At 51.9% G+C, this 284,565-nt stretch overlaps 2 protein-coding genes and 2 long non-coding RNA genes across 6 annotated transcripts; 3 read left to right on the plus strand and 1 right to left on the minus strand.

The window, feature by feature from the left end:
* Positions 1 to 2,356: 2,356 nt before the first annotated feature.
* On the plus strand, positions 2,357 to 62,891 carry LOC131488203 (nuclear pore membrane glycoprotein 210-like; the record flags this gene model as incomplete). The annotated part of the gene is given in 32 exon segments (XM_058689786.1): positions 2,357 to 2,527; positions 4,295 to 4,399; positions 4,482 to 4,583; positions 12,709 to 12,769; positions 12,772 to 12,836; positions 13,918 to 14,045; positions 14,135 to 14,270; positions 15,871 to 15,933; positions 16,101 to 16,280; positions 19,343 to 19,423; positions 20,498 to 20,629; positions 21,740 to 21,898; positions 24,967 to 25,058; positions 26,674 to 26,848; positions 28,268 to 28,443; positions 30,426 to 30,646; positions 31,872 to 32,008; positions 34,786 to 34,903; positions 35,926 to 36,072; positions 37,629 to 37,879; positions 38,867 to 39,083; positions 40,857 to 41,056; positions 49,681 to 49,706; positions 52,832 to 53,063; positions 53,095 to 53,291; positions 54,396 to 54,517; positions 54,728 to 54,813; positions 54,916 to 54,988; positions 58,810 to 58,875; positions 61,045 to 61,229; positions 62,396 to 62,444; positions 62,809 to 62,891. Coding segments are annotated over 32 exon segments (4,236 nt in total), but the record flags the coding sequence as incomplete, so codon positions are not given.
* Positions 62,892 to 128,529: 65,638 nt separating this feature from the next.
* LOC131518832 (uncharacterized) lies at positions 128,530 to 129,703 on the minus strand. The gene is made up of 2 exons (XR_009265302.1): positions 129,123 to 129,703; positions 128,530 to 128,752 (listed from the first exon to the last, which is right to left on the minus strand). It is a non-coding gene; the product is annotated as an uncharacterized LOC131518832 (long non-coding RNA).
* A 7,426-nt stretch (positions 129,704 to 137,129) lies between these two features.
* LOC131518773 (serine/threonine-protein kinase MARK2-like) lies at positions 137,130 to 187,872 on the plus strand. Of its 2 annotated transcripts, none has more exons than XM_058741174.1 (2): positions 137,130 to 137,515; positions 186,748 to 187,872. In XM_058741174.1, exon 2 carries the CDS (start codon positions 186,850 to 186,852, stop codon positions 187,852 to 187,854), a length of 1,005 nt encoding a protein of 334 aa, XP_058597157.1. In that variant the 5' UTR covers positions 137,130 to 137,515; positions 186,748 to 186,849; the 3' UTR covers positions 187,855 to 187,872. The 2 variants fall into 2 exon arrangements, with proteins under 2 accessions (XP_058597157.1, XP_058597148.1); XM_058741165.1 differs by lacking the exon at positions 137,130 to 137,515 and adding an exon at positions 186,581 to 186,711.
* On the plus strand, positions 168,225 to 236,059 carry LOC131518820 (uncharacterized). 2 transcript variants are annotated; one of them, XR_009265298.1, is made up of 3 exons: positions 168,225 to 169,321; positions 228,872 to 228,997; positions 229,816 to 231,266. It is a non-coding gene; the product is annotated as an uncharacterized LOC131518820 (long non-coding RNA). The 2 variants fall into 2 exon arrangements; XR_009265297.1 differs by lacking the exon at positions 229,816 to 231,266 and adding an exon at positions 236,007 to 236,059 and having other exon boundaries at positions 168,226 to 169,321.
* Positions 236,060 to 284,565: the final 48,506 nt, after the last annotated feature.

Here is a 284,565-nt window from a genome sequence, read left to right on the forward strand (position 1 = left end):
CCCACAACAGGATAACTGAGATAGGTATTCATCCACATTGCAATATCTTTCATAGTGCTTGGCTTCTTGGATAATGCGAATACGATTGTTGCAGGCATATTGAGATGTCTATTGGAATTTGGGGGGAATATCAACTATGGCAGCTGCTGCTTTGGGAAATCTTGTGTCAGATTTATCTGGACTAGAATTTGCAGGCCCAGTTGAAGCTTTTGCTTTCAGATTAGGCTTGTCAGTTCCTGATTTTACAACAAAACAAGTGGACACGTGGCAAATACGTGTTCGTGGAAACATGGCAAAGCTGTTGGTGTGAGTATTCTAGGAATGTTTCCTTTGTTTTTCTTTGGAAGAGGTGAAGAAGATTAAAAACTGGAAAAGAAAAATTAACCCTCTTAGATTATCTATAAAAAGATGTAAACTAATGTACCCTAGTTGCTAAGCATGCTGTCACAACAGTTAGGATTTAACACAATAAAAGTGTATGGATATGGGATCAAATAATTCAGCATGTTTAATGGAAAACAGTAACTTATTGTGGCTTGGTTTTCACAGGACATCTTTTAAAAAAATGCGCACGACCGCCCGTGTCCCTGCCTGCACGTTTGTTACAGTGAGCCGACCTCTTGCAAATGGTCTCATACGACCCTTGGTTAAAACAGAGTCCTGGGAGGTGGGCCCTGTTGTGACTCCCACTGGCTTGCCTGGGGTGGTGACAGGCCGAGCTTCCAGGCCAGGCAGGGGGACGCGGATGCCTATGTACCTAGGGTCCCTGCTTCACTACCTGCCCCACCTGCCCCCTTGCCAGGAGGCGGGGAGGGTGGGGGATGAAGCAGCGTCTGGGAGGAAGGAGGGCGACTTGGCTTGGGTTGCCCAGGGCGGGTTTGCCTGGGGAGCAAGAGGTAATGGTAGAGTGGTTAATAATTCAGGGTTTGGAGCCGAACCCTGAAGGGTGTGCCACTCATTCTCGGAGTTGCCTTTTATTTGTTCCTTTTCTTCCCTGGGACTCTGCTTCCTCACCCTTTATGTATGGACGACAGCTCCCATCTCATTGGGATATTTAAGGATCAGGTGAGAACTTGGCTCTGCAAGGAGCCTTGCAAGCCAAATGGCTCTGGAACATTTTGGAGGCTGTAACTGGCGTTCCTATGAAACCCAGGTGGGGGCAGCCTTCCTCTTGGAGGGTTGGAGGGGCTCGGTGGGGCAAGGAGGAGGTAGCAAGGATTTGGAAAGGTGAGGCCAAGAGAGGAAGGAGAGAGCAGCCTGGCTGGGGGAGGGCTCTAGGGCGGGGTGTCTTGACCTTGGCACTCCTGACCTTTGGGGCCAGATCCTTACTTCTTGAGGGCTGTCCTGTGCGTTAGAGGGTGTTAGGCAGCATCCCTGACCTCTACCCACTAGATGCTGTTGCACCCCCACCCAGCTATAAAAATCAAAAAGGCTTTCAGATATCGCCAAGGCCTCCTTGAAAGGGCAAACCGGTCCCCCCTAAAGGACCACGGGGTGGACTAAGACACCAGGTTGGACGAGCCTATGAAGCATCTTGACCGCTGCACAGCAGTAGTTAGTGACTTGCCCCCCTCCATCGCCAGGATGCCGGGAGCCCTTCCGAAGGCAGTCAGCCAGGTTCAGGGTGCACCGCATGGTCAAGAGTGGCTGTGTCCAGGCCTGGGCTTGGCCACGACATCTGACTTTTGCTTCTCGCAGGTTCCAGTCTCCAGCCACCGCAACCCCCTGCTGGACCTGGCCGCCTACGACCAGCAGGGCCGCAGATTCGACAACTTCAGCTCTCTGAACATCCAGTGGGAGTCGACCAGGCCGTCGCTGGCCAGCATCAACCTTGACCTGCCCATGCAGCTGGTGGCCCGGGACGATGGGAGCAGCCAGAAGAAGTTGCACGGTGAGCTGGGTGGTGAGCCCGACGACCCAGGTCAGAAGGACAGGGTGTCGTGAAACCCCAGACAGACGAGAGGGGTGCTGAGGAGGGCTGGCGGCTACTGGGGGCTTTCGTCGGGGACTCCCCTTTATCCAGAACGGAAGGGAAGCAAGTTCACTCCTCTGCTTTGATCCTGCACAGACGTTCTGTGAGGCAGGAACTGGAATCTCTATTTCAGGGATGGGGACACGGGCTCAGGGTGCACAGCAGGTGTGTCTCCCATCCCCGGTTGTACGGATCAGCCAGCCTCTGGGACCCGTGCTGCTCTGAGTCATGCTGCCTTCACAGACCCCTCGGCAGCCACACATGGAGTCCTGTGCAGCTCCCCGAAGCTGCACCGTGGGCCTTTTGCTCAGGGCCCGCTAACTCTTATGGTGCATGCAGTTTAAACAGACTCAGTGATGTATGTTTAGGACTATGGAGATTTAAGACTGCAAATCACAGGGAGGCAGGGGGCAAAACCCGACACCCGTTTTCCTCTCCCGGGACTCAGGTTTGCAGACCATCTCGGTGCACGAGGCGTCGGGAACCACAGCCATCTCCGCCACCGCGACTGGCTACCAGCAGTCCCACCTCAGCACGGCCAGAGTGGTGCAGCCGGTGCGTTCCCAGGCCCGCCAGTGGCGGGGAGGCCCCCGCGTCTGCCTGCATCCTGTCTGGCCTCCCAGTGTCCTGAGTCCCTTTGCTGGGTCGCACCCTCTGTTCACTAACCCATCCCTGAATCGAGCGCCTTCCCTCTGGCTTCTGGCCGCCAGTACCCCTGCCCCACACGCCTGGCATTCAGGCAGTCTGGCCCTGTCACCTCGAGGCCCCGGCGCACAGCTTTGGGAGCCCTCAGCCTCGTCTGTCCAGCCTGTTTCCCCCCGCCCCCCACCCGTGGCCCTGACCTCAGACCCCGTCCGAGGTTGTGCCCAGGTGGCTCGGGCTTCTGTGCCTTTGCAGCTCCAGTCCCCGCTGCCTGGAATGCTGTCCCCTCACTCCCTTACTTCCTGTTTGTTAGGCTCAGCCACAGTGTCAGCCTCTGGGAAGCAGTCCCTGAACCCTGGGCACACAGTAGCTGCCCAAGGCCTCAGATCCCCCTGTGCGCCCCCTGGTATGGTACAGACATCCCTGCACATACAGACTGTTGCCATCGTCTGCATACGCTTGGGTCAAGGCCCGCTGACCCGAGCCTCCCCACCCCAGCATCTCATGGGCCCCCCGCAGAGGCACTGCTCCTGGGTGGCAAATGGGTGCATGGAAGGGCTCCCCAAGAGCAGTCCTGCTGAATGATACCCACACCAACGTGGGTTTTGAGTAGGGTGAAGGCAGCAGATAATGGCTGGAAGGAGAGGGTGGGATGGGGTTCCAAGGGACCCTAAGTTCCAGCAGACGGGGCTTGAAATTGTCTCCCGGGTAGGGGGGGAGCAAGGGGGTGGAGACCCCAGTGGGAGCGGCACTGAGGCTGGCCCTGAAGGAGCACACCTGTACACCCCTGGTGGCTTCAGCCCGAGGTCGTCTGTCCCCACCTGCACAGGGAGTCCCTTGGCTGTGGGTGGCCTCGCGGGCCTCCCCCTCCAGGGCATCTGCACTTAGCCTCGTTGGCCTGTGGGCTTTTCTCTAGCAGTACTGCTCACGCCTTCACTTCTGGGTGTCTGCTCATTTGAGAGTCCCCCCCCTACCCCCCTCGCGCCTACCTGGCCCTTCGTCGCCTTCACAACCTGTCCTACGCGCTGACACAGGCCATTGGTTTCCTGTCCCTTATAATGTAATCCTGTCATTGGATTAAATCGGCATCATTGCCTGAGGACCGCTGTCGAACCCCCAGGGCTAGCACAGGGCTGGGCGGGGACGGGTGCTGAAGCAGGTGAGTACAGGGCCGGGTTGGGTCCAGCAGTCTCCCTGGAAGGACAGGCAGCAGCTTCGCATACGGATACGGGCAGCACCCAGGGGAGTAAGGGCTGTGCTGCATCCCCCATGAGCCCCCCGTGAGGACGCCTCCACGCCCCCTCCTCTCAGCACCTATATGCTGTTTGCCCGTGTCCCCGTCCCTCACACAGGGCACTGCAGCAGGTCATCTGCTGTGCACCCCCACTTTCCTGGAGTGCGTGGGAATCACCACTCTCAGGGGGCCGGGCCACCTGGGGTGGGGCACCGGCCTTGGCAGAATTCTGGTTGCCTCAAAGGAATGTGTCCTCTAAGCTGGGCTTGAAACATGATGGTTTTACTGGGGCTTATATCCCCAACATAATGAGTGCCCTGGGGTGACGCCAGGACCTGGGGTCTCTATGCTCCTTCAGGGCAGGGGTCGGTGGGGGGGGCGACCCGCAGACTGGCCAGGGTTGGGCCGTTGCCTATGGATCTAATAGCACTGCCTCACCCCTTCAGCACGACCCTCTCACGCCTGTGTCGGCCTCCATAGAACTCATCCTGGTGGAGGACGTGAGGGTGAGCCCGGAAGAGGGGACCATCTACAACCACCCCCATGTGCAGGTACGGTCCCTTCCACCTGCCACCTGGGCGTGACCCACGGGGGGGCCTCGCCTTCGACACCCAGGCCCACCCTTCCTTGCAGGCTGAGCTGCACATCAGAGAAGGCTCTGGCTACTTCTTCCTCAACACCAGCACCACAGACATCATCAAGGTGACCTACCAGGAGGCCAGGGGCGTGGCCACGGTGAGTACGGGCCCACCTCCACCGTCCTTGTCATCCCTCGTCCGGTGGCCTTGTGGTTATCAGATTGGTTGTGTCAGAAGCAGGTGCTCAATCGCAGCAGATGCGACTTGTAACGTCTTTAGAGTCTCTGACTCATTGTTCGCGAAACTTCCATCATTTGTGACTTTTGTTCCTTCTCTGCAAACTACCCACACTCTTAGTTAGCTAAGGGTTTCCTGTCAATCAGTCTGTGAATTAAAACATTATCATATAAACACAAGTCTGACCACCGTAAGGAAGATTGCTTTTTTTAAAACAAAGTTTACTGATTTATTTTGAAAGAGGGAGAGAGAAGAGAGAGTGGGAAACAGGCTCTGTACTGTTAGCACAGAGGCCAACACGGGGCTCGATCCCACGAACTGTGAGATCGTGACCTGAGCCGAAATTAAGAGTTGGACGCTGAACCGACTGAGCCGCCCCAGGCCCCCCAGGAAGATTGCTTTTGAAAGATGTATCTGCTTTTTGTGTTTTTCCATATTCCTTTCTTGACCTTCTTCCTATTCTTGCAAATATTGACTTAGCTGTGCCTGTGATATGGAAGAATTTAGTATTCTGCTTTGGTCAGCGGTTACACCCTTAGTTTCCACCCCCCCCCCTCCGTGTTGCTCTGTAGGCTGGCTGATTATTTCTATGCTGTCATTTGTACTTAGCCATTCTCTCTTTGTAGAGCATTTCGGTTGTTTAAATCTCTCTCTCTCTCTTTTTTTAAATAGCCGTATAGTTGTAACAAAGGGTAAAAACAAACGCCAGTATCCTAAATGTCTGCATATCTGCACAATGAGTTATTTTTGCAGTTACGAAAACCGAACTTCCTTTAAAATAAACTCACTACGGAATGTGTCAGAGAACGTATCAGACCACTACCAGAAGTCATAAATGTAGGCGGCCAAGAACAAAGACATGACACCTAAGTCGTGTCATTAAATTGCCACTGTGCTGTTGCCTTTGGGCGGCTCCAGAGGTCCTTTTCTCGGTTTGCATTCACTGACCATCTTGACACGGGTGTCACGAAATTATTTGCCTCTGGAGTGGGATAGGTGGAAAGTAAATGAGGGACATGAGCAGGGTTTCCCATGAGGAACGTACCTGGAAGTGTGGGAGAGGCTTAGTTTCAGTGTCAGAGAGTAGTAGGGGGTGGTGGGGACTGTGGCAGAGTGGAAAGCAGAGACTGTGTCTAAGGGACAGCTGCGGTGTGCCTCTAGTGGCCTTTTGTTATTTTTAAAAAGGTTTTTATTTTTGTTTTTGAGAGAGAGAGAAAGCACACAAGGGGGGGTGAGGGGCAGAGGAGGAGAGAGAGAGAGAATGAATGAATGAATGAATGAATGAATCCCAAGCAGGCTCCATGATCAGTGCAGAGCCCAGGGCAGGGCTCCATCCCACAACCCCGGGATTATGAGCTGAGCTGAAATCAAGAGTCCAACGCTCAACCACCTGAGCCACCCAGGCATCCCTTTCTGTTGGTTTTTAACAACAGCTTAATATTGTGGTATAATTCCTATGCCATACCGTCCACCTATTTAAAGTGTGCGATTCAGTGGTGTCTAATACATTCCTAGGCAGGTGCAGCCATGACCACAGTCAGTTCTGGGGCGTTTTCATCACCTCAAACAGAAACCCCGGACGGTTGAGCCATCTCCTCCCTGCTTTTACACACACACACACACACACACACACACACACACAAGAGTGTTGGACTTTGTCAAATGCTCTGTGTCTCTTGAAATATTGATGTGGGTTTTTGTTTTTTATTCTGTTGATATGATGAATGGTGTTAGTTGCCTTTCAGATGTTAAACCAACCTTGCATTCTTGGGACAAGCGCTACTTGATCGTGACATATAGTTCTTTTTATATGGAACTGGGCTAATATTTTGGCGTGCTAATATTTGGCGGGTTTGTGTCGTTAAGAGTCGTAAGAGATGCTGGTCCGTGCTTTTCTCTTCTGTGATTTCTTTGTCCAGTTTGGGTATCAGGGTAACATTGGCCTCACCGAATGGCTTAGAAGTGTTCCTTCTTATTTTTGGAACAGTTTATGTAGACTTGGTAATAATTACTCTTTTAAAAAAAAATAAATGTTTATCCATTTTAGAAAGAGAGAGCAGGGGAGGCGCAGAGCAAGAGAGGGACAGGGGATCTGAAGCGGGCTCTGAGCTGACAGCAAGTGAGCCCCATGTGGGACTCAAACTCATAAACTGTGAAGTCATGACCTGAGCCAAAGTCGGACGCTCAGCTGACTGAACCACCCAGGCGCCCAGCTAATAATTACTCTTAAATGTCTGGTAGGATTAACCGGTGAAGCCACTGGGCCATCATCTTTCCTTCGTGGGTAGTTTTTTGATTATAAATTCAGTCTCTTCGTTTGTTATCGGCCTATTCACATTGTTTCTTTCTGAGTCAGTTTTGGTGGCTTGGGTCTTTTGAGGACAGTTGAGGTTTTTCTTTGTTTTTGTTATTTGTTTTTACATTTTTTTACATTCTTCCAGTGGTCGGCCTTGGTCTTTACCTGTCTGTGGAAAGGACGCTTTTCCCTGGTATGGCCCTTCAGTGAAGGGTGAGGAAACACGTCATAATGTTCCTGTTCCTCTCAGAGGCACAGTCTCACATGGCAGGACCTGTGAGGTGTGTGGCCGTAAATCAGAACAAGAAAACACGATCTCTCAGCACGTGGGAATAAATGTGTGCTGCTAGAAGCCCGAGATCATAGGAAGCTGTCCCCTGAGCATTTTTGTTCCCTTTATGAAAGAAAGAATAATTCCCTGGCCATCCCTCCTGCCATGTAAATGAGTGTTTGTTGTCACATCCTTCATATTAAAAGGAAAAGCTCAAATCGTAAATAATTCTGACTGCTTGAGATATGCCTTGCTTTGCTTTACTTCTGGAAATTAAAAATAACTCCCCTGTTATCAGGAAGAGGGAAGTTTCAGGGCCCCTGGGTGGCTCAGTCAGTTGAGTGTCCAACTTTGGCTCAAGTGTCGTAGTTCACTAGTTCGAGCCCCACGTCGGGCTTTGTGCTGGCAGTTCAGAGCCTGGAGCTTGCTTCAGATTCTGTGTCTCCCTGTCTATCTCTGCCCCTCCCCCACTCGTGCTCGCTCGCTCTCTCTCTTTCTCAAAAATAAACATTTAAAAAAATGAAGAAGAGGGAAGTTGCAGTTCAGAAAAATGTGCACAGTGCCAACAATACTTGGGGACCCCTTTACTCATATTTACCTCGCACCATACGTTTTGAGTAAGTCCTGAGGATAAACCTACAGCCAGAGAGAGAACTTTCCTCCAAGAACAACTGCTTTGAAGAGCCCGTGTTGGACTGGGCTGCCTCTGTAGGTAGTGAGTGCCCCGTCTCTGGAGGCAACCAAATGGGAGCTGGGACCCTTGTCTGGAAGACTAGAGATGGGATTTCAGCATCAGAGGCAAGTTTCCCCAGGCGACCTGTGAGCCCCTGTTCAGTCCTACAATTCTGCAGTTCCCTGTGCAGTCCCCCTCAGCAACAGATGCTAGGCTTCTCGAATCAAGACAAATATTAATGTCCCCATTTTACAGATGGTTCTAGTAGAGCTATAGCCCTTCTCTCTTGCCTGTGGACTGGCCCTTTGCTCGCATGTCTCATTGCTTCGTGGCCCTTATGGAATGGGACACGGTGCCCAGTGCAGACATCCCACAGGACAAGCCTAGCACACTATGGACGTACCAGCAGCAGCCCGTGTGACAGGCCCTACAAGAGTCGCTTTTGCCCCAGAAGGTGTCCTGAAGGCACCTTGAGCCCTGGTGTCTCTGCTTCCCATCACCTGTGCAGAGACCTCTGCACCTTGAGGTAGAGATTGGGATCCGGTTCCCCCTTGCCTCTTCTGTAACCTTCCAGGGAAGTTTTTCATGGAGCGTTGACAATCTGTGACAGATCCTAGCAGCTTCTCTCAGACGGTTGTTTCTGAAGGACGTTTACACATTTCTTTGGCATTTTCCAGCTGCTAATTAGCAACATTCTCATTTCCCTTAATCACAGAGACAAGAAAGCCCACAGGAGTTTTTCAATTAGCTCATAGAAAATGTTTCTTTCTTGGGGCGCCTGAGTGGCTCGGTCGGTTAAGTGTCCGACTTCGGCTCAGGTCATGATCTCATGGTCCGTGAGTTCAAGCCCTGCGTCGGGCTCTGTGCTGACAGCTCAGAGCCTGGAGCCTGTTTCAGATTCTGTGTCTCCCTCTCTCTCTGCCCCTCCCCTGTTCATGCTCTGTCTCTCTGTCTCAAAAATAAATAAACGTTAAAAAAAAAATTAAAAAAAAAAAAAAGAAAATGTTTCTTTCTTTCCTATTGATACACATTCGGGATGCAAGAATGGCTTCTGGGTGTTTCGGCTTCTGAGCGTCTGTCTCTGGAAGGCAGCCGCGGAGCTCACGCACCGGGCCCATTGTGGAGGCTATTATGTCCCCACAATGCATGGAGGGCTGTGCGGAATTCTGCTCACACCCCCTAAAACTCTGCAAGGGGCCTTCATTTCAGTTTTGGCTGGGTTGCCCCTAGGAGTGTTTACCCGAGTTAAACTTAGGGTTTCTTTCTTCTCACCGATTCTTTATGTTTCAAACCAAGTCGTTCCAACAGAAGGATCTTATAATCATGCGATTATAAGAGCAGCGGGGAAGGCCCTACTGTGCGCCAAGCACTTTGTACCTGTGACTAACGCATTCATCTCTCAAAGATTGGTGGCTGTCATGTGCCTGGTCCCGGTCCAGGCACTGGGAGTCCGTGGGGAACACCTCATGAGCCACAGTGTTTCTGCCCATTTCCTTGGTCCCGTGATGCATAGCCGATCATGGTGACATTGTACGTCTGTGGAAGCGCGTCAGGAAGGAAGATGAGGCGGGTAGCAGGTGCGAGCCTTAGGGTTTGAACTTGGGTGTGTCCTGCTTTCCCCCTGAGTGTGACCCGTGGACAGAGGTACCCGTCCCAGTCCTGGCCCTGCAGGAAGGCATAGGGCTGGCTGGGGTCCCTGGCTGGATTTCCACCCAGCATCCAAGCCAGGGTTCTTCTCGGTGTCTGTGATCTTCATGGGCTCGTGGTCACCCCCTCGGGGTCTCGATGGCATCCAGTCGGGGGCACAGACCCCAGTGCTTGCGTGGCACGGCCTGACCCACCGCACAACATTGACAAGCACGCTATATAATAGGAAGCGGGAGCTGATGGCTCCTGTGACGTGTGGAAATATTTATACGGTCCTTACTCTTCTGTGAATGCTACCTATCAAGGGACAAGTCTGAAGTGTGTGGGGGCCCAGGGAAGCGAGGAACCGGGATGATGCGGGCAGACCCTCGGGGCCTGACGGGGGCCAGTAGACGTCACGGCTCCAGCCCACTCACGAGCTGCCTCCGGTGCCACTGACAGTGTCTTACTGAGCAGTAATGCATTCATTGCCTCTGAAGAGATGACAGGACTTTCCTCTGGGCTCAGTGTTCGCTGAAGTTCTCAGGTGGCACCTTCAACACTTGGAAATTAGAATTCGCTCTGGGCTTGGATTTTTCTCCTCCTCCTCTCCTTCATACTCGTGCCTCAATGTCGGTCAAGAAGCAAGTGGACCCGGAATGCCTGCAGAAACAGACGTGCACAGTCTAGAGTTTGCAGTGAGGCAGGCCCCCACTCTGCCTCCAGCTGCCTGGCATGTCCCCCCGCTTCCCCCAGAGCAGCTTCTTCGTCTCCCAAGGGGCCTGGTGAACTCTCTCCCTTAGAGCTTTGTTCGGGAGGGGGGGGGGTGGTGAGGCGAGCTGATGGGTGCCAGCAGGCAGGCCGGCCGGCCAGGCCACGCAGTATCTCCGTGTCTGTCACCCGGAAGGTGGCCGGACCTCCAGCCTCTGGGAAATCAAGCGGAAGACGAATAACTCAGGCACACCTCATCCGGGTTGATGTGCCCTTGAGCTCAATGACACCGGCAGGGTTTCCAGCTTGGCCGAGCTTGCTAATGGGGCTGGGGCCTGCCTCAGCTCTGGCCTTTTCCGGCCGGCCCCGCCCTCCTCCCCTGCCCCCAGTTCCATTTTGGTTGCTCTGGCAGAGTGTGGCAGAAGGAGCCCTGAGCTGGGAGCTTGGGCACCTGGGTTCTCTCCCCAGTGCTGCCCCTCCAAGGCTGGGTGCCCATCCTGAGTGGGCCTCAGTTTCCCCATATGTGCATTGAAGGAGTTGGATCACAGCACTTCCCAAAGAGATGAGGGTACATGGGGTTTGCAGACTTTTTTTTTTTTTTCCCTAGAATTTCTAGGTTTTAGCAAAGCTAAAAGTAAAGCTAAGGAAGCAAGCTGGAAAGTCAGGTTTCTTTGGTGTAACTGCAGTGACCTAGAGCTGTGATCCTGGATCTTGACCTGATTGGTACATGTTTATTGGTACTGTGCTGGGTGCCAGGCTCAGCCCTGAGGCTACAGCTGGCGAGAAGACAGCCTGAGGGAGGATGGACACTAGACCACGGTCTCCATCATGGCCAAATTATATGCAGTAAAGCTGCACTAGGAGAAGTGAACAGAGGTAGCTCTTAGCTGTCTGGTCAGGGAAGACTTTTCTGAGGAAGGATGCTTGAACAGGGGCCTGAAGGATGAGCAGGAGCCAGCAGGTGAAGACAGGGTGCAGGGGAAGAACCCCAGATCATTAAGATGGACTGTGTGGTCTGCAGGCAGGCAGGCAGGCAGGTGCTAGCTGGCTTTGGAGAACAGAGCAGAACTGTGGCTGGAGCCTGACAGTGGTGAGGGATCATGGTTTACAGTGACATTAGAGCCATGGGCAAGGGCCAGCTCATGCCAGGTTCTTCCAGGATGGGCTAAGGATTTGGACTCACTCTCTGGGCAGTCTTTGAAGGATTTAGAAAAAAAAAATTTTGAGTGCTTATTTATTTTTTGAGAGAGACAGAGTGTGAGCAAGGAAGGGGCAGAGAGAGAGGAAGACACAGAATCCGAAACAGGCTCCAGGCTCTGATCTGTCAGCACAGAGCCTGACGGGGGGCTCAACCCCACAAACCGTGAGATCATGACCTGAGCGAGAAGTCAGACACGTAACCAGCTGAGCCGCCCAGGTGCCCCGTTTTTTGAAGGATTTTAACCTGGATATGATGTGATCATTTTTGGCTATCTCATTAGGGTCAGAAATCTGCTTTTTATTTCCCCCACTGGTTCTTGATATTGAAATCCTAGCTTTGCAAGCACTGAACCATTCACTGTCAACATCCCCTGCCCCCCATGAATGTAACACCACAAGCTGCAGGCAGCAAAGCCAGGGTTAGAGACAGGAAGCGCCGCTCTGGATTCACCCACCAGCTCTGTGGCGTACCCCACTTGCCCAGCCCCCAGACCACGTAGTTGAGATACATGCCTTAACAATACAACATGTCACTACAAGTGCATCTACAGCGTGGGAGAGTGATTACGGTGCAGTTTATTTGGGGAGAGATGCTTCTGAACGTGTGGTCCCAGGAAGCAGATAGGGAAAGAAGGAGGTTTAAAATTGGGGGTGGGGGGTCTTTGCAGTGAAGACCGGAACACAGTAACCCGGGTGTGTCCATCTCCTCGGAATGTTCACCAGGTCTGTACGTCAAGCACGGCTGAGGCAGAGATGAATGAGACTCACAGAGCTAAACCTTGAGACTGTGGTGGCCTCTATGGTCTCTTTGCAGGTTCTGAGATTCTGCAAGGTCAGGTTAGGACTTCCGAGTGAGAGGTTTGTTTGGAAAGGAGCTATGTCATGCATGACACTCTTCCGTCACCAGAGCTGCAGAGGCAGTGGCCTGCACAGAAGCTGGGAAATCCCGGGTTGGAATCCTCATTCTGCCTCCGAATTGCTCTGTGCCCCGTGGCCATCGACTGCCCTGCTTTAAGCAGCTTCCGTTTTCTCCTTCTCATAAATTGGAGTAAATGCTCTCGGAGATCCATCCCAGTTTTACCATTTTACATTTCAAGCACTTCCCCTGGTCGGCAGTGGGGGCTCATGGCGAGGGGTGGGCAGGGCAATGCTTGGGTTAGGATCTTCCTCTGAGCCCTGGCCCAGCCGTCTCCTGGAGATGGTGTCCCATGGGCAATGGGCCGATGCCATGAGCGGCTGCAGGACTGAGCCCCACTCCAACCTTCCAGGTGTTCCCTTTGCTCCCGGGCGTGTCGACCGTCATGATCCATGACCTGTGCCTGGCCTTCCCAGCCCGGCGAAGGCCGATGTCTACGTCTCGGACATTCAGGAGCTGTACGTCCGTGTGGTTGACAAGGTCAGTAGCCACTCCCTAAAAGGCCCCTCGCTGCTGATTCACAGAGGCTGGGAGAGCGGTGTTTCTGTGGGAGTTATCTTCCTCGTGCCCTGTTTCTGAGTCCCTGTACCCAGCTCCGCCTGCCCCCTACCCCCACCCCGCCAAGTTGCTTTGAGCTTATGATGTTGTCTCACCTCTGTCACTCCGCGTGTGTGATGTCAAGCAACCTCTGAGGTTATACTTCTTCCTGCCAGTTGACATCGGGAAAGCTCAATTGCGAATCCCGCCCGACGTCGTCTCCTCGTGAGCCCCGACTTGGGGATTCTCGGTCTCTAGCTGGTGTAGTTACTAACTGGCCAGGCATACCCCTTGCTGATGGTGAATTTTCTCCCTAGTGTGAGGGTTTTGGAATCTCATCAGCAAATGAGTAAAATGAGCTATGCCAAGTGCTTTTGCAAAAGGAATGCGTAATAGGTCTAGGCTTTTCTTTAACGTAAACAGGGAATTTTTATTACTGCAAATACCTGAAGGAGCTGCAGCCAGGCTTATAGAGGGCTGCTGTCAGGTTCCTATCTTCCTGACTGGAGAGAATGGTTAGTAATTAAAAGGGGAATGTTCGAGCAGCTTAGAGTGCTTGAAAAGCCACTATTCTCTCACACCGCCTCATATGTTCCTTCTGTGGTTTTACTTCCACTGGTAATTTGCTGATGAGAGTTCTACTTCTTCACTAAGCATTTCTGACTCTTGGTATCTTAAAGTTCTTACTGTACATATTATATGGTGCCAGATGTGAGCTGTTCAGTCAGTAAGCACTTATGGAACTCCTACTGTATGCCATTCTGGCTGTGTCTTTTCACTCTAACTAGATTCTTAATTCTTTAAGAGCGGAGAGCGTCATTTTTGCATTTAAGGATCCCCAAAGCTCTTTGTGTGCAGTAGGCACTTAATTAATTTTCATCTGTTGATTGGCTGATTGTCTGGAGTTCAAGCTAGGTCTGTGGGTTTAAGGTTGACGATGCTTTCACAGAAAGCCTTAGGGTACAGTAGGTGATGAAACTGGTCATTCAAAGGCTACCCTGAGTTTCTGTCCCCTATGATGCAGGTGGAGATTGGAAAGACGGTCAAGGCATATGTCCGGGTGCTGGACTTTCACACGAAGGCTTTCCTGGCCAAATACTTTGCCTTCATGGACCTGAAGCTCTGAGCAGCCTCCCAGATCATTACATTGGTGTGAGTCCTCCTAGGGGTCAGAGGAAGGCATCACAGGGACAGGACTGGCAGGTCCAGGGGAGAGGTCCCAGCCCTTCCCTCTGTTCCAGGGCCCTCGATGAAGCCCTTGATAACTATACCACCACGTTCCGCGTCCACGGTGTGGCCATTGGCCAGACCAGCCTCACCGCAACCGTGAGTGATAAAGCTGGACAGCGAATCAACTCAGCCCCGCAGCAGATTGAGGTAAAGCTGTTTCCCTTCCCACCTTCCTGTGTGGGATCAGTCCTGCCCTTACTGCATGCGTGCACGGGGTGGGAAGTGTGTCATTTCTGTGGCGGGCCAGGGAGTTATGGGGGTAGCCCAGGAAGCTGCCGTGGAGAAACCAGGTTAAAATCTATACCCTGCAATGTCCCCTGATTAAAAGGGAGCCATCACCAGTCCCAGGGATCTGGGGAGGCAGCTCCAGAGGGAGGGATCTGAGTGGCTTTTACCTCCTTCTGGGACAGAGTGGGCAGGATGTGGCTCAGAGAAAGGGAGCCGCTCGTCACACAGCCGGGGAGTGGAAGAACACTCTTGAAACCCTTTGGTGCCAGAAGGGAGCGGCTGGGTAGAAGCCGTGGGCAGATTTAGGCTCCTGTGTGGAAGCCCATCTTGACAGTCGGTCTGAACCCGCCCTTAGAAGCAGTGGGCTTTTGTCGTGAGCTCCTGGAGCAAGCAGGTCCTGAGTGAGGGAGCTCTGGGGCACCCCGCAGTCATCTCAGTGTGTGACTTGGGACTCGTCTTGTGGCATTAGGTGTTCACACAAGCCTCCCAGTCCCCGCTGGCCAAAATTTCCCGGCCAAGTTTTTCCATCAGCTGCTTGTCTCCTGCCAGCGTCCTCCACGGGTCTCGTCCACCCAGGGGCGGATAGACTTTATATTAAACTGTGCCGGAGCTGGTGGTTCTGGTTCGTGCCTCTAGAAGGAAGGGCTCCTTTCTTCTGGTGAAGAAGAATTCATTTCTGCCATAAATAGCTCAGCCCTGCGGAGACTAATCCTGATGCACAAAGCAGCCCCTCGGCCGACCGACCGCCACACCCCTTCACTGCACAGGCTCTTCCTGTGCTCCTGCCGGGCGGGCACTGTGGGGGGGTGCAGGACGATGGTGTTGGGCTTCTTTGTGCTGCAGAGACCAGGGCATCCTTGTCCTTGACCCCCCACACCCCTCTTTCTTCATCTGAGAAGTTTTGAGGGCATCGAAGTAGAGCACTATTCTCAGGCAATTTATCAGTAGAAATTGGAGAAGTTCAGCGAAATGGAACATCTTGAAGGCACTGGAATGTAAACCTTGACGTGCATCAGAATCCCCTGGAAGACTTGTTAACATATAGATTTCAGGACTCCCCCCGCCCCCCACCGCCCTGCCTCATTCTGGTTTCATAGACCGGGGTGGGCTGGAGAATGTGTATTTCTAACGATTGCCCGGTGACCCTGGTGCTGCTGGTCAGGGGACCGTGCCATGAGAACCACTGCTCTACGCAGGGGTCTCACGTGAATAAAATTGTCTTTGTTTTCATGGGGTTTCACATCTGGTGAAATGAAGCATCGTTGTAAACAACAGAACATGCCCCTGAGAACCACAGATCCTCAGGCCCATGGGCGGGCTGAAATCCTGGGGGGGGGGGGGGCGCTCAGCCCCCCCTCCCCCCGAGCTGGTCAGGACCCCAGGCCCTCGCCAGTCCCTTCTAACAGAGGAGGGATGTCCAGGCACCGTGCCTCCCTGAAAATATTCAGGGGTGAATTCTGCCCAGCTGTGCGAGCTTGGAACACGATGGCCCCCTTCTCTCTTGTGTCTCCACACGCAGGTCTTTCCCCCGTTTAGGTTGATACCCAGGAAGGTGACGCTGATCATTGGGACAATGATGCAGGTAGGAACCAAAGGCCGCGTGCTCGCCCACCCCCACCCGTGGCCCCTGCCTAGCTCCAGGCTTGCCTGCCCTCCTGGGCGCCAGAGGGCTAAGATGGGGCGCTCCGGGCCCTGAGCTCTGAGGATGAGGCGGAGGCTGATGGGCACTGCTATTTCCCCCTACGCCAGATCACCTCGGAGGGTGGCCCCCAGCCCCAGTCCAACATCCTCTTCTCCATCAGCAATGAGACCGTTGCCGTGGTAAACAGTGCCGGGCTGGTGCGGGGGCTGGCCGTCGGCAATGGCACCGTGTCTGGGGTCGTGCAGGCCGTGGACGCTGAGACTGGCAAGCTTGTCATCGTGTCTCAGGTAACGAGCGTGGGCTCCACTGGACGTGGGTGCTTCCGAAGCCTCCCTGGGCATGAGCCCTCTAAGTGCTGGGGTGCACTGTGCCCCTCAAGAGCTGGGGTGCTGGTCAGCTGGGATGGGGAGGAAGTCTGTTAACTGGGTTCTGGCTCTGCTCATGAGGACCACCCCTCTCTGAGGGTCCTGCTTCTGCCCTCTGAGTCCACAGCCCCTGTCTGCCACCTGACCACCCACCAGGGCCAGCCTAGCCAACTTGGGACCCCAAGATCGCTCAGAATTCTCCAGACTGAGTCTCCCCAAGTGCTCTTTTTTTTTTTTTAATGTTTGTTTTTGAGAGAGAGAGAGCACATAAGTGGTGGAGGGGGGGAGAGAGAGAGAGAGAGAGAGAGAGAGAGAGAGAGGATCCAAAGCAGGCTCTGTGCTGACAGCATAGAGCCCAACATGGGATTTGAACTCACAAACCGTGAGACCATAACCTGGGCTGAAGTCGGACGCTTAACTGACTGAGCCACCCAGGCGCCCCTCCACAGCTGCTCCTTAAGGGACAGAGCCTGGTCTTCAACCCCGTCCCTGCCCTGGGGACATTCTAGTGCATGATGGTCACGCAGCCTGCAGCCCTCTAGTTCTCTCAGCACCCCTGCCCCAGGGTGTCTACGGCTACCCTGTTTCCAGACGACGGTCCTTAGGCACAGCTAGTGGGCCAGGGCTTGGGGACATTCTGATGGAAAAGGGGTTACTGTTAGTTCCGACACGCTTCGTGGATCGCAGTGTGTGTTTTCAGGGGCGTGGGTAGCCAGGCTGCTCTAAGCATGTGGACGATCGGACATCAGTAGTGTTTCAGACCCAGAGTTCTATTTCCAGGAGAAAAGGAGACCCTGAATCACGCAGCAATGAACTTAAGTTATCCCCCAAGCCTCTCGGCTGGACTCGGGGACTTTTGCTAAGCGCTTTTCTGGATCAGCGGAGACAATGGAAGGCCGAGCTAGGGGAGTCCTCCCCCCAGGAGGGTCTTCCTGCCCCTCATTAGTGGCACTGACACTAGGCGGGTGAAAGTCGGTTTCTAAGTCCGATAGTTTCCCTTGTTTCCCAGGGGGTGGAGACCTCACCGGGGTCCGGAAGGGAGACGGGAGATGGTTTCCACCTCCTGAGCAGGGCTCAGAGTGCTTGGATTCTCCCTGACGGTGCCCTGTGGAAGCGTCTCAGGGGAGACTGCAGCGTGGACATGACCGTGCCAGAAATCTGGGCTCTAAGAAGAGCATTGTTTTGTGTAACGTGACTGTGGACGGCCTTTGCAGAACCCTGTCACCCTGCTCCTTGTCCAGCATTCAGGGCCCCCTGGAAGGAGTCCATGAGCTCCCATGAGCTCATAGCATCTGAACACAGGTCACCCAAGGGAGCTGGCTCTGTGCACTGCCCTGGAGATGTGCCCTTCTTCCCTGCAGCTGACTTTGATCTGACATTGAGTTCATTGATTTACTCCTGTTTGCCCGAGTTTCAGTGTCTCTGCAAGTAACCGGTTAAGCCACAAAGTCCTTTTGCATCGTGGAGGTAGATGCCCTGATTGTACCTATTGATTTTTATAAAGACAAAGTGTCGGGAACGTGAAATCTGCCCTGTGGCATACAGCAGGATTCAGATAGACGTCTTGGAGGAGAAGATGAAGGACCAACGAGGCCTCGCCTTTTTTTTTTTTCTTTTCTTCTGAAGAAAGGATTAGGGCTTCGGGAACCAGCCTATTTTTCTCCCCCCTGGGGGCCCAGGTGGCTGAGATGGCAGCTGGCTGGAACTATGGCCAGAGGAGCTGACGGCCATGCATTTCCCTCCCAGCCACTTCTCTCTCTCTTTTCTTTAAATAATTTTTTTTTTGAGAGATAAAGTGTGCAATGAGGGGAGGAGCAGAGGGAGAGAGAGAGAGAGAGAGAGAGAGAGAGAGAGAGAGAGAGAGAGTCCAAGCAGGCTCCCCACTGTCTGTATGGAGCCCAATGTGGGGCCTGAACCCATCAACTGTGAGATCATGACCCGAGCCGAAACCAAGAGTCGGACGCTCAATTGACTGAGCCACCCAGGCATCCCACTTCTCTTTGTGGTCTGACCTCGCTGGGCCACCTCTCTCCGTGTGTCTCTCATCGGGTGGGGTGGGAGAGGAACTGGGGGAGGGTCTGGCACCCCTGGGCAGGTGGAGTGACTTTGCCAGCAGTTCCATCTGAAATCCATCTCCTAGAGCCCCGGCAGGCAGTGGTTCAGCCTGAGGCCCACGTGTCCACAAAGTGTAGGGGGTTCTGCTCAGTAGCTCCAGATCATAGAATAGGCACCCGTGGCCAAAGCATGGGCCAGGACTGGCAAAGGGAGACTGGGCAGTGAAAGGGACAAAGGCAAGGAAGAGAAGGAAGAGGATGGATGTTTATTGAGTACCTACTATATGCCAGGCATTAGCCTGGATCACAAGACACAGGGTGGGCTCAGTATATAAAAAAGGCTTAAGGGTTTTAGTAGCCTGGGCTCAACAGAGTCAATAGCACTATAAAGAAGCCAGATAAGGTTAATCTTTGACCAGATTAACAAGAGTATAGACTTCAGAATGAAGGAAAATATACAGTCGGCTCTAACCAGACTCTATCTGTATCCCGCATTTGTCCCAACACCCTGATCATTGACGGAGAGTAACACATTAGATTTAGGGTCGGGAGCATCTGGACTCCTGTCTTGTGAGGGCCACCCAACCTAGAGAAGAACAGTGTCCGGTCACTGCCCCCTAGTCTCTCTGGTGCTGACCCAGAACAACTCCATCTAATAGGTCTGCAGGCTCAGAGGACAAGGCTGGGAGCCCCAAGGGAACGGGAGGAACAGTGGCCAGATCTGTGTGGGGTGAGCCACCCACAAAACCAGGCTGCCTTGGGAAGAGGAGGGTGATGCTGGACATCCGTGAGCACCTTCCAGCCATGCAGCTCCCAAGCTGGCCTTGGCAAGAGCCTCCCTGTTTGGAGGGGTCCCTTGGTGAAACACCTGTTGTTGGCTGATAGTACCCCTCTGCCCCAGCCAGCCTGAGCCCAAAGCCCTTTCCCTAGGACCTCATGGAGGTGGAGGTGCTGCTTCTCCAGGCGGTGAGGATCCGTGCCCCCATCACTCGGATGAGGACGGGAACCCAGGTGAGACGGGGACCCCTCCAGCACCTGCTGCCGGTGTCGCTGTCTGAGCAGCCCCCTGGCGGGTCTCAGGCTCCGAGTTCTGGTTCAGGCTGAGCTTGTGGGGAGTGGAAGTTGCTGCTAGGTCGCTGTTTCCTCTCCTGCTCAACCCCCGCTTATCTCTGGGGTCAGACTGAGCTTTAGGACGGAGCCCTACCGTTTCCTGCTCTAGGCCTCGCAGGCATTCTGTGTGTTCTCGCTCCCGGTGCAAAGCCCTCGTGGGCATAGCATTTACCCCTCTCCAGTTCTGGGTCCCCCTCCCTCAGCACAGTTATTGAGTGATGCCTGTGTCTCCCTCCCCCGAGTCTGTCACCCTTCCACACCTGGAATAGCACCTGGCAGGGAACAGGAGCCAACGCTTGGATAGCAGGACCTCAGGGCTTTCTGTGCGGTGACTCATTGGACACTCATCAACAAGCTGTGAGGTGGCTCCTGGTGTCAGTCTCTATGTTACGGGTGGGGAAATGAAAGCCTAGAAAGCTTATGGCCTCTGCCCAAGGTCGCATGGCTAGTAAGTGCCAGAACTGGAAGTTGACCTAGGCGGCCTGGCATGGAGTCCATTCTTCCCGTTAGCGGTATTGCCTCCCCTGGTGGGCACTCAGGAAGCACGGGTTGAGGGAGCCCGTGAACCCCACCTGTGCCCATTCCACGTGAGCAGGGAGCCCCTGCTAGATTGAGAGAGGAGCAGAGGCACGGATGGCAGGGTGGCCTGGGCTGGGCTGGCCGGGGGGCTGCAGGCCCCCTGGAGCTGTAGGGGGCCACGTCACCAAGGGGGTCTGTCAGCCAAGGTGAGACGCCGTGCACAGCTCAAGAAGGACCGTGTGCGGAGGGGCTGGCTCTGTCTCTTGTTTGCTCATTTGCTATTTCACCAGAGCTTCTCGCCCCTGTGCCAGGCCCTTCTCTGGTTAGGGAAGAAGGGCCCCCATTGCACAAAGGAGACAGGAAAGCGCCTGGGCTTGGAGGTGCCCAGGGCTTGGGGGGGGGGGCACTCTTGGCGGTGGGACTCTGCTGGTCACAGGCCTGGCTTCTCTCCTGCAGATGCCTGTTTACATCACTGGGATCACCAACAGCCAGAACCCTTTTTCCTTTGGCAATGCCGTGCCGGGCCTGACCTTCCACTGGTCTGTCACCAAGCGGGACATCCTGGACATCCGGGGGCGGCACCAGGAGGTAACCCCCCCCCCCAGGGTCCCCTGCCCCCTGCATGCACCGGCGTCCGGAGCCGGGAGGGTTCTCCCCACGTTTCTGCACGTGAGCTCTGCCCGCTCCCTCCCAGGCTGGTCCTGGCCCTGTCCTGCTCTCTCTCAGGGCTCGTTGGGACACCTTCTCCCAGATCCTGCCACCGCACTGTCCACCCCCCACCCCCAGTGACCTGCCTCCGTTCCCAGTCCTCTCATGACCAGGAATATGGGCTCCTAGCTCTCCCTCCTTCCCGGTCCCGGACTGCCTGCAACCCTTTCCACTTTAAGCACATTCTTGCTAAGTGCCAGAGAGGGGCGTCGCGGGTAACCCGCTTCAGAAGGCAGCCTTGTGGGGAAGTCACAAAAGTTCCAGGCCGTCACAGGGTCTTGGTCAGGGCCCCTACTCTGTACTTCTGACCTTCTTTCTGAGGCCATGCCTCACAGCCCTGGGGCTTTTTCCAGATTTACCCCAGAGGGCAACCACCCCCACCCCCCTCCCCTTAGCCCTTCTTAGAGGGACCCTGGCCTCTCCTCAGACCTCAGAGCTGGACGAGTAGTTATAACCCCCTCGTTGTGTTGACGAGCCCATACGGAAGGGACATGCCTGTCTGGCCCAGGGAGCCAGTGGGGAAATGGGACAATGGGACCAGGTTCCAGCCCTGGTGACTCTAGTCTGCCCTCCCTGGGTCATACAGGACTCGAGTGTGGGGTGGTTTTGAGAGGTTTCTTCTTGCCTTGTCTGTGCATGGTGGGGAGGGTCCTGTCTCCAGTGCCAGGGGCTTCCTCAGACTGTTCCCATAACACGGACATCCCAGAATAGAGGGTCCCTTCGCGGAAAACTGCCAGGTCTAGCAAATACCTCTCGGTTCATCACCCACCCCACATGCTAAGGGCTCTGAGAAGCTCTGCCCGCCTAGGTTGGGCCAACATCCCCAACATGCACCCATGAACCTCGTGAAACTCCGCCTCCCGCACCCGTGACGGGTTAGCGGGCCCTGGCTGGAGCGGTGAGGCAACGGCCTTTGAGAACAGGCAGGTGGATGTCGGGGGGACTGGAGCCCCTGGCCCTCCCTGAGAACCTATTTGGTGTCCATCCCAGGCTTCGCTCTGGCTCCCGTCACAGTACAACTTTGCCATGAACGTGCACGGCCGGGTGAAAGGCCGGACCGGGCTGAGGGTGGTGGTCAAGGCTCTGGACCCCGCTGCTGGACAGCTGCACGGCCTCGCCAAAGAGCTCACTGACGAGATCCAAATCCAGGTGAAGGACAGGTGGGCAGAAGCCGCCGTCAGAGGGAGAGGAGGTGCCAACCCAGCAGCCTCTCCCCCCGGGGACCATTCGGGGGCACATCAGCCCTTCTGCCACCCCACACCTGAGGAGTTCTCGGGCTGCAGGGGAGCCCGCAGATGGGGCTGCCTGAGGGCATAGGGTGGGGGCGGGTGGCTGGCAGTCCAGGAGGTCCGAAATAGCTTGATGTATTCCCTAAAGAGCGGGTAATCCTGAGCTGGGAGTCTGAGGCACCTTCATGGTAGAAAGAAGCCAGAGAACTGTCTGAGTGGGGCATTAATTGAATTGTCTGTGTTTATTTCGCAAACACTCACAGACCACTTACCAGAGGCGGACTTGCCATTCCCCAGTCCCCAGTGTTGCCTCACCCGTGAAGTGCCTCCCGAAGCCTGTGGGGCAGGCGCTGTGGGCGTTGCTGCTTGATGATGAGCCCGAGGCCTTAGGGGGGAGGGGTCAGAGTGTGCCCCCAGGTTGCAGTGAGTGGGTGGTGGGTCCTGAAAGGCCTGGAGGGCTGTGCTGTGTGTACGGCCTGGGAGACGGTGTGACCCATCGATTCACAGATGGAAACCGAGCCTCAGAGAGGGAGGGGGCCTGCTCCAAGCCTCCAGAGGAGCCCTACTGAGTCAGGACCAGGAGCTCAGCAGTTTTTCTCCCACCCAGGCCTCAGTGCCTGCATCTCTCTCTCCAGTCTGCCCTCCTCCCTCCCCTGACTATCGGAGCCCCTCAGTGAAACTAAGGATCTGGGACCCAATAACTTCTGGGATACCTTAAATGGCAAAGAAAAATTGGGGGTACTTGGGTGGCTCAGTCAGTTAAGCGTCCGACTTGAGCTCAGGTCATGATCTCACGGTTTGTGGGTTCAAGCCCTGCGTCAGGCTCTGAGCTAACAGCCCAGAGCCTGGAGCCTTCTTCGTATTCTGTGTCTCCCGCTCTGTCTGCCCCTCTCCCACTCATGCTCTGTCTCTCTCTCTCTCAAAAATAAACGTTAAAAAAATTGCAAGAAAAAATTGAAAGCAGCTCCTGAACGTGAGAAAAGAAACAGATCAGGTCCCCTCTTCAAGAAGAAATAAAGCATTTTCTAACCTAGGTGCCTACCTAGTCAGGGGTAAAGATTTTCAAAGAAAGAAACTGTCATTTACCAACCCCCCTCACCTCGGGCCGCACATGTGTGCATGCACACACACACAGACACAAACACACACAGACACGTAACATACATACGCATGCAGAGACACAGACACGTATGTATACACAGATAAATACAAACACAGACACGTGCAAATAGATGTTCTTCCCAGTTAAAAATGAAAGCATGTCTGGCACCTCCTCATTGGATAAAGACGGGGCTTTGCAGCCTTCGAATTCTGTGACCTTGCATGAGTCACTGAGCATCTTTGTGCCTCAGTTTCCCTAGCTGATAGCAGTTGGAGGTTTGGGTATGTCAGAGACTTAGCGATGCTGGATCCAGCCCACAGATGTATTTGATTTGGCTCATTCTGTGCTCTGAAACCATTTTTATTTGTTGCGAACATTGAAAAATAGGAAGATGTATAAAAATCCAATAGGCAGCTTGTCCTGAAGATACATGGCATTTTTCCACATGTGCCCAAATCAGCAGGAGATGGGAAGCAGCCCCTCCTGGCCCCATTGCCCCCCGCTTCTCCCCGATGGTGAGACCACCTGTCAGTTGCCATTGACCGTGGTGCTTGCATTATTCCTTTTCTTAAACTTGAGTTAACAGGAAAGTAATATCTCTCTTGCACCTTAATTTACCTCTAAAGAGGGACAATAGGGGCGCCTGGGTGGCTCAGTCACTTAAGCATCTGACTTCGGCTCAGGTCGCGATCTTGCAGTTCGTGAGTTCAAGCCCTGCGTCGGGCTCTGTGCCGACAGCTCGGAGCCTGGAGCCTGCTTCGGATTCCGTCTCCCTCTCTCTCTGCCCCTCCCCTGCTCATGCTTTGTCCCTCTCTGTCTTTCCCTGAGAAATAAACATTAAAAAAAATAAAATAAAGAGGGACAATAAAGAATATGCATTTAAGACAAATAGGAAGTAGGAGGAGACATTTTTGCATGTACTTCCTGTGCAGTGCATGCATCCGAGTCAAAATCAGGCTGCTCCACTCTGGGTGCCACCTGCCTAGTGGAAGGACTCCCCTGATGCCAGAAGCCCATCTAGCTCCCAAGGTCATTTATCATTCACCATTTCGGAAGTGCTGCCACGCACATTGCTACTGGAATCCTGCGGCTCTTTGAGACAGACATGGCAAGGATTATTAGTTTTAGACCCATTTTACAGATGAAGAAATCTAGACTTACATATACGATCAGAACATAGCAGTGCTGGGAGGGAGGGAGTTTTCTTGGAAAACCGAGCCCTTGGGATCCAGCCAGTCTGATCAGATCGGAAGCCAGTGGGGAGCTCAGAGCTGTGCTCAGCATCCAGACCCGGGTGCCAAGGAAGGTCCTTCCAAGGGTTCCTAGAGAAAGGGACTTGGAAGGGTGGTGGGCAGTTAGGGTGCATGTAGGGAGGGGTCTGGAGTTACCATAAGTGCAGCAACCATGGGCTGGGGAGCCGTCGAGGGCCCCGGGGCTCCTGGGGAGCGATGATCAGATTCACTCGGACATTACCAGGTTTATCATCTGCCCTGGTTCGCCAACATGCCCCGTACCCACACTGTGCGGATCCCGCAGGACCGTGGCAGGAGGGAGTGAGATGGGGGTTATTCTGAGATGGGCACACTGAGGAGCAGCTGAGCAAGACCCTGGGTCCTGTAACTCTCTACGCTGCCTTCTGTGCCCAGAGAGATGTCCCCACCACCGGGAGTCTAGGGAGGGGCCCGTGCTTCCTGGCTCCGTGAAGCAGATGCCGTCGGGGCCTCTCTTAAAAGTCAGCCCTCCCCGTCCCATCCCCAGCCACCTGACAGGTGCTGGCAACAGTGATCCTCCTGTCTCCACCCCGTTGGTCTCCCTCCCTGGAGGGGAGCTGGTGCCTGGCCGTGACTCCAGTCGCATGACAGGAAACAAAACTCCCTCCATTCTAGGTATTCGAAAAGCTGCTGCTGCTGAGCCCTGAAATAGAAGCAGAGCAAATATTAATGTCGCCCAACTCGTTTATAAAGCTTCCGACAAACAGGTACGTGACTCAGCGCTTGTTTGCAGCTGGGCTGAGACGCTGCGCTCGGCACCCGACGGCTCATTTGTCAAAGTTGTCAGGAGCCGCGGGTGCTTCAAGCGAACGGCATCTTCCTGGGCTTGAAGTGGGTGCGGCTTCTGCATTTCCCCCTCTCTCCGCCATGGATGGCGTCTTCTGCTGTTCCGAATCACGTGTTCCCAAGGGTCCTTCTTATCTTCCCCGTAGCCTCGAAAGGTTTTAATGCCCACTGCTCAAACCCGCTACCTTAAAGGGAAAGAAGTGCTACCTTGGAAGAGTTAAATTTTCAAATGCCCCTTTGTCTTCAAGGCTTGCTGTTCAGTGTGAATAATTCCTGACCCAGCAGCATGGGCATCACCTGGGAGCCGGTTAAAATGCAGACCCCGGGCCCCACCCCAGACCTGCACGTAACAAGACCCCCACTCGATGGGGATGCACATCGTTGTCTACAAGGCACAGGTGTAAAACACGTCTGCCAATGTCATTCCCACCTTGCATTCAAATGGGGCGCCTTTGGTGGCAATGACTTGCACGTGACCTACAGTTGCACGGTGGGGGAGGGGCTGTAAGGACCACAGGAGTGCTCGCGTGTTCCGTGGAGCGCACACATGTGGTGGTCATTCGTGCACGTGTCTAGATGCCAGGCTGTGTGCTAGGCTCTTGGAACAGGTGCATGACGTGCTGGTGGGGAAGCGAGAAGTACGGCACGAGAAGGGGACAACGAAACAAGGTATAACGGTTAAGCCAAGGCCCAAAGAAGGGCCTTCTGTGCAAGGATTTAGGGGAGGCCTGTCTGAGATAGTGAGGCTTGAGCTATTAAAGGATGAAGAGGAATTCTGCAGGTTCCCAGCAAGGGGTTACCGATGGGGGAGAAAGTTGAAGCAGAAGCAGTAACATTTACTTTAAGGTCATCTGAGGAGGGTCTGTCGGCCTGCACGCAAAGAGCACGGGGAGGGGGACAGGCCCTGGGGGCTGAACACCTTTGCTCCCTGCTGTTTCTTTGTTCTGTAGTAAGCCTGAAAGAGAGTATGAAACACTGAGATGTGTCTCCCACCCAGCCCAAACCACTTTCTGAGCCAGCAGCCCATTTTCATCCCGTTCCCTGCCCTTGGAAACAGGACAGGGCAACACCATTGCTTCCCTTTCACAGCTGGGGAGACCGAGGCCAAGAGAGGAGGCAAGCAGCTGTTTGCGGGGCATTGGGACTGCACTCAGCTTCTGCCTGGCGATGGTCTTTCACTGTGCCAGGCTGCCTTATGGCAGCAAATGGGGAAGTTTGCCCCAGAAACGATCTTTGACAGCATATGTCCCATGCAGCTGATGAGAGGAGCTCAGGCCTCAGCCTCTTCTCCCAGAAGCAGCGCCCTCTTTGGAACCATCGGTTTTGCAAATTAAGTTTCCCGTGGGTGACTGATGAGGCTGAAGTTGAGCTGAGCACCCAGGTCCTAATGCACAGTGGGGCTAAGATCAGGCCTTTTCCTTCTCCCAGGAGCCATCGGGAAGCCCAGATGGCTGGATCTCAGGGCAGGGATTTCGGGCCCCTTGCTGTGACCGGCTCCCACACTCTGAAAAACCGAGTCTGTTTTTTTTTCCAAAGGGACGGAGCAGCATCTCTGAGCTGCCGCGTCCTGGACGGGCCGGAGAAGGTTCCTGTCGTGCATGTTGACGAGAAAGGCTGCCTGACGTCAGGGTCCGTGATTGGGATGTCCACAATCCAAGTGACTTCCCAAGAGCCTTTTGGGGCCAACCAGACCATCCTCTTTGCTGTAAAGGTAGGTTCATGCTTTCCTGCTTTTTGGAGTAATAAAAGCAATCGTGTCGAGGTAAAAAAAAAAAAAATCTCCCCTCGCAGGTATAAAATAGATCTATCACCTTCCAGCTGAGAAATTGTAGGTAAGAATTTATTGAAGAATAACTTGGGAGCAGAGGTCCTAGCTGAAAAGTTCTAGCATCTTCTAGATGTCAGAGCGGAAGATCCTTGGAGATGGATTGCAGTGGCCTCATTTCATAGATGGGGAAACTGAGGCCCAGCGAGGCCCGTGATTTGCTGGGACCAGCACCCATGTCCTGACTGGGCAGCCGGCACCTGGAACGTGATAGGTGCCTATGCACATTGACTTCATGTGCTGGGCACCCGACACAGAAATGGTTGCATTATACATGTGGCAGCATGTGCAGTTCAGTGACCCATTTTACAGGCAAGGACACTGGGACTCACCATGGAAATGACTCGCTCAGTGAGTCACTTCAGTGGTGGAGAGTCAGGGTCTGGTCAGCCGGAGTCAGGTCGTGTCATCCGGCCGCATCACGGCGCTTCCCATGTCCCTCTGCCCTCCGTGCTCCGTGGTGACGGGGACTTTCTCCTCCTCGAGCATCCTCGGGTCGGGTCCCCGGAATTTCCTTCCACTATCTCGTCATAGCCACTTTCTGAATCCTGGGTGACAGACAAGATACATGACTTCACGTTTGAGATTTTGCCATGGTCACAGATCTGTTTCCTTAATTAATGTCTTTTTGTTTCCGTAATTAATGCCTGGCAGGGAACCTTCAGCCTGGTTTTTGAGTCGGTGAAAGCAGCTTCCTGCTCATCCTACCTCAGCAAGTATGTACTGAGCACCAGCTGAGTAGAGGTCGCTGCACCCGCCGATCTTTATCCAAGAAATTGGGTCTTCTGAGCGGAGCTAACTTTCTGGCCAGGATAGATTTTACCCGGAGTTGGAGGGCCAGGGCTGCTCTCCCTGGAGCTTGGGTTTCTGGGCTCTGGGATTCTTTCCCTGGAGCACCTGTCAGCACGTCGTGGCTCCTGGTTAATACTTCCTCTGCCGTCCAAGTGGGCATTACTTCCACTTTAAACACCCGGAGAGCCAGGTTTTCGAAGGAAACCGAACATCGAAAGCCCAGGGGAAATTTTTGCCAATGTGAATAACGATCTAATTTTTCAAAGTCATGGGTTTTGACTCTTGTAGATTGGGGGGTTTTCTTCTAGTGAGGCCCGCCCACTGTGTGGGAAGGTGGGATTCTTGTCGCTAGGTTGGGACGCTTAGCGGACCAAGGCCTTTTCTCTTTCCATGACCCCTGAGTCGATCAGCCTCCCGATCCCTCCCGAGGCGGGCCCCACTGGGGGCAAGTGACTCCTCCCTGGGAGGCTGGTCCCCAGGGCAGTCATCACCACACCTGCTCACTGTCCCCAGGTATCTCCTGTGTCTTACCTGAGGCTCTCCATGAGCCCCACCCTGCACACCCAGAACAAGGAGGCTCTGGCAGCCCTGCCTTTGGGAATGACCGTGACCTTCACCGTCCACTTCCACGACAACTCCAGAGATACCTTCCATGCTCACAATTGGGTCCTCAGCTTTGCGACTAACAGGTAGGATGTGGGTGATGCTCATCTCCCCCGTGAAGATGTGTGTCAGTTGTACTTGGATTTGATGTATGGGGGTGGCTGAGTCCACTAGACCCTCCGTGCCACTGGAAGGAGAGCTTTGTTCCCTGCAGTCTTGAGGAGGGAGCGTGTCGTGCTTGCAGGACCACAGGGGGAGCACTGGGCTTGGGCAGGAGGCAGCGGTGAGGGGAAGGCAGGGCACAGAGCCTGTACTACCTCGTGGCGGGAAGCTGTTGGCGATATCCCGTGGCGGGCCGGAGGTGAGACACAGGTGTTGGGGTTTGTGATAAACTTTGGTGTACCCGTGAAAGCCGACTGCAGGGGAGACGTAGCCACCCTGGCCATTGCACTGGCCCTGTGATCAGCGGACGCAAATCAGTGATCACAGACTTTATAAAAGTTGGTCAGAGCAAGGCACACACATTCCAATGCTCTGGTGCCGGGGAGGAAGGGGTCTGACCTTCACTGCATCCCCTTGTGGGTGTACAGGCCTTTCCACGTGACATCTCGCTGACTCCTCACTGCCGCCTGTTTGTAGAGGCCCAGAGAGGTCAAACCACTTGCTCAGGGTCACGCGGGGTTTGAACACCAGGCTCCACATGAGGTTCATTTTGGCTGGCCCTGTAAATACCCCAACAACCTGGGGTTTCTCTTTAATGTTTATTTTTGAGAGACAGAGCGTGAGTGCGGAGGGGCAGAGAGAGGGGGACACAGAATCCGAAGCAGGCTCCAGGCTCCGAGCTGTCAGCACAGAGCCCGAAGCGGGGCTTGAACTCACAAACCGGGAGATCATGACCTGAGCTGAAGTGGGACGCTTAACCCACTGAGCCACCCAGGGGCCCCACCATCAGTCTGTTTTAATTAGACCTCCAGGCGATTCTAAAGGTTGAGAACTACTGCCCCGGGGGCATGCAGACTAGCTCAGAGGAGGAGAGAGAAGCATCAGGCATAGGAAGAAGAACGGCTTGGGCAGGGGTTCTAGGGCCTATGGGGGGGCAGAAGATTGTATTCAGGTGTGGGTGACCATTGCAACTTGGCCTCCTCACAGGCCTGCTTAGCGCGCCCAGGGCCAGGCGTAGGGGGGCTTAGCATGGTGGGGGAACTGGGGCTTGGAGTTGGAGCCCGTTCAAGCCCTAGCTCTGGCCTTTGTGGCACCTTCCCAAACAAGGCGGCTCACCACTCCAGGCCTCTGTTTCCACACCTGTCATGCGGGGAACATGCCTAATCCTCGGGGCCGGCAGCTGAAGCCATAGTCGTGAAGGCGTCTGGCAAATTGTGGAGCTCTTTGCACATTGTACGGGCCATCCATGAGTCTGGGATCTAGGCCACCCTGGAGGAAATGGAGCCAGCTCCTCCCAGCCCCTCAGCTACCCCACAGAAGTCCCGCCAGCCCTTGAGCCTCTCTCCTAGAGACCAGCGGGAGCTCCGAAGAGAGACGGCGTGGCGGAGGAGACGAAGCCAGAGACCCTACCCCTCAGACCTGCCGGTCTGGGCCTTTCCACCAGAGCGACATTGGCTGGTGTTGACCAAGCACTCACTGTGCCAGGCACTGGTCTCGGTGCTTTATAGCTACTGACCTGGTTTAGCGCTTACATCCAGCCCTGGACGTGGGTACATATTATCCCCGTTTTACCCATGAGGAAGTGGGCAGAGGCCATGCCTCCTGAGAATGTCCTTGTTCCCTGTTGGGAAGGGACCAGCAAGCATCTGGAAGCTCGCCTTGCCCTCTGACCTCAGCTTTCCCTCCTGGGACGTGGGGCATGTGCTGTGGGCCACGGGCTCCTCCCCGGGGGAGATGAGATGAGACCAGGTTTGGGCAGCTGCTTGGTAAACTTAAGCTGGAGGGACGCCCTGGAGCCACCGTTAGCAAGAAGCTTCGCCCAGCAGAGGACTCAACTACGTTTCTCCCTCCGGAGTTGGGGGCTCTTTCCTGAGACTGAGAGCCCGCATCCCCCTCCTGTGCCTAGAGACGAGTTCGTGCAGATTGGGAAGGGCGTCGCCAACAACACCTGCATCGTCCGGACCATCAGCGTGGGCCTGACGCTGCTCAGCGTGCGGGACACGGAGCACGTCGGCCTGTCCGACTTCGTCCCGTTGCCCGTCCTACAGGCCATCTCCCCGGAGCTGTCCGGAGTGGTGGTGGTGGGGGACGTCCTCTGTCTGGCCACAGTTCTGGTTGGCCTGGAAAGTGAGAGAGAGAGAGAGAGATACTGGCCGGGGTGGGTGTGAGGGGCTTCCTTTTGAGTCCGGGGCAGCCCCAAAGGTGGGAGCGGGCTCCTGTCGTGGGGGTGAGACAAGCAGGGCTGGCATGACGTTCAAGAGCAGGAGTCAGAAAACCACAGGCCAAATCCAGCATGCTGTCTCTTTTTGCAAACACAAGTGCCTGGGAACTCTGGCACACCCTCATTTACATGTTGTCAGGGGCCGTTTTTACCCTCCAACTGCCGGGTTTGAGCGCTGGCATCAGAGACCTCTGGGCCCGCACGGCCCAACAGATGTGCCATCTGGCCCTTTGTGGAGGAGGCTGGCCAACCCGTGCACTCGTATGGCTCTGTCCGCTAGAAGTTTCTAGCACTGTGGAAACATCCCGTATCTACACTGTCTGCCACGGGGCACTCACGATCCAGTACTCTAAATGTGGCTAATGCAACCGAGGAGCTATGTGTTTCATTTTAATTCATCTGGTGGCTAGTGGTTACCATGTATCGCCAACAGCCTACATCTGGAAGGAAATGTAAGGAGAGAACAGCTATCGGGCCTGTTCCCATGCCACCTGTAGATTCACCACCTATGTTACTCAACTTCTTTTTTCAATTTGACTCCCTGGTTTTTTTTTTTTTTTTTTTACCTAATTAAATTCATTTCAAAAAGACATTCAACACTGCCCTTAAAAGAAAGCAAATACAATTTGCCAGAAATAGAACGTGGCTGTTGAGTTATTTTGTTGTATCTGTTATATAATGCAATTGGCTTTTAACTGAGAAACGCTCTTGAACCTGACACTTGCTTTGTTTGCACAAAGGGGTTGATAAACAGTCAGGGGTGGGCAGGGGTGGTGCGTGGGGAGGTTCGGCACCCGGGTCATCCCGGGACAAGGAAGTGATCAAGAGATTCCAAGCAGGGAAGCACTGGAGTGAACATAGGGCCAGAGGTTCGGTCTGGGCAGGGTCACAGCCGGGCAGAGAGCAGGTGTGCTCCGGGGGGCCGCAGCCAGGAGCCAGGGGAGGTGAGGGGCGGGGGCGAGAGCCAGGGTGCAGAGGCCAGTGGCGTGGATTCTACCCTGAGGGTGATGAGTGAGCTCCCCCGGGAGCAGGGTGGAGCATGGTGGTGGGGCAGTGTCACCCAGATGACAGGGCTGGGCGGGAATGGCAGACGTGGGAAAGATGAGTGACAGCCAGGGCTTTCTCTCCCAGGCCTCTCCGGAACCTGGAGCTCTTCAGCTCACAGCATCCTCCGCATCGACCCCAGGACGGGCGTGGCTGTGGCCCAAGAGGCGGGATCTGTGACGGTTTACTATGAGATTGCTGGGCACCTGAGAACCTACAAGGAGGTAGGGCTTCGGGGCATACGTGGCTCACCCTCTTGGGGTAGAAGCCTCGGCTTTCTATCCTGAATGGCACCCTTCCCTTAAAAAAAAAAGAAGCACCAGCACCCTGCTAGGCAGTCAGGATCCGGAGTCGTGAGTCTGGGGTCTGCTCCCCACTTCCTCCGGGATTGGAACAGGTGCCCTTTCCTTCCCAGGCCCCTGCCTCCCACGCTCAAAATGGTGTCATGACAAGGGCTGACCTCCTGGGGCCGCCCCCCAGCTCCCACGCACGCTGGCGTAAGGGCACGAGTGTCCCCTGTGGGCGCTTCCCCAGGAGTCTCGGGGCGGGCGGGCCGGCGTGGCCATTTGGCATCACCGGCAAAGTCACTTTTTGAGTCTTTCTGGAGGTGAACAAAACCGTTCTCTCTTCTATTTATCTCCAGCTGAGAATGAATCAATGAGCAGCGTCTGGCTGCGTTCCAAACGTGTCTCATTTTAGAGCCAGCGTGCACGTGATCGAATCCAGCAGTTTAACCTAATAGCTTGCATATTTAGTGCCAGGGCTCTGCAGTGGGTGAGCGGATTGCAGATAGAGGCACCTTGTGACTAATAAAGCTGTGCTCTCCCAGGAGGAGCCGCGGAGAGTGGGCAGGGGCGGGTGGGAGGGGGGCTGGAGGAGAGGGCACAGCGTAGGCAAAAGTGTGCAGGGCTCAAGAGTCGAGCCCTGATGGCTGGAACATAGGCAGTGGGGGGAGTGTGGAGGCTGGCGTTGCAGTCAGATCGTGTGATGCACATTGTGTTCTGGGTAGTTCCTGGTTAAGCACGTGAGCTCTGGGGCCAGGCTGCCTGGGTTCAAATCCCAGCCAGGCCACTGAGAGGCTGTGTGGCATTGGATAAGTTATTTCACCTCTCTGTGTCTGTAAAATGGAGGTAAGAGGGCCAAGAGGATTAAGAGTTAACCTATGTGAAGCACTTAGAATGGTACTCAGCACCTAGCAAATGTTCAGTAGGTATTAGCTGCACCTGTTACTATTCCGGAGCAAAGAGGAGAAGCTTATGCCAGACCCAGTAGGGATTTATCAGGGCTTTGGGTTTTTTTTTATTTTATTTTATTTTATTTTATTTTTAATTTTGTAAAAAAAATTTTATGTTTATTTATTTGGAGGGAGGGACAGAGAGAGGGGGTGACACAGAATCTGAAACAGGCTCTAGGCTCTGAGCTGTTAGCACGGGGCCCGATGCAGGGCTTGAACCCAAGAACCGTGAGATCATGACCTGAGCCAAAGTCAGACGCTTAACTGACTGAGCCACCCAGGCATCCCTATCAGAATTTTTTTTTTTTTAAGTAAAGAGTGATCCCAATCAGAGGTAATGTTTGGAATGAGTATCCAGTGCCTGGTGGAGTCTAAGAGCCCAAGAGATGGGGAGTAGCTGCAGGGGTAGTGAGCCAGGAGACAGGATGGGCACTCTGCTGGCCCTGTTGGGTGGGCAGAAACTAAGGGAAGGTCATCAGAGCTTGGTGACCATTTGGAAGTAGGGGTTGAGGGAGAACCCTTTGGGGGATGACCTCCCCGGCATCCGGACTGAGTGACAAGGTGGATGTCGGTCCTTTGCCCTGATGGCAGTAGGGGGTTGCAGAAGGAGGGGCCGGCACTGGGGAAAGATGATGAGTGGATGGAGGCGTGGCCAGTTGGAGGCCTTTGCAGCTCCTCTAGGTGAGGCCTGTGATGAGGCGGCAGGTGTTTCTGGAGCTCCAAGACAGCAAGCTGGAGATGGGGTGGGAGTCCACAGCACAGACGTGGTTCTGGAAGACCTGAGAGTGGACGGGTGCACATACATGCAGCACATACCACAGCAAGGCCTTGGGCCCCCTCTGCCAGGTGTGGGGGGAGGAGGCAGAGGAAGCAGGGACAAGATGGCAGGCAGCCAGGAGTACAGGAGAAGGTGGGAAGAACCAGGGCCCGGATGTGAGTGCCCACCAGCGAGCGTGGAGGTGATGGGGCCAGCCTGATGGCCTGCCTGTGCTCTTGTGTCAGCCACAGGAGCTGCCTGGGCTTTGGGGAGGAGTGAGACCCCATCCCTGCTCTTTACAAGATCACGTCCCGCTAGAAATCCTGTGGGAGGCAGGAAGTGCTCAGCGCCTGCCCAGAGGTGGGAGGACAGGCTGCCGGCTGGAGGGGACCATGCTGGAGCTGGGCCTGCGAGGGCCAATGGGGTCAGGCTCTGTGGGGGGAGGGGGGAGGGTGATCCCAGCTTAAGAGGGGCGCACGACTGGCATGTTTGGGTGCAGCCAGTGCAGGCTGGGCCAAAGGGAGTGAGCAGGGGAAAGTCTGGGAAGACTGGAGTCTGGAGGGGCGTTCAATACCCAAGCTATGTGAGTTGCCTTTTGGTCAAGTTGATTTATTTTGAATAAATGACGGTAAAGTAAAATGGCTCCTTCTCTCATTGCTGAAAGACTAATTAAGCAAACTGATGAACAGAGAAGTGATCTGCCGCTGTCCCAGGAGCCAAACCCCACAGCCCACCCCGGACTGAATGCATTCACACCTGCTGTTCAGCACCGCACTCTGCTGTTAGGAAAAGCAGCTCGTTCAGAGGGAGGCAGAGTCTGACCGGCCTGGGGTCTAAGCCCAGATCTGCCACATCTGGCCAAGTCTCAAAAAGACGTGGAGCCTCAGTTTTGTCCCCTGTGCAATGGGCAGTGCCTGCATCCCGGGCAACGGGGTGAGGTCACAAAAATGCCCGTCACTGAGCCCACACGTGGTCGGTGCTCAGTGCAGCTGCCTCGGCTCCCTCCCCAGATAGCGATCGGTGTCCCTCAAAGGATCGTGGCCCATTCCGTCCGCCCAGGCCAGACCAGCTTCCAGGAGGCCTCCAAAGTGACCGTCACCTTGGGAGACAGAGGCTCTAACCTGAGAGGTAAAGAGTGAGGGGCTTGCTTGGTCTGGGGAGGGGCCCCGCCAGTCCAGTCGCAGGAGCAGGGAGGAGGCTCCCCGTGGCCCTGCTTAACCTCACGCCAAAGGCAGAGAGAGCATTTAACCCCTGCTGGCCCATTCCTTCCAGCTTTTTCGAAATCCGAGTGTTCTTTCTAAAAGAGCCCAGCACCCAGAAGCTGCCTGTGTCTGAGCTGGAAGTGCCACTTCAGCCCCAGGGCAGCCGAGTAAAGAAAGCCCCAGTTGACTGCTGGTAATCCCAAGAAAGTAATGATTTAGCAGGCCTCGCCGCCGATTTTGATTTTTGTGATTACCTTTTCCAAGTCATGCATAGAACATCCGACCCTGGCCCTGCCCGTGACAGCCCTGGACAGCAACTGCCAGAAGTAAATACATCGATGTGGGCTGGTTTGGTGTTTTTTGTTTTTGTTTTTGTTTTAAACCACGTACCCAGTGGAATTAAATACCACTGTTCTTGTTCTGATTGATGACGTAGCTTTTCTGCATCATATAACCTCTCTTTTCCTACCTCAGGGCACGGGGCCAATACTGCACAATTGCCGAGATGATACTCAGTGTATTAGTGGGAAACTGTTGCCCTCCTGAAGTCGAGAAATAAATTGCCCATTTTCCCCCTGCCGACAGGAACAGACGATGTGCATTAGTGGGCCCGACCCATCTGCTATGCTGCGGGACGCAGGCTCTGTAGCCCAAATGCTGAAATTCTGATCTGAAATTGCCCACGATGCGGAATGACCCTCCTCCCCCATAGAATTCTCCCCAGCTCTTATAAACCGTGGTGCTGTCACGAAGCTTTGGGCAGCCCTCGGGGGGCCCTGTGTGGAAGGAATGTGGGGCGTTTCACGGCCCGGCTAGCCTGCACCTGGCCTGCTCTTGCTCCCTCGTTTCGGGGCTCTAACAGACGGATGCAGAAGCCTGTGCAGGGGGGCCGGGGTGGGGCGCCTAGTAGGTCTGGCCCATGCCCTTCTCACCCCTTCCCCTCTCCAGGTGAGTGCTCTCCCTCCCAGATGGAAACCATTGAGACTCTGCACCCAGAATCCCTCATTAGCTGCCACCTCCAGTTCAAGCAAGATGCCTTCGATTTCCCAGCGCGTGACGTTTTCACGGCAGAACCAGGATTTGACGCCACCCTGGGTACGTTTGCAGGGGTTTGCATGGGACGACTGGCTTGCATGGAAGGTTCCTGTTGGCGTGCCGGGCTCACGGCAGCCATCTGTCCGGAAGGGCCATGTCTGTCAGGAGCCCAGCCTGGCGGTCGATGCCACCACTCTGGCCTGTCATTCATTTTGGCCGCCGGGCGGGGTTGGCGGTCCAATGCTGGGCGCTGGCTGTCCTCGGCACCCACCTACATGCAGCAGGCAGGACACATTTCAGAGTTGGAAAGGCCGGGGTTAGGTCCCTTTCTGCTCTTCCTGCCTCAGGGCCAGTGGGTGTTAAGGCTGCCTCCCTCTGTGAAATGGGAAGGATGATGCCTTAGAGCTGAGCGGTGCAAGCGAGAGCTGGGCAGAAGGGCCCTCGTTAACTAGCCAAGGGCCCCACAGTGTGTCCAAACAGAACTTCCACTGCCCCTGATGCCCGCGCCACGGGCTGGAGTGACTGCCTGGCCCCGGGCATGCCGGCCACGTGGTGCGGAGTGTCTGAGAAGGGGGGTGCCCACGTGGGGTGCTTCGAGGGTTCAGTAGGATAGTTCCTGCCATATGCTGAGCACAGTGCCCAGCATATACTATCGAGTCCTCGACAGTAGCTGCCCAGTGTCATTATGATAATGAGTGTCGATGAGCATTCGGACCATTCTTCAGTTCCTTCCAAGAACATGCAGCCCGGTCTTAATTAGGAGGCGTTAGCGAGGGCACAACACCAGACCATAATAAGCCCAGCCTGCAGCTTGCCATGGCCCGGGGTCAGCACCCAGGCCGCTGCCTAAGATGCAGGAGGTATGTCCTCAGGGCACCTGTGTGGGGCCCAAGTGCAGGGACAGAACAGGTATTTGATGGTCCCGTGCCCTGTTTATTGGCTAATGCAGCCCCGTGAGGGGGTGTGAAGTTATTCCCACTTGATCCGAGAAAACCAGGCCAGCAAGGAGGCTGACTCACCCAGGGGCACTTGGCTGGCAAGGGCACGGAGGGGACTCCAGCCCAGGCATCCGGGTTCCAGGTACTTTCCAGGGCATTGCTCAACAGTGTGCATTGAACGCATTTATCTACCCAGGGCCAGGCGTGGAGGGTCCAACAAACACCAAGGTAGCCCCAATCCACACCTTCACAGGACTTCCTGCTGTTATCTGGGGCCACGGGCCATCCTGGGAGTCCGCTCCAGCTCAGCCTGTAGCTCAGCATCGGGTCACGGTATCCGTTCATTATTTACTCACCCCCATCCTGAGAGCCAGGATGGCTAGGCCCTGAAGTGCAGAGCTGGCCCAGACGTTCCTTCCCCAGGCAACGTCAATGCAGTGGGGATCTGGCAAGCAGAGGATTCTGAGGAGTGAGCGAGAGTGCTGGTCACAGAAAGGGTGTCCAAGCTGGATCAGGGGTGCTGAAGAGGGATGTCCCTGGAGGTCCCTGGAGGAGGTGACGCCTCACCTGGGCTCTGAAGGATGCGTAGGAGTTTTGCAGTTAGAAGAGCAAGGAGAGAGTGCAGCGTCCGGGCGTGGGTGGGAGAGGGGACAACTCAGAGCTTGCTTGTCTCCACAGGCCGGTACCTCTGCTCAGTCACGATGCACAGGCTGACGGACAAGCAGCTGAAACACCTCAGCATGAAGAAGACAGCGCTGCTGGTCACCGCCTCCATCCCCGGCAGCCACATCTCTGGCGAGCACGTTGGTGCCGAGGTGCCCTTCAGCCCAGGGCTTTACACTGACCAGGCTGAAATCCTTTTGAGCAACCACTTCACCAGCTCTGAGGTCAAGGTCTTTGGTACCGTGGAGATTCTCGAGAACCTGGAGGTGAGTGGCGTCCATGCATGAGCCGGGGGCCTTGGAAAGGACCGGAAGGCAGGGAAGACGAGGTGAAACGTGGAAGTCGTGGACCACCTCTCTTTAAAAGTGAAAAAAAGATTTTTTAAACGTAGATACCCTTAACCTTTTCTTTTCCCCCATACCATTATCTGTGAGCTTGTATCATTGAATTAGTTACTGGGAATGCTGCCGGACTTCCCCAACCAGGAGCTCGGTATGCGAGGGCAGTACTTAGCACAGAGCGTACCTAGCACATAGTATGTGCTCAGTGAACACTTAGTATGTTCAGTGAATGAAGTCAGTGCAGGAACGTACACTGACATGGGGGAGGAAGAAACGCTATAATCCCTAACTTATCACCGATTCCTGCGCAACTGGGGACGAGTCCCTAGCCCTGGGCCTCAGTGTCCCCATCTGCTGAATGCCGGGTGAACGATGTCCTAGGTCCCGCAGCCCAGCAGGCCGGTAAGAGATCTGGGGTGATGTGACAAAGGGGTTTTTGGCTCCTCCGTTTGCCGTATCCCTGGTCTCACTGCAGCAAACGTGGACGTGGATGAACGTTCTTGGAGCGAGACGGCGATGAATTCATTGCTGCTGATGGAGGGTCTGCCAGTCCAGGGGTTGAGCTGCTGGCGATCGGCCATTAACAGAGCTCCAGGCTGCTGCCTTGGAAAGTTGGCGTTTGGTGGTAGTTCATGTTGGTTTAGCGTTTTTTTAAAGAGCACTTGATTAGAATTCAATGATATTGATTTGTCCTTTCCTTAAAAACACTCCCAAGTGTAGACAGTATGCTCCTTCCCTGACTTTGCAGATTTCACGCTGTCACTTAGAAGTACCCAGGCGTCATCGCCTACCTAGGAAGGTGGACCAGGGAAGGGTCCCCACCCCTACCGTCTGGGCCCCAGAGGGAAGCACAGCATGTCAGGTGGAAGCGGGGGTGGGGGTGCCGCTCTCCAGCCGCATTGTCTCTCCCAGGTGAAATCAGGGTCCCCGGCTGTGCTGGCCTTTGAGAAGGAAAAGTCTTTGGGGCTCCCCAGCTTCATCACATACACAGTCGGCATCTCGGATCCCACAGCTGGCAGTCAGGGGCCTCTGTCCACCGCCCTGACCTTCTCCAGCCCCATGACTAACCAAGCCCTCACCATTCCGGTCACCGTGGCCTTTGTGATGGATCGCCGAGGGCCTGGTCCTCGTGAGTCATGGGATGGGACACCGCTGGGATGGACCTGGGCGAGGAGGGCCGGTCCGGGTGGTCTTGGCTGTGGGTGGAAATCTGGGCAGGAGAGCAGGAGGGGGGCGGGTCAAGACCTGGAGGACTCAGAAATGCAGATTGTCCCACAAAGTGGATTTGGCCCATTCGGGTAGCTAGAGGGATCCTGTTGAAATGTGACTGGATTGTACCCCCTCCTCTGCTCAACACTGCTTTGGCGCCCACCTCCCCTGGGGGATAAAGCCCAAGCCTCTCCAGTGTCTTGAAAGGCCGGCCCCACATAATCTGCCTCCCCAAAGCATTGATGACTTGTCTCCCCGCTTGGGCACCTTGCTACAGCCACGCTGGCCTTCTTCCTACTTTGGGAACACGTGCAACTCCCAGCTAAGCCCTTGGCATACACTGTTCCCTCTGCCTGGGACGCCTCTCTCCCCGATAGCCCCTTGGCCACATCCCCACCTCAGTCAAACCCGCCTTTCCTCACACATTCCCTGCTCAGATATTAGGAAATTCTGAACCTTACTCCCACGTAAATCCTTCTCCTTCTTCCATAGCCCTGTTCCCCACTGTCAGCCTAGGGAATAATTACTACAACTAATTATAATTTCCGCTGGTCTTCCCCAACTAATTATAATTTCCGCTGGTCTTCCCCAACTGGGAGCTGAGTACTGCATGTGGGGACAGCACTTAGAACAGGGCCTACCTAGCATATACAGTAGGTGCTCAGTAACGGATGCTTCATTTATCCCACAGTCGTGTACGAGCACCTGTTGCACAGCAGCGTGTGTGCTGGGCAGATGCCTGAGAAGCCCTCACCTCAAACAGGGCATGGACTATTACAGACGCAGCGAGAAAGGAATGATCCTAAACATGGGGCTCAAGAAGTGGGGGGCACACGGAGCGGGTGATTTTACACTTGCTGGCCTGAGGGTGTGGTTCAAAGGGACTGCTTCCTTCAGGTCTGGAAGGATGAGTAGCCAGGGGGAGGGCCGAGCAGTCAGAAGGGCCCTGGGGTGAGGTGCAGGGTGAGGGGGCGGGCCACGAGGAGCCTTGAACCCCCGGCCAGGGGCTTGGGCTTTTTCTTGAGAGCAGGGAAGTGGCCTGGTCAGGTCTGGAGAGGAACAGCCTGAGGGGTTAAGGCCAATGTCAGGGGCACTTGAAGAGGCCACCTCTTTCCCCCCATCAAGCAGGGATGTGTCCTGACTCAGGACAGCCCATTTAGGGGAGGAGGAGGGGCCCAGGATGAGGCAGAGGGAGATGCAAGAGGAAGCCACAGTCTGGGCCACCCCGAGGCAGGGCCCCAAAGGAGGAGTGGCTTTGGGACAGCTGATGCCGGGCTCCCGTGGTGCATGGGGCTCAGTTCTGAGGGCGGCAACATCCCTGTCCAGAGCCTCTGCCCAACCCTGACCTCCGTTTTCATGACGGCAGCTCCTGGCTTGACATCTTCCACACTGCCTTGCCTTTCCGGGCACGTGGCTGACTCCCGGGCCACCCTTACCCTCCGAACTCCCCCAGACAGCTCTGCTCTTCCCTGGAATGGGTATGGAAACTGAACCCTCCTCCCAGCAGGGCCTCGGGTGGACGCAGGTTGGTTCAAGTGGCCCAAGATGGAATAGGACGGATCGCTGGAGTGACAGCCCCATAGGACCGGCTGCTGCCCCAGGCCTCAGGCAGGCCGCCTCACCCTCCAGCCACGCACAGACGCAAGGGGACTCCATGCGGCCGTTTGGTAACTTGTCTTTCCATTGACTACAGATGGAGCCAGCCTTTTCCAGCACTTCCTGGATTCCTACCAGGTCATGTTCTTCACACTTTTTGCCCTGCTGGCTGGGACTGCTGTCATGATCATAAGTGAGGCGGGCTGCATTGTGTCCCCTGGGCTGCCCCCCACCCCTGACCCCAACTCTAACCAGCCATGTTGTCTTGCAGCCTACCACACAGTCTCTCTCCCACAGGCAATGGGGAGCCATGGATGGTGCTTGAGCAGGAGCCTGATATGTTTGGGCTAATAAGGGTATCCTAGGGGTGAATGTGAGGGTTGAATCGCTTTGGTGGTAGCTGGCGGGATGACTGGTGAATCAAGGGAGTGGATGGGCTGTATCTGGGGAAAACACTGTCTCGCCTGTGCCCCTTTCTCTTCCCCAGGCTTCTACTTCTGGTCCTTTCTGTCTAGTCCCCTCCTCTGTCCAGGGCTCAGTGTCCCCCTCAGTTCTGATCAGGTGCTCCCAGTTCTGCAGTGCTGAGGGTCCAGTGAAGGAGTAGCCCCAGTGCCCAGGCCCCAGGCTGCCTTCTGAGCCAGGTCCTCAGGCAGCACATTTGCTGTCCTCAAGGGGCTGCCCTGTCCTCCGCAGCAGAGAGGTTAGACGGCAGAAGGATAACTGAGCTGGGCTGGACAGGCCAGCAGGCCAGCTCCCCGCCAAACCCTGGCCCCATTTACCCAATAATGACCACTGTGAGGGGCTGAAGCCCCTGGCTCTCCTTGCCTGATTCTGGACATCTGAGAGAGAGACAGAGAGAGAGAGAGAGAGAGAGAGAGAGACTAGCCCTTAGATTGAGAGCATGGGCGTCACCTGGAGCCCCGCCCCAGACCTGCTGGATCAGAACCTGTGCTTCAAAGAGACCCCCCGGGGACTCGTATGCACTTTTCTAATTACCGAGTAATCTGAGCTAGTTGAAGCAGAAACTATAGATAAGCAAGAAGAAAAGAAACATCCCCTCACAGCCCCTCTGCTGATTGCATTTCGATTTCCTGTTCTTCCTTCCAAGATTTTTTTCTTTTATATAAATGCCTACAGAAAAATTGTGTTTCTTGCAAAAGCATCAGCAAGCAGTAGAGATTTTGTAACCTATGTTCTTCATGCATGTAAATATATCACAGGCATCTTGCCACGTCGGCAAGTGTGGGTCTGTATCCATTAGTGATTCATTAATGTAAACATCCTTTCAACAAATATTGAGCACCCACTGTGTGCCAGGCGCTGCGCTAGATGGGGAAGTGAAACAGATCAGTTCCTACCTTTGTGGAGCTTACGGTCCAATCGGGGAAAAAGATAAACCAAGAATCACACCAATCAATCCAGGGACCACGGCGCGTATGACGGGTTCCTGGGAGGCCCACGTTATTGCGGGATGTGATCTGGGCAGGGAGGGCCCCCACAAGGAAGTGAGGACTGGGTTGGGATTTGAGGAGTGAGTGGTAGTGACCCAGGCAAGGAAGGGAGGGAAGAGTGATCCGGGCAGGGGGAACAGCGTGAGCAAAGGCTCTAGCTGGAGGGGATGTGGCTATTGTGGCTGACGGAGAACAGGACAAAAACGGCACAAGAGAAACAGCTGATGCAGGCAGATAGATGCAGCACAAGTCAGAAAACCAGTCCCTGGGGAGTGGGCAGCAGCTGGTCTCCGATGTTTTATTTATCATTCTAAAAAAAAATTTCTTAATGTTCATTTTTGAGGGAGTGAGTGGGGGAGGGGCAGAGAGTGAGGGAGACACAGAATCCGAAGCAGGCTCCAGGCTCCGAGCTGTCAGCACAGAGCCCGGTGTGGGCTCGAACCCACGGACCGCGAGATCACGACCTGAGCAGAAGTCGGACACTTAACTGACTGAGCCACCCGGCTGCCCCTATACCATTTTCTTGTTATAAATGTTTCCACTGTTTTGCTGGTCCCCGAAATGTGCATCCTCATTCGTCTCTGTGCACTTGTCTGATTATTTCCCTAGGATAACTTTCTTTTAAAAAAACTGTTTTAATGTTTGTCTTTCAGAGCGAGGGCATGCAAGCAGGAGAGGGGCAGAGAGAGGGAGGCAGAGGATCTAAAGCGGGCTCCACACTGACAGCAGAGAACCCGACGTGGGGCTCGGACTCAACAAACAGTGAGATCATGACCTGAGCCGAAGGCAGATGCTTAACCAACTGAGCCACCCAGGTGCCCCTCCCTAGGATACCTTTCTAACTATGGGCATGGGCTTTCCTCTGGGTGGGTATTGAGAGTTGTTGAGCCAAAATCCCAACCTGGATGTAATTTCTGGAAGCCCCTCCATGAACCAGCTGCCCCAACTCAGTGGCTGTCCCTGTTCCAGTTCGACCGGGGGAGTCAGCTCCAGGTGGCCGGGGACAGCCCGAGATGGGAACCAAAGTCCTGCTGAGGACAGAAGGGACAGAAGCAACTGAGGTTCCCTGCTGATGGGAGGGGTAGTGCTCACAGTCCTGAACTTCTATTACCCTCTCAGCCCGGTCTGCACTGGGTGCTGGGGCCCTGGGAGGCCTCCGGCCCACTTCTGCCCTTCCAGAGCTCATGGTCTAGCACGGAGAGAGCCCAGGCTTGGACCAGGGCCAGAGTGGGAGAAGTCCTGAGGAAGCCCCGGAGGAGGCCCCAGCCTAGTGCTGGGACGGAGGGGATGGTCAGGGAGGGCTGCCTGGAAGAGGGGACGCTTGTCAGACATCTCGATGAAATAGTAAAATATTTTCTGGTAAACAAGAGAAAGAAGGGTCCCCAAGAAGAGGGGCGGCAGTTGCTAAGTTGACGGGGACAAGACAGGGGATTGCGTGGGCGCTGGGTGGGCGATGGTGGGGGAAGAGAAGTGTCTGGCTGAGGTCAGGAGGGTGTTGAGGTTCTGCGGCGGGGGGCGGGGCTTCTGGGAGTCTGCTGTAAACACGTAAGAGAATGAAGCCAGGCGCTGGGCCGGGCCGCTGTTTTCCACGTGCAGGCTCTGGAATCAGGAGGCCCGGCTTTAGATTCTGACTCCACTTCTCCTGAGCTCTGTGACTATGAGCAAGCGGCTGAATCTCTCTGTGTCTCCGTTGCCTCCCCTGGGAAATAGAAGCAGTAGTGGTGCCTCCGTCACCTGGGCTGATTTGAGGTTAAATGAGTCAACCGATGGAAAGTACTGGGCGGAATTGCTGGCCTACAAAGGGCCAGCTGGAGGCCAAGGACATATCGGTCACCCCCCTGCTCAGGTTTCCGGTGCTACAGTGTAGACGAAACGAAAGCTCCTTGCAAGGGGGGGTAACTTGTACATACTGAACAACATCCAAGATGCAGGCGTGTGCCCGGCCCCCTGCTGGGCAGACTCACTTCTCCCGTGGAGCTGACGCCGTGGGGGGAGAGACAGAAAAACACAGACACGTAAGATCACCTCAGAGATCATGCTGAACGCTCCAAGAGGCGTAAGACCGGATCGCGGAAGAGAGGACGATGGCAGTGACGGTGGGATAGTGCTCCAGTCTGGTGGTCAGGGAGGATTTCCGCAGCAGTGACGTTTGAGTTGAGGAATCTGCAAAGATGGGGCAGGAAGAGTGTTCCGGACTGCAGGAACAGCACGTGCAAAGGCCCTGAAGTGGGAATGCTAGCGGGTGTGATCGTGGAATAGCATGGGGACAGTGTGGCTGGAATAGGGCTGCCAGATTTAGCAAATACAAACATAGAGCCCCCAGTTACATTTCTGAAATGAGAATTTCAGATAAACGGCAAAAGAGCTTTTAGTATAAGCATGTCCCCAAATGTGGCACAGGGCATCCTCATACTAAAAAATCATTTGGTCTTCTTGGGAGATCCCAATGTAGCTGGGCGCCCTGTATTTCCTCTGGCAATCCTAGGCTGGGGGGGAGGGGCAGGAGGGAGAGTTGGAAGAGAGAAGTCAGCAGCAGAGGCTTGGCGGGCCTGGGGAGGCGGCTGGGTTTTATTCTTAGGGTCATGGTTAACAGGGACCGTGGCCTCCAGCCCCCAGCCTGGCCCAGGTGCTAACTGGGTGGGCGTTCTTCACTTAATGGAGGACGCATCCGTCGGGGACCCCAGAACAAGGGATTCAAGTCGCCCACGTTACCAAGAGCCCTCCAGAAGATGATTCATCCCAAGTACCAGACAAGAGAGCTAGGGCCGCACGTGGTCTCTGGAGGCGAAAACATCCCTTGTAGAAGCGACAGGGAGGGTCAGAGGTAGTACGGGACTGATGTTAAAATTAGAACAACCGTGTTCTCTTAATTAGAAATGCAGGCGGTGCCACATGAATCCGTAATGGGCTTCCTGGCAGACTTCTGGAAGGAGGGGAGGCTGGATGGGGTCAGCCGCGTACATATTCATGAGGATCCAGGAGAGGGTCCCTGGGGGACGTAGGCCTGCCTGCTTGCAGGAGAGGCACAGCGGGGAGGCGTGGGTGCTAATCCCTGCTCTGCCACCGACGGGGTGAACCTCCGTGACCTCATGCCTGCCTTGCTCTCTCCGAGCCTCCGTTTCCCCATGTGTACAGGAGGGACCCTGCACTGGGGGGAGATGGAGGGAGGAATCGAGTTCAGGATGAGATACTAAGAGATGAGCACTGGAGGGAGGCAGTGACTCTGAGCGACCACCCAGCAGAATCAGGGACTGTCATGTGGGCTCTGCTGAGTTCGCAGACTCTCGGCTTGCTGGGCGAATGAATGAATGGGTGAATGAATGAATGCAAGTGGACTCCTTGACAAACCTCTTCCTTTGTGTGGGCAGGCCTATCTTAAGGCTTCTGCCAGGTCCTGTTTGGCCCATCCACACCACATCACGTCAAACGTATTAAAAGGCACCCACATGCCTCATTAAATAGAATTTATATATAACTGTATCAGAGCTGAGTTGAAATGCCATTGACTAGTTGACTAATGTTACGTTCTCTGGACATTTAATTAAACATTCATTCATTTTGACGTGTTTGTCAGTGTGTTTCTTTCCTCCCTTCCCCACTCCCCTTCTCAAACATATTCATGGGCCCCTGAGAGGCTCCTGGCTGAAGACGCCTAGGGGAGAAGGCCTTGTCTCAGGGCCTCAGGCTTCCTGTCTGTAAAAGGGCAGAGATACGCATGCCTCCCATGGTGGGTGTTGTTAAAGCTGTTCCCCCTCAGATTTATTGCAGCAATGGCAACTCTAAGTCCCTCCCAGGGCGACACTGTGCTGGGCAACTCACGTCTTCCTTCCTTCCTTCCTTCCTTCCTTCCTTCCTTCTCCCCTCCCCCCTCTCTCTTTGTTGTTTATTTTGAGAGAGAAAGAGAGAGAGCACATGAGAGCACAAGCCGGGAAAGGGCAGAGAGAGAGAATCCCAAGCAGGCTCCTCACTGTCAGCGCAGAGCCCGAAGTGGGGCTCGATCCCATGAACCATGAGATCATGACCTGGGCCGAAGTCAAGAGTCAGATGCTCAACTGACTGAGCCACTTGAGCGCCCCTATTTCCTCATTTGATTGTATGGCCTCCACCAGCTCTCAGAAGTAGATATTCTTATGTCCATTTTACAGATGAAAGACGGAGATTTGGGGTGGGGTTAGGACCAGCCCTGCGGGGCCCTCATACACCTGAGACCAAGTCCCCAAGGGTCGTTTGAGATGCGGACAAAAGCACACCAAACAGCATAGGGTCATAGGGAGAGAAAGGTCTCTCTTCTTCAGTCCCTCTGATTATATGAAGGGAAGGGCTCAGCTATGTGCTACTGGGCCTTTAACACCTCTCTAGCCCTTGTTAATCTAGAAAGAACAGCCATCAACTCACAGTGTAGAATGACAACACCTTCTATCCAGATACTAACATTTTTTCCATCCTGTTGTATTATATAGATAAACTTCTAATTATGGCAAGTGCTACAAAGCTTTATTTCAAAAAGTTTCTTAATGTTTATTTATTTTTGAGAGAGAGCACGAGTGGGGGAAGGGCAGAGAGAGAGGGAGACACAGACTCCGAAGCAGGCTCCAGGGTCTGAGCTGTCAGCACAGAGCCCGACGCGGGGCTCGAACTCACAGCCCGTGAGACCACAGCCTCAGCCAAAGTTGGACACTTAACCAACTGAGCCACCCACGTGCCCCAACAAAGCTTTATTGCAGACTAAATATGTTTCGGTAACAAAACTTTTAAATTAAAAGTATTTTGTTAAGAAAAGTAAATCAAAGAAAAAAATCAAGAATGCATTTAGGAGTATCTGGTGATGGCAAAATTCACAAAGGCAGCATTAATGACCAAATTTGGGGTTACGTTGAGGGTGGGCTGCGTGTCCTCGGACAAGCCACACCCCCTCTCTGGGCCTCTTCATTTGTCATAAAGGGATTGTTTGCCTAGACAGGCGTCAGTGCTAACAATGTAATTCTGAAGATTCCTTTTTCTGAAGGGAAGATCAAAGGCTTCCATTTAGGCCCAGCAGACAGTGGACCAGGGGCACTTGGAACAGGCCTGAGTCCTGATACTATGCTCTGTGCTCACACACTCCAGGAGCTTGGCACTGGGGGTGTCAGACCTCGGGAGGGTCTTCAATCCTACTTGTTGTGGGCAGCTGCTCCCAGGGGCCCTGAAAGCAGTTACCTGTTTGTGAAAGGCGGGACAGCTGAGGGATGAGCACCCTTCTGATTTGCAGAAAAATGATGACTGACAAGGTGACTGCATCCACCAGCGGGCCCTCATCTGGGCTGACCACAAAGTGCTCCCCAGCCCCCCACCGGGCAGGGCCAAATGGCCAAGTTTGAGGATTGGAGGTCTGGAACATCAGCACAGGTGAGGCAGGGGGGCGGGGGGGGCAGGAGGCGGGAGCTCCAACCTGGAGGGGGTCTTGCGATGCCTTTCCTCTTGTAAATACAGGCAGCTGGGCATGGGGACAGTCCTGAGAGTCTCAGCCTTTTAATAAGGGAGTTGAAAACATTAATGTTTATTGCACTTGTTGATCTGTTTGGACTCATTTGGCCACCTTAGTTTATGTTTTTAATTATAATTTCATTGTTTCATTTGTAAACCGATCAAACTGGTTTTGTTCCATTTCTCCCCCCTACTGCTTTGAAAATCATGCCTTCTCTCTCTATTTTTCTAATGGCTACTTTGATATTTTTAACATACATACTTAGTTTCCTAATCATGCTTACTGTTTAGTGGTGTCTCTATTCCAACTCCATCGTGGTGACACTGACAAATCAGAGTGTGGAGTGCGGAGATCAGAGTGTGGAGCAGGGGACGATGTTACAACATCTACCATGTGCCAGGTTCTTTCTAAGCGTTTCCATACGTGACCCCATTTTGCCGTCAGAGCAGCCTGGAAAGGGGGCTTAGTCTGCCCATTTACAGATGAGGAACGTAAAGTTTAAAGAGACAGTTGAGAGAAGAGAGTTACCTTGGGTTAAATAGCAAGTTGGTGGCCAAACGGAATTTCTGAGTCCTGATCCACCATTTTTTGTTTGTCTGCCTGTCTGTACTTTCTCCTACTTGTCTGTGCTTAATAAAGGGTCAGGCAAAGCAGAGAGTGAAGACAGAAATGCCAGGGGTAGGGATGAGGATGTGCAGGGGGAGGATGGAGCTTCCTCCCTGATCATCTGGCCCCTAATTCCTGCCAGCGAGGGTTCAGGGAACCAGGGAGCCCAGCAGAGCTCTGGGAAGGATCCCTGTGCTGATTCGGGTCTGCACTAGGAGCTCAGGGACTGCCCCTGCCTCGTAACACTGCAGGCTTCTCGGTCACTTATTCCCTCCTCCATGCATTCGTTCATTCGTTTGTTCATTCGTTCGTTCTTTATTCATCACATATCTCCTGAGCCCTTCTTTGTGGCAGGATGTGGGAGTGGAGGTACAGGGATTCATCATACATGGTTCCAGCCTGCAGAATGTGGTGGAAATGACAGACAGATGTGCATAGAGAATGTAATGCCCTGAGATTTTTTGTTTTCTGTCAGTTAATTATTATGGCTGTGTTTTGAAAAGGCAATACATGTGCGAATGGAAAACGATATCCGACCTCTACGAAAGTCTGTAGGGTCAGTCTTCTTCCTGCTGCTAGGCTCTCAACACTTTGTAAAATGGTAAAATATACATGAGGAAGTAGAAGAATTCAGAGGCATCACTTTCAGCACTATCTGGAGTGTATCCTTCTGGAAATAGTCTATACATATTCAAGCACTCAATCTGCATATCCCTTCCTATCGTCACACTGGTAGAAACATCCGTGTCTACCGTTCCTGTGCCCAACTTTTGTCACTCCCTCTGTCCTGAGGTCACTCTCGTCAATCCATAGGGAGCCACCCAATGTCCTCTAAGGCCGCAGAAGGTCCTCAGAGCAGACTCTCCATGATTCCTTTGAGCACGCGAGTGAGTTTATCATGGGCTAGGCTTCTAATACTGGAGCTTTCGGGTCAAAGGGTGCGTGCATTTGACATCTGGAGGACAGTTCGATTCTCCAGTTGTCCCTCGAGGAGCTTGTGCCAATTGTCACTCCAGCAGTGACTAAGAGTTAGTGCTTGTTTCTCTACAGCCCCATCAAACTGGTAAAGACCATCTTTTAAATATCACAAAGAACCAAAAGGAGCCTTCAAGTGGGCCAGGGAAGAAGTCTGAGAGGGCTTCTGGAGGGAGGAGTCACTTGGATTGGGTCTTGTAGGATGGGTAGGAATTTGCCAGTCTGGGGAGTACGGGAAAGGGAAAGGAGTATCTGGGAGAAGGAACAGCATGTGCAAAAAAGCAAAGGCATTAGAGCATGTGACGTGTCTAATGTGAGGAAATGCAGAATGGTAGAGTGGAGAGGAGGGAATGTGGGTGTCCAGAAATGGGGGGGGGCACTGGTAGCTGTACCTTGACCCCTTTTCTCTGTCCCCTCTATGATAGAGTATGAAAGAAGGCTTCACTTCAAGGTGAGGTCTTGTGAAATAATAAACCACTGGAAATGGTGCAGGGTGGGGGGAAACCATGTATATAGAGCCTGGAGTTTAAGGACAAAACCCTCTGCCTCTAACCTGCTGGGTGGCGTTGGGCAAGTGACTCTTGTCATGGGTTTCAACCTCATCATCCGTACCCAGGAATCCATGCTGGGCTTGTTGGCACGGCCCCAGCTCGGGGTGAAGGGAAGGTGGCTGGAGCCAGGGTTTAGCAGGCAGTTGCTGTCCTGGCATGCGGGGACTTCAGCTCTCCTCAGGCTCCACTCATCTTGCCTCCACCTCCAGAGCCCTCTGTGCTCTTCCCATGGCCTTCTACAGTGAGACTCAACTTACCAAGCAGACACTGCGTGTTTCAGCAGGTCCGCTAGCTCCTCACGCTTGCCGGGAGTGGGAAGATCGGAAGGGAGCCCCATGACACAGTGTCCCCCCGGGTAGGCAGACGGCCGCAGTAGCACCTAACGTCATAGTCACCGACATCAATGGAGGGCATGTGATGGCACATGGAAGGCGACAGCTACAACAGAGATTGGTCCTGCCGAGGAGGGGCTGGTTTACGATGCCATCAAGGGGCCCTGGCCGCTGGGGTGTCCTGAGAAAAAGCCCCTTCCCTCATCCCACCACAGTCCTGGCTTCAAGCTGCAGGAAGAGATGGGTGTGCCCTTGAAATGAAATGTAAGCCTCACTTACGGAGCCCCTGTTGCGCACCTGGTGCCACGTAAGCCACAATTACACCAACGGCCTGATGCTGCCCCCTTCTTGTCTCCACACCCTTGGCGGTGCACGGCATCTCCCATCCAGGGGCTTCCTTTGAACCTGGCTCGACTCAGGACTTTGGCCAACAGAATGTGTCCAAGTGACAGGCCAGCAATGCTATTTCTTCAACAGGAACACAATGATCTGCGGCTCCTCTGGGCCAGGCCTCTGGCGGGAGGTTGCAGATGTGCACTGGGGTCAGGCAGGACGGGTCTCCCCCACGGTCACATCGATGTCCCCAACTGGGCAGGGGTTCTGGGAGGGATTCATGCTGAGCCTGGAGAAACTGGTTACCCACCCCTGGCTCCCCACCCCACCACCCTGCACCGCATGGGGACTCTGGAAGAACGGTCAGTCTTCTTAACTAAAGCCATTCTAGTAAATAATCATTTTTTTTTTCCTTTTAGCAGCTTCATCAAGGTTCAATTAACATACCACACAGTTCACCCTTTAAAAGTATACAACTCAACAACTTTCAGTACAGTCAGGGAGTTTTACAAACACCATCACAGTCCATTTCAGGACATTTTCTTTACCCCATAAAGAATTCTTCACCTACCCACTACCCCCAGCCCAGCCCTTAAGTGACCACAGATCTGCTTTCTGTTTCTGTGGATTTACCTGTTCTGGGAATTGTGCATAAATGGAATCATACAATACATAGTCTTTTGTGCATGACTCCTTCCACTTAGCATAACGTTTGGAAGATTTATCCATATTAGAGCACATGTCAGTATTCTATTCCATTTTATTACCAAATAATACTCATGGTATGGATATACCATTGTTATGTATCCATTGTTCAATTGACGGACCTTTGGATTTATGTATAAGATTTTGTGTGAATGTATGTTTTCAGTTCTCCCGGCTGTACACTTAGGAGTGGAATTTCGGGGTCATATGGCTTCAATGTTTGAGGAACTGCCAGATTATTTTCCAAAGCAGCCATACCATATTACATTCCCACCAGCAGTGTCTGAGTGTTCAATTTCTCTACATCCTTGCCAACACTTATTATTTTTTGTATTATTAATGTTAGCCAACCTACGGGCTAAATTAATTTTAGCCACACCCACAAGGTGTGAAGGGATATCTCAGTGGTTTCGATTTGCGTTTTCCTGAGGGCTACTGAAAGTGAGCATCTTTTCATGTGCTTATTATATCTGCTTGGGGAGAAATGTCTATTCAGATCCTTTACCCATTTTACATCGGGGTTATCCCGCCTTTTTAGTTATTGAGCTATAAAAGCTCTTTAGATATTCTAGATACAAGTCTCTCATCAAATATATGATCAGCAAAAACTCTTTTTCCCTGTTCTGTAGGTTGTCAATTCCAGTTTCTTGACTGGTGTCCTTTGAAGCACAAACGTTTTTGATTTCGGTGATACTCAACTGATCTGCTTTTCCTTTGGTTGCTTACGGTTTGGGTGTCATTTATAAGTCGCCGTGGTGTTGATTTGCATTTCTCTAATGACTAATGATGTTGAGTATCTTTTTTTTAAGGTTTATTTTTGAGGGGGGGGAGAAGGAGAGAGAGGGAGAGGGAGAGGGAAAGACTGAGAAAGGGAGGGAGGGAGGGAGAGAGAGAGAGAGAGAGAATGATCGGGGTAGAGATCGGAGAGAGAATTATCTCTCTCCAGGCAGAGAGAGAGGAAGACACAGAATCTGAAGCAGGCTCCAGGCTCTGAGCTGTCAGCACAGAGCCCTACATGGGGCTCGAACTCATGAACTGTGAGATGATGACCTGAGCTGAAGTCAGATGCTTAACCACTTGAGCCACCCAGGTGCCCCTTGGGCATCTTTTTATGGGCTTATTTGCCACTGGTTTGTCTTCTTTGGTAAAATGTCTGTTTAAATCTTATGATGCATTTTATATTGGGTTGACATCTTGGAGGCATCAGGGCCACCAACCCGTTAGAACGCAGAATGGACGGTCTAGGAAACTTGTAGAGGTCTGCAACCAAACAAACCCGGCGCTTAGGAGATCGATGTTTTTTAAAAATTCAAAGTTCTTCTGAATTTATTAACTATTTTTCTACTCACCCTGAAAATCGTTTGCTGATGGCAATATGAAGATATATTTTGCCGAATTTCTTTTTAAATTAAATGTATACATCAGAGCGGCTGGGAGGCGGCGGGTGATGAGGCGGTAGTGGTTCGCGCGGGGGGCGCGGGGGCGCGGGGGCGCGGGGGCGCGGGGGCGCGGGGGCGCGGGGGCGCGGGGGCGCGGGGGCGCGGGGGCGCGGGGGCGCGGGGGCGCGGGGGCGCGGGGGCGCGGGGGCGCGGGACCCTCCCTCCCGCCTCCTCCCGCGCCGGCCGCTCCGGATCCCTCTCCCCCTCGCGTCGCAGCCGGCACTTTGCAAAACTCCTCGCTTGCCCGCGGCGGCCGCAGCGCCGCGCCGCCGCGCCCCCCGGGCCGAGCCCCGCGCCGCGCCGCGCCGAGCCACCGTCCCCGCCGCGCAGCCATGGCCGCCCCGCCGCCGCCGCCGCCCCGCCGCCCGCTGGCCTGAGGCGCTGCCGGCCGCCGGGCGGGGGCCATGACCAGCGCCGCCGAGCCCCCCGGCATGGCGGCCGAGTACCTGTAGGAGCTGACCCGGATCGTCGCGGCGCAGCAGGAGCTGCTGGCGCGCCGGCGGCGGCGCATCGAGGAGCTGGAGCGCCAAGTGGCGCGGCTGAGCCGCGAGGACGCCGACCTGCTGGAGCGGCACCGGCGGCACCTGGCCGCGTGCGCTCGCCGCCCGGACCCCAGCCCTGGCGCCGGCCCGCAGCCGCTCAGCGTCATCCCGGAGCTCGGCTGCCGCCGCGACAAGTAAGCAGGCACCGGGGGCGGCGGGCGTGTCGAGGGTGCGCGAACTTCTTGGGGAGGGGGGCCCGCTCCCCTCGGGGCTGGGCGGGGAGTTGGGCGGAGGCGGGGAGAAGCCAGTCCAGAGGGCGCGCCGGTGGACCCCAGACCCGGGGCTGGAGCTGGGGCGGGGACCGGGTTCCCTGGGAAAGAGGTTCTGGGGCGCTGCCTGGCGCTTCCACCCGCCCGCTCTCCGAGGACGGACGGCTCCGGACTCGGGCTCCAGCGACCCCCGAGGCTCGGTGGCGGGATCGGCCTCGCTACGGGGTGCTTGCTGTCCGCGCGCAGAACTGGGGCTCTGGGTTGTGGGGCCAGAACTCCTGACCCTGAGAGCCCGAGACCCAGTGGGAAGGGGGTGCGGGAGGCGCAGATCCCGCCCTCGAGCGGGCCTGGGTCACTCGCGTCTCTGTCCCTCCGGGAGGGACCGTATACTCCCTCTAGCCGGAGATGAGCGAGTCTCTTCCCTCTGGACGCCTCCGTCTCCTCCTTCGCGGCCCGGGGGTTATACCCCGCCCGCCTCACCCTGGGATTACCCCTGGCTATTTCAGACCAAGGATTAAGCAGGGGGACAGGATGGGGGCGGGATTGCCCGGCCGCGCTGGCCCCAGGCGTCCTGGGGTGAGCTCACAGCTTGCGTGAAGCAGCCCGTTCGCTTTCCAGGGTTGCCCAAGTCGGGTGCGGGGCTCCTCTCCGCAGAAGTCCGGGTGCCTTTCTGGGGAGAGACAGGGGGCACGGGGGCTTCAGGTGACTCCAGAGTTGGATTCCGGGGTGCTGTGAGCCTGTCTGCCCTCTCCGTCCTTCTGTCTTTGGGACCACCTGGCCACACTCCATGGTTTGGACCCGGGGCAGAGGAGAAAAACACTGTGTTGGGCGGGGTGGGGGGGACGGAGGGAGGAAGGAGGATAGTGATCAGTAGCTTCAGGAAAGGTTTCCTGGGAGGCTGGGGGTAGGCAGGGATGATGGGGGAGGAGTTGACCCTGACTCCCAAATCCTGTTGGGGGTGGGGGGGAGGGGCTCCTGATTCCCAGAGTCCAGGTACAGCCATCTCAGACCTGGTATCTCCCCCACCAGGAGCAGCTGTGCCAGGCTGTGGTGGTGGGACAGAGGACCCCTGCCTGTCACCCTGCTTCCTGCACCGGTTCTGGGCAGTGCTTCTGGGCTTTCGTGGGCCCTGAAGAAGGAGGGCTGTGAGGGTGAGGTCAGGGCGTGGGTCAGCCTCATGGCTCTGGGGTGGCAGGCCCACTAGCAAACTCCTGCTTTCTCTTTATCCTGGGAAGGTTTCGCCAGGCGTGTGGATAGCTCCTAGCTGGTGTCAGCGAGAGAAAGCAGAGACCCTGCTCCCTCCGTGCGCCCCACCCCTGGCTCTCTGGTGTCACTCAGGTGTCACTCAGTCCCTCCCACAGTGGCTGTGGGTTACTTGGTGCTATTGCAGGAGATCGAGCCCCGCACCCTCCTGCAGGGACTGAAAGAGAAGCTGGGGATGGCCCAGGTGAGGTCCTCAGCAGCTCAGGGAGGCGACACACAAGGGCAGGGACGCACGGTCCACTTTCACAGGCAACAGTGACACACGCTGTTGGCAAATGCCTCCCAGCACCGTCCTGGGGAATGCATTCCTTTCTTCTCTTCAGAGTCACCTCTGGTGACCAAGAGGGAGGATGGAGACTGTGAGTCCTGCTTGCTGTGGGGAATCCCCAGCGTTGCATCTGGGCGGTGGCCTTGGAGGGGGGAGCTGGGGATGTGGGTGTGGGGTTTATTTCACAAGTCCCCAGCTCTGTCACACTGGCTTCCCTCCACTGAGATACAGCCAGAGCCTGTGATGGCATCCCCTTTCAGAGGAACCGCAACCAGTCAAGTTCTAAGTCAACTTGCATGTGCACACCAAGTGCCTGGGGATCCTGCTAAAATCCAGATTCTGACCAGTAGGCCCAGGGCAGGCACACAAGCTCCCAGGAGCTGTGGATGCTGCTGGCCCCCAGAACGCACCGTGACAAACGAGACTGTGTGGCACCAGCATATTAACAGAACAGGTTGGTCCGTCGAGATGGAGCGCGCCGGCCCATTTCTAGCATCCACTGCATGTCCCAGCCTTTTGGGAGGCCGCCTCCCTCCCTTCATAGGAGGCTCTTGGGGGGACGTGGTATCATACGTGCCTTCTCACACCCTTGGGATTCTGGGTCACTGGACCGTGTAGGGGGAGTGAGCTGAGGGCTGCTTTTCCACACCTGGTTTTGACGTGCCCACCCACTGTCCATCTATGTAGCAAAATGATCTATGCCTGAGGAGCATGGTTTCACCAACCCCCTTGAGAGCAGCCAACTTTTATGAAGTGTCTACTGTGTGCAGAACTGTTAGTGATGTGCTTGGAGACACAAAGGCAAGGGCAGAGAACAGAGGAAGAGGAGAAGGGGACACGTGCAGACTTGGGACCGATGGCCGGCTCTCAGCCAGTGACCATGGGACAAGTCATGCCTCCTCATTTAGCCTCAGGGTTTTTTTTTTGTTTTTTTGTTTTTGTTTTTGTTTTTGTTTTTGTTTTTAATGCACACAAAACAGGGACGATCACAGCTGCCTCCCATACTTTTTCTGAGGGTTAAGGGAGGATAATGGGCATGGAGGAAACTGGCATACAGTAGGTGCCTAATGCATTTCAGATTCTTCCTTTGTCCATCGGTTTCTCTGTTCTTTGGGGCCCACGGTGCCCTGGCAGGAGGTGAGTGAACTTCCTGACAACCTGCCTGAGACCCCCTGGGGCCCGGTGCAGGGGGTGTGGAGCTAGAACGGCTGTCCAGAACTTGAGGGCAACTTGGGGTTGGCCACCTGGGATGGAGCAGGGAACACCTGCGCGTGAGCTTCCCGAGGCGACGGGCAGTGCAAGAGCACAGCGTCGGGATGACTTCCTGCTGGGGCACTTGGCTCCACCTTCTCCCAGTGCTGGTGCACCCACCAGTGGGCACTGCCCGTGCCGGCTCCCAGGCCCTCCTGCCTGCAGACAGGGGTCCTTGTAGGCAAGGGTGCACAGAGCGTGTCAGGCTAAGGCACGCCTGGCTACCCATTTCTTCAGCAGCCGCCAGCTGCTCTGGCTGGAGTCAGGAGCCCTTTGGCCCCCGCCACCACGTGGACAGGCTGCACCTACGTATCCAGAAGGGAGAACAGATAGATGCAGGGGAGAGACCACTGAAAAGGCTCATCCTGGGACAACAGTGATCTCGTACCACCTCCCCCGAGCGTGGTAGATACTCTCAAACCCCAAACTTGAAACCCTTCCTCGGAAGTCCTCTGCTGGAAGATACCATCGTGAGTTTCTCAAGTTTGGGGACAACGGGAAGATGACAGGAAAAAAAAGAGGGTAACTTTGTTTCCGTTGGATTATTTAGTTGACGTTTTTCTGACATCAGAATTCATATCCAGTGTTTAGCGGGCTACGTTCTCATGATGTTTCTAGGACTGTTCCCTCCCGCTAGAGATTGGGGTACATAATAGACACTCAATAGATACCTGTTGAGTGGATGAAGGTAGGCAGGATTGATTAGAACTGCTGTGTTTTCCTTTCCAAAGTCAGCTTGAACTTGAGCCGGCCCCACTGACACGGAGCCAGATCTCTGGTCAGCAGGGATGAGTGCATTATGGCTACATGCACTGAAGGCCTCCCATGTGCCCCGCACTGCTGCGGGCGTGTGCATGTGTCAGTGCGCTGCAAGGGCACGGCGCTACCACGAGGCAGGAACGGCTGCTGCTCCCATTTTATGGATGCGGAGACTGAAGCTCAGAGGTCATGTGACTTACTCAGGTTCTCTCACCCCCTAGTAACGGAGCCGGGATTGGGGCTCAGGTGGCCTGGCTCTAGCCCCCTGCTCTCACCCACCCCCCAACAGCCCTCCCTGCTGCAGAATGATCAGGCGACCCTCCCCCTGCCGGGATCCTGCGTGACTCCTAGTGCCAGAGGAAGCCCAGCATACGTGGCTTTTGTCCTGCCGTGTGGGATCCCATCACCGAGTCCGGGCCCTCAGCATCACCCGAGGTGGCAGTGAGTGGGGCAAGGGTTGAGCGTGGTGACCCCTCCCAGCCTCCGATCTTCCAGAGTCTCCCAGCAGACGTAAACACCAGCCTGCAGAGGTTGGAGAGAGGGCCCTGTGAAGCGGCCTCCCTCGCTTCCCCGTCCCCTCCGGCCCTCAAGAGCTGTCACATCACTCCAAGAGGACGTTTTGCTGAAGCTCTGAGTTGGTGACTCACTCTGGGGGAGGCTTCCAGTGGCATTCAGTCTCTGTTGACTTACCAAACGAGCGCTCTCCCCGGGTCTGTGGTGACATTCGTGGTGATGGTGGTGTAGCAGTTCAGAGGGAAGCTTAAGGGTGGCCAGCGGAGAGAGGGGGTGGCAGGCAAGAAGTCACTGATGCAAGAAGCTGTACTCGGGAGGGTCCCGGCAAGACGCCTCTGAAAGCATGCCGTTCTGTTCTTCAGGGTAGCTGGAAGTACCAGACCTGAGCTTCAGGGTCTGAAGCCCCGAGAACCTTCTGTCCCTGTCTCCTTTCCCCCCTCTTAGCAGAGAGTGGGAACTGCGTACGGGCTGAGAGAGGCCTCAAGGGTTTTCCTGATCTGAGAGGGCGGCGGAGAAGGTGGCCGAGGGAGACACTGTGTTCACGGCTTCGTGAAAGAATGTTCTTGTTCTCCCGGCCAAGATAAAGCCGAGTACCCAGTGCCGGGGAGGATGTCCCCCGGCCAGCACGAGCTAGAACATGCTCAGAGAAGCTTGTCCTGGTTGGGCAAAATGCATTCAGCTCCGAGGGCGCGGGGTGAGGCGCTCTGATTTTTCCAGCAGATGGTAGAATCCGCAGAAAGATGAGGAAGAGCGTTTCTCTGAAGTTCTCCCCCAGCCGTCTGACAAGCTAAGCAAATTATGATTTTACAGCCTGGAAGATAAATCGTGAAAAGCTTCTTTATCTGGCTAGGCTTGGGAAAAAACAGGGAGCAGTGCCGTGCGTGTTCTCGTTCCCATGTCTGTTTCCCCCTCGGCTCTCTGGGTTCAGGCCTCCCGGAGCCTGTAGAGATCTCGGGGCTGTGCCGTGGGGGGGGGGGGGGGGGTGAGCATCGGGAACTTGGGGGCATCAGCATTTTTTGTCATCTGGGTGGCTACTAGTCAGCTGTTTTGTCTGTGACAGTGTTTTGACAGCTGATCGTGGTTTTTGTTCTTTGCTTGCTGTTTGTGTAAGAAAGAGCGACGCTTTGCCTAACTTGGGAAGGGCACCATTCTGAGCTTGTCAGGGTAAGTGTCATCTGAATAATTGCCACAGAGCAGCAGAAAAAACAAACAAACAAACAAACAAACACAGACAAGCTGGGTGTTCAGCAAGAACTGGGGTGGGGAAAGTGCACTGACCTAATTGAAGCAGAACAGAAGCGGCGGATGAGGCCGAGAGGCGGTACGAGGTCGCACTCATGGCCTGGAAGTAATCTGGGCCTCGACCTTGCCACTCCCCACCCGGTGCAGACCCAGGCCAGGCCGTGGCTGACACGGGCCCGGCTGTGAACCAGACTTGGCTGAGTGGCAACATCAGTGAGTGGCCTTTGGAGTCTGAATCCTGAGCCTCCGTAGGGTTTATATTTCCAGGAGGATATGCCAGACCAGTTATTGTAAACGCCGAGTGCTTCTGTTTTAAAAGGTGAGGAGCTGCAGCCTTGAGTTTTTCCAATGTGTCCCCAACCCCAGCTGCCCTGGCCTTGCTCTCAGGACCCTCTAGGCCGCCCAGTGACCAACACCTGAGCAGTTAAACCCTGCTCCAGTAGCCAGGGTGCAGGAACCCCGTCCTGCCTCCGCCACCTCCCAGCAGCGCAGGCTTTCCAAGTAAGGCAAAGCGTTGCCCTTGGCCTCCTGAGGCTGAGTATCTCCCTCCTCTCCCATGTAAAGTGGGGGAGGGCTGCTTCTGTTTGGTAAGATCAGAGTCAGCTGATAGCTGGTAGCTCCAGGGGCAAGAACAGCTAGCATACTGAGAATGCTTTTGAGGGTTGTTTTCCCTAACGTTTTATTACGAAAATTTTCAAATATGCAGAGAAATGGAAAGAACCGTACAAGGCAGAACACCCTCTCAGCTTCCGCAATCGTAGTTTGTTGTACTCTCCGCCGTATTACATGCCTGTCCGTTCTTGAGGGTATTTGGAACCATGCTGATGGAGAAGGAACATTTATGGAGCGCCTGTTGTATACCAGGAACAGGCTGAACAGTGCACACGTGCTTTGCAGTCTGCATGTCCTTTCATTCGTGAACTGTCGAACACTCGGGCACCTGAGCCCGATTCTTGTCCTTGATCCGGGCAGCGCCCCCACTGCCTCTACTTGGACACCCTTGAACAGGGACATAAGCCTGTGAAGAAGGTTGTGGAGATATCGGGCCGGGTAGGAAGTGGGGTCTAGTGGTGTGGCGCCCTAGAGCAGGAAGCAGATGGCCGCCCTCGGGCATCAACAGAGGCTTCCTGGAGGAGGTGACATTTGAGCTAGAAAGAGAAGGAGGAGGATGATATCAAGCCAGGGACACAGCACATGTAAAAGGGGAGGCGAGAGGCACCTGGCAGGTTTGGAGGGTGGGAGGTGCTATATGGCCACGCCAGGCCTGTGAGTGGGAACAGCTGGGCCAGGTGAGGTCCAGACAGGCAGGGACCAGCCCCGGGGCACCTGCTTAGGGCCTAGATTTCAGCCGGGTAGTGGGGGTGGGCTGGTGAACAAGACCGGCTCCCCCCTGCCAAGCTGTGCGTGCCGTGTCTGAGCCCTGCGTGTGAAATGCTTGCCTTTCCTTCTGGGAGGAGGCGAGATTCACAGAGCAGCAGGACAGAAACCCTGGGTTATTTTGCGCCTAACCTTAGAATACTCGATTGTAGTCAAACCGCGGTAATAACTGAGCCTGTTCCTCTGTGTCTCCATTGACGCACCAAGCCTGTGACAGCCGTGAGCTGTTGACATCCCATTTTGCAGATATGAAAACTGAGGCTCAGGGAGTTCTGAAGCAGGTTGTGCGCCATCACCCAGTGGCAGAGGCCAGGTTCCCACGCAGGTCTGTCTGCCGCCAGAGCTCACGCAGCTCACGGAGCCACACTGTGTGCCTTTGAAGCCGTTCGCTGCTCTGAGTAAGTGTTTTGTGAAACGTGTGCAGCTATTTCCAGATCCGTATGGCCGGTTCACCCAGACCACCCAGAATTAACTCCAGCACGGTCACCCGCCCAGGGGACGGCTATGGCTTTTCCCTCTAGGTGTCAGAATCGGCCTCTCGTTGTTGTGGTCCCCTTGGAGAATTTGTTTCGCCGCCAGGAGCCCAAATCCCTTTTTGGCAAAATTTTGATGGAGGCCTGCCGCTGGCGGGGTGGTCGTGGACAGCAGGTGCACATGTGCGGGGGAAGGGTCTCTCTAAGCTGTCAGGCGCCACCCAGCCCGTGCCGGGCATTCCGCTGTGAGTTGGCTTCACTTCCCCACTCGGAACATGCGGGCATTTGCTAGCCTGCTGGAGAGCTCTTCATGAAGCAGCCTCGGGCCTCTCTCCATGTGTTCATTCATCAGGACACACTGGGACGCTTGGTCGTACGGTAGGGTGGACATATGTGCCCCTCTTCTGGCTCTGCTCCCTCCCCTTGTTGATTTGAATGGCCTGCTTGCTCTGAGGCAGCCCTTGCATGAAGAGTGTCAGGCCTTCTGGGGAGTCAAGGCACCTGGGCCTGGCCCCCCTCACCTCAACCACAGGGAAGCGGGCTTCCGAGGAAGGTGTCCTGGATTGGCAGATCCGGAGGAGCCTCGCGGCAGGTCATTTGCAACCTGCCTGTGAAGTGTCTGATGTCGCAGACTTAGATGCGGTGCTGCATGAGACCCCACTGCCTGCCCGGATGGTCTCAGTGCTCACACAGAAAGTCCTCAGCCCGTGTCCAGAGGTACGGGGGAGGGGGCAGCTGCTAGGGAGCCTTGCAGAGACATCCTCGAGTGCATGAGTGTGGATTATTCGGGGACAGGTTGCAAGGGTCTCTGGACAGCCTGAAACTGAACGTGAATGGGCCGGTGGTCCATGTGGTCAACTTGGGGGTAAGAATCTGATAGGGTCCTGGCCAGGGCACCAAGCTCTTCTTCCTGTCCCCGGGCCTGTGAAATGAACCTCTCTGAGCCTCGGCTTCGTTTTCTCCAACAGGGGAGAGTGGATCCAGGGGGACGACTGGATTTCCCTTTTGGGGTTGCCCTCAGAGGGGAGGGTGCCTGGCATGGCCAAGATGCAATGAAGAGACAGGTGTATCTGGAACAGAGTGAGCAAGGGGACAACAAGGGAGAGAAGGGGTACGGGACGCACAGCAGTGGGCAGGGCGAGCAGGGCTGGAGAGTCCCAGAGGGACTTTGGGAGACAGGCGTCCCTGGGGGGTGCCTCCCAGAGGAGGGCCAGGACTGGACTCAGGTGTGGATGGGACCCCTGTCCCCGGCGGAAGCAGGGGCCAGCGAGTAGGAGGCTTCAGGAGACGCTACAGGACTGGGGGCATGGGGTGCTGGTGGAGCTAAGCAGAAACACGTGGGTTGTGGATAAAAGGAACGTGGTCCCATCCTTTCCCCTCACCCAACAACTACCTGTCCAGATGGGAAGGAGAGAGCGTTGCTTAAGCAGGAGAAAAGCCTCCAGATGGCAGAGTGCATGTAGGTGTTTGTTGCCTGCAGTGCTCTTGGACAGGGGAGTGAGTGGGGGCCGGCTGACGTCCCTGGACCCTGCCTCCAGCCCGCCCCTCTCACTCACCCCTCTGGAGAAGCAGCCCATGCAGGGACACTCAGCTCCCCCAGGGTGGCTGGTCTAGATAGCTCCTGGTTGGGGCACACACATAGTACATGCTCATACGCAGGACAGGCACTGTGGGACCAGGCCACCCCCTCCACTATGATCTGGCTGTACTGCCTCTGGCCGGTTACTCAGCCTCTCTGGGTCTCAGTGTTTTCACTTGTAAAACGGGGTTATAAAATATCACCTCCCTCCGAGAGGGGCTGTGAGGATAAATCTGTATTACGGGTGAAGCACATTGCCCCTCATCCTTGCCAGCTTTTGTCGCTGCTGTTCCCTCTTACCTAGGCGGAGAAGAAATTTGATGTTCGAGAAAAGTCGCGGGATTTAGGATCCAGTGAGTGGGTTTTGGCGTTTATCTCTCTATCGTCTGTCTGACTTCTGCACATTTAATGTAGCCGATCACAAACCCAAGCCTTTGTAAGAGAGGCCGTGGCCATCCCTGTAACCCACAGTGAAAGGGGAAACTTAGGTTATTTCAACAGAATGGAGGCCTCCCCACAAAAAGCAGAGGCATCTGGAATGCTCTGCCTGCCCCCACCCTCCCCAGCCCATTATAGGCTCACAACTCTGTCTAGACTTCTTTGAGGCTTTACTGTCACCCAGTTGAGCACCTCTAAACTTTGAGGTACATAAGATACTCCACACCCACAAGGGGTGTCCGGGTAGCTGATCAGCCCCCACTCCATGCCCACCCATAGGCCAACCTGCCCCCTTCCTGGCGCCCACTGTGCCACCATACTGGGGCCTCACCACTACCAACTTTTTCCCATTTAGCGGGTGATCCTGCAGGACTGCAGTGAGGACAAGATGAAACAGGAAAAGCGAAGGCATTCTGAAAGCCGTAACCCGTTGTATGAATGAATGTCTCCTCACCCCGAGATGGAATGTGAGGGATTGTCATTGCCACCCTCCGTCGACAATGAGTAATAGTAGTGACAGCTGACTTGTTTATTACACACACTTACTACAGCTCTGGGAGGTACCACTGTCGTACAGGTGGGGAAACTGAGGCACAGAGAGGCGAGGGTGGCGGGGAAGGTTGTGGTTTGAGCAAGGATGAGCCAAGCACATTCCCCCGAGAGCTATCATCTAGACATCGGTAGGGGGCTCTTTAAATTTCAGCCTGTTGTGCTTAGAGAATACACTTTGTACGATGACCACCTTGTGAAACGGACTGAGACTCCTATTGAGGGCTAAGATAGGATCTGCCCTGGAGAATGTTCCAAGTACACTTGAGGGAAGTACGCACCTGCTGTTGGGAGGTGTTCTGTGTCTGTCTGCTAGGTCTGGTTGGTTTCCGGTGTTCGAGTCCGCTGTTTCCTTGCTGACCTTCTGCCTGGTTGTTCTACCCATTACTGAAAGCGGGGCATTGATGTCTCCAACTGTCCATGGGGAACTGTCTATTTCTCGCTTTATTTCTGTCAGTTTTTGTTTTATGTGCTTTGGGGCTTTGTTGCTTGGTGCATGTATGTTTGTAAATGTTGTATCTTCCTGATGGATTGATCCTTTGGTCCTTATAAAATGTCCTTCTTTGTCTGTAATAACAGATTTTGTCTTAAAGTCTGTGTTTGATATCTGCTCTCTTTGGCTATTTGTATGATATCCATTTTTCCATCTGCTTGAAAAATGCGTATTTATGTTTTGAGAGAGGGAAAGAGAGCAAGCCAGGGAGGGGCAGCGATAGAGGGAGAGAGAAATCCCAATCAGGCTCCACGCCGTCCATAAAGAGAGCCTGATGCCCAGGCTCGAATCCATGAGCCGCGAAATCATGACCTGAGCCGAAACCAAGAGTCAGATACTTATCTGACTGAGCCACCCAGGCACCCTCCTTTTTCCATCTTTTATATTCAGCACCACAGTGTTTTTGAATCTAAAGTGGCTCTCTTAGCACATAGTTGGATTATGTGTTTTTAATCCATTCTTCTGGTCTCTCCCTTTTGATCGAAGTGTTTCATATATTTCAAGTAATCCTTAATAAGTTCGGATTTATGTCTGCAACTTTGTTACTCATTCTCAGTATGTCTTATCTCTTCTTTTCTTCCCCTGTCCCTCCCTTACTACTTTGTTTTTTGGTAAAAGGTATTTTCTAGTGCGACATTTAAATACCCTTGTTGTTTTAGTACGCAGATGGCTTTTCCAAGCATACTAAAACCTGTTTGAGAGGCAGAACATCTCCTTGCCCAGAGAGAATGAAGGCAGGGGTGGGAACTGGACAAGAGTGCGTTGGTCATAAAGGCCAGAAGTGACAGGCCCCCAGGGAGAAAGCTGCCAATCAGGGAGACGGGTAGATGGGATGGACCCAGACAAACTGGGTGGGTGCTGATGATCCAGCCCAGAAGCTCCTTTGGGGAGGAGGAGAATGATTTGTCTCTGGTGTTCCTGTAAGGGGCCCTGCCTCAGGGTGGGTTTTAATGAATGTGTTGAATGAGCGAATGAATGAATGAATGACTCACTCTCCCACTCGCTGCAAAAGCTCTGGTCATCGGTGGCTGTGTAACAAATTATACTCCTGAGATTCTGCAGGTCGGGGGGTGGGCCGGGCTTCATCGGTAGCTTCTTCTGCTCTCTTTGTCCATGGAAGTTACTCAGTGGAATTCACGTAGCAGGTGAGCTGGTCTGGAGGGTGCAGCACGACCTCATGTTCGTATCTGGGAACTTGTGGACATGTCTGGAAGGCTGGGCTCAGCCGGAACTGCTGACCGGAGGGTGTGCGTGTGGCTCCTCCAACACGGCGGTCTCAGGGGGTCGGGCTTCTCGCGTGGTGGCCCGGGGCTCCCAGAGCCGGTGTTCCAAAAAGTCTGGTGGGAGCCGCAAGGCTTTGTGTGACTCGACCTTGGGAGCCCTGGACGGTCACTTCTGCCCCCTCCTGCTGGTCTCAATGGGAGGAGGAGCAGGGGTCCGCAGCCGGCCCTATTAATCTGCCGTGTCAGGTGTGCTCATGCCGTGTTGTCGCTTCCCCAACCTAAGGCTGTCAGAAGTTTCCCTAGTAGCTTGCCTGCGGCCCCCCTCCCTCTGAGCTGTATTTTTAACTCCCGCCATATGGCGAAGCAGCCAAAACATCCAGGGAGGAGAAAGGGGATCTGGAGGAAATCATCGCCGCTAATGCGTTTTGGATAACTGCAGCAATTAAGAGCATGGCGTTCTCCTCCCACCATCTCCCCCCACTCCTGCCCCCCCACCACTGGTGCCTTGTGTGAGCACCACTCCTGCCTGGAGAGGCTGCCGTCCTGCGGGGGCAGGCGGGGGTTCCCACAGACTTGCTCCTGTCTTGCTGGGGACCTCAGGGGACTCTCTGGGCAGGGCAGTCACACACGTCCTGGACTAGCTCCTGGGAGAGGATGCCCCAGAGTGCACTGAGGCCTGAGCCGCCACTCAGTGAGCAGGCAGGGGCCGTGTACCCTCCCCCAATCCTGTTTGTCCTAGCCACGGGCACGGGGATCTCTCTTGCTCTGAAACCTGCCCAGGTGGGGTGGCCAGGCGGCTACCTGCCACCCACGCCCACCTGTGCATTGTCACACCTTGGTGCCTTTGCCCACGCTGCTCCCTCTGCCCGGAATGCCCTTCCCACACCTCCACGGCTGCCTCCAGAAACCCCACGTGTCCTTTAAGGACAGGCTCCCATCTCAGAACTCTTCCTAATTTCATATACGTCGGAATCAGTGCTCTCTTTTTTGTATAGACATATTTTTGATGTTTGTTCATTTCTTGAGAGAGACAGAGACACAGCACCAGCAGGGGAGCGGAAGACAGAGAGGGAGACACAGAATCGGAAACAGGCTCCGGGCTCTGAGCTGTCAGCACAAAGCCCGACACGGGGCTCGAACCCACGAATCGTGAGATCATGACCTGAGCCGAAGTCGGATGCTCAACTGATTGAGCCACGCAGGCGCTCCTAAAATCGGATATTTTAGATAAATCCTTGATTGTTATGTGGACATGTCCAGGGTCTCCAAAATGGAGTGGGCACATCCTTGGGGGCAAAAACCACCATCGTTTGAGGTACAGGACAAAAATGTTGGAGCTTCTATTTCCCTTGATTATTTAATTTCATCTTCAATGTCATTTTGGTGGACTGGCGATGTGCTATCGTGGCGTGGCGATGTGTTATCAGTGGGCTTACGTTTATTGTGCGGACGTGTGTTCAGACTCTCATTAAAAAGTCTAGTGTCTGACTTTCTACTGCTTTCCTCCTCCAGGCAGCTACTTTCCTGGCCTCCACCGTGAGACTGGTTGAAATAAGCCTTTCTTGAGCACCTGCTATGTGCTGGCTGATCCCCTCTTTATCTGCATGGCCCCACTTTATAGATGAGGACCCTGAGGCTCAGAGAAGTGAAGCATCTTGCTTGCGGTTGCACAGCTAGTAAGGGCAGGGCCCACCATGAACTGTGACTCCCAAACCAGTGCTCTTCCCTTCTGCTCTGTGTCTGGTGGCCCCGAGGCCCACCGCTGGCCAAGCTCTCGGGCTGTGCCTGTGGTGGGGCAGTGGCAGTGATGGGAGCTGGCCTCCTGTGTGTTTCTGTGGCCTCCGGGAGAGAGGGGTGGTCCTGCTAGCCATGGTCTGGATGTGGCATGCAAAGCCTTCTCCCTCGTGGACAGGACTCCACAAGCGTGGTCTCTTTCGTCTCCCCAGAAACCTGAAAGCAGGGGCCCAGGAGGAGAGGACACGGACAGATCTGGAGGACAGTGGTTCAGCAGGAACGTCTGTTGGGTACGGCCCTCTTGCTTAAAAAACATGCAGACTCCGGCCCCCGGGAGCTCAGGGCGGCATGGGGGTGAGATGGCGGGAGCTGATTCGTCGTGTCTTCCCAGATTCCCCTTCACCAGATGCCAAAAGCCCTGTCCGCCTCAGCTGGAGGAGACCAGAGGGATGGGAACGGCAGCTTTTATCATGTCAGAATGTCAGCCCCTCTTCTTTGCAAGGACTGTTTTTATTGTACAAGGTAGTGTCTTTAATCTCTCTACTGAACTGGAACTTGAGGTCCAATCCAGTAAGCGGTTACGGAACCTTGTGCATGCAGACGTGTGCCAGGGAGGGGGACAGGTCTGGGGGCACAGGGCGGTGGCCTCACGGCCTGGTAGGGAAGCAGGTGGCCTCTCCCCTGTGCAGGCGTCTGTGAGGAGAGTGTGCTGGAAAGTGTGCTGGGCTGGGGAGGTGAGGGAGAGTGTTAGGAGGGACGGGGAGCCCCAGATAGTCTCAGCACGCCCTTCCCCACTGCCCTTCAGGGACCCCACATCCTGGGTTTTACCTGTGTCCCTCTAGGCGGGAGGGTTGACTTTCTTTTTCTTCTCAAGGTGACAGCTGAAGCTGAAGCTTACGATTTTTCTCCCCGAATGGTTCTCCTTTGCTTTAATTTGATTGAAACAAACCACTTCCTTCCCCACGTATGAGCTGGTGGCCAGCCTGGGCTCCCGGGTTCAATGGAAAAGTCCCCGGCCGGGGTCTGTGCCTCTCACGCTGCAGGCTGAGCTTGGCTTTCTGTCTGAAAAAGGCCAGTGCTGCTGTAGTGAGACCCATGCTGGGTCCTCGGGTATTTTCCACGGTTGAGACGCTGTCTCAGGCAGTGGCCTAGATGTGGTCTCGATCGCACAGGGGGATGTCAAGGGCTGTGGGGTTGGGATGGAACACTGTCACTTCGCCTGCCCCGTTTGCCAAGTGCAGTTTGATGAATGAAAATCGCTGAGGTGGTGGGTGTTTGCAAGTGTGGGTTTGGAGGCTGGCTCTGTCCTGAGCAGCTGGGGTGAGTTTCCTCCTCCGGAAAGGGGGCACAATGATAGGGAACGGCGCTGTCGTTCCAGGAAGTCCAGCACTGGCTGTGACAGCCCACAGCCATTATTGTTTGGGAAATTGTGGGAGAAACGGTACAAGGGGTCTTGGAGGTGATAAAAGGCGTGATCTTTGTACTGCATGAGGGTGGGTGTATGAGCCAGACAGCTACCTCCAGGGTCTGCTTTCCCTTGTGTTCTTTAACATTGAAACTTCTGTTGGGTGTGTGCATGTGTTTTGTTTTTTGTTTTTTAATATGGCCACGAGGCCAGTCAGAAATACAGACTGCATTTCTTAGTCTCACTGGTACTTAGAGATGGCCGTGTGACTCTGTTCTGGCCAAAAAGAGGAAAGCATAAGTGTGGTGTGCAGCTTCCAGGAAGTGTCTTTAAAAGGAAGGGGTGGGTCTTTGGCCCCTTGCTCCTTCCTGCTGGCTAAAATAAGAATGTGATGGCTGATGCGTAGGCAGCCATTATGGGTTGTGAGGACAAGGGCCGCCCCACAGGGATGCAGTGAGTTGCAGGGAGCCTGGGCCCCTGATAACCTGGGGGAACCACAGCACACACCCTGGACTGCCCACCTCGAGGCTCTTACATGAGAGACTAAAACCATGTGTGGAAGCCCGTGTTAGTGTCTTTGGTTTTGGCCTCTCTTCATCAGTCCTAAGGTTACAATGAAGGTGGTTTTACAGCCGTAATTTGAAGATGCTTGGGAGCCTGAGGCTTCAGAGTTTGAGTCATTCGGAATGGAGGTGGGTCCCCCAGGGACCCTAGTGTTGGGGTAGTTGCTAAATTTAATCTTATTGAGTGAATGAAGGCCAGTTACTTCATACAGTATGAGTCACAGAGGCAGAGGATTGGCTGAGGCCCGTGGCCCCTGATGCTGGTGGATGGTGGCACCCATGGGAAGTGCTGGGGCCAGCAGGGTTCTCTCAGGGTAAGACTCGATGGGTTAGCTGGGTGGCCGCTGCTCCGGCCAAGAAGAGGGGCAAGAGGCTGGCCTTTCGGAAAGTGGGGAGGTGGGCAGATGGACAGACCTTCTGGAAGGAGAAGGGGCAACACAGCTGCCTGCTGGGAGAGAGGCAGACAGGCTGACAGATCCTGATGGGTTGTGGCGGGGTTTAGAAATAGAGACAGAGGGACAGAGGGAGACCCAGGGAGAGGCAGAGGCTGCGAGATGTGTGGGCAACCACATGTCTGGGACTGTCCTTCTCGCACTGCCTTCTTTTCTTCCCACGTGTGTTGAATTCGTCATTGATTTATTCATTTATTCATTCACTTAACCAGCACTCGCCCAGGCTCCTAAGTGCCAGCCTGCAGCCTGCGACGCTGGAGTCAGCCCTCAGGGGGATGCCCGCTGGTGTGAGGGAGGGGGAGGGAGAGAGGGAGGAGGTGGACGGGGTGGGGGTGGGGAGGGTTGCTGCACAGCCATCGGAAAAGGCCTCTGCCGCTTGTTCTGGAGGTGCCTTATGTGCCAGAAGATTCTGAGACTAATTAGAATCATTATAAGAGTTGGGGTAAAAGCGAGCCTGAAAGGGGGTACATTTTTACTGTCTGCTCCCAGCCCCACCCCTTCCCTGTGCCCCAGGTGTCCTTACATAGGAAAGCAGGTGTTTTCCACGGGCAGGGGAAGAGACTACTTTGATTTAAAAGCCAATTTGAGTTTTAAAAGAGGAATTGTGATAGGTCGTGGGGAGCCTGAACCCTGAGAACACAGGAGGATGCAGCCTCAGCAGCCGGAGTCCGTGCAGTGGCCGCTCCGGGAAGACGAGTTTGCTGCCGGGCTTTCTGGGGGCCCCCTGGTCTGCCCGACCAGTGCCCGGCTCAGCAGCAAAGCCAGAGCTTTGGGGCTATTTACATCCACTCCAGCAAATCTTTTGATCTCAGTGATCCTGCGCAAAGCTGAGTTGTGCTGGCTTCTACACGCCGGCCCCCTGGGTGGACAGGCTGAGGGACGAGGACTGAATTCAGAGAAGGGCTAGAAGGACCTCTTCATCCACACCTGAACTCAGGCAGGCCGAGAACTTGGCCAGAGTCACCAGCTTGTGTGTGCCAAGCCCTGTGCTCCTGTTTCTCTGTCCTGAGGGGGGAGGCAGGGGTGGGGCGCTGGCAGGGACCAGGCATTAGTTGAGCACTTATTATGTGCCAGGTACTTTTCTTGTCCAGAGGAGTGTGGTTTATTTTAAATATTTTTTTAAATTTTTACATGTTTATTTATTTATTTTGAGAGAGCGAGAATGAGCTGGGGAGGGGCAGAAGAAAGAGAGAGAGAGAGAATCCCAAGCAGGCTCCACACTGTCAGTGCAGAGACCGACGTGGGGCTCAATCTCACAAACTGCGAGATCATGACCTGAGCCACAGTCAAGAGTCAGATGCTTAACTGACTGAGCCACCCAGGACCCCTATTTTTTATTTTATTTTATTTTATTTTATTTTATTTTATTTTATTTTATTTTTTAAGGAGCCTCTATTTTTAAAAGCTATGGTAAATACAGATGACATAAAACTTCTCATTTGTAGCCATTTTTAGGTGTCCAGTTCAGTGGCATTAAACACACAGCGTTGTGTGCACACACACACACACACAGAGTACTCACCAGCCGACTCCAGAACTCTCTCCATCTTGCAAAACTGGAACTCTAGCTCCCCACTCCTCCTTCCCTGGCACCCACCACCCTACTTTTCCGTCTCTAGGAATCGGACCCCTCTAGGGACCTCGTGTAAGTGGGATCGTACCATAGTTATCTTTCTGTGACTGGCTGACTTCACCAGGCGTAATGTCCTCAAGGTTCATCCATGCTGTGGCCTGCGTCAGGACTTCCTTCCTCTTTAAGGCTGAGTAATATTCCACCGTACGGAGAGACCACACTTGGTCCATTTGTTCGTTGGTGGATGCTTGGGCTGCTTCCACCTTTTGGTTACTGTGAATGATATTGCTGTGGACATTGACATCATACTTTCACTTCTTTTGGGTGTGTGCCCAGGAGTGGAATTTCTGGGTTCTATGGGGATGTGCTGGAGACTTAAAAGCAATTTTTTTTCAATGTTTATTTATTTTGAGAGACAGAGAGAGACAGAGCATGAGTGGGGGAGGGGTAGAGAGAGAGGGAGACACAGAGTTCAAAGCAGGCTTCAGGCTCTGAGCCGTCAGCACAGAGCCTGATGCGGGGCTTGAACTCACAAACTGCAAGATTGTGACCTGAGCTGAAGTCAGGTGGTCAACCGACTGAGCCAACGAGGCACCCCTACAGACTTTTATTTTTATTTATTTATTTATTTATTTATTTATTTATTTATTTACTTATTTATTTACTTATTTATTTATTTAACGTTTATTTAATTTTGAGACAGAGGGAGACAGAGCATGAATGGGGGAGGGTCAGAGAGAGGGAGACACAGAATCCGAAACAGGCTCCGGGCTCTGAGCTGTCAGCACAGGGGCCCGATGCGGGGCTCGCACTCACGGACTGCGAGATCGTGACCTGAGCCGAAGTCAGCGCTCAACCGACTGAGCCACCCAGGCGCCCCTAGAGACTTTTAGGTATAGGAACTGAGCTGTTGCGTAACTGCTGAGGTAAGTGTTGTCTGTGTTTTACAGATGAGGAAACTGAGGCAGAAGAGTGGGCAGGAAGCTGGTGGAGGTAGGAATGGTTGGAGGGGAGCCATACGATGCCTCCATTTCCTGGCTCTTCCCTGGGGAGGTGCGTGGCTCCCTCCCCCACTTCCCTCTGGGGGTCCGCCTTCCCTGAGCACCCTGTCTGAGCCTCTGGCTCTCCCCTCAGATCCTTCCCCCTTGCCCTGCTCTCCCTCTGGGCACAGAGCCCTGCACCCCATATTCTGGAGGTGTTTGCTTATTACCCTGAAGGATGCTGGTTTCATAGGGGCAGGACTTTCCATTTGCTCATTCTTTTTTTTTTTAATTTGTAATGTTTGTTTATTTTTGAGAGACACAGAGAGAGAGAGAGCGTGAGCAGGGGAGGGGCAGAGACGGAGGGAGACACCGAATCCGAAGCAGGCTCCAGGCTCTGAGCTGTGAGCATGGAGCCCGATGCGGGGCCCAAACCCACAGACCACGAGATCATGACTTGAGCCCAAGTCAGCCAATTAACCGACTGAGCCACGCAGGCGTCCCTGTTTGCTCATTCTTGAAGCCCCAGCAGCACACAGTAGACCCTCAGGAAATACTCAGTGACCGATTGCACACAGTGGGCATTCCCTCCCTCTCCTGCTGCTTCTGCACAGCCCTGGCCCTGCGGGAGCCCCTGGTAGCCCAGCTGAGGGGCCCTGCACCTGCAGGGACGCCTGGCCTGTGTCCCCATTCACGGAGCTCCTTCCTCTGCACCTGGAGCAGCTGCCAAGGGCAGCCCAGGCCTGGTGGCCTCTCGCAGGTCCCCGCCTGGCCCTGCGCTCAGGGCTGACGGTGACGAACATCCCTCTACCCTTCCGGTTATTAACTCGGCTTCCGACGGGGCTCTGGCTGCTCCAGACTCAGGGGTGCTATTTGGTGGTTGAGAGCGTCTGCGATGCAGTGACCCCATCTGCAGTGTGCGGGCGTCCCCACCGTGCACGCAGCACAGTGACTGCGGCCACAGCCCTCCCGGCTCCGCGGCTGACCTCCCGTGAGGAGGGAGAGTTAATCACACTCAGCAGGCGTGGTGCATTTATCATCGCCGTCCAGCCAAGGCCGCTCTCTGCCTTCATCCATTCGTTTCTCCCCCCGCCCTGCGCCCGCTCCGCGTGGGACCGTCCCCTCCCCCTGGCCCCTGGCGTGGTGGCCGTCTGCTCTTCTAGGCCCCTGCCCCTCTGTGTCTGCCGTCAGCACCCATAACGATTTCTGTACGCGGGTCTGGTTAGTTGTGGGCAGACCCCCTTAACACCCTCACTCCCAGGGGCTGCAGCCGGTGGGAGGGGGGTCTTGGAAGAAATGGTGAGGGGGACCTCACCCAGATAGGCTCACCCCACCGGGCCCCAGTGGCCCATGCCTCGCTTCCAGGCAGGACGTCTCCAGTGACTTTACTGTCTGGGCCCCGTGGCCCCTCCTGGAGCCCCCACCCTGCCTGGCTTCCCCTGAGAGCCCCCCTCAGTTGACGGGGTCCCTGCTGCCGGAAGCCCACCCTTAACATCTCACCCTTCTCGTGTCCCCTCAGCTCTGTGTTTTCAAGGTTCGTGGTGAGGCTGACGTGCACCCCGCTGGTTGCTTCTCCCTGACCAGAATCCCCTGGGGCAGGGAGTAGGGTGTCTGCCATGATCCAGCAGCCCCTCCCGTGGGGTCAGACACTGGACCGCGTCCACAGCAGGTTATGCTCACGAATCGCCATCCTGCTGAGTGTCCCCTCAGGGGTCTGTGTGAGCATTTCCTTCACAGGAGTAGACACATAGCAGGGGCAGCACCCCCAGCAGGGTGAGGTGGTTCTCCAGAAAGGCGGCCCAGGCTGTGCTCCTGTTGCAGGGCTGTGTCCCCACACCCGTGCCGAGCATCGTCCCCCTCCCTGCTGTTTATCTGCTTCTCATCCCCTTCTGGCTTTAAAGCCGTCTTTGGGGGGCGCCTGGGTGGTGCAGTCGGTTAAGCATCCGACCTCAGCCAGGTCACGATCTCGCGGTCCGTGAGTTTGAGCCCCGCGTCAGGCTCTGGGCTGATGGCTCAGAGCCTGGAGCCTGTTTCCGATTCTGTGTCTCCTTCTCTCTCTGCCCCTCCCCCGTTCATGCTCTGTCTCTCTCTGTCCCAAAAATAAATAAAAAACGTTGAAAAAAAAAATTAAAAAAAAAAAGCCGTCTTTGGGGTGCCCCCGCCTCCCCTCCTGCCTGCTGCTCAGTGGGGGTTAAATGAGCCCACCCCGTAGGGCTGGAAGGAGGACCCAGTGGGTTACTGAGTGTGAGGAGGGCCCGGTGCCCTGTAGGCGCTCAGGGAGACCTGCTCCTACCTGTTCACGGAAGGACCACCTGGGCGGGTCCACCCTGCAGCCAGACTGCCTGCAGTCCAAGGCCAGCTGTGCGACCTTGGCACGCTTATCTCCTCTGTGCCTCAGTTTCCTCATCTGTAAACTAGGGGCAATGGCTGTGCTTCGGAAGACTGTGGAGGGGGAAGGCATTCAGTGTGAGCACAGAGGCCCTGGCGTTAACGATTCACCCTGCGGGAGATTCACCGCAGACCTTGGGGATAAGGCTTTGGCTCTCAGCTCTTGTGGGGCCCCATGTTCCTGGCCTCTCCCCCTTGCCCCAGGAGCCCAGGGGACAGGAGCACGGTCCCATGTTGCCACAGTGGGGAGTTTCCAGAGGGCAGGGAGGGCCGGGGCGATGTTGGGCCATGCAGAGGCCCTTCCAGCAGAGGGCTTCCTCAACCAATGCCAGTGACAGCTCCAGAGCTGGGATGACCCTGCAGAGATGCCTCTAATTGAGGCAAGGAGACTGGCCCTTTGTCCCTCTGCATGGACCAGACGTTGGATGTGGTTGCCCCTGGGGAAGCGAGTCCTAACCTTGGTCAAAAGCGGCTTGCAGAAAGGGACGTAGGCGAGAGGCCTCAGCCAGCAGCCCCACTGGCAGGTGTGGGATGCGAGCCCTCTGCCAAGGTGGGACCTCGGTGGCCACCACAGCATCCACTGTATCTGGGCAGGCAGATCTTTCCATGTGCAAAGCAGAGGACATCCCTTCTGCTCTGAAAACCTTTCCTGTGTTCTTTTCCTCTGAGTTGGCAAATCCGGCCCCACAGACTACGCCCAGATGATAGATCTGTATTTTTAAAACCTGCATTAGTTGCCAACGTTTACAGATCAAGAGATTTCACGCGAAGCCTGAGATTTCCAGCTTTTCTTGAACACTGAGCAGTGCCCCGGCCCTTGCGCAGGAGGGGCTCCGGCTGCAGGGTGGCCCAAACCATGCCTAGATGGTACGGCTCACACGGCCGCAGCCACTGGCTTCCCTCAGGTCCTGCCAGGGGCTTTGCGGTTATGCCCCTGCAGGCTGCAGATGAATTTTCCATTCTTTATTCCTCAGTATGCACTCCTGGGCGAATACTTTGTCCCCACACTAAGCTCACATCATCAGTGACGTTTTGTACTTCCTTCATTTTGCTTCCTTAATGATATGCTGTGTCTGACATCAACTATTCTAGGTTGAGGTCACCCAAAGGCCCCAGGTCAAAAACTTTGGGAAGAGGCTGGAGGAAATACAAAGTGCAATGTGTATGCACTGATGAACTTGAGCTTTGAGTCTCTGAGAGGAAGAGATCCATCCATCTGGATATTCTCTGTTCTCTCCCCTCCACTATGCTCTGTGCCCAGGAAGGACACCCTCTGTCACTGGCTCCTGTGCCCACTGACCTCCTGTTTGTCTCACCCGGGGAGGCGGGGATGCAAGATCAGTGGGCGGGATGAGAAAAGGCTGGAATATTCATTCTGCTGGGTCAGGCGTAGGCTGTGGCTGCGTCCCTCTGTGTCCAGCCACAGCCGCTGTGGAGACGGTCTCCCCTTGCAAACCTTTCAGGCTCTGTAAATGCTCCCTCCCCTGTCTCTTAGGACAAGGGGCTTAGCAGCTCCCCACTTGTGCCATCCCTGCGAGCTTTATCCTCTCTGGATGGCTCCCCTAACCTGAGCCCTTCAAATAGCTTGCTCCGATGACCCTCCCTTTTGAGGGCCTTGTGTTCCCTGATGGGTGTCATACCCTAAACGTAGTTGACCTTGTGCTTCTTCTCCAGGAGGGCAGATGGGCTGATGGTGTGTAGGACTTGCGTTTGGGAAAGGTCATTCTACAGCAGCGTTTAAGTAGACATACCATTTCCCGTACTACGCGTGTGGTATCGTTATATATTTAATCTTCTGCTGTTGAAGAGCTGGCCACTGCCACTATTTTTTTGCATGTTGGGCAATGATTATGTGCGTTGGATAGATTCCTAGAATGTCTGAAGGAATGCCCACTTAAATGTATTTCCAGGAGATATTGGACAGAGCTCTTGAAGGTGGCCCAGCTCCAGGGGTGTGACTGCACCACTGCAAGGCACGGTCCCCTGGGACCCCCTCGGGTCCCCCGAGTCCCTTAGGAACACGGGCTCCAGCTGTGACAACTGAAAACAGCAATTTGGTTTGGGGGGCCAGTTTATTCGGGAGCCTTAATGATGCCTGTTCCGTGAGCTCACGCGCAGGCCTTGCCTTGAGCGCCCTGCGCCAGTAAATCACAGGTGTTTTGGAGGGACCTGGCGAAGCCCAGGTAGAAAGGAGCCCACGCTCCAGCTATGTGACATTGGCTGTCCAGGGCTCCGCTCTGAGCTCCGAGCCTTGCGGAATTGTAGAGCCAGTTGAAATGAATGGACCGTGCCAAGCCCTTTGCCCAGCCATACCGGCGGTTAAGATACAGGGGATGTGTGTGTGCCTTTTCTGAGCTGTCGACACGTCCACATATCTATGCTGCTGACAGTGTGTTATAATATATCGGCTTTTTGGTATCTCTGTGGCTTTGCCTCCCCCTGCCCCAGCCTCAAAGAGGCGCTTACCAACACCCTCACGTGTGCAGAATGCTCAGTCTGCTCTTTATGACTTGGAAGCCATTGGGCTTTAAATAATTTTAAAATAAAAATCCTGCTGTTTGCGGTCCTTTGCTTTTCCGAGGGATCCCAAGGATGATCTTCACAATGAGCTCGAATTTGCCCGGTGGGATCGTTGTCACTGTGTGTGTGTGTGTGTGTGTGTTTGTGTGTCCAGAGCACAGGCCCTGGGTGGTGCTTTTGGTGCTGAGCTGATTGTTCTCCCTAACTTCCTTGTTGATTTCACCGGGCGGCAGCGTGTGGCACGCCGTGTCCTCTGGGCACATCTGCACGCCCTTCTGCACCTTGGCCGATGGCTTATTCTGGAATCTCTTTCATTCCCCAGGTTGAGGGTTTTCGTTCATCTTTCCCCACGTTCCTGTCTTATGTGCTGTGGGAGCCTTTCCTTGGGACTGTCTCTCGGGGACGAAGGTCATACTACCTGCTCTGTAGGTGCAAATGGAAGTGAGGGGTGAGTCAGGAGTCACCTTCTTTTCTATTGCCAGACGGTGAACCAGGAGCTGAGCCCCTGCCATCTGCTCCTCTCCTCTCAGCCCTCGGGAAGCATCCCCGAACCTTCTGTAGGCACTCCCTCTTCATCCCGCCAGCCCTCAAGCGTGTCCTGGGGCTACTCCGTGCCAGGCCCTGGGGCTCACAGTGTAGTGAGATACCCGTCCATTCATTCAACGGCAGAAGCTGTTCTTTCAAGTTTAAGCAGAGAAGTTGTTGAAGGATGTCGGGTGCTCTGTGCCACCCGGGAGGCCCAGAGAATCTGGCTGCATGGTCAGGGACAGCACCCGAATGAGACGGCACGTCTGCCCCCAGGAACCCTGCCCCGCTGGTCTCCAGCTGTCTCCCCTGTCGTGTTCTGTCCTCTTGCTGGGATGGATTCCTCACCTGGCAGGTGTTTCTGGCCCAGTTCCTGCACAGGTGTGCCCGCCTGGCAGAGCAGGGCGCCGTGCTGTGCCTGAGCTGTGGTGGGGTCTCTGAGAGTGAGTTTCTCATTTATGCCTCAGAGAAGGGAAGGCTGACAAGGAGAGAAGTTCCCCCAAACTTGGCAACGAGGTCACGGCCAAAAGTCACAACCGCGGTTTGCCGCGGCAGACGGGGCACACAGAGCTGCCGAATGGCCCTTGGCAGACGCGGTGTGGGCAGCAGAGAGCCAAGGGGGATACGCGTTTATGGATCCTCTGAGGAAGGTTTCTGTGGGTGAGTTGGGGGCACAGAGCCTGTAAGGACTCAGTCAACCTTACCTGGGGCCGGGGGAAGGTGGGGCTTTGCAAAATGAGATATGCAAATGCATGGCAAACAAACAAAGACGCCCTTGACTTCATTTGTAATCAAGGAAAGGAAAGATGAAGGATGTTGACTGATTGTACCAAGTTGGTGAGGAGGAAGAGCCAGGGCAGCCCCCAGGCCCCTGCAGGGGCAAGAGCAACAAGGCTGGTGAAGTTGTTTGCCATTTACTCCTCCTGTTCAGTTCACGGGTGCTTTGTGCCCCCGCCTCCGTGGGTTCAGGTGTCTACTTGTGAGCTGTCTTACCTGCCAGAATGGAGTTCCCATGAAGGAGGAAGCTCTTTTCACCACTGTATCCCCAGTACTGATGTTGCCTGACTCAGGCGCTGCATAAATAGAAGAGATGAACTCTGAGAGAGGAGTTTGTCATGTTGGGGATTGGGGGCTATTTGGCAGTAGGAGGCGGACGCTGGAGTGCTAGAGTCTGTGGTGGTGCTCGTCCCCGGTTTGGGTGCCTGGGGTGGGAATGGGGGGTGATGGCCATTCCTGACATGGCCCGGGCGTCTGTTTGTTTTCCATCCAGCCATCTCTTACGGCTTTATGTTCTCAGTCCCACACTGGGCGGCATCGGTCACTTTAATTTGCAGTGTGGTCATTACTAAATGTGCCGACTGATTGGATTTGATCAGGTTTAATAGGATCTTTTATAGCTGAACATTTGACTCAAAGAGAAGGGCATGAAGTTTTTTGTTGTTTTTTTTTTAATTTTTTTTTTAACGTTTATTTATTTTTGAGACAGAGAGAGACAGAGCGTGAACAGGGGAGGGGCAGAGAGAGAGGGAGACAGAGAATCCGAAGGACATGAAGTTTTAAAGGAGTCCTGCAGGTGCAGGTTGATCAAGAGTGAGGGTAACAAGTGGACCCTGTGATTCACGTGGAATTGCAAGGGGCCCAGGAGAGCCACAGCAATCCTGAAAAAGAAGCAAAGGAGGAGGACCCACACTTCCTGATTTCAAAACTTACTACAAAGCAACAGTAATTTAGACTATATGGTACTGGCACAAGGATAGACATATAGATCAATGGAATGGAATTGAGAGTCCAGAAACAAATGCATAAATCTGTGGCCAGCTGTTTTCCACAGGGTGCTGAGATCATTCAGTGGGAGAAGAGAGTCTTTCCAACAGATGGTGCTGGGACAACTAGATACCCACATGCAAAAGAATGAAGTCAGATCCCTACCTCACACCATAAACAAAGACTCTCTCAAAGTGATCCAAGGCCTGAATGTAAGAGCTAAAAATGATAAAACTCTTACAAAAACAAAACAAACCAACAAAACAAACAAACAAACAACAACACTTGGGGTCGATCTGTGTGACCTTGGTTTTGGCGAAGGATTTTGTTTTTTTTTAATATTTATCTCTGAAACAGAGAGAGACAGAGCATGAGCAGGGAGGGGCAGAAAGAGAGGGAAACACAGAATCCGAAGTAGGCTCCGGGCTCTGAGCTGTCAGCACAGAGCCTGACACCGGGTTTGAACTCACAAACTGTGAGATCATGACCTGATCTGAAGTCAGATGCTTAACTGACTGAGCCACCCAGGTGCCCGAGGGATTCTTATATATGACACTAAAAGCATGAGCAGCTAAAGAAAATTAGATAAATTTAATCGAACTCCATCAATATAAAAAAAACACTTTTATGCTTCAAAGAACACTACCAAGAAGGTGAGAAGACAACACACAGAACGGAAGAAAATATTTGGATATCATGGATCTCATAAGAGACTTGTATGTGGGATATATAAAGAGCTCTTACAATTGAATATTAAAAAGACATATAACCTGGGGCGCCTGGGTGGCTCAGGTGGTTAGGCAACTGACTTCGGCTCAGGTCATGATCTTGCAGTTTGTGAGTTCGAGCCCCGCGTCAGGCTCTGTGCTGACAGCTCAGAGCCTGGAGCCTGCTTCAGATTCTGTGTCTCCCCTCTGTCTACCCCTCCCCTGCTCATGCTCTGTGTCTGTCTCTCAATAATAATAAGTAAACGTTAAAAAAAAAAAAAGACATGTAACCAAACTAAAACGTGAGCAAAACAATAACAAAAAACCCAGCCGGCTTTTAAAATGGTCTGAAGACTTGAATAGACGTTTCTCTAAGCAGGATACATAGCCAGTAAGCACAGGAGATGTCTGACATCATTAGCATCAGGGAAATGCAAATCAAAACCACAATGAGAGACTACCTCACACCCAATAGAATGGCTCAAATCAAAAAGACAGGCAATATAACAAGTGTTGGGATGTGGAGAAATTCCTCTTACTCTGCTGGTGGGAAGGGAAAACGGTGTCACCACTCCAGAAACCAGCCTGGCAATTCCTCAAGCAGTTTAACATAGAGTTATATGGCCCAGCAATTTCACTCCTAGGTGTAGACCCAAGAGACGTAAACCCTATGTCCACACACAAACTTGTACACAAATGTTCACGCCAGTATTATCCAGAGTAGTCAAAACGTGGAAACAGCTCAAGCGTCCATGGTGAGTGACGGATGAATGGATAGAAAAATATGACCTATCCATACCATGGAATATTACTCAGCTCGGAAAGGAGTGGAGTGCTAGCACATGCCACAACATGGATGGACCTAGAAAGCACGATGCCGAGTGAAAGTAGCCAGGCACAAAAGTCCGATATGATCACTTGTATGTGGAATGTTCAGCGGCATATCTGTAGAGACAGAAGTAGCCTGATGTTTACCAGGGGCTGGGCTGGAGGAAATGGGGGGGGGGGGAATTGAGGGTTTCTTTTGGAGATGATGAAAATGTTCTAAAATTGGGCAATGGTTGCACAACTCTGAATCAACTGAATACCACTGACTTGTACATTTCAAATGGGTGCATTGTGTGGTATGCGAATTATACTTCAATGAAGCTTTTGTCAAAAAAGAACGAGGGTGAGCTGCTCATCCCTAGAGGTGTTCAAGAAGCATCTCATGGCTCACTGTAGAGGAGATTCCTGCCTGGCCTTGTTGGGAGTTGGATGGGTGACATTTTCAAACACCTTTATGGAGATACAACTTTTCAATCTTTCCCAGCCCCACAGGGGATCCCTGTGACCTTGACCTCTTTGATTTGCTGACCAGTAGATCAATGGGATTAATGATGTATTGGGGGCAGTAAACACCTGCTAAGTTATGCTGAAGCTGGCCGTGGGAACCTGGGGACACAGAAGTGGATGGGCCTCCGACTTCTCGTGGCCTACATCCCATAGGCTGGCTTTCTAAAATCCTGGAGGATCGGTTTCCTTATATGTACAGTGAGGTTGCTGAGAGCTTTATGGAGGGAGCTGTGCAGAGTCTAACACCTCTCTGCTGGCCAGGCCCTTCCTTTCACTTGGTGCCCCCCCGCCCCGCCAGCAACATGCGGGGATGACCCTATACGGTGGAGCCATCGCGAGGCGCACATGGAGACGCCCCAGGCCTGGCCACTGGGCCAGAAGTCGCTGCTGTGGAGATGGCTGTGCTCTCCCCGGCATCTGGGGCGGGCCAGATGAGCACCACCCCCCTTCTCCCCCACCCCGGCCTCCCCCAGTCCTGTCGATGTAGAAGCTGGAGGAGTGGGCTGTGTGGACACTCAATGAACCATTTCCATGGTGGACAGAGAGCCCCAGATGCTTGGGCCCCAGAGACAGCACAAGTGATGTGCAGGGGCCGGCACGTGCCTGCTGGGCCAGGGCTGTGTCTCAGGTGAGCACACACACAGCTGTACCTCGGGGGGGGCGGAGCCACAGTGGTGGGCGTGGTGACCTCTAGGCTGCCTAGTACTTGAGGGAGGGCGCCCATCAGGTGTCCCCTGTGAAACATAACCAACATAATGGTGAGTTGCATTTTGCCGGTCATCAGGGAAGGCACTGGGTTTGCAGCCTAGCCCTGCAGTGGGGGAGGTATGTGTGATTTCTTGTTGGGACTAGGGGGTAGAAATGTGATGTCTTTGGTGTCTGTCTTGCTTTTTGGCTTATCCATTATGGGAGGGCATTTGTTCTCTCTTCCATCCTTCCGACCTGACTGCCTGCTACAAACCCACTCCACGCCAGACCTGTGCACCTCGGGTGTGGATGCACGGCAGGCCTGCCCATCCAGGTGCAGGGAGAGTGGGAGGCTGGCGGCCGGCTCTGAGTTGGAACTTTACCACCCATTCCAGCAGAAGGGGGCCGGAAAGAGAGGAAGAACTCCCAGTCAGGGGTGGGAAGGCCTCACAGAGGAGGGGATCGTTTAGTGTTAACTCAGAAGGTCTCTGACATAGGGCCAGAAGGCCCCCAGGAGGAGCAGGTGCAGAGTCTTGGGAGGAGGAGGGGAGAGGCTGGGGGAGGGGCGGCAGAAGGGACGGAAGGGGCAGTAGGACCAGGGAGGAGGACAGCCGGGTCACAGGAGCTTAGCTGCCTGTGCAGATTCTTATAAAAGTGCCCTAAAGGGAAACTGGGAGCTGGCCTGGGGCTGCGGCCACCCCCACCCCTTGGAGGCTCTGGCCAGGCATTCCAGGAGGAGGGAATTTCAAGGGCAAAGGCCTGGAGGCAGGGCGGCTCTGTTTGAGTTGTCAGTGGCTAAGGAGCAGGACCCAGGTGGTAACAGAGCCCTGGGACCTGGCCTGGCCCTCAGGGATGTGCTAAGGGGATTAGTCCTTCTTTTGGGGCCCTTGGAGAGCCGAGGAGAGTGCCTCATCCACCCGTCCTGGGTTGGGAGGGACCTGTCAGGGGGGGATGGCCGAAGACCCTAATCCTGAAAGGGAATCAGAGCATGGACACCAGAGGGGCCCCGGACCCAGCGTCGGGGTCTCTGTAAGATGACGTGGGCCAGGGAGCAGGTGGGTCTGTGGGGGCCCAGAGCGCAGGGTAGGGACCGCTGGCAGGGATAGGCCCTCCCTCCCTTCCTAACTCAGTAAGTGTTATGGAACGAACATTATTGAGAATAATGGGTTCAGGAACAAAAAGATGAAGAGAAGAGCTCACTGCTGTCCGGTAGGTAGTGAGGCCCTCATCACCACAGGTATGAAAGCAGGGGCTGGACCCTCACTTCTCCAGGCTGTGCTTTTCCAGCATGCCGTGATCAAATGGAGGCGCACTGCTCTCCTGCTCTTCTGTCTTTTCCTCACACTGTGAGCGCCTGAGGGTGGCGGTCACTTAGTCATTCAACAAACCTTCACTGCGTACCTAATATGTGCCAGGCACTGTGCTGGACGTTGAGGCTACAACGGGGAGCAGAGCACCCAAAGTCCTTCTATATCAGGGGACTCTTGTTGTCTCTTTGTCCCCAGTCTCCAGCCTCAGGCCAACCCCCTGGGCACTGGGAACAGATTGGTAATGTTTGTTGAGCGAGAATGTTACCAGGCGGGATGTATCTGCTGTCTGTGCCACCGTGATTGTCGATTCACAGCCTGCTCCCCTCCCGCCAGACCTCCCGGACCTGCCTCATTAACCAGGCAATTGTCATCTCAGTCCAGAGCAGGCCAAGCCCTCCACACGGCGGCATGTGTTTAAAGGGCCTTGGGGCCAGTCTCCTCACCCTCTCCTCCCAGGAATGTCTCCCTTGGGATGCAATATACGAAGAACGCCCCTACATGGTACCTGAGGATCCCTGAGTGTCCACTGTGCCTCTTGGAGATCTGCCACCCAGCCTTCCTCCTTGTTAGGCAAAGTCAGAGCAGAGGTGCCTGAGGGCTGTAGCAGGCTCTGGATGCTGTGACAGGGTCGGCCTACAGTTTTCAGGGGCCAGGCTTCATCTTGTAAATTGGAATCATCTGGAGTAGTAGCTGGGGCTCCCGGGGTTAATGTACCCTGGCACGGATTAGCTCCTGCTCCCTGGGGCTCAGCACAATCATCCCAGGGAAGGAGCAGGTGGCCTGGCAGCTTGGCGCCTCTGCAGGGTTGGGGTGGGGGGCTTGGGGTTCCCCTTCTTCCCAGGGCAGCACAGGGAGGTGCAGACCCCGCCAGCTTCATGCAACACCTCCCACCATGAGCATGTGGGAGACTAGATGGGGGCAGAACTGAGGTCCTTGTGTGTGTCGCCTGGGGATAAGGGCAACTTGCCTTCATTGGGAATACGCCAGGCACTTGACACGTGTGTTGCTTCATTGGATCCCCCAGCTGGGGGTGGCTATTAAACCCCCCATTTTACTCATGCAAAGACTAAGGGCTGGGAAGGTCAAGCCACTCTGCCCAGGTCACATCCCTGGCGTTTGGCGGAGCCAGGATTCGAAACCTGGTGGTTACTCACCTGCCAGGCTGTGCCGTGCCCCCCCCCCCCCCCCCGGCTTTGGATCCAAGGCTCGGAGGGGTGAAGCGACCTGCTGAAGGTCACACAGCCATCGAATGACGTTGCTCAGTGAGCTTCCACTGCAGTGTGTCTAGTGAAGGCTGGATGATGTCCTTGTTCCATTCCGACACCCAGAGGTGGCAAGGGGATGGGAGCCGTGGCCTCGGGGGGTGTGAGGCCCAAGTGGGTCCCGTGCAGAGTACCTGGAGAGTGGGAAAGAAAATTGCCGACGGAGAAAACCCAGCGGTGTTCGGCACAGGCCCACCCGCCCTGGGCTGTTAGGAGGAAGTGCCGTGAGCTTGGAAAAGCCCCCCGCCGCCAGTCTGCTGGAATGAGCAACGCACAGCACAGGCCACCGGAAAGACTCCTGTGTGGTTCCCCGAGGAAGGTTGTGGAGGTGGGGGCAGCTGTGGGCAGGGGAGGGCATCGGGGTGGGCCAGGCTGCCAGAGCTGATACCCTACCAGACCACCCAAACTCAACCGGTCAAGAGGGGCCAGCCCAGCTGGCTCAGGGAGGCTGGCTTCTCCACAGACGCCCCAGGGAATGATTCCACAGGCGGTCAGCAAATTGTGGCCCGGCTGCTTAACTGGACCCAGAAAGGAATGCATTACAGGGGATCTCAGCACAGGCATGTTTAGTCTGTGCTCCTCTAACCACACTGGAGGAGAGGGGAGGGGTAGAAAGACAGAGGACGACTTAAAGAGTGGACATTGTTCGCTTCTGCTTCTCCTGGCGTGTTTCTGCCCAGAGTCGGGAAGCGGCGTCTCTAGGTTCCAGGTGCCCGCGTGCTGCAAGCTTGTGGCCTGCCGAGTGTGGCCCCAGTGTCTGCCAACACGCGCTCTGACCCCTGAACGTTGTTTCACCTGGCTTCAGCCAGAGACAGCTAGCCTGTAGACGATGCTCAGGGTTGCTCACCGCATCCTTGGAAGCCGCTCTTTGCGGGTGACTAACGCGCTGTTTTTCCCATAGAGCGTCGGTCCAGGTATGATTCTTGTCCCCACGTCTGCCTTCTGGTCAGGTGTGACCCTGGTCCAGCTGCCCTGCCTTGACTTAGATGTGGCCTTTGCCTCCCCGGGAGGAAGGGATCAGAGGGCAAATCCTGCCAGCTCCCCACCCTCAAGAGGTGGATATGAAGCAACTGGAAAACCAGTGTGGGGCTTGTGTGGGCAGCCTGGGGAGGGAGGCGGATAAGACACGGGAGCGAGGGGAGAGGCTCGCCCGAATCAGCACACCGTTGGACGGTGGGGAAAGTTCAGCCACCCACTTCGCTTTGGAAACCCTCCATTTGTTCCCTCACGCGGGAGCTGTTTATGTGGCCCTGGCTGTGGGTCAGGCGTGAGCTGACTGGGAAGGTGGACATGAATGAACCTGTGCAAGAAAGCCTGGGTGCAGGCACGGAGGCATGGGTGTGTTTGAGGGGCTTGGGCTGGGAAAGACGAAAGGAGGCATCCCCAGGTGGGTTCCTGGGCCTGGGTTCTTACAGGTGAATAGGAGTTCACCCGGTGGACAGGGAGTGAGAGGGAACAGGGGGAACAGCATGGGAGGGTAAACAATGACATTAGGGTCCGAGAAGAGCTCTGGGGACTGGGAGGGAGAAGATGCTGGTGGCCAGATGCTGAAGGGCCCCGTGGTCCCTCTGGACGTGGTGCTTTTGGCTGCAGCAGTGGAAAGCTGGGAAGTTGTCTGTAAACCTGGGAAGAATTTATTCTGCCGAGCTATTCTCCAGCTTGACCAGTTCAGTTTAGCCTTGAGTGGCTCTTCCAAGCTTAGTTAACTGTCACTCTTTACTTTGCTCATATCCCTCTCTGGCCACCCACCCACCCACCCAAACTTCACTAGGTTCCAAACTAGTAGATACTTCTAAAAACCTGAATTTTAAAGTTGTGTGATTAGGCAAAGTGTTTGGTGAGTCAGAGTACATACATAATATATGTATGTATATATATATATATATATATATATATATATATATATATATAATATGTGTTAAAAATAAAACCTGTACATTAGTGCATATTAAAAACAAAATATATATAACATATTAAAAATAAAATCTCATTTATATATGTATATATGTGTGTGCGTGTATATATATATATATATATATATATATATATATATTCAGTGACTTATTCATTCAAGATTCATTCACGGTCTATTTATTGAGCACCTACTGTGTGCCAGGCTGGGAATATAGCAGTGAGAAAGATCTCTTGTCTCTGGGACTTATGCTGTAGGTAAATGGAGTTGACAAGTAAGTAAAAAGTCAAAGCAGAGGGGCGCCTGGGTGGCTCAGTCGGTTAAGCGTCCGACTTCGGCTCAGGTCATGATTTCACGGTCCGTGAGTTCGAGCCCCGCGTCGGGCTCTGTGCTGACAGCTCAGAGCCTGGAGCCTGTTTCAGATTTTGTGTCTCCCTCTCTCTCTGACCCTCCCCCGTTCATGCTCTGTGTCTCTCTGTCTCAAAAATAAATAAACATTAAAAAAAAAAGTCAAAGCAGAGCACACGGGGTGATGTGACAACACAACTGGGGTGGCAGGGATGTTTGTTAGGGGTCAGGGAGGGCTTCCTGAGAGAGATGAGGTTTGCACAGCAAACAGCAGCAATATTGAGAATATTATCAGTGAGTTGTACCTACACACATGCTCCTCCTACCCCTAGCTCCACCGGGATGACCCAGGTGACCGCTGTCCTCAGTCTTGTGTCTAACCCTCACCTTGGTTTTGTTTTAGTACATCATGCACACAAAAGTATTAAAAAAATTCTTTAATGTTTATTTATTTTGAGGGAGAGAGACCGAGAGAGAGAGAGAGAGAGAGAGAGAGAGAGAGAGGGAGAGAGAGGGAGAGAACGAGCAGGGGAGGGGCAGAGAGGGAGACAGAGAATCCAAAGCAGGCTCCAGGCTCCGAGCTGTCAGCACAGAGCCTGACGTGGGGCTCGAACCCACAAACCGCAAGATCATGCCCTGAGCCGAAGTCGGACGCTCAGCCGACCGAACCACCCAGGTGCCCCAGTTTTTTTTTAATGTTTCCTATGATTTTACAATTTTTATTAAAGTATATTTGCAGAGAGTAAAGGGCACACATCTTAGCTGGTTCTTCCCTTCATGTACACCTGTGTGCCTGTCATGGGGATGAAAACTGACAGCCTCTCCAGGGCCCCAGAAGACCCCCTCTTGACCCCTGACCAGCCACTGGCTCCCCACCCCAACCACTGTTTTGACTCTCAGCAGCATGGATGAGTTTTGTGTGATTTTGGACTTAACATACATGGAGTCATGTGCTATATAGCCCTTTGTCTGGCTTCTTGCACGCACCTTTGTGAGAGAGGTGCCAATTTTTGTGTATAACCGTAGCCGGTTCACTTTCACGGCCCGTCAGTATTCCGTGTCCTTTGGTGGATGCACGCGCAATGGGAGTAGAGTTGCAAAGGGCTCTCATAGAAACAGTTTTCCAGATTGCTTTCTGCACTCCCCCGACAAAGAATGAGGGTTCCTGTTGTTTCAGAGTCTCAACCACATTTGGGGTTGTCAGCCTTCTGGCTCTTAGCTGCTCTGAGAGTATGCTGGGATCTCACTGTGGTTTGGTTTGTGTACCTTGTCGAAGCTTTCGCAGCCGTTAGAACTTCCCCCTTATGAAATGCATCACCCAGTGTCTTGCTCACTGTTTTTATTGGGTTGTCTTGTTATTGAACTGCAGGAGGTACAGGTATTATGGGTGCAAGCCCTTTGTGAGATTTATGTATGGTGAATGTCTTTGCCCAGTCTGTGGTTTCTCTTTCATTCTGTTTATGGTGTTAGGGTGGACGGAATTTCTTACTTTTACGAAACTTCACTGCGTAGGTGTATATAATTCTTTATTGGTGACACAGGTTTCTTTGGACACCATCTGCTTTTTCATTGACTTTGAAACATATTTTGAAGTATAGGTCAGGCACTCTGCTAGGCACGAGAGGTATATGGTGAAAAAGACCCAGCCCCTGCTGTTTGGACATCCACAGCCTAAGAGAAGACAGATGCATAATTCATCGGTGACATCTCAGGTGATAAGGGTGGTGACAGGGAAAATCCTTAGGGCAGTGGGAATATAGAGGCAGATCCCCTAACCCAGTTTGTGGGGATATAGACGGCTTCCTGGGGGAGGTGACATCTTAGCTGAACCCTGAAAGATAGAAAAGGTTAGGCAAGCAAAGAGGAGGGTGAGAAGGGAAGAAGGAGTCCAGGCAGAAGGAATTATTCACGTAAAGGCAGAAAGTTCTGAAATGCCCTTCCCTGGCTATTCTAGCCCTCTGTAGGGAGCCTCAGGATGACTCAGGATTGCTGCCCTTGGCCCAAGTATGACTTGGGAATTTGGTTCCCACCCTGTGTTGCACACAGAGCAAAGCTTGGGTGTCCTGATCAGTCTCCCTTGGCTCTGTGGAAGTGGGGGTGGGGCCCCAGATTCTCGGCCCTTCCACTGTGCCTGGGAGAGCGCAGCAGACCCATGGAGAGAGAGTGAGGGTCCACACCCACCACATCAGAGCAAGTGCACTGTCTGCACAGAGCTGCCCAGGCATGTGCCAGATGGCATAGGTGCTGTGCAGATACATCCGAGGGTAAAATAAAGCGAGAAATATGGAAGGAAGGGAAGATGGAGGGAGCAGAGTCATGGTTTTCATAGGGCAAGGTTGTTCTTAGGAGACTCCTGCTCAAATCTTTAGGAGCGAAGTATCTTGAGCCTGGTAACTTATTTTTTTAGCAGAACTAAAAAGTGTGTAGATAAGTATTTAACTGGGTGCTCATGGTATTAGGTTGAACCATGAAATTACTATTTTTAAAGATGGAAAATGGTCACATATCAGCAATTTCATACGGTTCAACCTAAAGCTATTTTCCGATCGCACTCTCTAAAAATTTTTGTAATGTGATGTTAGGAAAAAAGAAAAAGGAATCTCACCTCGAAAAAAAGGAACGTAATGAAATTTTCTCATAATTGCTCCATGCTATAAAGCAACTTAATAAGAACTGCAGTTGAGGAGCTCAAAAAATAGAAGATTAAAAAAATCAGGGTGAGATGAAAAGGGAGATTGAGGACCGAAGGACAAAATTGAAGATCAAGGCAGTATTATTAAGGACGAATAAAGAAATTAGGAGCAGTGAGGAATAGAAGATATACTGCTGAAATGGAGAAAATGTCAGAAACGGAAGACTTAAGATAACCAGAATGAATGTGGTTCGGAAAAAATGAGGGGAAGAGATAAAAGCAATTAGCAAGAACCAGCCGGTGTGCAAGAAAACACCGGTGATGCTCAGAAGCTTAGTTTACGTTTCTGAAGGGGGACGGTGGCTAATGCTCAAGTGGAAGAAGCATCCAGGAGAAGATGCACTAGAGAAGCAAAGGTTGGACAAGCCCGCTGCGTTCCAGAAACATCTGATCAGATAGATCCAAGCTCAGACAAGAGGAAGAATTCTCCAGGCATCTATGCAAAAGCTAGTAGTGAACAATTAATCCATTTAAATACAGAGTGAAGAGGAAACCAAGTTATGAACAGAATGTGAGTTTGAAAACTGGACGATGTAAAAATAGTGAGGTCATGAAAATTGGGAGGTAGGGGAGAGGAGGGGCATGGATGTGATCATGTGAGTGTCCTCATCTTTTATCTGCTATGTGCAATGGCCCCACCTCACCCCACTGTGTTACCTTCTGCAAGGTGGGGGTTCCTCTCTGTTTTGTTCACTGCTAGTCTGCATTGCCTTAGAACAGTGCTTGGCACATGGATGCTGAACAGATGGATGCATGGGTGGATGGATGGATGGATGGATGGGTGGGTGGATGGATGGATGGATGGGTGGATGGATGGATGAATGGGTGGGTGGATGGATGGATGGATGGATGGATAGACAAGGTGGCCAGGAAGCATCTCCTACATGAATATTGGTCCCGTTTAAGCTGTGAGGCCTCAGTTTCATGGTCTTGGGATGTGGTGCAAATGAGTGTTTATATACCAGTACAGTGGTTCTGGGATGGGTAGAGTGGCTGAACTAGTCTGGCATATCCCACCTGGAGGTGGACTTGTGGCACAGGATGGTCCCTAGTGTTTGTTTCAGGGGGTCCGATTTTGAAATGGATAGATGACACGTTGCCTTTATGCTTTTGTCTTTTTTTTTAATGTTTATTTATTTTTGAGCGAGACAGTGTCTGAGAAGAACAGAGAGAGAGGGAGACACAGAATCTGAAGCAGGCTCTAGGCTCTGAGCTGTCAGCACAGAGCCCGATGCGGGGCTCGAACTCATGAACCGCAAGGTCATGACTTGCACTGAAGTCCGACGCTTAAGTGACCGAGCCAGCCAGGCGCCCCTGTGCTATTGTCTTATTGTTCAGGATGGGAATGGGAAACACATGCCTGTCTAGTTCCAGGTGCCAGGATGAGCATGAAAACATTTTCTGCATCAAACTTGTGACCTGGGTGGACATAAGAGATTGCACAGCACAGAAGAGCAGGAAAGGGGACAGGGAGCCGCTCCTGCTGAGCTGAGCTCCTGCAAAGTGCCAGGCCCGGCGCTGAGAGTTCCTCACACCTACTTATGCCATTCGGGCCTCACAGAGCTCCTCAAAGCCAAGCATCGCTGTCCCCATTTTGGAGATCAGAAAACTGAGGCTCGACATCAGCCACCTCTCGCTGGTTTCGAGCCATCTGGGTGTGGTACGTCACCTGATCTGTAAACTGAGGCTAAGCCTGGCACCCCCACCTCGTGGGACTGTGGGGGCCAAAGCACCACAACAGTCGTGGAAGGGGTTCTGCAGATCACACAGCCCACTGCAGATGCCACCCTCACTGCAGCCACGACCCGGAAGCTGTTTCTTGGTCTTCCCCAGCTTGCAGCTCCAGTGGGCACAGCCGCTCACTGTGGTTTCTAATTCCTTCTTGACTCAGGGGCTCTGGCGCCCCAGCTGCTTGCTGAGGGTTTTCTTTATCACAGTCCCACCTGGGACCTGGCCATGGTGCTGGAACCTCCTGCACCCACCCTCCGCAGCCCCGCGAGAGTGCTCTTGGGGTTTGTAATCTTCCCCGACCAGCAGGGACTTAGCACCACAGCCTATTATGGTGGGAAATGCCAGCTCCTCACTTTTGAAGACTGGACAATACCCACTCTGGAAGGGGTTTCACAGACGGGCGGGGGGAGGTACGACTGGAGCTACCCTCGGAGCGTGGTGGGGGAGGAGTCCACCTCCACAAATCCGCTTGGCCTGGACGCAGGCCAGGGGACTAGGGCAGGGAAGCTGAGCACAGGGACAGAGGGATGCCCAAGTCCCCACAGACACCCACCCAAGTCCTTGTCTGTTCACGGGCACATTCCTGAGAGCCGGCATGGGGGCCGGCACATGGTGAGTAAACTTGAGACAAAAGAGGCACAGAAGAAGGAAGACTTGATCTTTGGACCTGGGCCACGTGACTAAGGTCAGTCTTCACCTGCTGATGGGCAGGGTCCTCTGTCAGTTTACCCAGAATCCTTCACTTATCACTTGCCGACAGATCGGTTCCCAGACTTAATTTTAAGCCTGCCACATTGTGTCTCTACAACTTACTAATTTGCTTGGCAAGTACATTTTTGTTGCCGCTGCTGAGGTAAGGTTTGTTCTGGGACGGCGGAGCCTTCTCATCCTGCGTGTTTCCTGTGTCTCACATACTCTGTTCACATCCCACTCCCGATGGCAGGCCTGGAGTGTGGGCATCGCAGGGACAGGATCAAGAGTCTCTGCAATCTGCGGGCGCCCCGACTACAAATCTGTCTTTAAGTTTGTTTGTTTTTGAGAGAGAGAGAGAGAGAGAGAGAGAGAGAGAGAGAGGAAGAGAGAGCATGTACAAGCAGGGAAGGGGCAGAGAGAGAATCCCAAGCAGGCTCCCTCCTGTCAACGTGGAGCCCGATGTGGGGCTTGAACTCACTTACTCTGAGATCATGACCTGAGCCAAAACCAAGAGTCGGATGCTCAGCTGACTGAGCCATCCAGGTGCCCCTAGAAATCTGTCTTATGCCTGTGGGCCGAGAGGTGTATAGGGGTGCTAGGGAAACTGAAGCATCATCACAGGGAGGTTTAACGAAGGGACAAGTTTCAGAGATGTGAGTGAAGTAAAGGAAGCCAGCAGGGCTGATGCGGCACCCAGAGTTGAGCAGCAGTGGGCAGCCAGCCATGTGCATATGTATAAGTACGTGTGTGCACGTGTGCAGGTGGTGTGTGTGTGTGCCTGTGTGGCATTAATGGAATCCAGTGAGCACTGTGGCTCTAAGAGAAGGCTTCACAGCACGACCTGTGTGCATAGGGAGGCGAGCAAAGCTCCAGACCAGCAGGAAGGGAGCCTGGGACAAATACCCCAGCCCCTCCCTCCTCTGTCCTTCCAGTCTCCTGCCGGGGCCTCCACGGGCTGAAAGAACTCAGCCAAGAGCACAGGGGAGCCTGGCTGATTCCATCTGTGGAAATGAACCTCCCGGAGGTCGACTCCCAGCTCCATGTCGGGGTTGAGCAGAGATGTCACTTGTAAAATGGCCACAGTAAGAGTATAGACCTTAATGAGTGTTGCAGGGAATAAATGAGGTATTGGCTGTAACATGCTCGTAATGGCGCCTGGCCCCCATGAACACTCTTATCAGTGGTCTTTCCCATTATTATAACTCTTTATACCCTCATAGAAAGTATCCAGTACAGACGTTTTTGTGGTAAAATACACGACATAAAATTTACCGTTTTAACCGTTCTTTAAGCGTCCAGTTCAGTGACAAGCCCATTCACACTGTTGTGCAACCGTCCCCACCATCCTTCTCCAAAGCCTTTTCATCTTCTCCAACTGGAACTGTCCCTCCTGAATACTAACTCCCCATCCCATCCCCCAGGCCCTGACACCCACCCTCCTACTTTCTGTCTCTAGGAATCTGACTTCTCTAGGGACCTCATGTAAGTGGGATCACATGGTGTTTGTCCTTTTGTTACTGGCTTATTTCACTGAGCATAGTGTCCTCAAGATTTGTCCGTGTTGTAGCGTGTATAAGAATTTCCTTTTTAAGGCAAAATAATATTCCATTGTATGGGTATTCTACATTTTATGTATCCATTCATCACTAGGAAAAAAATGTTGATGGTCACTTGGGTTGTTTCTGCCTCTTGGCTATTGTGAGAATTACTACTATAAACATAGGTGTGCAAATACCTGCTTGAGACCCACTTTTCATTCTTTTCAGTAAATACTCTGAAGTGGGATTGCTGGATCACATGGTAATTCTATTTTTAATTTTTTGAGGAACCACCGTACTGTTTTTCATAGTAACTGCAGCGTTTTGCATTCCCACCAGCAGGGCATATGGGTCCCAATTTGTCTACATCATCACCAACACTTGTTATTTTTTGTTTGTTTGTTTGTTTGTGGCTTTTTTTGGATGGTAGCCATCTAATGGATGTGAGGCTCCAGCACAGACTTTTGTACATAGTAAAAATGGATGGATGGATGAATGGATGGATGGATGGATGGATGGATAGATGGATGGATCGATGGCAGGTGGATGGATGGATGGATGGATGGATGGGTGGATGGATGAATGGGTGGATGGTTGGATGGATGGATGGATGGATGGATGGGTGGATGGGTAGATGGATGGATGGATGGGTGGATGGATGGGTAGATGGTAGGTGGATGGATGGATGGATGGATGGATAGATGGATGGATGGATGGTTGGATGGATGGATAGGTGGATGGATGGATGGATGGATGGATGGATGGATCGATGGGTGGGTGGATGGATGGATGGATGGATCGATGGATCGATGGGTGGGTGGATGGATGGATGGATGGATGGATGGATCGACCGACTGATGGATGGATGGATAGATGGATGGACGGATGGGTGGATGGATGGATGGATGGGGCAGATGTTCATTAGTGTAAGAGTCCTGTTGGTAACACTTGGCTACCAGTTAGCTAGAGTGTCTCTATGGATTAGAAAACAGTATAATACTTCTTTTAAAGTGCTCTGTAAGAGTTTCCCTTCTTTCTCCATTTGTCCTACTAACAGAATTCTGATGCAAGGAAGCTATCTAAAAAGCCACAGCATCTGTGACTGTAGATGAACCGACTTAGCAACGCAGATGCATGGCGTCGAGACTGAATTGGTGGGTGTGCTTTGGTGTGGCTGTTAGAATGTACCCCACCTAGTTACAGTGCTAGAAATAAATATGATGTTTCCCCTACAGAGAAAGCTTCATTCTTAAACCATCCCTAAAAAGAAGTGTGGTGCTTCTGTCCAGGATGCCTCCTGTGACCTCGAGGTCTGCGTTTTGCACACAGAATCCTCTTAAATCAGCCCTTCCCTGTGTCCCCTCTCTTGGCCTCCTGCCCAGCTTTGAAACAACAGACAAGGATGGCCCACAAGAGCACAGGAGAAATTAGGGGGTGTAGTGGGAAGTTAGGGGCCCCTATGTTTGACTTCCAGTCACCTTCCTTCCTAGTTGTGTGCTTTGGGCAAGCTGATTTCGGTTTCTTTGTGCACCCTCAGTCGCGTCTAGTGCAGGGTAAGAACAATGGAACTCATCTTGCAGGTTTGCTTGAAGACAGTATGAGGTGATCCTAGGTGGTCCCCCCAAAGGTGAGTTAAATGCAGCAGTGCACTAAGGTAGGATGCAGGAAACCTGGAATGTAATGTGGTCTTGCCTCGATTTCCCCATCTTGCACACACTTTTGTTTCTTGGCCCGTGTTACAGCCTTCCACACTTACCTCTCTCACTTAGGATCTCATTTGATTGTCCCAAGAAATGGTCACCTCTGATTTAAAAATGAGGACATGGAGGCACAGAGAGGTCTAGTGACTCACCAGAATCACACAGCAAGGCAGTAAGTAAAAAGAGCAGATGAAACAAAGCCAGGGCAGCATGGGGCATGAAGGTATAAGGCGTCGGAGACGGCTGGGGGCCAGTGTGGTGATCTGTCTCCTTGTTTGACCACCTCCCGTTAGAACATCCCCAGTCCTGAGAGCGGAAGACGGGCCTTCTTATTCCTGTCTCTGCCCCAGAGTCACCTGCCAGGTGGGAGTCAGACACACCTGGGTTTCCTCCTTTCCCTGCCAGGCATCAGCCCTGTGACCTTGGGCATTTAGTTCACCAGCTCAACTTCCTCATCTATAAAAGGACCCGACCTTGAATTCTGATGAAAGTCCTCCTTAATAACTCATTAAGAGTTATTGTTGGTGATTACAAAAGTAATGCCTGATCACCACCGTTTCAGATTTAGAGAGTCCGGGAGAGCAGAAAAAAGAAAATAAACCTTGCAGGGCTCCACTGAGGCGAAGCAAAGGCCCTTCCAGTCTGTTTTCTATGCATTTCTAGGTTTTTCAGAGTCGAAAACACTTGGTAGAGTGCTGGTAAATGACAGGGACGGGAGGGAGCTGTGTTCCCCAAGAATTCTGTCGGGCTGGATAATATTCCACTGTGGGCATAGCCCATATTTTCTTGATCTGTTCATCCATCGAGGGACACTTAGGTTGTTTCCATGGCTTGGCTCTTGTGAATGTTTTTCAGCCATAAAAAGGAGGCAGTCCTGCCATTTGCAACAACATGGATGAACCTGGAGGGGATTATGCTAAGGGAAATAAGCCAGACAGAGAAAGATGGCATCACTTATATGTGGAATCTAAAACAAGTGTCAGACTCAGAAGCGGAGAGCAGGATGGCCGTTGCCAGGGGCTGTGGGTCACGTGGGAGGAGGGGGTGGTGTTGGTCAGAGAGCACGGACTTTCCGCTGTAAGATGCGTAGGTGCTGAGGATCTGACGTACAACATGATGACTGTAGTTAAGAAGACAGTAGGGTGGGGCGCCCGGGTGGCTCAGTCAGTTAAGTGTCTGACTCTTGGTTTCGGCTCAGGTCATGATCTCTCGGTTTCATGAGGGTTTGGTGAGTTCGAGCCCCGAGTCGGGCTCTGCAATGGCAGCATGGAGTCTGCTTGGGATTCTCTCTCTCTCCCTGTCTGCTCCTTCCCTACTTGTGCTGTATCTGTCTCTCTCAAAAATAAATAAACTTTAAAAAAAAAAGAAGACCATATTATATACTTGAAAGTTGTTAAGAGAGTAGATGTTAAGTGTTCTCAACACACAGAAACAAACAAACAGGTAATATGAAGTGATGGATGTGTTAATTAACCTGAGTATGGCAAATATTTCACGGTGTATGCATGCATCACATCATCACGTTGTGCGATGAATTATGCTTCTGGAAAGCTGGGGAAAAACAGAATTCTTTAGGATTGCTTTTGCCCTCAGTGCCAATTACTTGCAGGGAAGGGGGCCTTCCCGGGTAGGGGGAGGCTTTGACGCTGGGCAGAGGGAAGGATACCCTTCCTAGTTCATGGTCAGCCTAGCTGCCTCAACTGCAGGGGGGACAGCCAGCTGAGTGAGGGCAGAGAGGTCTGGGGAGGGGGGCTCCCTAAGGGCAGCAGGTAGGACTCCTAAGTGGCCCCTACAGGCTTTGAGAAAGGAAGCCTGTGAGACCCCCCTGAGCAGAGGGTGGGGGGCCACCCACTCTAGGGCTGGGGGACAGGAAAACTGAAGGGCAGGGTTGGCAGTGGCTCACTTTTGCATTTGGAGAGAGACAGCTCTGGAGGCAGGTGGTGAAGAATGGCCAGTGCTGGTGGCCCACAGATCTGGTCTGGATCTGTGCCCTGAGTCACCTTGGATAAGCCCCAGAGCTCACTGAGCCTCAGTTTCCTCAACTGTAGTGGGGGATGAGGAATCCGACCTCACCAGGCTGTTGGAGAATCTGAGGTGCTGGCCACGAAGTCCCATGTGAGGTGCTTGGCTCAGAGGGGCTGTTACTCTGGGGTGAGGCTCGTGTGACCCCCGCCCCGGGATGTCCCCACTGAGGAAGTTGGGGGTGCTTGGCACATGCCTCACGATAGAGGTCACATTTCTGAGTCGTGAGCCCTCGTGTCCACCTGTGAACCTCTCACAGGGACTGCATCAAATGGCCTCCTCCCCTCTAAGAAGGGGTAAGATGTCATTTTCTCCAGGAAGCTTTCTCACTCCCCACCTGACTCTCCACCTTACACTGGGCCAGGGGCCTCCTCCCACCCAGTAGCTTCCTGTGACACAGGGTTGATTCCGGTCTGTTTTGTCACCTGACCCCACCCGATCTCTTCCCAGTGCCACCTGCAGACAGCACGTGGCTCCTGAGTGCAGGAATGATCAGATGCACTATTTTTTTTAATTTTTAATATTTGAGAGAGAGAGAGAGAGCAAGCAGGGGAGAGGGGAAGAGACAGAGAGAATCCCAAGCAGACTCCTCGCTCAGCACAGAGCCTGATGTGGGGTTCAATCCTGCAACCCTGGGATCATGACCTGAACTGAAATCAAGAGTCAGATGCTCAACTGACTGAGCCACCCAGGCGCCCCTCAGATGCACTATTTTCATGTCAATGTGTTTTTAGTATCAAAGAAGATAAAAACACTACAGAAAGTTTGGGAAATAATGTCTAAGGAAAAAAAAAAAAAAGACCCATCCACCTCCCCAGAGCACAGCTATTACCACTCTGGTGTATTTCCTCCTAGTGAATTTTTTCCTCAGCATGCTTTTTATTTCCCAGTAGCAGAAAATTCGGGGCTCTGCTTTAATAATAACACCCAGTCTGTGGGTGTTAACTCTCGGCCAGGTGTGGGCTTAATACTTTGGGGGTAGTAGTTAGTCTTCACCCCATTTTGTGGCCAAGGAGCTTAGGCGTGGACAGTTGTCATGACTTGTCCAGGGTCGCGTGGAAACAAATGGACACAGCCAGCTGGCGTCAGGGCCAGAATTGAGAGCCAGATGGCTGTGCCAGGATCTTGGCTCTGTAGGCCACGGGGCCACACTCACTGCCAGAACATGGATATTTTCCCGGGTGCCCAGAGCATCAAGCACAGGACTCCCAGTGGCTACAGAACATTCCAGCAGGCCAACACCATCTGGGTGCTGGGCCCCATGACATACTGGGTGCCGAATTTGCTTCTGACCCTGGGTTGAGGGCCTTCCTGTGCCACGCCTGCCTCGGTTGGCAAGTTCAGCTCGAACCTTGGAATTGCTGTTTGAATGTTTTATTTTACAAGGATGCAAGGTTTGTGCTTTTGGGGGGAAAAAGCCCTCGCATAGGCCATGATAGGTAGGAGGAACAGAGAAGAAATTAACTTTTAACATCCAGATAAGCTTGCTGACCCCAGGACTAAATTACAGAGATCCTCTGTGGGAGGGAGCAGCAGAAATTGTTAGAATTAGAGAAAACAGACAGGTCACTTGGGCCCTCTGGGTCTAGGGTTCCCCTTTCTACTGACTGGGGTTCACTCCTACCAACCTCACCGCCAGCCTTGTGCTAAAGCGTGAGGAGCTGGCCTGCTGTGAGGGGTGAAACACGTAGCTGGCTGACAGGGCAGTCCTCGATTCCCGGGTGCCTGTCTCGGGCATGTAAGCTGGGAGAGTGGGGCTGTCCCCGCAGGCCGGGGCACGAAAGAATAGGTGGTCGGCCACTAGGGGGCTCACCTAAGGGTAGAAGCTGGACCTTCATGGCCTTGCTAGGACACCTTTTCACCAAATACATTCAGCAAACAGAACATCACTCCCTACTGCTGCCACACAAGGCTGTGTGACCTTGACCTTCTTCATGCCCTCTCTGGACTTCAGCATTCCCACCTGTAAAAGGGGCCTGGAGCTCCCCACCGGGTTGGGATGCCAGACACCAGCCCGTGCCTGGCAGGTCACCTCTCTGAACCTCAGTCTCCTTATTTGTAAGATGGGGCCCCACCTGGTGACCGCCTCGACGTAGTCACGATAACCTCAGGGCCTGAATCTGGGTACTTGTAAAGAGGCCACTGCCTAGCGTGGCTTCGTCCCAGGGGTCCTGGTCATTCTCCAGCCATGACGTCTGAGGCCCTAAGGACCCCGTGGCCAAGTTGGAAGTAGGCTCCTAAGTCACGTCTGTAGCTTGGCCCTGAAGTCAGCTTGAGCGAGGGGAGTGCCCGGCCCAGGAGGGGAAGCCGGTACCCTCCCTGCAGGAGACGGGGCCAGGTGTGGTGTTTCCCGTCTGCCAGACAGGAAGTCAAGGGAGGGTTCACACAGAAAGCTCCTTCTCCCAGCCTTAGACTGGGGAGGCGGGATCCAACCTGCCAGTTCCCCTTCCACCGGTCCTGTTCTTGCAGGAGGCCGCCCTTCCTGAGCATGGCTCCTCGTGCTGCTGTAGGCGCTCCGCGTGGGTTGGCAAAGTGGATTTTTTTTTTCAACGTTTTTCATTTATTTTTGGGACAGAGAGAGACAGAGCATGAACGGGGGAGGGGCAGAGAGAGAGGGAGACACAGAATCGGAAACAGGCTCCAGGCTCTGAGCCATCAGCCCAGAGCCTGACGCGGGGCTCGAACTCACGGACCGCGAGATCGTGACCTGGCTGAAGTCGGACGCTTAACCGACTGCGCCACCCAGGCGCCCCAAAGTGGATTTTGTAAAATCCCACTTGTGTGCCATGAGCGAGCATTTCCCATCCTAATGAAGGGAGACACGGGTTCATTTGCATCCTCTGGATCTTCCTCTAAGAAAACCCATCAGGAATTCTGCAGGGTCCCCCTGAGAGGCCGACAAATCTCTACAGCACCAAGAGGAGGCTGCCTTTGAAGTTCTTGCCATCCTGGCCCATGATCTGCAGCCACTGAGGCTCGGGGGGTGGGGAGGGGGGTGCCCTCCAACTACAGGTCAGGGTGGGCCTCAGGGGCAGGGGTCCTGTCTGCAGCAGCCCTCAGGATCCCCCTCAGTGACCCCTGCGTGTCTCTGCCTGGTTCTGGGCTGGGTCTGGAGCCCTGTGTCACCCCCACCCGGACCCCGAATGTGGCTGTTGGCTCTGCTCTGTGGTCTTTCCTGCCTGGGACTCCCCTCACAGCTGCGCTGCAACTTCCGGCTCTTCTAGGATGGGCTCTCCAGCCCCCTGCCCCTCACAGGGTGGGGCCTAGAGCTGACCACAGGCTGCAGGGTGGGGTGGGGAGTGTGAAGGGCGGGGACAAGGTACTTTGCTCCTTCCCTCCCAGAGAGAGTCTTGGCCAGGACATTGATGCACACTCCAAGAAGAGGAGTGTTCCCCCGAGGCTTGCCTTTTGCACTGTGGTGTGTGAGGGGGTTGGAAATGCACAGTCATCCAGTGGGGAGGGAAGCGAGGAGCCTTGGTAGGCTGCTCCCACGGCCCTCCCCCCGGCCGTCCCCTCGGAGGTGGGGCTGTGTGAGGGCTGGATGGTGCCAGTGAGCAGAGCGTGTAACGCCTCAAGGACAGCAGGCCTGATCCGGAGGTGCCGACCCGGCCCGGAGAGCAAGGCTCCCAACCTTTCGTGCCTTCCAACGATGATATTCCTGTGTTATCTTTCACACACCCGGTGGGTCTGTGCCCACAACAGCTGCGGCACCGGCTGGAAGGCTCACAGTCTCAGGGTGACTTGGTGCTGAGGCCGGGGTCATCTGGAGGCTTTGTCGCTGTCGTGTCCTGCTGATGATGCTGGCGTCGTCTCGGGGTCTAGCCGAGGCTGTTGGCTGGCTCACCCACACCCTGGGGTGTGAGCTTCCTTACAGCATAGCGGCTGTGTCTCAAGACAGAGAGAGAGGGGAAGACAGAAGGCAACAGAGGGACAGAGGGAGAGAGATGGACCGTTCCGTCCTATCAGCCACCAGTCAAGATACAGAATGTTCCCATCCTCACAAGGTCCCTCATGGCGCCCTTCTTATAATCATATTCCTCTCCTTCCTGCCCCTCTCTCCCTAGCAACTACTTGTCCGTTCTCCATCTTTATAATGTTGTCATTTCGAGAATGTCATATAATTGGACTCATAGAATATAACCTGTTGGGATTGACTTTCTTCACCCCGGAAAACGGCTTTAGGATCCATCCAGGTAGTTGTGGGTACCGATAGATTATTCCTTTTTTTTTAAGTTTATTTATTTTGAGAGAGAGACAGTGCAAGTGGGGGAAGGGAGAGAGAAAGAGAGAGAGAGAGAGAGAGAGAGAGAGAGAAGCTCAAGCAGGCTCCGCACTGCCAGCGCAGAGCCTGATGTAGGGTTCGAACTCGTGAAACCATGAGATCACGACCTGAGCCCAAACCAAGAGTCAGACTCTTAACCGACTGAGCCACCCGGGCACCCCCTAGATTCTTCCTTTTTACTGCCGTGTGGCATCCTGTGGTATGGATGGATCATGGTTTCACCATCAGCCATGGACAGGCATCTGTGTTGCTTCCATTCTAGGGTTATTACAAACACAGCCGTGATGAACGTTTGTGTAGAGGTCTTTGCGTGAGCGTAGCTTTTCGTCTCTCTGGGCTAAATGCCCAAGAGTGCCGCTGCTGCTTCTGCGGTAAGTTGCACGTTTAGTCTTGAAAGAAAATGCCAACCTGGTTCCCAGAGGGGCCGCACCGTTTTGCCGGCACCTTCTGTCCAGCATCGGTGTTGCGCTGTGGTTCGTGTTCGTCGCCAGCGTGCGCGTGCACCGGTTTCCCACCGTGGTTGCAGTCCACGCCGCTCCAAGGGCGACGATCCTGAGCGTGTTCACGTGCTCCTTTGCCACCTGTATGGCTCCTCGGGCAAAGTGTCTGTTCGTGCCCATCTTCCGGTTTGAATTGTTGGGTTTCGTACCACGGAGTTGTGAGCGTTCTAGCCGCCCATCCTTGTCGGGTGTGTGCTTTGCAGGTGCGCTTCCCAGTACGTCACCCTCCTCCTGGCGTCTTGCGTGGGGCAAAAGTGTTGAATTCTTCGGAGGTCCCGCTTACTGACTTTCCCTTCCACGGGGCACCCTTTCCGTGTAAAGTCTAAGAGCTCTTTGCCTAGGTCTGGGTTGAGGTCCCAGGTCCAGGTCCCTAAAACCTAAAAGCTTTATGAATTCACACTTTCCACTTAAGCCCACGACCCGTTTACAGGTCATTTTTGTATAAGGCGTGAGATTTAGGTCTCGGTTTGCTTTTATCACCTGTGGGTGTCTGAACTGGAAAGTCACTCAGCGTCCCGATGTTCACTGGTCAGGGCAGCAGGGAAGGCGGGAGCATAGACCCCACCCCTCAATCTCTGGGAAATACCAGCACAGGGGTGGGTCCTTGGGTTTCTAGGAGCTCCTTTGGGATTTCAGGTCTGTGATAGGCTCCTAAGATTCCTGTAGAAGTTAGCCTAGAGCCGAGGGATGGAAAGTGGGTGGGCGGTCATGGGTCTTGGCAAGGAAGAGCTGACACAGTGGAGGGGAAACCGAAGAGAGGTTAATGAAGAGATTAACCTGGTGTGGCCGTGTTGGTGGAGCTAAGGGACAGTATGGCACTGGGGCCTGGCAACAGCCCCCTGCTCCCCCAGGATCCGTGCTCCCCCAGGCTGAGGGGTCCCAGGAGGGGGCCTTGTTACTAGGGCTCAGCGACTGAGCCGGCTGTGTTATGGGCAAAATTCATACACTGAAGCCCTAACCCCCCCATGCCTCAAAATGTGACCCTATTTGGAGGTGGAATCTTTAGGGAGGTAATGAAGTTAAAATGGGGTCATCCTGGTGGGCTGTAATCCAGCCTGACAGGTATCCTTATAAAAAGTAGAGGTTAAAACACTACCGGCACACAGGGACGACCCTGTGAGGACACAGGGAGAAGACGGTCATCTGTGAGCCGAGGAGAGAGGCCTCAGGGGAAACCCCTGCGGGCACCTTGACCTCAGACGTCCAGCCTCCAGAACCGTGAGCCAGCGCACGGCTGTTGCGTAAGCCCCCGGTCTGCAGTATCATTTATGGCAGCCGGAGGTAATGCAAATGGCAAGCCGGTTGGCCACTGGTGGAGTCACGTGTTCAGGCCACAGGTGCAGGGCGCGTGGACAGCGTGTAGCACAGGAGGTCAAGGAAAGCCTGAAGAGGAGGAGTTCAAGCTCAGACATAAGTGTTGCCGTCTCTGGCTGCCTCTTAGCTCCTCGAGAGTGTTCTAGACACCTTGGCCTGGCGTGCCCCAAACTGGACCCAGCCACACTTTCTCTCCCCTGCCTGCCCAAACCGGCATGGCTTCTCTCGTCCCTCTCTTAACATAAACCCACCAGCCCAGGTGGGAACTCCTGGTCTGCCCCCTTCTGGCTGTCCCCTCCCTCCTCCCTGAATCACCCTAGAGCTGCTGGTTCTTCCAGATCTCTCAGTTGCTCCCAAGGCCCCGTGCCGAGTTGTGTCACATGGCCCCCGCCCCTGCTCTCCTTGCCTGCCACCTCTGCTCTGTAGCCAGAGCCCCCTTCAAAAAACCACATCCTGGTCTTTCCACTCCTTGTCTGTGCTCACCAGTGGATGTCGGCACCTGTCCCCCCACCCCCGCCCCCGCCCCCACCCCACTCCTAAATACGTATTCGGAAACGGAAAGGGCAAATCTCCACAAACGAAGACAGACATTGCCCTGGACCAGACGAGATTCAGAAACACAAGGTTGCCAGTGAGTCTGAAGCTGTGGATCCGATGAACTCTGGATTCAGATGCAGCAGCAGGAACTGGTGGGTAGTGGAGACTCAAGCTGGCCCATGACAAGTGGGGGACAGGAGCCAGGCCCACTGTTGGAGCTCTGGGCAGGGCGGGCCCCACTAGCTAGCTCATAGGAGGAGACTGAAAATAGCTCATAGGAGTGCTCTTACCACTGCAGGGACGGGGGCATCTGTCCGGCTGCCAGAGGCTGAAGGCAGGGGTGCGGGGAGAGAGTCAGTGGCAGGGGGCGGGGCAAGCCACCTGCTGGCCACAGGTGCAATCTGCCGACATCACCGTGGAGCAGGGGTCCTGGGCACCTGCGTGAGACCTGGTTCTAGCCGAGTCTAGGCTTCATGGGACAGAGAGGGTACTGGTGTAGGGCAGTGCACTCCTGCAGGGGAGGGAGACCAAGCATCCCACATGGCATGAGTCTGTACACCAGAATTCCAAAACTAACGCCGGGTAGGGCCACCCCAAAACCACATGGAAGGTCATCCAAAATGTCCGTGACATGAGGGATGTTTGGGATCTGTGTCAGCTTCCTGCAGCTGTTATAACCAAGTGTCACAGACGGGGCGGGGGAGGGGGATGGCGAAGGCAACCAAAGTTTGTTCTCTCACAGTTCTGGGGACTGGGAGTCCTGAAACCAGCGGGTCAGCATTGGTCGTGCTGAGGGCTCCGAGGGAGAACCCACTCTGTGCCTCTCTCCCCTCGCTTCTGGCGTTGTGAGCAGTGCCTGGGACTCCCTGGCTTGTAGATGAGGCATCACCGCGGCCGCGGCCTCTGTCTTCCTGTTTGCACACCGTCTTCACTCAGCGCCTCTGTCCAATTCTCCCCTTGCCTTTTTTAATGTTCATTTATTTATTTTTGAGAGAGAGAGGGAGAGGGAGAGAGGGAATCCCAAGCAGGCTCCCAGCAGTCAGCACAGACCCCAGTGCGGGGCTCAAACTTAGAAACTGCGAGATCATGACCTGAGCCAAAATGGAGAGTCAGATTCTTAACTGACTGAGCCACCCAGGTGCCCCCAAACCTTCCCCTTTTTATAAAGACACCAGTCACGTGGGATTGGGGGCCCACCCCAATGACCTCAACCAATTACCTCTGCAACTACCCTATTTCCAAATCAGGTCACATTCTGAGGTTCTGGGGGCGAGGACTGCAGCGTGTCTTTGTGGAGGAACACAATTCAACCCATAACAGGATTCTTTAAGAGAAAAAGGAGGAATCACATCTACAAAAAGAACAAACACTTGTGAAAATCAGAACGGAAAGCCGAAGAGACAGGGATAGAGGGATATGAAAAAGGCCCAGTTAGTCAGCCTAAACATTAAAAACGTCATCTCGGAAATTATAGCTGTAAAACCACCATAGACAGTCAGAGGAAGAAAATCATCAAAGACAGAAATAGTAGCTTTGAAATGAGTACTGAGGAATTCACCCAAAACACAGTCCAGGGTATCTCTTTATCTAAGAATGTTTCTTAAAGAATTAAGAATAAATGTGTGAAAAGCCAGGTGAGGGACTTGGACGCCAGGCTGAGTGGCTCTGATGTGGTAGTTCCAGAAGCTGAGATTTGAGGGAATAGTAGAAGAAGCCACAGAAGGGATTATGTCTGAATATTTTTGAGACTAAGTGGACTCAAAAGTCCTTCTTCGGTAAAACACACACATGCAGAGCAGAGCGTAATAAATTAAATCTTTCTGTGACTTCCCATTGCCTTGTGGTAAAATCCAAAATCTTCCACACGGCCTGTGAGACCCTTTGGTCTGTGCCCAGCTCAGCACCCATTTTCCTCCGGAACCCCCTGGAACTCTGAGCTCCAGCCACTTTGGTTAGCTCCAAGTTTCCCAGATGCAGCCTGCTGTTCCTGCCTTCAAGCCTTTGCTCGTTCTGTTCTCTATTCCCAAGAACCCTTCCAGCTCTTCTCCCTGGAAAATGTCTGCTTTTTCCTGTCCAGGCTCAACGGAGAGGCTGCCTCCTTCAGGAAGCCCTCTCTGACCTCCTGGGCTGAGTTAAGGATTTCACTTTTCTGCTCCGTATGCAGATCGATGACGCGTCTTTCAAATTGAGGGTTCGCTTGTCTTCCCCAAGAGTGGGCTCCTCTGGGTTTCTCGGTTGCAGCCAGCACATGTTTGTTTCTAGTACAAAGTACCATTAAAATGCAAGTTACTATTATAACAAGAACAGTAATAATAATTATCATTATTATGGTCTTGGGCTTTGGGGCGGTTGGCGGTTTGTTTATGGGGCTTGTGTTTGCCTGAAGGGCCTATTTCATACCAGTCAGAAATGGATAGTTATTACAGACAATTGGTCTCCTGCCTGTGCATGGTTTTGTTTCGCTTTGTTTTGTTTTAATTCTTGGAATGAAAGTGAGACCCCGTCTAGCCCATTATAGGGGCATCCTTAAGCCATCAATAGTCCTCAAAGTTGCTTGTTATGAAGCAGACAGACTCATTCCCAGGCATTGCCAGCACCACACCCTGCTTCTCCTTGATGCCCCTCTTCTCTTTAGGGCAAATGCAATCAATAGGGATGACCAATGGGAAGATGTAATAGCATTTTGGCAGGATGGAAAAGTGTGTGTGCAAATATTTGCAGGCGAAAGAGGACCCTGACAGCCAAGTGCACCAGGGCCGTCTCCAGGGGCTAAGGAAATGATTCCTGGCATCCTTCATAGGCATGGAAAATTCTGCAGCCCCCACCCTTTCGAGAGGGCTTTCTGGGACTGGAGGGTGGGGAGTGTGTCCCAGCTGCACTTGGCTGACAGACATGTCTCCATTCATGGGGCCCCGTGTGGGAGGTGAGAATGGGGCAGCTCCCCTCCCCCCACCCCACCCCACCCCTGTCCCCAGCCTGGGGCACATGGTCACTTAGGCAGCACAGATACTGCTGGAGTTTGCATTTCAAGGTGAATGCCCCACGGGAGGGTCCACACCCCTACAAGGAAGAGTGAAAGTGATCAGCAGCTTAAAGGTTATCACCTAGAAGCATGCTGTTAGTTTTTGTTCTCAAAAATACTTACTGACTTTGTCAAGTGAGTCAAAAAGGACACTGAAGCATCTGGGGAGGATCAGGACAAATGACCTCAGGGACCATCTAGTCCCTGGCGTCCAAGATTCTCAGAGATTTAATAGAAAAAAAAGGAGAAATGTAATAAAAGAGCTGAAGAATGTTTGCACCGTCTTGGAAAGAAGAAAGATAGTGCTAAGCTCTTGTCTCTGTCCCCTGGGACGCAGCTGCTTCTGGAGCCTGTGTGCCCCCGGGGTTTGTGGGCTGGGATTTGTGACTTTCAGGAGTCAGCCCCACCTAGAGCCTCACAGCAGTGAAGCCAGGGGTGGGGGGGTGGGGGGAGGGGGCTTTCTGAAGAGTCACATGTCTGGGGTCGTAGTGGGGTATATCCAGCGTCGTGATGGGTGTCCAGGCTTGCCCTGAGACCCCGCCCCCACCCCAGACTCTGCCTTCCCAAGGGCACCCCCTTGGCTGTGCATCCTGGACACAGGCCCATCATGTGTGTGTGTGTGTGTGTGTGTGTGTGCGCGCGCGCGCATCCTCAACACTGTCTTCCATCAGACCTCAGAGCCTGCATCCAAGGTCCCACCCCAGGACTACCAGAGGGCACGCGTTCCAAGAACGGTTACAGAATAAACGCAACTCAGGGACCAGACTGGGATGCAGGTGCATGTTTGAGATATTTAACCGTGGTTCTTGAGCACAGGCCATTCACAAAGGGCCAGCTGTGGGTCTCTGCTGCAGGGGTTAATTCTGAATCATGGGAATGTCCTGGGTCCCCGGGGGAGGGACGCCTGGTGGGGGGGGGGGGGGGCTTGAGGCAGCTGCTGTTTATCCAATGATATGCTAGCATTTCCAGCTGCTGCTCTGGAATATAAGGCCTGCCCTGGGGACCAGGACCTTCAGGACAGTAGATGAACTTGTGCTCAGAAGTCCAGGTGGAGACAGCCTCTGGAAACACAGCTGTGGGTGTGCCCTGAGGCTCACACCAGGCAAAACAATCAGATGATGAAAAGAACCTTGGGAATGTGAGGAGGACAGTCCCCGACTGTGCCTGGCTCTAGAAAGGTTTGGGGTCCGGTGTTAGGGAGGCTACATGTCTAAGCTGGTAAATGAGGAGAACAAAGAGTAGAAACAGGGTGAACCAGAGCAGGGGTGTCATGGCAGGGCGCTGGGCGGAGGGGCATCGGTTTGCTGAGGATGCTTCTGGGCGCTGGGGCACGGTGGAGAAGGGCCCAGAAACGTCCCCTCAGGGCCCAGCCCAAGAGGTGTTTTGCTTCTAGATGGGCTGTCCGGGGACAGAAGATGCAGCCCTGGGCACTGGAGGCCTGAGATGGGGAGAGCCTAGGAAACTGCCTGAGTCCAAAGTGTGCAACCTGTCCCAGTTGCCAGCTCAGGCGGTCAGGGTAGGTGGAGCTCTGTGCCCTTGGGCAGTTTCAGAACTGGCTCTCAGGGACAGCCAAGGGCAGAAGGGAACCTCAATGAAAGGGGCCGGGGGTTAGCAGCAAGGTGAGGAGCTTGGAAATAGACTTATAGGAGCAAGACCAGGCCTCAAGGTGGGCTGCCTGCTAAGGGATGGGGACAGCTACAACCTAGCTCGTGTCTCCGGCATTTGGGGGCTGGGTGGGGGATGCAGACAAGGCCGTGGTCAGCCCTCTGCTTTGAGCCCTGCTGCCTGGTATCCTGACCTCCTGGGAGGGTGGTGTTGCTGTCCAGAGAGCCAGCTTTTCCAGTTTGACATGCAGCTGTTTGGGCTCGGGCTTCTCTGATGCTCCAACCGCCCGCTCGAGGCGTGAGGACGCAGGGTCCCTCGGATACTTCCAACAGGAAGAACTACCAAATCCCACTAAGGGTGCCCGAAAGAGAGACTCGATGTCACCTCTGTGGGCTGTTGTGCCACCCTTTCCCGCTCCAGGGAGTCCCCCAGGCTGCACAGCTCCCTGGCCATTGTGACCTGGGTCACAGCTGACCTGGCCGTGCCAGCTTGCGTCTCAGAGCGTGAACAACAGCGGTCCCTCTGCTAGGGCTGCCGAAGGGGCCCAGTGTGTCTGGCACTGTGCTGGGCCCCCAGGGTGCTCTCAGTGCCTGGTGCCTGGGATTTGCTCTGGGGAACCTGGGCCTTTCTGGGGGCTTGTTGCCATTCATGTAACTCTCAGGGAGCCCTGGGCAGCCCGGGAGGAGCTGAGAGTCAGAAGCTGTGAGCCAGGCTTCTGGGCCAGGTGCATCTGCCCTGGGGGGGGGGGGGGCACTCACCAACCAGGGCGGCCTCTCCTCATCCTGCTGCAGCAGGCTCAGAGTGGGCCATGTCTTCATTCAGCAGACATTTATTAAGCGCTGACTGTTTATATTACCGATGCTGGGATAAGGCAGTGAACAGGGCACATAAGGTTCCTGTCCTTGGGGGCTGGCATTCCAGCTGGAGACGGTGAGACAGTCCTTGGTGCACAAATTAAGAAAGTCATTTCCAACAGCGCAGGCACCATGAGGAACGTGGGCCAGAATCCAGTGGAGGGTGGCTGGGTGCCCATCTTCTGAGGAGCGGCCTTGGAGCTGAGAGCTAGGTGGGAGGGCACATGGCAACAGCATTGTAGGACGGACAGCAGGGCAAAGGTGTCCAGGAGGGCAAAGGGTGGGCGCTGCTGGGACTCGTGTGAGCACATGCCAGAAGACGGGGCTGTGGCACAGCCTGTCCTCTGAGCCTTGTGCAGTTTGCTGTGCTTGCCACTGGGTGCAGGGAGAGCCTCGGGGTGTGCCCCGAGGGGTCTCTGGAGGACTTGTTATGGGAAAGAAGAAGGAAGCAGGGAGGGATGGAGTCTGGAGGAGGGTCCAGACTCGGTGGAGCAGGGAGGGGGAAGGCCTTCAGATGTCTCCAGACCAGGGTATTTGGGAAGGAGGCCGGTGTGGGCCCATTGGCCTGGAGCAGGACTGCAGGCAGTGTCTGGGGGGTAGGGAATGGGGCCCGCTCTAGGGCAGTAGCTACCAGCATCCCCAAACACAGGGGGATGTTGTAGGGCTGTAAGGGAGACTGAGGCAGAAGTTAATTAGCCCAGTGGGAATCGATATCATGGGGCACAGGCAGAGAGGTTGCAGTGTGGAGAGCTTATGGGCTCTAGCGGTCCCCAGTTAGCAATTTTGAGCCCAACAGCACAGCTCCCCACAGCCTACCCCGGGAAGGGGTGGGACTGCTGCAGGGTGGGCTTAGTCCTGGACAGGCTGGGCTAAGAGATGGAAGGAGCCGGGGATGCAGGTGAGAGAGACAAGGCAGAAGCCAGCATGGGAAATCTAAATTCCTCATGAGGGGATGGCCTCAGGTTTGGGTCTCAGGCTTGAAGCAAGTGGTAGTGATCTAGCTTATCAGTCTGAGCAGAAACCAAACTCCAAATGCCAGGAAAGGAATTGGGGCCCATGAACATTAAAATTCCCAATGGCCTCAGGCGTTGATGGATCCAGGGGCGCAGAGGCCGGCCCTGCGTCGCTTTCCCGCTCTCAACTTCCATTTGCCTCTAGTTGGTTTCTTCCTCTGGAGCCTCTTTCTTTGTCAGTCTGAGAGCATCAGGCTTGCAGTGAGGAGAGGACACCTGTCAGTAGATGGAGCCCAAGTCCAGGGACCGAGTCTCTATTGTATGCGTTTGGCATTTGCTCAAAAGACATGGTAGTTTAGAGGCGCTGGGTGGCTCCGTCAGTTAAGCATCCAACTCTTAATCTTGGCTCAGGTCATGATCTCACGGTTTGTGGGATCCGGCCCCGTGTCAGGCTCTGTGCTGATCGTGTGAAGCCTGCTTGGGATTCTCTCTCTCCCTCCTTCTCTGCCCCTCCCCTGCTCATGTGCACGGTCACACTTACACACACCAGTCTCTCTAAACAAACAAACAAACTTAAAATAAAAAAAAAAAAGACATGGTAGTTTGGAGTTTGAACTTTGGAGCCAGACAGCAGGGATAAAGGTCCTGGCTTTGCTACTTTAGGGCTGTGTGACCTTGGGCAGGTCACTTAAACTTTCTGGGTCTCAGTTTCCTCATTTGTGAAATGAGGATAATAATAGCACGTTTACCTTAGAGTGTTTCTGTTATAAGGATGGAGAGAGACAGCAAATGAAAATTTCTTCAAACAGTACCTTGTCTCTGAACTAGTCCCGGTGATCAGGAAGGCAGGGATCTGATTACCTGGACTGGCATGGAAGGAGGGAGAACCACAGGATTCCAATTCCAGGCCCTACAAAACCTCTAAAAGGCAGATCTGCAGACCAAGAGTGGTTGACATACTCCAAGGCAAAAAGAATGGCTGAAAATAGGAGACAAAGTTCGGGTCAGGAAGCAGAAAGGATGTTTCTTTAGCATATAAATGTTTCTTGAGTACCTACTATGTGCCAGCCATCAGTCTGAGTCCCGAGGTTTAGCAGTAAACAAGATAGGAGCAGTCCCTGCTCTCCTGAAGCCACATTCTGATGGTGGGGGGGAGGGGGGGGCAGGGTGGTGGATGGACAATGAACGAGATAACAAATAAAATATATTCATAATTTAAAAATATGTTTCATAATATGCTTCATATTAAAATCATTATTCAAGGCACATTCAAGATCAATAAAACAAATTCATTCATCAGGCATTTACTGAGGGCTTTTGCTGGGGCTAGGTGCTGGGTATATGAGCTTCACGCCCCTCTCCCCCCTCCGTGGTCCTGCTGTTCCATTTGCTTCCGTCTGTCTCATGACACCACCCGTGACACAGGAGGAGTGATCTATCTACAGGTCTGTCTACCTGGCTGGACTGTAAACTTCCTGAGGGGCTTGATGCATCTCTGCTTAGTATAGTGCCTCACCCATGATAGATGCCCAGTATGGGTTTGTGCAATGGTTAAATGGGTGGGTGGATCAGTGGATGGACGGATGGATGGATGGATGGATGGTTGGGTGAGAGTATAAATGATGGTGGATGGACGGATAGATGGGTAGGTGGATGGGTGGGTAAAGGGTGGAAGTTATGGATAAATTAGTGCATGGGGTAGATGGATAGGTGGATATAGGGATAGTGGGTAGGAGGACAGATAGGAGGAAGGAAGGAAGGAAGGAAGGAAGGAAGGAAGGAAGGAAGGAAGGAAGGAAGGAAGGAAAGATGGATGAAGGAACTTGTCCACCTACTCCATTTCCCAACCAAACTCTTCCAACCTATATATTTAGACTTAAGGGACAGCAAGTCCAGAGCATCTTGGTATAAAAGATTTTTATAGTATCTGAATGTGCTTACCCCTTATCAGATGACTTCGGGGTATTTGGATTCTATTCTTGGCTGTTAGATGTCTCCTTTGGGGTTTGGGGCAGGGGGTGTGTTATAGGAAAGGCTGGATTCAAGCTAAAACTTAAATCCCCAGTGGAGTTTGGGCCTGTCAAAGGGTTCAAGTCCTTCCTGGGTGCCCAGGTCACTGTGCCACAGATAAGGAAACACCATTCGACCATGTGCAGAGTGGTGGGGCCAGCACTTCCTTGCTGGGATCAACCACGGTGGCTTAAAAAAAATTTTTTTTTAATGTTTATTATTTTTGAGAGAGAGAGAGAGGGACAGAGAGAGAGCAAGCAGGGAAGGGGCAGAGAGAGGGAGACACAGAATCGGAAGCAGAGAGCTCTCTCAGCACAGAGCCCGATGTGGGGCTCGAACTCACAGACCGCGAGATCATGACTTGAGTCGTAGTCGGCCGCCCGACCGACTGAGCCATCCAGACGCCCCAACCATGGTGGCTTTTTAGGTCACCTCTGCCACATCTTTGGATCATCAGGGAACTGGGGCCATTCTGCAGACACTCACTCTGCATGGAAATGCCTGAGACATTTCAGCCAGGCTGACAAGTGGGTCCTCTCAGGGTGCCGGACCCTCCAACCCAAACTAGGGATTCTTTTTTTCAAGTAAGGAAAGTAGGCAAGTCTTTAAAATGTAAAAGAGCCCAATTTTCCAGCTTTTCCCACCCCCAAATGACTTCTTTCCAGGTGTGGGGTATTTTAAGCAGTTGTAAACACCATTTTTGTCAGACTTTTCATTTCTGGTAATGATCGTATTTATACAAATTCTGTCACTGTTCCTTCCTTGATCACAATTCATGGTCTAAGAAAAGATCTTTTCCAAACTCAAGTTTTAGGATATTTTTAGAGCTTCCATTTAGAGGCAGGCACAGTGCTGGGCCCAATGGGGTCGAGATGGGCCTGGTCTCCTCATCATGGCCCTGCCATTTCAGTGGGTGGCAGGTAATCTACAAGTAAACAGGACATCATTTCAGGTAGTGCTAAGTGTAATGAAGGAAAACAAGCCAGAGGCAGGAGTAAGAGTTATGGGCATTGAGAGGTTCTCTAGGACCCACTGGCTAGGAGTGGATTTCTTGATGAGATGATATTTGATCAAATCTGATGTGAAGAAAGAGAGTAGGACACATGGAAGTCTGGCAAAGGCCCTGGGCAAAGAATGTGCTTTGTGCGTTCAAGGCCCTGCGCCAGGAACAGCCAACAGTAGCATTAGAAACCAGGAAAGGACTCCCCAGGGGGCAGGGGTGGGAAGACAGAAGGAAGGTTCAGGGAGAAAGAACATGATGCAGGAGGATGAAGGGATTATGTTCTCAACTGGAACCAGAGTCCAGAAAGAAGACACATAGGTGAGGGACGCCTGGGTGGCTCAGTTGGTTAAGTGTCCAACTCTTGGTTTCAGCTCAGGTCATGATCTCACACTTTGTGAGTTTGGGCCCCTGTCAAGCTCAGCACTGACAGCACGGAGCCTGCTTGGGATTATCTGTCTCCCTCTCTGTCTGTCTCGCCCCACTTGCTCTCTATCTCTCTCTCCAAAAAATTAAATAAATAAAATAAACTTTAAAAAAAAAAAAAAAAGAAAATACATGGGCCAGCTGTACACAGGTGGATGTAAGAACTCTGTTGCAAGTGAAAGGCCAACTGAAACAGACTTAAACAAAAAAAGCTGGGGAGGGGAGTAGCTTAATGTACCAGTTCATGGAACTGAGAATTCAGGACAAGGTCTGGTTTCACTTATGGCTTGATCCAGGTTAGGGGCGCCTGGGTGGCTCAGTCGGTTAAGCGGCTGACTTCGGCTCAGGTCACAATCTCGCGGTCCGTGAGTTCGAGCCCCGCGTCGGGCTCTGGGCTGATGGCTCAGAGCCTGGAGCCTGCTTCCGATTCTGTGTCTCCCTCTCTCTCTGCCCCTCCCCCGTTCATGCTCTGTCTCTCTCTGTCTCAAAAATAAATAAAACGTTAAAAAAATTTAAAAAAAAATAAAATAAAATAAAAATAAAAAAATAAATACATACACCTTTGTGTAGGTCAGTTACACCTCAGTAGAGAGGTTAAAGAAAGAAGTCGACGGAGGGGACTCTGATTCGGTCCAGGTTGCTAAAAGCCTCAGGAACAGGGTCACTGGGGTACATTTCTAATCCACATTAAGTGAGCAAAGCTGGCATAGAACAGTACAAACTGTCTTTTGACTGTATAAAAAGATTAAAAAAAAAAAAAAAAGCCTGGACATAAACCTGCAAAAACGTTATAGTCATTACCTCCAGGTGGTGGGATTGCAGATGATTTATACTTGTTTTTCTTTAGCTTTTCTGTATTTCTTCCACACGAGAAAACACAGTAGAGGTGATTTCAGAATCTGAATTTGTATCCAGTCGCAGTGATTAGCTGCAGACACCAGAATCCACTCTTTCTGGTTTGAGCAGAGTGGAATTTATTCCTGGGTGTTCGGATTGAGATTCCAGAACCACCAGGGGAATAAACTTTGATGCGCCATGGCCAGGGACAGCATAGCCCGGACAGTCAGCTAACCCTGCCTGAGACTGTTGCCACGGAAACACCACTGTCTGTGATGCTCAGGCCCAAACACTGGAGCCAGCTGCTGTGGGAGAACCAGACCTTTCTGTTGCCTGCCAGCCGGGGCGTCCCATCTGTCCAGCGCTCTGTGTTGCTCACTTCCACCTTCTATACCTTGGACAGGCATCTACCTAGAGCAGCTGAGACCACCCACAGAAACCTAGCTGCAAGGGTGTCTGGGAAATGTAGATTTCAGTTTTTTGCAGAGACCAACTACCACAGGGCATGGAAGGAGGGGCTTGGCACCCTTGTTTAATGACTCAGTCCGCAAGGCCACCACAGAATCAAAACAAGAGTGACCAGAATGGTTCCTTACACCCTTGACTTTCTGAAAGGCACATGAAGGCTTAATCATCCACTGTGTTGTCATAAGGACAACGGGAGGCTTTCTCTCAGTCCAGAGAGCGCTGGCCACCAGCGTCCCTTGCCCTAGCCTCCTCAGTACACACTGGCCTGACTTCTAACTGCCAGCACCTCCTTGCTGCTGGAGACCCCTTGGCCACTTGGGCGGTAGGCCGAAGTGTGGAGACGGCGTTCCCGGGGCACTTCAGCCAGTACCCCAGCTGCCTTGCCTCTTGGCTGGGAGAGCTCTGCACACGGTTTCCTGGTGGCCCGGTTCCTGTTTTCCACAGTAGTGGGCTCCTGCACGGTGGGTGGCTTGATAGCCTTGATCCGCTGCCTTCCCTTCCTTTTCTCACTTCGCTTCCCCCCTCGCCTTCACCTCCCAAATAAACAACTTGTGCCACAATCCTTGTCTCCAGGCATGTCTGGGGCCACTCAGACTAACGCGTCCGTGGGCTACGCATGCACACATGTGACGCCTCATGCTGGCTCTGGGTGTTGGTTGAACACGTGTGAGGCTGCGTTTGTGACCTTGCATCTGTTCGTGCCAGTTTGGAAAGGCGCCCTATTCCTGGTTCTCACCCCCTTCGGCAGGGAACCAGTATGCTCCCCGCCGCCTGCCACCTCACCCACGCTGACGCCACGGCCAAGCGTGCACGTGTAGGTGTCGCCCTCGCCAGAGTTCTGCCCAGCAGCTCTCTGCCCCTTCTTCCCACAGCATTTATTACTCCTTCTGCCCTAAGACCGTGCTGCTATGCCTTGAGGTTCAAACATGAGCATGACCATCCTCGGTTTAAACAGGGACCGCTGTGCGCCGCTCTTAGCGTGTGAGGTGGCAGCCAGCTCCGTTACGGGCTCACGTAACAAACATCCCCCCACCCCCTGCAGCCCGCTGGATGCCAGGCCCCACGCTGGGCTCTGGCACTTGGGGACACATCATCTACTACAGAATCACCCCTCCCTCCTTCCCTCCTGCGCTGCAGGTCTGCCCATGAGCGACCACCCAGCAGCCTAGCGGCAGGGAGCCCGCGTTCTCAAGTGACACCTCAGGCAGGTGGCAAGAGAAGCGGCTTTATCAATCAGCTGCTGTGTGTCATACTCGAGCCTTGTCTCCTTACAGCACTCGTGGGGGTCGTTATCATCCCCGATCCACAGATGAGGAAACTGAGGCTCATAGAGGTTGAGTGACATTCTGAGGCCACTGGGCAGCAGTAAGTGGCAGTGCTGGGGCTGGGACCAGGAAGCTCTGACTAAGGGTCTGTTCTTGTTTCCCTGGCACGTCCTGGCTTCTCAGACACGGGACATCCCAGAATGATGGGCTCCTGGCGTTGCCGCATCACTGTAACTCAGCCACTAACCAGCAGCCTCTACATTGTCTTAGCACTGGAGATGCCACAGTGAACCTAACAAAGCCCTTGTCTCCTTGGAGCACCCCCTTACTGAGGAATAGATACAGTAAACAAGTAAGATCACTTCAAATGGGGCGGAGTGAAGGCTACCCCGTGGGGTGATGCGAGGGAGATGCGTTGAGGAGCATTTTCTACTGCTGTGTAACAAACGACCCCAACACTTAGCGGTTTACAGAGGCGACTTTTTCTTGTCTTGGTGCGCGTGGGTCAGGAGCCCAGGAGCAGGGTAGCTGGGTGGTTCTGACTCACGGTCTCTGAGATCGCCAGCAAGGTGTCGGTTGGGGCTGCATCAGCCGGGGGGGCTGGGAAATGTACCTATAAGCTACCAACACACGGTTGGTGGCCGGGGCGTCAGGACCTTACCACGTGGGTCTCTCCGGGGCTGCTCACAGGACAGTTCAGCTGGCTTCCCGCAGGGCGAGGTCAAGGTGGACATTAAGAGTGAGATGCACACATGCACGTGTGCTCGTGGGCGTGCACACACAGGCTCTGCTTGCTTGCTTTTCTGCCACAGCTCTGAGGAAATGGAGAACAAAAACAAAACAAGAACCTTCTATAGCTGCTCCTAAGGATGGCGCCTCCTGTGGCTCCAGGCCCCCGGAGGACGGCTTTGGAGCGTCTTCCATCTAATGGAGGCCTCATCGGCTCCTTGCTGCGTCCCCCGGGGTGAGGAAGCATCACACGCTTCTGTTGGCCCTTCTGGTCATCCATCACCTGCCACAGTGGGGGGCAGTGTGGCCTGTGTTGGCTTGCGCTGATGCCACTTGGAATTGCCAGGCAGGAGTCCGTGGCCCTTCTAGAATGAGGGTTCAGGCAACTAGAACACACGTGGCTGGGGGACACCTGCTTTTCACCTTACTTGCTACCGGCGAGGGCGCAGGGGCGTCTGGGTGTGGCCAGAGGAACCCACAGTGGGCCCGGATGTTTCAGGAACAGAGTGGGGGCTCTGGCCCTCTTTTGAAAATAACTCGTCACCTTGCCGAACAGTCTGTTCCTGTTTTTCCATTTTAAAATTGCGGCTTCTATGTACGGAGGACATACGAAGTGTCCATGTACATATGTAGGGGTGTGTGTGTGTGTGTGTGTGTGTGTGTGCAGGTCACAGATTCACTATGGTACAGACACCTTCCCTCACCACCCAAGTCCACAAGGGGGGGGGGCCCCCAGCAGCCCGGCGACCACGTACTGTTCCCCCGACAGCAACGTCTCTCTGGGGGAGGACTGGTGGCCCGACTTTTGTGGCTTCATGGTTTAACTCCCAGGTGGGCACCTCGCAGCTGAGGCACCGAGTTTTGGCTGCTTTGCTTCATTCAGGTGGATTGTGACATGTGCCTTCTCTGGCTGCCTCGGCCACTCCCCCCCTGCTGGGGGTGGCCAGGGTTTGTGTGTTCTCCTGGGGGCTTAGCATCCCTTGTTTGGTGTGGATGGCACACCCATTTTCCTGCCGAGACACAGGAGGCCTCTTGCAGCTCAGGGCTCAGGGAGCACATCACTCGGGCCAAATCGGTGCGGGATTATTTATTACCTCAGTACCCGGGGTTTGTTGTCTCACCACTTCGAAGAATGAAGAAGGAGACACAAAAGGAGCAGCAGGCCAGTTGATTAGAGTAGAGGATCAGAAAGGAAGGGCAGTAGCAAAGGTCTCTTTGCAGAGAGGGGGCGTTCAAAAGTGAATGCCCGAGGCCTCTAGGTGAGGGTCTCTGTTTTAAAAGGTTCCAGTCAGCCCTCTCTTCCCTTCCCCCTCGTTCCTTCTCAGGTCCCACCCTTATTGACTTGATCACTCTAGGTGCTGGGTTGTCCATTCCCGATCGTCTCGACCCCCTTGTGTGTGGGGTGGTCTGTGGCCGTATCGATCCCTTGTGGGTCATACGTTTAATGGCCTGCTACTTAGTTTTAGCCAGGTCTTTTGTCACATTCCTGAGGGGGACCTGACGGGGAGGAGGTTGGTGCGTGGTACATGCTTGAGGGGAACCACACACCTGAAGGGGTTCGCTATGGTCAGACCCTCCCAGCATTGTTCCCAAATGCGTGTTTTTCCCCACCCAGGGACCTCAGGTCCTAAACGTCCCTTCTCTGCCCACTGAATCCGGTCTTTTCCTACCACAAAGTCATGTGTTTCACTGGGGCCTGTACCTAGGAGCAGAACTTGTGGGTCAGAGGGTGTCCTGACCTTCCCGGGGGAACACCGTCCGTCCTATGAGGGAGCACTTCCGTGGGCCCCGTGAAGAGCCAGGGAGGCAGGGAGCAGTACTGAGGGAACCATGACTCAAAGACATCTGAGCAGTAGACTGGGCCCTGCTGTGCAGGACGGCAGTCTGCTTGAGAGGCCCGAGCAGGTAGGGAGGCCTGGCCGAGTTCCCAGAGGGTGGTGAGAGCCGCCCTCCCCGCCCCCCCACCCCCCGCCCCGCCCCCCGCCCTGAGGGACCCAGCTGCGGAAAGGGACCGGTAGTCGGGGTGCAGATTACGCAGAGCGCCGCAGGCAGGAGGAAGAGTGTGTGTGGAGGCTCGGAGGCCGCAGACGGTGATGACCCTGGCCGCCCTGACACGGCACCTTGGACGGCATGGCTTGCACAACAGACGTGGACTCCCTCACCGTTTCTGGAGGCCGGAAACCCCTGATGGAGGTCTGGCAGGGTTGGTGTCTATCGAGGCCTCTCCTCCTGGCTTGCAGCGGGCCTCCTTCTCAGGACCCCACCCTCAGGACCCCACTGAACTTTCAGCTCCTGCCCACAGGCCCATCTCCAAGTAGGGCCGCACTGGGGGAGGGGCGGTAGGGCTTCGGCGTATGAATTTGGGGGACACAAACATTTGGTCCGCAGCAGGGGTGAGGGGGATATGAGGGGCCGGAACGTTCATGGGGCAAGAGGTGAGGCAGGGCTTGGGGTTTCCCCAAACCCTGCCCAAGCTGAGTGATTGGAAACAGTGGTCATCATGTGTATTTGCGTGGGGTTTCCCGCTTTGGGCGGGGCCCGTGGGGACAGCCGCTCTGTGCTGTGTGTGTGACATCAGCTGAGGCTTTGCTTACCATGGCTGACAGCCGGAAGCTCAGCGGGGCTGAGGGCCGGGAGCCTTCCTCTTCCCCCGTGTGGTGGTGAGGGCTTCCTCTCGGCATCTTCTTTCTTCTATCTTTCTAACAGCAAGACAGCAGAAGTTGCCAGTCCTTTCAAAGGTTAGGCCTGAACCTGGCAAGGGGGTCATTTCTGCCATCACAGATGTCACAGAGTCCAGGTGCAGCCACTGACCACTCATGTCACAGACCTTGCCCTTTTTCTTTTTTTTAAATAAAAATGGTGTCTATTTAAGGGGTATAGTGTGTTGTATTGTAACATGATCTCTATAGGCAGGCTAGTTAACGTGTTTGTCTCCTCACATAATTGTCTTTGTTTCTTATGGTGCAAGCACCTGAAATCTGTTCTTAGCACATTCCAATACACCATACGGCCTTGTTAACGACGGTCACCATGCTGGACATTGGACCTCCAGACTTCCTCATCCCACGTAAACGGCAACCTTGCACCCTCTGACCGACCTCTGGCCGTTTCCCCCGCCTCCCAGGCCCTGGTGAGCATATGGACCCGTCTTCCTTCAGCCATGCACTTGTAAACGCTGTAGAAACGCCGTGTTTGCCGTCACCTCCCAGGTCACGCATCCTCTTGCCTTTGAAGCACAGGCTGGCCAGGTCTCTCCTCAAGCCAGTGCAGCCCCAGAGAGTGAGGTCACGGGGCTGGGGCACACCAGAGCTGTGGAAGTTGGAGCTGGCCGTCCCAGATGCCACTGTCTGGGGCTGGTGTCTTGGCGGGCAGTGCACAGGAACCCCACGACTGGAGTTGTAGGGGCGTGTGTGGGTTTTCCTGGAGTGAGGTCCGTGGTTGGGACCAGATTCTCTGATGGGTGTCTCCCCCAGAGAAGGGTGCCAAGGTCGTGACAATACATCTGATTTAAATCTATCTCTGTGACATGGGTGTGAGAGGCAGTTGTTGGTCTGGCCCCTCCGAGGCCACCTCAGCGAAGCCATGGTTTATCATGGGCCCAACTCCCCACCTGCCACTTGGCAGGAGTCCAGTGACGCGGGCACCCACATTCACTTAACCCTCGTGTGTTGTTTGTTTCAGCTTCTTCTCGTGGAAAACTTCAAACGTGTACCAAAGTAGGCAAAGCAGCGTAAGACCCTCCCACCCCTCATATCCCACTTCAACAATGGTCAGCTCACAGCTAACCTTATCCCCCCTCCTTATCCCTGTCATATTGTATATTTTCCAAGTTTTTTAAACGTTTAGTCATTTGTGAGAGACAGGGAGACACAACGTGAGTGGGCGAGGGGCAGAGAGAGAGGGAGACTCAGAACCCGAAGCCAGCTCCAGGCTCCGAGCCGTCAGCACAGAGCCCGACGGGGGAGCTCGAACCCACGAACCCCAAGATCATGACCTGAGCTGATGTTGGACGCTTAGCTGACTCGGACCCACCCAGGCGCCCCTATTCTTCCCCATTTTTTAAAATAAAACCGCGCTATTTCTGAACGTGTTTGTGTCGTGAGCCTGTGGCAGCCTGGGTTTTCACACTTGTTTCCCCCCCTCCCCCCGCTGGTAGAGATTCTGGTACCCAGTTCCAAAACATACATGCCGGGGGGTGAGTTCCCACACCACCAGGCCGTTCTCAAGACACAGCCTCGTGTCCTACAGTTCCACCAGTTCTGATACCCTCTAACTGGAGATGGCCTCAGATGCCACAGGTGGAGGGCTCAGTCCTACAAGACTGCCCCCACCCACTGCACATGCCGGTCGCAAGCCTAACTTGTGAACCTGCGCTTCTGACTGACCGGCTGGAAATCAGAGGTTCCTGTGACTCCTCCCCACCGGCCCCCAACCCTTGAGGTCAATCAGTTTGTTAGAGTGGCTCACAGAACTCAGGAAAGCAGTTTACTCACCGGAGTACTGACTTACTCTCAAAGGATGTAACTCAGGAAGAGCCAAGTAGGAGAGATGCGCAGGGCACGGCATGGGGAAGGGACTCAGAGCTTCCACGCCCTCTGGACACGCCACGCTCTCTGAATCTCCGCTGTACCTAGGAGCAGAACTTGTGGGTCCGAGGGTGCCCTGACCTTCCCGGGAAACACTGTCCGTCCCAACCGGAAGCAATCTGAACCCCGTCCTTTCGGGTTTTTTACGGAGGCTTCATCACCTAGACCCGACTGATCAAATCATTGGCTTTTGGTGATTGATTTCAGGGGGCGGGACCGTGAGTTCGCATCCTTAGGTGCTCTCCGAGAGTCACCGCATTGACACGATCCCGGGTGTGGTGGAACATTTCCTGCCCCCGTCGTGGCTCTGAAGTGATTTCAGGGGCGGAGGACATGCAACCAAATATGATAACAGAAGATGTTCCCGTTGCTCTTTTTTGCTCAGAAAATCCCAAGGGTTCGGGGTGCTGTGTGCGCCAGGAACTGTGGACAAAGACCAAATGGATAGGAGGAATACATTTTGGAATCTGAATGGCCAAATCTGCCCTTTGTATTAATCACGATCTTGCACCTGGGTAACCAGGACCTGGATCGGGAACTAAACGTGAGCAGCACCTGCAAGCCCCCAGGGCCCCCTTCTGTCACTCGCCCAAGTGACCTCCATCCTGACTGGATGGGGTCTGGTTTGCTCTCTGGCTGCCGAGGTGTGGCAGGAGAGCACCTCGATGCTGGCCGCTCATGCGACCGTGTGCGGACACAGCCTCCGGGAGCCTTGGTCCCTCTTGGGCACAGCGAGGGCCATGCTGGGCCTGCCAGGTTGCTGTGAAAATCATCAATAGCCTGTGTCAGGGCCCGGCTCTGGGCTTGGCACCTAGTAAAGGCTGAGAAAGGGGCGTCTCTCATCATCATCATCATCGTTGACCTTTATTTCCGGTTTTGCACTGGCTGAGCCCGGAAGTGGCCAATGGCACTGGCCTGCGTTGTGTAGCTGCCGTGAGAGCTGGGGACAACGGGAGCCTTCCAGACAGCGGACAGTTGGTGTTTAAGATCCTGTAGGGCATCCTGGAGAAACTTTCCTGGGCTGGGCTGTCAATTAGCTTGAAAGACAACCGGGGTAAAATCTGTCATTGACACAGCGGACATAGGAAGGGCACGGGGTGCTCTCCTAAGACCAGCGAGGGTGGCTCTGTGGGAGGAGCTGTCCCCTGGGCTTGAGTGCTCATGGGGCGATGCAGTTAGTCTGCACAGTTACTGAAAAAGGCAATTTGCAGAAGAAAAAAAAAAGTACAAAAAAGACTTTGAGTTAAGTGTGTTTTTATTTCTGTAGCTCGCTGGCAATAAAATCCAATTGGGGACGTCCAGGGATTAGCTTCCCAAATGTGCTTGCTCACAGTCCTTTGCTCCTTCAGACTCAGGAAGCCCAGCTGTGGCTTTAAGCCCTTAGCTGCATGCATTTTAATCCCCAAGCCCCTTTCCTTTGGTTTACAGAGCGGCAAGACATCGCTGTCTTGTATTTGGCTGCCGGGTATTTCACAGTCTCCATTGAAAGTTCAAGTGTGTGCGATAGGATCTAATTGTCCAGTTTCTTGACATTCAGGCTTGTCTCCTTCATAAAGTGGTGTAATTGATTTCTGGGTCCTTGAAAATAGAGCCGGCAGTGGGGAGAGATGCTGGAAATACCAAGTAGAGGATGCAGTGAGGCCAGCTACACCATCCCCACTCACTCTTTCCTTCCGTTGCTGCCTCACAGGGCCCAGGACACAGAGTTCTGGAACCCCCCTCTGGGGTTGCTGCCCAACTTCTGGGAGGACGTGGCTTTCAGGGTGGGATTCCAGGTCAGAAGACCAGCAATGTGACACCTTGGGGGCTGGGCCTGGGGACAGTCTGCCGAGACTGCAGAAGGGATCCCAGGGGAGCTGGGGACCTCACATGTCCCCACAGCTCATGTGCTCCAGTGGATCTCCCATAGTGGAAGGTACTTGCATCTTAAGTTTGTGTTCTCTATCGTTGCAGGTCTGAAGGTGAGAGCTCCCGGAATGTCAGGTATGTGTGTCATCGGCCTCTGTTTGTGCGTCTGGGTCCTGGGAGCGGGTGGCTTCAATGAAACTTTGCGCTTTGGTGTCTCTGTGATGAGGTCGCACCAGGTCAGAGCCCTGCTCCCTTGCTGCTCCTGGCCCTGGCCCGCCACCTGGGGACCGTGGCCCTGCCGTCTGCTGGCTTGGTGTCCTGGAGAGAGAGCACCGGTTTACTGTGCGGGCTTACTCGGTTCTAGAGTGACCTTCGTGGGGGGTCACCTGGCTTGGTGGTAGTTCCATTCCCCCAAGGGCAGCGGCGGTGTCCTAGGCTGTGACATATCTACGACCAGAAGCTTCTCAGCTCAGGCAGTCCCTGGGGCCAGATGGGGCAAATCTCTGGGCTGTTTGGTGGAGGGGCGGGCTCCTAGCAGCCTTGAATGATGCGGTGTCTCCGTGGCCCGTGGAGAACACGATGCCTGCAGTTGAGACCCCTGCCTCTCCTCACCCCCACCAGTGGAGTGGAGGGGTTCGGCATGGAGTTGGGTCACAGCTGGGGCTCCTGACTGGATGAAGGGAGGGGCAGCTAGGAACCAGAATCCCAGGGTGCTAGTGCCTCAGCCCAGGGGGCTGGGGCCAGGCAGGTCTCAAGGTTTGAGTTGGGGGACCAGGACGGCCATGAGGGATGGGAGACAGCGGGCTGGTGATGAGGGTGGGGGAGAAGAGGAGGAGCATGGAGGCACTTTAAGGGCCACAGGGACGCCCAGCCCCACTGGCAGCAGATTTCAGATTTCTGAAATCGCTCCGTGACTGGGCACAACACAAATTGTGCATCCTGAGCCTGGAGCTGGGAGTTTCGGGCTTGGGTGGGGTCCTCTGGGCAGCCTACAGAGAGAGAAGTGCAGATGGGTGACAGGTAGGCTGCATCGTGGGGAGGCTCCAGGAATCAGCGTGGCGAGGCCCTAGTGTATACCCGCGCACTCGGCTTGGGCGCAACCCGGGACACGTGAGTGGTGGTCCCAAGCCAGGAAGGCAGAATAGGGGGCACTGGGAGGGCTGGGTCTATAGACCCTGAGTCCGGCAGGGTCCCAGCAGGAAGCAGAGGCACACGCGGGGTGAGGGGATGGAGGAGTGTCCTACAGGGTCTACGGATGGCGTGAGGGCCAGGTGGCCCCCCGGGCCTGAGAGGGGAGAGGAGATGCCCTGAGAGACGGAGAATGGCCCAGGCCAGGAGATGCGGGAGGAGGGGCAGCTGCGCATTCTGGAGCCATGGCCCCTCTGAATATGTGCAGCCGTGAAGGCAAAGTGAAGGTGCCCTCCATGGACTGATGGGGAAAGGCCCCAGGTGCGCCGTTTCCTGAGCAAGGCAAGGTGCGGGAGAGCATGTATCTCACGTTACATTTGGGGTAAGAAAAGTTGCATGGAAGAATGTGGTTTCTTGCTTATAACGTTTGCATGCATAAGCAATGGCAGGAGACCCGAACAGCTGTTCAAACGATCCCTTGGGAGGTAAGGAGCCGGGCAGGCAGAGATAAGAGTGGCTGTGAGCCTCCTCGTAGTGTGCACCATGCTGTCGCTTCAGCTCGGACCCATGCAACATGTATTACCTGTCCAGAAAACTTGTTAAAAATGAAGATTTACCGGGGCGCCTGGGTGGCTCAGTCAGTTCAGCATCTGACTTCGGCTCAGGTCATGATCTTGCAGTTGTGAGTTCGATCCCCGCGTCGGGCTATGTGCTGACGGCTCGGAGCCTGGAGCCTGCTTCGGATTCTGTGTCCCTCTCTCACTCTGCCCCTCCCTCGCTCATGTTCTTTCTCTCTCTCAAGATTAAATTTAAAAGAAAAAAAAACATTTAAAAAAAAATGAAGAGCTATCTGAGGACAGGGAGGGTTGCTGAGGGGTAGTGAGCATCCCGTTCCTGGGGTATGCACAGACATTGGAAGGGGATTCATAGGGGGAATAGGAAAGAGAGGTGCCTTCAGCCCCAGGATCTGAGCCCTCCCTGCTCCGTCTGATACACTCCCCCAGAAGAATCAGCCCCTGGCTGATGACAGGGCACCCTTCACCGAGATCTCCTGAGACCAGTGGGCTTTCACCTGTAAGTGCCGGGAGATGTGTGTAGGGTGGCTGTTTGGCCCTGCCCAACCCCACCCACCCCCTGCCTCAGGGGTCCCTGCTGTGGGCTGTCAGGAACCTGATTTTGCAGACCAGGTGAAGCAGGAGGGCAGTTCTCTGCTCTGAGGAAGGGTGGGAAAGACATTTCAGTGGTGGGGACAGGAACACCAAGGACCTGCTTGGTGAGAGAATAAGGAATGGCCTCGGAATGGGGCCCGGGGCTGGCGTGGGGGTGGGGACCGTGTGGAGACTGGAACCTGTGTCCCCAGCTGGAGCCAACTGGTTGTCAGCAGGACTCCTAGAGGTGAGGAGCCAGGCAGGGAAGAAAACTGATGTGAGTCCAGGCAGAGAAGGCTGCATCTGAGATTTTTCTGAGGCTCAAAAACCCAACCCCATAACGACTTCTACTCTGCTGTGCTGACTCTCGGGGACAGCCCCAGACACCTATAGGAGTCGTGGTAGAAGACCTTGCTGGGACTTTAGGATGCTGGGGTCAGGCGTTGACTGAGTCTCTATCCTGTGCCAGGCACTTGTTTTGCCCTCAGGGAACTGTCACAGTGGGGGTCAGACCTTGGTCACATGTCACACCCTCTGGTCAACACAGGTAGGCACAGGGGCACAGGCCAGGAAGCCCTCCGGACGGTTCAGATCTGACCCACTCTTCACGATTCAGGTCACTATCCCCAGACAGCTGCAAAATCTGTTTCCCAGGGAAGAAGGACCATGAGGTCCCTTCCTAAAGGGAGCCTGATCTTCTGCTGAGTGTTCCCCCAGGGGCCCGCCCACCAGAAGGACTGGTCTAAAAGTCAAGTCTGACTGTGACCCTCCCTGCTTTGCCCTCCATGGAGCCCCTTTGCCCAACACTCTCTAGCTGTGGCTCTCACTGAGGCCCCGTGAGCCGGCCGCCTCTCTCGTGTGCGGCCCAGTTTCCTGCTCCTGTCCCCCCGGGGCACCTTGCGCGGCTGCCCAGCAGTGCTTCCCTCTGGTTCCAGGTGCGTCCATGGGTTCCCTGCCTGTCTTCCAGCTTGTCTGTGGGACTAGTGCTGTTTCCTGTGCCCCCTGTGTTCAGCAGACCCACACCTCTGTGAGAACCTCAAGCCGTGGCCCCACTGAAGCTTTGAGGGGGGTCATGGCTGAAGTGGCCTGGCCCTGCTTGCCCTCTTTGGCTTCTTGTGCTTGCTTCTGATATCCATGTTCACTTTGATTTCTGTCCTAGTGACTTGAACACTTAACCCCAGGCAGAGTAAGGAGCCTGCATGAAGCCCCGGGTTGTCTCCCGGCACAGAGCACAGAGCACAGGGCAGGCCCCAACAGGCCGGGCCATAGTGGAATGAGTTCGCCTTGGTCTCGCCGGGCACCCTGGGCACAATGCCTTGCCCACAGAACTGGCGCAAATTAATGTTTGCTTAATTGGATTCGGAACTCATAAATATTTTCAGGCTGTGAACTGGAAGGGAAAAATAAGTGGACCATCTGCCCTGCTCAGTGGAGACCCCTTCCTCTCCCCTGCTTCATCTCCCTTCCACAACAAACACCAAACACAGGGGGCAGAAGGGACCATGTCTGAACTCAGAAAAGGTGACATCTGGCTTTCATTATACTGGCCAAGGTCTGGATGGACACCAAGAGCGGATGATCTTTGCTAAATGTTAAGGAAATTAACCCTGAGAGACCCTCCTTACCCCACCCCTACCCTGGGGTCCCTGCTTGGTGAGGGTTTTTTTCTTTCCACTCAGAGGATGTGAGCTACAGCCTTTCTGGCAGTCTGAGCCTCCCCGAGCAGCAGGGAACGGGTTTTGCCGGGAGATGCCCGTTTGCCATGGCTCGCGCGCTACTTTTCCCCCGGGCGAGACAGGTGCAAAGTCACATGTATTCATTTTCCACAAACGAAACGACTCGGTTTTGACCATGTTGCAGACCTAGGACTTGGCTCCCTTGTTCCCGGGGGGTGTGTGTCTGGTTTTCACTCCATTCCGAAGGAGCCTGTGGAGGCTCCCAACTTTGAACCTTCTAATGATAATGATTTACTGGTTTCAGGGGGTTCGGGGTGGGGGTGGCGGGGGGAGGTGGGACAAGAAGAGTGATGCAGAGTTTGGAGTCTGAAGGAATGATTAGCTGCGTGGAGGGCCCGGGGCCAGTGCTGATGCTGTAGTTAAGGCACAAGGACTTTCTGCAGCACCAAAGCATCACCTTTTGCTTCTCATCAACCCCTTGAAACGAACTCAGTCATGTTCACTGATAGGAATCAGTACCAAGTAATGAGTGTCCGCCATGAGTCGGGGCCTCACCGCACCTGTACAACCAACCCCACCCGTTCAAGAGGGTTATGGTGCGCCCCAGTGTTTGAGCTCTGGGAGACTGGGGTAGAGAAATGCTGAACAGCTTCCCTAGATAACACGGCTTTCAAATGCAGATCTGAGACTTCCCACCCAAAGCCTTTCCAGTTCCTGTCCTTGGTGCCTGTGGAAGGTACAGATTTCCAGGCCCTGTCCTTGACCTGTCTGACTCGGTAGGGTCGGGGGAGGGGGTGGGGGCCGAGACTCTGAATTTTGCCCCCTTCCTGCGTGATTCCAGCAGGCAGCCTGGACACCCAGCCTCTGTCCAAGCAGGCCAGGGTCCAGTATTCGGCTGTGCCCAGCTCACCAGTGTGAGCTCAGAAACACTGAACCAAGCAGTTCCCATAGGTCCCCCCACCCCCCACCCCCCACCCCTGGCAAAAGAATCCTAAAACCCTGACTGGCATTTTCCAAAGGTCCCAGCAAGCTTCTCGGGACCCTGAGCAGCCAGCCAGTGAAACCTGAGGACTGCTTGTTTGGGGAGTGTGGGGGCTGCTTCTGGAGAAGGTGGGCTTGGTTACAAGGGTTGTCTTAATTGGCACGAGGACGTGGAAGGGAAAGCAATGAGTCGAAATTAATCCGTTTTCCTGTGAACATCTCCCACCACTCCGTGCCAAGGCGAGGCAGCCTTTGTAATTAACTGACTGGGCCTTTTCTCCCCCCAAACCCAAAATGGGAGCGTGCAATTTATTTTGTGTGTGAGGTGATATGAAAATTGCCAAGGTTGGCAGATGAGGCTGGGATGTTGGTGGAGCTGGGTAAACAGGGCTGAGCTGTCTGTCACCTCCAGGTCGGAATGGGGAGCTGGCTCCAAAGCAGGGACAGGGGCTGGGGCCACGGAGGTGCTGTGCCGAGGGCTGAGCAGGTGGCCTTGGGAGGAGAGCAGAAACTTCTTAGCACTGTGGATGGGAGTAGAGGCACTACAGTTCTGAAATCAAAGCCTTCTCCTCGTCCTACCCTGTGTCACCACGCACCAGACACTTAACTCTCCAAGCGTCAGAGTCCACGTGGGTTCAGCGGTCTTTACTGAGTGCCTGCCGTGTGTAGTGAACCCAAGTTCATCTGCCTAATGCGCATAAAGACCATCACTGAGACATGGAGTATAAAGCAAAGCAAGAGTTTATTCCAGAGGCAGGAAGGCGAGCCTCACATCCACCTCCCTAGAGGAGGAGAGTCAGGGGTACTTAGTGGCAAAGGAAAAAGGTCAGGGTACAAAGTTGCGGCTGCTAACCCTTTGGTTACCCTTTTCAGTCCCCAGGGTCTTTTGATCCGTCCTCATTCTTGTGGGTATTGGGACCACGACCCGGCCGCGGCCGTTACTTCCTGCTGAGGTGGGGTGAAGACTGGGGTTAGACAAGTGGAAACTTTGGGGTGGAAAGGAATGTTCTGCATTACCAGGATTTTTGTACTTTGGTCAATAGTTCCTGGACCATGTTGTGTCTAGGGTTTTAGGGGTACTAGAGAACAACAGGTAGCATGTTGTACTCATGGCTTGATTCCCTTGGACCAGTTACCCCGAGTCGGAGGTTCAGGTCCAGCAGAGGCTCACTGGTCTGAGCCGGGTCCCTTTCGACCTCCTCCCTGCTGACAGGGTGTAGGGAACCTGTGGATTCTTGTCATTCAAGTGTGAATCCACGGCTCAATTCCCTGTAGTTTCGGAGGAGTGAGGGGTCAACAGCACCTCACAGGGTCTGACCTGTCCAGTGAGGCTGGAGCTGGTCCTCTGGGCTCCCGCTCTTCAGGTCTTTACTGACATCTTTAGTGACACCTTTGGATGTCACTAAGGGATTCAGGCAGCGTGAAGACACATCTGACAGGTACCTCAGCCTGCCGGAAGCAAACTCAGGCACTGGATGTACCTGATAGTATCCAAATCGCTGGTGGGAGCCCCGCCAGCAACTCCTAGGTCACGAAAAGGACATAGAAAGTCTTCCATATAACATTCCGCAGGGGCTTAAACCAAGCCCTCTTCTAGGGAACACTCTTTCCCAAAGCAGGGCAGATGGCATGGGTTGTTCCCAAGTGAAGTGGGTTTATTGGCAGAGCTTTGCCAAACTTCATTTTTTTCCCTTTTTCCACTCTCTCGGTGTCTCCAGGAAGCATGTGATTTCCACTGAATGCCCAAGGCCTTGGACGCTGTGGTTGTCACTCCATTGTCACTCTGAATTATTAGCGGCAGTCCAAACCTAGAAATGATCTCGCTTAAAAGCATTTTGACAACTCCCAAGGCCTTCTCTGAATAGCAGGGAGGAACCTCAACCCCATTGATAAAGGTGTCTGCAGATACAAGCAAACCCCGAGAATTTCCCGTTGTTCTTTGCATTCCCGGAAAGGCTGCCTACCGGTCTTCCCCAGGTTTAGGGCCTCTCAGTTGTATACCCTTGAGAACTTGTGGGCACCCAGTCTTAGGATTGTTTTTAGCACAAGCGTTGCCTTTTGTAGCATTTCGCTGAAATCGGAGCCCGCAGTATACTTCTGGATCCACTGGAGAGTGGCATCTTTCCCATAAAGGGTGCTTCGAAGAATGTGGCTAATTATTTCTTTCATCAGATGCTCTAGGGTAAGGATTCATTCTATTTCCAGCCGGTGTCAATGCCAGCACGGTGTCCAAACCCCCACTCCTTACTTAACTCCTCTTTGGTCCTCCAAGGGACGTTGGGGTTGATATGTAGTTAAGTCTATCTTTGGCACTAAAGCTCTTCCAGAGGGTCTTGGAGTCTTCGACGAGCTGCCAGCATGGTTCCCTTGGGCAGTCGGTCCACTTTGTGGCATCTTCCGCAGCAGACAATAGCTTATGGGTCACCACTGCACCCAGCTCTTCCTTGTCTTTGACCCGTGAAACTGTCCCCATCCGTGAACACGTCCACGTCTGGGTGATCCGATGGCAGCTTGTCCAGTCGGGAAGGCTGCCATCAGCTTGTTCAGCTATCCGTGTGTCTCTGGTGATCTTTCTGAGTGGTCCTTAGATCACCGGGGCACTTTTCTGTCACGTGTACCTCGGGTGGTCTGGCTTTGGTTTGCGGGGCTTCAGGGAAAAGCAGTTTTCGTTCTCAGTGCTTCCAGTCAACACAGTGGGAGGAAACTGGAAACCTTAGTTTGGAGAGTCAGGGTCAGACATTCAAGGAAACCAGAAGAATTCAGGACCCAGCCCAGGTGTATAGACAACCAACAAACCCTCAAAGACGGTTCATCGGAACTATGATCTTACATTTTCACAGGTGTGTTACTGGAACAATCTCTCTCTCTGAAACCACCCTCATCTCCACCAAAGATCGCCAAATTAGGACACATTTGTTTGTAAAACTGTCCAGTTGAAGCTGGGCCTGTTTACACAAGCGCCATCACAACGGTGATTGGTCATATAGGTGTTTGGTTTTTTCAATCTGCTTCGCTGGAACTTTTCGTAAGGAATGTCAGATTGAACTTTGAACAGCCTTGTCAGGCTCAAGAAGCCACTGGCCACCAGCCTTTGCCTGCCATACCTATAGATGTGGGTGGCTCCCTCTCTTCTCGAGATCCCCCAAATACCCTGAGGTTCCTGCACCTGCCAGGAAGTGACAACCTTCCTTATTCACCTGGTAGGGCTGCTGGAAACTTTGTAAGCAAGGTACGAGGCAAGTTTTCCAAGGGGCTTCATTGGCTCGGCAAAGTCAACCTTAATTAGTTCCTTAAAGCTCTCTGATTGTAGCTGAGACTAGGCATATCTCCCTCAACTGTGACATTCCAGTCAAAGCCTTGGCAACATGACCAATGTTTCCAGTGGCGTCCTGTTGCAAGGAGAACGGATTTGTATCGAACTTCTGCAAATAAATTCACTGCCATGAAAATACGAGAATACTCCCTGAGAGTTTTGAATTCTGGTGGTACCAGGTAGGGAGAAAGGGATAAATGTTTCCTATCTGTTTATGAAGAAATTATTTACCAAACGTCTACCAAATGTCATAGGCAGATTAAATTTAGAAGAGCAAACATTAGAGGACCAGCAATGTTTACACAAGTGTCTGTTTGAAAGCAGTTTCCCCATTAGTTCTGGGGATTCTTACTAAGCTTAGCTTTATGATCCTGAAGGGATCAGAGAGCTGTATTTGTCAATGCAGTGCAGCTGGCAAGGAGATACTGTGACACACGATACTTCAGTAGTTCGTATTACAAGCGATGACGCTATACCAGGACATATCAAAACCTTAGGAATCTTATAAAATCTCTAGGACACTTAGAGCAATCACCCATACAACAAACCCTAAGAAGGTTCCTCATCGCTTATTTGATGATGCCTCCCATGTCCTTTGACACACCAGGGAATAAGCCTAATTCGTCAAAGACTTCCATTCACAAGCTGGGTTTTTGCAAGTTGGTGAAATACCAGAAGGTTTCAAAACACGTGCCTAAATAGGATTACAGATCATTACAAAACGGGATACTTATTTAGCCAGGATGGCAAGAAGAGATTCTCAAGGTAAATGCAGACAGCAAGGTAAATGGAGCTGTGAGCAAACCTTAGCTCTCTTAACACTGAGCTGATTCAACTTTCTTAAGTAAGCAAAGACCTAACAAAGACAAGACATAGAAACTTTGTTTTTCTAGGCAGATTAAAGGTAAAGAAAAACCTCTGTTGATAATTTAGACCCATCATCTAAGAAGCCTCTGTCACATTAAAAGCGAGAAAACCCAAATTCCAGTCTTATACTGCTGTAATTTGGATATTAAAACTCATTCGTTGCAACAAGATGAATTTTTATTTTTATTTATTTATTTTTTTAATTTTTTTTCAACGTTTTTTAATTTATTTTTGGGACAGAGAGAGACAGAGCATGAACAGGGGAGGGGCAGAGAGAGAAGGAGACACAGAATCGGAAACAGGCTCCAGGCTCCGAGCCATCAGCCCAGAGCCCGACGCGGGGCTCGAACTCAGGGACCGCAAGATCGTGACCTGGCTGAAGTCGGACGCTTAACTGACTGCGCCACGCAGGCGCCCCAAGATGAATTTTTAAAAAGACATGCAGTCCCTTCTTTCTTCCTCCGTGTCACCTCCCACGTTGATACATACTTATTTGGACAAGGACATCCAGGGCACTGCATGGGTCTGAGTTCTTGTGACGGGTGTTGGGATGTGCTGACCAGAATCTCTGGCAGGAACCAAGGTCTCCCAGCCATAGCAATGCTGCCTACAGCCTTCGACGCTCAGACATCATCAGGGATCGCCGTGACTGTACACAGCGGCCTTGCCAAGGGCATTGCCCGCTGCCCAGGTGGTCACATCCAAAGACGCTTACGAAGAGCCAGCCCCTTTCGCCTAATGTTGGATGCTTCCGAAGGGCAGTCCAACTTTCGGGACTGCTCAGAGAGTCGGCTAAGGCTTCCGTTGAAGTGTCACTGCTCAGCTTTTGCCTGACATCGTTCTCTGCCTCCCCCTTCTCTTCCCCGGGGGTCGATCGCTGCCCTCATAAACTTGTTTCTTACATGCGAAACTCCAGAATCTCGTTCCCAACCATGCATAGCATTTCTTTCGAAAGATTCCCTTCTTGCAAACCTTCTGCAATTTTCCCTTTCACATTCCTTCAGATTTTGTCCTACGTTTTCCCCTCTTTATTTTTTTTTAAATTTTGTTTGAGAGAGAGAGAGCACAAGCGGGGGAGGGGGGGAGAGAGAGAGACACAGAGAGACACTCAGAGAGAGAATATCAAGCAGGCTCCACTTGGAGCCTGACACGGGGCTCAATCCCACAACTCTGGGATTATGACTTGCGCAGAGGTCAGGAGTGGGATGCTCAACAGACTGAACCACCCAGGTACCCCAAGTTTTCCCTCTTTGAATAAACAGTCTCACTTTCATTAAATACAGAATTTTTTCGCTTATTTTTTCAAGTAGGCTTAATTACATTTATTAAAATTATTTACATCTGTCTGTCTGTCCTTCGCTTGCCCATAAAGCTTCAGAAGCCATTGGACAGGGCTCTAACGTCTTTTTCTTTTCCATCACATTTTGTGACAGTCACAACGCCAACAGCTGGTTTGACTTACGGTAAACACAAGCAGAGTGAAACTATCATATTTAATGTTGGCAATTCTAAAGACTTATGTCCATTTGAACTAAACGAACAACGTTACATTAGCTTTCATACCAAATATTATCCAAGATCACTTGAACTTGAAAGACACCTGGGGTTAGTTTCTATCTTTCTGAGTTTTAGAACGCCCAGTTCTTTGTTTTCTTTTAATTGTTTTAATGTTTATTTACTTTTGAGAGAGAGAGAGAGAGACAGAGAGAGACAGAGCGTGAATGGGGGAGGATTAGAGAGAGAGGGAGACACAAATCTCAAGCAGGCTCCAGGCTCTGAGCCCTCAGCACAGAGCCCTACGTGGGGCACGAACCCACAGACCACAAGATCATGACCTGAGCTGAAGTCAGACGCTTAACTGACCGAGCCACCCAGGCGCCCCTAGAACACCCAGTTCTTACAAGCACTTGCCTTCAAACCAGCTAAGTAGAGCACTTTTACAAATTAATTTTCACAACCACCACCCGGAGGTAGAGAAATTATCTCACATTTACAACATACATAGACACACGTACCATTCCACAAACAGGGTGCAAGCAAAACCTTAAAGGCCCAGTTGCCTAATATCTCCCTTTTCCAAAACACAGCTAAGTGCAAGATGGTCTTACCATTTATGGATCCCTTCATCGGTCGTCTTTCTCAGGAGTCTGATGAATATTGTGGTGGAGCAGAGTTGCCAAAAACAAACGATGGCCTCGTTTGGGAGACTCCAGCCCATAGGGCTGGATGTGCAGATAGATTGTCCTTTCCCAGTGTCCAACGAGGACATGGCTTGTTGTATTCACAGATGTCCAAAGCAGTCAAAGCAGCTGACAGACCAATTGAAGCCCAGGTTACCTCCGTGAATTTTCCCCTCCCCACCCCACCCCCTGCCCCGCTTCAGCTGTGTCCAGTCTGCGGTGTGGCCCATCCGTTGTGGACGGAGGCTCTCAGAAGAGGTCCATAGATGTTCAGCCTGATTCTGGAGACACTACTGGTCCTCTCTTTCCACAGACAAGAGAAAGGTCTCTTTTGTCGCTGAGAAAATAACTCATGTGGCTGGATATTTTAGAAAACTCCTCTGGTGACTGTCTGGAAGGTGGCCCAGAGATATTTAGGGTGCATCAAAGCAATGCCGGCCTGATAGAATTAGTTAGGAAGTGTTCTTTCTCCTGAAGTTTTTGGAAGAGTTTGAGAAGATTGGTGTCAATTCTTCCAATGTTTGGTAGAACTCACCAGTGAGGCTGTCAGATCCGGGGCTTTTTTTTGTCAGGTGGTCTTCGATTACAGCCTCAATCTCCTCCCTAGTTATGTACGAATCTCTTCCGATTTTCTCTTTCTTTGTGATTTAGTCTTGGTAGGTTTCCTAGGTCTAGAGATTTGTCCATTGTATCTGGATTCTCCAATGAGCTGGAATACACTTGTTGATAGCACTCTAACCCTTTCTACATCTGTAAGGAGTAGAAAGACCCTCTGTTTCATGTATCTCTGCTCTAATCTTTATTATTTCCTTCCCTTTGCTACCTTTGGCTTTTTCTAGTTTCTTAAGTTGCACGTCTATGGTGTTGATTTAAGATCTGTCTTGATGTTTACTGTGAGCGTTTACAGCTATAAATTTCCCCCTCACCACTGCTTTGTTGTTTTCCAGGAGTTTTGACGCGTCGTGTTTCATTTCCCTTCACCTCTACGTATTTTCGCATTCCACTGTGATTTCTTCTTGGACACATTGGTTCTTTGAGAGTGTGTTTTCAGTTTTCACAGCTTTTTAAATTTTCCACTCTTCCTTCTGTTACCGATTTCTGACTTCATCTTCTTGTGGTTGGAAAAGATACTTTGTATGATAGCTATCTTGTAAAATCTACTGAGACTTAACTCGTGACCTAATGCAAAGTCTGTCTCAGAGAAGGTCCCTCGTGCCGTTATTGTTGGGTGGGGTCCCGTGCCCGTCTGTTAGATCTGGCTGGGCTATCGTGTTCTTCAAATCCTCTGTGTCCTTACTTACCTTCTGTCTGGTTGTTCTGTCCATTATCGACAGTGGGATATTGAAGGCTCCAATGATTATTATAGAACTATTTTTCCCTTCAGTTCTGTCGATAATGGCCTCTCATTATGTGTGTAAATGTTTATCATTTTTTCTTCTTGCTGTACTGAACCTCTTAATTCATATAAAATGTCCTTCTTTGTCTCTTGTAACATTTTCTGATTTAATGTCTGTTTTGTCTGGTATTATTACAGCCACTCCACCCTTTCTTTTGGTTACTATTTGCATGGATTATCTTTTTCCTTCCTTTCATGTTCAACTTTTTTGTGTCTTTGGATCTGAGTCCCTTGTAGGTAACACATAGTTGGATCCTATGTTTTTATCCATTTCACTAATCTGTTTAATCTGCTTACATTTAAAGTCATTACTGATAAGGAAGGAATTCCTTCTGTGGTTTGCTCTTTGTTTTCTATATGCCTTAATTGCTTTCGGTCTCAAATTTTCTGCATGACTATCTTCTTTTGCATTTAGTTGATTTTTTTTGTAGTGAAAGATTTTAATTCCCTTCTCATTTCCTTTTGTGTATGTTCTGTGGCGTGTGTGTGTGTGTGTGTGGTTGTGTGTGGTTACCATGGGATTGCTTTTAACATCCTAAAGTTACAACATTGTAATGTCAATTTATACCAGCTTAACCTCAATAACACATGAAAACTCAGCTACTTTACAGCCCTGACCCCACCTTCTTTCAGTTGTTAATGTCACAAAATTACATCTTTATGCATCTTGTGTCCAAAAGCATAGATGAATAATTAGGTTTTTAAATATATCAGTCTCTTAACATAGAGAACCAAAAGTAGAGCTACAGACCAAAGTCATAACAGTACTAGCGTTCATAATTGTCTGTCTGCTTACTTTTACCGGAGATTATTTCTTCAGAAGGCTTCGAGTTACTTGTTCAGTGCCCTTTCATTTCAACCTGAAGGACCCCCTTCACTGCAGGGCCGGTCTAGTCATCAGGGCAAGGCTTTCAGCTTTGGTTGATCTGGGAATGTCTTCATTTCTTCCTCATTTTTGAAGGACAGTTTTCCCAAATGTAGGAATCTTGGTTGACAGCTTTTTTCCTTCAATGCTTTCAACACATCAACCCATGCCTTCTAGCCTCCAAGGTTTCTGATGAGAAATCTCCTCACAACCTTATCAGTGAAAATATGATGAAAAGCAATGTTCCTCTGAGCTTTATAGATGTTAATAATGAGCCTTATCGTGTTTTACACAACACAACGTTTCCTTATACGTTGTAGCACCATTTTGAGACCAGGAACTGAGTATTTTAAGTGTAGACATTACGAGGTCTATACAAGCCAAAATTACAGTTTTCTAAACTTGAAGTGAAAAGGCCACTGAACCATCTTATAGATTTTGATTTCTAACAAAGTAAATATCAATCTTGAAAAGCCCACACAAACAAACAAAAAGCCCATTGGGGGTCTTTTTTTTTTTTTTATTGAGTAAAGGGGTTTTAGGAGTAAAAAGTGAGGAAACCACTGTGGTCTCAGACATCCCCAGCCATGATTGCATAATTGGACCCTTTCTTGCTGTGCCCTCACAAAGCCCCATGGTGAAGTCATGGCAAGACCTGTCTATATAAGACCCTGGCTCGGCTGGGTGTTTGGTCTTAACAGCCCAGGAAGCTTTGGTGACCTGTCGGCCTTTGACCCTAGCTAGTTTGATTTCGACTTCTCTTTTTTTCATTTTGTTTATTGTTTTTTTATTTTAATTTTTCTTTTTTCTCTACTCCTTTTCTCTCCCAATTTTTTTTCCCTTTTTCTGTTTTTACTTTTTTCTTTTTTTCTCCTTTTTTAGTTTTTCTTTTTCTCAATTTTTCTTCGTTTCCTCCCTTCATTTTCTTTGTGTGTGTGTGTGTGTGTGTGTGTGTGTGTGAGTGTGTGTGTGCACATGTGTGTGTGCGCGTGTGTGTTTTTCATTTGTTTTTTTTTTGTGTTAGCGTTTTAGTACAGTTAGTATAGTTCATATTGTTAGTATAGTTCATATTGTTAGTATAGTTCATGTTGTTAGTATAGTTCATAAGCATAGTATTGTTAGTATTTTGTAGGTTGGTATTGTTGGTTAGCATAGTCCGTGTAATTAGCATTATTTAGCGTTAGTATAGTTAGTTGGTCACCATGCTTCAGGGGCGTAAGGCCATTACCACTGGTGAGGAGGACTTCTGTATTTACGAGATCCCCGAGATCACCAGTGAGGGCAGCGTCCCCCCCAGGAAGCAGTCTGATGTGACGTTCATCAAGAAAACCCAGAAGGACCCCGCTGGCCTCCAGGGACTTTGTCGTGAAGCCCAGAATATGAAGACCTCAAGTCACCCAAGTGTTGTCAAGTCACTTGAGGTGATCAACACCAAGGAAACGTTGGTTCTCCTTTCAGAATACGTAAGCAGAGACAACCTGCGTGACGATTTTACGCACCATGGCCAAGTGACGGAGGAGGTTCCAGACACATTCTGCCGGCTGTTATCGGTGGTGGAGTACTGCCACCAACAAGGTATGATAGGCGGGTATCTGAAGCTGGAGACACTGCTTTTTGGCAAGAAGCTGAAGGTAAAACGCACGGGGGTTGGACTGAGCATCCAGTTTGCTGGCTACAAACTCCACACTTTCTGGGACAGCCCCCCTTATTCTGCCCCGCGACTCTTCCTGCAGCAAAGGGAGGACACCCCTTCTGCAAATGCTTGGAACCTGGGGGTGGTTTGGTACTGCTTGGCCACCGGGTTGGAGCCGTTTGAGGGGCAAGTCTTCTGGGACGCGGAACGAAATATCGAAAACAGGGAGCACAGTGCTCTGGTTTTCATGTCCCTGGAGAGTGAAAACATGTGGTACACGTTGACAACTATCCAGCCCACGATCAGCACACCAACCACAGTCCGCTGCTGGAGCTCCCTCGCAACCTGTTCCAGCACAGGCCTGTCCTCAGAGCGGAGTAGTCTGACCTCCGAAGGGACCAGCATAGGGACCACGATTAGCGGGCCCAGATGCAACTTGCCAGCCACAAACTCCGACACCAGCAGTGAATACAGGCAGCCAGGGAGGATGTCCCTAGAGCCAAAAAATCAGGTTCTCAAACCTCTCAATAAATTAAAAAATGTATTTAAAAAAAATAACAAAATACAACCCCAAAAAAATGCCAATAAATGAGAGCCATGAGAGCCACGTGTCCGTGCCTTTATTTTATTTTGTTTTTTAACTTTAAAGGAACTTAAATGTTTGTTCTGAAAGAGAAGGGACAGTGCGAGTGGGGGAGGGACAGAGAGAGAATCCCAAGTCTACTCTGTGCTATAAGCTCGGAGCCCGAGACGTGCGGCTCCAGCTCACAAAACTGTGAGATGGCGACCTGAGCAAGACCAAGAGTGGGACGCTTGAGCCACTGAGGCCCACCCAGGAGCCCTGTCCCTGCGTTTTAAGTGCAGGGAACGATGCTGAGCTCCAGGAAGCCCGGGGACATGGCACAGGAGATTGGCCAGGGCGACGGGTGGGACCAGATCCAGAACAGCTTCACAGGCTGGAGGAGTGTCGGTGGGCTAGTGACCTGCTGGATGTGGAGTTGTAGGAAGCACAAGGTGGAGGTGGTGAAGTTTTGGAGTGATGGGGGGTTCGTGGGTCTGGAGCCGATGGCCAAGGAAGAATTCGTGAAGAAGTCTTTGGTGCAAAAAGGTGATTGTATTAAAGCACGGGGACAGGTCCATGGGCAGGGAGAGCTGCACTGGCGTCGTGACGGGTAGCTCATTATATACCCTCAGGTTGGGAGGGGGTTAGGGAGAGAGCCAGACTTACTCTAGGACTCAAGGTTCCAGGACCTTGAGGGGCTAGCTGTTGCCAGGAAAACGCCATTTCTTGCCGTTTAATGAAACCTCAGCCATGAGACCCTTTAGATGGATCTGGGCAGGCCATAAGCGTGGAGGATGATTGCCAGCATATATGTTGCGGGGGTTGAGATGAAGTAGATTTGCAGGGTCCTCGAGGTTGGGATCATGTGAAGCTAAGGTTCTCTTTTGCCCCCACCAAAATGTCATACTGTCAGGCAGCTGAGCTCCTAGAGGGAGGTCACTCTGCCTGATTCATGGACTTGTGAATGGGCTGCAGGCAGTAAGGGAATTTAAGTTTTCATTTGCCTTAGTTTCCCACATGACCACGGCAAGCATTTAAACCCCTTTCTTTTGTTCTTGGGGAGCCAGGAGTGTCCAAGGACTAACACACACATTCCACCTGGGAGGGACGGTGCCAGCCTGGATTTAGCCCTGAGCCTGCCTTATGCTCCCTCCTCATATCCCCCTGCCCCCTGAGCAGTTTTGACCCTGGAATCTTTAGGGTTGCTGCAGGCGGAAGGTCTCATCTTCTGTAGCTTCTTTCTGCTGAGCAAGGGCATAGAGTTGTCCCCACCTATCTCGGTCAATATGGGTCAGTCAGGGAACATAGAGGGGAGTTATAAAAGGCAGAGGCAGCTGAATCCACCGTGGGCAATGTGTATGAACCTCCTTGAGTAAAAAGGATCGTGTGTTGGCTTGAAGTGATTGCAGTGATGGAGTCTTGGTACCAGGCAGAGAGACATGGGAGAAAAAGCAGAACAGAATGAGAACCACTAGAAAGATCAGCCCAAGTGGAAGTCCTTTGGTAGCTGACGCACCTCCTCCAGTCCAGTTTAACCAATCATTACAGGAAAGGGATTGTTTAAAGTGCCAAGTTGGAGTACTCATGTCAGTGAGAAATCCAGAAATGTTTCTGTGGTCATCTGGAATGTACACACTGCATTTTGTTTTGATGAGAGTACAAGTTACACCTTGTGCAGCAGTTAGCACATAGGCCGTTCTATTTTGTAGAACTGTTTTCTGCATTCGAGTTATGTTCATATTTAACAGTATAATGGTATGTTGAGAGTCATTTAAGTCCTTAACTGTGTAACAGGTGATGTATGTACAGCCATCCTGTAGACTCTGTTTGGTTCAGTAAGCAATCAGCTAATTAATCAGAGGTACTCTTCTGGAACCGAGAAAAACAGGGGTGACTGGTTAGAGCAAATCACAAACTTAGTGTTTCCCAGTGCTGCCAGTGAGATGTTAGATGTCGGGCGGGAAGCATCCTCAGAGGAGAGTGGGAAGAGGCAGCAGGAATGAGGTTGGTCTTTCTGGTTTGTACCTCAAATATCTGTGGTGGTCCTTTTGAATGGCCCATTGTAAGAAGGACTTGTTAGTAGAACTTGGGGAAAGAGAATGAAAAAGAAAGAATGAAAAAGAAAGTTGCCATCATCATAAGAGGTGTGAACAAGTGTTCCACAGGTTCACAGGAAGAAGAAGGCACATTCGTGTGCTCATGGATTTCCTGCGAAAGGGGGTACAGGTTTCATTTAGATACGGGAGCCCGTGAAAAATGCCCCTGTAACTTGACTGCAGCCCTTTTATTTTGGAGTCAAATCCCCTGTTGTATTCGACTTTCCATCCTTTGAATAAACCAGGTCTTTTGGGTTTCTATGGGGTAGGTTTCTAGTAACTGTCAGATCAGGTTTAGGAGGGACATGTTTGCATGCTTAGAGATTTATGAATTAACCCAGCCTCAAGTGAAGGATGAATAAACCACTAGCCTCTTTGTCTATTGATAGGTGAATCCATCCCATCTTCCAGTCATTTAAATCATATACCCATGGGGTTATTATTCCCGCAGAATAACAAGCAAGAAGATTGTCCATACCTGTGCTACTGTGACAAAGTTTACCTCGAGTTGTCTAGCTTAGGCAAACAACAAACTTTTAAAGACAATCATAACTAGGATTTACCATCCCTAACGATGCGTTCTTGAAACATAGTTTGTCTCTGTAAAAACCCTCATTTCCAGAGATGGCCAAATCGAGACTAATTCGCTCGTAGGACAAGTCCAGCTTTAACAACCTTGGCCCAATTGTTTCCATAAGTTCAGCAAGAATAGCGATGGATCATAAGGATCTTTTCAAGTCTGCTCTGCCAGAACCTTTTATCAGGAATCTCCAGACTGAACTTTTTGTAGCCTCTCCGGGCCAGAGGCCACAGTTACTTGCCACAGTTACTTGTGTCAGACAGGCCTGCAGTATCTGTGGAATTGGGCGAATTCCTCTTCACGAAGTCCCCGAGATATCCTGAGGTTCCTGCACCTGCCAGGAAGTGACATTCTTGACTCACCTGGGGAGGCTACTGGGAACTCTGGAAGCAAGGTATCGGGTCAACATTTCCAAGGGGCTGTATGGCTCCATGTTTCCCAAAGTCAACCTTGGTCCCTTGGAGCTACACGCTCACACCTCTGAGTCTGTGCATGGCTCTCAAATAGGACGTCCCAGTCAAAGCCTTGGTAAAAATAACCAGTATTTCCAATGGTGTCCCATTCCAAGGACTTAACGCAAATGAGTACGATTGTCACGAGAGAAAGGATACTCACTGGGAGTGTGTGAATGTCAGAGGGTTTAGGTAGAGAGAAAAGATAAACGCTTCCGCTCACAAAGGAATGCTTGATGACATTTCTGTAGATCATAGCTATCTTAAGAGGAAGTTTCCTTCACCAGAAAGAGCAAACATCGGAAAACCAGCAGTGTCTCTGACAAGAGTCCCAAAACTCTGATCTTCCTCAGTTCGTTCAGTCCCACGTTCCCAACTCTTGTTCAGTTTGATTGCGTCTTTTTCATTCTGAACTCTGGACATTCTTACCCGTTTTCATGTTCATCTTAAAGACATCAAATACCCGTGTTTGTCCACAGAGCCCTTTTTCCGAATTGAGAGGTCCTTAAGGATGCAGCTGACGAGGAAACTCAGTTATTTCTGCGACACATAACACTTCAATAATCGGACTATCAACTGACGACCTTATGCCAAAACACTGAAAACTTTAGGAATCGCGTGTAGAGTGGGGGTAGTTGCAACATTTACCCGTGCAGTACAGCCCAAGGTTTACCATCATTTGATAGAGCTTTTCTGAGTAACTTAACATACCAAATGAAAAGGCCTACCTGGTCAGAAAGACTTCATTTACAATTGAAATCTTGGGAAAGTCTGCTAAAACCTTAGAAGGTTATGAAGCCTGTCCCAAATAGGATTGCAGGTCATTACAAACCTTACAACTTTATTTATTCAACCAAGGTTGAAGGTGGCAATGAGAGATCCTACAGGCAAACGTGTAGCATCATAGAGCTGTTAGCAAAGCCTAGCTCCTTTACCAAGGACACATTTTCACTTGAGGTCATCAGAGACCTGATCTTTAGAAAGCTTTGGTTCTCCTGGCAGACAACTGAGAAAATGAACCTTGTTTCCCAAGCAGACAAACCTTATGTTTAGGAATCAATGCTTGAGCACTTGGTCCTATTTGGAAAAAAAAAAAACACCTAGATGTCCAATGAACTTCATCTCCTTTGTCATGCAGACTTGAAAGAAAACTTTAAAGTTTCAGGTTACTGAGGCGCCTGGGTGGCTCAGTGGGTTGAGCTTCGGACTTGGGCTCAGGGCATGACCTCCCGGTCCGTGAGTTCGAGCCTCATGTCAGGCTCTGCGCTGACAGCTCGGAGCCCGGAGCCTGCTTCGGACTCTGTGCCTCCCTCTCTCTCTAGCCCTCCCCCGTTTGCTCTCTTTCAAAAGTGCATAAATGTTAAAAAAAAACAAAAACAAAAAAACAGCAACAACGAAACCTTAAAGTTTCATGTTACCAAAGACTTTGAAAGCTATCTTAACCTGTGACAACTCTGAACCAGGCACAACTAACCATTATTTTAAGTCATCTTTGTGCTAACAAATTGCAACCGAGATAAAATGAGCTTCTCTGACGTTTGGTAAACCTTGGTAGAAAAAACGTTTTCTATTTAATGCTGATAAGTCTAAAGACAGGTCCGCCAAACTTAGGTGAGTTTCAACACTGAATTGTTTCACCTGCGTCCACTTAAAAAAAGAAAATCCGTTTGTTCTCCCGGGATGCCAGTGGGGAGGGATCTGGGGCGGGTGGTCCCAGGGGTGCTCTGGGCTCCTTGACCTGGAGGGTAGGAGAAGGAGCCGGCGGGGCCCGAGGCACTGAGGATGGGATAGGAACCAGGTACTCAGGCCACACCCAAGGTGGTGCAGAAACAGGAGGAGGGGGAGGGGAAGGCAGAAGAGGTGAGGTGCCAGCAGAAGGCAGACAAGGACAATTTCCTGGTTCCAACCTCATCAGCTCTGTCAGAGGCACAGATGCCATGTTTTCTGTTCCCCCAAAGTGGAAATGGGCGATCTGGGTCAGGCCAGAGAAGAGGGGAAAACAAATGGAGTTTTAGCAGCTGCTCGGGAATATTCCTTCAAGTCCCCGTCCCAAGGAAGACTAAGCACACGTGGCTCTAATCATAGCTGTGAAGCCGGGAAATAAATGAGGGAGAAGCCCTCACATCTAGTAGGAGGAGGAACAGAGAGAAAGGGTCCGCGTCCCCTTTGTCAGGGATGGCCTGTGTTTCCTCCCTTAACCTGGGTTCTCTTAGGAGGAAGGAGGCCTGTTGAGACAATTATCATCCGGTATATCAGGAGGGAGTTTCCTGACCTGGTTCCTGAGCACGTTCCCCAAGGGGCCCCAGGGTCCGGGTAGCCATGAAGGCCTGGAGGTGGGTACCTCTGTCCGTTTACTAAGGCCACACAGTGTTATAGGATCAGTCCTTTCTGCATTTTGCAAGCCCAGTTGTTGCCAGTGGGTTACAAAGGCATCCCAAGGGAGAATCTTTGGAGACTGAGGAGAAGCCCCCATGCTCCTCCCAGAGAGAAAAGTCGAAAGAAAAGAGAGAGAGGCTCCGTTGCCGCTGACCGTGCCCCCGACTCCTGGGTGGCACCCCATGCACACGGTATGTCAGAGCTTCCTGGTGCCCCAGGCGTCCCTCGAATAAAATCTCCATGGCCACCAACTGGCCGGCTAAGGGCTCCTGAAGGAGGGATGCTAGCATCCCCCCACTTCCCCATTGCATTCTAGACTGCAGACGGGAGCCTGGCGAATGGACCGAAATACCTTACCCCGAAGGCCGTGCCTGAAAAGGGCCCTGATGGTCATGTCCTGATTCCCTGGTCTTTGAAGAGCGTTCCACAGAGGCCAGGCTCCAGGTTCTTGAAGAACCTGCTGTTTGTAACCCACGGAAAACACTAGAAAAGTTTCACAAGGGGGAATCAATTGCCCAGTTTTGTAATTTCAGTAGTAGTTAGTAGAGGACATTGACAGAAAGCAGCACAGGTGGAAATCCATCATGGTCCAAGTGACAGTCCCACCCATAGAGTCTTCACAAGCAACTCCCCTAGGGAACGGTCCCCAGTTGGGTTTTAATTCACTCAGGTACTGGTTCCTGCCGTCTCCCAGTGGAGCTGTTGCGGCCAGAGGTGGCTAGTCCAGAGTGGTGGAGGGGATCGCATTAGACCCCTGACGAGGAAACCTCACTTGGCAGTGTTAGGCTTCGTGGCTTAGGTGGCTGTCCCGTGCCCTACGCAGACAACGTTGTCTAAGGACAGGAGTGAAGACAGGACATCAAGTTTCTGGATCTCATTACCACCCCGGCCAGGGTCCCAACTTGCAGCCAAAGGGCAGGCGCTCTCCTCCCCACAGAGTGGCCGGGGCTAGAGGGTGGCAGCCTGCTCAATCGACAGGAGAGTGTTCCAGTAAGACCACACTCCCCGAAAAGCCCCTGAAATGAGAGTAAAGGAGGAAAAGAGAAAAGTAGAAGCTTGCAGGATGATTGCCAGCTTCTATCTTGGGGGACTTGAGAGAAAGGAAGCAGACTTCCTCGAAGGAAGGATCCTCGAGGATCCTCGAGGTTGGGATCATGTGAAGCTAAGGTTCTCTTTTGTCCCCCACCAAAATGTCATTCTCGGGGCAGCTGAGCTCCCCCAGGGAGGCTGCTCTGCCTGTTTCAAGGACTTGTCAATGGGCTGTAGGCAGTAAGGGGATTTATTTTCCACTGGCCTTACTTTCCACACATCACCATGGCAAGCCCATAAACCCCTTTCCTTTCTTCTTGGGTAGCCAGGACTGTCTGGGGTTATCAAACATATTCCAACCAGGGGGGCGGGAGGGGTGCAGTACCGGCCTGTATTTTGCCCTCAGCCTTCCTTATGCTCCCTCATCACAGGGCACACCATCATGGTAAGGCCCTCCCGTTTTGCCGACTCCCACAGCCACAGTCCTTCCCCAAACCAGGAGGTACAACAGGTCAGTGGCAGGACAAAAGACTGCCGGTGAGCCCGCTATACCTGCCGAACCCTTCAAAGAGAAACCGAGGCCCGAAGGGCACCAGGAGACAGAGCACAAGGAAAAAGTGCCAGGCAGTCTCCCAGCCAGCCTAGAGTCCAGGATCCCCAAAGGGAGCCCAGCCCCCTAGCGGAGCCCTGGAGCCTTCTCCTCCAGCTCCAGTTCAGCCCCGCCCCCCCCCCCCCCCCACTGGAGCTCGGGCACATCATCCGGCAGCAACACCCCCAGCACTAAGCTGAGCCCCAGAGGGAACCGACGGGACCCAGCCTCTGTCATGGGGAACAAGGTCCACCGCCAGTAGTGAATACCGGGACCCATGGACAATGACCCCAGGATCCCGATTTGGTAACACGAGCCAAAAGGGACCGGTACGAAGGTTATTCAGATTCTTAGTAACAGCGTTTTGCTATGTGACACCTAAAAAAGGGAATAAAATCGTACCCCTTTGACCTTTATAAATATCATCAAATAACACCATTTGAAACCTACACTGAAGGAAGACAGGAAGCTGCACCGAAGGAAGCAGCTGAGCCACAGTCCATGTCTTTATTTTGTTCTTTCACTTTACCTGGGTTTTATTGTATTTGATTATTCTTTTTATCTGTTTATATTGGTTTAATCCATGCCCATTGTACTTTACAAAGTGAAAAGACAAGTACCTTTGTATACCATATACAGACACAGCGTCGCACAGTGGGGCCCAGGGGTGGGGCAGAGGAGACCACTTTCCCTGGGAACAGAAGTTCTAATGCCAGGAATGGATCTGGGTAGAAGGCTGGGCAGCCAGCCATGCCAGCCCCTGCTTAGGTCAATTCCCATTTCCTGGGTCTCCCCTCTCCCCCCAACTCCTAAAAAAGAGCCCCAGAGATAAGACCAAGGACGGGATCCTGTCCCATTGGGTGAGTGCCCACGTCAAGAGAAGAAATATACACCCCTGAACACATAGCACGTGGGAAGGGATACCGTTTCAAAAAACTTAAATGAATATTTACTTAGAGAGGGACAGTGCGAGTAGGGGAGGGACAGAGGGAGAATCCCAAGTCTACTCTGTGCTATCAGCTCGGAGCCCGACGCGGGGCTCCAGCTCACAAAACTGTGAGATGGCGACCTGAGCAAGACCAAGAGTGGGACGCTTGAGCCACTGAGGCCCACCCGGGAGCCCCGACCCTGCGTTTTAAGTGCAGGGAACGATGCTGAGCTCCAGGAAGCCCGGGGACATGGCACAGGAGATTGGTCAGGGCGATGGGTGGGACCAGATCCAGAACAGCTTCACAGGCTGGAGGAGTGTCGGTGGGATAGTGACCTGCTGGATGTGGAGTTGTAGGAAGCACAAGGTGGAGGGCCACACCATCATGGTGAGGCCCTTCCTTTTTGCTGACTCCATGAGCCACAGCCCTTCCCCAATCCAAGTTCCAGCCATCTGGGGCGTGGGGGGGGGGTCTTTTGGGAGGCGCCAGGACAAATACCGAGCAGGGAATGCAACTATATTCTAGTATTTGCGACCCTCAAATGAGAAAACCTTTGGAGGAAATTGATGAGCGTCCACCCAAGCAAGAGAGCAGAGTTCAAAGCCGTTATGAAGGACCGATGGGAAAATATAGGGCAGGAGGAAGGACTCAGTCCTTATGTGGAGCCAGGCCATGACACCGAGGACCCCCGGCTGCCTCAGGTAATGACAGAGCAGAAGGCAAAATGTCCAGGCAGTCTCCCACCAGCCTAGAGCCCAGCCCTCTCCCGGAGCCTCATTCCAGCCTTCTGCAGCTCCAGCATATTCTCAAAGCAGAGCCTTTTGACTTCTGTAGGAACCAGCATCATGAGAACCATTAGCCCGGCCAGGTGTGACCCATTCACCACAGACTCAGACACGCACGGCGAACGCTGGGAGCCAGGGAGCACGTCCCTAGAGCCAGAAAACCGCTGTGTAGAAACTGCATACAGATTGAAAAAAAAGATTTTTCAAAACAGTAAAGTAAAATAAAACCCAAATGAGAGAGCCACGGCTCCATGCCTCCATTTTATTTTGTTTTGTTTTGTTTCATTTTCGAAGTTTAAAGCAACTTCAATAAATACCTGTTTTGAAGGAGAGGGACAGGACGAGTGCTGGAGGGGCAGAGAGAGAACCCAAGCAGCCTCTGTGCTATCAGCTCAGAGCCCGATGTGGGGCTCCAACTCACAAAACTGTGAGATCACGACCTGAGCAAAACCACGTGTGGGATGCCGAGGGACTGAGGCCCACCCAGGTTCCCCGTCCCTGCATTTTAAGTGCAGCGAAAGATGCTGAGCTCCAGGAAGCCCCGGGACAGGTGCAGGACACTGGCCAGGAATCGGACCCAAACCCACGCAGGTGTGTGTGATGCAACGTGCGTGCACCGTGTGGACACAGTGGCCTGGGCAAGCAGATACGGTCCCGTGGACAACGGGAATGTGCACACCCCTCAGAGTTCTCTGCAGTGGATTCCCATCAAGAGGGTATCTCGTGTCCGCGGCCTACAAGAGGAGAGGCCACCCTAGCTGCGGGTCTGTCCTTCTGTCCCCAGCTGGGTGAAGCTTTAGAGACTGGGCTGCTTTTCCTGAGGCATCTCTCTCCTCCCCTGCTCTTGTGTTTTTTGTGTGGGGAGGAGGGAGGCCGTTATTCCAAATCTTGTAATGAAGTTGATGCCGCAGAAAGGTGTATCACAGATACTCTGTTTGCATCCTCGCCGCACAGAATTGGGGCCGCGCATGTCCCGGTCGGAGGAGTGTGGAGTGATGCAGTCCTAGGGAATTCACCAGAACAACTAAATGGAAAAATCACCTAAGGGACTTGTCGTGGGAGTATTGCAGGGCAGAAATGCAGACCTTGGAGGCGCCTGGGTGGCTCAGTCGGTGAATGGCCGACTTCGGCTCAGGTCACGATCTTGCAGTTCCTGGGTCCGAGTTCCTCATCAGGCCCTGTGCTGACGGCTTGGAGCCCGGAGCCTGCTTCAGATCCTGTGTCTCCCTCTCTCTCTGCCCCTCCCCAGCTCTCACTCTGTCTCTGTCTCTCTCAAAAATAAAGAAATGTTATAACAAAATTTTTTTTTTACAGAAATGTAGAGATTGTGGGGCGCCTGGGTGGCTCAGTTGTTTAGGTGTCCCAATTTAGCTCAGGTCGTGACTTGCAGTTTGTGGGTTTGAGCCCCGCGTCGGGCTCTGTGCTGACAGCTCGGACCCTGGAGCCTGCTTCGGATTCTGTCTCTTCCCCCTCTCTCTGTCCCTCCCGTGCTCATGCTCTGTCTCTCTCTGTCTCTCAGAAATAAATAAACACTAAAAATTAAAAAAAAAAAAAAAAAAAAGAAAGCAATGTAGAGATTGTATCCTACCTTCCTACACTAACATTGCCCCACATTTTCAGAAGGGCCAAGGGGAACATTTAGGTCCTGTGGCCTATGTTGCTTATGACCAAGAGTTCACAACAGGGTAACAAAGTCCTGAGAACCAGCCTGTGTGGGAGTGGAAATGGCGTGGGGTGGGCCCCCAAAGTAGCTTAGGGGTCCCAAACGTTGCAGCTGAGTCTCCACTGTAATGCAGGAGTCTAGCTTTTCCATGTCCCGCATGGGGAGGGATCCCCCCCGCCCCCCACCACAGGAACCTGGAGGGTTTTCACACCAAAGGAAGCTGTGCACATACAGGACAGAGGTGGGGGAGGCAGGCAAGGGTGGGCGTTTGGAGCAGCACCCCTTATTTCCAGGACCACGCCCACTAGTGCATTTTGCTCTGCATCCCCAGACTTGAATGTCCCCTAGCTCAGGGCCTGGGAAGCAGTCTGCTGGGAGCATGGGATGCTCCACCAATGAGACTTTCTCCTGTGAGCTCAGGGCCCCTGGCTGCCTCTGGTCTCCTTAGTCCAAGCGGGTTTTCGGGGACAGTCTTCATGTTCTAAAGAGTGGGGACCAACGTGACCACTTCCGCGACTCAAGACACCTTTGGCTGCAGGTGCACAGTGGGCTCTGGCTGGGGAGCTTCAGAGACAGTCATTGCGTCCCTCAGCGATTTGACACCCCTGGTGGGTTCTCACCTGCTTCCTGAATTATGAAATTACTTCATGCAGCTTGTGTGATGAACAGTCTCTCGTAAAACATGAACTCAGGGTAGAGAGTGGTCAGTGCCGAGAGAGGACATTAAAGGGGATGTGGCAGACGTGTCCATGTGGCTCCCGGTGGCATTATCCACTACTCGGAGTAACCAGACACCGGACTTTGAACTGCGCGTGTGGCCGCCCAAGACCCTAGGGTTCCCGGCATCGTCTGCGGCAGGGCCGGTTGAGTGACCAGACTCTCCCCACTGGATGGGACGGGAAGCGATTTGTCCTTCTGGGGTGTCTCCTAGCAGAGAACCAGGCCCTTTCTGCTTCTCTCCCTGTCCTGCTGCTGGGAACGCAAACTCCCACCCTGGCCCCAGGGCGGCTCCTCTGGGATGACAGGGCTTTGGGGAGAGGAGCTTCCTGGGGCAGCCCTGCCAGGCCAGCCCTGGACCGTCTGCCTGTAGACCGAGCCGGAGAGAGATGCAAACTCATGCGGGGCACCTCCGTGACAGCAGCTGAAGCTTGTCGTAACCAGGACAGCAGTCTTGGGGCAGACTTTTCCGTGTGCTTCCTTTGGGGCAGGCTGCTCCCAGAACCAAAGCCCTCCGAAATTCTCGGCCCTTCCTTCCGTGGGGTGAACAGCCAAGCTCGGCTCTAGCCCTCCCCTCTTCAGGGGCTTCCCTGGAAATACAAGAGGCTCCACGCTCCCAACGTAAGGAGTCCACCTCGTATCTTCAGGGACTTCATCCTCTTCCCTCCCACACGGTGCATTCCCACCCTCCGCCAGAGAGGTAGCTGGCTTTGAAATAGGCTGTGCTGACTCTCGCCCCGCTAATAGCTGCGGATTCTAATTAAATAACTCCGGGAACAGGCCATCTCGCGCACGGTGTGACTTGATTATTGCTCGAAAGATGAGTTTGGAGCTGACAAGTTCCCTGCGAAGCTGACAAGCCTAAAAGCTGAATTTGACGAACCGACCAAACAGCAAGCACGGTAGGAAGGTGGAGTCCAGGACTTGAGGACGACTGGGCCTGAGCTCTCAGTCTGGGGAGACAGATACCGAGGACTTCACAGGTGCCTGGTCTGCTCAGGGTCATTTCCTATATGCCCTCCGCTCTTACGGAACCTGCATCTTATGGGGGGGAAGGACTTCTAATAACATTAACTTTGCTGAAGATGTCATGACAACGTATACAGTCCATTTGTTTGTTACTCTTAATTGTCTGCAAAGGGTCTGGTAGTGCCGCTTTAAAATAAAGTGTATCTAGAGAAAATCTGAGGTTCAGTAAGGCCTACAGATCAGGAGACGATGCCTTTGAGAAGAGTTTGTTACTCACGGTTCCCAGGAGGAAGGGGCACGCCACACCGTGCAGGGCCACGTGAAGAAACCCCAGGAGGAGGGACAATTGTGACAGGCGCCTTCCTTGTGGTTTCTGCAGGAGGCAACAAGCAAGGCAGGTGACACGCTTAGGATTGCCTAGTGTGGATAATTTCAGGACCCTGGGGCCTGGGTGGGGGCTGTCCCGAATGATCTGGTACCTGGCCCGGGGGTGATGACGCCAGGTAGACAGTGGCCCGGGGTCGGAGAGTCTGACAGCCTGAAAGGAGGTGGGGGGGTGTGGGCTCTGCGTTGGTCGTTTCTATTTGGCGAGTGGGCCCCTAGAAGGAGGATTCTTCCTGGGGGTGGGAGGGGGTGGTGACAAGCCAGAGAGGTCAAGTCAAAGTGACTCAGCACGCGACCTGTCAGGCAGACAGATGCACGCACACCGGCCTCATCTTACGTGTCACCTTCTCGGAGGAACCATCCCCGCCTACCCAACCCCCAGTCACAGCGTCCCCCACCCCTAGTCTCCCTTGCCATTACCAACTTCATCCCTTCGGGGCATTCAGGGCTCCACCCCTGCTCGAGCACCCAGGCACGGCTCCCCCATCTGGAGAAAGAGTCCTCATGCACAAGGGCACCAGGTCCTGTGCAATCTCTTCTCCCATGATTGTTCCCCCACGCCCCAGCCGTGGCTGGCCCCCAGCCTCCTCCAGCCCCACCCTGGCGCTTCTGAGCCTCCTGACTCCTGCCTTTCCTCTGACACGCATGCCCCTTCTAACACAGTGTGCTCACTGTCTGCCCTCCACAGTGTCTTTGCCTCAGGAGCAGGGCACAGAGGTATCTGGGGGTTGTTGTTTGTTTGTTTGTTTTGTCTCATTCATTGCTGTGTCTACACCTAGGTCGGTGCCAGGCACACGTAGGGGGTCAAAGGGTGAATAAACAGCCCTCAGCACTACCCAGGACATTCTGGTTTGTGGTCTACAACATTCACTCACCTGGGGCACATTCACTGAGGCCCTCGCATGCCAGGCTGGTTCCAGACACCAGGGCACAGTGGCGGCTCAAGCCAGCAGGGGTCTCCATTCTCATGTAGCCAACGGTCTAGTGGGAGAGACGAAAAAAACAGAAGTGACGTGTACGCAAAGTCAGGTGGCGGCATATAGAGTGGAGAAAAATAAAATCAGGAAGGATGTTGGACGCAGTTCCTAAAGGTGTTTCGGGAGCAAGTGATGCACTGGGCAGAGTTCCAGGTTGCGAGAAGAGCAAGTGCAAAGGCCCTGAGGCTGCAGCGGGATGCCCGTGTCTTAATTATTAGTGTGGAATCTTAGCTTTGTCTCGAGTCTGTATTTTGTGCGTTCGGTACTCCTTGGTTTCACCTTTCTAGCTAATTAACCCGAGTCTGCGTTATCAATCTGTTGAACTCAGCCAACCCCAGGGGGCAGGTACAAGTACACGTGGGGATACTGAGACCACCCTGGGGGATGTTGCTAGGAATGATGAGCAGTGTCCCGGAGCAGAAGACAGAGCAGGGCTCCCATGCAGCCAGCTCAGGCTAGGTGTGGCAGCGAGAGGGCCATAAGGACAGGTGTGTGGCAGTTATCACACTACAGCCCTCCCACTCAGGGTGCCTTGCGTTTCCACCCGGGCCTGGGCTGGCTGCTCCTTCTTGCTCTCTGTTGGATGGGCACCCATTTGTTCATTCGTTCATTCATTCATTCACTTACTCATTCATCATGTATTCCCATTGCTTCCCTGTGGCCAGATGATGGCTCATCCTGGGAGACCCTCCTCCTCGAAGCCCTTCTTGATTCCCACCGCCTTCCACAGCCCCCTCTGGCCTCACCGAGACCCCTCCGGCACAGGGCTGTGATCACCCTGGTTCCTCTCCAGTCCGTGAGCTCTCTAAGGGCTCTGGGCCAGATGCAGAAACGGGCTGAGAAAAATGTGACGATAGATAGAATACTGAATAGACACAGGCCACCTGTGGGTCAAGCCCACCTCCTCCCTCTCTCTAGGACCAGAAGGGCTCCATCATTAATAGGAGCCGAGGGACCTTCTCTTACTCCCGTGCTCATTTACACCATTAAGAGTCTGGATTTTTTTTTCCAATTTTAATTTATTTTAAACTTTGAGGACATGTCAGAATGGTACCTCTCGGTAATGAGAAACTAATTATCACTTCAAGGGCGGGAATCCATCTGTTGTGTCTGAGCCAAGACAGGACAGTGTGGAAGCTCAGGACGCTGAGGAGACGGCTAGGGGGCCGGGCCTCAGGGCAGGAGACAGATGGAGACGTGGAGACAGGGCTGCCAAGACGTGGGTGGAGCCGGGAGGAGGGGGGAATCTGGGGGCTTCCACACATGGGGGCGAGTGCGCCCAGCGTCACCTTCTGTCCCACCCCGCTGCTCCTGCCTTAGCATGCGAGCCCTGTCGCCCCCATTGCATCCCACCCCTGGGCCTTTGCACAAGCTGGGTCCTCAGCACCTAGCAAAGCCCCTCCCCCTTCAGGACTCTGCTCTTCCGACCCTGCCTGCCCACTGCCCACCCCCCGCCCTGACACACTCACCCCATCTATACTCAAATCACCTGATTGTAACTGCCTGATGACCAGTCTCCTGGGGACATGGTCTGCTTTTTGAGGGGCAGCTTTATAGACTGGCAGACTGAGGTTCTAACCCCTATTAGTGTGCATGACCTCGGGCAAGCCCCTTGTCTCCCTGCAAGTGGGCCTGGTCACAGCCACCTCACAGGATGCTGTGCTATACATGAGCACATGTGCCATACATGAGCTATACATGCCAGAACTGGAGCGCTGGGCCGGGCGTCTGCTGCTGTGTGCCCTCAGTGTTGACCTTGGGACCACAGACACCCTCTGGCTGGGGTCTGCAAATGACTGATGGAGGGCCGTATGAGGGACTGTTAGGGTGGATCTTGGGAAGTCAGAAGCCGTGGCATACCTTGGGGACACTTCCCAGAGCCCTTGTTCCCAACTCCTGGCCCACCTCCTCCCCTTCTCAGCTGCTTCTGCACAGCCGGCCTTGAGGGCTACCTTCTCAGCCCATTGAGACCCCTGGCCAGGGACTGGGGCAGGCTGACATGGCTGTGGTTCATGCCCAGATGAGGAAGTGAAGCTCCATGAGGCAGCAGGGAGGACAGCAGACTCAGATGACTCCAGGGGCCGAGTCTGGAGAGGCAGGGGGAGCTTAGGGAGCAGTGGGGACTGTGGAGGGGGACAAGCTCTGTCCACAGGATGGCTCCAGCTCAGCCCCAGAAGAGAGAGGTCCGGAGGGAATGTCCCCCAAGCGTCTGGATCTTCTTTTTCTGTTTATATTTATTTTTTTGACTTTATATGCAAGTTAGTTAGCATATAGTGCAACAATATAGATTCCTTAATGCCCCTTACACATTTAGCCCATCCCCCCTCCCACAACCCCTCCAGTAACCCTCTGTTTGTTCTCCAGGTGTAAGAGTCTCTTATGTTTTGTCTCTCTTCCTGTATTTATATTATTTTTGCTTCCCTTCCCTCTGTTTTGTATCTGAAAGTCCTCATAGGAGTGAAGTTATAGGAATTTCTCTGACTGACTAACTTCACTTAGCATAATACCCTCTAGTTCCATCCACGTAGTTGCAAATGGCAAGATTTCATTCTTTTTGATTGCCGAGTAATACTCCATTGTATATATATACCACATCTTTATCCATTCATCCAGAGATGGACATTTGGGCTCTTTCCATACTTTGGCTATTGTCGGCAGTGCTGCTGTAAACATTGGCGTGCATGTGTCCCTTCAGAACAGCATACCTGTATCCCTTGGATAAATATCTAGTAGTGCAATGGCTGGGTCGTAGGGTAGTTCTATTTTTAATTTTTTGAGGAAACTCCATACTGTTTTCCAGAGTGGCTGCAGCAACTTGCATTGCCACCAACAATGCAAAAGAGATCCTCTTTCTCCGCATCCTCGCCAACATCTGTTGTTGCCTGAGTTGTTAAGGTTAGCCATTCTGACAGGTATATACAAGGTGTTCTCTCATTGTGGTTTTGATTTGTATTCCCCTGATGATGAGTGATGTTGAGCATTTTATCATGTTTCTGTTGGCCATCTGGATGTCTTCTTTGGAGAAGTGTCTATTCATGTCTTTTGCCCATTTCTTCACTGGATTGTTTGATTTTTGGGTGTTGAGTTGGATAAGTTCTTTATAGGTTTTGGATACTAACCCTTTATGTGATACGTAATGACGTATTTATATTTGCAAATATCTTCTCCGATTCTGTTGGTTGCCTTTAAGTCTTGCCGATTGTTTCCTTCGCTGTGCAGAATTTTCCTTTTGATGAGGCCCCAGTAGTTCATTTTTGCTTTTTGTTTCCTTGCCTCCGGAGACGTGCTGAGTACGAAGTTGCTGTGGCCAAGATCAAAGAGATTTTTGCCTGCTTGCTCCTGGAGGATTTTGATGGCTTCCTGTCTTAAGTTTAGGTCTTTCATCCATTTTGAGTTTAATTTTGTGTATGGTGTAAGAAAGTGGGCCAGGTTCATTTTTCTGCATGTCGCTGTCCAGTTTTCCCAGCACCAATTGCTGAAGGGACCGTCTTTATTCCATTGGGTATTCTTTCCTGCTTTGTCAAAGATTAGTTGGCCATACATTTGTGGCTCCATTTCTGGGTTCTCTATTGTGTTCCGTTGATCTGAGGGTCTGTTTTTGTGCCAGTACCATACTGTCTTGATGATTACAGCTTTGTAATAAAGTTTGAAGTCTGGGATTGTGATGCCTCCCGCTTTGGTTTTCTTTTTCAAGATTGCTTTGGCTCTTCGGGGTCTTTTGTGGTTCCATACAAATTTTAAGATTCTTTGTCCTAGCTCTAGGAAGAATGCTGGTGTTATTTTGATAGGGAATGCATTGACTATGTAGATTGCTTTGGATAGCATTGACATTTTAGCAATATTTGTTCTTCCTATCCAGGACTATGGAATATTTTTCCATTTCTTTGTGTCTTCTTCAAATTCTTTCATAAGCTTTCTATAGTTTTCAGTGTATAGATTTTTCACCTCTTTGGTTAGATTTATCCCTAGGTGTTTCATGGTTTTTGGTGCAGTTGTAAATGGGATCGATTCCTTGATTTCTCTTTCTGTTGCTTCATTGTTGGTGTATAGGAATGCAACTGATTTCTGTGCATTCATTTTATATCCTGTGACTTTGCTGAACTCATGGGTCAGTTCTAGCAGTTTTTTGTTGGAATCTTTTGGGTTTTCCATATGGAGTATCATGTCATCTGCAAGGAGTGAAAGTTTGACCTCCTCCTGGCTGATTTGGATACCTTTTATTTCTTTGTGTGGTCTGATTGCTGAGGCTAAGACTCTGAATACTATGTTGAATAAAAATGGTGAGAGTGGACATCCCTGCCCTGTTCCTGACCTTAGGGGGAAAGCTCTCAGTTTTTCCCCATTGAGGATGATATTAGCATTGGGTCTTTCATATATGGCTTTTATGATCTCAAGGTGATCCTTCTATCCCTACTCTCTTGATGGTTTTTATCAAGAAAGGATGCTGTCAAATGCTTTCTCTGCATCTATTGAGAGGATCATGTGGTTCTTGTCCTTTCTTTTATTGAGGTGATGAATCCTATCTATTGTTTGCAGATATTGAACCAGCCCTGCATCCCCGGTATAAATGCCACCTGGTCGTGGTGAATAATTTTTTTAATGTATTGTTGGGTCCTGTTGGCTAATACCTTGTTGAGGACTTTTGCATCCATGTTCAGCAGGGAAATTGGTCTATAGTTCTCCTTTTTAGTGGGGTCTCTATCTGGTTTTGGAATCCAGGTAATGCTGGCCTCATAGAAAGGAAGTTTTCCTTCCACTCCTCTATTTTTTTGGAACAGCTTCAAGAGAATAAGTGTTAACTCTTCCTTAAATGTTTGGTAGAATTCCTCTGGAAAGCCATCTGGCCCTGGACTCTTGTTTTGGGGGAGATTTTTGATTACTATTTAGATTTCTTTACTGGTTATGGGTCTGTTCAAATTTTCCATTTCTTCCTGTTTCAGATTTGGTATTTATATGTTTCTGGGAATTTGTCCGTTTCTTCGAGAGTGCCCATTTTATTGGTGTATAATTGTTCATAATAATCTCTTATTGTTTTTATTTCTGCTGTGTTGGTTGTGATCTCTCCTGTTTCATTCCTGATTTTATTTATTTGCGTCCTTTCCTTTTTCTTTTTGGTCAAACTGGCTAGTGGTTTATCAATTGTGTTAATGCTTTCAAAGAACCAGCTTCTGGTTTCATTGATCTGTTCTACTGGGTTTTTGTTTTGTTTTGTTTTGTTTTTTGGTTTCCATGGCATTGATTTCTGCTCTAATCTTTATTATTTCCTGTCTTCTGCTGGTGTTGGGTTTTCCTTGCTGTCCTTTTTCCAGCTCTTCAAGGTGTAAGGTTAGGTTGTGTATCTGATACCTTTCCTCCTTCTGTCAGAAGGCCTGGATTGCTATATCCTTCCCTCTTATGACCGCCTTTGCAGTGTCCCAGAGGTTTTGGGCTGTGGTGTTATTTTCATTGGCTTCCATGTACTTTTAAATTTCCTCTTCAGCTTCTTGGTTGGCCCATTCATTCTTTAGTAGGATGTTCTTTAGTCTCCAAGTATTTGTTATCTTTCCACATTTTTTTCTTGTGATTGATTTTGAGTTTCCCAGCATTGTGGTCTGAAACTATCCATGATATGATCTCGATCTTTTTGTGTTTGTTGAGGGTTTATTTGTGTTCCAGTACGTGATCTCTTCTGGAGCAAATTCTGAGCGCACTGGAGAAGAATGTATATTCCGTTGCTTTAGGATTTAAATTTTTTTAACGTTTCTTTATTTTTGAGACAGAGAGAGGCAGAGCATGAATGGGGGAGTATTAGAGAGAGAGGGAGACACAGAATCTGAAGCAGGCTCCAGGCTCTGAGCTGTCAGCACAGAGCCCGACGTGGGGCTCGAACTCTCGGACCACGAGATCATGACCTGAGCCGAAGTCGGACGCATAACTGACTGAGCCACCCAGGCACCCCGTGTTGCTTTAGGATTTAATTTTCTGAAGATATCTGTTAAGTCCATCTGGTCCAGTGTGTCATTCAAAGCCATTGTTTACTTCTTGGTTTTCTGTTTAGATGATCTGTCCATTGTTGTAAGTGGGGTGTTGAAGTCCCCTACTATGATGGTATTATTATCAATGAGTTTCTTTCTGTTTGTGATTAATTGACTTATATATTTGGGTCCTCCTACATTTGGAGCATAAATCTTTACAACTGTTAGGTCTTCTTGGTGGATAGACCCTTCATTATGATATAATGCTCTTCTTCATCTCTTGTTACAGTCTTTATTTTAAAGTCTAGATGGTCTGATATACGTATGGCTACTCTGGCTTTCTTTTGTCAGCCATTAGCATGATAGATGGTACTCCATCCCCTTACTGTGAATCTGAAGATATCTTTAGTTCTAAAGTGGATCTCTTGTAAACAGCATATACATGGATCTTGTCTTCTTATCCATTCTGTTACCCTATGTCTTTTGGTTGGAGCATTTAGTCCATTGACATTTAGAGTGAGTACTGAAAGATATAAATTTATTGCCATTATGTTTCTTGTGGAGTTGGAGTTTCTGGTGGTGTTCTCTTGTCCTTTCTAGTCTTTGTTGCTTTTGGTCTCTCTCTCTCTCTCTTTTTTTTTTTCCATCCTTTCCCCCCTCAAGAGAGTCCCCCTTAAACTTCCTTGCAGGACTGGTTTAGCAGTCACAAACTCCTTTAATTTTTGTTTGTCTAAGAAACTTTTAATCTTTCCTTCTATTTTGAATGGCAGCCTTGCTGGATAAAGAATTTGGGGCTGCATATTTTTCCAATTCAGCACATTGAATATATTCTGCCACTCCTTTCTGACCTGCCAAGTTTCTGGTGATAGGTCTGCTGAAAACCTGACCTGTCTTCCCTTGTAGGTTAAGGACTTGTTTCCCTTGCTGCTTTCATGATTCTTTCCTCGCCTGAGTATTTTGTGAATTTGACTATGAGATGCCTTGTTGATGGTCAGTTTTTGTTGAATCTAATGGGAGTCCTCTGTACCTCCTGGATTTTGATGTCTGTGTCTTTCTCCAGATTAGGACACTTTTCTTCTGTGATTTGCTCACTTAAACCTTCTACCCCTTTCTCTCTCTCTTCATCTCCTGAGACCCCTATGATTCTGATGTTGTTCCTTTTTAATGAGTCACTGATTTCTCTAATTCTTAAATCGTGCTCTTTTGCCTTGGTCTCCCTCTATTTTTCTGCTTCATTATTCTCCATAAGTTTGTCCTCTGTATCCCTGAATCACTTCTCTGCCTCATCCATCCTTGCCACCATGGCACCTTTCAAGATTGCAGCTCAGTATAGCATTTTTCATTTCATCCTGACTAGATTTAACTTCTGTTATCTGTGCAGAAAGGGGTTCTAATCTCTTTTCGACTCCAGGTAGTATTCTTATTATCGTGATTCTAAATTCTGATTCAGACATCTTGATTGGGTCTGTGTCGGTTAAAGTCCCTGGCTGTCGTTTCTTCCTGCTCTTTCTTTTGGGGTGAATAACTTCGTCTTGTCATTTTCAAGGAAGAAGAGGAATTAATCATGTAAAAAATATAAAATTAAAAATTAAACACACACACACACACAAATCAAATAAATGATGCTAGATCCTAGGTGTGTTTTGTTCTGTTTCTTGAAATGAGATTGATAGATTGGAGGGAAAAAAAGGGGGGGGGAAACATTGGAAAATTTGAAAAAAATGAATATAGAATGAAAAAAATATAGAATAAAATAAAATGATGGAAGTAAAATAGAATTTGAAAATTTACAAAAAAGTAAAAAGTATAGTAGAAAGAAAAATTAAAGAAAAATATTTTTAATAAAAATTGAAAATAAAAAAATTTTTTCTCTTCCTGTAGTCAAGAAAAAGAAAAGAAACAAAAAAAGAAAAAGAAAATGGAATAGATGGACCAGCAAACAGCCTGAAATATGGTTGAAATTACATCCTTTTTTCCCTAGAAGTCAAACTATGAAGCACTTTATAGTCCATAAACTAAGCAAGCAGAGACTTGTGGTGTTCCTGAAGAGCGAGGTTGGCCCAGTTGGGCGGGGCTTAGTGTAACGGCTCCATTCTCCACTAGATGGCGCTGCTTAGCTTACTGGGGTGGATTGTTGTGGCGCTTGTAGGTATGTATGCTCATGAGCGGGAGGGGTGAAAATGGCAACTCCCGGCTACCCAGTCTCTAGTATGGGAACTCTGCTCTCCCCAACCAGCAGTCGCACACCTGTCCTTTGTCTCCGGCTTCCATTCACTGCCTGCTTTTACACTGTCTGTGACCAAGCCGTCAGGTTGCCAGGCGGCACCTCCCTCCTGAGTTTTATCTCAGATGCAGCGGTGTTTCCCGACCCCTCACTTCTGAGGGTCTGTGGCTTTGACCCGCTGAGACTTTCCTCAGGAGAGTCTCACTGAGCAATGGCCAGGTGCCAACCGCACCCAGGAACGTTCACAGGACCGTGCTGCTGCTGATGCGCAGAGACTGCGACCGGGTGCCAGCCCGCCCCAGAAAAAGTTCACGCAATCATATAGCGGCAGCATTTCAGGGATTATGCAAAATCACGACACAATTCTGGCACCAGGCTTCACCCTTGACAACCTTGTTCCAGCACCGGCGAATATGGTTGTTCTCCAGGGTCTGATGGTACCTCTTTGCCTCTGTGGGGGCCGCACCGCCTCTACCAGATGTCCTCCCAGCAGGGGAACCGCCTCTCCCCTGTGGCTCGAAGACCCTCTGGACTTCACTCTCCTCCTGGGGATTTGCCCTTCCCACCAGAGCACTGCCAGGTATTGAGCTGCGGACTTCCAGGCTCTGTGTTCCACCTGTTTATAGCATCTTAATGGAATTTAAGCCCTCTCCTTTCTCCTTTCTCCCTTTTTAGTTCAGTCACTGTGGCTGTTTCCACTTTTTCACTTTCTCTCCAAATGCTTTTGGGGGGGGGAGTGCTTTTCCCATACCTCACCCCCCCACCCGCGTCTCCATCCTCTCTCTACATGCAAAAACAGCTCCCTGCCCTCCGCGGCTTCTCTCTCCCCCAGTTCGCCTCTCCGTGTCGTGTACCTGCTGAGTTCTGTGGTTCAGGTTGTGCATGTTGTTGTGTTAATACTCAAATCAGTTTTCTAGGTGTGCAGGATGGTTTGGAGTTGATCTGGCTGTATTTCATGGATGCAAGATGCAAAAACAACTTGCACGCTCTCCCTCCCTGTTGGCTCCTCCCCAGCTAGACCTTCTCATGTCAGATCACACAGCCACCACTAAAATCGCCACACCTGGGTTTCCATCTGAACTCTCCCAATGTTGAATGTGAAAATTAATTCTTTCAAAGTCTGGATTTGGCCCCTGCGGCCTAGTTCCTGGCCCTTGGTTAAAGTCGCTTGACTAGAGATGGGCTGAGGGCGAGGAGCCCCGAGACAGGGTCCAGATTCAGGATATGCGCAGCCCCTGTGCCCCCACCTGGTGGCCTCCTTGTGGAAATGCGGGGGCACCCCTTCACCACCACCACCACCCCAAAATCAGCCTCCTGGGCAGGGTGCGGTGGCCTGCAGGCCGCTAGGTCTCCGCCTCACTCGCAGAGCCGCCTCACTGCCTGGAGCTGGCTTCGGATTCCGTGTCTCCCTCTCTCTCTGGCCCTTCCCTCGCTCACGCTCTGTCTCTCTCTCTCTCTCTCTCTCTCTCTCTCTCTCTCTCTCTCTCAAAACTAAATAAAAAAACGTTAATTAGAAAAATTTTTTTAAAAAGTAGTTGCTGATTTCAGCACCATGGGGACAGGAGGACTTGGCGACTCACCCGGAGACAGAGCCAGGATTCAAACCCAGCCTGGCACCCAGGAGACGTCCCTGTCCTTCCCCCCTTTTATGACTGCCTGGTTGTTGGGCAGGGATGGCTCCCGGGGCTGATAGCTGGTACCTCTCCGAGGGACACTGGCATGTGTCATGATGGCTCCTGGGGAAGTAGAGAGTGTGGGCCTGGGCATCAGGTCTGCATCAGACCCCAGCTCTGCCCCTACCTGCTGTGTGACCTGGAAACTGCCCTGACCTCTCTGTGCCCGGCTTTCCCAACCTGACTCGTAGGGTTGCTGTGCTTGGCACGCAGTCGGCTCTCCATCGAAGGACAGAAGCCAGTGCTTCCAAAGGGACCTTCTCTTATGAGCTGAAAGGTGACACACGTGGGCCATGTGTCACCCAGAGCTGCTCCTTGACAGGCGGGGCTAGCGTGACCCAACAGGTCCTCTTGCCCACACACCCCTCCCACCTGAGGCCTTTCCCTTGTCACTGACAGTGATGAAGAGCAGATCACAGTGCCCCAGGAAGTCTGAACTGAGTTTGTGTGACCTGGGCAAATCCCCCGTCTCCCACGACTGGGTTTCCTGGTAGTTTGAATAAGGGACAGAGCGCCACTCACTCGGGTCTTAGCTGCAAGGCCCCCAGGGGCACGATTTACTAATTGCCCCACTGCTTGGGGGCCGGGAGGTATGGATTCCAGGGCACATGAGCCTCTGCCCGGGGACTTTAGGGGACTCCAGGGGACTCATGCCCAGCCAGCCTCCTAGAACAGGGTTAGCGATCCAAGGCCAAGTGCAACTTGTTGGGAAAACAGCCCTGCCCACTGCTGAAAATGCGACTGTGACACATGGCGGGTCCCAGGTGCCTGAACCCCCATCACCCAGAAAGCAGAGCTGGAGAGTGCAGACTACCTATGGCTAAGGTTTGTTTTGCACCAGAACAGCAGAGCTGAGGAGTTGTGGCAGACACAAAGGCAGAGTAAAATGGTTTATGGAGAAAGCATTCCGACCCTCCCTGGAAGACAGGGATCATGACAATAATGATAGCGTGTCTGGGAGCACACTCAGCCCCAACCAGCTTCCGAGCTAACCCGGTGTTACCTCGCTTAATCCCCCCCCACCCCACCCTAAGAGGGAGGTCTTTCAAGAGTCCCAGTTTACAGAGAAGAAAACTGAGGCTCGTTTTCCTTTTGATGACTAAGTGATGGAGCCAGCTTTGAATGCCAGTGTTCCTATTTCAAAGCCGTGTCTCGCCACCTGGTTTGGAGAAGGGGCGGGTCCAGGCGGCTGGGACACTCCATCTTTCACACATACAGCCCCCCTCTGGGGCCTGCCGTCCCGGAGGCAGCTGGACGAATCCACTTAATCGATTTCCTCTAAACCCACTCAATCCCTGGCGGCAGCTGTCCTGGCGGCCTGACACTTTGCTGGCTGAGGTTTTCTGGGTGAATCCTTGGTACCCACCCACCCGCCCTGCTTGGTCAGACAGGCCCCTCCCAGCCTTATGATTCTAAACCCTCAGCTCAACGTTTTACAGAACTGCATGAAAAGAGGCCTGCTGGCCTGTGTGCGAGGGGGAGTTTATTGGGGTGGCCTCTTAACACTAAAGTCAATGCAGGAAGGGATCGAAATTGATGTGCATAATGGGACTCAACTTGAAGCCCAGAAGCTGTGGCCCCAGAAGAAATCAAAGCTGAGGCTGAGGGCTACAAGAGAGCAGGATTGGGGCTTGACTAGTGGGTTCTCAATGTGCCATTTAATTAAAAAAAAAAAATCAGCCCCCTGGATGATACCAGCTTGCCCTTTAAGGCCAGAATTGGCTGACCTGGCAACCCAGACACCTGTCCATCCCAGGATGTGATTTCCTGGAACAGAGGGCCTTCATTAGGGCTGCTGCCCTCTCAGACACGGGCTGGACTGTGAGGGCCTCCCCCGCGGTGCACCTGCCCACCTGGGCACCCCCGGACCGTGTGGTCCCTGCAAGAGCAGGGCATTCTTCACACTCGGCTCGGAGGGCCCCAGGGCATAACGGATGGATGACACGTTTATGGGGTCACATGTGTGCCCCTCTGCATGGGTGAGCATGGCACAGAGCAGAGCCCTCCTCCCTCCCCTCCCCATGTCCTCTCCCTTCCCATCCTCTGCACCCCCCTGGTGGAGCGCTGGAGTGAGCAGGAGTTCTGAGCCCCCCTTGGGTTTGTTTAGCCAATAAGCAAACTTCCTGAAGTCCTGAAGTCATACATAGCATGGTGGACGGGGAAAGGCAGAGGCTCTGGGGTCACACCCTACCCCACACCTCACAGCAAACCCCCACTCACTTCCAGCCTCTGCTGTCTTTTCTGGAGAGTGGGACACAGTCAGCCCCACCCTCGAGCTGGGGGCATCCTGTGTACATGACAACACTGGGCACAGAGTCATTTCAGGGCCCCTGGAGCCTCCGGCTGGAAGCCAGGCTGAGGGCAGGTAGGACCGGTGGGGGCCACAGGGTCGCGGATGTGACACAGTAGCTGTCTAAAGGACCAGGCTGAGGGTGTGTGTTCTAATATCCAGAAACAGGTAGCTGCCACTACCAAATGTATGAGTTAAGGTCATGTTTGCTCTCTCTTGTCAATTATAATCATCCGTTTGAATAGAGGCCACCAGAGTTTATTAGCGACATTATTGGCTGTCACAGAATGGCTCTACTCCGTTCCTAAAGTGCCCGTACAAAACTGCGATTTCCGCTCTGCTCCCGCACTCACTCTCATGCTCAGCGTCTCCTAGGAGCTCCCCATAGCCTAAGGCCTGCCCCACTCCAGGCCTAAACTGGAAAATGAGGGCCTGCCCACCTTTCCCACCTGTGCTGTGTTCCCACGGTAACGAACCAGCAGTAATCCCGAGCACCCAAACTGTCCCCACACCTCTGCACCTCTGTGCCATTCCTTCGGCTCTCCATTCCCTGTGCTTTGAGCCCTCGGCTCCCTTATCCACTTGTCCCTTAGAGCTGGATGGTGTCAGATGCTCACATAGTAGCCTTTGTCCAGCCCGCCCTGCCTTCTTCCTGTGGATGCTCCACTTGGAGGAATCAGGGTTGGTCCAAGCCAGTCACGGCAACCACTTTTCCTGCAGCTGGTGACTGGCTGGGGAAGGGGCTCGGGACCCAGTTCTGGCCAATGAGGTATTAGAGGAAGTCTTTGGGGGCTTCTGTGAGAGATTCTCCTTCCTGAGTAGAGGTGGGCAGGGTTCAAGAAGGTGCCCCCTTGCTTCCGACTTGAGTGCTAACTATGCAGATGTGATGGCCGGAGTGGAGGCAGCCACATGGCAACCGTGAACCAGTGACACCAATATTCTGTTAACAGTAGAACGGAGAGGCAGGTGGCACCTGGGTCACTGATGACATTGTGAGCCACCAGACCACCTCTGGACCTCCTATCTCTCACATCGTCATTAAACATTCAATGTTAGATGCCTTCAGAGTTTAAGCCACTCTTGGTAGGGTTTTCTGTCACTTCAGCCAAACACATCCAACTGATACAGCCTTCTAGTGTCGGTTAAAATTTCTCTGTTCTTAACTAGTTCCCCAGGAGACTTGGATCTCTGCCCCTGTCCCTGTACTCTACACCCATGAGCTACGGTGCTCTGTCTGTCTGGTTGGCCCATTCATGTTTGGTCTGTGAACACCTCTGGGACAAGCCTCTGCCTTTTCCTCTCTGGCCAACCTGAGCCTGCATGCAGTGGGCCTTCGGGTCACCCCAGGGACCTCACCACATCCTCTCCTCCCCCATCATGGCCAGAGCCTCAAGCCATCATGAAGCCTTCCAGTTCACTTTGGCCCAAGCACTGCTTCCGGACCCCGAGGGCTTCGACAGCCTCTTCAGTGTAAAGCGTGAGGTCTTTTTTTTTTTTTTTAATTATTTTTTAACGTTTATTTATTTTTCAGACAGAGAGAGACACAGCATGAACGGGGGAGGGGCAGAGAGAGAGGGAAACACAGAATAGGAAGCAGGCTCCAGGCTCTGAGCCATCAGCCCAGAGCCCGACGCGGGGCTCGAACCCGCGGACCTCGAGATCGTGACCTGAGCCGAAGTCGGACGCTTAACCGACTGAGCCACCCAGGCGCCCCACGTGAGGTCTTTTCTAAATAGAGCTTTCCAGCTGTCAGCTCTTGCCTAGTGTGTCCCTTCAAGTGCTAAGCTGTTGATTTCTTGTCATCTTGGCCTCTCCTGTGGCAGGCACGGGAGGCCACCGTGCACAGAAAGGAGTGCACGAGTGAGACATGGAAAGTGCAGTGATGGATACATCCCATTCCAAACCGAGTGAGACTCTTGGCATGTTCTGGAAAAGACCTCGGGTGTGCAAGTCGGGCGTCAGGTTCCCCAAGGCTCCAAGGAAAGTGATGTCCCCAGGCATGGTGTTCGAGAGGTGAAGGCTCTTGGCCTCCCTTGTAGCAGCTCCCAATGCCGGCTGTGAATGGGGGACTGCCCTGTGGTCACATGAGCAGGACTCTGCCAAGGAAAGCAAGGGAAAGAGAGGGATTCTAGTCCTCGGGGAACTGGGAAGTTGTGTTAGTGCTGGGGAAAGAAGGTTCCTGCCTGCCTTCAGTGCACATTGCTTTTTTGAGTCTTGTAACAGGCACATGACAGTTACCAAGTCTCAGGCACCCACAGAATGCCAGGTGTGGGGCCGGGTGCCCTGACACATGGACAGGCCGTACCATGAGGCTTCTCAGGCTGCACACAGCAGAATCCGGGTGTGCAATCTGGGCTCCACACTTCCGAGCTATAGCCCTGTCACCTCCTTTCTCTGAGCCTCCGCCACGTCCTCTAAAATGGGGTCATCAGTTGCTACCTTAACAGGGTCGGTCCTATGAAGATTAATTTGGGTAATGTGACTGGCCCAGCCTATAGCAGGCCGCCAACAGATACGGTTTGAATCCATTTGGCTCTCCAGGTTATACTGTGGAGTTTTGCACTGTTATCTCAAAGTCCCCCTTGAACCTAGCCTAAATCCATACTGTCACAATTCCAGGATGTTCCATTTAGACAACTTCAAGGAGCAATTGGAGTTGTTGTTGTTGTTGTTGTTGTTGTTGTTGTTGTTTTTTGATAGCCACTGAGTGACAGAAAAACCAAAGAGGCCTAAACAAGCAATCAAACGAGGCAGGAGAGAATGATTTATGTACCTAAGAAGGCTAAGGGCAGACAGTTTTAGGCAAGGCCGTACCTGGGTGCTTGATGACATCAGTAGCAATCATCTTTCCCGACCTCTTGGCCTTGCTTACTTTCCTCTGTGCTGGTGTCATTCTCAGCTGGGCTTTTCTGTTAGGAAAGCAAGATGGCCCCCAACAGTCACCTTCAGCCTCCCAACAGAAAAAGAACCCCTCATTCCCTATGATTCCAGCCCTAAGGTCTGGACCCACTGGGACCTGACTGGCACGTACCCAGTGCTGAGCCAATCACTGTGGCCAGGGAGGATGGCCAGATTGAGGTCGTGTGACCACCCTCCCTAAGGAAAAACTCCTGAGCCGTTCAACTTGATTTCCAGGGTGGGAGTGAACCTGAGAGAACAGAGGTTAGTGTCCAGTTGCTGCCCTCCTCTGTGCTTAATATCCTGGGTTGCAACTGCTCTTATCCTCTTCCCGCCACCCCACTGTCTTCGTGGCAGCACTTCTTCCCTTCCCCCACTGCTTTCTTCTGTACCATTTCACCCATACCAAAAAGGAACACGACTTCCTGTTTGAATTCAGGATCCAGGGCCCACGCCCAGCTTCAAGATTTGTTTTTTTGCGCCCCGGTATAATCGTTTATTCAGTCAACCAGTGTCCACTGAGTACCTACTATGTGCTCCCGTAAGTTTTCAGGGTCTAATTATTCTGGGTGTCTGGGGGCAAATCCCAGGAGCCTTCCAAGGAAATGAGTTTTGTCTGAGCAAGCATCTAGAGGCTAGCTTCCAGTCCCTCGGTGCCACCCACTGTGTGGCCCCGAGGGAAGTCTTTCCCCTCTCTGGACTTGTGCTTTCTTATCTGCAAAATGAGGCACTAGGAAAGTTGAAATCCTGGAGCCCTCTCAGCTCTGACATCCTGTGTGGCTGGGTCTTAGAACAAGCCTCTCCAGCTGAGTCAGCCTGTAAGCACCATGGACAGTGACCACAACACTCCCTCTGCTGCCACAGGGAGCATCTTGTTTGCTGTCCCCGTGGGTGCCCTGAACTGAGTCCACAACCATACAGTTCTGTGTCTGAACCTTCCTCTTCTTGGCTATTGAGAACACCCAGGGCAGAGGAGACCCCGCGGCTTTCTCTGTGCCTCTGTGGACCCCAAGGCTCTAAATTCCTGTAAGGTGGCCTAATGGTGCTGCTACAGAAATTCTCTTTTGAGGTGTTTGTGAATCCCAAGGCCTCCCACCACTGAAAGTCAAGTCTGGAACTCTGAAAAGAAAGCATAGGGAGGGAGGCCACATGGAAGAGACGAGAGGATTCTATAGAGGTTGCTATATGTCCATGGAGCCCATCCTTCCTCTGCCTCCCTGTCCCTCCCTTCTTCTTCTCTCACCCACTCCCCTTTCTCTGTTATAGCCGAAATTGGTCATAGCCCCGTGGGAGAAGAAAGATGCCTGATGTGTCAGTAGGGAGGCGAGGGATCCTTTTGAGGCATGCCCAGTGGGAGGACTTTCTTTTTCTTCCGCTTGGGTCTAGTTTCTCTTCACTCTTTGAACACTTGGAGACATGAATTAATTCCCCTGGTCATTGTGTCACTCATTTGTCAGCTCACTCGGCTGCTCACCACATCCATGTCTTCCCATCTTGATTTAGCTCAGCCTTTTTTTTTTTTTTCAAGCAAGAAGGGAGATTTCTTAGGAGAACATAGAGAGCCCATGGACAAGTAGAGAATAGAGTAGCTGGTCCTCCCCAAAGATGGGAGCCAGCAACTGTTTAAGACATGAGAAGCCAAGCCTGCTGTACCTTTTTGCCATTCTGGGGTCACACATTCACTCACCTCTGCTCTTCTTTGTACATCACTAGACCCTTCCATCTTTTAAATCTCTTGGCTTCTCTCCATTTCCACTGCCATGACCCTAGTGTAAAGGACTTTTCTTTTTTTTTTATTGCCTGGGGAAACTGAGGCAGCCTCCTGAATTTTCTCCCGAATCCCACCCTTGCCCATTTCCAGTCTGTGTCTCTCACTACAGCCAGAGGGATTTTTAGAAATGAACAGTTTATTCAACAGATTTCACTGATCCTAGGAAAGACGTCAAAATCATAAGCACGGTGTGGAACTGGATTACCACTCCCCCATATTCGGTGCCCTGTATCGAAGTGCCCTGCTCGGTTGGAGGATTATACAGCACGGCCCATGTTATCCTCAGGCATGGCAGAGGGGCTGCTGAACAGTGAAAACAGATGTGAGCACACGCGTTAAGAACCAGTGAGTACTTTACCACTTTTCTTTTCCTTTTTCCACGACAATGGCAATATTCCACATAGAGACAGACTGCTCTGTCAACCTGAGTCCAGAGGGGAGAGGAGACGAAGGAGAGCCACATGTGCATATAGTCTGAGACATAAAGAAACTTTATTGTAGGCCACTGAGATATAGAGAATTGTGTGTTATGCAGCATAACCCATCCTAACCTAGCCGATACGCATAATCCATAACTATTGCCCATCGCCCCATTGCTTTGCTGAGGCACCACTGGCCTTTTGGTCCTTACTCAAGTTGCTCCCTCCCTCCTTACAACATTTGTCTGTGACTCTTTCTCTCCTGGGAAAGTTCTTCACTCCCATTGTTGGGCAGTTGACAGTTACTCACCAACGAGGTCTTGGCTTCACTGTGAAATACTCAGGAAAGGATTGCCTGGTCTCTGTTCAGAATACCTAGAATTTACCTTCTTTGTCATTAGAGCTCTTTCACTACACTCTAAGTTTGAGGAAAACAGAGCCCAGGGATTTAGATCATGCTTCTTTGAGGCCCTACTCCACCCCCCACCAATGTGCCCGGGCCCATGCTGAGGGGCTGGAGGTAACGGGGGTACATCAGTCCTGCGCCCTGCTCCCACAACCTGCCCGGTGATGGGGGAGATAGGTGTGCAAGCAGCAGCATTTGAACCCATTATGATCGTTCTAGCAGGAAATTAGTGTAAAGAGGCCAGCAAGAAGGCAAGGAAGAGGGGGAGTCAGAGATGGCTTTGAGGAGGATTTGGAGGTGTCCAGGTGGGGGGAGCTTCCTGGGAGAGTGGGCGTTGGGGGGATCTGATGGAGGGATTGTAGGGCAAGAAGTGGTGCCCTGAGTTTCCAGGACTTGAAAGAGGATGAACCCAGGAGAAGTGGGAACCAAAAGTAAATATCTGGCGTCTGTGTGTATTCTTGGGAACACAAGTGAGCATTCCTGTTGGAGTGCCTTTGCAAGCTCATGGTGTTTGCTTCTTGGGGTCGAGGGATGGTGATAAAGATGACAGTGGGTTCCAAGCCCTTTCACACCGTGGATATCAGTGACAGGCTCTGATCCGAGGGTGTGGTGGGCGTGTGTGGGCAGCTGTGTTCCCGGACACAGCAGCGGGAGAGACATCTTTGTCTCCACTCTGCTCATTGGACACGTCTGGATGCCTTAAATGCCTGACTTTGTCTTCTAAGAAAACCCACCACGGTTCTTTCTAGTGAATCAAGGCTTCCTGTGTCCACAGCCCAGTAGTCATTTAAAACGTGTATCAGGTGAACAAAATGAAAGAGACACGAATCGCCGAAGCATCACGTCCCTGGGTATGATGTCTCTCCACATGATCTTGTTATTACAAGAATCCGCAGGGACACGGATGAAACCAGATTCTCCATGATTAGGGGCTGTGGTCACTCAGCAGGCCCCTGCTCTGGGGAAATGAGGTGTTTCCTGGGGTTTGAGGGCCCTAATGGGACATGACAGAAAAGCTTCTTAGCCTCCCAGAAGGTTGGAGGGTGGGCAGTGATGCTGGAGAAGTCACCCCCCTCTGTGGCCCTTGAGTTTCTCACTGTTGGAATAGGGAGGGAGGTACCAATCCCCGACTGCCAACCTCACTGGCTGTGCGGCTTAGGCAGTAGGTGGACAGTTCTCGGAGAAGCCCATTGATTCCAAGGAATTGTGGCTGTTTGATGGTATTATTTTCATGCGGGTTGTGAGGTGGACCCTGCTGGGCTCTCCATACTGGAGGGGACAGACACCCACAGAAACTGGACCAGACCCAGCACACAAGCTCTCCTCGGAAAAGCTGACCTCTGTGTGGTGGTTGTCTAGAGGAAGGGACGTCAGCGCTCACTGGGGGGGTGGGGGTGGGAGGTAGATGGAATAGCACAACCAAGGAGGAGTCTTGTGAGCTGGGACCATAAGGGGAGGAAGAGGGGACAGGCGGGGGCAGGGGGGGCAGGTATGGAGGGGAGCACAGGAGCAAAGGCCTGCAGGCCCAGGCAGGCCTAGGCGGTGGTGAAAGGAATGCCATCCTCCTGCCTCAGAGAGCTGGTTGAATCTGGCACAACGGGGCCGCTTCCACGACTCTCTGGGCTCGAGGGTGATGCTGAGCTCCTGCCCGGCCCTCTGCCCATCTTGCCGTTTTCAGGTCCAGCAGAGCTCACCCGCAGAGCATAGACATGAGCCTGCCCACCCGACGGATGGGAGCACGGGCTCTGGTCAGATGATGTGGGGGCAGGGTCCCCCCCCCCCGCCGCGGCGGACCGGAGGCCACAGGCGTGGGCAGTGTAGAAGCTGAGGCTGCACACTGCCAGGATCCAGCTAGGGTCAGTTCCAAAGCCAGTCGGCTCCTCCCTAGGGCCCCTGCCTCTCAGACTAGCTAGTGCCTGCTGGTGAGGCTTCAGAACCTTCCAGGCCACAGCTGGAGGGACTCTCTCCAGATCAGCACGTAGGTATCACTTAGTGTGCCCTCTCAGACTGGCACCCCTGACAGCCTGCAGGGCCCAGCTGCGGAGCCCAACGCTGCGTGTCTGTGTTCCATGTGAAACAGTGCTGCAATCCATGAGTAGTGTCCGCAGCGGGTGAGGAAGGGGAGACCTGGGTTATGCACGCCAGCCATTTGCCACTCCTGGTACACCCCCTTATTTTGCATATGGAGAAACTGAGGCCCAGAGGGAAGAATGCCCTCGTCCAATTGCCTGTCCTTTCACTTCCCGCTCTGGCCTCTCGACGGAACTCTTGGTATCCCCCGTGACACCACGTGAAAACAGTCAACTATGTGTGTGACAAGGAAATCATACTGGATGTGTCTGGACCCACACCATGTTTCTCTTCTTGCTTTTCTCCTTTGCCTCTGTTCTGTTTTAATACTTCGTGTGTTTCGTGCATTATGAAGGATGGTGGGACAATGAACATCCGTGGGCCCGCAGCTCAACTCCAGAACTAGAACATTCCCAGTCACTTCCATCTTCTCCTTGCCTGGAGGTCACCCCTCTCTGCAATTTGGTGTTTGTTTGTTTGCCATTCTCTTGCTCACAGGCCGACTGAATAAGCCTAAACATTAGATTGCTTCTTTGTTCTCAAGCTCTAAAAACTTGCTCTCTGTATGTAGATCTCTAAAATTTGCATTTTTGTACTCAACATTTCCCTGTCTCTACGCTTGAGCTGTGCTGCTGTGTAGCTGGAGTTTGCTGTCACCAGTGTGGAAAGAAATTGTGTGACTGTGCTACAATTTCTTTTTGCACTGCTCTGTCAATGAGTATCTGGGTCATTTCCTTTCTCCCCCTCCTCTTGCTAACAGTGCTGCGACGAACTCTTCTTGGGTGTGCCTTGTGTGACTCCTGGGAGTGGATTTGCAGGATTCTAAGCTATGGGACTGGTCAACCTAACAAGAAAAGGCCAAAGTGGTTTTCAGTGTGGCCAGACCAGGTTTCACGCTCATCAACCGTGGGTGCCAGCTGATCTACATCCTCTCAGACCCTCGGTGCTGTCAGATGTCACATGTCTTCCTCACTGTGAGCCTGATGGATGTGAAATCTCTCACGGGGACCTTACCTTGCACTTCCCTGCATCCTCGTGACATCGGGCAGCTTTTCCCGTGTTCATCTGTGCACTCCGTTTCCTCCTCTACGACATGCCTGCTGTGGTCTTTTTGCTCATTGCCTCTCTTCTTCCTGTGGATTTGTAGGACTTCTTTATGTATTCTGGATACTGATCCTTTGCTAGTTGTACATATGCCAGAGGTCTTCTGCTTTTAGTGATTTGTCTTTTCACCCGTCATTTGGTGAAAGGAAATTTACACTTTACTGCAGTCAAACCTATCGATTTTTTTTTATGCTTACCGAGCTTTTAACACCTTGTTAAAGAAATTGTTCCCAACCCCAAGTTTGGAAAGATATTCCCCCAAAATATCCCCCTCTTCAACTTCTCTCTTTCAAATATAGATTTTTAATGTGTCTGGAATTGGTTACGATGTCCCAGCACCGTTTACTAACTGGGCGGCCTTTCTCCAGTCACATGTCAAGAAGCCTTTTTAAAACTCCTAAGTATTGAGCTCTTCAGATCTCTGATCATTTGTAGCACACCTGCAGTCATTCATGCCTGCTGTCCGCGTGTTCTCCCCTCTCCCTCTTTTTACCATTGCGATCCCTGGTACGTGCAGGTGCCCCAGGAGGCCCTGTGCAGCCATCTATGGATTTTTTTTTCTATGTTTCTTTCTTTATCGTTTTTTGAGAAGGAGAGAGAGAGTGGGGAAGGGGCAAGGACAGAGAAAATCCTAAGCAGGCTCCATGCTGTCGGCGCAGAGCCCGATGTGGGGCTCGGTCCCCTGACTGTGAGATCGTGACCTGGGCTGACGGCAAGAGTCAGACGCTTAACCGACGGACCCAGGCGCCCCATCCATGGATGTTTTTGTGAGGATGAGGAAACAGGAGCACAGAGGAAGGTTGAGTTTGTAATGGCCACACAACGACCGTGTTGGGTGACCCCAACGTGGAGTCTGTCTCCGATTCTCTGAAGGCGGGTTCTGTGTTCCTTCCTCTTGGTGTCTGGCTGTGCACAGTAGGGCTGGTGGGTTGGGACCCAGGACCCTGGGGTGGAGAGATCAGACATGACAGCCTGCCTTTCCATTTCCGTCTCATGGGCTCCCCTGAGCTGGTGTGAAAGCCATTTGGGCACATTGTTCCTGGGGGCCTGAAAACCTCCTGCCACCTCTGCTTCTCACTCCTGCCTCATCCCTCCTGCTGTCCTTTTGATGATGAAGCAGCTGAGCTTTAACTCCTGCCTCTCACTCCCCACCGGCTCCTTGCCCAGTAAGGGGAGGGAGAGCCCTGGGAGCAGTACCCCAGCACCCTCAAACCTGGAACAGAGTCGAATCCTTGCCGGGAAGGCTCCACCCTTGGTCTGAGTGATGCAGAGTCATGGCCTCTGATGATGTGGATGACAACTCACTTCTGCAGCATTTGTGATGTGCCAGGGCCCGGCCTGAGCATTCCGTGGGGTCCTCAACACCCTGTGAGGAGACACTGTTTTTACACTCATCTTATAGATGTGGAAGCTGAGGCTCAGAGCCCTTATGAGGCTTGCCTGGGGTCACTCAGCAGGTCAGTGATGGAGTGAGCTGCGATTTGATCCCAGGCGGTCTGGTTCCAGACTCCACACTCTTTACCATGAGACTGCATGGTCCCTTTGGACCCCAACCAGGCCCTAGCTCTCCCTCCTGGTGACTGGTCCAGGACTCTGGGATGGGTCTGCCATGGGACCCCTCACGGAGTGCAGAAGAGCTTTGTCCCTGAACCTGCCTGCCACCCCCGAGGAAAAAAGAAACATTAGCCACGTTTGACTAGAGTCAGCTTTCGTTTACTGTAGTTTCCCTTGCCTGAGATCCACTGTACCCAAAATCAATATTATTAGCATTAAAAAAGAGAAACAAGGGGCGCCTGGGTGGCGCAGTCGGTTAAGCGTCCGACTTCAGCCAGGTCACGATCTCGCGGTCCGTGAGTTCGAGCCCCGCGTCAGGCTCTGGGCTGATGGCTCGGAGCCTGGAGCCTGTTTCCGATTCTGTGTCTCCCTCTCTCTCTCTGCCCCTCCCCCGTTCATGCTCTGTCTCTCTCTGTCCCAAAAATAAATAAAAAAAAAAATTGAAAAAAAAAAAAAAAAAAAAAAAAGAGAAACAAGCCAACTAGGATGTAGCAACCCCGAATGCGCTGTGGTTTCGGTGCCATCACAGCACACGAGAAAAATCTTCATCACCTTCTCATGCATACCAGAGACAAGGGAGGGAAGAATGGCGGCGGTGCGGGGGCGGGGGGGGGAGGGGAGCCGTCTTCAGGAGGCCTCCAGGAGTGCCTCCCTGGGGCTCATAGTGAGTTAAGCCAGCCAGGCCTGCTAGTGTGCCAGCTCGTCCTGCCAACCTGGCGTCAGCACCATTGCCCCGGGCTGGGCCGGGCAGTCTCCCTTGGGGAGAGAGCTTGAAGCTTTTGCAGTTTGTAGAGGTCTGTTGAATTTAGAAATCCGAGCATCCCAGAGTCATAAATTACCTTGAACTAGTTTGCTAACCCTTGTGACTCGGTACAGCGCCTTTTCAGAAGCGGCCAGTTATGTAACGGACTGAGTGAGGCATGGCCCGGTCCCCTCACTGAGGCAGTGTGTGCCAGGCCTGGCGTGGGTGGTAGCCACCCAGGACCACGGGGACAATGCAGGGAGGTGCCGCAGGTCTGAGCACGGCATTTCTGTGGAAATGCACTCCCAGAAGGGAGAAGGGTCTGTGAGTCCACGAAGTGGGCTTCTCACTCCCAGCACGTGGTCGTGAGATCTGTACCACATGGAAGAGGCAGAGCGCACCGTGTAGTTGAGCATCTCCTGTTACATCCCTGCTAGAGGATCAGCTCCTGCTTGCACCTTTCCGGGGATGGGGGCTCATCACTGCCTGAGACATTTCACACTGACAGGAAGTTAGCTTCCCGCAAATTCCAGCTCCATCATCTGGGTACATGTTCTGAATCCATGCTTGCAACAGCCTGGACAGAGTGGGAGGCCGTTGCAAGGCTGCTGGCCAGCTAGGACGGCTCCTCCAGCCTTTCCTCCATTGCCACAGCCCTCTGGTCACAACAGGTGCTAAAGGGCCCATCTGGTTAGACATTCTGCGTGTTACCCCTGCACTGCAAGTTCATTGGCCACGGCAATGTTGACATCAAGAGAAACGTGTCATTTTCTTATCTCTCAAAAGAGCTCCAACCCCCTCCCCGTTTTTGTATTCAGAGAGCAGAGGGGTGACCCACACTTTCTGGGGTCATGGGGAGGAGATTCAGGTGTGAAGGGAGCATCTGCTTGTAATGTGGGATCCAGTTCCAGGATCCCCTGGCGTTCCCTGAAATTTGCTGGAGAAACAAAACCCATTTGATGTTCAAACCCAGGCTTCCAACAGAATGGGACAGCTGAAACACCCCAAAAATGGACAAACCACATGAAACAGGTTTTGAAGGCCGCAGCCTTTCTGGCAGTCTGAGCCTCCCCGAGCAGCAGGGAACGGGTTTTGCCGGGAGACGCCCGTTTGCGATGGCGCGCGCGCTACTTTTCCCCCGGGCGAGACAGGTGCAAAGTCAGATGTATTCATTTTCCACAAATGAAACGACTCGGTTTTGACCATGTTGCAGACCTAGGACTTGGCTCCCTTGTTGCCGGGGGGTGTGTATCTGGTTTTCACTCCATTCCGAAGGAGCCTGTGGAGGCTCCCAACTTTGAACCTTCTAATGATAATGATTTACTGGTTTCAGGGGGTTCGGGGTGGGGGTGGTGGGGGGAGGTGGGACAAGAAGAGTGATGCAGAGTTTGGAGTCTGAAGGAATGATTAGCTGCGTGGAGGGCCCGGGGCCAGTGCTGATGCCGTAGTTAAGGCACAAGGACTTTCCGCAGCACCAAAGCATCACTTTTGCTTCTCATCAACCCCTTGAAATGAACTCAGTCATGTTCACTGATAGGAATCAGTACCACGTAATGAGTGTCCGCCATGGGTCGGGGCCTCACCGCACCTGTACAACCAACCCCACCCGTTCAAGAGGGTTATGGTGCACCCCAGTGTTTGAGCTCTGGGAGACTGGGGTAGAGAAATGCTGAACAGCTTCCCTAGATAACACGGCTTTCAAATGCAGATCTGAGACTTCCCACCCAAAGCCTTTCCAGGTCCTGTCCTTGGTGCCTGTGGAAGGTACAGATTTCCAGGCCCTGTCCTTGACCTGTCTGACTCGGTAGGGTCGGGGGGCGGGACCCGAGACTCTGAATTTTGCCCCCTTCCCGCGTGATTCCAGCAGGCAACCTGGACACCCAGCCTCTGTCCAAGCAGGCCAGCGTCCAGTATTTGGCTGTGCCCAGCTCACCAGTGTGAGCTCAGAAACACCGAACCAAGCAGTTCCTGAAGGTCCCCCCACACCCCACCCCTGGCAGAAGAATCCTAAAACCCTGACTGGCATTTTCCAAAGGTCCCAGCAAGCTTCTCGGGACCCTGAGCAGCCAGCCAGTGAAACCTGAGGACTGCTTGTTTGGGGAGTGTGGGGGCTGCTTCTGAAGAAGGTGGGCTTGATTACAAGTGTTGTCTTAATTGGCACGAGGACGTGGAAGGGAAAGCAATGAGTCCAAATTAATCCGTTTTCCTGTGAACATCTCCCACCACTCCGTGCCAAGGCGAGGCAGCCTTTGTAATTAACTGACTGGGCCTTTTCTCCCCCCAAACCCAAAATGGGAGCGTGCAATTTATTTTGTGTGCGAGGTGGTATGAAAATTGCCAAGGTTGGCAGATGAGGCTGGGATGTTGGTGGAGCTGGGTAAATAGGGCTGAGCTGTCTGTCACCTCCAGGTCAGAATGGGGAGCTGGCTCCAAAGCAGGGACAGGGGCTGGGGCCACGGAGGTGCTGTGCCGAGGGCTGAACAGGTGGTCTTGGGAGGAGAACAGAAACTTCTTAGCACTGTGGATAGGAGTAGAGGCACTACAGTTCTGAAATCAAAGCCTTCTCCTCGTCCTACCCTGTGTCACCACGCACCAGACACTTAACTCTCCAAGCGTCAGAGTCCACGTGGGTTCAGCGGTCTTTACTGAGTGCCTGCCGTGTGTAGTGAACCCAAGTTCATCTGCCTGATGTGCATAAAGACCATCACTGAGACATGGAGTATAAAGCAAAGCAAGAGTTTATTCCAGAGGCAGGAGGGCGAGCCTCACATCCACCTCCCTAGAGGAGGAGAGTCAGGGGTACTTAGTGTCAAAGGAAAAAGGTCAGGGTACAAAGTTGCGGCTGCTAACCCTTTGGTTACCCTTTTCAGTCCCCAGGGTCTTTTGATCCGTCCTCATTCTTGTGGGTATTGGGACCACGACCCGGCCGCGGCCGTTACTTCCTGCTGAGGTGGGGTGAAGACTGGGGTTAGACAAGTGGAAACTTTGGGGTGGAAAGGAATGTTCTGCATTACCAGGATTTTTGTACTTTGGTCAATAGTTCCTGGACCATGTTGTGTCTAGGGTTTTAGGGGTACTAGAGAACAACAGGTAGTATGTTGTACTCATGGCTTGATTCCCTTGGACCAGTTACCTCGAGTCGGAGGTTCAGGTCCGGCAGAGGCTCACTGGTCTGAGCCGGGTCCCTTTCGACCTCCTCCCTGCTGACAGGGTGTAGGGAACCTGTGGATTCTTGTCATTCAAGTGTGAATCCACGGCTCAATTCCCTGTAGTTTTGGAGGAGTGGGGGGTCAACAGCACCTCGCAGGGTCTGACCTGTCCAGTGAGGCTGGAGCTGGTCCTCTGGGCTCCCGCTCTTCAGGTCTTTACTGACATCTTTAGTGACACCTTTGGATGTCACTAAGGGATTCAGGCAGCGTGAAGACACATCTGAGAGGTACATCAGCCTGCCGGAAGCAAACTCAGGCACTGGATGTACCTGATAGTATCCAAATCGCTGGTGGCAGCCCCGCCAGCAACTCCTAGGTCACGAAAAGGACATAGAAAGTCTTCCATATAACATTCCACAGGGGCTTAAACCAAGCCCTCTTCTAGGGACCACTCTTTCCCAAAGCAGGGCAGATGGCACGGGTTGTTCCCAAGTGAAGTGGGTTTCTTGGCAGAGCTTTGCCAAAGTTCATTTTTTTCCCTTTTTCCACTCTCTCGATGTCTCCAGGAAGCGTGTGATTTCCACTGAATGCCCAAGGCCTTGGACGCTGTGGTTGTCACTCCATTGTCACTCTGAATTATTAGCGGCAGTCCAAACCTAGAAATGGTCTCGCTTAAAAGCATTTTGACAACTCCTGAGGCCTTCTCTGAACAGCAGGGAGGAACCTCAACCCCGTTGATAAAGGTGTCTGCAGATACAAGCAAACCACGAGAATTTCCCGTTGTTCTTTGCATTCCGGGAAAGGCTGCCTGCCGGTCTTCCCCAGGTTTGGGGCCTCTCAGTTGTATACCCTTGAGAACTTGTGGGCACCCAGTCTTAGGATTGTTTTTAGCACAAGCGTTGCCTTTTGTAGCATTTCGCTGAAATCGGAGCCCACAGTATACTTCTGGATCCACTGGAGAGTGGCATCTTTCCCATAACGGGTGCTTCGAGGAATGTGGCTAATTATTTCTTTCATCAGATGCTCTAGGGTAAGGATTCATTCTATTTCCAGCCAGTATCAATGCCAGCACGGTGTCCAAACCCCCACTCCTTACTTAACTCCTCTTTGGTCCTCCAAGGGACGTTGGGGTTGATATGTAGTTAAGTCTATCTTTGGCACTAAAGCTCTTCCAGAGGGTCTTGGAGTCTTTGACGGGCTGCCAGCATGGTTCCCTTGGGCAGTCAGTCCACTTTGTGGCATCTTCCGCAGCAGACGATAGCTGATGGGTCACCACTGCACCCAGCTCTTCCTTGTCTTTGACCCGTGAAACTGTCCCCATCCGTGAACACGTCCACGTCTGGATGATCCGATGGCAGCTTGTCCAGTCGGGAAGGCTGCGATCAGCTTGTTCAGCTATCCGTGTGTCTCTGGTGATCTTTCTGAGTGGCCCTTAGATCACCGGGCCACTTTTCTGTCACGTGTACCTCGGGTGGTCTGGCTTCGGTTTGCGGGGCTTCAGGGAAAAGCAGTTTTCGTTCTCAGTGCTTCCAGTCAACACAGTGGGAGAAAACTGGAAACCTTAGTTTGGAGAGTCAGGGTCAGACATTCAAGGAAACCGGAAGAATTCAGGACCCAGCCCAGGTGTATAGACAACCAACGAACTCTCAAAGACGGTTCATCGGAACTATGATCTTACATTTTCACAGGTGTGTTACTGTAACAATCTCTCTCTCTCTGAAACCACCCTCATCTCCACCAAAGATCGCCAAATTAGGACACATTTGTTTGTAAAATTGTCCAGTTGAAGCTGGGCCTGTTTACACAAGCGCCATCACAACGGTGATTGGTCACATAAGTGTTTGGTTTTTTCAATCTGCTTCGCTGGAACTTTTCGTAAGGAATGTCAGATTGAACTTTTAACAGCCTTGTCAGGCTCAAGAAGCCAAGCCAAATACTGGCCACCAGCCTTTGCCTGCCATACCTATAGATGTGGGTGGCTCCCTCTCTTCTCGAGATCCCCCAAATACCCTGAGGTTCCTGCACCTGCCAGGAAGTGACAACCTTCCTTATTCACCTGGTAGGGCTGCTGGAAACTTTGTACGCAAGGTACGAGGCAAGTTTTCCAAGGGGCTTCATTGGCTCGGCAAAGTCAACCTTAATTAGTTCCTTAAAGCTCTCTGATTGTAGCTGAGTCTAGGCATATCTCCCTCAACTATGACACTCCAGTCAAAGCCTTGGCAACATGACCAATGTTTCCAGTGGCGTCCTGTTGCAAGGAGAACGGATTCGTATCGAACTTCTGCAAATAAATACACTGCCGTGAAAATACGAGAATACTCCCTGAGAGTTTTGAATTCTGGTGGTACCAGGTAGGGAGAAAGGGATAAATGTTTCCTATCTGTTTATGAGGAACTTATTTACCAAACGTCTACCAAATGTCATAGGCAGACTTAAATTTAGAAGAGCAAACATTAGAGGACCAGCAATGTTTACACAAGTGTCTGTTTGAAAGCAGTTTCCCCATTAGTTCTGGGAATTCTTACTAAGCTTAGCTTTATGATCCTGAAGGGATCAGAGAGCTGTATTTGTCAATGCAGTGCAGCTGGCAAGGAGATTCTGTGACACACGATACTTCAGTAGTTCGTATTACAAGCGATGACGCTATACCAGGACATATCAAAACCTTAGGAATCTTATAAAATCTCTAGGACACTTAGAGCAATCACCCATACAACAAAGCCTAAGAAGGTTCCTCATCGCTTATTTGATGATGCCTCCCATGTCCTTTGACACACCAGGGAATAAGCCTAATTCGTCAAAAAGACTTCCATTCACAAGCTGGGTTTTTGGAAGTTGGGGAAATACCAGAAGGTTTCAAAACACGTGCCTAAATAGGATTACAGATCGTTACAAAACGGGATACTTATATAGCCAGGATGGCAAGAAGAGATTCTCAAGGTAAATGCAGACAGCAAGGTAACTGGAGCTGTGAGCAAACCTTAGCTCTCTTAACACGGAGCAGATTCAACTTCCTTAAGTAAGCAAAGACCTAACAAAGACAAGACATAGAAACTTTGTTTTTCTAGGCAGATTAAAGGTAAAGAAAAACCTCTGTTGATAATTTTGACCCATCATCTAAGAAGCCTCTGTCACATTAACAGCGAGAAAACCCAAATTCCAGTCTTATACCGCAGTACTTTGGATACTAAAACTCATTCGTTGCAACAAGATGAATTTTTAAAAAGATATGCAGTCCCTTCTTCTCTTCCTCCGTGTCACCTCCCACGTTGATACATACTTATTTGGACAAGGACATCCAGGGCACTGCATTGGTCTGAGTTCTTGTGACGGGTGTTGGGATGTGCTGACCAGAATCTCTGGCAGGAACCAAGGTCTCCCAGCCATAGCAATGCTGCCTACAGCCTTCGACGCTCAGACATCATCAGGGATCACCGTGACTGTACACAGCGGCCTTGCCAAGGGCATTGCCCGCTGCCCAGGTGGTCACGTCCAAAGACGCTAACGAAGAGCCAGCCCCTTTCTCCTAAGTTTGGATGCTTCCGAAGGGCAGTCCAACTTTCGAGACTGCTCAGAGAGTCGGCTAAGGCTTCCGTTGAAGTGTCACTGCTCAACTTCTGCCTGACATCGTTCTCTGCCTCCCCCTTCTCTTCCCCAGGGGTCGATCGCTGCCCTCATAAACTTGTTTCTTACATGCGAAACTCCAGAATCTCGGTCCCGACCATGCACAGCATTTCTTTCGAAAGATTCCCTTCTCGCAAACCTTCTGCAATTTTCCCTTTCGCATTCCTTCAGATTTTGTCCTACGTTTTCCCCTCTTTATTTTTTTTTAAATTTTGTTTGAGAGAGAGAGAGCACAAGCGGGGGAGGGGGGGAGAGAGAGACACAGAGAGACACTCAGAGAGAGAATCTCAAGCAGGCTCCACTTGGAGCCTGACACGGGGCTCAATCCCACAACTCTGGGATTATGACTTGCGCAGAGGTCAGGAGTGGGATGCTCAACAGACTGAGCCACCCAGGTACCCCAAGTTTTCCCTCTTTGAATAACCAGTCTCACTTTCATTAAATACAGAATTTTTTCCCTTATTTTTTCAAGTAGCATTAATTACATTTATTAAAATTATTTACATCTGTCTTTCTGTCCTTCGCTTGCCCATAAGGCTTCAGAAGCCATTGGACAGGGCTCTAACGTCTTTTTCTTTTCCATCACATTTTGTGACAGTCACAACGCCAACAGCTGGTCTGACTTACAATAAACACAAGCAGAGTGAAACTATCATATTTATTGTTGGCAATTCTAAAGACTTATGTCCATTTGAACTAAACGAACAACGTTACATTAGCTTTCATACCAAATATTATCCAAGATCACTTGAACTTGAAAGACACCTGGGGTTAGTTTCTATCTTTCTGAGTTTTAGAACGCCCAGTTCTTTGTTTTCTTTTCATTGTTTTAATGTTTATTTACTTTTGAGAGAGAGAGAGAGACAGACAGAGAGAGACAGAGCGTGAATGGGGGAGGATTAGAGAGAGAGGGAGACACAGAATCTCAAGCAGGCTCCAGGCTCTGAACCCTCAGCACAGAGCCCTACGTGGGGCATGAACCCACAGACCACAAGATCATGACCTGAGCTGAAGTCAGACGCTTAACCGACCGAGCCACCCAGGCACCCCTAGAACACCCAGTTCTTACAAGCACTTGCCTTCAAACCAGCTAAGTAGAGCACTTTTACAAATTAATTTTCACAACTACCACCCGGAGATAGAGAAACTATCTCACATTTACAACATACATAAACACACGTACCATTCCACAAACAGGGTGCAAGCAAAACCTTAAAGGCCCAGTTGCCTAATATCTCCCTTTTCCAAAACACAGCTAAGTGCAAGATGGTCTTACCATTTATGGATCCCTTCATCGGTTGTCTTTCTCAGGAGTCTGATGAATATTGTGGTGGAGCAGAGTTGCCAAAAACAAACGATGGCCTCGTTTGGGAGACTCCAGCCCATAGGGCTGGATGTGCAGATAGATTGTCCTTTCCCAGCGTCCAACGAGGACATGGCTTGTTGTATTCACAGATGCCCAAAGCAGTCAAAGCAGCTGACAGACCAATTGAAGCCCAGGTTACCTCCGTGAATTTTCCCCTCCCCACCCCACCCCCTGCCCCGCTTCAGCTGTGTCCAGTCTGCGGTGTGGCCCATCCGTTGTGGACGGAGGCTCTCAGAAGAGGTCCATAGATGTTCAGCCTGATTCTGGAGACACTACTGGTCCTCTCTTTCCACAGACAAGAGAAAGGTCTCTTTTGTCGCTGAGAAAATAACTCATGTGGCTGGATATTTTAGAAAACTCCTCTGGTGACTGTCTGGAAGGTGGCCCAGAGATATTTAGGGTGCATCAAAGCAATGCCGGCCTGATAGAATTAGTTAGGAAGTGTTCTTTCTCCTGAAGTTTTTGGAAGAGTTTGAGAAGATTGGTGTCAATTCTTCCAATGTTTGGTAGAACTCACCAGTGAGGCTGTCAGATCCGGGGCTTTTTTTTGTCAGGTGGTCTTCGATTACAGCCTCAATCTCCTCCCTAGTTATGTACGAATCTCTTCCGATTTTCTCTTTCTTTGTGATTTAGTCTTGGTAGGTTTCCTAGGTCTAGAGATTTGTCCATTGTATCTGGATTCTCCAATGAGCTGGAATACACTTGTTGATAGCACTCTAACCCTTTCTACATCTGTAAGGAGTAGAAAGACCCTCTGTTTCATGTATCTCTGCTCTAATCTTTATTATTTCCTTCCCTTTGCTACCTTTGGCTTTTTCTAGTTTCTTAAGTTGCACGTCTATGGTGTTGATTTAAGATCTGTCTTGATGTTTACTGTGAGCGTTTACAGCTATAAATTTCCCCCTCACCACTGCTTTGTTGTTTTCCAGGAGTTTTGACGCGTCGTGTTTCATTTCCCTTCACCTCTACGTATTTTCGCATTCCACTGTGATTTCTTCTTGGACACATTGGTTCTTTGAGAGTGTGTTTTCAGTTTTCACAGCTTTTTAAATTTTCCACTCTTCCTTCTGTTACCGATTTCTGACTTCATCTTCTTGTGGTTGGAAAAGATACTTTGTATGATAGCTATCTTGTAAAATCTACTGAGACTTAACTCGTGACCTAATGCAAAGTCTGTCTCAGAGAAGGTCCCTCGTGCCGTTATTGTTGGGTGGGGTCCCGTGCCCGTCTGTTAGATCTGGCTGGGCTATCGTGTTCTTCAAATCCTCTGTGTCCTTACTTACCTTCTGTCTGGTTGTTCTGTCCATTATCGACAGTGGGATATTGAAGGCTCCAATGATTATTATAGAACTATTTTTCCCTTCAGTTCTGTCGATAATGGCCTCTCATTATGTGTGTAAATGTTTATCATTTTTTCTTCTTGCTGTACTGAACCTCTTAATTCATATAAAATGTCCTTCTTTGTCTCTTGTAACATTTTCTGATTTAACGTCTGTTTTGTCTGGTATTATTACAGCCACTCCACCCTTTCTTTTGGTTACTATTTGCATGGATTATCTTTTTCCTTCCTTTCATGTTCAACTTTTTTGTGTCTTTGGATCTGAGTCCCTTGTAGGTAACACATAGTTGGATCCTATGTTTTTATCCATTTCACTAATCTGTTTAATCTGCTTACATTTAAAGTCATCACTGATAAGGAAGGAATTCCTTCTGTGGTTTGCTCTTTGTTTTCTATATGCCTTAATTGCTTTCGGTCTCAAATTTTCTGCATGACTATCTTCTTTTGCATTTAGTTGATTTTTTTTGTAGTGAAACATTTTAATTCCCTTCTCATTTCCTTTTGTGTATGTTCTGTGGCGTGTGTGTGTGTGTGTGTGTGTGTGTGTGTGTGTGGTTGTGTGTGGTTACCGTGGGATTGCTTTTAACATCCTAAAGTTACAACATTGTAATGTCAATTTATACCAGCTTAACCTCAATAACACATGAAAACTCAGCTACTTTACAGCCCTGACCCCACCTTCTTTCAGTTGTTAATGTCACAAAATTACATCTTTATGCATCTTGTGTCCAAAAGCATAGATGAATAATTAGGTTTTTAAATATATCAGTCTCTTAACATAGAGAACCAAAAGTAGAGCTACAGACCAAAGTCATAACAATACTAGCGTTCATAATTGTCTGTCTGCTTACTTTTACCGGAGATTATTTCTTCAGAAGGCTTCGAGTTACTTGTTCAGTGCCCTTTCATTTCAACCTGAAGGACCCCCTTCACTGCAGGGCCGGTCTAGTCATCAGGGCAAGGCTTTCAGCTTTGGTTGATCTGGGAATGTTTTCATTTCTTCCTCATTTTTGAAGGACAGTTTTCCCAAATGTAGGAATCTTGGTTGACAGCTTTTTTCCTTCAATGCTTTCAACACATCAACCCATGCCTTCTAGCCTCCAAGGTTTCTGATGAGAAATCTCCTCACAACCTTATCAGTGAAAATATGATGAAAAGCAATGTTCCTCTGAGCTTTATAGATGTTAATAATGAGCCTTATCGTGTTTTACACAACACAACGTTTCCTTATACGTTGTAGCACCATTTTGAGACCAGGAACTGAGTATTTTAAGTGTAGACATTACGAGGTCTATACAAGCCAAAATTACAGTTTTCTAAACTTGAAGTGAAAAGGCCACTGAACCATCTTATAGATTTTGATTTCTAACAAAGTAAATATCAATCTTGAAAAGCCCACACAAACAAACAAAAAGCCCATTGGGGGTCTTTTTTTTTTTTTTATTGAGTAAAGGGGTTTTAGGAGTAAAAAGTGAGGAAACCACTGTGGTCTCAGACATCCCCAGCCATGATTGCATAATTGGCCCATTTCTTGCTGTGCCCTCACAAAGCCCCATGGTGAAGTCATGGCAAGACCTGTCTATATAAGACCCTGGCTCGGCTGGGTGTTTGGTCTTTACAGCCCAGGAAGCCTTGGTGACCTGTCGGCCTTTGACCCTAGCTAGTTTGATTTCGATTCTCTTTTTTTCATTTTGTTTATTTTTTTATTTTAATTTTTCTTTTTTCTCTACTCCTTTTCTCTCCCAACTTTTTTTTGCCTTTTTCTGTTTTTACTTTTTTCTTTTTTTTCTCCTTTTTTAGTTTTTCTTTTTCTCAACTTTTCTTCGTTTCCTCGCTTCATTTTCTTTGTGTGTGTGTGTGTGTGTGTGTGTGCGCGTGTGTGTTTTTCATTTGTTTTTTTTTTTTGTGTGTTAGCGTTTTAGTACAGTTAGTATAGTTCATATTGTTAGTATAGTTCATATCGTTAGTATAGTTCACGTTGTTAGTATAGTTCATAAGCATAGTATTGTTAGTATTGGCAAATTTTGTAGGTTGTTATTGTTGGTTAGCATAGTCCGTGTAATTAGCATTATTTAGCGTTAGTATAGTTAGTAGGTCACCATGCTTCAGGGGCGTAAGGCCATTACCGCTGGTGAGGAGGACTTCTGTATTTATGAGATCCCCGAGATCACCAGTGAGGGCAGCGTCCCCCCCAGGAAGCAGTCTGATGTGACGTTCATCAAGAAAACCCAGAAGGACCCCGCTGGCCTCCAGGGACTTTGTCGTGAAGCCCAGAATATGAAGACCTCAAGTCACCCAAGTGTTGTCAAGTCACTTGAGGTGATCAACACCAAGGAAACGTTGGTTCTCCTTTCAGAATACGTAAGCAGAGACAACCTGCGTGACGATTTTACGCACCATGGCCAAGTGACGGAGGAGGTTCCAGACACATTCTGCCGGCTGTTATCGGTGGTGGAGTACTGCCACCAACAAGGTATGATAGGCGGGTATCTGAAGCTGGAGACACTGCTTTTTGGCAAGAAGCTGAAGGTAAAACGCACGGGGGTTGGACTGAGCATCCAGTTTGCTGGCTACAAACTCCACACTTTCTGGGACAGCCCCCCTTATTCTGCCCCGCGACTCTTCCTGCAGCAAAGGGAGGACACCCCTTCTGCAAGCGCTTGGAACCTGGGGGTGGTTTGGTACTGCTTGGCCACCGGGTTGGAGCCGTTTGAGGGGGAAGTCTTCTGGGACGCGGAACGAAATATCGAAAACAGGGAGCACAGTGCTCTGGTTTTCATGTCCCTGGAGAGTGAAAACATGTGGTACACGTTGACAACTATCCAGCCCACGATCAACACACCAACCACAGTCCGCTGCTGGAGCTCCCTCGCAACCTGTTCCAGCACAGGCCTGTCCTCAGAGCGGAGTAGTCTGACCTCCGAAGGGACCAGCATAGGGACCACGATTAGCGGGCCCAGATGCAACTTGCCAGCCACAAACTCCGACACCAGCAGTGAATACAGGCAGCCAGGGAGGATGTCCCTAGAGCCAAAAAATCAGGTTCTCAAACCTCTCAATAAATTAAAAAATGTATTTAAAAAAAATAACAAAATACAACCCTAAAAAAATGTAAATAAATGAGAGCCATGAGAGCCACGTGTCCGTGCCTTTATTTTATTTTGTTTTTTAACTTTAAAGGAACTTAAATGTTTGTTTTGAAAGAGAAGGGACAGTGCGAGTGGGGGAGGGACAGAGAGAGAATCCCAAGTCTACTCTGTGCTATAAGCTCGGAGCCCGACGCGGGGCTCCAGCTCACAAAACTGTGAGATGGCGACCTGAGCAAGACCAAGAGTGGGACGCTTGAGCCACTGAGGCCCACCCAGGAGCCCCGTCCCTGCATTTTAAGTGCAGGGAACGATGCTGAGCTCCAGGAAGCCCGGGGACATGGCACAGGAGATTGGCCAGGGCGACGGGTGGGACCAGATCCAGAACAGCTTCACAGGCTGGAGGAGTGTCGGTGGGCTAGTGACCTGCTGGATGTGGAGTTGTAGGAAGCACAAGGTGGAGGTGGTGAAGTTTTGGAGTGATGGGGGGTTCGTGGGTCTGGAGCCGATGGCCAAGGAAGAATTCGTGAAGAAGTCTTTGGTGCAAAAAGGTGATTGTATTAAAGCACGGGGACAGGTCCATGGGCAGGGAGAGCTGCACTGGCGTCGTGACGGGTAGCTCATTATATACCCTCAGGTTGGGAGGGGGTTAGGGAGAGAGCCAGACTTACTCTAGGACTCAAGGTTCCAGGACCTTGAGGGGCTAGCTGTTGCCAGGAAAACGCCATTTCTTGCCGTTTAATGAAACCTCAGCCATGAGACCCTTTAGATGGATCTGGGCAGGCCATAAGCGTGGAGGATGATTGCCAGCATATATGCTGCGGGGGTTAGGATGAAGTAGATTTGTCTTTATTTGTCATAATGGCGTGTGGGCAGCGGGGGCCCCGGGGGTGGGTCACAATGGGGTATGGGCAGCAGGAGTCCAGGGGATGGGTCACAATGGTGTGTGGGCAGCAGGAGCCCCTGGGGTGGGTCACAATGGGGTGTGGGCAGCGGGAGTCCAGGGGATGGGTCACAATGGGGTGTGGGCAGCGGGAGCCCCGGGTCCCCTTCCAGGGACTGCCCACCTGGTGGGGAAGGAATGAGCTGGGTGCAAACACTCTGGATATCACCCTCTCTTTCCTGTGCACCCACTGGGGACCAGACCTCAGCCGGTGGATGTCCCAGCTCTCCCTACCCCACCCTCCCCCCTGCTGTCCCCCTCCTCCCTTCTGCCCTGGCTCCGGACTCACCTGCTCTCACTGGCCACAGGTGCAGGGTCCATCATGGCCCCCTTCCTTTCATGTCTCACTTTGGCCACCTCCAGAAGCTGACTTGGATGACCACGCATAGCAGGCTCTTTTTGCCCAGATGTTGGGCCAACAGTAATCCACTTATCTCACTGGAAAGTCTTAAGACACCACATAAAACCAAATCATGGCTCTGTGCCCTCTGTATACATGACAGAGAACCCCAATATAACAGACTGGTGAGGAAGGAGGTGGGGTGAGATCAGAGAGGTCCCTAGTAATGGCCCCCGAGTTGTAACTACTGAGAGGCTTGTCACCTCTGGGTGCCCCAGGAGATTCACTCCTCTCTCCCCTTCATCCCCGACCAGAAACACTCCAGATTTGTGCCAGCAGACTGGTTGACTGTACTGTGTTTTAAAGGACAAGGAGTGCATAATTCACTCATTTATTCACTCAACAAACACGTTTACATGATGGTATATATGGTGGAGGTTCCATGGGGCACAGGACCCAGTTCCTGCCCTTCAGAGCTGAGGCCACCGAGAATAGGTAAGGGAGCGTGGAGTGCAGTTCCAGAGTCAGGTTCAGATCGCAGCTCTACCACTGACTCGCCGTGTGACCTTGGGGAAGTCACTTAACCTCTCGGGGCCTCAGTCTTCCCACCTATAAAATGCATACGCTAGTGATGCCCGCCTCGAGGACAGCTGTGAAATTGAAATAAGGTCATTTAGAGAAGCTCTGGGAACACTGCCCAGGGCAAAGTGCGGCAAGTATTTACTGCTCATTTGGCGGCCATTACTGAGCACCTACTATGTGCCAGGCACCAGGGATGCAGCAGTAGGCCCCGGAGGGGTAGACAGGTGAGCAGTGCAGAATACCCAGGAGACCCCAGGTGTGGGAAAGCAGAGGCTCCTGGGGATCACACTCCCTCCACCTTTCCTTGCCCTGAACCTACAGCTGCTGGCCCCTCCTGCTCACCTGCCAGCCAGACCCCATTGTCCTGCGGCATCTGGGGAGCGCTTTGCCAATTGCCTGCCTCAAAGGTGCACTTGTCCTAGCTCTTGCCAGCTGGGGGACCTCAGGACACTGCCTTGGCCTCTCATCACCTGCTTTCTTTCTGTGAGGGAGGACCCAGCCCCTTCCACAGGGGTTCAGCGAGGAGCAGGGGACAGAGTGGATGGCATCCAGCCAGCAGGGTCAGCTCCTGCGGTGACCGGGAAGCAGCTGGTCAGCTTTAAACACACCTGCAGCTCCCCTGTGGCCCGCGGAGCCTCGTGGTCTGTGGTCTGCAGAGGCGGCCCAGGGCGGGTGATGTATCTGTGCCCCAGGTGTGGTGGAGGGGGGTTAATTAAAAAGGTGGCTGGGAGATGAATTTCTGGAAACACAAATTGGAAACCAGTGGAAGCTATCGATCTGCCTAATGGGAAGCTGATGGTTTCTGAGCGTGCAGACAGCTCCGGCACAGGCAGGTGGCAGGAATCGATGTGGCCCCTTCCCTGAGCTGATCGGTCCCAGGTGCACTGGGAACATGGGTCGGGGAAGGGCCGAGGAGGTGCCCACAGCCTCCCGGTGGGGCCCTGGGGTACTGATTCTGGCTCAGAGCTGGGGAGCCCGCTGCGTTTCTGCTTGGGGTCCTCATCAGAGGAGCTCCTATCCTGCCTCAGTTTCCTCATCTGGAAACTCCTGACCCCTGGTATTATTGTCAGGTTAAGTGGGTTGTGACAAATCCCGTCCTCAGTGCTGGGTACACGGGAGTAAACACCCTGGCCCAGGTCTCAGCCCTCCTGGAGCTCACACTCTAGTGGGTGCCACACACAATGAGCAGATACAGTTTCAGGGAGAACTGCCTGTGCAAAGGCCTTGAGGGGGGAGGACCCGGTGGCCTGCAGTTGGCAACAGTAGCCTGGGATGTGAATAGACATCACCGTGGCAATCCACAAATACCCCCCAGATTTCAGATCCCCACACCCCCAGGGGACTGCGGCACCATTGCGGAGAACCAGTGATGTGGATCTGCTCGTTTCCTTTTCACGGAGTCCCTGCGGCATACACGTAATTTTATGCCCGTTACACAGATAAACAAAGTAAAGCTCAGAGACGCTTGGCCAGGGCTGAAGGCCACACAGCTAGGAAACCGAGCCTCCAGTGCAGTGCTTTGCCACAGCTCATGGAGCGGGCGTGGCTGTATTCCTTTGGTGTCCCCGCACTATCACAGCAGGGCTGGGCCCAGGGCCTGGCTCAGCAGCCCCGGCCCATCTTGGGCTGCGATGGTCTAGAATGTAGGCAGGTGACTGTTCACACTGCCCCTGGTGAGTGGATGCCATTGAGGCGTGGGCAGACTTTATCAAGCTCCGGCTGGTGCCTGGTCTCCTGTCTCACCACACCCCTTCCTTCCCTCCCTAGACCAGAGTCAATTTGAAAGCACTTACTCGTGAAATGCTCTCTCAGGATTTGGGTGGGGAAGATGGCCAGTGTTAGTCTGCTTATTGATCGCTGGACTTTATAAGGGTTTATCTCTGAAACAATGAAACTGAAAGATGGCCTCTAAATTTTTATCTCCAGCCTATATCTCCACCGCCTCCCCCCCAATTCCAGGCTTTTTAGCACCAGTGGCCCTTCAGGCATCACACTGCCCATCCACCCAAGGGCCTCCTGGGTCTCCGTTTCCTTTCTACTGTCTCAGCAGGGGGAGCTTTTATAAGCACAAACCACATCATGTTGCTGGTTTGGAACACCCGATGCTTTGCACTTTGCCCAAAATCTAGATTCCCCATCACACCTGCCCTGCCTCCCCCTCTACCTCCCCTGAAGGGGCACTCCCCTTCAGACACTCCGTTCCCCTTGCAGCTCTTCAAGTACACAGGGTGTTCTCTGGCCTCAGGGACTTTGCACTGGCCACTCCCTGTCTGAACCACTAGTATCCCAGGTCTTTGCATGACTGGTGCCTTGTCACTATCCAGGTCTCAGCTCACAGGTCACCTCCTTGGGAAACACTCCCGGACCATCCCCAGACACCTTCACGGCGCGTAGTGCCCTCTCCAAGTATTGAGTGTGCACCTGTGCACAAGCTTCCCGTCTATCCCTACCCCCATGGTAGCAGGAACTGTCTTTCCTACTTACCACCCAATCCCCAGGGCCTAGGCCAGGGTTTGGTAAACATTTGTACAATTAATCAATGAACAGAGTGTGAGGCTTTGCAAAAATTCAGCCGGAGACACAACCTGACTTGGCCCGGAATCCTGGGCTTTGCTGGATTTACCCTCACTTGGTGGCATTGTGCTGGGTCTGCCCGCCACCCCCTCCACCAGTCCCAAACCACTGACCTGAGGATAGGTAACCCTGTGGTGTCCTCAGCCCCTGGCTCTGTCCCAGCTCGGAGGGCGGGCCTCAAGGGGATGTCCTGGAGGCCGGTCTGCACTGAAAGTCCAAGCCCTCTGTGTGTGTTGAGGGGAAATGCCTCCCCCTGGGCTGCCAACCCCAGCAGAGGAAACCACCCCAACACCCAAGGGGTTAGGACTTGAGGATGAAGTTTCACCAGGCAGATGAGGAGAGAGGGAAGAGTGTCCTGGGCAGAGGGAACAGTGTGTGCAAAGGCCTAGATGTAGGAAGAGCCTTGTATAAAGACAGAAGAGGAAAGAGCCAGCCAAACCTCATTTTGGAAGGAGGACTATGGTCTTCATCTGCCTCATTGGATCTCCCCCACCACTCTATGCTAAGGAGGAGTCGGTGGAGCTTCACTCAAGGTCATGGGGAAGTCTTCTCCCATGGCCCCTTGTACCAGCCTCCTCCCTGCCCTCCCTGTTCCTGCCCTTGCCACCCTGCTAACTGTTCTCAGCACAAAGCCAGAGGGGCCCTCCCAAGGCTCCCACCTTAGAGTAAAGGCCAAGGCCATCCAAAGCCTGCACCAGCCAGTCCTCTGACCACCCCTCCTCAACTGTCCCCATCACTCCCTCTGCACCAGCACAGCGGCCTCCTCGCTGATCCTGGAACACACCAGGCACACTCCTACCTCACTCAGGGCCTTTGCACGTGCTGAGCCCTCTGCCCAGAACCACCTCCTTCCTTGCTGGTTCTGCTTGTATAGGGAGACAAGGTGAATTGGGCACGAACAGGGAGCACTTTGAGGTTGAGGGGGCTTTCCTGGTATCTAAAGCTGCCCCAAGGGAGACCTTTTGGGGAACACTGATGGCTATTTTCCTAAAACGTAGGGCCAAGAAGCCCTCCCAGAGCTGGAGCCCCAGGGTGATCTGGGAGAAGTCCCATTTACCTTGGCCTGCTTCATTCCTGTAAATACTGACTGTGGCTTCCCAAAAGATCGAGCTCTGCCAGTGATGTGACTTAAGCGGGGCCTCTAAGGGCTACGGATGCCTGGGCCAGCACTCAGGCACAGAATGGCCACTACCCGTAAGCCCCGCCTGGTGCCGCCTCCGCTCTTTCTGAACAGAGGACGGTAGTGACCTCCGTGACCACCCGAGGGACCTGAGCCTGAGAAGTCTTTGTCCCACTGGCTCTGAGAGGATGCAAGTCTTAGTGGTTTTAAAATGTCGGATTCTCATGAAATGCCATCCAGCACACCTGAAGCGGCTTCCCCTCCCACCCCACCGAGTACTTGTCAGCACCCCCAGGCCGGAGTCTGACACGCCCACGTGCCCAACTCCGGCATCAACTTCCCCAGGTGGCAGACACAGGCAGCCTAGTCCAGCTGCACCCATTCCTGGACCTGAAACTCCACTCAGGTCTCTGCTCAAGTGTCGCCTCCTAACCCCCCTCCCCATCTTATCCCAGTTCCTTCTCCTTCAGCGCACTGTTGGCTACCTGACATGTGACATAGTCATTGTGCAACAGCTTCCTCGGTAGGTAATTTACATATAGAAAGCCCACCCGCTTAAAGCATGCAAGGCCACGGTTTTAGTATATTCAGAGTTGTGCAACCATCACCACTGTCTAATTTTGTGATGTTTGCATCACCCATAAACCTATACCCATTAATAGTCATTCCCCGTTATTACCCCCGTCTTCCAAGCCCCTGGCAACCACTTACCCATTTCCTGTCTCTGTGGACTCGCCTGTCCTGAATATTCCTATAAACGGGACCATGCGCTCTGTGGTCTTTTGTGACCGACTTCGTTCATGGAGCAAAGTGTTATTTCTAATCATCCATTTCCCCCTACCTCAGGGCCTTTGCACTGCTGCTCCCTTTGCCGTGAATGTTCTTCCTCAGATACCTCTGCGGCTCCTTCCTTCACTCCGCTCCTCAGCAAGGGCTTCCCCAACCCCTATTTAAATGGGTAATTCTCGTCCTCTTCCTGGCCCTTCCAACCTTACCAGCTTTGCTTTCCTTCAGAGATCTTAGCTTCCCCCCACTCCCTGACATCGCTGCACTTCCCTATGATTCTGTTACCAGCCTCCCCAAAAGTCAGGGACCTTGTCTCGCTCACTGCTCAGTGCCCCCAAAAATGGCTGCATGTAATAGCTGCTCTGTGTTGGTTGAATGAAGAAATTCCAGGGTCTTCTGGGATCCTTTTAACCTTACTCAGAGCCAGCCTAGGGTCTGGTGAGGCCAAGGGCCACCTGGGGGCAGGCACGCATCAGGAGCGCTATCACCCTGGGATGCTCAGTTTTGGCCTCTAGATGCCGCCACAGTGCTCAGGGTTCCAGGGGCCGAGCTCAGCAAGGGCCTTAAGTGTCCGGGGCCTTCGGTGCCCACGAAGGGCAGCTGGGCATCTCGCACAGTGCCATGGAGCTGGCCATGAGGACAAGGTCTGCAAGCAGGGCTCAGGCCTCAGCCTTCCCCGGTGACAAATGGCTGATAATTAATGTTGGACCCGCACGTTATTAATCGATTTAAAGTCGAGTGCGCAGCCAGAAGCGATTCCGAGGAAAAAAATGTTCAGCCCCACATCCTCTTCATTCTTACTCATCAATCACCAATTTTGCAGGCAGCTTATTAAAATGTAGAGAAAAGCGTGGCTGGAGAAATAAAAAGCCCTTAAAGGCCCAGAGATGGTTTATCAGGGTTTTGCAGATGCGGAGGCAAAGGGTGGGGAGAGGGGTGTCAGGAATGGCAGAGCTGAGGGGCCAGGCTCCATTTCACAGAGGGAGGGGCTGAGGTCAGATCCTCAAAGGTGAAGGGCGATGGTGTGAAATCCAGAAGGGTTCATGCCAGCCCAGGAGCATGGCCAGAGGCTCGAGCCCCCAGCCCAGGAGGGGGGTGAAAGGGGGGGGCGGAGCTTGCATAACATGCCAGCAGACAGAACGAAGATCCCATGTGGAGGACTTAGTGACCGAGGACAGCGGATCTAGGTCCAAATGCAGGGCAGGGGAAGACCGTTGCTTTGGAGTTAGGCAGATCTGGATTCAAATCCCAGCTCTTCTCCCGACCAGTGGTATTAGCGGGTAAGTTGCTTTCTGTCTTGGAGCCTCAACTTCCTCCTGAGCCAGGAGAAAACCAGACCACTCTCAAAGGTTTGCAACATGGAAGGAGGCCACGTATACGAAGGCCTGGGAGACTTTAGGCAGAGGATAGATGCTCAGTAAATGAGAACTATCTCTGAAGGCCCAGAACCGGTCACAGACCACAGCTGGTGTTTCTTCCGTGTCTCCAGAGGGCATGAGGATGTATTTTGAGTCTAGAGCCAAGCAGGTTTGCCCTCTGCTAGGACAGTCTTTCCAAGTACCAGAAGCCTGCTATGCTTTTGCTTGTCCTGTTTCTTGTCTGGGAGTGTGCTTTCTTGTCTCCTTCCCCTAGGGAACTCTTACGCATCCTTCAAAACCTAGCTCATACGGCACCTCCTCTGTGCTGCCTTCCCAGTACTGTCAGTTGCTTGACTTCTGTGTTCCAAACGTACTGGATTCTTGCTAGATTGTGAATCCCTTGTGGGAAGGGCCTTGCTTTGTGCCGCCTCAGGCGGTGACATAATACCTTTAATTGGATGAATAACTAAAGGGATGAGCAAATAAATGAATGGCCATTTACCCCTTCCCTGATGTCACTTAGAGGCCTGTCCCTCGCCATCCTTTGCCTCCATGACTGTGAACTTCTCAAGAGCCAGAGCCCGGTCTAGGGGTCTTGCCTTTGTCTGTCTCCCACTGGCCAGGTCCGTTCTTGATACATACTAGCTACTCAAAAGATGTCAGAATGACCGAGAGGGAAAAGAGGAGACGGGAAAGCTGAGCCCATGCTTAGTAAGCACCTACTAAGAGTCAAGGGTGGTGCTGAGCATTTTCACCTGTATGATCCTTTTTTTAGCGTCATGCCAAGCTCATGGCGCAGATGTGGGTACTGGGGCAGAAGGACCCAGATATGTGCAGGAGCCAGAATTTAAACCACAGAGTCTGAATGGCCCTTGAGAGCTGTTGCCATTTCATGATGATGCCTTCCAAAGGCGTTCATGCATGCATGAGTGACTTAATGAGTACACAGATAAATGAATGAATTACAGAGTTCTCAGGAGAAGCCTGCTGCCTCCTTCCTCTCTCACGCCAGTCCCTCTGCCTCCTGCCCAGGCCTTTCTCCGGTACAGCTGGGTCAGCGCTTTTATTTGGGGCTGTAGAATGAGACCTGGCCCGCCCCATGCCTTTGCAGGACTCCTACCTCCCTGCAGATTTTCCTGTGCGCCGCCCCCCTCCTACACCCTACCTTTCCTTGCTCTGCAGCTGCTGGCCCTTCCTGCTCCCCTGCCAATCAGACCCCCATTGTCCTGCCACATCTGGACTGCTCTGCAAATTGCCAGCCCCGAAAGGCTCACTCAGCATTCTCTGCAAGAAGACGTGCAGGCTTCATTCACAAACACACGTTCCTAAAAGGCTGGTGATTGTGTCCTCAGCATCCCCATTGGGGCCTACCTGGAGACTTGGAGTGGCAGAAAAAGCCCCAGATGGCTGGGGAGGGAGGGGTGACGGAGCAGGAAGGGAGCTTGGCCTCTGGGAAGTGCAGGGCATGCATTACAATATCCTTTGTTCCATCAGCTGCCAAAGCCTGTGTTCCTGCCTCTCGAGAGATAGTGTCTTCCTAATGGGGCTGCAAGGATGTCGGCGGCGGGAAGGCTGTTAACACCCCGAGGGCTGGACCTGCCCCGGGGTTCTGGTTCAAGAAGCCTGGGGTGGACATTTGATGCTTTGGTTAGGGGAACCATGAGGAGGCTTCAGGAAGGGCGAGACCCTGCCCAGCTGGGCTCGCCTCTGGGGAAGGCAGTGACCATCTGGACCGGGTCACACGCAGCCCAGGGGACCCCACGGACAGGGATGGTGGCAGTCTCTGGCTCATTCGCCTGTGCAGTAAGCCTAGAGCAAGGTGAGGAAGAGGGAGGGTGCTCAGAGAGCAAGATCTGACTGGTGCCAGCTCACTGATGACCATGGTCACTACCATGGTGAAACAGCAGCAGTGGCCCCTCTGAACCCCAACCGTGCGCCAAGTACAGAACACCTACCTCGCTTAGGGTCTGATTTGACATCAGTGAAGTCTTTGTTCGTGAATAATCTGAATGTGCTCCTCTGCTTTCCGGGGACGTAATGATCGAACTGAACTCCCACCCTCCCTGAATTTCCAGTAGAAGCCCAGAGAGGGCATGCACTCTACCCCAGGTCACACAGCTTAGCAGGTGTAGGACTGACTGAGAGAAGGCCCTCGCGAACATGTGGTTGCTGGAATCAGTTGGCCTGGGTTTGGCTCGTGGGCCCCTCTGCTCAGCCGTGTGGGGAGAGACAGTCCCCGAGCTTCACTGTCCTCAGTTGCTACTTCTGTTCTATGGGCCTGAGGAGACGAAAGAGGCTGCTGTGACCACTCACGCTCAACCCCCCATCAGTGGACGTGGCTGCTTCTCTGCCACCACCTCCTTATGGCAAACCTGAGAGACGAGGAGCCTGAGGGTCAGGGTGAGGCAGTCCCCAGGGTCACACAGTGCAGTCCCCTCCCTGAGACATCGCTCCTCCTCTGGAAGCTGCTTTGAGAGGCTCCTGGCCTCCTGGGAGACCGTGTGCGGGCTGTGCTCACCCTGAACCTGGTGTCAGAGCCGGGGTGAGGATCTTCCTGAGCACAGGCAGGGCAGGGCCAGGCCTATAAGCTCCTCACAGGGCTGTGGGAGGCAGGACTCAAAATGCCTTGGATTAAAATACATAAGAAAAACGGACAGTGGAAATTGATAAATGCGAAATTAGTGTCCTCAAGGCAGGATATGGCAGCTGACCAGGCACAGCCCGGCCCACCTCCCCGGGCTCTCAGGGCAGACTGCCGAGGGACACCGTGTGACTTAGCACCTGGGTGGGTCACTGAGAAGTGACAGTATCTGAGTGGGACCTTCAAGTCTGACTTAGTGCATGGGTGAGACCACTGAGGGGTGACTTTGGACCTGGGTGGGGCTAAAACAATCCCACGCACGGAGATGTTGCCAAAAGGATCCAATCTAGAAACAAGATGTAGGGACTGGCGTGGGTGTGGAGGTGGCGAGTGGTCTCATGGGCAGGCCTGGGAGGGAGCCAGGTCTGTTGAGCCTCTCTGGACCTCCTTGAGTCCCAGAGGTTTGGGGTTTTGCCAGCAACTCTTTCCAGGACTGTGTGGCAGCCACATGCTGCCCTCTGCTGGGACATCGTAGTATTACACCCCATGACATTGGGCTTGGGGCAACACCAGGACTTCCCTGAGAACTTCATGGGGACATCCCTGGGATCCAGAGTCCTCAGGGCTGGCAGAGGCTCCCAAGGCCTTCTTCTACCCCTGACAGACCCTTGCTTTCTTAGTCACGGAGACGGGGAGCTCACCCCTTTTTGCAGTCAGCTTCAACCCTGCACAGCGCGGATCAGCTTGGCCACAGAAGGCGTTGCAGTTGGCTCCCTCCTGGTGTCATCTCTGCTCTCTGGGTTTCAGGACTGCCTGTAGAGCCTGGGAGTGCTGAGCTGCCCTCCACCAGGCTGCCCTGCTCCAGACCAGGCTGTCCGGTTCCTCCAGGCCCTGCCCACCCTAGCCCTACACAAGCTGCCTTATGCCTGTTCATCTTTCATGGGGGAGCTCCAGACCAAAGAGACCTGGCAGGAGCTCCGAACAGCTGAGCACTGCCCCCTCCCCTGGAGGGTAAGGCTTTCTCAGGAAAATCCCTGCAGATCTCTCAGACGTGCCTGTGTCTTTGTTTCTATGCCAGAGATGCTCAGTGTCCCTGGATCCAAAGGGAGGCTGACAATGGGCCAGGAGTTGAGGAATGGCTGGATATGGACAAAGGGGTGAGGGGCCGGCTCAGAGAGGCCAGCCAGGGTGAGGCCGCAGCACAGCCGGGAGCTGGGACTTCTCTGGAGCATCATGGGCAGGTCCCACAGGGGGCTCTCAGGACCTTCCTCGCCCAAGTTCCTGCTCCTGCAGGAGCCACAAAGGAGGGTATTCTCAGGGAGGCCAAGGAGAAAGGAGAGGGGAGGGGGAAGTTGGCAGGCTTGGTGGTGAAGGAAGAGGACCGATCACTTGAGTAAAAAGCCCAGCGACTTTATCCGTCATCATGTAAGCAGACTCGTTCATTTGCTCGTTCCTCAAATATGTTTTGAGTACAAGCACACCTTACCTTATTGCGCTTTGCAGATACTGCATGTTTATTTATTTATTTTTTTTACCAATCGAAGGTTCGTGGTGACCCTGCTTTAAGCAAGTCGCTCGGCGCCCTTTCTTCTGCAGCATTTGCTCGCTTCACGTCCCTGTGTCACATCTTGGTAATTCTCGCAGTATTTCAAATTTTTTCATTGTTAATCTATTTGTTCTGGTGATCCGTGAAGAGATTGTTGAATGTTGCTGCTGTAACTGATTTGAGGTGCCGTGAACCGCGTCCATAAAAGATGGGGAATTTAATCGAAAGATGTGCGTGTTCTGACGGCTCCAGCGACCAGCCCCTCCCCTTCCCCCCTTCCTCTCCTCGGGCCTCCCTGTTCCCCGAGACACAATAATATTGAAATCAGGCCAGTGAAGAGGCCTACAGTGGCCTCTACGCGTTCGAGTGAAATGAGGACTCCCACGGCTCTCACTTTACGTGAAAAGGTAGAAGTGATTCCGCCTAGTGAGGCAAGCGTGTCAAAAACCGAGAAAGGCCCCAAGCCAGGCCTTGTGCAACAAATAGCCAAGGAACGTGGCTGTGATGCGAATGCGAAGGAAAAGTTCTGGAAGGAAATTCAAAGTGCTCCGCCAGTGAACACAAAAACGGTAAGAAAGTCACGCAGCCTGAACGCAGAGATGGAGAAGGTTTTCGTGGTCTGGATAAGAGATCGAACCAGCCGCAACATTCTCTTAAGCCAAAGTCTAATCCAGAGCGAGGCCCTGACTCTCTTCAATTCTGTGAAGGCTGAGAGAGGTGGGAAAGCCGCAGAAGAAACGTCTGAAGCTAGCGGAGATTGGTTCGTGAGGTTTAAGGAGAGAAGCTGTCTCCCCAACATACGAGGACAAGGTGAAGCAGCAAGTGCTGATGTAGAAGCCGCAGCGAGTTTTCCAGAAGGTCAGGCTGAGACGCGAATGAAGGTGGGTTCACGAACCAGATTTCCAGTGTAGATGAAACAGCCTTCTGTTGGGAGAAGATGCCGTCTCGGATTTTCGTAACGAGAGAAGCAAAGTCAGTGCCTGGCTTCAAAGCGTCAAAGGACAGGCTGCCTCTCTGGTGAGGGGCTAATGCAGCTGGTGACTTTAAGTCGAAGCCAGTGCTCACTTACCATGCAGAAAACCCCGGGGCCCTTGACAGTTACGCTTTATCTACCCTGCCAATGGTCTCTACGTGCAACAACCAGGCCTGAATGACAGCACATCCGTGTACAACGTGGATTGCCGAATATTTTAAGCCCACAAAAAGATTCCTTTTATATATTTTTAAATATGTTTGTAATGTTTATTGATTTTTGAGAGAGAATGTGGTAGAACGTGAGCAGGGAAGGGCAGAGAGAGAGAGGGAGAACCAGAATCCGAAGCAGGCTCCAGGCTCTGAGCGGTCAGCACAGATCCCGACGTGGGGCTTGAACCCACAAACCGTGAGATCATGACCTGAGCTGAAGTTGGATGCCCAACTGACCGAGCCACCCAGGCGCCCCTATACATATATATATATATATATATATATATATATGTTAATTAATTTATTTATTGGGGTGCCTGGGTGACTCAGCCACCCAGGCGCCCCTACGTGTGTGTGTGTGTGTGTATATATATGTTAATTAATTAATTTATTTATTGTTATATGTTATTTATTTATTAATTTATTTTATTTTTTATTAATTTATTTTATTAATGTATTATTGTTTTATTTATTGTTATATATATTGTTATGTATATTATATATATTATATATAATATATATATTAATATATGTAAATTTATTTATTGTTATATATTGTTAACATATATATATAATATATATATGTTTATTTATTTATTGGGGTGCCTGGGTGACTCAGCCACCCAGGCGCCCCTACATATGTGTGTGTGTGTGTGTGTGTGTATATATATATATGTTAATTAATTTATTGGGGTGCCTAGGTGACTCAGTCGGTTGGGCATCCAACTTCAGCTCAGGTCATGATCTCACGGTTTGTTGGGTTCTAGCCCCATGTCGGGCTCTGTGCTGACAGCTCAGAGCCTGGAGCCTGCTTCGGATTCTGTGTCTCCCTCTCTCTCTGCCCCTCCCCCACTTGTTCACGCTCTCTCTCTCTCTCTCTCTCTCTCTCCCTCTCTCAAAAATAAATAAACATTTACAAATTTTTTAATTTATTTACTGTGAGAGAGAGACAGCACAGCACAAGTTGGGGAGGGGCAGAGAGAGAGGAAGAGAGAGAATCCCAAGTAGTCTCTGCTCTGTCAGTGCAGAGCCTGACGTGGGGCTCGATCTCACGAACCGCGAGATTGTGACCTGAGCCAAAATCAAGAGTTGGGACACTCAACCAACTCAGCCACCCAGGCGCCCCTCAACTTTCAAGTCTTATTGTTTCAGAAATACATTTCCTAAGGCTATAGCTGCCATAGGTCCTGATTCCTTTGATGGCGCTGGGCAAAGTAAATGGAAAACCTTCTGGAAAGGATTCGCCATTCTAGGTGCCATTAAGAACATTCGTGATTCGTGGGAAGGGGCAAAAATATCAACCTTCACAGGAATTTGGAAGAAGCTGAGTCCAACCCTCACAGAGGACTTTAAGGGTTCGGGACTTGAGGGGAGGATGTCACTGCAGCTGTGGCGGGAAGAGCAAGAGAACCAGAATTAGAAGTGGAGCCTGAAGATGGGACTGAATTATCGGAATCTCATGATCAATCTTGAACAGATGAGAAGTTGCTTCCGACTGATGAGCCAAGAAAGTGGTTTCCTGAGATGGAATGAACTCGTGGTGGAGATGCCGTGAAGATTGTTGAAATGACAGCCGAGGGTTTACAATATTACATAAACTTAATTGATAAAGCAGCGGCCGGGTTTGCAAGGATTGATTTCAATTTTGAACGCAGTTCTCCTGTGGGTGAAATGCTCTTGAACAGCATTGCAGGCTACAGAGAAATGGCTTGTGAAAGGAAGCGTCAATCAATGCATTATTGTCTACTTTTTTAAAAATTTCTTCTTAATGTTTTATTTATTTTTGAGAGAGAGACAGACAGAGTGTGAGCAGGGGAGGGGCAGAGAGAGGGAGACACAGAATCCGAAGCAGGCTCCAGGCTCTGAGCTGTCAGCACAGAGCCCGATGAGGGGCTCAAACTCACGGACCGCGAGATCACGACCTGAGCCGAAGTTGGACGCTTAACCGACTGAGCCACCCAGGCACCCCCAAAGTATTTTTAAGTTAAGGTATGTATATTGCTTTTTTGGACACAACACAATCGCACCCTCGATAGACAACAGTGTGACTGATCTTTGAACTACACGTGTTCAAACTGTGTGGGTCCACGTATGTGTGGAGTTTTTACAGTACTATAAATGTATTTTCCCTTCTTTATCATTTTCTTAATAAAGTTTTTTTTCCTATAGTTTGCTTACAGCTAGAGCTGTAAGAATACAGTGCATAATAGATACAACACACAACGTATGGGTTAACCGACCGTTTATGTTACCGGTAAGGCTCTGGTCCGCGGGAGGCTATTAGCAGTTAAGTTTAGGGGGAGTCAAAATGTAGGCGCAGATTTCGAACGGCATGGGGGTCAGAGCCCCTAACGCCCACATTGTTCGAGAGTCAACCGTGGCGTGTAAACGTAACTTTTATTTATTTATTTTTTTTTTTATTTAAAAAAAATTTTTTTTTTCAACGTTTTTTATTCATTTTTTGGGACAGAGAGAGACAGAGCATGAACGGGGGCGGGGCAGAGAGAGAGGGAGACACAGAATCGGAAACAGGCTCCAGGCTCCGAGCCATCAGCCCAGAGCCTGACGCGGGGCTCGAACTCACGGACCGCGAGATCGTGACCTGGCTGAAGTCGGACGCTTAACCGACTGCGCCACCCAGGCGCCCCTAAACGTAACTTTTAGATGCACTGTTATACGCACAAACCAAAACATTCGTTTGATTTTATTGCGACACCGGCTTTATCGTCATGGCCTGGAGCCAAACCCACACTGCCTGTGAGGCGTGCCTACTATGTGCCAGGCGCGGTCCCGAGGCTTGAGTCTATACCAGTGAGTAAAACAAGCAGAATCCCCTCCCCTTTACGGAGTCTATACCTGAATGAGGGAGACAGTCAGCAAACAAATGGGATGCTCTCAGAAAGTGGTAAGTGCTCCGAAGATAGTGGCTTGAGGGTGACGGGGTGGATGACGTCAGGGGACAGGTGGGCAGGAAAAGCCCCTGTGAGAAGACACCTACCTACATGCTGAGAAGAACGGGCCGGGTGAGAATCCAGGGCAATGTACTAGGTACACGGTCGATCCTTGAACAGCTTGAGGGCCAGGGCTCCCTGTGTCGTCAGAAATCCACATGTAACTCTTGACTCCCCAAACACTTAACTACTAATCACCGCCTGTTGACCAGAAGCCTTACTGGTAGCATACACAGGCAGTTGACACATCTTGTGTGTTACACGCACTTTATGCTGTATTCTCGCAATAAAGTAAGCTGGAGAAGAGAAAATGTTAAGTACGAAGAACAAACTGGTGGTGGCCAGAGGGGAGGAGGTGGGGGGTGTGAAATAGGACATTAAGAGGTACAGACTTCCGGTTATAGAATAAGTCACAGGGATGAAAAGTGCGACACTGGGGATACGGTTCGAGTCTTGAATTAACGTTGTCTGGCGACAGATGGTCACTACATTTATCACGGCGAGCATCGTGTAATGCAAGAAGTGTCAAATCACTGTGTTGCACACCTGAAACAGAACATTGCACCTCAACTATACTTCAATAATAATGTTTTTAAAAAAATTAATGTTTCTTTACTTTTGAGAGAGAAAGAGCGTGAACAGGGAAGGGGCAGAGAGAGAGGGAGACACAGAATCCGAAGCAGGCTCCAGGCTCCGAGCTGTCGGCACAGAGCCCGACGCGGGGCTCGAACCCACGAATCGTGAGATCGTGGCCTGAGTCGAAGTCGGACGTTTAACCAACTGAGCACCCCAACAGTAAGTTTATTTTAAAAAAGAAACCCCATATCCGCTAGCCGTCTCCCTCACCCCGCTCTCCCCTCAGCCCCCGGCAACCACCGATCTACCCTCGATCTCTATGGATTGGCCTCTTCTGGACATCTCACGTAAACGGCATCTTACAATCTGTGGCCTTCTGTGACCGGCTTCTTTTCACTGAACGTCACATTTTCAAGGCTCGTCCGCCTTGTAACATGTGTCAGCCCCTCACTCCTTTGTGCGGCAAAGTCACGTGCCATTGGATGTATGTGACACAGTTTGTTGATGCACTCGTCAGTCGGTGGACATTTGGGTCTTTCCCACTTTGGGGCGATTCTGGGTAACGTTGCTGCGAGCATCCGTGCACAGCTTTCTCCGTGCACACGTCTCCGCTTCTTGTGCGCACTAGGGGTGGAGTCACGGGTCCGGTGACAGCTCCATGTTTCATACTTTGAGGAACTGCCAGACCGCCTGCCACAGTGGCTGCACCGTGCACGTTCCCACCAGCAGTGCGCGAGGGTTCCTGCTTCTCCACCTCCTCGTCAACACTTGTCGCCATCCAGTTTTCGTCTGAGTGTCCTGGTGGGTGTGAACTAGTTTCTCATCGTGGCTTAGATTTGCGTTTTTCTAACGAGGGCCGAAGCCGAGCACCTTTTCATGCGCCTCTTGGCCGTTCGGACCTCTCTTTGGAGAAATGTCCGTTCAGAGTCTTTGCCCCGTATTTGCTTGTTTGTGAAAACAAAGCGACTTCCTGCACAGGAAGCCTGCAGAAAACTTAATGCCTTGATGAATAGGAGCCACAGAGCTGAGAAGGGAGGAGGAGAGGTGGGGACCAGACTTTTCAGTATAAACCTTTCATATTTTGTGGTTTTGAATCCTGCAAATACACCATGCAAGTGCAGTTTTAGAGAGCAAATGTGGGGGCGCCTGGGTGGCTCAGTCGGTCCAGTGGCTGACTCTCAGTTTCAGCTCAGGTCATGATCTCCTGGTTCGTGAGTTCGAGCCCCGCGTCGGGCTCTGCGCTCACAGTGCTGAGCCTGCTTCGGATCCTCTGTGTCCCTCTCTCTGCCCCTCCCCCGCTCGTGCTCGCTCGCTCTCTCTCAAAAACAAATGTTAAAAAAAAAAAACATTTTAACAAAAAAAAAAAAAGAGGGGCGCCTGGGTGGCGCAGTCGGTTAAGCGTCCGACTTCAGCCAGGTCACGATCTCGCGGTCCGTGAGTTCGAGCCCCGCGTCAGGCTCTGGGCTGATGGCTCGGAGCCTGGAGCCTGTTTCCGATTCTGTGTCTCCCTCTCTCTCTGCCCCTCCCCCGTTCATGCTCTGTCTCTCTCTGTCCCAAAAATAAATAAAAAAACGTTGAAAAAAAAAATTAAAAAAAAAAAAAAAAGAATAAGAAAAGAGCTAACGTGAGCAAACTGCACCAACTCATCCAGACCAGCCCTCAGCAGTCCCTGGAAGTGATAGCTGAAGCTTGATTCCAGAAACGCAGTTGGCTCCTGGCTGGTGTGGGTGACCGCGGCCCCCCACCCCGTCCCCGCCAGAGGTCCTCGTCTGGGTCATTCACTCAGCCAGGAGGGAACTCCCTTGATGCAGATCATTGGCCTGCCACACCCCCTCTGTTAAATCTTATATAAAAACCACCTGGGAGGAAGGCAGTAGGTGTCAGGCCCAGGAGGTAGAAACCTGGGCTGTGAGAAGGGGAAGGACAGTATCATCCACGTGCTGCCCTTGCAGCCTGGCTTCTTGGTCAAGGCAGCCAGGGGGATGGTGGGTATAGTCCCAGCCCTTCTGCCCTGGGGGTCATCAACCAAGCAAGCGTAGCAGGGGGAGGGGGGGAGGTGAACCTCGTGGGCCCAGGGTTCCAGATCCGAGCTCTCCATTGAGACTCTCCTGGTCTCTGGGTGTGAGGTTCTGCCCTGTATCGCCAAATGCCCAGCAGGTGCCCAGGAGATGCGTGTTGAGCAAAGGTGCCCCTTGCAGTGGTATGGGGAGGGGGTGTGGGCAGAGGAGGACCTGTGGTCTGGGCCAGGACCTACCCTGCGAGAGGCCTGTGGCGTCCTCACCCTCCACGCCTCATGGGCATGACCTGCAGAGAGAGCTCACAGCCAGCAGGGGAGGCAGATGCCGACACAGAGCGGGACAATGTGAGGGACAATGTGGGGGATGTGCCTGAATGGCGGGACCACCATGGAGCTGTGCCGTGAGCTCAAATTTCATCCCCTCGCTCATTCAGTGTTTTGTTGAGCATCTACTGTGTCGCGACCACTGGGAATATAGCAGTCAACAAAACAGATAGAAACCTTATCTGCGTGGAGTTGACACAGTAATAGGAGGAGGGGACAGGCCAGACACTAGAATCCATAACTAAAAATACATGAATTTTGTTAAGGTGTACAATTAAGTGCTTTAAGTTTTTTTTTAATGTTTATTCATTTTTGAGAGAGAGACAGAGAGAGAAGGAGTGTGAGCAGAGGAAAGGCAGAGCGAGAGGGAGACAGAGAATCCAAAGTAGGCTCCAGGCTCTGAGCTGACAGCACAGAGCCCGACGTGGAGCTCGAACTCACGAACAGTGAGATCAGACCTGAGCTGAAGTCGGACGCTCAACCGACTGAGCCACCCAGGCGCCCCTCAACGGTTTATACCATAATCACTGAGTTGCATGACCGTCGCCACAATCAATTTTAGAACATCCTCATCACCCCAAACAGAAACCCTGTACCCATGAACTCACTCCTCACCCTCCCCGGGCCCCAAGCTCCTGGCAGTCACTGACCTACTCTGTCCCTATGGATTTACTCATTCTAGACCTTTCATATAAGTAGAAGCACACAATCCGTGGTCTTCTGTGGCTTCTTTCACTAAGCACAATGTTTTCAAGGTTCATCCACATTGTACCATGTCAGCCCTTCCTTTTTTATGGCCACATAATATTCCATCGCATGGACAGGCCGTTTCTTTCTCCATTCACCTGTTGATGGATGTTTGAGTTGTTTCCACTTTGGGGCTAGGGACAGTTTTGATGATGATACGCGTTAAGGAGAAAAGGCAAGGATGGGGTCTGGCAGTGTGGACTGCGGAGGGCATACGGCAGGGCCTCACTGAGGATGGGGCCCTGAGCAAAGGCCCAAAGGAGACAAAGATACAAGCAGATAGTTGGGAGAGGAGCGTCCGGGCCAAGGCAGGGCTGATGTTCAGCAGGTACGTACCTTTGTTAAAATATTAAAATACTTTCATGCCAGTGAGTTGAAGACCATGCCTGAGCCCCTAGAACGTCCCCATGCTGCTGCTGTGCTGTCCAGCCCCACTAGTGGCCCCCTCACACATCCCCAGGACTTGCAACAAAGGAGTTAGTACTTAGCAGAGCAGGAGGTGTTTCTGAGTGCTCAGGGTCAGTGCCCTTGTTTTAATATTCCCCTGGGCGAAGTCCACAGCACATGCAAAAGCCCTGGGGCAGGAGAAGGCTGGGCAGGCTGGAGGGAAGAAGAGACCCTACGCTTGGGGCAGAGTGAATGAGGGGGAGAGGGGTGGGAGACAGGTCAGGGGGATCACTCAGTGCCTTGTGGGTCATTGCAAGGACTTCGGCTTTTACTCTGAATGGGCCGGGAGCCCTGGAGGGTGCTGAGCAGAGCAGTCAACGTGCCTTGCTTACTTTTAGCCCAAAAATACAATCTGGCTGCTTCTGTAGATAGGCTATTGAGAGCCAACCCGGGGAACAGGGAGGCTTATGGTCATCCGGAGCTCAGAGGGAGGCCGGGACCAGGGTGGGATATGGAGGTGCGGAGTAGCGAGAGCAGGTGTGTGGGGTGGGGGGTACGAGAGGGAGAGAGGAAATGACAGGGTAAGGTTGCCTTGCCGAGAAAACGAGATCGCAAGAGGAGCAGGGTTTGGGGAGAGATGGGATGTACCTCGCCGGACATGTTGAGCTTACCGTGTCCTAGGCCAGCGTCTGGGTGGTTTACAAAGCCAGGAGTCTGGATGAGACTACCAGGGGGTGAGTGCAGACATAAGAGGCCAGGGACACGGAGACAAGGAGGAGCCAGGTGAGGAGATGAGGAAGGAGAGGGGAATAGAAAAGACATAGTATCGTTTACTGCTGTATCCCAGCACCTAGTAGGTGCCGGCACACAGTAGGTGCTCATGGAATGAACATATGCATGGGTGGCCAGCTCCTGTGGACCCTTCAGTCTCCCTGTTGGTGGGACTCTGGTGGGAAACAAAGTTTCCCTTTTAAATGCATTCAAGGGGCGGCTGGGTGGCTTAGTTAGTCAAGCATCCGACTCTTGATCTCAGCTCAGGTCTTGATCTCCAGGGTGGTGAGTTCAAGCCCCATGCTGGGCTCCATGCTGGGTGTGGAGCCTACTTAAAAAACAAACAAACAGAGGTGCCTGGGTGGCTCGGTCGGTTAAGCGTCCGACTTCGGCTCAGGTCATGATCTCACGGTGTGTGAGTTCGAGCCCTGCGTTGGGCTCTGTGCTGACCGCTCAGAGCCTGGAGCCTGCTTCAGACTCTGTGTCTCCCTCTCTCTCTGACCCTCCCCTGTTCATGCTCTGTCTCTCTCTGTCTCAAAAATAAACAAGCGTTAAAAAAAATTAAAACAAACAAACAAAAACATCCAAGTTACAAAAAAATCAGCTTAAAGTGAGCCATTACGTGGATACTGGTACAAAGGGCACAGTGTTCATGGTGGCAGAGGGTTGAGATTGGCTCATGGACTCCTTCCCGGAGAGGTAGGTGTTATCACCCCACTTTACAAATGAGGAACTGGAGACTGAGGGAGGTAAAGGGCTTGCCTCCAGGCCTCCTGTGTGCCCTTGAGGCTCGTTCTGCACCAAGAGCCTTTTCTCCCATGAGCGGTGAATTTGGGAGCAACTTTCCACATGCAAATATTCCATCCGGTCTATTAATTAAAATCGCAGCAAATAAACTATAATCATAAGACCTATTATTGGTGCGGATGCGCAAGTAATTGCCCTGTGCAGATTTAGACTGTGGGAAGAACGTTCGTCTGGGCTGGGATTTTTACCAAACCCACAGAGGTTGTGACATGTGGAAATAATGAGAAGCTACGGGGTGGTATCCATGTTCCCTCGGATCCGGTGGGGATGAGCCAGGTAGTGTGGCTTGAGATCATCCATTTATGTTTTCAGCTGGTGAGCATTTATTAGGCACCTACTGTATGCCGGGCCACATCAGTGCACTGGGAGATGCTGTGATGACCAAGACAGGTGGTGACTCTGTTCCTGGGGACCCAACATTCTCTTGATGGCAGACAGATGTTGAAAAAGAAGAAGAAGAAAAAAACCAACTAAACAGATTGATTTAAAATACTCTGGACGAAATAAAATGGGCCCAGGGCAGGGGGTGAGGAACATTTCACCAAGGGTCCTCAGGAAATGCCTTCCAAAGAGGTAATCTCTGAGCTGAGACCTAGAGAGTGAGTCGTGCAGAGATCTGGGGGGGGGGGGGGGTGTTCTGACAAGGGGAATATCATGTGCAAAGGCTCTGAGGCAGGAACAGGTTGGCATGGAACAAAGCGGGCGAAGGGATGAATGAGCCTGGCAGAGCCGTGATGCCAAGCCAGGCATGTGGATTCCATTCTGAGTGCCATGGGAAGCTAGAGAAGGACAGATGTGATTTGTGTTTGTGCGAGATGATGTGCCACAGTCTGAGTTGGCAGTAACCCCGACTAGGGTAGAGAAAGATCCTGACCCTCCCAGAAGAGATCCCCTCTGGTTCTCACTCCTGGGGGTGTCTCTGCACATCTAGCCTCCTCCAGACCCCTCTCCCGAGGCTGAACTAGCATGGAGACAGGGACAGACCTCTCAAGGCCGAGGACTACTATTTTGCATGCCCTCCCTGAGCCCAGGCTTCCCCTAGTGTGTGCTGTGACAGGCACATCTCCTGTAACCCTTCTTGTGTCTGTTCCCAGTGGGGGTCTGCTTTTCCCATTTTCCAGGGTAGGAACTGAGGCACAGAGACGGGCAGTCACTTGCCCAACGTCACACAGCAGGTAAGCGGTTGGTGGAGACCTGAACTGAGGAACTGAGGCCTGAGAACAGAGTCTGTGTCTGCTGTGCCCCCAGCCTGCCCAGCCCAGTCTGCCCTGGGAACAGCCCTCATCAGACCAGACAGACTATGTCTCTCTGGGCGGGGTGACTCCAGACCCCAGCCCTCCCACAAGGGCCCCACTGGCAGCCCGGCTCACCGGCCAGATCAGCCCCAGCCAGCCCAGAGAAGAATCACCTTCCAAATCCCCTCTATGGTAAGGACAAGCGGGTGACAGACAGGAAAACTCAGGCCCAGAGCCACCTGGAGACATGGGGAGAGGAGACCGCAGGGCCCGGGCTCCCAGGGTTAGCCTTGTCGGTGGTCCTGTCCTCAGGCCCCACCTGGCCTCCGGGTCTGGGGCCCGACAGAAAGAACTAGGACAGCCGCTCCCACCTTCTGGAGCCCAGCGGAGCCTCACTCTAGGCCCAGGCTCCCACATGCCCTTCAGCCCAGGAACGAGTTTCATAGGGAGGCTCCAGACGTGGCCTCGGGGCTTCATGTCCAGCCTCAGTCCCCATCGGTAACACAGGGTCTGCCTCCCAGGCTTCCAGGGTACCGTCCACAACACCGCTTTGAAACTATATCAGGGACTCTGAAGGTGGCACTTTTGTGCATGTCGGACGCTCGGTTCAGCGGGACCCACTCAGGATGCGGCCAGCGCCCAGCCAGTTACACATTGTGCCCAAAGGGTCGCCTTCACAGCATCCTCATTTTGTGACCTCTGAGGATGCTGGTCATCTTTGTGCAACACCTGTCTGGCGCACCCCCTCTTCCTGGCACGCTGCCCACGTCCACCCGTCTGGTACCCACGTAGGCCTGTGCGAGGGGCTGGGATGAACCTTTGGAGGGAAAACCGGACTGGAAGGAGCTAGAAGGCGCCCAGCGCCGAGGCAGGGCAGGGAGCTGGATTCAAACGTACATGTGACTCCGAACCTACGTGCTGGCCCCTGCAGAAAACAGTATTTTCCCTTATTATATTTAAGCATGTTGTAGAAATTGTGAAAAACAAAACGAAAAGGGAAATAAAGTTGGCCCGTACTTCCAACACTCAGAGGTGGCAACTATTAATGGTGACAGGTTGGCATGTGTCCTTCCAGTCATTTTTCTTTTTCTTTAAAAAAATTTTTTTAATGTTTACTTTTGAGAGACACAGACAGAGCGTGAACGGTAGAGGGGCAGAGGGAGGGAGACAGAATCTGAAGCAAGCTCCAGGCTCCCGGCTGTCAGCGCAGAGCCTGATGTGGGGCTTGAACCCACAAACTGTGAGGGATCATGACCTGAGCCGAAGTCAGACGCTTAATGGACTGAGCCACCCAGGCGCTCCTGGGCATTTTTCTAGCTGCGTGTTACGCTCACATTACAGGGCTCATACTACATATATACTTTGAGAACCTACTTTTTTTTTTTTAATTTCTTTTTTAGCATTTATTTATTTTTTGAGAGACAGAGAGAAATAGAACATGAGCAGGAGACGGGCAGAGAAAGAAGGAGACACAGAATCCGAAGCAGGCTCCAGGCTCTGAGTGGTCAGCACAGAGCCCCACACGAACTGTGTGTGCCCAGCCCCCAGCTCACAGGGCCATGAGCATTTCCTGAACACAGAGCAGCACTAATTCTCTATTCGCTTGTATCTTCATCCATAGAATGCTGACTACTCCCAATGTTGGACATTTACCTCAATATTTGTTTGGAGTTTTGGTTTGCTCATTGTTCTCATATTTAATGCTGCGATGAACATCTTTGGACATGAAGCTTGGTGCTCATTTGGAATTCCTTTTTGCTATGAAATGCCATTCTTATGTTATCTCAGGTCCTCGGGGAGGCAGGAGCAGGTCCTAACTCACTGTGGCAGCACAGGGCAGATGGCGGATCCCCAGGAAGGACCTGCAGGGGAGGGGCTGCGGAACGCAGCTTGCAGCTGTGGGCAGGGAGCTCGCCAGGCCTCTTCCCACTGCTCCAGCGGCTCCTTCTCCCTCTCCTTTGCTGGCCTTTGCTTCTGCCCATAAATATCCACATGCCCAGGGCTCTGCCCGGCCTTCCCTCCTCAACCCACTCTCTCCCTCCTGGAGCCGGGCCTCCAGCCAGATTCTTATAGCCCCCTGGATGCTTCTCCTGAGCATCCCCGAGGCTCCGTACCCCAGCACATCCAAAAGGGGCCGGGTCGTCTCTCCTTACACCCTGTACCTCTTCTTGGGTCCCCAGGTAGGTAAATGGCACTACCATCCATCCAATGCCCAAGCTAGGAACCTGGGTGTTGACTTTGACCCTGCGTCGCCGTCACACCTCACCCATACGTCTCCCCAACACATTCTTCTCTCCCATCCCACCCCTTGCTGTATACAGGGCAGAGAGAAGTACCGACTGTCCACCACAGGCCTCCAGACCTGCTCCACTTCCCTTTCTCCAGAGGCACTGTCCCCCTGCCTCTAACCTCTCCCCCTTGAACCCATACCCCGCAAAGGGATTTATTTAGTTTCATGTCCCTCCTCAGCATCCTTCCGAAGAAGCCCAAGCCCTTCAGTTAGTTGACACTCGCTGTTGTGCTTCTCACCTCCACGCCTTTACACATGCTGTTCCATATGGATGTAATGCCTTTCCATGCACTGTCTGCCTGACAAGCTGTTAGTCATCCTTTTAGACTCAGCTTCAACATCCTGGAAATGGAAACTTCCATTTTTCCTTCCTATATCCCTTTTCTCAAAGAACTTGCCCCTCCTTCCCTCATACCATACAGTTTTCTGTGTACCCTTCTATTGAAACAATCACTCAATATTAAAATATTCATTCAGAATTATAACTATTAGAAGGTACATGGATTAGGACTTTTGGTTGCAGGTGACAGAGTGCCCACTTCAAACTGGCCTAAATGAAATGAGATTCTCACATATCCCCAAAGCTTCAGGCATGGCTAGATCCAGAAGTTCCAGTCCTGACCCTGGACCTGTCCCTCTTCTGCTCTGAGTCTAGCTTCCCCCTGCATTGGCTTCCTCCTCAAGGGGCCCGACGGAAAGTGCTGGCTCATCCCTTTCAGATTTAAGTTTGAATTCAAGTTCAGAGCTTCTCTCGCGTGACAGTGTCAGTGAAGTCTGGGCCTGCCTCTCCTGGGCCCAGCTTGAGTGCCATGCCTGTTCTTGGGAGCAGAGTCAGGCCCACCTGAGCCCCAGACACTGAGAGGGATGCAGGGGTGATTGCCAGGAGGGGAGGCAGCTGGGCAGGGAGAGGTGTTGGCTGTCAAGGCCTCAAGATGTGTTCCCTTCCTCCGGGCAGGACACATGGCTTTTTATCTCACCTTGTACCCCCACTGCCTAGACTGGGCCAGGCCCAAAGCAAGAAGTAGTCAGCATTCTATGGATGGAGATACAAGCAAATAGAGAATTAGTGCTGCTCTGTGGTCAGGAAATGCTCATGGCCCTGTGAGCTGGGGGCTGGGCACACTTGCTGGTCCCCAGCCACACACACAGCCCAGCATGACTTCGCAGATTCCCATGAAGACCCAGGAGGAGACCACCCAGGAGACCAGCCTGTGGCAATGACATAAGGTGGCCATAGAGGACTGCTGTCCCCTTCATATGGGCCTGAGGCCTTTCCACTCTGTTTCCGAGGAGCGATGCCAATCACCAAAAATAGACACTGACACACACACACACAGGTGGATACACACACACACAGGCACACAGAACCCCACAGCTGAGGCAAGCGAGACGGATTCCTGAACAGGAAAGTGAGTCGCCACCCCCACAGTGACCACGGATAGCCCTGTGACCTTCCCCAACACTGGCACACGTATCCCTGGTCGTTTCTGACCGAGCTTACGAGCAGGGCCATCCCCGCTGCCCGCCCCGACGTCTGCCCTGTGCCCACCCTGCCTGGTGTCCCCAGCATCAGCCCGGGGTTTTCCAGCCAGGGACATTCAGACCCCTGAGGCCAAGGGAGGGCTTCAGGCGAGCAATTTTTCTTTTATAGCCCTATTTATCTGAGTATTTATTTGTGGTGTAACTAGCCCATCAAGTACACGATTTACCACAGTGACAGGAAGTTTCGCTTTTAAATAAAAACTATTTTTAGATTTAAGAAAACTATTAGTCAAATTCGTCAGGAGGGTGAGAAACGGGAGGTGCTGTGAGGTTGGTTTGGGGTACACCGCAGGCTCTCATCTCAGCTGGGGTGGTGGGGAGGTGTCACCCCCATCTTCTAGCTCCAGTTCCCTGCGAATTTCAGTTCTGTGAACTTTCCAGCATCCCGGCCAGCTCGAGAACAATAACCAGCCTGGTTGACACTTCTGGGACAAGGAGGCAGTACCAGGCCTTGGTCTAAGGGCTTTGCCCACAGTAACTCGTTTAGACCTTGCCTGGAGGCAGAAGGAGATGCCCTGTGAGCCTCAGTGCATAGATGCAGAGGCTGACCTTGGGTCACCCGCCCAGAGTCACATGGCTGGTGGCAGAGGTGGCTCCCAGCCTGGACTACCAGGCTACGTTGCCTGCTGAGCAGGTGCAGGTTCTTGGGTGGGGGAGAGTGGAGAGGCAGTATGTTAGGAGAGGGAGGGAGCCTACACCCCAAGGCACACTCAGACCCATCAGCTCTGGCTTAGTGTCTGTGGCTGGTTCATCCTACACGGGCCTCAGGACGCCTGCACTTGACCAGTGGTGCCTCTCGTTCACAGCCACGCCAGCCCTCCATCACGCTGGGGGGCTCTCGGAGGCTCACGAGTGGAGGCTCAGAAAGGCAGGGGCTGTTCCCAGCACCCTCTGCTCCTGCTAGTTCTCGCCCTCCAGGTGAGCGGGACACAGAGGCTCAGCCCCTGCAGAAGCGGACACACGGAGCAGCACCCCTCTCCCGCACCCCCTTTCCTGCACCAGCACGGCCCAGATGGAGCAGGAGCTTCTGCAGGCAGCGTCCTCCTGGCCACAGCCCCCTCGCTTCTCACGGGCCTCAGCCAGCTCCGGAGACCAGGGCCGTCCTTGGCAAGCCTGGCACAGCAGTGGGAGGGCAGAGACTGATGCCAGCCCTGTGGGCTTCCAAATCTCCATCGGTCGGGGCTCCAAATGGCCCTGAGAAGCAGCAGCCATTGCATTCCAGCGGCATGTCAGGGACCCCCTCCTGCAGCCGTCCAGGGGCCAGGGTCTTGTCTTCTCCCCAAGTACAGGGGACAGGGCACCTTGGTATTTTGGTGCAGTGCAGAGAGGGTGTCTGCCAAGCTTCCAGGAGTCCACACGCGTTTCCAGAGATACTTGCAGTAGGAGGCAGCTGCCTCCTCCCTTCCTCCGCTGCCTGCATGTGAGGAGCAGGGGTGGGACGGGGGCGGGGGTGGGGGGAGGCGGTTTCAGAACCAAATGAGGCCTGTGCACGAGCCTGCCAGGCCCCTCTCAGCAACAAGAGCCCAGCCCACGGCTGTGATCAGAAAAGCCTAGGATTTGGCCACTCAGCAAAGAAGAGTCTGGTTTAGAGATTCCATCAGTCGGTGCCCCGAGTGGAATGTTGACTGGGGAAAGAGGATCGCAGAAAGCGACGTGCAGTGTGATTCTGTTTGTGGGAAGTTTAAAAACATGTGCAAGCATCCCTGCCCTTTGTGGGCACCTGTCTGAGTAGGAACGCTGTATAGGCATGATTCACTCTGCAGTGAACTCACTGTGTAAATGTGAAGAGGGAAGGGCTGGGGAGGAGGCAGAAGAGAGGCAGCGACGTGGCTTCCATCAGCTTCGTGATGGTCTGATTCTTGTAGGAGGCCCTGCGGACAACAGAGTTTACTGTCTCTCTCTCTCTCTCTCTTTTTTCAGTATTTTACTTTTGAGAGAGAGACAGGTAGAGCACGAGCGGGGGAGGGGCAGAGAGAGAGGGAGACACAGAATCCAAAGCAGGCTCCAGGCTCTGAGCCGTCAGCACAGAGCCCGATGAGGTCTCGAACTCATGAACCGTGAGATCATGACCTGAGCTGAAGTCAGACGCTTAACCGACTGAGCCACCCAGGTGCCCCACTGTATCTCTCTTTATGACTTTTGGTGTATTTAAAGTTTTAAAACTTTCATAACTTAATATGATGCCATTTTTTAAGGTCCGTCCATGTAATTCTTCATATTTTCTATAGGCATATAAATGTAGCTAGCTAGAGACTTCGCTAAGTTCTGGAAGCATGTGCTCCAAACAGAGGACAGCAGTTACCTCTATGGAGGTGGGCAAAGGGAGTGAGATGTAGGGGTGCGGTGAAGGGGACTTCATTGTGTTGAAAGAGAAGAGATTTTCAGATTATTTGTGCAATTAAGGTTCTGTTTCTTTCCAATGTGAAGCTTACGCTAAAAAGGGAAAAAAAAAATCCAGGATTTGAAGGATTTGTGATTCTGAGCTTTGAAGAGGCAGAATGTTGACAGTTCTGTGTTTCCACGGCTAGAACGGTTGGTGGCTTGAGGACAAGGACTGGAGCTCCATCCTGCCCCCGTGGAAGAGGTTCAATCCCTGGGACTCCCGGGCTGCCAGCCTGAAAGGTGCTGTGGCCTGGGGATCTGTGGACTCTGTGTTCCAGCCCTTTCTGTCCTGCCTCTTTCCAAATGCCGTTGTGCCTCCTTTCATGCTGGGGACAGATGGGGGCACATGGGCAGCAGGGTGCAGGAGCCAGACATTCCCTGCGTGAATCTGCCTGTCAGCCTGCAGGTTGGAATTTTCCAGGCCAGGAGGGGAGTCCTGGGTGTGGAACATTTCCCCACCTGCTCTTTGTCAGCCACTTTCTCATTCTAGTCTGGGTTGCTTGCAGGGGGCCACAGACAGGTACAAGGTGTGGGTGTGTGTTGGGGGGGCGGGTTGTGTGTGCAGGCATTTCCAGAGGGGCCTTGAGAGTGAGTGGCGGCTGCAGCTGTCCCAACGTCAATTCCCTGCCGGGCCTTGGATCCACGAGGCTGTGTAAACACAGCCCAGGTGCCTACGCTCTTGGCGTTTGCTTCCGAATGCCATGTTTTAGCAATGTGCCCTATTTTGAAATAACGGCGTAACATACAAGAAACAGACATGCAAGTTTGTTTATAAGGAGAAAATGCCAAACAGCAGTTAATATGCAGAGGGGTGTCCTGCCCCCCACCCCGGAGAGGCTCCCTGGGGCACTGGGGCAGGAGAGGAAACCCAGGAAAAGGATGCTGGTGCCGGCACTGCAATCAGGGCCTGCCTGGGCTTTGAGCCTCAGTTTCCTCTTCTGGAAGATGGGGGTGATAAAATAATCCCCATGTGGAGGAGGCCATGCGGGGAGTTGCTAGGGCCCAGGCTTGGGAGTCACAGAGAGGTGGCTTCGAGTCTGCTCTGCTGCTGTGTAGAGGTGAGACCTCTCTGCGTAGGAGGGGAAATCAACCTACTTTGTACAGTGCCTCTACGAATTCACTAAACATCAGATCAGATCTGAAGCAAAATGATCCTCCTGAAGCCCTCGTGGTTGTAGCTGCTGCTATGTTTGTATTCTTATTAAAGTCTTGTCCGAAAATAAAAAACAAAAGAACTTGTCCAACTCCAGGAGAGACGGGGGGGGGGGGGGGGGGAGGGGGATCTGTAACATGTTAAGTCCACAGAAATACCAATTATGTCCACGACTGCATTATTCTCAGGGAGGGAAGCCCCCGGTGTAGGAAGCTTGGTCATTCAAAGATTTGTTATAGGAGGGTGAATCAGGAAGCATCGTGCTGTTCTGATGCCATTTACCAGTCACTCAGATGCTCCGCTCTACCCTGGCCCCATAAGGGACATGGAGCCAGAGGAACTGGGTCCCAGTCCCACTTCTGCCACCCAGTGCTGTGCAACTTCAGGCACATCACTCACCCTCTCTGCGCTCCATTTTGTCTACTGTCCAAAGGAAGGAACAAAACTTAAGGATGCAGGATCCCTCCTTCCCGTAACTTCAGTGAGTCTGAGAATCCAGAGAGAATAGGAAAAAGGGAATGGCCCTCACAGCTGCCCAGGGTGGGTGGGCTTTTCACAGCCATTGTCTCATGTGATCTTCCCAAAGAGGAAGATTTGCAGGTGCTTAACAGCCAGGACTCCAGAGCCAGACTCCCCTGGCATACCACTCACCAGCTCTGTGGCTCTGGGCCAGCTGCTAAACCTCTGGCTTAGTTTTCTCCCCGGAGAATACGATGATAATCTTATACCTCATTGACGTCGTAAAGATTATAATGGAAATAAGAATTATAGGTGTGTACGTATACGAGATAGATTTTGGATTCCTGATTTACAGACGAGCAAACAGACTCTGATCAGTGAAGCATCAGACAAGAAGACAGAGATGTGCGCGTGAAAGAGAAAATCTGGAGGGGAAAGGGTGGATGTAGGCCTTCTCACCCTCACATCCCTGTGGCTCACCACTTGCAGCCACTCTGGCCTCCTCAGTGTTGCTCAAACACACTCCGCTCCTTCCTGCCTCAGGGCCTTGACACTAGCTTTTGCCTCTGCCTGGAATGCTCCTTCCGGGGATCTTCCATTATTCAGCCCACACGTGCCCTCTTAGAGAGGCCTTCCCTGAGCACCCCATCTGATGTAGATGGCTTCCTCCTTCTTTCCTGCTGTCCCCCTCCCTTCTACCTCTTCGGCTTTACTTTTTGTCCTCCTCTTTACCATGTAAAATTATACATGTGACTGCATGTTGATTTCCTGTTTCCCTCTTAAGAGGTGAACACCATGAGAGCATCGCCTTATTCATCACTGAGCTGCCAGTCCAGAAACAGTAAATGAGTGAGTGAGTGGTGAAGGAACGAATGGGCTCCACAGCTACAGCAGAAATTCTCCCTAGCTCCAGGACATGGCCAGCACACATCATAACAGCTATGCATCTGTGCAGCTACTGTGTGTGACAAGCCCTCCTGGACCCCTGTGACGTAGCCATTATGATCCCATTTCACGATAGCATCAGTCGAGAGGCTCCCAGAAGGGAAGTGGCTTGTCCACAGCCTGGAGGCCCTTAGGGGTCAAAGCCAGCCTTGGAACCGGTGGGCCTGACTCCAGGGCGCCAGCCTGTTGCACTCCATGGCTTGCACGACTCCGTGCCAAAGGCAGAAAAGCCACCCTGGAAAGCAGCGTCATCGCAGGCTCTGGACAGCGTCGTGCATTTTAGCAAGGAGATTTCCAGGTTTCCAGAGCCAGCCAGGAAGGGGCCCTGGCAGGCTGTGGCACCCTCGCGCTGCGCGGGCACTCTCTGTCAGGCGGCTGGCTTTGCCACGAGGGCGCCACCGGGTGGCCACGCCTGATGCTGCAGTTGTCATGGCGACGAGCGCCTCGTGATTGGTCCAGCGCCGCCACACTACCTTGCTCCTTGGCGCCAAGAAGCGGTGGGGGGGCGGGGGGAGGCTCGCGAGCGCCCGCCCCTCCTCCGGATGCTGCCAGAGCAAAGCGGGCACAGATTCCCCCCAGCCCCCCCTGCTCCCCGCGCTCAGCCACCCCGGATGTGCGGGAGGGAAAAAACCCGAGGTGGTCCCAGGTACCAGCGAGGCCGACGCCCCCGCCCAACCTGGCGACCATGGTGACTGGACCACTTGGCAGGCTCTTGGGCATGGTGTGAGCCCTGCTGTGCCCGGGGCCCCTTGGAGCCTGCTGCTGTCACCCCACACCCCCTGCTCCCGCCCCAGCGGAGGAGCCCGCGGCCCCCGGAGAATGTGACTCGCCCCTCTGTTTAATTTTATTCCCTTCCACTTCTCAGCTGAGCATCCTGCTCCTCCTCTAACCACGCGGAACCTTCCCAGCTGGAGAGAGAGAGGGAAGGGGAAAATTGCCCCCAGACAGGATGGCTTGCAGAAGACGCTACTTGTGAGTATATGTGGCAGGTTTATACCTGAAACTCGGGCCTGAGGCCAGAGGGGCCCCAGCTGAGCTTGGAGCCAGAGTGGGGGCTTGGTGGGGGGAGGGGGGTTGCTGTGCAGGTGTCTCGCAGAGGGAGCTGGCCTCCGGGCAGAGGTTGTCAGCGTTTGTTCCCTGCAGTGGTGGTATTTGTTGGTGGTGACGACGAGGAAAAGGCTGTAAGTCAGCAGGTCTCCATTGGGCTGTGAAATTCCCTATCGCTGAGGGTACGTAACCCCCCCCAAATCCATATCCAGGGTTTTCAAAGCCACCACTACCATTTTGGCTTTTGGTATAGCCCTCAGCATGACTATTTGGAAGAAGCCTCTCCTGCCCAGTTCATCCGTGACTGGCAGTTCTTCTGTGCCTGATGAAAGGCTGGCAGGCAGGTCGGGGTGGGGACAGGATGCCGTGTCCTCCACGGACAGGTGAAGGTCCGGCCTGCCATCGAGAGCAGGGGCGTTGGTGTCCTTCTGGGCCACGCAGGTGTTCTGTGGGCTAGCGGCAGACCACTTGTCTGCTGGGCCTACAGCCAGTGGCAAAAGCTGTTAAACTCGGCACGGGGTGGTGACATCACGGGTCCGGGTATTTATGGAAACCAAAGTCTGTGCCTCATTAAGCTAGGCTTCCCGGGGGGGCATCGGATTAGAACGCCAGCTTGCCTCACGGCTCTCGGGGCTCTGCACCGTGCTGTTCTGGGGCGAGGAACCTTCGGTCTCTGGCCTTGCAAGATCCTTCCTCTAGGGCTCAGAGCTGTAGGGTGGGACACAGCTCCACATCTCCACCTGCCCTAGGCAATTTGCCCCACACCTCAGCTTTCGGGGCTGTTCAGTGACCTCAGACCTTGTAGGGTTAGAGAACAGAGTTGGAGCCTCTTGGGCTGGGCTCCATCCCCAGGACTAGAAAGGAGAAGCCTGGAGCTTCATTTAGGGGGACATCTTGGGGGCCACTCCAAGGCCTCACGACCCTATACCGTGTCAAGGACCTGTGGAGCTCCCAGTTAAGCAGCAACCCCACCCCTCCGTAGAGGGACAGCTCTCTCGCTAATGGAGCGTGAAGGAAAATAAACATACTTCTTGCCATGCGCCAGCAGGCCCCAACAGGAGCCCTGGGTGGTGGTGAAGGTGGCCTGTGTCTACGGTTTGCTGTGATGTTCATTTGCTTTTTTAGTGGAAAAGCCCACAGGTTGCGGTGCTGATGTGAACAGGACACCCCAGTGTTCTCTCTCACTCGCTGTGACAAGGCCCTAGCTGTATTTTTGGAAACAAATAGTAAATCCTTCCCCACCGTTGCTGCATCCGCCACCGTTGCTGGGAAGAGGGCCCTCCCTGGGCAGCCGTCTTCTTCCTGCCACACCTTTGCCCGGGCCCAGGAGCTGCCCAAGCCTATCTGCTCATGGTCTTGCCAGGGACACAGTTGCCATCCAGTACTTGCCCCAATACCAGTACAGACTGGTTCGGTCCGCCAGGAGCCCTGGAACCTGCACTTTAAGCTCCTGGCAGTTTCGTCTCCTAGACGAAGCCTGCCCTGCCCTGCCCGGCTTGCCTGGGGCTGAGCCGGTGCAGAGGGAGGGCCTGTTGGGGGGCTCTGTGCGCCCTGCCTCTCATTGGTGTGGGTCCCTTTATGCTCCTCCAGCTCTCAGGCTCCTACAGCCTGGTACCGTGACATCCAGCACCCAGGTGCTGCCACAAACCTATGGCTACCAGAGGTGGCAGAGAGGCTGAGGAGGGGGCGACTGGAGATGAGCCATTACCCCATTGTTTTTAGGGAAAGACTTGGGACCCAGAGCAGGCCTGCTTGACAAGGCTGCACAGCAGACACAGAGCCCTGTGTGTTTGTTCCCCGCTTCACCATGGCCCAGAACCAGGGCTCTCCTAGCACCTGCTGCTCGACCTTTGTTCCCAGAGCTTTTGATGCGGTAGAGGGGACGGGGGACGGGGGACGGGGAACGGCGTGTCTCTAGCTGTTTAACTTTCAGGGCAGCTGGAAACCCAAGCATGGTAGCGTCTGGCCGACATACCGTCGTACCATTTAGCTTCAGAGCCCTTTCCGCCCAGTTGCCCTGTTGGTTCTCACCAACTGTTCTAGAATGGGGGTGATGTTGATCTCATCTTACAGAAGAGGAAACTGAGGCTCAGGGAGGGTAGGAGCGTGGCCGAGGTCACGTGGCTGTTTCCTTGACAGTGGGGTCCCTCCCCTGGTATGTCACGTGCCAGACTCGACCGACTCGCTCCGGGGTCCCCGTGCGTGGCAGGATCAGGGTGTCCCGTGGCTTAGAGGAGCTCGTCCAGGTGGCCATCCTCTGGGTCCCCTGGAGCAGACCCTAAGAGAGTGTTATGACATTTGGGCTCTGTCCGACGGTGGGTACCCGCCGGGGGTGGGGCTCAGTCACTTACAGCGGTGGCAGAGTGAACAAGATAAAGGACGGCAATACGACACGAGCGGGAGATTTATTAATGCAATGGGGGGAAATCGCGAGGCCTCCAGAATCAGCTCCTTAATCAAATTTGCTAACAACTGAGATCATTATCATACTGACGGCTTAATTAATGGTGTCTTAATTAAGGTGAGCCCCTTTCAGACTGTAACTACACTTAACAGGGTAACCGCTGTCTTACGGGCACGTCACATCCTGCTGCTTGAACACGGAAAGCTGGGGCTACAGGGAGTTCGCACTGAGTGTGAAATTCACAGCTTCTGGGGGGTTGGGGGCTGAAGTGGGGCACCTCCTGCTCATTCGCTCATTCACTCTGGCTGGAACTTCCGTGACCCCTCACCTGACATTCCTCTATTCCTTCTCTGCCCAGCGCTGTCTCCATCTGCCCGCTGCCGTTGGTTGATTGGTTCACCTGCTAGAACGTACCAGGGCAGAGAGGTTGACAGTGTGTTAGCTGTTGCTACCCTAGCATCTAGAAAAGCACAGGCATATAATAACTGCTCAGTAAATCTCTGTTGAATGAATGAATTATGGCTCTGCAGCGGGCACTGCCCTAAGCAGTGGGGCACATTGCTGAGTAATAGATAGTTTCTGCCTTCTGGGAGCCTGAAGGCCGGTAGGCGAGACAGACATGAACAGACACTCTCAATACACAGTGCCAAGGGACGGGACAGGAAGATGACCCGGCGATGGGGAGGGTCACTGCGTCCTACAGCAGGCATGTAGTGTGAATGGGAATTTTCCAGGTGGTCAAGGAGGGAAGAGCACTCCAGGTACACAAATGTTAGGCCACAATCGCAAGAGTTTTGCAGGCATAAGCTCGTTTGACCTTCACAGTGACCCTGGGAGGTGGGGCTCTTATTATCCCTATTGTGCTGACAATGCCACTGAGTTATCAAATGACTTGTCCCAGGTGGCACCCGGTGAGGGGGTAGCACAGGGCTTGAGGCTGCACAGCCAGCCCCTAAAGCCCAGCTCCGGTGCTGTGCGTATACTAAAGGCTTTTACTGAAAGCAGCTACGTCTGGTCTGAGCCCCAAGCGTGAGGGAAAAGACAGAGACGACACTGAAAATGTGGGCAGGACCCAAGGCAGAAATCACCTGGAGTGCCAGGAGTAGACTCTCTCTGCAGGTAGTGGCCGGGAGGGAGCCATGGAGGGTCCTGATCAGGGGTGGTGGCCATGGTTCCATGGCTGGACTGTGGGGAAGTTGGAGGGGAGGCCAGACAGGGCTCTCATTTGTCCTTTTCCCATGCCCGTAGCAGGGCACATGTGTCCCCAGAGACTAGTGACGTCCTAGGGCCTCAGACCTCCACACCCCATTTGGACAGCCAGGAAAACTGCCGGTGAGGCAGAGGCTGGCTAAGCAGGGGTGAAGCTTGCTCCCTGCAGGTCTGCTAATAGCAGGGGCTGGGAGCCAGGATGCTCCTGAGAATGCCCCTGGATCACGGTCTAACCCCGGTTCTGTTGTGGTCAACAGGGGCCCAGGAGGCATTGTTGTTGGGTGCCGACTGAGCACCCACCGAGCTCATCTGAGGCTGCCACTTTCCCTTGCGTGTCTCACCCCACCTGCACTCCGGCTCCTGTTGTCTCTGTGTCACCTCACCCCTGCCCCTAGGTCTCTGAGGCCCTCCCAGGGTCTTCTAGAACAAGAGAAGGACATTCCACTCCAGCTCTGGCCCTGCCTGGCTCTGTGATCCTGGGCAGGCCTCTCGCCCTCTCTGGGCCTGTGTTGTCACCCGGAAGCAGAGCGGCAGGGTCAGCTCTTGCCGGGTGCCAGACCGCACGGGTGGCTGGGAGGAGAGGGACCGGTGGCTCCAAGAAGGGGAAGCTGCATTCAGACATCCTGAATCTTTCGCACCCACCCGAGTCTGCCTGTCATACGTGGTCACCGTGGGGTCATCGTCCACGCGCCAATTCATTCATCCGACCCGGTCTGTGTGCCAGCCCTGGTGGGGCGCTCGCAGCAAACAGCTGCGGTTCGGAGGGGCAGTGAACAAGTCCACAGGAGCCCAAGCCCTGGAGAGACGGTGGGAAGAAAGGAGGGCAGGCGCCGCGGAGCAGTGGGGTGGCCCTGCTTGCACACTCCCGTCTCTGGCTCCAGGGCCCCTACTGCCTCCTGCTTCTCCTGTCCTGCGCTGACCCCGCTGCACCCCACTCCTGCCCAGGCTCTTAGGGGACAGAGTTCACGCCTCCACATTTTGGCCCCTGCTGGTTCCTCTTCCAGGGATACCCTTTCCGCCCCTCACCTCAGGCCCCAACCTCCAGCTCGTGCCTCTTTCTGGACTCCCCAGGCAAATGGGTCCCCTCGCTGGGCTCCTGGATCCCCGGGCCTCCCCTGTGCCACACTACAGGGCCCTCTGTTGTCACCGACTACCCGCTTCCCTGTCTCCCCCACCAGACTCGGGGTGTCCCTTGCAGGCAGGGCCCCACTTTGTTTCTCGGTAGCCCTGCAGGCCCTGGCCTGGCAAGGCACCGACAGCCTTCTTCTTAAAGTTGTGGTAAAATACACACGTAGCATAAAATTTGCCATTTTAACCATTTGTAAGGGTGCAGCTCAGTGGCATGAGATACAGTCACAGTGCTGGGGAACCAGGGGGCTCAGTTGGCTGAGCACCGTCCTCTTGATTTCGGCTCGGGTCATGACCCCAGGGTCATGAGGTCAGGCCCTCAGTGCTTGGGATTCACTCTCTCCCTCTGCCCCTCCCCCCCAAATTAAAAAAATATATATTAAAAAAATACCTATATATATATATATATATATATACACACATATATACTCACACTGTTGTGCAGCCATCCCCACCATCCACCTCCAGAACCTTTTCATCTTCCCAAACTGAAACTCTGTCCCCACTAAACACTAACTCCCCGTTCCCCTCCCCCAGCTTCCGCCACCACTTACGTTTTGTCTGCTCTAGAGGCCTCATATAAATGGGATCATAGGTGGGGTATTTGTCCTTTCGTGACTGGCTGATTTCACTCAGCATTACGTCCTCAAGGTTCCTCCATGTTGTAGCGTCTCTCACAACATCCTTCCTTTCTGGGGGTGAATAATATCCCATTGTGTGGATAGACCGCATCTTCTTTATGAGTTCACCCATCAGTGGACACTTGATGCATCCACGTTTAGCTCTTGTGAATAACACTGCCATGAGCATGTGTGTACCAACATGTCTTCCAGACCCTGCCTTTGATCCTTTTGGTTACATACCCAGAAGTGGACATGCTGCATCATCTGGTAATTCTGTACTTAGTTTTTAAAAATTGTTTAGTTATTTATTTTGAGAGCGGGGGGGGGGGGGGAGGGCAGAGAGACGATCCCAAGCAGGCTCTCCACTCAGCGTGGAGCCCGACGCAGGGCTCGATCCCACAAACTGCCAGATCACGACCTGAGCCCATATCATGACCTGAGCTTAACTGACTGAGCCACCCGGGCGCCCCTATATTTGATTAATAAAAAAATTTTTTAGTGTTTATTTTTGAGAGATAGACAGACAGACACAGCGTGTGAATGAGGGAGGGGCAGAGAGAGAGAGGGAGACACAGAACCCGAAGCAGGCTCCAGGCTCCGAGCTGTCAGCACAGAGCCCGACGCGGGGCTCGATCCCACGAACTGCGAGATCGTGACCTGAGCCAAAGTCGGACGCCCAACCGACTGAGCCCCCCAGGTGCCTGTATATTTAATTCTTTGAGGAACCAGCGTATTGTATTCCACAGCAGCTGCACCATTTTACGTTCCTTCCAGCAATGCACACGTGTTTCAATTTCTCCGCATCCTCAACAGTACTTGCTATTTTGTGTTTGGGGCTTTTCATAACAGCCATCCTCATGGTGTGATGTGGTCTCGTTGTGGTTCTGATCTACCCTTTCTTTGATAAAGGCTGAGCGATGCAGGCCTCGCACTTTCTGTTGGACCACTTAGCTCCGGGGACCCCTGGCGTTGACTCAGGAGGGGTGGGACTGGCTGGGCACCTGCCAGTGCCTCCACTGCCTTCCCTGGGGTCTCTGTCCCGGGACAGAGGGGACATTCGGGGGGCTCTGCGCCCTCCATCCAGAACCCAGTCCTTAGGACATAAGCATTCCAGGGGGATGGGCTCTCTGGGGGTGCCTGGCACACAGTAGGTGCTCAAACAAATTTAATCACACAAGTAATACCTGCTTCGATCTGGTTTTTTTGGTGATCATTTATTCATATAATTGAGAGATAATTCATCCACATGGAACAAAACTGTCTGTACACAAGAGCACCTGGGTGGCCCAGTTGGTTGATCGTCTGACCTTGGCTCAGATCATGATCTCACGGTTTGTGAGTTCGAGCCCCGCGTCGGGCTCTGTGCTGACAGCTCAGAGCCTGGGCCTGCTTCGGATTCTGTGTCTCCCTCTCTCTCTCTCTGCCCCTCCCCGGCTTGCACTCAACAGAGTCCCTCTCTCTCTCTCTCTCTCTCTCTCTCTGTCTCAGAAATAAATAAACATTTTTTAGAAATGTCTGTACCCAATACAAAATCAATTCCTCCCTCCTTGTCCCTCTACTTAGAGGGACACTGCTGTGTCTGCTTCCTTCAGGTCCTTCAGGGAAGTTCTGTGTATTTGCATATATGCTTTATTATTGAGATGCCCCGGCTGCCAAGCCAGTTGCATAAAGCAGTTTCGTTTCCAATCACTACTTTGAAGTTCCGGATTTAAGCCAATTAAAAGCTCAGTTTGGAGGACATGGTGACCAACGGGCCCTTAAAGGAAGCAGCAGTCTCCTGATGGGAAGCCCTGACCCACCAGGCCTCAGGGGAGTCAGTTCATCATAGCTTCACCATTGTCACCTTGGCTGACTCTGTCCAGATCAGCCCTATTGGGCACATTTATTAGCTCCTGTCCAGCACCGGGCCTGGGCTGGATCCTGGGGGACCACAGCCCCTGCCCCTGGGGAGAAGATACAGGTGGAACTGTCCGTGTGGGGACAGAGAGTGAGTTGTGGGGACTTTCAGCGGGGCCGCACTGCCTCCTTGGGGCCATTGGAGATGTTAGCAGGCATTATGGGGGCCTCAAGGAAAGGTGTGTGGCTGGCAGTTGTCAGAGGTCTAGCTCCGTGCACCGTGTGGGGCAGGCCTGCACAGCCAAGAACCTGCGAATGTCTAACCCCAGATTCACGGGATTGAAAATCCGTACGTAATTAACTGAGCCTGGGACCTCACTCCATTCGACATCCGAGCTACAAAATGCATTTTATATGCATTTGATTGCATATATTTGATTTATATGCATATGATTTTAATATACATTGAGTTTCCCAGGAACACACTGCTCTTCTCACAGTCGAGGGCAGATCAGACTTTGGTATGTTCAGAGTTTTGCCAAGTGCTGTCACCATTCAAAGGATCCCGTCACGGAGGGCAGCATCCCCTGTGGCACCGACTGGCGGGCAAGCCCCTGCATCTGTTTGGGTTGGAGCCACCGTCGTCTAGAGAGGCAGGCAGCTGACTTCCTCATTTGCCCTGTGGGACAGCCAGACCCACCGCTATCACACCTGATGCCTGTCACTTCCTTGTGGGTCACTTTGCTCCCTTTCTGTGTTGTTACAGTGAGGGCATTCTGTTGACTTTTGTTTTAAAATATGCATGTAGATAGATCCGTTATTTGTGAGCTCTGTTTCAGAACAGAGAAGGGGGTCGCAGAAGGTTTGGGTTGTAAAAGAGAGGGGTGGACGAGGGCTCCTTGCAATGGAACGGTTGCGTGTTTTGACTGGGAGGGTGGGTATGTGAACCTGCACGTGTGATGGGAGGACATGGAACCAAACGCACACGCGCACACATGGGCACACGCACACATGCAGACGCATGCACATGAGTAGGAGTAAAACGGGAAATCTAGGATGATGGACGGTACAACGTCAGTATCCTGGTGGTGATATCGTCCTCTACACATAGGATTTCTCTCTGTTACTTTCAGCAACTACCAGTGAATCTACAGGGGTCTCAAAATAACAGGTTTAACTTTTTAAAAGGGCTGAGGACCGGTGCTGGGTCTGATGGGCTACTACGAGACAGGAAGACCAGCAACCCCCTGTCTTGGTCCTTCCAGGAGAAGCCTGTGTGGTCACTGACCTCTGTCGCCCTCCCCTCCCTGACAGGTGAGACCCCTTGACCTCTCCCCAGCCAGGGGCACGGGGACCTGCTTCCTTCCCTATCCCAGAAAGACAACATAGGCCCCTTTTGCTGCCAGCCGGTGCCTGGTCAGCCCTGGGAAAAAGGTTGAGTGTCTGGAGCTCTCCCTAGAGACCCTCACCCCAAAGCACCCCACCCTCCCAAAGCCTGGGCCCAGCCCCACCTAGAGGCTCCCCCAAGTGGGCCTGTCTGCTCCCCTGTGCCTGCAGACCGTCCACTCCCTCCCGCTCAGCCTCTGCCCAGTGCCACCTGTGTGGGTGATAATACAGCCACCTCATTCTCCCTCTGTCCCCTCTGTCCCTCTGTGCCCATTCTCAGGGAGACACAAATCAAACCTTCGTTCAAATGCCATTTGAAAGCAAAAGTGTAACCCGGCCAACTAAAACAAAAAGGTTAAGGGGATCGAGTGTTTTTGATGAGCCTGTCATCCTGCAAATTGACTATTCAGTGAATGGGATTTTGGCAAATTGACTTGTCACGGGTCGAGGGAGAGCCAGGACGAGGCCGGTGAGGCTGGGGACGGCGGGGCTGAAGCCAGACCGAGTGTGGTGTGGGCTCAGGGCCCGATCCACCTGGGATCTCGGGGGCTGGGCACCCTGGACAGACCCCAGATGGAGGACTTTGGCCTCCCGCTCTCGTCCACCTGAACTTCTGGGGATGAGCTGGGGACACGAGACCTGGGCCAGAGATGCCCCGAGTCTCCCAGTCTCCAGTCACGCCTGACCTTGTTGGACACGGGTGCATTGGCCTGTCCTCAGAGTGACAAATCATCCAATTGTGACAGGGTCCCACTGGAGCAGCCTCGAAGCTTAGCGGGCAGCCCATCTGAGTGTGGCTAATTGCAAGATGTTTTGTTGGCTTCGGCGGTTCCATTCCTCGTCAAGACGGTCCCGGCATCTGTTTGGAATGCTTAATAAGGGAAGTGATGCATTTTTAATCACCACAGCCCTCACTGAAAATCACAGCCTGTGTCTCGCCACGCTTGCTGGGCCCTGCGATAACACAGAGAGCCTTCCTCACATTTGCTCTCATTATCGAACAAGAGAGAAACGCCCGGCTTCACTCCGTTGTCACCCAGATGGCTGCAGGCACCTTCCAAGTCCCTCGATCCCCCATCCTGGGTCGGCTTCAGTCCCCGACAATCTCCAGGGCTGCTGGGTGATCAGGCTGCCTCAGAGGAGCTCCCTGAGACTGGGGCGGGGGGTGGGGGGACAGCGGAGCTGGGAGGGGGCACCGTGTTGGCATTCTCGAGGGCTTTTCCAATATCACCCCCTGCCACAGGGCCCAGCCACCCTCCAAGAAGTTGCTCAGATGGAGCCCCGTATCTGCCACCCGGTGGCAGTGGGGCTTGGGACAGATGGCTTAACCTCTCTGAAGCTCAGTTTCCTTTTCTGTCAAGTGGGGCCAATAATTCCAGCTTTGCAGGGTAGCCATCGGGATTCCGTGAGGTAATAAAGCACATGGTGGATCTGTGACCCAAAATACTGTTCTCGTCCCCTGCCTTCCCTGGATTCTCACCACGCAGAGAGAAGCTTTGGGACACACTGGGGCTTAAGGAACATGGACATCTGGGAAGGGAAGGAAGCCAGGCCGGGGCTGGGGAGCGGACTTAACCCAGGAGCCCTTGGGTGGCAAAGGACAGAAACTCGAGTCAGAAGAGATTTGAATGGTTACTATCCGGGCACAGCCCAGGGGTCTGCTTCAGTGTGGCTGGTTCCAGGGGCTCTAATACTCTGCTCCCCTGTTTGTCTGCCCCTGGGGTCATGTTCTCCTGTGGGAGCTCTGGCCTCCCATCTCACTGGTCAGCCCTGGGGCTCATGGCCACTCCCGAAACCACCTCCATGGCCCAGGGAAGGCTGTATGCCAGTCAGCTTGCTTCTGTCACTTGGCTGCCTCTGGATCTGGGCGGGTGGGGTCAGCCCCACCTGACCATGTAGGGGGAGGATTCACTTGTGTGTGTGTTTGTGGGGGCGGGGCAGTAAACCGAGGCTACAGACAGCCCACTGAGTATATTTGGAAGCAGAGGGCAACATAGGCCAAGCTGGCCGCCTCAGCTGGGGCATATGCACACAGCTACCAAAGCCACAGGTAGGCACAGGGATGCCCCCCTTCACCCAGGCGGCCGGCCTCTGGCCCCAGCACAGAGCCTGGACTCACTGACCCTGAGTGCCAGGGGCTCTACGGATGGGAGGACAGGGTTTACCCCTGGGTGTATCTACATAAATCCTCAGGACCGCCCCCACCCCCATGCTCGATGCCCGGGACCAGCTGACCTCCCACCCCAGGCTGCCGCACCTCCATCCTTCTTAGCCAAGCTGGGATCTATAAACAAGAAGTCATTTTTCTTACCATTTCATCTTTGCTCTTTTTCCCAGTAGTATGTATTTAAAAAAAAAACACACACACACACACACACTTTTTTTTACGCTGCCTGGGGCACCGTATATTTCCAAAAAAAAAAAAAAAAATTGTGTTTCACATCAACCTCACATCCTTTTTAACCAGCACCTCAGGGAGGGGGAAATCCTGTCTGCGCCTTGTCTCCCTGGAGGGGAGCAGCCTGGGGGAGAGGCAGAGTCAGGGCTGTGGGGCAGGCCTGCCCCACATCTGTAAGTGGGCCATTCCCGGGCCCCTGAGGCCAGAGTGAGGACTCACAGAGATGACTTCTGGTGGCACAAAAGGGTTCTCAGGGGAGAGCAATTTCTCAGCAAGGGTGAGGCCCTCAGATGGCCTGGGCTTCTGCAGCCAGAATGTACAGGGCCCGAGATTTGTCCATGGCGTTTCCCAGGTTAGAGAGCGCTCACTAGGAGGTACCTATGAGGCTCAGAGCCACCAGAGAGGCAGAGCAGGGTCTGGAGGCTCTTCCTTAGAAGAAGAGCTTGAGGCTCCAGGAGGCACGTAGCTAGCCTCAAGGCCCCTGTGGGCTGAAGGGGATTCGGGCCTGGGTAGTCCGGGTCCGGGTCCGGGTCCGGGTCCTGCACTCAGCTGATGTGTTCCCTGGACCAATTGTGGGTTCCGCCTCCTGTTCTCAGGGCTGCTGCTTCCTCCTGGAGCCTAGGGGTAAGGATCTGCCAACCCCAGAGCACCACGGGCAGGGTGGGTGCTGCACGGGCCAGACACACAGGGTGTCCTCCCCTCCAGCAGCCTTCCCCAGCCGCGCTGTGCAAATGGCTTTGCCTCTGTAGACACGCGCTTAGCCTGTCATCAGGCCTCAGATAGGTATCCCTACCAGGCAGCCCCAGACAGGGACATGAGCCCTGAGAGGACAGAGCTCTCCCCCAGGGTCACCTAGCCCATCAGTGGAAAGCCAGGGTGTGGACTCTGGCTTGGGGACAGCAGGGTTGCTCACCCCCTCTCCTAGGGCCACATCTGTCTCGCTGACATTGCACACATATCGGGTCATAGGATCTCGGGGCCAGGCCCTCAGGAGCCTTCCAGCCTCCCCCTACTTGCTCCCTCCAGCCACACCCCCCTCCTTTTTGTGCTCTGCAGCTATCTCTGTACTGACTGAGGGACCAGAGACCCTGGGGAGCTATGCCCAGGAGGTGGCACTTGAGCCAGGCCTTAGTGACAGGCCAGAGCCTGACGCAGAACAGCTCTCGGTGTTTGTCAGGTGAGAGAAGGATGTCCCACGTTGTCTCCTTCAGCCTGAAGTTTGTTGTCTGTCTCTCTTTCTTTCACCCAGAAAGCACTGTCCAGAGGGTGCTCCCATGCCAGGCCTGGGTTGGGTGGGGCAGGCATTATGGGAAGTGCCAGAGGTGGTCCGAGGGGGAGGCCAAGGCAGCTCATGGAGCAGAGTGTCCAATGAGGGTCAGCCCGAGGCCGGGGGGGGGGGTGGGGGGGAAGGGGGCGGGGAGGGAGAGGAAGGCATCAAAGGGGTCACAGACTATAGTACTCAGGGGTCTGCCTTGGGGGTCTGGGTGGGTGGCAGTGCTATCACCAAAATGGGCCCCCCCCCCATATGGGAATTGCTGGTACAGAGAGGGGAGCTGGGGGAGGGCCTAGCTGGGTGTTCTGTAGGTTGGAGTCTGGGGAGGTCAGGGGCTGGGTCGGACCGCCACTCTCACCCTGCAGTGGGGACACTGCCTCCATCCACCCACTCGGCTGAGCCACAGACGGACTCTGCCTGCAGCTGCTGCAGCCACCAGCCCACCCCGTGGGCCAAGGACACCCAAGGCCTTCTGCCTGGGCCGTAGCCATCTGCCCAGAGAGTGCTCTGTGTCCCAAGCAGAGACCAGCCGTGTGGGGGACAGAGCTGTGATGGCATCTTGCCACCCCTGAAATAGAAGCCCCCACACACTGAGCTGCTTTCCTCTCCAGCCCCTCCGTCCCATGAACCCAGGGTGTAGGTTAGGGCTCCCCTTTTATCCAGACACCACCCCCCCATCCCCCACTAAGGCTTCGGGGCCCTCTACCGCCCTTGAGAAGCTTGGGGCACCTGGGTGACTCAGCCATTAAGTATCTGACTCTTGATCTCAGCTCAGGTCTTGATCTCAGGGTCGTGAGTTCAAGCCCCGAACTGGGCTCCATGCTGGGCTGGAGTGGTGGTATTGGGGGGCTCAGTGGGCCTCCTTCTCCAAGCCAGGCTTCGTTCCTGCAGCAGATGCCTGGCCTGGCCCCGTGCGCCACATGAGGGACCCTCACCTTGAACGTGCACAGCTGGCTCCCGCCTCAGGCCTTTCCCTTGCTTATCCATTACACGGAGCCCCGCCCTTCAGAGCCAGCGGTCACTTCTTCTTAGGGGCTTTTCTTGGCTAGTGTCTCTCCTGTCTCGTGCAGCTGCTCCTACTTTCTGTACTGGTCCAAGCGGCCTTGTCTGTGCACATATCCTTATCTACTTTTCTGGTGTGCCCCCTCCGTCCACACGGACAGTGATGGGTCTGTCTTATTCACTCCGTATCGTCCTGTGCTCGGAATAATGCCCCTGATCACATCCGGGAGCCTCTGTTTTCTCATCTGTGAAGTGGAGATAAGGACATCCCACATCGCAGGCTGGCTGTGAGGGTGATGTGAGTCAGTCCTAAGCTCTTAGAGAGCCTGGCCCAAAGTGGGGAATGCATGGTTACTAAGTGGGATGAATGAATCACTGTCCCCAAATGGCCTGACGCACCCCCCCCCACACACAGAGTGAAGAACCACTTCTTTAGACAAACACCCTCATGGTGCAGGCAGGGAAACTGAGGCCCAGAGAGGGACTAGATGCCCTCGGGTCTCACCCAGGGCCCCTGCCTGGCCACCCTGATCTCTCTCCCCACACCTCTGCCCAGGGGGCGTTGCAAAGAGACACATCCCACCACCAGCAGGGAGTTATCCAGACTCAGGCTGAGCTCCTGGGCAGAACTGCCTGGCAGGACGGAAGGGCACAGAGGCCAGCCTGGAGATAATCGTCTCACTGTGCCGCTGGGCAGTGGGGCCTCAGGCTGGCAGGCAGGGCTATCTGGGGCCCAGAGCCAGGACAGGAAGGCAGAGGGTGGGCGGGCAGGAGCCCTCTGTGGCCTTTTCAGAGGGAGGCCCCAGGTGGGGTTTGGGGGACTGGGCAGGACAGCCCGGGCATGAGCCAGCATGGCAACGCTTCACATCCGTCTGTTTACAAGGCACCTCCAGTCTGTAAGCTCCCAGGAGTCTCATTAACGGCCTCTGAGGCGGGAAGATCAGCCCCGTTTCATAGATGAGGAAGCAGAGACTGGGGCAGGATCATTTCGCTTGTGAGACCAGAACTGGGAACCCCAGTCGGTGGGCAAAAAGCCTCACGCCTGAGGGATAAGGGCACCTTCTCTGTGTCTCTGCTTCCACCCCCCCAGAGAGGCACCCTGCTTACTGACTCGGGAGGCCAGTGGTGAGGGGCGAGCCCCAGACCTGGCCCTGGCTGTTAGCTACTTTCTCCCCGACAGCCGGTGGAGGGGTCAGAAGCACAGACCTGGTGCACCGTTGCTCACACAGCCTCTGCGGCATGTCTCACGGCTGATTCCTGTGGACCTGGCGTCGAGTAAGGGCATTCTGCGTGGGGCACAGTGCCACCCAGCACCTTCTCCCTTGCGCTCATCTCTGCCCCAACAGAGAAACTTCTGGGGCCCCGAGATGGCCAAACACTCACCACCACTGCCACCAGGAGCGTGTTGACCCAACCTCTTGGGTCAGCGTCTGTGTGTACCCAGAGACATCAAAACACTCCCACCCTGTGACCCAGAAATTCCAGGAATGGGTCCTAGAGGAACATCCCAACCTGTTCACAGAGGCCGCATTGATGGGACGGTCCCGCAGCTTTGTTTACCAGGAGAGGAGAGGTGGACTTAAGCCCAGCGCCCAACTGGGACGATGAGGAGCCCACAGGGGTTCCAGGCAGCTTCCAAAGGGGTGACGTGGAGGGATGTTTGAAGACCTAAAAACATGCTTGAGACAAGTGTGGGGTGAGGGGGTGGATGTATTTTATAGAATAGAATGTATTTCTGTGTAACCAAAAAACATATATACGCCCAGTCACAGGCACACATTTAGAGAAAGGCCCAGCCAGAAAGTACCCTCAAATAGTTACAATGGTTAGTCCCTAGAGAGCTGGGACGGCGGATGATTTTATTTCCTTGTTGTGCTCTGCTGTTATTTCTACACTTGGTGCAGTGGGCATTTATTGCTTATTTAATGAGAGGGAGGGGGCCCTGTAACTGGGAGGGGTACGGCCTTCCCCACCCCTTTGGAGACTGACGTAAACTCCACAAATAGGTCCATTCCAGGGCCTGCGACACTCTGGAGCTGGCTTGCCTCAAGTTCCCTCCTGGGTCATGCCCTCGCCCTAGACATGGACTTAGCCACTCACTGCTCTGTATGAGACAGTAATACCTGTAGAGGCTCCCATGGGCTTTGGGCTAACTCCCTGCTGGAGGGGGCTCCCAGGAGGGGTCCCCTCCTATGCCATGTGGCCTCCAGAGCCTCCTTCTCCCCTCTGTCTCTGCTCTCTGTTTTCTCCCCATTCCTTCTCAGGAACAGACAAACTTCCCCCTCTGGCCTGAGACACAGTAACTCCAAGCCACCTGAGCAGCCTGGACCCCACCACAGAACTCTGCAGGTAGCCCTTCCAGAAAGCGCAGGCTGCCCAGAATTCTTACAGCAGGGACCATGTTCTTTTTAAAACTGACAGAACTTCCCAAGTTCGGAAGCTCCTAGGGGATTAGCTGGTCACACATCAAACCCATCCGGGGAGCTTTGAAAAATGAAGGTGCACGCGAACAGACATTTCACCAAAGAAGATACGCGGCTGGCAGGTAAACACACGTAACAATAATGGTCGACAACATGGGCCATCAGTGAGATGCACCCCAAAACCACAGTGAGCTCTCGCCCCGTAGCTATTAGAGTGGCTGATGTAAAAAAAAAAAAAAAAAAAAAAATAGTAGCAGCATGAGACGCTGGCAGGGATGCGCAGAAACCGGACCGCTGCTGCCTCGCTGTTGGGAATGTAAGACGGTCCAGCTGCTCCGGAAGACAGTTTGGCAGTTTCCTTTCAGAGTAAATGCACGCTTCTCGTATGACCTAGCTATCGCACTCTTGGGCATTTATTCCAGAGAAATGAAGACTTGTGGTCACACAACATCCTGTATCAGAATGGTCATCGTGGTTCTATTCAGAACAGCCCCCAAACTGGAAGGTGCCCAGATGCCCTTCGGGGGGCGAATGGATATTAAACTGGTGCATCTGTGCCGTGGAGCACGTATTCCGCAGCCGTCAAGAGGAAGGAAGTAATGATGAACTTCCAGGGACACTGAGTGAAACTCTACAATTTCATTTGTATAGCATTCCTGAAAGGGCAAAATGGTGGAGCCAGGGGACAGATTGGTGGCTGTCGACACGGGGAGGGACTGCGGAGGACAGGTGGGCATGGCTATGGGGGGTAGCACCGGGAGCCTGGTGATGGAACAGTTGTGTGATTGATCACGGCGGGGGACTACCGCAAGCGACCCGGGTGTAAAATTACAGGGAGACCCACATGCATGCACACGCATGTCCTCATCTGGTGAGTCAGAATAACCTCGGCGGACTTACCTATGTCAATTTGCTGGTCTGGATGGTGTCTGCAGTTGCACAAGGGGTGATGGCTGGAGGAGGCTGGGGATGGGGGTTCATGGGACCTCCCAGGACGTTGTATTTTACAGCTTCCTGTGAAGCTATGGTTTTTTCAAAGAGAAGAATTAGAACAAAGCAAAGGTACAGAAACACACCCCCAGAGGCTGTATGACTTCATTGGTCCGTCTTAGGGCCCAGGCATCCGTACATCAGTGTTTCTCAGAGGCTCCGTTCCTGCTGTACAGCCAGGAATAGACACACTGACCACTTCCTCATTCAGCACAGGGAAACTGAGGCCAGAGAGGGGAAGGGGTTTTCCCAGGGCCACAGAGCTGCTGCAGGGTGACTGAAAGGGATGGCATCCAGCTGCAAGCGGCCCAAGGTTTTTCCTGCTGCCCCGGGGCTGGGACCGAACCAGGCAGTTTGTTTTCACGTAAACTTTTATTAAAATACAGTGTACAGCTTATTGCATTGTCACAAACAACACACTCACGTAATCAGCACCAAGGCCCCAAAACCAAGACGACCCAGGCCCCCTCTAGAGCCCCACTCATGATCAAGCCCCCTGGGGCCCCCCTGGGGCCCTGCCAGTCTTGGCCCATCCCCCAGGGGAGCCCTCCCCTGACTTCTTACAGCACACTGAGTAGTTTTTCCTGTTCCTGAACTTTGTGTTAATAGTTGGGTGCTGTTTAGAAGCTGTGCCAGGGGAGACTGGAGCACCCAGTTTATTCTGAAGGAAAAGGAAGTGGCCTCCCCAGGAGCCCCATAAAGGAGGGCTGGGGGTGGGGGATTCAGAGGAAGGACTGTCCCGGGGCGGTCTTCCTTGTCCAGGGTGGCCGGAATGGGCTATTTATGCCCTGAGCTAGAACTGGAGACCAGAAGAGGAGCTGGAGCCCTGCCTGGCTGACTGAGAGCCCTGTGTCCATGAGCCTGGTCCAGGGTCCCCCAAAGATCCTGGGGCCCCTGAGCAGGGGGAGGTACAGCAGCACCAGTCCTCATGTAGGACTGGTGGCATTGAAGAAACCACCTCTCAGTTTCCCTGCATATAAAATGAGGATTTTATATATGTGAATAACACAAATATCTACTGATGTAGAATCAATGTTAATGTAACACATTAATATTTCACTTCTATACTGTTGGTGTTAGGCATTAATATATTCTATATCGTATGTTACATAACATAAGATATATTGAGTAATAGGCAAATCTTTTGAATCCTATCTATACTAATGATAGCTGGCATTTATGGAATGCTGATTCTGTATCTGGCATTGTCTTAAGTGCTTTAAATGTATAAACCAATAGGGTGGTTAGGTGGCTCGGTCAGTTAAGCATCCAGATTCGGCTCAGGTCATGATCTCGCGGTTCATAGGTTCAAGCCCTGCATCGGGCTCTGTGCTGACCACCTCATCTCGCATCATCCGTGTGAGGTGGAGCTCTTATCATCCGAGGAGGAGGTCGAGGCTTCGAGTTTCTGTCGCCCCCAAGGTTGGACTGGGGTGTGAGCTCAGGTGGTCAGTTCCAAAGCCAGGTATGCTCAGCCAGGCGGTCTCTCGTGTTCTCTGAGCACCCTCAAGCTGGGCCTGTCCTGCGCGGGCCCGAACCTTTCATGTTGACTGCTGGGCTGAGCAGCAGACAGTGGTGAGCGGAACGGGCCTCCATCTGTGACTCCAAAGCTGCATGGACCCAGCAGGGTGCATGGCAGAGGCTGGTTCTCCTCTTAGAGCCAGTCCTCACTGGGCTCGTGGAGGGTCAGTGAGACAGCAGGAAGGAGACCGCCAAGGGGCTCAGGCCACCGAGGGGACCCCAGGGATAGGCAGAGAGGGTGGGGAGGAGTGGAGAGCCCAAGCAGAGCTCACCACCGGCCACAGGGTTTAGGGTTGGGCCACGGCAGGCCAGGTCAGCCCTGCATGGCTATTAGGGCCCCTCAGTCCTGTGGGGGCAGGTGGTGCTCAACAGACAGTCCCCGTCTTCACATGCATACTTCAGTGACAGTACTATCTGCTTGGAAAATCTCATGCACCCTTCAACATCTTGGACCCGTGTGTCACAACATAGCAGAGTGTCACTGTACATCCCTCCTGGGCTCCGGCGAAGACTGAATGAGTTGATCGCATTAAGTGTTAACAGCAACGCCTCCCTCGTAGCACATAGGAACTGCTCAACATATACTCATGGTCACTGGGAGAGTGGGAGAGAGAAGGAAGGGAGGGAAGGAGGGAGAGGGAAAAGGAAGAAGGAAGGGAAACGGTAGTCTGCGTGGGGGGTCAGCGTGGGCAAAGAAGGCTGCACCAAGGAGTTGACATTTGAGCACAGTTTTGCAGGGTGAATAGGAGTTTGCTGCGGGATAAAGAGGCAGGGATGGAGTGGTGTTCCGGGTATAGAGTGCCTCTGAGCTGCACTGGTAGCTTTTGTAAATTCCTTGTGCCTCATGAGGTTTATGCAAGGGTTAGATGAGAAACCCACCTGGCACTAGGGGGCTCTCGTACTGGTATCTCCTCACCTGACTGGAGAGGCCAGTCACTGGGCGACAGGCATTGAGGGCTGGGTCCCCTTGTCTGGACTAGGGGCTTCCCAAAGGCAGGAATCGCTCGCCTCTGCCAGTGAGGGTCCTGGTGCGGCAGGGAGGTGAGGCCTGCCTCGCCAGCCCTGCCCTCTCTCCCTCCCAGAAAAGCCATCGCTCACTGGGGCAGGCACAGGACAGCAAACTGTCTGGGACAGTGACGGGGTGGCATCCTGACACCGTCCTTTACGTCCCCTGTTCTCATTGGGCTCTGGCAAGGCGCTGTTGACACAGGCACAGTGCACGGCCCTGGGAGGGCTCTGGCTCCAGGGGGGAGGGAAGCTTGTCCATGGCCTCTTCAGCCGGGGCTGGAGGAGGGGGTGCCTGGGGCAGGGCTTGGTTCTGGGGAAGCTAATCTGCTGAATACGGGACCCAGAAAACCAGCGATGCTTTCGTTGGACCGGAAGTGGGGATGTGGAAGGGGCGGGGGGTCAGCCTCCAGCAGGGAGAGTTTCCATCAAGGCTGTGGTAAGGACAAGTAGGTAAACCGAGGCCGAAGCTCAGATGACCCGTGGTAAGCACCCAGCATTGGCTCAGAATGGCAAAGCCCAAGCGCCAAGCACAGGCCCACGGGAAGCAGGGGCCCTGGGCTTCTGAGACACTGGGTGGGGGAGAGGTGTGCAGGGGACCCCCAGTGGGGAGAGGTGGTGTCCCATGAGGAAAGGCAGCCTGGCGTGGGAGGAGAGGTGGAGTCCAGGGACAGTGCCTCCACGGCTGTGTCGGCTGTCATAGCAGCCGCTGCCCGGAAAGGCAGGGACAGGGCAGGGGGAGCCAGGCCACCAAGTAGTGACAGGCACACCCAAGACCCCAAAGGCCTCAGACACTGGCCATGCCACCGTGCGTAGCAAACAGAGGCTCCTGTTTCTTTCTCCACAGTCATTTCACATCCATTATTTCCCCCTGTGACTTACTGTTACTTACCATCCTTTTACAAATGTGGAAACTGAGGCACAGAGGGGTGAAGGGACTTGTACCAAATCCATGGTGAGTCAAGGGTGGAACGGGCCCTGACCTCAGGTTGGGCTGTCTCTGGGGCCAGATCCAACCCTGGACATCAAGTCTCTTTGCCGGGCCTCTGGGCTCTGGGCATGGAGATCGTACGCCTGGCCTGTGGTCTGCAAGGACTCGGCCGGGAGGCCTCTTTGGGGACAGAACACAGTGGTCCCAGGCCGGACAGACCTGAGTCCCAATCCCAGCCCAGCCTCTCAGAGCTGTTAGACTCTGAGTTTGGTGCTAACCCCTCTGAGCCTCAGTTTCCTCACCCACAATGGGGGCTAAGAGGCTGCCTCACAGGTTGCTGTGGGACCTCGGGCAGGGCCCCCTCCTCTCATCTGACTGCACCCACCTGCCCTTAGTGGAGCTAAAAATGTCCAGGGCACACAAGGCCCTGCCTTTGGGGAGGGACACCTGAAAGGCAGTGAACAAGCACACAGATAAATGGCTTACCCCTTTTTACATAGGGCTCTGAAAGAAATAAAACTGAGTGATGAATGGAGAGCATAAGCGGCTGGGGCCGCTATAGACACCAAGGAAAGGCCTCTCTGGCAAGTGAGTGGTGGGGCCTGAGCATCCTAAGTAAAGGGAACAAGTGCAAAGGCCCTGGGGCAGGAGCATGTTGCAGGAACAAGCAAGGCAGAAATCCCTCCATGCTGATTCTGTTACGGAAGCACTATCTCCCACCTCCCACCCCTGTAAGCTCTTTAATAAATGGAAGTTTTTGCATTATGACTAAATGCAAGCTTTTCCTAAATGCATGGAGCTCACTGTTTACTATCCAACCTGAGCAATTATCACACGGTCATGGGAGATTTCAATCCCTTCTCCATTCATGCTTAGACTCTCAAGACAGACATTCAATTTTGATATCTTGAATCTTTTAAGGTTTTTCTTGTGGAAATTTTCAACATCAAAACTAAAGAGAATAGTAAAATAAATCCCATGTTGAATCTATACTTGTACGCAGTTCTTCTTTCGCCTGGATTATTTTGAGGACAAAATTATCATTAAATATATTTTGATGTTACTCTACCAGCCCTCTTCTTTCTCTACCTTATCTCTCAATATTTTTACAAAAAATTTTCCAAACATTGCATCATTGTGGACTTTTAACTCCTGTGAGAGGCTTTTCAGATTTTCCCAGAGTGACCAGATGAAATTCAGATCCTTCTGTAGGTGTATCCAGAGTGCCTGCCCTACCCACAGTGTTGTGCTAGTGTGGGAGTGGACCAGGTTTTGATGGGTGGGGTAGAGAAAGGCAACGGAGGTAAGTTTAAGAGAAGATGTGGGGGCGCCTGTGGGGCTCAGTGGGACTCTTGATTTCGGCTTAGGTCACGATCCAGGGATGCAGGATCGAGCTGCATGTTGGGCTCTGCCCTGAACATGCAGCCTGCTTAAAATTCTGTCTCCCTCTGCCCCTCCCCACCCTTAAAAAATGTGGGTTCTGTCCTGGCGGCACCTAAAGCCTAGTCAGTGTATCTCTGGCTAATAGGAGTGAGTACAAAGGGGGTACCTAGTGAGCATCTGTTCAGAGGAGCTAGAAGGGTTCAACTGACAAGAGGCTGTGCCATCTGGGTGTTTGGAGACAAAGGCTTTGAGGAGAGGCACAGAGCATGGATTGGATTTGATTGATTTTATTTTTTGTATTTTTTTAAGTTTACATCCAAATTAGCATATAGTGCAACAAGGATTTCAGGGGTAGATTTAATATTTCATGTAGACTGATGAGCTCATCGGACAGCATGCTGCAGCTCCTCGTATTTCTCTTACATGCCAGCACTGTGCTGAGCACATGGGAGATCCCCAGACATTTGATGCTTTGTTTTTTCAAAGAAGGAATGAAGAGTGGAGGGGACATTAGACGCAGGGAAGGTCAAATGTAAAACGCAGAGGTAGAAAACCATGAGCCTGAGTTGAGGTCAGGCAAGCTGGCATGGAAGGTGAGTTTGGGAAGATGGGGCGGTTGTGTATCTGCTCTGTTTGTGGAGTACACTTGGGTTGTGTGCTCCGGGCGTACTCTGAGCACCACCTGGTTTGAAACGATGTTCCGAAGGAGGCCGAGAGTCCAGCAGCGAGGCTTTCTGGAGATTTCAGCATGTTTTTGTTTAGATAGAGGCAAGAGTGGCATGTGCTCGAGCACCAGTGGGGAACTCTGAGGTAGATCATTGTGGTCTTTGCAGCAGGAGGGTTCAGAGAGCTCAGAAATGCATAGGTGTCACTAATTCACCTTCCCACCCTGCTGGCTGGGCTTGCTGATGACAGGTGACTTCTCATGGGCAGCATCCTCAGGCGTTCAGGAAATCACCTTGACGCAGTCCAGGGCCTTCTGCCCACTTTCCCATAAGTCTCGTTCATCTGTCCAGAAAAGTGTTTAAAGGGGGCCCTCAGTTTGGGCTGACGATTTACATCCCTCATAGAACCCTCAGGGCCATGTCCACAGCAAAGATCAAGTAGGAAGGAATGAGAAGGAAGAGTAGGGGCACCAAGAGAGTGTCGGGCTGGGCAATTGGTGGAAGCAGAGAAGTGACCCGTGCCTCCTGAGGCCTGTGGTGAGTGGGCAGTGGAAGGAAAGGCCCATGAGAATGACTGCCATCCAGTGGGGTCAATGTGCTGGGGCTCTGAAGTGAGGTTGTCCTTCAAGATCAGCCTCTATCTCCCTCATCACAGCTGGCTCGTGTCTTTTCTGCTCAGGGCCTCCCCAGAAGCCCATCTTCTCTTGCCTCAGGGGCAGGCCCCTTCTTTGCAGACAGCCATTCATCCCTCTGCAAAGACTCACTTGAATTATGGGTCCTCTTTTTGTTCAACAGCCAGGCTGGTGCTTGGAGCCTGGAACTGGCTTGTTCTGTGTATGCCCTAGGGTACTTAGCACTGTGCCAAACAGCATGGGGGGAAGGGGGAGGGCCCAGCTCTAGGGCCATAATCCTGCCTCTCTGCTTCCAGGTGAAGATCTTTACCTTCAGTGTGTTCATTTGTAAAAAGGACACACATGTATCTCATTAAAGTGGTCAACCTATAGTGGGCATTCAGCACATGCTGTCCAAATGAGCACCCCCTCCCCTCCCCTGCAGCCCATACATGTTACCACACAGGTTCCGTGCCTAATAGTTGTTCTGTCGATACATGCTGGTAGATGGTGATGAGAGTTTAATGGCATCTGTTTTTGAAGGTTTCTTTTAGGGCTCTGACTTCATCCTGCTAGCATTCGGATCTAGAATCACTGGGGGGACCTGGAACTTATGCTGAGGGATTAAGGATGCAGGTTTGATGATAAAGGAAGATTAAGGTAACTAATTGCTTTGCTGAGAAATGAATATCTGGTGAATGCCAGGTAGAGGCCTCTTAAGAGAGAGGAAGTTAATCATTCAGTAAAGGGAAAGATAAAAATTAATAGGATAAACCTAAGAGGAAGAGTAGCTGGGATGCATGAGGCAGCCTGGCAGGGTGTCAGGGAGGAAGCTTTCTCACCTTCTTCAGTGTGCCAGCTGCTTTTCTTAACCCTGGGGTGGGGGTAATGTCAGTGCTCAGAGTTGATGTGAATACAGACTCGGCTGTGTATGTGAGACACTCTCCCCACTGCCTGGCACACAGTTAGATGATGTGACCACTTCCCTCTGAAGGGGAAATACCTGACCATTTCCAAAGTGGGTCCAATCCTGTTATCCATGCTCCTTTCTGGGCCTGGGTAGACTCAAGAACTTAGATGGACAGGAGTGCCTGTTGACGGAATTAAGTTGTAAGGGTTTGGCTGCATGCTGAGAAGAATGTCTGCCAAGAAATGTAACTTTTGTCGCATAAAGGGTGTAGATTGGGTGTGTTTTCACAAGTTGATTTCTGTTCTGGTTCATTTTCACTCGTGGTCACACGATAGGGTGTTGGTGTGTTCCTCCAGAACACAGACAGCTGTGACGGTAGCTCCCCAGCGGCGGCGAGAGTAGGCCTGGCTGCCTCCGGGTACTCTAATGGCATTTGACTGCCCTCAGACTGTGTGGGTAAATGGTGCATGGGACCAAGAAAGACAGCCATGTGGTGATTTTAAGAAGAGTAACTGTAGGACATGAGGAAAGCCTAATTCATTCTTTACTTCTTCAGTTTGGTTAGGAGAAAAGTGCTTCTCTGAATTTATGCAAAGTGATCACGTTTTATTCATCATTTGGTAGAAGTTACTCTTAAGGCATGTAGGGCGGGTGATGTAAGCTTTGCCATCTCAGCCGAGTCACATGTTACAGAGCCCTTCTGCTCTGTTAAGGGCTGGGGAGCCCAAGTGGAGGAGGGCACGCTTCCCATCCCAGTGTGTCAGGGAACCAGTTGTCGTCTTGGCAAGATGAGATAGGTACAGGGGTACAGAAGTGCTGTGGGGCACGGAGGATGGAGCCACTAATATGGAAAGGTGGGGGCATGAGCAAGGGTTCCAGAGGAGCCGGTGTGTGGGCCATGGCCAAGGCTCTCGGCATGAATATGTGTCCATGAGGAAGGCCTCAGGTGTCGAAGGCACTTGACAGAGAGTCACAGCACTTTAGGATGGCTGTCCTGGACATGCCTGAGCCGGGGCCGTCTGCCACAAAGGCGTGTTGCCCCTGCATGGTGCTCAGCAGTAACCTCTTTCAAATACAGGTAGCTCTTGCCTACAGGTGGTCTACACAGGCTCAAGCACCTCTCTGCTCCATTCTGTCTCCTGGGAGTCTCACCTTCTTATCCTGCTTCAAGGATAGTGTGACCAACCACCTGAATGCTTGTTTTTCCCCTTCAGCTTCTTTTCTGTATTCCCCTTCCCTGCCTTTGGATATATATCAGATTTATACTTTTGAATCAAGACATTGGCTTTTTTAAACTGGCAAACAGCGCAATATACATATTTTCCATATAAGGGTATATCAACTCAAAATTGCCTCTTATCCAAGGAGTAAAATACACACACATTTTTATTTGAATGGATTATGGAGAAAATGTACACACTTGGTAAATAATCCTGAGATAAATATAAACGTGTTTGTAGGTGACCAGCAGTGACCCACTGTGGCCCATAGCTTCATGTGCTGCAGGGGTATACGAGAGAAAAATAATGACCATTAACTGGATTGGTAGTATCATTACATGTAATATTATGTCCTTTGAAATAGCTAAAATTCTATTAAACATACACTTAAATAATTTAGCAAGTTCTTTAGTTCCATAACTAATATAGGCATTTCTATTGGTTTCATCTATCCATCCATCCATCCATCCATCCATCTGTCCGTCCATCCATCCATGTAATGTGAGCATCCCCCAGATTCTTATCTCCTACCTTTAGACCTCTTGTAGGATTTTCCACAGAACCTGCCTGGTAAATACTGTTCAAGGCTGCATGTCCATGGGTCTGAGGAATCAAAGCTCCTCCTTTTGGTCCGCCTGCCCCTCTTGGTCCATGGCAAGAGAAATAAGTCATTTGGTGGCTTTTATTTTAAATTTTTACTTTACAAGTCAGAGAATGAGTTTACGCAGGTTAAAAGGATGAATGAATAACTAGTGTTAGAGAATAGCATGCAGTTGACGATCTTCAGAAGAAAAAGGTGCATTTTGTCCAAGATAACTGCTGTCTGTCTGGAGGGGCACCAGAACATGGTGCCACGTTTTCTACAACCGCATTTGGGGACTTTCATGGCAGAGATTACCCCTGCCTCCTCCCCTGGTCTGTGTAGCTGAAGTAAGAGGAGCCAAGGGGAAGCTTAGAGGGACACAGATGAGAGGGAATATTGCAGTATGGTGTATGATTGGAGAGAGATCCTTTCTCAGCCGCCCAGATATCTTTTTGTTAGTCTTCTATAAATTCCACCACTAGGGAGTCAGTTCATTTAGAATTGGCCGTTAATGATTTTTTTTTTAAACGTTTATTTATTTTTGAGACAGAGAGAGACAGAGCATGAACAGGGGAGGGGCAGAGAGAGAGGGAGACACAGAATCGGAAACAGGCTCCAGGCTCTGAGCGGTCAGCACAGAGCCCGACGTGGGGCTCGAACTCACGGACCGTGAGATCATGACCTGAGCTGAAGTCGGACGCTTAACCGACCGAGCCACCCAGGCGCCCCTAGAATTGGCCGTTAATGATTCTGATGAGCACTGGTGTTAGCCAGGGTATGGTGGGAGAAACACCCTGATAAACTGCTAGAAGGATCTAAATTTGCCCAATATTTTATGTAATTTGGCAATATGTGTGTCAATCATTTAAGAAGTATGTGCGTTTTCTTACCCAGCAGTTGTACTTCTATCAATCACCGCTAAGGACATACCTGGGCAAGCACATAAGAGCCACATGGATGGCGAGCCACTGATGATAGCTTAAATCTCCTTAAAAAATTACGTATATTTTGTGTACCTACCCAATAAAATACTATGCACATAGTATGCACTATTCCACATATTATTCTAATTTTCTTTGACTTGAAATATTATTCAATATTGTTGAATGATCAAGCAGATTACAAATAATATGAGTTCATTTTTGTAAGAAAAACATACACAAATAGAAAGCATGAAACACTATATATTAAAATGATAAAATTAGTTATCTTTGAAGGAGAATATGGATATTTTTTAAATGTGTCTTTTTTCTCGTGTATACTTAAAATTCTAATATAAGCATACATTAATGGCATAAATATAATTTTTTATGTACTTTCTTAAAGTACAGTCCCAAAGTGGTAGAAAACTGTCTTAGGTACCTATCGCTGTACAAAAAAAAACTACCCTCAAACTTAGCTACTTTACACAAAAGACATTATCTTACAATTTCTGTGGGTCAGGAACTCAGGAGAAGCTTAGTTTTTCTGGTTCTCACTCAGGGACTCTCATGAGGTAGTCAGTGTTCTGGCTGGGACTGCAGTCATCTGAAGGCTTGGGTGGAGCTGTTGGATCCACTTCACAAACACTCTTTCATGGGTGTTGGGAGGAGATCTCAGGTTTTGCCATGTGACCATGTCCATAGAGCTGTTTGAATGTTGTCACAATATGGCTGTTGGCTTCCCCCACCGAGAGTGAGCTGAGAGAGAGCAAGGAGGAAGCCACGGGGGCTTTTATGACTTAGTCTCTGAAATCACACATCATTTCAATTTATTTATTCATTAGAGGCAAGTCACTGAGTCCATCCATCCCACACTGAAAGGTAGGGTAGTGAACTCCCCCTTTGGAAGAGAGGGGTATGAATTTGTGCACAGATTTTTAAAACGACCATGAACATGTGAGATCATTCGCAGCCGTCATTAGTTAGTATGGTTAGCATCTCTTCACTGGGAGCCATCTTTCCTCTCAGAGGGTAATTGAAGACATTCCTAAAGAATGAGAGTTTTGGTCTTGAGATTAGTATGAGCTTGGGTAGTATTTCAGGAATAGGAAGCCACTAACAAGAAAGAGGAGTGAGTGTTTGGAATCTAGAAACTTGGTTCTACCATATATTCCTCACATACCATTGGTAAATCCAGGTCCTCTTTGGTTTTCCTGTCAGGTTATGCCGTGGATCAAATAAACTAATGCAGTTGAAGGCCCTGTGTAAACCATAAAGTAATAAAGGAAGCTGATTGTCGCTATCATTATCACCATGACCATTGTTGTTGTTGGAAGGAGGTACTTCTGTGAGATGAAGGAGTGGGGCATAAAAATGGACTGGGGATTGAAAACTACTCTAACCAGATTAGTATTCCCTAGGGCTGGCTCCAAGGCAGGAATGGAGAAGGCCTGTCCTGACCATAAACTCATGTGAGACTGTGACAGTTATTAGGGATTTCTGTGAAGGACTGCTGTCTTGGTCTTTATGGAACACTGAGGCTTAGTGTTTGAGAAAGGCAACAGTTGGGGTAGAAAGTACCAAGAAGGCAACATTCTCTCACCTTTGTAACCAGAAAGTCCCCAGTTTTCTTAGACTTGTTATCCATACATTTACTGCTTCAGGAAATATGTACTTATTCCCAGCTGGGTATCAGGCCCTCTACTAAGGGATGTGGCAACATGTTTAGGTAGGCAGGAAAGACTGATATGCAGTCATTTCGAGTAGAAGACTGAGCCTTGGCGGGTGGCCTCACCCCTGAATCCTAGGTTTGAGTTGCAGGAAATAGTTTTCTCAGATGGCCATATACTCTCAGAGTTCACATAGCCCTAAAAATTTTATGTCTTTAGAAATTAAATCTTTTTCCCTCTGCTGTTGTTTATAGGCTCTCATAGTGTCGGGCAAAGATAAAGCCAGGCAGTTGCATTCACATGGCCATAATTTCACTCCTTTTTCTTTCCAAGTCTTAATGGCCCATACCACACCATTTCCAGAGTCCTTTTCATGCTCGTCCACAAGTGACAGTCCTGAAGTTAATGCTGCACAGAGCAGCTACTGCCTGAGGTCCCTCTTGCTGTTTGCTGGGGCTGTTTGACACTCGTATGAGGAGAAAGCTATCCAGCAAGTGGTTCTCTTTACTTTCACTTGCTGGCAGGTATAGTGTAAGGTGAGTCTAAATATTCAGAAGTAATCCTGTGCTAATTAGCTCAGGCTGAACCGTGGAAGTTAAATTATTTTTGTTTAGTGGCTTGGGACTGCTGACTATGCACTAGGTGGTACGCCAAATAACGTGCAAAGGTTGTTCTCATTAGATCCATTAATCTACAACAGACATAAGGAGGAACACTTGGTGCAAGTAAAATGCAATTCACAACCCAAAATATGAAAAACCAAAACAAATGAACAAAACAATGCAAAACAAGTTTTGATGATGAGAAATTAGAAGCAGGTGGAAAACAGAATGATGTTTCCTCAGAAAGTTAAACCTAGAACCTACTGTAAGATTCAGCAGTTCTGCCGCCGAATGGACACCCCAGGGAATTGAAAGCAGGGGATTGAGCAGATACCTGTACACATTGATAGCAGCATTATTCACCATAGCCAAAAGGTGAAAACAATTCAAATGTCCATTGATAAATGAATGACTTGACAGGGTGTGGCATATGTCTGTAATGGGATTCTCTTCAGCCTCTAAAGAAAGGAAATTCTGGCACAGGCTACAGTGGGGATGAAGCTTGAGGACATAATGCAAAGTGAAACTAGCCAGACACAAAGGGACAGATCTTGCATCTTTCCACTAATATGAGGTACCTAGAGTGGTCACATTCATAGAGACATGGAGTAGAAGGGTGGGGGGTGGGGGGAGGGATGGAGAATAAGTGTTTAATGGGTACAGATTCAGTCTGGGAAGATGAGAAGGTTCTGGAGATAGTGGTGATGCCTTGCACAATAAAGTGAACGTCCTTAATGCTTCTGAACTGTATACTTAAAATGATTAAATTAATACATGCTATGTAATATATATTGTCACAATAAAGTTAAACGTTTTTTAATGCAAGTGGTTTACAAATTGATGCTGCTAGGCCCAGACCTAGGCACTGGAGACACAGCATTGGACCAAACATCGGGCTGTGGGTCCCATAATTGTTGGGAATTTTGACATATAAACTAACTGGAAAGTCACTGGAAAGCTGATGAAAATCAAGTATTTCTCATCCCGGGGATTTGGGTCAGAGTTGGGGCTTCTGCCAGGGGAGTAGTGACTGATGTGAGGGGTACACTGTGCATGGCTCAGGAGACAAGTCTGATATTGATCTTTGATCATTCATGGTGCAGGAGAGAAGCCATCTCATGGCTCTTCTAGGGAAACTGTCCATCCCCCGCCCACGCCGAAATTTACAACAATTAGAATATGGGTGCATGAATAGACATAATTCTGTCAACAAACATTTACCAAGGCCCATTGGATGCCCAATCCATTTTGCACTAAGTGGCTGTAGTTAAGCAGGACGAGTCTTGCCCCCAAGTAGCTTCAAGTCTGGTTGGAGAGCCAAAATATATAGAAATGAAAGAATCAGGAAATAATAGCTAAAAAATCAGGATATGTGGATCATATCAAGGCAAGCTATCATATAAAGGCAAAGCAGGATATGTGGATCCCTCAAGGCAAGCTATATGTGTCGACAATAGGTGCTGATTGAAAGATCAGATAAGCAAGGAATGGTCACTTTGGGCTGAAGAGGTATGAGGTCAGGGACCTTTTCAGAGCATGTAGAGCTTGGAGAAGCCTTGACAGAGGGCCATAACTGAACAGGTCTGTAAGCGAGGCTAGGAAATGACTTTGGAAGAACCCAGAAGAACCCCGGATCCAAGTAAGGAATAGAAATACTAACTCCAGGGTTAGTTGTTAGTTAACGCAAGCATTCATCTGTTTCTAATATGCAAAGTGTTATCTGTAGGGCTCCTAAGTATTAAAAGGGGGAATTGGAGGCCAGTGGGCTCTGTGGTCAAATAAGTTTGGATAGTGCTAGAATAAGCAAATGTGATTTTCCTTACTGCAATACTCCTCAGGCCTTTTATATGATGACATTCACAGTGACTTTCCCAGATGGGCATACATAACATGCAGTTTCCTGTTTATTTGACCACAAACCATGTATTTTCTCCAGGAGGTTCCTGCAGGAATAGGGTTGCAAAGAATGTAATTGAGTTGGGAAAATGCTAACCTAAATGATTTTACCTCCATGTGTTTTTTTCAGTGCAAGTCACTAGCAATAAAGTCATGTTTTCAGTGTTCTGAATGCCCACAGTGGATTCATTGGAAGGATTTTAGAGGGACTTCATTTAAAGAAACCAGCAAATAAGTGGCCCTTCAAGGATGGAGCTTGGATTTAAATACCATCTTTGTTCAGAAGTTATTCCCCAGGATATGAATACACACATAACATAGGCTTTACAAAATATTGTTTCTGTTATTGTTATGCCCTTGCTTCTCTTAAAATATGGGGAAGAATGTTGTATCCACAGCATAGCCTCACTATAGAGACAGAGCCTCGGAGGTTCGCTGGCACAGAGGACTTGCCAGATAAAATACAGGATGCCAGCTACATTTGAATTTCAGGTCAACTCTGCATAATTTTTCAGTATAACTGTGCCCCCAGTACTGCATGGGACATAATTGCACACAAAAATTATTCATTGTTACCTGAAATTGAAAATTCACAAGGTGTCTGGTATTTTTATTTTCTAAATCTTACACTCTTGTCCGAGATGCTCGGGGAGCCTAGCCACTCTAGGACCAGAAAGTGACTAACAGTGTAAAGGCAAGGTAAAGTGGATGTATGCCAAGTTCCTGAGAGCCTAGGCCCTCCCTCCAAGGAGATGTGTGACTACAGCCTCAAGCCCCCTCCCTGCGCTCACCCCCATTTTCTGGGCATGGGAGAGTTTGTATGTGAGAGGTCATAGCCTTTAGTGGGTTCACACAATTTTGCAAACAAATGTCACAATCAAAAGTTTACTCCCCAAAGCACAGATCTGAAAATGAAAAAAGCCAATAGTTTTGTAGGAAGAAGCCAGTGGTGTCTGAACCTACAAGTCTTGAAACCAAAAGAACTGTAAATGGAGGTTGGCCAGGGAGGGCTATCCTTGGTTGGGATACACAGACTCTGGTGTCCCTTTCCCTGCTGAGAAGTGGAATATCTCTGTTCCATGTTTAGTGATGGGATGGTTGTTACTAAAAGGTCAGGCCTTATCAGCGGTCTCTGCTCAGGGATATCATCAGGAGGAGAAAGAATCAAACCAAATTCTTTGTGGGAAAGGTCTCCCCATGACCTGCTGGGTAGCTGGACTGCCCACCACAGCTATCCTCCTCTTCCTGATGACTTACCCCCCCCCCCACTTCCTCTCTGCCCCAGGAGCCCACCTTTCCCCAGCTGTGTGTGGGACATACTCCTGACAGCAGGGACTTAGGAGGTTGTGGGAAGCTCCCGTGCAGTGAATGGGTGTTGGTGGCCCTGAGTGAGGAGTCAGGGAACACTGGGAAACTAGGCTTTGGGGGCCATATATGAGGGTCGGGGCATGGAGCTTCTGTTGATCATTGAACAGGCACTGGCATGGACTGCAAGTCGCCTCTGCAGGCATTGTGACACACTGGTGCCACCCATGTTAATCACACCACTGGTGCTTGGTGTATCCTAGGGCAATGGCAGCTGCTTGTTAATTCAGTGAATCTGGGGCCAAGCAGTGGTATAGGCCACTTCATGTGGGCTCGGGGGAAAACCCTGGATTATGAGCATCCTTCACTTATGGTCAAGCCCCAGGAAATTCTTTGCTTGTCCTTCAACATCCCTGCTGCCCCACACCACCACCCGTTTTGGAATTTGGTAGTGGGAAGAGAGGGGAGCTCCAAAAAAGTTTATTCCAGAGGTCAAGCTGAATCCTAAATAATGAGTCCATTAAATTCCACAATCAATATCCCAGCTTTTTTTTTTTTTTTAATTTTTTTAATGTTTTTTATTTATTTTTGAGACAGAGAGAGACAGAGCATGAACGGGGGAGGGGCAGAGAGAGAGGGAGACACAGAATCGGAAGCAGGCTCCAGGCTCTGAGCCATCAGCCCAGAGCCCGACGTGGGGCTCGAACTCACGGACAGTGAGATCGTGACCTGAGCTGAAGTCAGACGCTTAACCGACTGAGCCACCCAGGCACCCCACAATATCCCAGCTTCTAAACATGATGTATATTGATGAGCTGACTGCTAGGAGACTAGTACTAAGGGAATTGGAATCCATTTTAGTGGGGCCAAATTGGTTGTTGATGGGCCATTGTAGACCATGACTTTATAGTCAGCTAAATATATCCTGAAATCTAGCAAAACACAGCTTCCGCACATCGGAGCCCTTTGTGGTTTCCTGAAAGCCTGCCAGAGCAGGCTGAGCTGAGCCCTGTATCATGGCCCTGTGGGCTCTTCCTAAAAGACAGAGGTGTTGGCTTGGGCCCCAGCAGAAGCCTCTGCAGGTACTGGGGTAAACAGGAGCCTGACATGAGGGTGGAGGCTGGGGGCACAGCCCCTCAACTGTGATGTGAAGGCAGGATGTGTATTGAAGGACTCACGGGGACTGGCTCTTGCCCCTTGCAGTCCAGAAGCTCATGTGTTTCCCTGAACTGCTTCCCCAGCTCTGTTCTCAGGATCCCAAGCTGGGTGAGACATGGCATCTACACTGGAAAGGCATTTCCTTTAAGGCCATTATTCCAAGAGTCTCAGTGGGAGGAGGGCAATTTGTGCATAGCATGATGTGTGTGCATGTGTGTGTGTGTGTGTGTGCAAGTGTGCATGGGCTGAGGGGAGTCTGGAGGAGGGCTGCCTTCAGTGGAGCTCCTGCCACCTGCATGTCCCTAGGTCTGGAGAGGGACGTGCTTTGTGGTAGTATGTGGGAATCTCATATGGATTCTCCTAATTAGCTGTGCCATGGACACTTGAACAGTCTTGGCCCCTGGACTATTGGGCATCTCCTGCCCATCGGGGTCACTGCTAGGCATGACGATGCTGAGTCTGAGAGTCTAGCCCAGCTCACAGGGTACAGGCAGCCCTGCCTGGGCCGAGACCGCAGGGCCAAGTCACTGCCAACGTTTACAGAACAGGTTTCTGGAGGCAGGAAGTTGAAGGTGATTAGGCTAATTAAACCCCTATAGCTCACCAGCTGCAAAATTGCTCTGAGAGACTCTGAAGATTTAAAATTGTGTGTTTACTAAAAGAAAGCCCAAACTCCCACAGTTAAACCAAGGTGAGCCCTTTCTATCTGTGGGGCTATGCATGCCTTGGTTTAACCCAGGTGGGAAGGAGGGTGCAGGGTGCGTGTTTTCCCTGATTGTCTTTCACTTCGTTCTGAACACAGGCCTGGATGGTGTTTATCTCTGGGTCACCCCTCGATCTGGGAAGTGGGGAGGGGGGGGCGACTGTCTCTGCCTTGACAGGGTGGTGTGCTCCTCCCCATGTCCCTTGATTAAGGGGCAGCAGGGGCAAATACCATGATGTGTTGCTGCCTCTGCCCCTGGGTGTCAGTATTCCAGCAGCTTCCAAGATGCCTGGCTGAGCATGCAAGCCTGGTGGAGGGGCCCAAACCAGGACTGACTGAAACTCCTGTTGGAGACTGTACCACCATTGGCTGGGGCAGGGTTTTGCAAGGTGTCTGCCTATTGTCCTCCATGCAGGCCACACTGGATTCTGCTGGTCAGTCCAGATCCAGAGAACCTGATGGGGGGCCCCTGGTGAGTTGTAGGGGGCACATAGGGGGAAATCTCTCATGGCTCCCCACAGGCACCATGTGGGGAAGCCTCCTTGGTCAGCCCCAGAACAAGACAGGGGAGGTATGTGGTAAGAGACAAATGAAAGGAGTCCAGGGGGCATCTGGTAAGTTAAATTGCTCAAGAGCAAATGTCAAATGATGGGCTCTAGAAGTGACTGGATCAGCAATGGAGGAGAAAGCCTGAGAAAGAAGAAAGTCAAGGCTTACATATCACAGAGCATCAGACTTGGAGTAACAGGGTTTTAATTGGATTGGCAGTTGGCAAAGGGAGAAATAAATCAACCCCCTGTTGAGCAACTTTCAGGAGTCAGAGGCAAGACCAATTAGATACTGAGGAAACATTTGAATGCTCCAGATTGTATTTGGGTTCAGAGGTCAAGAACTTCTTTGAGGCTGTTGTGTGTTTTCTAAAGAGCTCCTGGGGGTCACTCTCCTGTGCATTTAGAAAAAAAACAAAACAAAAAACTAAACTTGCCTGGATTTGTCCCTGACCAGGTGGTAGCCAAGGATGGAGCACATTTCTCTGAGGGCTTCCTGGTGGAGGAGGATGAAGAGGGTGTGGCTGACCTTTGTCATGCATCTTGTGTATTCCCCCAGCCTGAGAGCCGGTCTAGACAACTGTCAAGGCAGGACTCCTCTCTGAGTCCCTGTGGAACACCAGCCTGGAGCTCCACCTGGAATCACAGCACCCCTCTGCCAGTTTCCACAGGGGTGACCGTGGGCAAACTCCTTGACTCTGGGTCTCCGGGTCTCATCCTAAACCAGGCCCTGTTGTGCCAACTCAGGTTCAGTATGCTTAAGGTGCTGAGAGCTGTGCCCTCAGCCTATCTTAATGAATAAAACACCTTGTCCAGAATGATCTGTTCATCCAAGTTTTCACTTCCTGTAATTCTGTTTCATCTTCTACAAACCTCTAAGGTGTAGAGGGACTTTCACCCCATTTTAGAGATGGGGAAAACACAAGGGGACTTTGGAGAACTTGCCAGAGTGTCCATGGCTGGTTAGTGGCTGGGCAGGGTGGAAACCAAGGAGCCGAGCCATCGACCATACCACCTTCAGAGGGGAAGGAATTGCATCCGAATTTCTCCACTTTCCCTCAGTTTCCCAGTCTCGTCATCCACTGTAGGGACCCAACCCCTGGGCATGGGATGAATACAAACTAACAGATGACAAAGTCAGTCCTAATCACCTGGAGGAAGTAAGTGCCCAGGAAGCAGCCAAGCCCCTGATGGGGGAGGGGACTGCACTGCAGGCCAGGCACTGCACAGCCTGCAGAGGGGACCAACCCCACAGTCTAGGCTTAAAGGCCCAGCGTGCAGCCTGCTCCCAACTGCTAAGGAAGTGTGTGACTGGAAGTGACCGCTCCAGCCTCTCAAGTTCTTTGGACAGAGGCTTAGTGAACAGGAAAGGTGAATTTCCCACAGCACTGAAGAGGCTGAGGTCACCTATTATTCCTGGGTGGACAGGATGAGAAAGCTGATCTGGCCTATGGGCTTCTTGCCGAAAAGTGGCACACTCCGGGTGGTGGTCCTGCTGTGTACCAAGTGATCAGGAGGCAGGGGCTGCCAGAACTCATCAGAATCAAAGCAGGGGGGAGAAGCTCACCAAACACGAGCCAAGGAGTGCTCACCCCATCTCCTACCCCTTGGGTACAAGAGCAGAGCTTCTTGGACTTGAATTGTACCAGGGGAGCCCGGGCATCACATTACAATGCAGGTTCTGACTCCGTGGGTCCAAGTACAGCCACAGGTTCTGCATTTCTCCCCAGCTCCCAGTCTTTCCCATGCACTGTTCATGAACCTGGTCTAGTGGTGAGGGTGTAGAGGGTGCATGGGCATGGGCCAGGTATCTTTTCCCGTCAGTGTGCACTGCTTCTATTTATGTTGTGCATGGGTTTTATTTTCCTTCTTGGGCTCACAGGTTTCTCAACACCAGCCGGATGGGAACAACTCACTCAGGCTGGTGAGGTCCTACTGGGGAAAAGTGGAGGACCTCTCTGAGAGCGTATTGCTCGACTCTTCCCGAGAGGGAAGTGTTATCCTCCAGGGCAGGTGCATCCCTAGAGAGAGGGGAGTGGCCTGGCTGTGCAGCTGGCAGATTGGTACCTCCTGCTCCATCCTCTGAGCCCTGCAGTCATCTGTTCAGGTAGCTTTCTACTTAGCGCTCTGATTTCTGTGTTCAATTGATTGGCCTCCCTTTGTGCCACAAAAAATGCATGCCTGAGTTTTGACCTTGAAGCCAGCCAGACAGCCAGCCAGCCATGCAGGTTTCTGTCTTTCACTGCCTCTTTGAAGTCTGAAGAAGGTTAGGGAGGAAAAACAGCAAGTTGTTTGACTAAAATAACGTCATTAGTAATGCAACCTAATTGCATTAAACCCTGCATTTATTAATAATACGATAATAGCACTCTTTTCCATTTGTCAGTTATATTCTATTTTACAAAGCACGTTCACCGCCATTATCTTATCTGATACTCAAAAAGCCATTATGAGATAAAAGATTATCATCTTCAGGAAACTGAGGCTCAGATTGGTTTATGAGCTTGCCAGGATCACAGGGAGCTGGGGGAGACAGAATCGGGATGTGGGTGCATATTCATATGGAGTGGAATTAGTTGAACCAGTTGCTGATCCCCTGGGTCGTAATTCACCCCAGCCCAGGCATCGTGATGCCCTACCAGAGACGACACTCATAGTGTGGCCTTCCTGCAGCTGTGTTAAGAGTCTTCTTGAAATGACAGTGGTCACATTGTTGCTTAAGTGCATAGCTGAGAATGCTCTGAAGTTTAAAAAAGTGTTTTTAGAAAAAGTGAATACAGTGAACAAAGTCAGAGAAAACCAAGCCATAGAAAAATAAGCTAGAAAATGTGTTGTAAGTTAGTTGTTCTCTCACTTTCTCTCAATTTCACATGTGTGCACACACACTTTGCCTGGTTTTCCTGGCAAGGTTGACATCCCTCAGGGAAGCATTTAGAAAAGCCAGGCAGGGGGTCATTTGTGTGGTGCATGTTGGACTCCTTTCTGGAATGGTTCCTCCAGGTCACCATACCTTTCTTTTGCCTTCAGGCAGGCATTTCAAGCCACTGGCCTTGACAAGGTGGGATGGACAGGTGGCCAGCCACAACTGAATTTTCCCCAAACCTTGTTTAAGTTATTTCACATGCTGCTTCCAGTTGCCATAGAGACCGTCTACTGCCTTCTCCCTCAAATAGAGCTGGAATCACACTTGTGAGTATGTGCAAAGTGGAAGTGACAGAGCTGCATGTCTGTGAGCAGCCCCTGCTGGTAAACTTGCCCCCATCCGAGTGCCCGGGAATGTGTGAGCGGGGCCCTGAAACTCACCCCACAGGGTACTTACAGCAAAACAAGACACCTGAAAACAATCCCTTCTAAGCTTCTTTTGTAGTTAATGATTCCAGGAAAGTACTGCTAAGTTGCTGTATAAAAAAAAAAAAAAAAAAAAAAAAAGTGACCAAGCACAAGGAGAGCCTCACCATAAAATGGGCTCTGAAGGCCAGTGTTACTGGGACCCAGTTCTCTTGGAGTCCCTACAACTGCCTGCACTGTTCCAGGTGGGGTAACTGGGAAATGAGAAGAGGTGGTGGTGGGGAATCTAGAGAGTACTCAGACAGGAATCCTGCTCTGAAAGGATTTGCCATCTGGAGGGAAGACCATAATGTACCCATTCTCCAGCACTGCATATGGGTTCCAGCTGTGCAGTGGAAAGGAAACTGGGAGCACCTCTTCTAGAGGCAGGCTGTGGATCAGATCATAAATCTTCCACTCAGGAGCTCAGGGACTTTGTTGGCTTCTTGGTACCTGGGCGCCTTGACTTCTCAGTCTGGTGGCTACCAGTGCAAAGTGAAATGGTGCACGTTGAAGAGCCTAGGATGGTCTTGCATGTAGCAGGCCCTCCCTGAACACTCCTAGTTCCATCCTTCTTTTCCTTCCCACCTATCAGAGGAGGGCAGAGCAGTGGCAGAGGGGGAGGAAGGGTGTAAGGGCAGGGGAGAGTTGGGAGTGGGGGAGGGGTTGGAGTTGATCACTGTTTTCCACATTAGCTGCACCAATTGCTGTAGGTGGCCCACAGCAGTGCACTGTTCCTCAAACCTAAGCAAAGGCCTGTGTGTTCTGCCTTTACCAAAGAGATATGCACCTTCAGCACTGTCAGCCTGAAGGGGTTTTCCTTACAAATTTCCTCTGACTGGAATCTAGGGAAAAGGCTTATGAATCAACATTAGGAAGTGATCCATTCTTTAAATAACAAACAAACAAACAAAAACCATGTGTCTTTTTTGCTGTAAGCACCTTCCCCAGCCCTACTGCTACACAACCTTCCCCAACATTTCTGAAAACAAACACAAACAAAAACAAAACCAATGAATCACTGAGGAAACAGGCCCTCGGAGTAGATCACGCCTGCAGAGGGCTAAGTGATGAGTGTGCTGCTGGTTCAGAAGTGCATTATGGATGCGGAGCATTATGGTCCCTTGGGACAATGGGTCACCAAATCCTAAGTGTGACTAGAAGCAGCTGTGACTCCAGTCCTGGCAAGGGATGCATGCTCCTGGGCTGTATATGGTTTCGTTTCTGCTAAACCCTGGAAGCCAGATGAGAAATTGATTTTAAGGAGTATTCTTTGTAAGCCCAACCCAAAGGCAGAGGATGGATTGGTTAGATGACCACTCAGAGCCTCTGTGCATTTTCTGAGACTTTGGGAATCTGAACTGCTAATGGTATCTGGCTTCAAGAACTGGAGGCAGTGTGGCTCAGCAGTCACAGGAATGCACATTGACAAAGAAAGTAGAGAAAAATAGGGAATGTTTAGTTTGCTAGGGAGCCAGGAGAATATTGCCTAAACCTATTGGTAACTGAATTTAAGGAAGAACCCTGAGAGTGGCTTCTCACTAGTGGGGCATATTGGTCATAGCAATATGGAAAACACCTGGATGAAAGCAAGTGTTTCCCAAATGTAATCCTAATCTCACTGGATCCTTACAACACTCTGAAAGGCAGGAAAGGTGTTATCTTGCAGGATAGATGAGATGCAGGGTACTTGTTCTGGCTGAAGCCATCAGGCTTGTCAGTGACCGATGAAGGCCCGATGATCCATGCCACCCTAGCTGCAGGTCAGTGGCACTGCCCTCTGAGCATGCTCCAGGTGCAATGAAGGACAGAGAGGAAGGAAATCACAAACAGCTATCACCCCCACCACCTTGCATCTGCTTTGCCTTCAGTTGAGGGAGGGAGGCACTTTGCCTTGGAACCTTAGCTTCCTGCGGGGTGGGTGGGGGCCAGGTTCTGCCATACACTACAGAGCCTGACTACAGAGGGGTTGAGACTCCTAGCCCAAGCCTTTGTCAGAGAAGAAGGCATCTGACAGCTCCTGGTGGGGGTGATCATTCAGGAGGCTGGAAAGAGCCTCCATGGGGGCATTTGAGAGACAGGCTTTTCAGGTGGCCTGGAGTGGCCTCAGAGACCCATCTTAGAAGCATATCTCACCAGAAACGCCACTGGAGGAGCCAGGACCCATTCTTGGCCCCTGGCTTCAGCCAGGTGGGGGCTTCTAATACAGAATAGCTTTCAAAGGAAAAGCTTTAGAAAGTCTGTGATGTGGAAGGTTTGGAAATGACAAAACAGACTGAGTTAGCTCAGGTGTTGGGAAAGGACCCACCTGTACATTTGTAGTGTACTGCCTGGGAGCCTCCTGGGGGCTGCCAGCTGACTCCCACCAGAGCTGGAGTGAACATCTTGATGAAGTTCAAACCAATAACTCACTGGGCCACTCGAGATAGGACAATAGCAGTGATGTTGCTGCACTGTATGGAATCGGCACTCAGGAGCAAGTTAATGAGGGAGCTAGACAAGTACCCCATGATATATGTACTCTCTAACCCCTGGATTTATGGAGAAGACAGAGCCTGTGTTTGCTTTGTGTAAGGAGAGATCATGGTCGGACACAAAGAGGATCACTGGGTTCTGGCATTCATTGAATTAGATGATCTCATCTGAGAGCTTCTTGAAGTGTGAGGCCAGTTCTAATCTTTCCAGCCCATTTTTAGGACTTAAGGTGGAAAGGCCTACTTAAGAATCAGTAGACCAGTTTTTTGTCTACTTGTCCATCTACTCAGTCAGGCAACTCTAATACATTGAGCACAGCTCTGGGCTTCTGGGACTGTAACCTGTCGTCTACCTAGTATATAGTCAGGGAAAGAAGCCAGGTGTATAAATAGACATGTGATTGTGCAATGCACTGTGTACCCCTCATCTGTGATAATTCCAGGACTATAGTGATAATGCCGCAGCCAAAACTCGAGTGTTTATTCAAGTCCTAGGAAAACAAGGATCCCACGCTCCCCACTTTTTTATTTCTGAGATTTTATTTGTGACCTACAAATTTAATGGAACCTAGTATTTTTCTTCCTAGGTAGAAACATGAAAAAAGCCAAGAGCTACTAGTGGATGCAGTTTCCTCTGCATTTGCAGCAAAGTGTAATTCACACGCTGGTTTCTGAAATAACTTATTGGTGACTTAAATTAGAAGTATGGATATAGTTTAAGTGTTCTGAAGGCATTAGGGAGTTTTGCTACATAACTGTTAGGGAGATAATAAATCCATGTGTGAATTCAAGAAGTAATGATACAGGCCGGTGTAGGGTAAATGCCACAGCCCCTCAGATAGCTAAGGTGGGTGGATTGCAGGTCCAGGGACTGAATATGGGGACACAAGAGACAAATTATGTTCAGTTGTGTCAAGTTGGGGGTGTCTTGAGGACAAAGAGCTGGTGACCCTCTGGGTCTGGAGCTTTGAGGAGTGTTCCATGCTGTCGATCTAGATTTGGGAATTGCCAGCATTTGGAGAATCCAAGTGCCAGATGGTCAAGGAAGTGTGTGGAGGAGAATCTGACAAAAAGCAAGAGTCTAAGGAATCTCCAGATGCTTGGACAGGGAGAGGAAGAAGAATCTCCAAAGGAGGAGGGCTGACCAGAGGAGCTGAAGAAAAACCGGGAGGTGGAGGTGGGGGCTGTTCCCCAAACCAAAGAGCCTTTTGGCACAAAGAGGTAGCTAGTTTCTGATGTTCATGAGGGATCCAGATGAGAGCAGGGCAGCAACACCTGTTGGAATCTAACATTCTGGGTGAGAGACATGTCAAAAGGAAATTGAGGGCAAGGTCAGGTGCACTGAAGGGACTAGGAGGGGCCACCTTCAGGACTGTAACGGGACGAGAAAGTACAGGTCAGAGCTTTTAATATCCACCACCCCCCTGAGGTGGGGGCTGTTGTCTTCTGATTACAGAGGAGACCAGGCTCAGAGAGTTGAAATATTTTGTCCCTTTTCACATTACTATTACAAACAGAAACCCTGCTCTCACACACCCCCGTAAAGGTTATTCAGTGTTTCCCGCAGGTACTACAAACAGAGCATGGCGGCGTGGGGATTCAAATCCCAGTATGCCTGGCTCTGAAGTCTGGGACTTTACTACTCAAAGTGTGGTGTGGGGACCAGTAACATGGGCATCACTTGGGACCTGATGAGAAATGCAGCTTCTCAAGCCCCACCCCAGACCTACTCAGAATCTCCTGAATAAAGTTCAGGTGAGATACATGCACTTTATTTTTTTCTTTTATTAATATTTATTTATTGGGGGAGGGGCAGAAAAACGAGGAGGGGCAGAAAGAGAGGGAGAGAGAAAATCCCAAGCAGGCTCCACACTTTCTGGGCTGTATATAGCACAGAGCCTGACACAGGGCTCAATCCCACAACCCCAGGATCATGACCTAAGCATAAATTAAGGGTCAGACATCACCAACCAAGCCACCCAGGTGCCCCAAGATTAAATTTCTTTGAACTGCTAAGGGGCCTGGGTGGCTCAGTCAGTTAAGCATCCAACCTCAGCTCAGGTCATGATCTCATGGATATGTGGGTTCGGGCCTGAGTGCTGACAGCCCAGGGCCCAGAGCCTGCCTCGGATTGTGTCTCCCTCTCTTTCTGCTCCTCCCCCACCCAGGATCTGTCTCTCTCTCTCAAAAATAAATGTTAAAAAATTATTAATAAATAAATACATTTCTTCAAACTGTTAAAAGGTCACCTGTTCCCTCCTTCTTAGAAAGCTCAGCCTTAGAGGTAGAAAGGCTTGGATGTGAATCCCAGCACTACTGCCTATTCAAGGTATTGACTAGGTATTGACTGGCTAAGTTACTTTAACCACTCAGAGCTTCAGCTTCCTTCTGTAGAATGAAGATACCCGCACAGGGTTCTTATGAGAATTCAGCGATGTGACACTGGTTAAATGTGAATAGATGCTCAATAAATGCTCCCTATAATTGTAGAAGGAATTCATCTTTTGACCTGAGTTGCCTCGAACAGAACTCTGGAGCAAAGCATATGCTCAGTAAAGGAAAGAAACAGGGATATGTGCCCTACCTGCCTGAGGCCTCCTCACTACAATTCTACCCCTCTCTCCTAGAAGAACAGTCTTCCCATAGACATCTCCCTGTCAATCCATAATGCTCTCCTTAATCCACTCCTATTTTATCTGCCTATCCTCCAAAATACAGCTTAGCTCACTCAAAGCCTCCCTCCTCTATTTTAGTCCCTGAGGTCGTGTGCCTCCCATTTTAATAGGTAGTCTCTTGGCCTCTGCTGTCCCACAGCTTTTCCTTGATCTGAAGTGAAAATGCTGGAGGGCAGAGATTTTATTTTGTACCTCATTTGTGCAGCACCCTCTTAACCCTCATTTCTCTTCCCCACCCTGAAAAAGACCCAATAGTGCTAAATAAAAACCCAACAAATAATTAGTATTTAATGCAAGGCAGAGGGGGGCAGGGCAAAGACTCCCATTTTATATAGGATGAAGAGGTGACCACCATGGAGGAAAAAACCCAAACTAGCGACGGTTGAAATCTCCTGGGGGGGGGGGGGGGGGGGAGGGTGGTTTCTGTTACTGGGTACAGTTTCAGACCTGCAAGATGAAAAGAGTTGTGGAGATGATGGCTGCACAACACTGTGAATGTTCTTAATGGCACTGACCTGCACACTTAAAAATGTTTATGATGCTGGGGAGCCTTGGTAGCTCGTTGGTTAAGCATCTGACTTCAGCTCAAGTCATGATCTTGTTCATGGGTTTGAGCTCCACATAGGGCTCTGTGTTGACAGCTCAGATCCTGGAGCCTGCTTCAGATTGTGTCTCCCTCTCTCTCTGCCCCTTCCCTGCTCATGCTCTGTCTCTCAAAAATAAACATTATTTTTTTTTAAATAATGCTTATGATGCTAAATTTCATGTTATATATGCTTCACCACATACAATTATTCTTTGAAAATATTAAGTTATTTTTTTTAAATAATTATTTAAGAGGTGTCTGGCTGGCTCAGTCAGTGGAGCATGGGACTCTTGATCTCCAGGTCATGAGTTCAAGCCCCACTGTGGGCCTAGAGCCTACTTAGAATTAAGTAAATAAAAGGTTAAAAATAAAAAGCCAAATTAAAATATCTAAAATTCCTTTCTAGCATAAAAACAATTAAAATTTTAAATTAAAAATGTTTACTTTAAAATTCTCCTAAAATACCGAGGAAAAGGTAGAAAAAAACAAAAATCTCAAAACTCCTGAAGAAAAATGAACTGATCAGTTGTATCTCCTTCCATCTCTACTCTAAGACCAGTCTTTAACTTGTTCTTCCCTGTATTCCTAATACCTGGCATGCAACAGTCGATTCTGCATACAGAAAAATCAGTGGATGAACACATGGTGCATCAATGAATGCACGATTAATAGAGGTACCAAACTTCACCGCAAATGCAAGCTATCCCACCAGTCCGTACCGTTTTGTTAAAGATTTTCTCATGCCGCATTTGGTTGTAACCAAGTATCTTTAAAATCTCTCCTCCCTGTTGTAGAAAATGGTAATGCCAGAATGCCAAAGCCCCGCCCAGGCTAAAGTTGCTGACCATGAGATGTTTTGAAGAGACCTAAGAGCCTGGGCCTAGACAGGCACCATTCTTCCTCCAGTTAGAAATCTAAATTTAGCAAACTACTCATTCAAAATAGCCCAGCGAGGGGCAAGAGTAGGAAAGTGAAAGAAAGATTATCTCATGAAGACATACGATGTTTGGTAAGATCATCTCATTCCACCACCTGCATGCCCCAGCTTATTCTGGACAGGAGATACATGCACTTTAAAGTGTGAGAAGCACTGCTCTGCGCTTTCCTCCATACCACATGTTAATAATCCAGGTATCAGGTAAGAAGGACCCAAACTACCTTGGGAGAAGAGAAATGGGGCAAAAGGTGTGCATTTCCCTTCTCTGAACAGTTTGAAAAGCTGCATATGCTCAGGTGGTCCTGAGGAGCTCCCTTTACCAGGAAGGGCATGCACTGGCCACCAAGCCATGGGACTGGGGCCATGATGCCTACCTTGACCAGACACAGATGGAGCACCCTGGGCTCTGGGTGAGTTCTCCTGCATTCAGATGCAAAGGAATAATTCAGATGCAAAGGAAGGAAACACCCTTTCCACTGCTAGTGTAATTGAGCTGTGTAGATTAGCCTGATCTTTGTTGCCTCTTCAAAGCTCTCCAAAGGGAAGATAACTCTTGTGCAAGAGGTGTGTTCAGATGTTTTGCTTCTGAAAGATTCAGTAGGTGCCTACCTATGAGGGGTTTTTGGGGTTTTGTTTGTTTTTGTTTTGTTTTGTTTTTAGCAGCCACCTCCTTAAGTACTTTTTTTTAAATGTTTTATTTCTTTTTGAGAGAGATAGAGGGACAGAGTACAAGTGGGGGAGGGGCAGAGAGAGAAGGAGACACAGAATCTGAAGCAGGCTCCAGTCTCTGAGCTTTCAGCACAGAGCCCAATGCAGGGCTCAAACCCATGAACCATAAGATCATGACTTGAGCTAAAGTTGGATGCTTAACCAACGGAGCCACTTAAGCACCCCTGAATATCTGGTTTTTTGAGTGAGCTGTTTCCTTCAGGGTTCTTCCTGATCCCTTCTCATCTATACCTAAAGCAACCAAACCAAATGCAAAATGAACGAAAGGATGTGAGATTTTCAGTGTTTTTCAAAGTGACCCATAGTTGGTTTAGTTGGTTGTGAAGTGAATTTAGTGAATCTCAAAGAACTTTATACACACACACACACACACACACACTAAAAAATATCAAAGCACATCATATGCAGTAGGGGCAACATTTGTTCTGTGAAACTTCTCTTTCAGTTATATAAATGTGTGTGTCCCGAGTTTCTGTGCCAAAAATAGTTTTTCATACCCTGTCCCTAAAAGGCTAGCTGTTTCCCCTTTTGCTCATGCCTCTGCGTTGTCTCCAGCCTTTTCGCTGTGCCTGTGCCTGTCACTTCACTAAGGTTCTGAGTGTTATGTCATTCACAGGAGAGAAGTGAAATAAAGTGGTTCAGCAGAGCAGGGATGCGTGTGTGTGTGTGTGTGTGTGTGTGTGTGTGTGTGTGTGTGTGTCCCTGCACCTTCTACCTTTCTGGGGAGCAGCAAACCAGATGCCTTGTGAGATATGTTTTAAACCAAAAGAACAGAAGGGACAGGTGGACTGATGGCAGAGGTTTGGGGAACAGTTGGACAATTTGTCACTCCCCAAGACCACTCAGGACTGAGTGCCTACCACCAGCAGTGGACATCACAGCAGCTAGAGCCTGGATTACAAACAGCATACAACTTCTTTTCTCCTGATCCTTCCCCACCCTGGGATTTCTACCTTCCTCAATTGACAATCAGGTTTCAATTTAAATGTGTTCCCTCCTTGGGGCTCTGGGTGGCTCAGTCAGTTGAACGTCCGACTTGGGTTCAGTTCATGATCTCGTGGTTTGTGACTTCGAGCCCCGTGTCGGGCTCTGTGCTGACAGCTCGGAGCCTGCTTGGGATTCTGTGTCCCCCTCTCTGTCTGCCCCTCCCCCACTCATGCTCTGTCTCCCTCTCTCTCTCTCTCTCTCTCAAAAATAAATATTAAAAAAATAATAAAAAATGTTCTCTCCTTGAAGAGACCCTCCCTGACCACCACCTCACTCACTCTCTTATAATACTCCATTTTAAGAATCTTCATTACCAACACATGAAATGATCTCATTTATTTGTTTATATGTCTATTTTTTCTGGATACCACAGTAAGAAACAATATAGGTTCAGAATCGAAACTGGGTTAGAACACGAAATACCCCGTTTACTAACTGTGTGACCTTGGACGAATTGTTTAACCTCACTGGGCCCCCAAGTCATCATCTATGAAATGGGAATGTAGGACTTATCGAAATGAGAATTATAGGATCCTTAGGTGAAGTAAACGAGTTAATGTATGTCAAGCTTTCAGCAATGCCTGACACATAAGTGCTATTCAACTGTTAGCTATTATCAGCAATCTTAATAATAATCATTATTACGATTCTTACCCTATCTTCCCCCTGGAAGGTGAGCAACTTGCTGGCAGAGATTTTGTCTGTTGTTCTCTGTGGAATCCCCAGTGCCTAAGAAGAATACGTGGCACATATACCTAATAATAACGAAATAAATATTTTCTGAGAAATACGTCTTTGAAAGCCAATCCCAACCCTACCTTTAAGTGCAGGAGATGGCCACATAAACAACTCATGATAGTGCGGTGGGTACAGCACAAAAAGACAGGCTGAGTGAAATGTGTACAAGTACAGAAGAGGAGGGAATTCATTCTTTCTCAGAATCTCATGGAGGTGTTCACAGAAGAGATCATCTTGACAGAGTCTTGAAGGTCTGAAACCCTGGAGAAGCAGGACAGGTCAGGGGATGGTCCTGCAGGAGAACCACAGCTACACCTAACGGTCCTGTCTGTCGTTTCAGGTGGCTGGAGTGCTAAGCGGGGCGTGGACAGAGGCATGGGGAGACTGCTAGGCCGGCTTGTGAAGTATCTCCTGTTTGTCATGTGAAGACATTAGGGTCTTACCCTGACTGTAGTGGGGATCATTGGAGGATTACAATAAGGGGAGAAGCGTACTCAAGTTTACCATCTTGAAAGTTTGCCCTAGTTGTAGGGAGGAGACTGGACTGGCTAGGCTTTAAGAGAGGAAACAGGGAGACAGAGCATTGGGAAACTCCAAATGAGAAGGAATGAGAGCCTGACAAAAGAGTGGGGGGGTGGTGAGGGTGGAGGGAAGGGAGGCTTTGAGAAACCAGTAGGAGGTAGACCTTGTCAGGCCTCCGGGATGGACTGGATGTGGGTGGCTTTGTGAGAGGAAGTAGAACCCAGGACAACCTGTATTTCTTAATTATGCCTCTGGGGGTTTGGGTGAGCCTTTAGCCAAAGCAGGGAATTTAGAGAGGGGACTCATTTTATGTGTGACATTTGTACATAGTGAGTTCACCTTTGGACATTTTAATCTTGGCAATATCAAAGCGAAGACCTTTGGTAGGAAAGGAGGTTGACATGTGTTGAGCATCAACCATGTTCCTGGAACTGTGTTTGGAACCTTATGTAATTTGTCCTGTCTAACGTTTAGAACAACACTTTGAGAGATGCAGCATTATTACTTTTTATTTTCTAGATGATGAAACGGAGGCTCGGAGAGGTAATAAGCCCCACTTTACATGGTTAACCATGAAGAACAGTTAGTAGACCAGTTTGACTAAGCAAGACTGAAGAGAATCCTACAAGAGAAGGATTAGAAAATAAAGTAATAAAGGCAGTTTGGGGACAGATCGTGGAAAACTTTGAAAGGAAAATCAGAGAATCGGGTGAGAGAAAGCTTGGAAAACACTTTGTAAACTATAAAATGCTGAGCAATTTGTGGAGTTCGAGTTGTCGCCAAACCACACTGCAATTAAAAATAATAAAATAATAACAACGAAGGGCGCCCGGGTGGCTCAGTCGGTTGAGCATCCGACTTCAGCTCGGGTCATGATCTCACAGTTCGTGGGTTCGAGCCCCGCGTCAGGCTCTGTGCTGACAGCTCGGAGCCTGGAGCCTGCTTGGGATTCTGTGTCTCCCTCTCTCTCTGTCCCTCTCCCACTCGTGCTGTCTCTCAAAAATAAATAAAAATGTTAAAAAAGAACAATGATAACAATGAGTGAATTATAACGTTTAAATCTGTAATTATTAAACAAAATTCAATCATGATGCCTTCCCCCTCAGTCTTCTTACTGATAGGTCCACAAAAGAATACTGAACACATAGCAGTGACCCTTCTCTCTCCCTAACACACGAGCAACATATCTGGTTTGAAGGAAAATTCTCCCAAGGAAAGATGATAACGTGGTAGAGATGAGAAGAAAGACGGAGATATGAAAAGCAAACACGCCTAGCTGGTCCCAGCTGCTGTGTCCTCACACTTTGGGGTGAAACCCTCAAGATAATCTCCGTGGTTATTTCCACTGTCAGGCTGCAACTCAAAAACATTAGGATAAAATGACCAGGTCTGTCATCTGTGAGTTGTTTGAATGTCAAATGAGGGCTGCAGTGCTCTGTAAATGCTTTGGGTAGGCTGAATCATAGTCGATGAGGTGCCCCTCAAATGTCAATCAAAGTAAGCCGCGTGTGTCCTCCTCGACTCTCGATTTCAGAAATACAAACCCCGAGGCCCTCTGGGCTGCTTGGCATCGCTCCCTCCACGTTCTTTCTCTTCATGTCTCTGGCTCCTCTTATCTCACGCCTCTGTCCTTTGTCTACATTACCTGACACTACTCTACAGCCCCTGGACCAGCACCATCCAAAAGAAATGCGATGTGAGCCACGTACACAATCTCAACTCTTCTCGTAGCCACATGAAGAAGCACAAAGAATGGGGGTGAACCTAATCTCAATAAATTTTACTTAACCCCAGCTATCTAGAAGATTATCATCTTAGCAGGTAATCAATATTAAAAATTAGTGATGAGACACTTTGCATTCTTTCTTTTAAACCGTGTGTTCAAAATTCAGTATGCACTTTATACTCACAGCACGCATTTCAGGTGCTCGAGAGCCACATGTGGCTCGTGGCTACTGTATGAGGAGCACAGCGCAGATTAGAACTCAGTCTTGTGAGGTGTGAAATTGCCCATTCCCTTGCTCAACCCTGCATTCCAGACATATCTGCATTCCACATGGGCTCCAGGAAAAGGGATGATAGAACTGGGTGTTGAAGACTCCATGCTGTAATGACGTTACTCAAGTTTATCTCCGTCTGCGTGGCAGAGTAAAGATCTCAAAAGAGATCAACCAGCATTCTCATTGGCCAGATGATCCCTACCCACCGCAGCCCCCAGCCCGAAGCATAGCTGAGTGGCCTCTCTTCACTTCCAAAGAGAAAAGCCTTTAACCCCACAACCACTCCCCACACACCCATGGGCCTGGACCTCTGCCTTGGCCCCTGACATGGCATGGATACTTCTTGAACAGAAAAGAAAAAGGCATCAGACCCACTGTCCGGCTGCCTGATCACTGAACACAGAAAACAAAGGCGACAGGGGGGCCTAAGGGAAGATTTTAAACAGAAAGTAAACATCCTTTAGGACTGTCCTCAGACAGCCCCTTTGGGGCTAAGGGATCCCACAAACTAAGTTCTGGGGATTTTCCTCTTGACCTGAGGGCAATTACGGTGTGACTTTAGGTAGGTCATTCTACTCTCAGTGCCTGTTAGGAACTGCCTCCATCTTGGAATGGGGCCACCCAAGCAACAAGTGACATGCAGGGTGAATAGATGTCTCAAGCCAAGTGGAGACCAATGAATAGTGTGGTTGTTCTCTCGCAGAACCTATGGTTTGCCTTGACCTTTACTCTAGGAGACTAGGCTCGCTGCTGGAGCAAACTGTGTGGCTGACTGGTCACAGCCATCTCCTGGCAGTCTGCAGCCCATGGCCCTTCCTTGAAGCTGCCCAGGCTGGCAGCCTGCCTGGTTCCCTCTCCTGCTCGGCTGAGCAGCACAGCACCCGGTACAGCCTCGGGCCGTTCTGTGCCCCACCCTCCTGCTTTCTGTGGCCTCCTCCTTTGTGACAGCTACAGCATATGTTTTATTGAAAGGGAAAGAGGAGGGAAGGCAAGAGGTTATGCACATGGGTGTGCTCAAGAATCTTAAGATTGAAAATCTTCTGCTCAATGCTAAATGCCTAAGGGCTTTGGCATTTTGCCAGTTTCAACTAAACCCCAATAGGGACATCTGGGTGGGGAAATCGGAAATGGAGGAAAATCGAGACAAACCACGAGGAGAGTTCTCTCATGTTTTCTTGAAATTTGCCTGATTCTTCCCCAATATCTTCAACCGAAAATTCTGATACAATGTTGATAAGGTCCCTGACCTTGAGCATTATTTCTTTCATCATGTATGATTAGACTTGAGGGTGGTTGGAAGGCTAGGTAATTTTCAACGCCTAATGAGGTATCCAAGGTCTGAGAGTAGCTTCCTCTAGGCCAATAGATGCTTTAAGTAATTAACTCAGGTGTATGGTATTTCCAGGATCCAAGGGAGAAACGACCCAGGGTAAACCCCAAGGAAACGTGCAAGCCTCGAAATTTCCAGCATTCTAACTATGCCTCAGTTGGCATCTCTGTCAGCTGGAATCCTTTCTCCATTTCTTCCTCTCCAAGCAAATCCCACCCCGTCCCCCATGGCACAACTCGGATTCTCCTTCCTCGGAATACTGATAGCTCTCGTTATCTGTACAAATCAATCATGGATTAATTAGGTCAGCCTCATGAATCTCTTGTATTGAACTGCTGTTGAGAATGTATATTGTCGTTTATCTTTTTCCCAGATGTAGCCTCTTTTCCTAACTAGACTGTAAGATCACTGAGGGCCAAGGCAAGGTCTTCTAAGACTTTTATCCCTCGCAGCGCTTAGGTCAGGGCTGGAGGCAAAGCCCTACGTCACTGCCACTTCCTATTCCTGTGAAGCACAGAGCAATCGAATGAAATCTCAGTTACCGAGATGAAACCATTCCTTAGGAGAAGTCGGGGGAGTCTGGGGTTGGTCCAGGAGGGCTGAGCCCCAGACCCCGTTCCATGGGACCCCAAGTAAAGCAGTTCATCCTTCCAAGGTTCTCGGCCCTTGCTTTTCCAAGAAGGAAAGCTCCACTCCTTAGGGTCATCAAAGATAAGTGAGACAATCAGCTGTGCGAGGCTTAATTAGATGAGCTCCCTGAAATGCTCTCGGCCCATTGGAAAAGGATGCCACTGTAAAACGGATACAAGCTCTTCTTATTTAAGAGAAAGAGTTGAATCGCCAAAAATACACTGCACAGTGGGGAAAACAAAACACTAACCAGGAAACCTCGACACTAAGCATCCCGTCAGCAGAAAGTGCCCACGCAGCTGTCTCAAGTCCCTCCAGATAACCTCTTGTTTGTGAGCTAGGGAGGGATTCTGGAGCACCGTCTCAGAAGGGATCTCTTATGTGGTGCTCGCCGGTGGCCAGCCTGTGCCTTGGGACAGGCGATCAGAAGGAGTTGATGACACAGGGATGTTCTGTGCCCTCTGGCCTTGCTCAGTAAACAACCTGTCAGTAGGGCCAGAAGGGAACGCCCAGAGGATGATCTGCCCCCATCCTTGAGCCTGGCCCAGTGCTGGTAGAGCACCCTCCCCAGTCCTTCCTTCCTCTCCTCCTTCCTGGTGCCCACACTGGAGTGTACATCACTCCATTCTGGGAGACAAAGCCAGCCCCATTTTTGGAGAGGAGGGAGAAGAAAGTGTCAAGGATGATTCTGTCTTCTCCATGGCTGCTGCCCAGCTGTGAAGCCCTTTGGATCCAGTCCCCACCGCCCCCTGCCCCCAGCAGGGAAGAGCGGGGTCTGACATTTGCTTCCTTCCCCTCAAACATTTCATAGCATCTATGCTCTGCGCCTACCAGATCTCATCCCTCCTGAAAGAAGCAAAGCATGCATCCTTCCCCAGAGTGAGCAGCAGCTATGATATTGCTAAGATTTCAGGATCACTGTGGCAGCCTTGCTTGGTCATGTCTCCAGTGCTGCAAAGCAACTTATTGGGAGTGAGAGGCAACTCCGGAGGGTCCTGCTTCAAACAAATAACATACACACAACTGTGTGAAATCAAGAGGGAAAACACACCAACTCCAGCATCACTCTGCTGTTGCCTGATGTCAGCAGACTGCCCCCCCAGGGGATTCTGTAAAATACTTTAGCTGCTCGGTTAATACTGGCATTATATGCATCCTAGAGAACATGGTCAGAAAGAGTGTCCCCTCCACACGCACATGTCTGGAGAAGGACAGAGGCAGAAATGCTTGACTTATGATAAAGCTTTTATCCTCCTTGATTGGTCTACGCGGACATATCATTATTCCTGTTGAATAAGGCCCAGATTATCCAGCCATACACATAGCCTGTTACAATTGCTACCCTTTTAACAAAACATTTGTTCCTGCTCCGGGCACCCAGCTCCCAGGGCTAAGAAGAGCACACACACACAGTTCTTTACAGAGGGGTCTGTTCAATCACGTTACAGTGCATTAGCTTGATTATTAGTTAATATTTGGCTTAGGTCTATATACCCTGGATAAATATGTACCATGCAGAGGGACTGCTTGGTGAGGAGAAAACTCCTCAGGGCTGGAACCACGGCTCCCAAGTTCACGCTCTTACTAGCAAGGAACACTCCAGGCATCTCTCCTAGGCAGAGCTGTGCACGCGTGGTTCTTTGGGCAGCAGCTTGCCTCCTGCATATGGCTGTGAGCACAGGCACACACATAAACACACGCACATACCATAGGCAGCACCAGACTGTGGACCCAGATGATCACAGAACCAGGGACAGGGATCGCTCTATAATCTCAGCCTGCCCCTCCTTCCGAGCACAGCACTGCTCTCTCCCCGTATCTCCAGAGTGCTGCCAGCCTCCACTCAATCCATGGGGCTCTGCCACCACCCTGGGGAGACTATTTGCAACCCACAGGGTTGCACTCTTCAGAAATTTTTTCTTGGCTGCATGTGCCTGGGAGAAAGAAGCTGCTAACCGACATGCCACGGGCTCTAGGAGCATGTGAATCCTTCCAGCTCTAGGAGCATGTGAATATAGATGTACCATGTATCACACCCTCAGCATTTGGGGGCCCTTCCCAAACACAGCAAACAGCCTATACAGTTCAGCCCAGCAGCCGCTGAGCAGGCCAAAGTCCCCGTCATCTTCTGCAACTATCCAGCCCGACTGGATTTTCTGACGCTAATGGGAGTTGCGCTAACTTTGAGGACTTCAACCAGGCAAAAGCAATATAGGTCAGGCAGAGTGCCCAAGCCCTGTGACAGCCATGCAACACCAGGGAGGCAGTAACAGGGCGATCTCCTGCTAAACCCCAAAGTCCACTGCTCAGCTCCACAAGGCAGAAACTAAGAGGTGGTATCATTCCCTCTAACTGCCAGGCACCTGGGCAAGAGGGTGGTAGGAGGGCGAAATGATCCATTTACCAAGGGACACACGGAAGGACAACGAAAAGGGAAGAGAGAAATATTACCAAAACCCTGCACTGTTACCTTGAATCCTTGCAAGAGCCCTCCTTGCTGTATCAGCTGCTCCCCAAACCTCCACCGACGGGGAGGAGACTCCTAAAAGATTCCAGGGTTTTGTGCAACATCTCCAGTGGCAGCTTTCCAAAGTTTTTACTTCATGATTTCTTGTGGCTCTTTCTCATCTGGGGAAACGCGAATGCCTTCCCCTCGGCGTTTGAGAGGGAGCTGATGTCTCTTTTCAAATAATTCTCTTGCTCCCCGCTTTGCTGCTGCCGCCGCCGCCGCCGCCGCCGCCATTAGACCACTTGCCTGCTGCCTTCCTGCTGAGCAGCGAGGGTCCCCGTCGCCCAAAGCATGTCTGAAGTGGGGCTTCAGCGCCAGGCCGGGGCGCACGCGGGTGGAAGAGGGAAGGAAAGTGCAAAACCCAGCTGGGGGAGTCCCCCGTCCCTCCACGGAAGAGAAACCCAAGATCTTGCTTTCCTTCCAACTCTAAAGAGACTCACCCACCCGCTCCTTCTCCCGAAATCACTGCCTTGCACCTGGGCGAAGACAGTTCCTCCGGCTCCACTGCTCTGCCGGCCGCCTGCAGACCTGCCCCTGCGCTCGCGCGGTAAGGCAGGTGTACGTCCCTGGGCAAGTGTTAACGGGAGCCTCCGAGCTCAGCGGAGGCGCTGCCGGAGCAGCCGCGAGCAGCTTCCGAGGCAGGTGGATTCCATCCCAGGGCTGCAGCCCAGGCGCGTCCCTGCTCCGACTCCGCGCTCCGGACCTAAGCAGTGTCACCTGCAGACTCAGACACCAGATGGGTGTCTTAAGATAACAATGCTGCCCTGCCAGCCCCTCTCTTTCTTTCTTATGCACGTAGGTTGGCGGCCAATGAGACACAGCGCCACACTCCCCACAGGTGCCCATTGGCTGGGCGGCTGGGCAGGGGGCGGGCTCGGAGTCTCACCGGCTGTCTCCTTTGGTTAGCTGGCAGGCTGGGCTACCAGTTCTGTTAACCCTCCCGGCTTTGCAGCAGGGACTTTTTGGTGTGGGTTACGAAGCCTTGGATAAATTCTGGGCTGGCTGGGGAGTTGGAGGGTGTAAGAAGGCCGCCGAACAGGAAGAAGCTGGGAGCTAATTACATTTTCTTCTAATCTTCCTGAGTTACAATAATCATTTGTCCCAGACCATTTTGTTTGCTCGCTTAACTAGAACTCCTAGAGATAAGGACCCATTTGAGCCATTTTCCTTCTAATTTGAGGTTTTATTCAGTTGTTTTGTGCATTTTAGCCTCTTGGTCCTGAATTGCTTAATTAGAAATGAGCCCCCAAGTGAGAAATACTTATCTTACAGTGCGCGCACGCACAGGCACATACACACACACACACACACACACACACACACACACACACACACACACCCAGAGATGTGAGAGAGAGAGGGAGGGAAAAAGAGCAGGAACTCAGTAAGAAGAGTAGAGAGAGACTCTGAACAGCTAAATCAAGAAACGTTCTGTCCCCAAAACCAGGATTGTGAAGACAAAGGCAAAGAGGAGAACTTCAGGTTTCTGGGAAGAGATTAAAGGGGAAAAATGTCCTGCTTCCAAAAAAAGAGAATTGTTTTGCCTTTGGTGCTCTCCTTCTGTGTGTCTCTTTTTGCTTCAGTGTGTGTCAGGAAGAGGGACTGTTGATCTCCATTTGGTTTTTAAAGGAAGACTAAAGAAATCAGAACAGGACCAGCCTTGTTTCTGTGAAGCAGGTGCTGTTGCTGAGCCTGTGAATTGAGGGGTTGGGGGGGAGGGAGAAAAGGCAAGACTAAGGAAAAAAAAATTATTAACTTTGGATCAAAGAGTGTGAAATATATTCTTGACGTCCTAATGGGGGTGCACAGCTGATTTATGTCCAGCTAACTAACATACTCGACTAAATTTCGGCAAGAGTATGGGAGAGTAATTGTTAAAGAAAAATCCAATTCTACAGAAGAGCTAGGGGCTGGAGCTGGCAAAGGAATTTGGGGAGTTCACACCAAGTCTTGTGGTGGGGAAAATAGGGAGAAAGAAAAAAAAAACACATAGAAAGGGAGATAAGTGTTTTGATTTAGCTTCCTTGAATGAAGAGCAACATCAAAGATTATTTTATAAAAAACTAGAAAAAAAGTAAAAGAAAGCAGAGGTTTAATGAATGCCCAAGTAGTACACATCAGGATTAGCTAAAAAGCATCAAGGAGCCAGATGTTCTGAATGAATGGGGAAAAATTAGAACTATTTCTCATATGGTCCCCCGCTTAGCCCCACCCATCCATCACTTTCACCTCCTCTGTATCTTATTATACAGGTTTGACCTTCCTTCTTCTTACTGTAGGTATGGAGTTCTAAGCCATGTTAAAAAAATTAATAAGGTATAATATACATTAAAAACTCCACAAGTGTAGAGTTTGATGAATTTTTGCCTATATATGCATCCACAATGACTACCTACATCATTTCCAGCACCCCGGAAGCTTGTCTGCACTTCTCAGTCAAAATCCCCCTCACCCCCAGAGATAATCGCTATTTTAACTTCCATCATCAAAGACTGATGGCTACGTTTTCTTGAATATCATAAATATAGAATCTGCATGTATGCCTACTTTTGTGTCTGATTTCTTTTGCTTATCATTATGTCTGTGAGACTCATCCGTGTGTCTGCTTGTGTATTTTCTATTGTTGTATAGTATTCCATTGTGTGACTATAAGCCATGTATCTATTTTCCTAATGACACATTTTTTGATTCCCTTCTTTTTTTGATTATTGAAAGTAAAGCTGCTATGAATGTTCACGTACATTTCTTTTGGTGAACACATGTAGTCATTTACCCTTGGTATACACCAAGAGTGTAAATCACTTCTTTTGCTTTTGGCTACTACAAGGGAGACCATTTCATGAAGGAGATTCTGAAGCTTACTTTCTATCTGCAATAGTTGAATAAAGAAATAAGGTCAAAGGCTATCCCACTACTGAACACTAACTAAAATGCCTAAAATGTGTCAGATCCTTTCCATACATAGCCTCATTTTCTTCTCACTACTCTAAAAAGTATGTATGTTTCTATTTTGCAACAGGAATATCCAACGCAAGACATTATGTTAGGAAGTGGCCCTCGGCCTTGTAAGGTGGAGAGTACATGCATGTAAATGCTCTCTGTGAGGAGCTATGTGAGACAAGAATGTGGTAGAAGGACCCACTACGTAGATGAGGCTGGAGATTGGTCTGTGGAGATGAGACACGACCTGGAGAACACAGAGCAGTGCATCCCAGTTGGACCAAATGGCGTGGGAGGACTGGAAATGGAAAACAGGCTTTAATTTGATTGGAATGGAATGCATATGTGTATTGTCAGGGGAGAGGGGATAGATTAGACATTAACAGAACCTGCTATTGAATACAACTTGGTGAATATAAGTATTTGCACTTATCTGTGGCTTGTGGTGTGGGCAGAGATCACGGACTCCATTTCACTGATGGGGACACAGAAGGTAAGAATGGTCCAATCTCAGGGTGCCTGGGTGGCTCAGGTGGTTAAGCATGGACTTTGGCCTAGGTCATGATCTTGCCCTTCTAGAGTCTGAGTCCCACATAGGGCTCTGTGCTGACAGCTCAAAGCCTGGAGCCTATTTCAGATTCTGTGTCTCCCCCTCTCTGTCTGGTCCTCCCCCCCCCCCCCCCCGTCCTCTCAAAAATAAATAAACATTAAAAAAAAAGAATGGCCCAATCTCACTTCCAAATAAGCAAATTACAGACTCTAGACTTGAATCCCAACCTGTTGTTTCACTACATCATGTTGCCTGTACACAAAGGTAATGATTGAGATGCTTACAAGTTTCTCCCAGTTCCATTTAAATGGAAAACATCACAGGATACAGATGGTCTAGCTTTTGTGAACTTCAACCTTTCCCCTATCTCTAGGTATTTAATTCTCTAAGAGGAGGCCATGTGACATTGTATCTATGTTTACAGGAATCCTGTGCCCTGAAAAAATCTGACCTCAATTTATTTGTACAGTTCTTTTGACTGATCTTTCCATAGAGAAAGACAAGAGGTCTATAAAGGCTTGAGTCAACAACTTCCAACTATTTCCAATTCAATACTCATTTTTTTCAATGACCATTTACTCTACACACTTTTTCTTGTAAATGTGAGTAGGAAACCGTGTAAAAATCACTATAGATAGGCAAAGAATACTAGATATTGACTTATTAGAAAATCAACCCAAAATGGTTCACATAGGGTTTCTAAAGTGACTCGGCACTTTAGAAAATTAGAAAAAAAAAAAAAAAGATTTCAAAGTAAGACTATATGCTACTTAAAAGCAGCAGTATTTTTCCTCTAGAATCTGTCTGTGCCTAGCCTAATGCCCAGCCTATGGTAGGTACCTAAATGTTTACTGAATGAATTACTGTGATATGATAATCCATGGGTGCACCTAAATGTAATGTAACTGTTGTGGAAAGAGCATTAGGCAAAGAAGTCTCCTTTGTGGTCTTAGCTCCACCCCTTCTTAGATTGATCTTGGGCAAATCACCTATTTCGCTGGCCTCAAGTGCCTCCTGTGTTAAATGAGAGACTGAACTAACAGATGATTTGGTAGTTTTATGCCATTTCTCACATTTTATGACTAAGTATGTTTTCCTGGCATCTACTCTAGTTTTTCAATGGTAAACTTCGCATAACTAAGTTCAATAGTGTTTTTTATGCTAGGGAGAGTAGGAAAAAAGGTATCACAGGGTATTTCTCTTCCTCAGTACCTCCTAGGGAAGTAATGAAGAGAAGGATGCGTTTTGGAAGATCATTAGCTGATAAATCTTTTTCGCAGTGGTTAGTTCTCAGAGTATGGTTCTCATCTTGTCAGATTCAAAAGACAACTTGTAATAAAGTAGTTTTGTTCTTTTTCTCATACGAAACAGGTCTTTCACCCCTTGAACATGGCTCATTTTCTCTATTCTCATCCATCAACTAGTGTAGCCACGGGAAATATGTGGCAAAAGTTGTTTTTTTTTTTTTCTTTTAAAGGACATACATTCATATATGCCAATACATTAACACCAGGTACAGTGAGAATGAAATTGTTTCTAAAATGGGGGTCCTCTTTGGAGAGTGTGGTGCATTAAATTCCTGGAGAGCAGGAACTACCTATAAGAGACTTACAACACTATTTAAGCAGCATGGAATAAATGATGGAGGGGCAAACTTTTAAAAGAAATGATTGGTTATCACGTGAGAGAAAGTTCAGTAAAACATCAGGTTCCAGCACACACAAACTTCACTTTTTTATCACGGTTTATTGCATATAGTCATTGTTTTGTTAAGGCAACACTGCCCAGCACTAATGGAAACACACCTTATATGGGTTATCGCCCTTATCTACACTCTTCTGCTTCTGATGGGGCTGGGACTGACTTGGTCCATACCGAGGGACATTCCTTTATTCCGTTCCAGTTCGTTAGGGGTACTTAAGACACTTTGTTTCCACATGTCCTTCCAGCTCTGATCTATTTACTGGATTCTCCAAAATTAAAGGCTCAACTATTTCTTCCAGCTAGTTCTGCTTCTTCTGTAAGTTATAGCACTCCCCACATCATTTTTATATTGGTTACCAGAGATAACATTTGTAACAGAAATGGAATAAAGGAGAGAAAAATCGCCAATAAAACTTCTGGTCTTCAGCTTCACTGTATACAGTGCATTGGCTTTCTTTTCCTGTTCACATCTACCTCTTGAGATATCTACAACCCACGTATTTCCTCTAAATATTTCTGCAAAGTAGTGCTGAGTAAAAATATATACATCCAGATTTCTCAGCACCCGTTTATCCAACATATATTTGCACAAACAGTGGGTAAAAAAGAATGGGGCCACCGACACCGACAAGATAACGGGGGGCTCATTTGCATCTAGAAAGACCCCCCCCCCCCCCACACCTGCTCTCAGGAAACGCCTTTTAAGGTGTGTGCCTGAGTGCCCTTCCCGAGCCATCCGGATGATGATGCGAGAGGGAAGGTTTTGCATTGCAAAGACCGATTTTTAAAAAACGCTGTGCAGGTAGTTCCTAGCCAAGAGCGTGCTCCTGCCGGGGGAGGCGAAGGAGGAGAAAGGCGGCATCACCGGCAGCCTGCTGGGGGCTGACCTGATTCCCTAGAATCCTCAGCTCCCTTCCTCTCTCCTCCGACGTCCTTCCTTCCCTTCTCTCCTCCTTCCCCCCCTTCCCTTCCCCAGCGAAGCAGCTGCGAGGAACAAAGAACGCGGGCGCTCCGGGCAGCAGCGCGCAAGCCCCGCGCACGGCGCGCGGCGTCTGGCTCCGCGGAGCTGGGCTCTCCCGGCTCCACGTCCCTCCGCAGCCTCCCCCGCCTCCCGCGCTCGCTCGCTCCCGCCCGCTCGCCGCCTCCCTCACCTTCGCGGCGCCGGAGGAAAGCGGCCGGGGCTCAAGATGGCTTTAGCCGGGCTCTGCGCCCTGCTCGCCTGCTGCTGGGGGCCGGCGGCGGTGCTGGCCACGGCCGCCGGCGACGTGGAGCCATCCAAGGAGCTGGAGTGCAAGCTCAAGAGCATCACGGTGTCGGCGCTGCCCTTCCTGCGCGAGAACGACCTGAGCATCATGCACAGCCCCTGGGCCTCCGAGCCCAAGCTCTTCTTCTCGGTGCGCAACGACTTCCCGGGAGAAATGGTCGTGGTGGACGACCTGGAAAACACGGAGCTGCCCTACTTCGTGCTGGATGAGTCCCGGGGAAGTTCGAGGCGGCCCGAGGCGCGGCCCGGCGCCCCCACCCCCCACCTCCCCTAGCTCCACACACCCACTAGCCGCCGACCTCCCCTCCCCCGCAGCTACCTCCTGGATCAGCCCCGCGCCGGGCCCGCCCTCCACACCCACCTGCCCGCCGGCGCCTCCGTGCCCCCGGCTTCTCCCCGCTTCCGACCTGGACGCCAGGCCCTCGACCTCTCCGGCGGCCGCCCTGCCCCAGGGAAGCGGGTTGCAGGGGTCTCTCTGAAACCTTTCCCGGCCTTGACCTCCCCGCTTTCCTTCAGGAGCAGACTGACAGAGCACTTCTTGGAGGCTACCAGCTCCACTCCCATAAGCCCTTCTCCCCACTCTCTGGCCACATGCTCAGTTCTTGGCTTCACACCCCCTGGACACCTGCGGCATTTCCTGGGGGGAGTTAGAAACAGGTATCTGGCCCCCACCTTGGCAGGCGTGTGCAGGCCGGATTGCACCGGCTCGATCTCTAGGCTGCACCCTCTGAGAGGGTTCTTTATCTTTCACCAGATTACTGACACTCTTTCTGGCCTTCCTTCAGAACACTCAAGTTTCCTCTACCCCTGATGTCCATCCTGGCAAGTCCTCCCTCGGTGCCTACGTGCAACAGTGTCCTCATCCAGCCACCTCCACATGTCCATGTCACATCCCAATTCCTCGCATAAAGAAATCATCCGACTGTAGTCTCTTAATGTTGGCATCTTCTTTGTTCCCAGTGCTACTTTAGGTAGGCATAGACGTTCCTGCACCCAGAATGATCTCCCTGGGTGAGAGCTCTCCGTTCCTTCCTTTGTTTACATCTCTCTCCCAGTACCCCTATTTTAATTTTCTTAGGCCACAAAACTCCTTCAGATCCTGGAACCTCTACGTCATTTCTGATTCACCTCTTTTTCACTACCAGGCTGCAAAGATCTTGTGGTCCTGCTCCAGCATCTTGCAAAGCACCACAGGTTCATGTGACTTCATTAACCAAAATTTCTTTTCCTACTCCCTGTGCAGATGTATGTCTCCCCTGCTGTGCAGGCCCACCATGCAGTCCATTTCTTTAGTGATGCTCTAAATCATCCTTCTTTTGCCCAGGCGAGAATTCAGAGATAACCCAATTCAAAGTTCGTCTTTAGACCCAAAAACTGAAAAACAACGAAACCGTCCAGGAGGCTGTTCTGTCTACTTAATGTACTACCAGCTGGAGTTCACTTTGTAGGAACATGGCTTCCTGATGGCCATATGTAGGTGACAGCCACATGTGGAATGTCATCTAACATCTCCCTCATGCTCTTTATTCACCAGAGAACTCTTCATAGTGAAAGCGTTAAGAAGTGGGTGAGTAAACCTCCCACTCTCCAACCCGCACAGAAAAGCAATTTCAGAAATTGCCCAATCCTTTGAAAAGTTGGTTTGCGTTTCCTAGAGTGCAGCTTAGTTGACCCCATTAAGTCCAGCCTACACTCTGGATGGCATTATTTATTTTTGCGTTAAAGACATACCAATAACCTAATAAAAGCTGGGGGCTGGCTGGGAATGGGGACGCTGGGGACATGCTACTCATTAAAATGTACAAAAAATTGCTGGGTTATTCAGTGGTTGTAGATTTTGTGTGGAAGTCATGCTGATGTGCAAGTACAATCTGTTCATCATAATATACAAGAATGAGTATAGGGAATTCTGTGTTTCTAAAGAGCCCTGTTTTGGGCTCTACAATCAGTGTTTACTGTGCATGAGGAGGGCTGTGTGTGGTGCATAAAAAACGGGAAACTGGACTAGCAGTTCTTCAAAATTTTCATGTCCTTTTGTGCAGAATCCCAAAACCAGGGCCTGAGCCTGTTGGGATCCAGTGGGCACAGTGAAAGACCAGATGTTAAAGAATGGGGTTTCTGCACCTCTATGCAAAGCTGCCCACTGCAGCACCCTGCTGGAGTTGCTATGGTAACCTCCTGCAACTTGGCATTTACATACAGGAACAGACACACTCTCACTTCATGGCCAGATGCATTTCCTAAATGCATTGATTGTGTCTCCCCACTGACGGGGGGGCATGTTCAGAACCAGAGATGTGCTGATGCCTATCCCTTCTGGCCCAGTATTTCCAGGGGGAATAGGAGTGACTGTCAGCTTGTGTAAGGGAGCAGAGCTAGTCCAGGTTCATGGAGGAAAGATTCAAGTGTATAATTGCTCTTGAAGTTAAGTTTTGTGGTCCTGGATTCTGTCGCTCGTGGCCAGTAGTAAGAGCTGTAGTGACTTTGGTTTTGAGCTTCCCCTACTCTTATCTCTGCAACTGAAGTGTGCTTAAGCCATCCTCTAGAGGAATACGAATTCACTAGTCCTGGGAAATTACTGATCGTTCACTTGCTCAGCACTCGTAGGCATTATTAGGATAGACAAGTGAAAAAAAAATAAAAGGCCCCTGCCCTCAGATTCTCTCTAGTCAGGGAAAACAGACTGAAATACCTGTAAGAATTGGAAGAAATAACACTTGGTCGTGTGGTATGGGTGTTAAGGGGTGTGGGAATGCTGGGGAAGGAACTACTTGCATGGTAAGAGCAGACTCCATGGATGACATGGGCTTCATTAGCGACCTTGACCCAAATCAGCTCCTTTGATTTCCTTTTGTCTCCAGGATCAAGTCCTGTTTTTTTCAGTGAGGCAAACAAGACTATGTTCTGACTCCAGCCAACGTCTCCAGCCTCATGTCCCTGCAAGACTTTGCATATGCTGTTCCTTCTACCTGGAATGTGCTTTCCCCCTTCTCTACTTGGCACCCATCTGTTCTTCCTTTTAAACCATGCAGACTTGTTCACCTCTCTAGGAAGCTTTACCCGTCCCCAAGGCACATGCGTGTATTCCACTTCCGTTCTCTTTGTGCGGATTTAAAAAGTCAAAACACAAACGAACAAGATTAAAGATGGATTCAATTTGGCTTGGCCAAGGGGAAGGTGAAGCCATCTCAGCGTGGGTGGTGATGAACAGGAATACGGGATGGCCCGCGTGTGGTGCAGTACTGGGATCGCCCTTGTGGGAGGAGAGTCGTCGGGACGGTGTGCGGCTCGAGAGAGTGGAGCGTAGTTCTCCACTTAGAAGCCAGGCAGTGCAGGGCTGATTTGCCATAGAAGGTCGTGAAGCCTGACTCCCAGCAGCTAGCTCAGCCAGCAATGCAGTGGGTTTTGCTTGTAGGATGGGTCATCCTGTGGGGCAGTGTTGGGGGTGGGGTGGGGTAGTGGGAGCTCTTGTTGTCCAAAGTGAGTTTGCAAATGGTGCAAGGACCACGTGTAACTTTCAGTTGTGCTTTGTTTTGCTACGTGTAATTTTAAAATGCTTTGAATCGGAATGTGTTTAGTCAAGGCCTGCCATCTCTAGATTGTCATGCTTCCCTTTTCTTTATGGTATTTATCTAGCAACTCTAAGCCAGGCAGTCTAAACCTGCTTTCAGAAATGTTGGGGAAACTCTATAATGTTCCAAAGTAAAGACAGTTTCCAATTTAAGATCTTTAGATGCATAGACCTGTGGACTAAAAAGAGGCTATAAAATAACCATAGGTTTTTTGGTTTGTTTGTTTTTTGGAGGGGCATGGGTCTTAGGTATTGCAATCCAGGAGATAGAGTCCATGGAAAAAGAAAGTATGCTCAAATTGCAAG

The sequence above is a fragment of the Neofelis nebulosa genome, chromosome 1, assembly GCF_028018385.1.
Source record: "Neofelis nebulosa isolate mNeoNeb1 chromosome 1, mNeoNeb1.pri, whole genome shotgun sequence".
Lineage (NCBI taxonomy): Eukaryota > Metazoa > Chordata > Mammalia > Carnivora > Felidae > Neofelis > Neofelis nebulosa.

Coding starts and splice junctions, on each gene's coding strand:
- LOC131518773 (XM_058741174.1), top strand. CDS start 186,850: ATGCTTCAGGGGCGTAAGGCCATTACCGCTGGTGAGGAGGACTTCTGT.